At 55.0% G+C, this 279751-nt stretch overlaps 5 protein-coding genes across 14 annotated transcripts; 2 read left to right on the top strand and 3 right to left on the bottom strand.

The window, feature by feature from the left end:
• Positions 1–13185: 13185 nt before the first annotated feature.
• Positions 13186–29928, bottom strand: TICAM1 (TIR domain containing adaptor molecule 1). Of its 2 annotated transcripts, none has more exons than XM_059918708.1 (2): positions 29783–29928; positions 13186–15701 (listed from the first exon to the last, which is right to left on the bottom strand). In XM_059918708.1, exon 2 carries the CDS (start codon positions 15556–15558, stop codon positions 13441–13443), a length of 2118 nt encoding a protein of 705 aa, XP_059774691.1. In that variant the 5' UTR covers positions 15559–15701; positions 29783–29928; the 3' UTR covers positions 13186–13440. The 2 variants fall into 2 exon arrangements, with proteins under 2 accessions (XP_059774691.1, XP_059774690.1); XM_059918707.1 differs by having other exon boundaries at positions 29787–29928.
• A 7070-nt stretch (positions 29929–36998) lies between these two features.
• PLIN3 (perilipin 3) lies at positions 36999–60778 on the bottom strand. Its single transcript, XM_059918701.1, has 8 exons — positions 60696–60778; positions 58023–58104; positions 54256–54454; positions 54016–54098; positions 48348–48645; positions 42172–42371; positions 40240–40365; positions 36999–37804 (listed from the first exon to the last, which is right to left on the bottom strand). Exons 2-8 carry the CDS (start codon positions 58086–58088, stop codon positions 37460–37462), a joined length of 1317 nt encoding a protein of 438 aa, XP_059774684.1. The 5' UTR covers positions 58089–58104; positions 60696–60778; the 3' UTR covers positions 36999–37459.
• Positions 60779–75473: 14695 nt separating this feature from the next.
• On the bottom strand, positions 75474–88199 carry ARRDC5 (arrestin domain containing 5). The gene is made up of 3 exons (XM_059919881.1): positions 87947–88199; positions 86277–86485; positions 75474–76001 (listed from the first exon to the last, which is right to left on the bottom strand). The coding sequence occupies exons 1-3, from the start codon at positions 88197–88199 to the stop codon at positions 75474–75476; spliced, it is 990 nt and encodes a 329-aa protein (XP_059775864.1).
• Positions 88200–91633: 3434 nt separating this feature from the next.
• On the top strand, positions 91634–123248 carry UHRF1 (ubiquitin like with PHD and ring finger domains 1). 4 transcript variants are annotated; one of them, XM_059919880.1, is made up of 17 exons: positions 91634–91736; positions 93032–93198; positions 101971–102246; positions 102874–103034; positions 105137–105352; positions 109872–109972; positions 110065–110251; positions 110838–110961; positions 111055–111162; positions 111444–111548; positions 112394–112500; positions 114897–115059; positions 115132–115269; positions 117152–117293; positions 117390–117535; positions 119271–119369; positions 122956–123248. In XM_059919880.1, the coding sequence occupies exons 2-17, from the start codon at positions 93046–93048 to the stop codon at positions 123100–123102; spliced, it is 2373 nt and encodes a 790-aa protein (XP_059775863.1). In that variant the 5' UTR covers positions 91634–91736; positions 93032–93045; the 3' UTR covers positions 123103–123248. The 4 variants fall into 4 exon arrangements, with proteins under 4 accessions (XP_059775863.1, XP_059775860.1, XP_059775862.1 ...); XM_059919877.1 differs by having other exon boundaries at positions 114897–115269; XM_059919879.1 differs by lacking the exon at positions 91634–91736 and adding an exon at positions 91752–91769 and having other exon boundaries at positions 114897–115269.
• A 30067-nt stretch (positions 123249–153315) lies between these two features.
• On the top strand, positions 153316–273160 carry KDM4B (lysine demethylase 4B). Of its 6 annotated transcripts, XM_059918694.1 has the most exons (24): positions 153321–153536; positions 160728–160834; positions 171469–171634; positions 177579–177754; positions 178667–178781; positions 185770–185963; positions 208775–208824; positions 212787–212890; positions 217294–217431; positions 239832–240028; positions 247810–247911; positions 248262–248461; positions 256444–256886; positions 257339–257459; positions 259456–259634; positions 261886–262108; positions 263758–263834; positions 264120–264175; positions 264356–264464; positions 268695–268880; positions 268962–269126; positions 269570–269689; positions 270197–270289; positions 271309–273160. In XM_059918694.1, exons 1-24 carry the CDS (start codon positions 153441–153443, stop codon positions 271483–271485), a joined length of 3594 nt encoding a protein of 1197 aa, XP_059774677.1. In that variant the 5' UTR covers positions 153321–153440; the 3' UTR covers positions 271486–273160. The 6 variants fall into 6 exon arrangements, with proteins under 6 accessions (XP_059774682.1, XP_059774680.1, XP_059774681.1 ...); XM_059918695.1 differs by lacking the exon at positions 247810–247911; XM_059918697.1 differs by lacking the exons at positions 261886–262108; positions 263758–263834; positions 264120–264175; ... (4 more) ...; positions 270197–270289; positions 271309–273160 and having other exon boundaries at positions 153317–153536; positions 258152–259548.
• The last annotated feature ends 6591 nt before the right edge of the window (positions 273161–279751 follow it).

The following is a 279751-nucleotide window of genomic DNA, read 5'->3' as shown; positions in this document are numbered from 1 at the left end:
TTGTAATCAGGGAGAGTGGCCTTTGGCATGGCCTGGAACTTGGCACTCTCTGGGGGTCCTGCCCCTTTGGGCTCTCTTAGGAGGAAGGCCGTCGCCAGCCCGGGGTGGGGTAAGGAGGAGAGGCAGGAACTGTTGTCCGACGGCGCCCCCTGGTGGCACCAAATGCTCATCGCAGTATCTTCTGGGTCCCCACGAATAAAGGAAGCGTCCTGTTCTGGGGGAGGTGGGGGGACAGGTCTTGCACGAGGGTGGGATCACACTGGCTCCTCCCAACCCTTGGTCTGTGCCTCCCCCCTCCCCACCTGGAGTACCCTTTTTCCCTGGAGTGATGCCTTCCAGGAAGCCTCCCACAGCCGCTCTCCCCTCCCCCTACCATCCCCCATCACACCCCGGACCACCTCGGTTGTTAACAGCCTAGTCTAATGTCTCCCCCACGGATCTGTGAGCCCCAAGAGGGTAGGAACAGGGTCTGCTTTAATCAACAGTGTCCCCTGATTTGAAACCGTCCCTGGCATACAGTAGGTGCCAATACACACTGTTCAGTAAATGAATGAATGGATGGCAGAATGAATGAATGGAACCATTCACCCACAGGCAACAAGGGAACATGGATCAAGAGGTTGTTTTGCACAGCAAAGGAAACCATAAACAAAACGAAAAGACGACCTACTTACGGACTGCAAGAAAATATTTGCAAACCATGCGACTGACAAGGGCTTAATTTCCAAAATATACAAACAGCTCATACAACTCAATTACAAAAAAACAAAGAGCCCAAGTGAAAAATGGGCAGAAGACCTAAATTAACATTTCTCCAAAGAAGATATACAGATGGCCAATAGGCACATGAAAAGATGCTCAACGTCACTAATTATTAGAGAAATGCAGATCAAAACTACGAGGTATCACCCCACACTGGTCAGAATGGCCATCATTAAAAAGTCTACAAATAACAAATGCTGGAGAGGGTGTGGAGAAAAGGGAACCCTCCTACACTGTTGGTGGGAATATAAATTGATGCAGCTACTGTAGACGAGTGTATGGAGGTTCCTTAAAAAAACTAAAAACAGGGCTTCCGTGGTGGCACGGTGGTTAAGAATCCGCCTGCCAATGCATGGGACACGGGTTCAAGCCCTGGTCCAGGAAGATCCCACATGCCGCGGAGCAACTAAGCCTGTGCACCACAACTACTGAGCCTGCACTCTAGAGCCCGCGAGCCACAACTACTGAGCCCATGTGCCACAACTAAGGAAGCCTGCACACCTAGAGCCCGTGCTCTGCAACAAGAGAAGCCACTGCAATGAGAAGCTCTCACACCGCAACGAAGAGTAGCCCCTGCTCGCCGCAACTAGAGACAGCCCACACACAGCAATTAAGACCCAACGCAGCCAAAAATAAATAAATAAATTTTAAAAAACTAAAAACAGAACTACCATATGATCCTGCAATCCCACTCCTGGGCATATATGTGGAGAAAAGTCTAATTTCAAAAAGATACATGCACCCCTATGTTCATAGCAGCACTATTTACAATTGTCAAGACATGGAAGCAACCTGAGTGTCCATCGACAGATGCATGGATAAAGAAGATGTCATATATAAATAAATAATAAATAAATATATGTACACACACAATGGAATATTACTCAGCCATAAAAAAAAGAATGAAATAGTGCCATTTGCAGCAACATGGTTGGACCTAGAGATTGTCATACTGAGTGAAGTAAGTCAAACAGAGAAAAACAAATATCATATGATACCGCTTATATGTGGAATCTAAAAAAAAATGATACAAATGAACTTATTTACAAAACAGAAACAGACTCACAGACATAGAAAACAAATTTATGATTACCAAAGGGGAAAGGGAGTGGGGGAGGGATAAATTAGGAGTTCGGGATTAGCAGATACAAACTACTATATATAAAATAGATAAACAACAAGGACCTACTGTATAGCACAGGGAACTAGATTCAATATTCTGTAGTAAACCATAATGGAAAAGAATGTGAAAAATATATATACATATGTATATATAACTGAATCACTTTGCTGTACACCAGAAAATAACACACTGTAAACCAACTATACTCCAATAAAAATAAATAAATAATTTTAAAAAGAGGTTGTTTTAAAGATAAAAACAGACTTAAGCGATAATTCAGATTCAGGCAGACCTCAGAGATACAGTGGGTTCAGGTCCAGTCCATAGCAATAAAGTGAATATCGGAATAAAGCGAGTCACATGAATTTTGGGGTTTCCCAGTGCATATAAATTATGTTTACGCTACACTGTAGTCTAAGTGTGCCATAGCATTATGTCTTTTTAAAATGTACGTACCGGGCTTCCTTGGTGGCGCGGTGGTTGAGAATCTGCTTGCCAATGCAGGGAACACGGGTTCGAGCCCTGGTCTGGGAAGATCCCACATGCCGCGGAGCAACTGGGCCCGTGAGCCACAACTACTGAGCCTGCGCGTCTGGAGCCTGTGCTCCGCAACAAGAGAGGCCGCGATAGTGAGAGGCCCGTGCACCGCGATGAAGAGTGGCCCCCGCTCGCCGCAACTAGAGAAAGCCCTCGCACAGAAACGAAGACCCAATACAGCCAAAAATAAGTAAATAAAAATTAAAAAAAAAATGTACGTACCTTCATTTAAAAATACGTTCTTGCTAAAAAATGCTAATCATCATCTGCGCCTTCAGCGAGCTGTAATCTTTTTGCTGGTGGAGGGTCTGGCCTCTATGGCTGCTGACTGATCAGGGTGACGGTTGCTGAAGGCTGGGGTGGCTGCCGTGATTTCTTAAAATAAGACAACAGTAAAATAATTAATTAGTTGATTAATTTGAAAAAAGACAACAGTGAACTTCGCTGCATCAATTGACTCTTCCTATTATGAACGATTTCTCTGTAGCGTGCTGTGCTATTTGACAGCATTTTACCCGCAGCAGAACTTCTTTCAGAACTGAAGTCAGTCCTCTCAAACCCTGCCGCTGCTTTATCAACTAAGTTTCTGTCATATCCTAAATCCTTTGTTGTCATTTCAACAGTCATCACAGTGTCTACACCAGGGGTAGCTTTCATCTCCAGAAACCACTCTCTTTGCTCATCCACGAGAAGCAACTCCTCACCTGTGAAAGTTTTATCCTGAGATTTCAGCAATTCAGTCCCATCTTCAGGCTCCACTTCCAATTCTAGTTCTCTTGCTATTTCCACAGCATCTGCAGTGACTTCCTCCACTGAAGTTTTGAACCCCTCAAAGTCATCCATGAGGGTTGGCATCAACTTCTCCCAAATTCCTGTTCATGTTGATACTCTAACCTCTTCCCATGAATCACGAATGGTCTTCATGGCATCTAGAATGGTCAATCCTTTCCAGAAGGTTTTCAGTTGATTTTGCCCAGATCCATAAGAGAAATCACCATCCATGGCAGCTGTAGCCTTGCGAAATGTACTTCTTTTTTTTTTTCCTTTGGTTTTGGCTGCACCGCCCATCTTGTGGGATCTTAGTTTCCTGACCAGGGATCAAACCCGCGGGCAATGAAAAGTGCAGAGTCCTAACCACTGGACTGCAGGGAATTCCCAAAAATGAATTTCTTAAAGAATAGGACATGAAAGTCTTAATGACTCCTTGCTCCATGGGCTGCAGCACGGATGTTGTTTTGTTACTGAATCCAAGCTTGTGCTGCTCGCTGCACGACAGGCGAATAAATCAAGAGATGAGGTGCTGGGGAAGGGTATAGCTTCTTTACTCGGAAAGCCAGCAGACGGAGAAGGTGGTTGACTAGTGTCCCAAAGAACCACCTTCCCCGAGTTAGAATTCTGGGTTCTTTTATACTAGAAGGGGCGGGGGTAAAGTTCTGGTTCTGGGTTGTGTTAATTTCTTCCTGCCTGCAGCCGCTCACAGGTGGGCCTGGTCAGGAGGTTTCCTGCGAGCTGAACTAAGGTGTTTTAGCTTAACGCTCATGGGAGGCCGGGTTCCCAGAGATGGGCCATTATGTATAATTTAAGTTTACAGGCAACATCCCTTTAGTGATTAACTTGTAATAGAATACAAAGTTTCTTCCCTATGTTGTGTTAGCAAGCATGAAAACAACATGAATCTCATTGTCCATCACCATCGGAGCTCTTGGGTGACCAGGTGCATTGTCAATGAGCAGTAATATTTTGAAAGGAACCCTTTTCTATGAGCCGTAGTGTAACCAAAAATGGGATATGGCTGCTTGCAGCTCAAAAGCCAATAAAGAGGCACGTTTGGTGGAAAGGAAAGTTTGCTTTATTTCGGATACTGGCAACCACGGTGCGGGGGGCGACTGTCCAAAGGCCAACTCGCCCCCCACTGACAATCAGTGGGCAAGAGCTTTTATAGATGGAGGGAGGGTGCTACATGCAGAAACAGCACAGGCAGCTCTGACGGTCATCTTGAAATTGATCATGCGGTGGTTTGATCTGCATCATCTTGATTACTTTAAGTACAGTTAATCTTCAGTTCCAGGGTCGTTTTTTTCCCATTTCCTTGAGGCCAGTTCTTGGAATTGTGGCAGCTTATGTCATGGCCACAGTCTGGTCATCATGTAGTTAACTTCTTCCACCTGGTGGAGGTTTCAGTCTCTACAAGACAGCTCACAGGATAGGGCTCAAAATATTATCTATAGCCCTTGAGAAGGAACTAAAAGTCCTTAACTATGCTTAATGACTATTATTAGTCAGTCTTGTTGGACTGTTTTCCTTTGTTTCTGCATTTTTCTCACTTCTCTGAGTAAGCTTATTCTTTGGCTAACGTTTTTCCACAGACAAAGGCAGGCTGAGGACATGGCGGGGAGTTGGGGGGAGGGACCACAGGGGCTTAAAACAGTGGGCTTAAAATACTCAGTAAACCATGTTGTCAACAGATGTGCTGTCATCTGGCTTTGTTGTTCCATTTACAGAGCACAGGTAGAGTAGATTGAGCATAATTCCGAAGGGCCCTAGGATTTGGGGAATGGTAAATGAGCATTGGCTGCAACTGAAAGTCACCAGCTGCATTAGCCCCTAACAAGAGAGCCAGCCTGACCTTTGAAATTTGGAAGCCAGGCATTGACTTCTCCTCCCTGGCTATGAAAGTCCTAGATGTCATCTTCTTCCAAAAATAGAAGGCTGTTTCATCTACACTGGACATCTGCTTAGTGTAGCCACCTTCCTGAATGGTCTTAACTAGATCTTCCGGAGAACTTGCTGCAGCTTCTACACCAGCACTTGCTGCTTCCCCTTGCACTTTGATGTCATGGCAACGGCTTCTTTCCTTAAACCTCATGAACCCACCTCGGCCGGCCTCACACGTTTTTCTGCAGCTTCCTCACCTCTCTCAGCTTTCATAGAATCGAAGAGAGTTAGGGCTTTGCTCTGGATGAGGCTTTGGCTTAAGGGAATGTTCTGGCTGGTTTGATCTTCTATCCAGACCACGAAAACTTCTACCCTATCAGCAGGGAGGCTCTTTCACTCTGTTATCATTCATGTGTTCACTGGAGTAGCACTTTTAATTTCCTTCAAGAACTTCTCCTTTACATTCACAGCTTGGCTAATTATTTGTAGCAAGAGGCCCAGCTGTTGGCCTGTCTCAGCTTTTGACATGCCTTCCTCACTAAGATTAATCATTTCTAGCTCTTTTTAAAATTTTATTTATTTATTTATTTTGGGTCTTCATTGCTGCACGCGGGCTTTCTCTAGCTGCGGCGAGTGGGGGCTACTCTTCACTGCGGTGCGCGGGCCCTAGGCACGTGGGCTTCAGTAGTTGTGGTTCACGAGCTCAGTAGTTGTGGCGCACGGGCTTAGTTGCTCTGCGGCATGTGGGATCTTCCCGGACCAGGGATCGAACCCATGTCCCCTGCACTGGCAGGCAGATTCTTAACCACTGCATCACCAGGGAAGTCCCTCATTTCTAGCTTTTGATTTAAAGAGACGTGTGATTCTTCCTTTCACTGGAATACCTAGAGGCCATTGTAGGGTTACTAGCTGATCTAATTTCAGTATGGTTGTGTCTCAGGGGATAAGGAGGCCCAAGGAGAGGGGGAGAGATGGGGGAACACCCAGTGGGTGGGGCGGTCAGAACACACCACATTTATCAATTAAGTTCACCATCTGCCCCAAACAATTACAATAGTAATTGGTGCCCCAAAACAATTACAATAGTAATGTCAAAGATCACTGATCACAGATCATCATAACAAATATACTCACAATGACAATGTTTGAAATTTTGCAAGGATTACCAAAATGTGACACAGAGATACGAAGGCAGCAAATGCTGTTGGAAAAATGGCGCCGATAGACTTGCTTGACGCAGAGTTGCCACAGACCTTCAATTTGGAAAAAACGCAATATCTGCAGAGGGCAATAAAGTGAAACACAATACAACAAGGTATGCCTGTTCATTTATTGAGCGCCTACTGTGTGCCAGTCCCAAGATCCAGCAGTGAAGTCAGACAAAATTCGTGTCCTCATGAAGAAGGCCAATAACAAAGTGTGCAATGAATAAGTGACTTATATTTGTCCAAAAGTGCTAAGTGTTATGAAAAAATAGAGCAGGACTTCCCTGGTGGCACAGTGGATAAGACTCCGCAGTCCGAATGCAGGGAGCCTGGGTTCGATCCCTGGTCAGGGAACTAGATCCCACATGCATGCCACAACTAAGAGTTTGCATGCTGCAACTAAGGAGCCCACCTGCCACAACAAAGGAACCCACGTGCTGCAACTAAGACCCAGAGCAACCAACCAATGAAACAAATAAATAAATGAATCTTAAAAAAAAAAACAAATAGAGCAGAGTCAGGGGGATTGGTGGGTGCTACTGTAAATGAATTTTAAATGGGGGGCTCAAAGAAGCCTCCATTGAGAGAATGACATTTGAGCAAAGATCTGGAGGAAGTGAGAGAGGGAGCTATGGAGGAATCTGGAGGAAAGACACCATGCAGCGGGAACAGCACGTGCAAAGGCCCTGAGGCAGAACCACGCCTGGAGTGTTGGAAGAACAGCGAGGAGGCCCGTGTGTCTGGAGCAGAGTGAGCGAGGGGGAGAGAGGGAGGAGGGGAGGGCAGGGAGGGGACGGGACCGGTCGTGCAGGGCCTTGTGGGCCACAGAGATGACTTGGGCTTTTACCGCAAAAGAGGTGGGAGCCCTGGAGGGCCGTGGGCAGAGGAGGGGTCGGAGCCTGACTCAGGTGCTCACGGGCGCCCTCTGGTGGCTGCTGCAGGTAGGACAGACTGTGGGGACGCGGATGGGAGTCCAGGGACCAGGGTGCAGCTGACCGCACTGGTCCAGGTAGGGGCAGAGGAGGGGAGAGAAGTGGGTGGATTCTGCACAGTTTTTTGAAAGCAGAAGCAGGAGGACTGGCTGACAGGTCAGTCTAGGGTGACTCCCAGGTTCTCACTGAGCAACTGCCAGGACAGAGCTTCCGTCAGCAAAGATGAGACGTGGGAGGAGCAGGTTAGCGAGGATGGTCAGACACCACGTGGCGGTGTTAAGTGTGAGACCCCCGTGAACCCCCCAAGTGGAGACATAGAGGGGCAGCTGCACCCTGAGTCTGGAGCTCAGAGGAGGTCCGAGCTGGAGACAGGGCTGAGGGCATAGACGAGGCCGCCAGGGAGGGGAGGGGTGGGGTGGGGTGGGGGAGGGGAGAAGCCCGAGGGGGTTCAGGAGAGGTGGGTGGGTGGGTGGGTAAGTGGGTGGGAGGGAGAGCGGGGTGGGGGGGGAGGAGGAGTATGGGGCCTGGGGACCATGTGAGAATGCAGTTCTTAGAAGGAGGCCGACTGGCCCGGTCAGATGCCTCCGAGAGGGGGAGGGGGACAGAGAAGTGACCGCTGGACTTAACTCAAAGGTACCCATGACCTTGACCAGGGCACTTTCTGCAGCCTTGGGAGGAAAGAGGGCTGATACTGGAGCAAACACTGCAGGAAAAATCCCACCCTGGCCCTTCTCAGGGGTGACCCTACCTTCCAGAAGGCCCTTTATTAGCACGGGCAGAGGAGTGGGGCATGGAGGTGGGTGTTGGCTGCAGAGCCTGCAGAAGCTTCCTCCTTCTGGCTCCACTGGACTTTCAGTTTCCCGAGGCCCTGCCTGGCCGGGGTCTGGGTGAGGGTAACCTTGAGCTCCAGTGTCACAACGACCCCTGGCAAAGGCCCAGCACAAGCACCAGGCCCTGGCAGGAAGCAGATGCTTCTAGAAGAAAGAGAATAAACAGACGCTTACTGCCTCATCGCGGGCCATCTGCAAACCTCCACACCAGCACCCTGGCAAATAACTCTGCCCAGATGTGTGTTTGTTGATTGATAATCTCACTGACCCGAGAGCCTGGGCATACCGGGTATATATGGTGCAACCAGAAAATAAAAATAAAAGTAGGATTTCTCATAGTTTTGTTCTGCTTTGCAGTGGATTGCCTAACTGACCCCTAGGCACCCCTCTGCTCTAGCAATGAAGGTTCCAAGGGTGTTTCTCATACTGGTTATGAAGGGGCTCTCTGGAGGTGGAATACTATGCAGCCATGAAAAAGAATGACATACAGAGTGGTGACCAGTGCTCCTGATAATGGGGGTGGCCTAGGAATGCAAGTTTATGTTCTGCTGAATAAAAGAAGCCAGACGCCAAAGGCCACATAGTGTGTGATCCCATTTATATGAAACATCCAGAATAGGCAAATCCACAGAGACAGAAAGCAGATTTGTGATTGCCAGGGGCTGAGGAGGGGAATGCCCAGTGACTGCTAATGGGGACTTGGCTTCTTTTTGGAGTGACGAGAATGTTCTGGAATTACATAGTGGTGATGATTACACAATATAGTGAAATATACCAAAAACCACTGAAGTGTACACTTAAAAAATAACATAATTCTCATAACCAAAAAAAATTCATGTTATATTTTTCATTAGAATCTCTGTTCCTTATAGGCTGTGTGACCTTGGCCAGATTACTTAACCTCTCTGAGCCTGTTTCCTCATCTGTAAAATGGGAATAATGAAATCCACCTCTTAAGGGTATTGTAAGGATGTGGTAAGGATTACACTAAAGCTCTTAGAGCGATCCTTGGCCCATAGTAAGTTTTCTCGAAGTGTTTGTGCTTGTTATTATTATTATCTTATATAAAGTAAGTCAGAGCAGAGGAGAGGATTAGAGAAGTGCAATTTAAAACGGATTTTAGGGAATTCCTTGGTGGTCTAGTGGTAGGAACTCTGTGCTCCCATTGCCAAGGGCCCGGGTTCCATCCCTGTTCAGGGAATTAAGATCCCACGTGCCATGCAGCGTGGCCAAGAAAAAAAAAGTCACACATCTAAAATATACAAAGAAAAAAGGGGAAACTTTTCAAAACATTTTCCCCTATTTTTCTTTAAGGCTGTTTGGCCAAGAGGGGACAGGAGACTTCTCCAGGAAATACCCCAGGCCCACGGGGCCATGTGGGGTAGGCTGGCCTCCGAGGTGGTGCTGCCACCAGGGGGCGCTGGGGCAGCAGGAATTGTGGCCGTGTGTGAAGCCCTTCCCTACGTGGTCTCCCCTCCAGGCCTTTGCCCATGCTGTGCCCACCCCCAGGGACACTCTTCCCCACCAATGGCTCATTCCGACTTAGGCCTCGGGTGTCAGCTTACTTCCTCCTTGCAGAAGATTCTCTTAATTCCCCCCAGGCTGGTCAAGGGTCCACTTTGGGCCTCCACAACCCCCTACACTTCATCACAGGCCTGATCTCCCCGTAACTCTGTCTCTGGCACTGGACAGTGAGCCCTGAGAGGACAGAATGGGGGTGTCTCAGGTCACCTGAGAGGGTGACTACTCAGTCATCCCTGTGCCCAAGGGCCTGCACACAGTAGAAGCTCAATAAATGTTGGTTGGCTAAATGGATGAAGGAATCCATGTCCTCTCCACTCACTGCTCAGTGAGCTCCATGGGGACAGGGACCAGGTCTGTGTCCAGGGCACCCAGCATGGTCTGCACACAGTAGGTGCTCACTAATAATTTGTCAGAAGGATTCACTTTACTGAACAGTTATTGTGTGCCACATCCTGTGCTGGGTTCTGAAAATACCGCCGTGACCAAGACACGTGGGCCCCCAGCTCTCTCAGGGTGGGCAGGGTGTAGTGGAGAAGCCACAAATTAACAAGTAACAAAATGAACGGGAATATTTCAAAGAATTTTAAAAATCTAGGGACTTCCCTGGCAGTCCAGTGGTTAAGACTCTGCACTTCCAGTGCAGGGGGCACCAGTTCGATCCCTGGTTGGGGAACTAAGATCCCACATGCTGTGCAGCACAGCCAAAAAATAAAATAAAATAAAAATAAAAATAAAAAATGGAGCTCATAAATTAACAGGCTGCAGAGTCTCTGTAGGGGCTAGAATCCAGTAGAGAGATGCCTGGCTCCTTCTGCCCCAGAAGGCTACTTATAAGCTGTGTGACCTTGGATAAATGATGTCACCCCTCCTGGCCTCAGTTTCCTCATCTGTAAATTGGGAACATTGTGTCTAGCTCCTGGGGCTGTTGAGAGGATTAAGTGTGTTCATCCAGCATGTAAAGCCCTCAGCCCAGGGCTTTCAAAATGATCATCCTTTAAATATACGGGGTTGGGGACTTCTCTGGTGGCACAGTGGTTAAGAAAGAATACGCCTGCCAATGCAGGGGACGCGGGTTCGAACCCTGGTCCAGGAAGTTCCCACATGCCGCGGAGCAACTAAGCCCGTGTGCCACAACTACTGAGCCTGTGCTCTAGAGCCCACAAGCCACAACTACTGAACGCCTAGAGCCTATGCTCTGCAACAAGAGAAGCCACCACAATGAGAAGCCTGTGCACCGCAACGAAGAGTAGCCCCCGCTCGCCGCAACTAGAGAAAGCCCACGCGCAGCAACGAAGACCCAATGCAGCCAAAAATTAAAAATAAATAAATAAATAAATTTATAAAAATAAATAAATATACTGGGTTGACACAGGGACATGTAGGTACTGGAGTTCCAGACTGGAGGTCACTACGTCCATGGTACAGGTGAGAAAGATGAGGCCCAGAAAAGGGCTGTGACTTGCCACTCACAACATCTCAGGGATGAAATAGGGGCGCACATTCTGAATGGGCCCACTTCTCCCTCCTCTGCCTCCACCCGGTCCAGCCCCCATCCTCACTGGCCTGGACCAGTCCCCTCTGGGCCCCCAGCTTCCACCCTTGCTCCCCAGTCTGCCCTCCCCGCCCCAGCCAGAGGGCGCCCATGAACACCTGAGTCAGGCCCCGCCCCTCCTCTGCCCACAGTCCTCCAGGGTTCCACCTCCCTGGGGGTAAAAGCCCAAGTCCTCCCTGAGACCCACAAGGTCCTGCACGAACTGCTCCATCCCCTCCCGGCCCTCACCTCCCTCTCTCCTCCTCACTCACTCTGCCCATCCTTGCTGCTGTTCATGCAACAATGCAGGCACGGTCCTGCCCCAGGGCCTTTGCACTGCCTGTTTCCTCTGCCCAGAAGATCTAACCCTTCCTTCCCAAGCTCTTCCTCCAGGTCTTGGCTCTAATGCCACCTCCTCAGAGAGGCCCTCCTGGCCACCTGGGCCAAAGTTCTTCCTCCTGAGGCACCCCCATCACTGTGCATGCCCAGTTTATGTCTTCTGAAGTCTCCTCAGTTTCTGAAATTATCTTGCTTCCTCATTTGATGATTCATTCACAGCTCCCGTCCCTCCGCCTCTACCTGCGATTGAAAAGAGAGCAGGGGACTGTTCACATCTGTCTTCGCCCCCACTGCACCCCAGTGTCTGGGACAATCCTGGCACACAGTAGGAGCTCAATAAATATTGGTCAACTGCAAAAATGGCCTGTTAACTGCAGCTGACTCTAGCCTTAGTGATCTGAAACCGTCTGTTTGGGAATTCCCTGGTGGTCCAATGGTTGAGACTGCCGTGGCCCAGGCTCGTTCCCTGGTCGGGGAAATAAGATCCTGCAAGCCACGCCAGAGTGGCCAAAAAGAAAAGAAAAGAAACTGTCTGTTTCCACAACCCCACCCGGAGAATCCAATCTCCCCAAGTTTCATGTCATGGCAGGGAAGCCGGAAGCAGACCTTCAACAAAATCTGAGTCAGTGACTAAAATAGTAAGTGGTGCGTGACAGTCTGGGTGACTCACACCAGGCCCGCCCTTTGGGGTGGCTGGTGGAGGAGGAAAGGACATGTTAAGTCAGTGTTCAAATCACGCTGTTGGGTGAGAGGAGGCCTGCAGCTTCCCGGCTCACCTGGCCCACATACGCCCTTCCTGGGCTGGCCTTCATTCCCTCCCTTGGAAATCCGACTACTTCATTGCAATCTCCCCACTTCTGATCTGTGTGACTTTGGGGACCAGAATTCACCTCTCTCTGCCTCGGTTTTCCCCATCTGTAAAATGGGGACCAGCAACAGAAGCTTCTACCGTGGGGGGGTCATTTTTGAGGATTAAAATACGTTTAGATGGGACTTCCCTGGTGGTCCACTGGTTAAGACTGTGCTTCCACTGCAGGAGGCGCAGGTTCGATTCCCTGGTTGGGGAGATCCCTGGTCAGGGAGATTCCGCATACCGTGCAGTGAGTCCAAAAATTAAAAAAAAAAAAAAAAAAAAGGTTTAGATTTAAAGCCTCCAAGACAGATAAACGGTGAGTACTCAACAAATATTAATTCTATTCTTATTCTCAAAAGGTCTGAGACCCTGAAAAAGATTAATCCCCTTCATACCGGGCACAAAGTTAATGAGCACTTACACTGTCCCTGGTATTTCACTGTTATCGCACACGATCTGCTGATGACCTTGGAACAATGGCCTCATAAACCCATTTCTCAGATAAGAAAGCAGAGGCTCAGAGAGGTGAAGGCATTTGCTGAAGATTACACAGTGTGATCAGAGCCCAGCCTTGGTGGGAGCATCAAGGCAGACCCCCGCTTCCCCCAAAAAGGGCTGCAACAGAAACAGCTAAATGTACTCACAATGTCTTTTCTCTCCACCTTCTCTGGCATTAGAACCAACACTTTTGGCAAAGCACGTGACCCATCAGAAGACTACATTTCCCAGCTTCCCTTGCAGCCGGAGATGGACCATGTGACTACATCCTGACCAATGAAATGAAAGCAAACGTGCACAACTTTTGGCTCCCGTCCCTTTTATGGCAATAGCAGCCACGTTTTTATCCTGACAAATGGCCAGGCAGAGGTCTCCCAGAGGACAATGGCGCTGTCAAAGCATTCAATAAATATTTATTACAATTAAAACACCATACCCATACCTCCAACCCATTCCCCACCACCACGGTCCAGAGAGAGGGAGGGATTGACTGAGAATTTGTAAACACATCCAATTCTGGCTACCTCGAGGGCCATAAAGTCATGTGGTCAATTTTCCCGGCAGTGTCCTGAAAGTAGCAAACGACCCCATGTTCCACTGACCCCTGGAGATGGGGAATCAAGGCCGAGGTCATCAAGTCCAGTCACTTGGTCATTCCGTTTCTGGCGTCTTGTCCTCGGGCGCCTGCATCCCTCTCTGGTTCCACATGTGGTTGTTGAGTCCCAGTTGTACCATCTGCGCATGGTGTATGATGAGGGGCTGCAGCCCCTGAGAGTGCACGGGTGAAGTCTGTGGGAAGTCCGGGGGCTGCGGGAAGGCCTGGGGCTGCGGGAAAGCCACCGGGGGCTGCGGGAAGGCCGGTGGGGGCATGCCCGCCAGCCAAGGAGGCAGGAGCGGCGGCTGATGGTCCGGCCGCGTGGGAAAGGGTGGTGGTGGGGCTCCCAGGGTCCCCGGTCCCCCAAAGGGCATCTGAGGCACAGAAGGCAGCTGAGTCTCAAATGGCATGTAGTTCCCGAAAGCTACCTGGAGCTTCTCCATCTGCGTCTGGTACGACAGGTAGTTATGGAGGTAAGCCGAGTGCGCGGCACTCCACGCCGCTGCCTGCTGCCACTCACCCTCCAGGTGTTTGCTCTGCTCCTGCAGGGCCCGGATATCCTGTTCCTTCCTCCACTTGGCCTTGCGGGCCCGCAGCTTCTGGGACTTGAAGGTGTTGGCCACCCTCTTGGCGAAGATCGGGGAGTGCTCGTCCAGCCACACCAGGGCGTTGAGCAGGCTGGTCGTGCTGGGGCTGAGCTGGGTCAGGGAACTCTCCAGGGGCAGGAAGGGGATCACGCAATCCTGCCACCCGTGCCGCGTGAGGCTGCTCATCAGAGACTGGTTCGCCTGGTGCTGGCTCAGCCGGCAGTCGAAGTTGGAGGTGAGCAACAGGATGGTGAAGGCCGAGTGGTCTAAGGCGTCCTGCAGGCAGTGCAGCTCGCCGCGCCCTGGCACCTGGAAATCTTCGCAGAACGTAGCGCCGTCGCGCACGCCCAGGGCCTCCAGCCTCTCGCGCACGCGCAGCGCGATGTGCTCGTCAGCGCCAGCGTGCAGCACCACAAAGTTATAGAATTTCTGCTCTGGCGACTCCAGCTCAGGAGGAGGGGGCCCCGGCTTCGAGACGGTAGGGTGAGCCTTAGGAGGGGTCGATGGAGACGAAAAGGGAGAGGACGTTTTGGGGGCTGATGGAGTCGGTGGGCGTGGCTGAGCCGACGGGTAAGTGGTGTCTTCCTCTGAAAGTTGGATTGGCGACTGATCCGCGACAGGGCAGGCGTTTCTGGAAGGCGAGGGGAGAGATTTGGGAGCTGCTGGCACATCCGTGCACTCCACCGGGTGGTGAGTGCTGGTTTTCGGAGCTTCCGGGGGGTCGTGCAGGCTGGTGGGGCATGCATCTGCGGCCACCTCGGGAAGCCTGGGGGCTGGGCTGTTTGGCCGCGCCGGGGGCCTGGCAGCCTCCACTGATGGGGGCCAGCTCATCTCCTCGGGCTCCTGGCAGCCCATAGGGGCAGGCTCGGGCACTGGGCTGGGCCGGGGCTTGTCACACAGCTTGCTGGGCCCGTGTGGGCTGTGGTGACTGCTGAGGAGGGCCATGGTGGGCGACTGGCTAATTTCCAAGTTGCTGGCCAGGGAGGCGGGGCTGCCGGTGGATCTCAGGGAACGCCCTCTGCTCCAGTCCGAAAGGTCCTCGATGGGCCGCGGATGGCTGCGGGTCCCGGAGGGTGATGCCGAGGACGGCAGGAGGCACCCCCGATCGGAGTGGAGAGTTTGGATGCCCTCCAGGTCCCTAAGGACCTCCCATCCGCACCGGTCTCGTGCCTCTTCCTGGAGCTCCCCCAGCTGGGGGTCGTCCCTGGACCTGAAAGCACGGATGGCTGCACGGTAGGCCTCCTCCCGCATTGGCGCTGGACACAGCCTCTCCTCGGCAAGAAGGTGGTACACCCTGGCAACGGCCCGGGACACGTCTGGGGGCTCCTCTGGGGCCTCAGTGCTGTCCACACCAGCCCACTGGCGGGCCACCAGCTTCGCCACAGCGTCTGCCTTCAGGGCCTCCAGGGAGATCCTGGCCTCGGTCTCCTGGCCCAGCTTTAGGAGCACCATGGCATGCAGGAGGTCCGCCCCCCGGCAGCCTGGCCGCAGGGTCTTCAGTTTGTGCTTAAGATACAAGAGCTTATCCTGGCCCGCCGCGCCTAGAATGTCAAAGGCGCCAGAAAGGGACGGGCCTGTGCTGGCCATGGGCGCAGGTGGGTGTGGCCTCCGGCGGCGTGAGAAACACTGGGTGATGGAGTCATGTTCCACACGCCGCCCCCCCGCGCTGCAGGCCCCGGTGTCCCTACCTGCTCACGGGTACTAGGTCCCCTGGGGGCTGCAGAGCAGACCTGTGAAGCAGAAAGATATAGTTATCACCAAAAAGGGGGCTCTGGGAGGCGGCCCAGACAACCCCCCACCCCATGCCTTCAAAACCCACCAGACCTATCACCAGACCTTGACCTTGGGCAAGACTTCTCACCTCCACCACCTTCCCTCTCCTCCTCTGCAAGAGGACAGCAGAGGCGCCTGCCTGGTGTCACCCAGCGGGTAGCTGCTACTATTTTCCCCATTCGCAGAGGAAGAAGGTGAGCCAGAGAAGTGAAGTCATTTGCCCCAAGTCACACAGCCGGTGATAGATCTGGGATTTGTTTGTTTGTTTGTTTGCTTTGTCCAAAAGGCATGCAGGATCTTAGTTCCCCAACCAGGGATCAAACCTGCACCCCCTGCAGTGGAAGCATAGAGTCCTAACCACTGGACCACCAGGGAATTCCCAGAGCTGGGATTTGAGCCCAAGCTGTCTGGCTCTAGAGGCTGAGGCTATGTGCGTAACCACAAGACTATACTGCCTATAAGGATGATAATAAGCCCACTTATGGGATTGTTTCAGGGAGCTGAGTTGCGTTAACGTATGGAAAGCTCTGAGCCCAATGACTGGAAGTCACTCAGGAAGGGTCAGCCTTCTAGATGGCCCCCAGTGACCCCACATCCTGGTATTCAAGCCTTGGGTGGTCCTTCCAACGTTGTCCCAGAGTTCTGTGAGATCGATAGAATATGGCAGAAGTGATAGGGTGTCACCTGTGACATTAGGTTATAAAAGACACTGGCTTCCTTCTTAGTCACTCTCTCTGTCACTCTGTCGGGGGTAAACCATGATGTGAGTAGCCCTCTGGAAAGGCCCACAAGGGGAGGAACTGAGGCTTCCCACCTCCAGCCACATGGGGGCGCCAATCTCAGACTCCAGCCCCAGTTAAGCCTTCAGATGAGGCAGCCCCGGCAGACAGCCTAACTGCAGCCTCATCAGAGACCTAGAGCCAGAACCACCCAGCTCATCTGCCACCAGATTCCTGATGTTCAGAAACTATATGAGATAATAAATGTTTGTTGTTTTGAAGCCACGAAGTTCTGGGGTAATTTGTTCCGCAGCAATAGCTAACTGATACAGGTCGCGTTATTACTATGATGAGTTAACCATGACCAAGGGCCAGATCTATGCCTAACACTGCTGCTAAGCCCTTTGGAGGCTCTTTCCTCTTCTCTCCATTTCTTGAAAAATGCCAAGCTGGTTCCCACTTCAGGATCTTTGCATGCACTGTTCCCTCTGCTTGGAGCACCTTACCCTAGACCTTTGCCTGGGTGACCTGAAGCTCATCCTTAGCCCCCAGGTACAATGGTGCAACCTCAGGGAGCCCTCCATGCTCACCCCGGTTCTCTATCCCAGTCTATCTCTCCATGTACCCCCACAACAGAATTGGCCACTGGGTGACCTTTTCCTGTGTGTTAAACCTTCCACATCTGTCTGCCTCCCAGTCACCGGGGGCATCAAAGGGTGAGGGTTTGTGGAACCACACAGCAGGTACCTAACAAATACTTGTTGAATGAATGAATCAATGTATGAATAGGGCCAGCAATATTTCCTTCCAATACTGTCGATAAGAAAACAGGCACAGGGCTTCTCTGGTAGCACAGTGGTTAAGAATCCGCCTGCCAATGCAGGGGACACGGGTTTGAGCCCTGGTCTGGGAAGATCCCACATGCCGCGGAGCAACTAAGCCCGTGCGCCACAACTACTGAGCCTGACCTCTAGAGCCCACGAGCCACAACTACTGAGCCGTGTGCCACAATTACTGAAGCCCGCGTGCCTAGAGCCTGTGCTCCGCAACAAGAGAAGCCGCCACAATGAGAAGCCCGCGCACCACAATGAAGAGTAGCCCCCGCTCGCCACAACTAGAGAAAGCCCGTGTGCAGCAACAAAGACCCAACACAGCCAAAAATAAATAAATTAAATAAATAAAAAATTTTTAAAATGCTTAAAAAAAAAAAGAAAACAGGAACAAGGATGTCCACTCTCGCCACTTTTATTCAACATAGTTTTGGAAGTCCTAGCCACGGTAATCAGAGAAGAAAAAGAAATAAAAGGAATCCAAATTGGAAAAGAAGAAGTAAAACTGTCACTGTTTGCAGCTGACATGATACTATACATAGAAAATCCTAAAGATGCTACCAGAAAACTACTAGAGCTCATCAATGAATTCAGTAAAGTTGCAGGATATGAAATTAATACACAGAAATGTTTCATTCCTATACACTAACAACGAAATATCAGAAAGAGAAATAAAGGAAACAATCCCTTTTACAATCGCATCAAAAAAATAAAATACCTAGGAATAAATCTACCTAACGAGACAAAAGACCTGTACTCAGAAAACTATAAGATACTGATGAAAGAAATCAAAGATGACACAAACAGATGGAGAGATATACACCATGTTCTTGGACTGGAAGAATCAATATTATCAAAATGACTATACTACTCAAAGCAGTCTACAGATTCAATGCAATCTCTGTCAAATTACCAATGGCATTTTTCACAGAATTAGAACAAAAAATTTTACAATTTGTATAGACACAAAAGACCCCAAATAGCCAAAGCAATCTTGAGGAAGAAAAATGGAGCTGGAGGAATCAGGCTCCCTGACTTCAGACTATACTACAAAGCTACAATCATCAAAACAGTATGGTACTAGCACAAAAACTGAAATAGATATCAATGGAACAGGATAGAAAGCCCAGAGATAAACCCACGCACCTATGGTCAACTAATCTATGACAAAGGAGGTAAGACTATACAATGGAGAAAAGACAGGCTCTTCAATAAGTGGTGCTGGGAAAACTGGACAGCTACATGTAAAAGAATGAAATTAGGGGACTTCCCTGGTGGCGCAGTGGTTAAGGATCCGCCTGCCAATGCAGGGGACATGGGTTCGAGCCCTGGTCCGGGAAGATCCCACATGCCGTGGAGCAGCTAAGCCCGTGTGCCAAAACTATGGAGCCTGAGCTCTAGAGAGCCCATGAGCCACAACTACTGAGCCTGCGTGCCACAACTACTGAAGCCCACATGCCTGGAGCCCATGCTCCACAACAAGAGAAGCCACTGCAATGAGAAGCCCACCCACTGCAATGAAGAGTAGCCCCTGCTCGCCGCAACTAGAGAAAGCCCACGCACAGCAACGATGATTCAACCCAGCCAAAAATAACTAACTAAATTAAAACAAACAAACAAAAAAACCCAATCCCTTAAAAAAATAAAATAAAATAAACTCAAAATGGATTAAAGACCTAAATGTAAGGCCGCACACTATAAAACTCTTAGAGGAAAACACAGGCAGAACACTCTTTGACATAAATCGCAGCAAAAGATCTTTTTTGATCCACTTCCTAGAGTAATGAAAATAAAAACAAAAATAAACAAAAGGGACCTAACTAAACTCAAAAGCTTTTGCACAGCAAAGGAAACCATAAACAAAACGAAAAGACAACCCACAGAATGGGAGAAAATATTTGCAAACAAAGCAACCCACAAGGGATTAATCTCCAAAATATACAAACAGCTCATGCAGCTCAATAACAAAAAAAACAAACAATCCAATCCAAAAAATGGGCAGAAGATCTAAATAGACATTTCTCCAAAGAAGACATACAGATGGCCAAAAAGCACATGAAAAGATGCTCAACATCACTAATTACTAGAGAAATGCAAATCAAAACTACAATGAAGTATCACCTCACACCAGTCAGAATGGCCATCATCAAAAAATCTACAAACAATAAATGCTGGAGAAGGTGTGGAGAAGAAGGGAACCCTCCTACACTGTTGGTGGGAATGTAAATTGGTACAGCCACTATGGAGAACAGTATGGACGTTCTTTAAAAACTAAAAAGAGAGCTACCATATGATCCAGTAATTCCACTCCTGAGCATATACCTGGAGAAAACCATAATTTGAAAAGACACATGCACCCCAATATTCATCGCAGCACTGCTTACAATAGCTAGGACATGGAAGCAACCTAAATGTCCATCAACAGAGGAATGGATAAAGATGTGGTACATATATATATAACGGACTATTACTCAGCCATAAAAAAGAATGAAATAATGCCATCTGCAGCAACATGGATGGACCCAGAGATTGTCATAGTGAGTGAAGTAAGTCAAACAGAGAAGGACAAATACCATATCATATCACTTATACGTGGAATCTAAAAAAATGGTACAAATGAACTTATTTACAAAACAGAAATAGAGTTACAGATGTAGAAAACAATCTTATGGTTATCGGGGGGAAAGGCGGGGAGGGATAAATTGGGATACTGGGATTGACATATACACACTACTATATATAAAATAGGTAACTAATCAGGACCTACTGTATAGCACAGGGAACTCTACTCAGTACTTTGTAATGACCTATATGGGGAAAGAATCTTAAAAAGAGTGGATATATGTATATGTATAATTGATTCACTTTGCTGTACAGCACAAACTAACACAATATTGTAAATCAACTCTACTCCAATAAAAATTTAAAAGAAAACACACACAGAGAAAAGGTCTTTCCCAAGGACACAGAACAAAGACACCATGGAGAGCGTCCCAAACCCCCGAATTTAAATCCCCAGGTGCTCAATTTATGTCACATTCAGACTTAGAAAAAGCATAGCCTCACGTCCAGTCCAAGGGGCCAAGAACACTTTCTCTGCCCCTCAGCTAGGCCTACTGCCTGTTCCCCGCTGGTGCCCACGTTGGGACCCGCCAAACCCCCAAGACAAGCACAGTGCATCTGCACCAGGGACAACTCTATCCCCCCAGGGGACACATGGCGACATCTGGGGACATTTCTGTTGTCACGACTGCGTGGAAAAGTGCTCCTGGCATGGAGTGGGTGGGGTCCAGGATGCAGCTCAACATCCCACAGTGCCCAGGACAGCCCTCCAAGAGAATGACCCAGCCCCAGATGTTGCTAAGCGCTGACGTTGAGGATCCCTGGTCTAGATGAAGAGCTGATTCATCCATCAACCCCCCTTGCTGATAAATCACAGACGTCACTGTACAAATGACTCAGCTTTTTTTTTTTTTTAATTTATTCTGAGCGGATGTCAAATGGCCCAGGACCAAGGTCGAAGGTTCCAGAGGTGTGACGGGGATGTGACCGAGCAGAGTGGGCAGAAGAGAAGTGGCCGAGAAGCGTCAGAGAGAGAGGTGGTGCCGGGCGGGTGGCAGGGGTGGGGGCAGAGCGGGGGGCGCGGAGGAAGGACGCAAGGAGATGAGCAGCTGTCAGGCTGTTTCGAAAATGGAAGCGGCCTGACATACTGAAATGCTGATAGGGACGGGGAAATAGCAGAGACCCCAGAATGGAGCTGACTTCCTAATATGGGGGGACAAATGATCGGCGGATACATGAGTGAATTCATGGTATATCACAGTATAAATGCCGCGGAGAAACAAGGAGGGAAGGAGAGTCATGAACTCCAAGAATGGGGGGGGAGGGGTGCAGGTTTTTTTGGGTTTTTTTTGTTTTGTTTATTTATTTGGTTGTGCCGGGTCTTAGTTACGGCATATGGGCTCCTCAGTTGTGGCACGCGAACTTCCAGTTGCGGCATGCATGTGGGATCTAGTTCCCTGACCAGGGATGGAACCCCGGGCCCCCCTGCACTGGGAGTGTGGAGTCCCAGCCACTGTGCCACCAGGGAAGTCCCTGTGTGCAGTTTTAAACAACATAGTTTAGGAAGGTCTTGATGACAAGAGAGATTTCGACAGGATATAAACATGGGGAGAGAGCGGGGACATCTGAAGGAAGAGAGATCCAGGCAGAGGAAACAGCCCGTGCAAAGGCCCTGGGGCAGGACCATGCCTGGTGTGTTGGAGGAACAGCGAGAAGGCCTGTGTGTCTGGAGCAGAGTGAGCGAGGGGGAGAGAGGGAGGAGGGGAGGGCAGGGAGGGGACGGGGCAGGTCGTGCAGGAACTTGTGGGCCTGACTAGGGGGAAAGGGGGGCACTTGGGCTTTTACCTGAAAACCTAGAACCACCTCGACCTGTCTAAATGCCGTGGTCTTGCCTCATGTGTGCTGCCAAGAAGGAAAATGGGCTCAGTGGGACCACATCTGCTAACTTTTCAAGAGAAGCCAGAAACGCAGATTTTCAGGAATCTGCTCAGTTGTGTCAAGTTAGCAATCGATTCAAATGTTTTAAAGAGACCTTGTGAGCTTAAAAGAAAAAAAAAAAAAGCCAATGTGCCAGCCACAGAGTAAAAACTCTGAACATATTTGTTGCAAATAATAAATAAAGGAAGTGTGTGAAGAGGCGAAAGTTATACATATACAGCATTCATTCATTCATTCAAGAAGTAATTTTCCAGCATCTGCCATGTCTTGGACACTGAATGTATCAGGACAGAGAGAAGACTAAAACAGGAATACTCTTCCCTCTTGGAGCTGACAGTCCCGTGGGTATATAAATTGTATACAATATAATATTATTATATATAATATATGGCAAAAGCAAAGCAACAAAACAAATTCCATCCACTACAGTGAAGGTTGACATTTCCATGTTTCATTTGTAAAGAGTCAGTACTAAAGTCGTAACTATAAAAAGAAGGAAGATAATTATTGCTTAAGTGCTTCCTTAGTTCCTGAATTATTTTTCCACAAAGAAAGACTAAATATGAGCCATATATTACTGCAGAGAAGAGTTCCTTTTTTCTTTTCATAAACTTTTTTGCTTCTTTCAAAAACAAATATCAATATATGGCAACTTACGGCAACAAAGTGGGTATACGTATATATAATATACAACCTAGTATATCATATCTCTTAATTGCCCCACTGGCCTTCCGGCTATCCTTCAAACTTGCCAGGCACAGTCCTGCCTCAGGGCGTTTGCACTGGCTGCTCTTTCTGCCTGGAACACTGTTTCCCCCATGTATCCCCACAGCTCACTCCCTACCTTCCTTCAGATTTTTGGTCAAGCCTGCCCTGATGACACTGTGCACAACTCCCTAGGAAGGGGTCACAAAGTATGGCCCATGGGCTGTTTTAGTAAATAAAGTTTTCTTGGAACACAGATACGCTCACTCATTTACACAGGGTCCATGGCTGCTTTGAGGCTACAATGGCAGAGCTGAGTAGCTGCAACAGACACCACGTAGCCCATAAAGATGAAAATATTCACTCTCTGGTCCTTTCCAGAGAAAAGTTTGCCAACACCTGGGCTACGAAACAGGCATATGATTTTTTTTTTTTCCCCCATTCCATAGAGGGGCAAACTTAGACTGCACAGCTGACGACGGGCAGAACAGCCCTATGGCACCAATGTTTGTAACCCTAAGACCAGATGCCTGTCTCTCCGGCCCATATAATTATTACGGGGCATAACTGGCTGTTATTGGTTCAACTGGGTTCCCCCCTCACCAAGTTCAGATGTTAAAACCCTAACCCCCAGGACCTCAGGATGTGACTACATTTGGAGATGCGGTCTTTACAGAGGTAATCAAGTTAAAATGAGGTCATAAGGGTGGGGTCCTAATCCAATAAGACTGGTGTCCTTATAAGAAGGGGAGACTAGGACACAGACACCCACAGAGGGAGGATCATGTGAGGACACAGGGAGAAGACAGCTGTCTGCAAGCCAAGGAGAGAGGCCTCAGAAAGGAACCAACCCTGCCGACACTTTGATCTTGGACTTCCAGCCTCCAGACTGTCAGGCAATAAATTTCTGGTTTTTAAGCCCCCCAGCCTGTGGGACTTTGTTATGGCAGCCCCAGCTCCGTGTGGCTACTGAGTACTGGAAATTTGGCTACAGCTACCGGGGAGAAAGTAAATATTAAATTTTATTCATATTTAATTCATTAAAATGGAAAAACTGGGGCAGTGTAAAAAAAAAAAAAGTTCCCCCATTAAACCCAACTTTGGGGACTTCCCTGGTGGCACAGTGGATAAGTCTCCACGCTCCCAATGCAGGGGGCCCAGGTTCGATCCCTGGTCGGGGAACCAGATCCCACATGCGTGCTGCAACTAAGAGTTCACATGCCGCAACTAAGGAGCCTGCCTTCCACAACTAAGGCCTGGTGCAACCAAATAAATAAATAGATATTTTAAAAAAAATAATCATCAAGGCTTTACCATGTGTAAAGTACAATGCATTTATATAATTGTATGTATTAAAAAATAAATTCTTAAGTACTATTATCTCCTCTTTAAAAAAAAAAAACCAACTTTGTTTTGGTAGGATCAGATTTCACTTAAACTGTTAAAAATGTAGTATCTGAATTGAGATCTGAAAAAATACACACCAGATCTTGAAGCATTAGTATGAGAAAAGGTATGTAGGGCTTCCCTGGTGGCACAGTGGTTGAGAGTCTGCCTGCCAGTGCAGAGGACACGGGTTCGAGCCCTGGTCTGGGAGGATCCCACATGCTGCGGAGCAACTAGGTCCGTGAGCCACAACTACTGAGCCTGCGCATCTGGAGCCTGTGCTCCGCAACAAGAGAAGCCACCGCAGCGAGAAGCCCGTGCACTGCAACAAAGAGTAGCCCCCGCTCGCCGCAACTAGAGAAAGCCCTCGCACAGCAACGAAGACCCAACGCTGCCAAACAATAAATAATAAAAATAAAATAAATTAATTTTTAAAAAAATAAGAGAAAGGCAAAGTGTATAGTTTCTCCTATCTCTGATGTGAACTTGCTGTCGGCAACAAAATGGGATAAAATCGATGAAGATCAGGTGGGACCGCAAGTCAGCCAAAACTTACTGAAATATCAAAACTCCCCAAAGTATCAGATATCTCCCTCTACAGCAATGACCCTCGGATCAACTGTTCTTTCCACCTCTCAGTGGCTCCTGGGAACAGCTGCGTGTATAGTAACTTAAAAAGAAAAAAAATCACTGGGAACTCTACTCAGTACTCTGTAATGACCTATATGGGAACAGAATCTGAAAAAAGAGTGGATATATGTATATGTATAACTGATTCACTTTGCTGTACAGCAGAAACTAACACAACATTGTAAATCAACTATACTCCAATAAAAATTAATTAAAAAAAAAAAAGATGGATGGACCTAGAGACTGTCATACAGAGTGAGGTAAGTCAGAGAGACAAAGACACATGTATATTAACACATATATGTGGAATCTAGAAAAATGGTACAGATGAACCTATTTGCAAAGCAGAAATAGAGACACAGATGTAGAGAATAAATGTATGGACACCCGGGGGGCAGGGCAGGTGGGATAAATTGGGAGATTGGGACTGACATACATACACTACTATGTATAAAATAGATAACTAAGGGGACTTCCCTGGTGGTCCAGTGGTTAAGACTCCACGCTCCTACTGCAGGGGGCCCGGGTTCAATCCCTGGTCGGGGAACTAAGATCCCGCATGCCACATGTCGCAGCCAAAAAAAATAAAGTTAAAAGAAATAGATAACTAACGAGAACCTACTGTATAGCACAGGGAACTCTACTCAATGCTCTGTGGTGACCTAAATGGGAAGGAAATCCAAAAAGGAAGGGATATATGTATACGGAGAGCTGATTCACTTTGCTGCACAGCAGAAACTAACACAACATTGTAAAGCAACTATACTCCAATTAAAAAAAGAGAGAAAATCAATCACATGGTGACATGCACCCTCCAATTTTTAACGAATAAAGGGCACAACTGATAAAGTGTGAAGGACGGGGCATGAACGGGGCCAGACATTAAGTTCTGCATCACGCACTGTTCACTCTGAAAATTCAAGTTCAGTACTTAGGATCTGTGTCCTATTCTGAATTCAGGTTCTAGGTCAATAAAATGGTAAAAGGAAGAAAAGTTCACCAACTCCTGCAACTACACCACGGGCAGCAGTGTGAGAAGAAAATTTGAATTAGCTGCCAACGCTGAACAGAGGCGGTGCTGTGTGAAAACTCTGGTGTTCTGGGTTCTCTTGGAATCCAGACGGTCAGCAAGAACAGAGTGGCAGCTGCCCTTGTCCTGCCCTTGGCCACAGCCTGCTCCCTTTATGGGGCACCCACCCGAAATGAGTCAGCTACAGGGCAAGAGAGAGCAGTGGGTGGGAGCATGCGCTTGGGGTTCAAATCTCAGCCGTATGCCTTGCAGGCTGTGATCTTGGATAGGCCACAAGCACATTGGTGTCTCAGTCTCCTCCTTTGTGGACTGGGTACAAGGATGAGCTCTTCCTGCGAGGACCGCCGTAGGCCGAATGAGTTAATCCGTGTAGAAATGGTACAGAGCAGTGCCTGGCACACCCTCGGTGCTCCATGAGCCTTAGGGTACCTGACGGCTGTCTGCCCCCAGCAGCACCCGAGCTGGAGGCCCCCGCAGCAGAGGCTCAGGGCTGGGCTTGTGGAAAATCTCACAGCCAGACTCAGAATCAGCCAAGCAGGGACTTCCCTGGTGGTCCAGTGGACTCCCGGGGACTTCCCGGGTGGCGCAGTGGTTAAGAATCTGCCTGCCGACGCAGGGGACACGGGTTTGAGCCCTGGTCTGGGAAGAACCCACATACCGCAGAGCAACTAAGCCTGTGTACCTAGAGCCCGTGCTCCGCAACGAGAAGCCACCGCAATAAGAAGCCTGCACACCGCAACGAAGAGTAGCCCCTGCTCGCCGCAGCTAGAGAAAGCCCGCGCGCAGCAACAAAGACCCAACGCAGCCATAAATAAATAAATAAATAAATAAAATAAATAAATAAAAATTAAAAAAAAAATACGCTCCCAATGCAGGGGGCCCAGTTTCGATCCCTGGTCATGGAACTAGATCTGCGTACTGCAACTAAAGATCCTGCGTGCCGCAGCTGAGACCCAGCGCAGCCACGTAAATAAATATTAAACGAAAAAAAGAACCAGCCAGGCAGGCCCTCCCCTGCCTGCACTCCTGCCAAATTGCCTAAAGTCACACCGTGTTTCTGCTCCATCTCCCTGCCCGCCAGCCTGAGCCCCCAACGCAGCGCCCCCTCCCCAGACACTGTGCCCTGGCATGTCCCCCGTCCACTCCATCTGCCCTGCCCAGCGGCCACCCCAACCTTCCGGAAACCTGGCTTTCATTCTGCCCACCTTCCACAGCCTCCAGGGCAAAGTCCACTCTGCACCTGACAGTGGGTGCCAGGGACGGCGGGGTGGGGGTGGGGGAGCACCCACCGGGGTAAGGGACCCGGCTCTGCCACCTCTCAGCTGGTGGAGCCTGTCTTCTCAGTCTGTTTCCTCGTGTGTAAAACCAGCAGGAGAGTGGCCCTCGTCCAGAGCGAGAGTTCAGAATAACAATATAAGAAACCGTACAAATCAGAACTAAATACTGGCAGAATCTCTTTTTTCTCTTCTTTTTTATTTGTTCACCAAATCTGGAATCTGCCTACCCCCTCCTCTCCTGTCTACACTCTTGGGCAATCTCTTCACGCACAGAGGGAATATTAATTGAGCACCTACTGTGTGCCAAGAGTTATTGTAGGTGCTGCTGCAGACCCCCGGCCCTCTTGGAGCTCACAGTCTAGTTGGGGGAGATCCGGGATGAATGAGAAAGTAGTTCATTGCAGAGAACGGAAAGAGCCATCAAGAAAATGAGCCAGGGCTTCCCTGGTGGCGCAGCGGTTGAGAATCTGCCTGCCAATGCAGGGGACACGGGTTCGAGCCCTGGTCTGGGAAGATCCCACATGCCGCGGAACAACTAGGCCTGTGAGCCACAACTACTGAGCCTGCGCGTCTGGAGCCTGTGCTCTGCAACAAGAGAGGCCGCGACAGTGAGAGGCCCGCGCACTGCGATGAAGAGTGGACCCTGCTTGCCGCAACTAGAGAAAACCCTCACACAGAAACGAAGACCCAACACAGCCATAAATAAATAAATAAATAAATTTTTAAAAAAAAGAAAATGAGCCAGGGTTGGGGAGGAAGGCAAGGACTGGGGGAAAGGCTGCTGAGAACTGGAGATCAAGGGAGACTTCTGGGAGGAAGTGACACACGGGAGCTGAGACCTGAAGGAGGTGAGGGAGCAACGCAGGTGCAGATCTGGGGGAAGAGAGTTTCAGGCCGTGGGCACAGCATGTCCAAAGGTCCTGGGGCGGGACTGGACCTGATGTGTTGGAGGAACAGCGAGGAGGCACGTGTCTGGAGCAGAGTGAGCGAGGGGGAGAGAGGGAGGAGGGGAGGGCAGGGAGGGGACGGGGCAGGTCGGGCAGGGCCTTGTGAGATGGAGGAGGGAGCCCTGGAGAGCTGCATGCAGAGCTGGGAGGGGACCTAACTCAGGTGCTCACAGGTACCCTCTGGCTACTTCAGCGAGGACAGATTCAGGGGTGGGGTGGTGAGGGCAGGAGAGAGGGTGGGGAGGGGGCATGGGTGGAGGTGACCATTGGCTCAAGCAAGCAACGATAGAATCCAGACCAGGTGGTGATCTCCAGGAAGGATCTCCGGAGACCAGCACACAGTAGGTATACTTACATAAATAAATAAGTATACCTTATAAATACATACTTATTGGCTGAATAAATCAGTGAGTGGACAGAGCAGTGCCTGGCACACAGTAGGCACCCAATAAATGTTTTCTATTTGAATCCTCCCTCCCCAAGAAGACAGCCTAATCGGCTCCTACCAGGACTGGCACATAGTAGGGGCACACTTCACTCCTTTCGGTTAATTAAGAAATGTTGCAGGGGACTTCCCTGGTGGTCCAGTGGCTGAGACTCCACGCTCCCAACGCAGGGGGCCCAGGTTCCATCCCTAGTCAGGGAACTAGATCCCACATGCATGCCACAACTAACAGTTCTCATGCCACAACTAAAGATCCCGCACGCCGCAACAAAGATCCCACGTGCTGCAACTAAGACCCAGGGCAGCCAAATAAATATTTTTTTAAAAATAAGTGTTTACTGAGCACCTACTATGTGCCGGGCACTGTGCAAAGCAAAGGACAACGCTGTGAGTTAAGACTATTTTGACTGCCTGTTTACCAGTAGAAAAGGGAGGCACAGAAAGGTAGAGTGACTTGCCCGGGATCACACAGGTAGAAAGTAAAGGGGCAGTAATTTAAACCAGGCAGCGTGGCTGCAGGGCCCCTGCCTTTATTCACTGAGCACCTACTATGTGCAGTACCCCTCCCATGCCTGGATCTGAGGTATCCTCAAGCCTGGCCAAGGTACCGGATAGCTACCCTCTGCATTTGGCACACATTACTGTGACAGGTCACACTTTTGCTCCCTGTTGCTCCATGAGGACACTATTTGGCCCCTACTGTGTGCCCAGCGTACTGAACAGTGTCTCCTGGCACACAGCAGGTGCTCCATAAATGTTTGTTGAAGAATGAATGAATGGCCCTTATTCGGAGGAGGACACAGAGGCCCAGGCAGGTTCTGGAGCCTGGGGCACCTACCAACCCTCCTCCAAACTCTGGAATCCAGACCTCAGCCTGCCTGGGTCACACTGTGGTGTCCCCTCCCCCAAACCCCTGCCTCAACCGCAAGGAGAGGAAAGGAGCACAGGTACCCTGAAGAAGTCCTGGGCCCAGCCGAGTGGTGCCATCGGCCTGGGCAGACTTGGATCGGCTCCTGGGCAGGTACCAACCAACCCCGTTCCCCACGGGAAGGGGTGGGGAGCGGGGTGGGGGGGGTTGAACATTCCCCGAGACCCATCTCAGCTGATGGATGGGACCCGCTGAGGGAAGAGCGCTCCCCCAGTGGGAGGGGGGTCACGGAAGCCCCTGGATAAAGTGGGGATTCGGGGCCCTGGAGGAGCTGGGGGAGCGGCAGTGGGGGGTGGCGATCACCGGGAAGGAAGAACAGGGGCTGGGGCAGAGAGAGCGCCCCGTTTGGGGAAGAAATCAGAAACGCGGAGGAGGAAAGCGGTATTGGAAGGTAGTACGTCATGTTGGGGAGGATTCGGGGTGTTGGGGAAGAGTTGCGGGGGTGGGGAGGACTTGGGCCAGAGAGGGGAGTTGGAGCATTGGGGGGCGGTGAGCACTGAACACGCGGCGCAAGGACGTCCGAAGCACCCAGTGCGGGGCAGCTGGCTTCGAACCCTGGCGAGGGGCGCGGGCAGCCGGGCCCCCTGCAGGCCTGCGGGGGTCCCCTGCCCCTCCCCAGCCGGCCCTCGCCCCTTCCTCACCTACCAGGGATCCGGGGGCGGCTGGCCGCGCCGCTCGTGTCCTCGGGGCTGGGGCTGGTGGCCGGACGGCCTAGTGGCGGTGCCAGGGGATGGCAGAGCGCGAAGGGCGCGCTGGTGGCTCCAGGCGCACGGCCTCCGACCGCCCCTTCCGCGTCCGGAGGGGAGGGAGGAAGGAGGTGAGATCACGCTTTCCGAGCGGGACCGGGAAAGTCCCTGAGACGCCCCGAGCGACGCCCTCTGTCCCTCCGCCGGCTGCCACTTAGGGGACGTTTTGGCACCTCCGGGGTGCCCGGGCGCTGGGGACCACAACGGGGGCCAAGGGTGACAACAGCCCTCGGGAGCCCACCGTCTAGTGAGAAAGAACTACAGTGTTTAAATTAATCTCAATTAGTAATTAATGTTTTCCAGGACACCGAACAGAGGGGATGGGATAATTGGGTGGGACGGGGGTGGGAGTCATGGCCACCCTGGAGGGGTTTGGGGACGCCCATGTGGTTGGAAAAGGGACAGTAAGATGGCATACCTTTTTGGCCGCGCAGTGCAGCTTGCAGGATCTTAGTTCCCCCACCAGGGATTGAACCTGGGCCCTCCGCAATGAAAGCGCGGAGTCCTAACCACTGGACCGCGAGGGAATTCCCAAGATGGCATATCTTGAAGCTGCAAACATGACGTTTTAAAATTCACAGGGAGCAGAACTAACTAAAGCCTGTAACTAAAAAATAAAAATATATATAAAATAAAATTCACAGGGGTCCCGAACCCAGGGCTTACATATCTATTGGGCATAGTTAAATCACGGTGCTCAGAGCCCGTCATACTTCTGGGACCACGAAAATGTTTTCATTTCTCTTAAAATCAGAAAGGAAAAAAAAAAAAAAGGAAAATGAATATAATCCAGCCTGAATTATGTGTGTCTTTATACCAACACAGTTGTAAAATGTAATTTAATTTTTTTTTTAGTTGAGGAAGAGGCCCACAAAAGCCATAAATAATATACCTTTGGTTGGGCCCCTTTGTCACCCGGAACCTCTTGTCAAAATACCATTTGCTATAGAAAACAAACTTCTGGCTACCAAAAGGGAAGGGGGTGGGGGGAGGGATAAATTAGGAGTCTGGGGTTAACAGATACACACTACTATATATAAAATAGATGACCAGGTCTTCCCTGGTGGTCCAGTTGCTAAGACTCCGTGCTCCCAATGCAGGGGACCCCGGTTCGATCCCTGGTCTGGGAATTAGATCCCACATGCTGCAACGAAAGATCCCGCACGCGGTGATGAAGATCCCGTGTGCCGCAACTAAGATCTGGAGCAGCAAAATAAATAAATATTTTTAAAAATAATAAAATAGATAACCAACAAAGTCCTACTGTATAGCACAGGGAACTATATTCAATATCCTGTAATAACCTATAATGGAAAAGAATCTGAAAAAAATATATATATATATATATAAAACTGAATCAGTTTGCTGTACACCTGAAACTAACATGACATTGTAAATCAACGATACTTCAATTAAAAAAAAATACCATTTGTTAGATGCATCAAGCCCAATATAGGAGGTTACAGGGAAGTCCATTATGTTGAAATATACTTATTAAAAATTTCTTTAACAACTTAGTGATCCATCCTTGGATGAATGGGGGGTCCACCCACACAATGGAATATTATTCAATGTTAAAAAGGAAGGAAATTCTGACACAGGCTACAATGTGAATAAACCTTGAACACATTGTGCTCAGTGAGATAAGCCAGAGAGGGAGGGACAAACAGTGTGAGTCCACTCACAGGAGGTCCCTAGGGAGGTCAAATTCATAGAAACAGAAAGTAGGTGGTGGGTGCCACCAGCTCAGGGGAGGGAGACAGTGTTTCATGGGGACAGTTTCAGTTTGCGAAGATGAGAAAGTTCTGGAGACGGATGGTGGGGAGGGTTGCACAACAATGTGAACGTGTTTAGTGTCACTGAGCTGTGCACCTAAAAATGGTTAAAAGGTGGTACTTCCCTGGTGGTCCAGTGGTTAAGACTCCCACTTCCACCACAGGGGATGTGGGTTCAATTCCTGGTTGGGGAACTAAAATCCCATATGCCACACCGTGCAGTCGAAACCAAAAAAAAAAAAAAAAAAAAAAAAGGTTAAAAGGTAAATTTCATGTTTAGTGTATTTTACCACCACAAAAAATTGTTTTCAAATACTTGCAAGACAATCACTTCAAAAAGATTTTTGAAATAGAGCTATACCGAAACAAACAAACAGGGCTTAGGGTTCCACCTCTGTGTGTATTACCACATTAACAAAATCTAATCCCCACAGTGATTTTTCAGTAATAATGAGGGTCAGCTGTATTTTGAGTCACCTGCAGCAGTGTGCTCTGATATGGAAATGCCTGTGGTTTTCTACCAGAAACAAAGCCACAGGTCCTTCATTCATAATTGAGGAAATGGCAAATATCAGTTAGAGTCAGTGCAAATAAAGATGTGAGGGTTTTTTCCCGTCGGTTCATTGGACACCCTGAATTTCATCATTAGCTCTCCCAAGCGGTGCATGGATTCCAGGCCAAAGTTCACTGAAAGGTTCTTGGGAGGGAAATGCAAATGGTAGTTATCAGGGTGCTAAGTCCCCCACCCCCGCCCTGTCCCCCCACCTCAGTGCCTCTCTTAGTGCCTGTCGCCTGTGAGGGAGAAATTTTCTTGAACGCCTACTGTGTGCCAAGCATGTCTAGCCTCTGGGGATACATTGGGGTGGGGGTGGGGGAAGAAGTGGTCCCTGCCTTTAGGGCCTCCTGAGCTGGAGGCAGAGAAGGCATGAAACCCATCTTCCCATGCCTCTCCACCCCACACCCATCACCAATTTTTGGAGCGTCCATTAGGTGCCTGTTCCCAGGCCAAACACATCTTGGTGGTCATCTGATCTATGTCTTTTATTAATTAATTTATTTTTTGGCTGCGCTCTGTGGCATGTGGGATCTTTAGTTCCCCGACCTGGGATTGAACCCGTGTCCCCTGCAGTGGAATCGTGGAGTCTTAACCACGGGACCGCCAGGGAAATCCTTATCCGTGTCTTAAAACAACTGTTCCTGGTAGGTTTGACCGTGCCCATTTTATAGGTGAGAAAACTGAGGCTCAGAGACGGTAACACGGCTGGAACATCCGAGGTTTCCACGGGAAACCTTGGGCTGCAGATGGATAAATTTGACCACCTGCAGACAGGTGTGGTTGTGCACCTCCCTTCATTTAAAGAAAAAAGAAGGTCCTGGTTGAGGTCCACATTCCTACTCCCACTTGGGGGCCCATTCGTTCCGTTTTCCGCTTTTGCACACATGTTTACACACATCCATGAATGTGATATTTAGTATCCTTTGGTCTGGCTTTGTTTTTTATTCAAATTGGCCAGAAGTCAGCAAACTTTTTTCTGTAAAGGACCAGCTAGTAAAATATTGTCGGTCTTAGGCACCATAGTGTCTTTATTACAACTACCTATGCTGCCACTGTAGCCCCAAAGCAGTCACAGGTGATACTTCAGTAAATGGGTGTCAGCTGTGTGTCAATAAAACTTTAGTTACAAAACCAGGTGGCAGGGACTTCCCTCGTGGCGCAGTGGTTAAGAATCCGCCCGCCAATGCAGGTTTGATCCCTAGTCCGGGAAGATCCCACATGCTGTGGAACAACTACGCTGGTGTGCCACACACAACTACTGAAACCCGCGCACCTAGAGCCCGTGCTCCGAAACAAGAGAAGCCACCGCAATGAGAAGGCTGCGCACCGCAACGAAGAGTAGCCCCTGCTCTAGAGAAAGCTGGCGCACAGCAACAAAGACCTAAGGCAGCCAAAAAAAAAAAAAAACAACCAGGCCACAGGCCAGACAGTGGCCGTGGTTTGCCGGTTTGCTGACCCTGGATATAGATGGTATCAATACTTAGCTTTATTCTGCTGAAGATGTCTCCAACATTTTTCTAAGCCAATATATGTAGCCCGACGTTGTTCTTTTTTTTCTTTTGGCTGTGCCACGCGGCTTGCGGGATCCTAGTTCCCTGACCGGGGATCGAACCCGCGCCCCCTGCAGTGGAAGTACAGAGTCCTAACCACTGGACCTCCAGGGAAGTCCCCCAACCTTGTTCTTTTTAAGTGTATTATGGTCTCACTAAGCATTGCCATATCACGGTTTGTTGAGTCCCCTGTCATTGGACACGCTGGTGCCTGCCACTCTTCCCCCGAGGCAGGCATTAACACCTTATAAATTGGTGGTTATGAACAGTGCGGGGGTGGGGTGGGGGGGAGGGTAGTCTGAGTGCTGGGTTCAAATCCTTATTCTGGCACTTGCCGTGAGGTGGGACCACAGGGGGGCCCGCTGAACCCTGCCTCAGTTTCCCTCTCTTGTAACACAGCGATCATTACAGCACCTGCCTCTTGGGGTTGATAAAAAGGATTAGGTGATGGGACTTCCCTGGCGGTGCAGTGGTTAAGACTGTGCTTCCACTGCAGGGGGCACGGGTTCCATCCCTAGTCAGGGAACTAAGATCCTGCATGCCTTGGGGCCAAAAAAAAAAGGATTATGTGACTCCGTTGACAGGGTTTCTCTAGGGTGGCTGCAAAGAAAGGGAACTTCTAGGACTTTTCAGACGTGGAGTACGTTCTCACTCTTACTAAACACCGCCAGATTTTGTCCAAAACAGTGTCCCTGTTTGCACACCCCCCGGAAGTGAGCAAAAGGGCTCATTTCCCCCACCGCCACCTCATGCTACTTTCTCTATCTTAATTTGTGTTGACGTGTAATTCATAGGCACCAAAGTCTATAAAGCTTAAAGGGACAGACAGCTCAGTGGTTTTTTTTGGGTATGTACACACTCCCTGTAGCCAACTCCCTGATTGAGATATAGAGGTCATTTCCATCCCCTAGAAGTCCCCAAGGGCCCCTTCTCCATCCCTACCCACCGGGCAACCACCCTTCTGGTTTCTCATCATAGTTTAGGTTTTTATTTTTTTTATTAATTGAATTGTTTATTTATTTTTGCTGCATTGGGTCTTCGTTGCTGTACGCAGGCTTTCTCTAGTTGCGGCGAGCAGGGGCTACTCTCTGTTGCGTCGTAGTGCAAGGGGTTCTCGTTGTGGTGGCTTCTCTTGTTGCGGAGCACGAGCTCTAGGCCAGGGGGATTCAGTAGTTGTGGCGCATGGGCTTAGTTGCTCCGTGGCATGTGGGATCTTCCCGGACCAGGGCTTGAACCCATGTCCCCTGCCCCATTGGCAGGCAGATTCTTAACTACTGCGCCACCAGGGAAGTCCCATAGTTTAGTTCTGATTTTGAAACTTCATCAAAAGAGAATCAGTGTGCGGATGCGTTTGTGTCTGCCTTCTCTCACTCAGCATCATGCGTGTGAGTTTCAGCCACATTGTCGTGAATATCAGTAATTCACCCTTGTTCACATCTTCTATGGACTGGGAGAAATATTTAAGTCTAAGCAGTAAGATGTAACAGGAAGAAGTCCAGAACGGTGGTCTCAAACAGGTTGGCAAGCTGTTCCTATAAAGGGTTAGATAGTAAATATTTTCAGCTTTGCGGGATACAGGAGGTCTCTGTTGTGTATCTTTGTTTGCTTTAAAACCCTCTTAGCTTGTGAGCCATGCCAACAAACAAACAAACAACTCTTTGGGTACTTTTGGCCCTCAGGCTATAGTTTGCAGACTTTTAGTCTAAATCATTTTACCACAGTGCCTGACATACAGCAAGTATCTATCACTAAGTGTGGACAGGCAGGTTTTCTGTGGCATCTAATTTTGAATTTGTCATTACATGTTCTTTTTCATACTATTTCCCCCAAATGTTTAAACTTTTGTTTGTTTTGAGATGTAATTGACATACAACATAGCATTAGTCTTAGGTGTACAACATAATGATTTGATATATGTATTCAATATATACTGTGAAATGACCACAATAACTAGTTAACATCCATCACCTCACATAGTTACAAATATTTCTTTTCTTGAAATGAGAGCTTTTAAGACCTACCCTCTTAGCAGCTTTCAAATACACAATGCAGGGACTTCCCTGGTAGCACAGTGGTTAAGAATCCACCTGCCAATGCAGGGGACACGGGTTCGAGCCCTGGCCCGGGAAGATCCCACATGCCGCAGAGCAACTAAGCCCGTGCGCCACAACTACTGAGCCTGAGCTCTAGAGCCCGCGAGCCACAACTACTGAGCCTGCCTGCCCTGACTACTGAAGCCCGCACGCCTAGAGCCCAGTGCTCCGCAACGAGAAGCCACCGCAATGAGAAGCCCGGGCACCGCAAGGAAGAGTAGCCCCCGCTCGCCGCAACTAGAGAAAGCCCGCACGCATCAACGAAGACCCAATGTGGCCAAAAATAAATAATTTATTAAAAAAAAAAATTAGCAAATACACAACGCAATATTGTTAACTGCAGTCACCAAGCTGTACTTTATAACCCCAGACTCGTTCATCTTTTTCTAAAAAAATTTATTTATTATTTATTTATTTTTGGCTGCACCGGGTCTCAGTCGCAGCACGCGAACTTCTTAGTTGTGGCACGTGAACTCTTAGTTGCGGTATGCATGTGGCATCTTAGTTCCCGACCAGGGATCGAACTTGCGCCCCCTGCATTGGAAACACGGAGTCTTAACCACTGGACCGCCGGGGAAGTCCCCCAGCCTCCCTCTTAAAAGGACCCTTGTGATGATGTTTAGGGTCCACCTGGATAATCCAGGACCATCTCCCTGTCTCCAGATGCTTCACTGAATCCCATCTGCAAACTCTCCTTTGCCACGTGAGGGAATGTAGTCACAGGACCCAGGGATCAGGTCGTGGACATCTTTGGGGGTCGACCTGCCACACGGTTCCCCAACATGGCCGGGGAGGCCCAGGACAGGAGAAGCAGCAGGCTTCTCGCTTCTGCTGGCTGAACAGAACACGACACAGGGGGTAAGACTCTGGCACGTGGGCGGGGGGAGATGAAAGACCCCCACAACCTGGTGCTCTCCAAGCCAAGCAAGCGTGGTGAGTGCATCTCTGACAACCCAGACAGGCCTTGTCCGAGGCACTGGGCACAGACCTTCAGGTCCGGCCCCGTCCCGTTCACGCCCTTGGGAGCAAAGCAAAGAAGGGGCCGAGAAGGTCACACAGAGACCCCGGAGTTGTTTAGCTGCTGAAAAATAAACACACACACACACACACACACACACACACACGCACAACCTGGACTTAGCTGCAGGTAAAATTTATTAAGGCAATACTGAAGCCCCACCAGGAAGGCCTCAGCCCCCTTCAGCTCTAGAATGAGTATCAGCTGCTCTGCCCCTACCCCATCCCCAGGAGGCCCACTTCACAGAAGTCCAAGTCCCTTAGCTCAAGGCTGATATCCAGGGGCCTTGATGTAGAAAAAGGAGTGGGATGTAAGAGCTATATTCCTGGTTTTTGAGGAAGAAAAAAAAAAGTTTTTCTGTAACCTTCTAGGAAAAAAAATTTTTTTTTTCTGGAAATCTCGTCCTAATGACCACTGTGATGCCCAGGACATGCTTCCTCCAAGCTCAGACAGGGTGAGGTACTGGTTGGTTTTGAGGACCTCGGTTTCCCGAGGTGGCAGCTGAGGTGAGCCGGAAGGGTTAGAGACGTGTGTTCCCAGTGAGGGGCCCCGAGCCCTACGAGCCTCCCTCCTGCTTCTCCTATTTCTTCTCTTCTGGGGCTTTCTCGGTGATTCCGGGGGCGAAGGGTCCCACCAGCCACGTGATGGGCGTGCTCTGGGCCACATACTCCACCACGTGGTCGAGGGCCTCTCGGGCCCTGGCCACCTGCCCGCGGCTCTGCGTCAGGATGCTGCCGGACAGGTCCTTGAAGGAGTGGATGCCGGAGAAGGTGGCTTGGAGGTCCTCCACCTGGCGGCGAGCCTGCAGCGCCTGGTCCCTGACGTGGGCGGGCAGCCCCTGGAGGCTGGAGCCCAGCGAGGCGCAGGTGGTCTGCAGCTGCTGGGCGATGTCACGGAACATGGTGAGCGTCTGGGACTCAACCTGCTGAGAAGGGGCGGAGGGCGACCGTCAGGACCCTTTGAGTTGGGGGTAACTGGACCCAGAGCCCGGGAAAGAGAAAATGGGGGTTCTACCGCCCACCTTGGGGAAAACCTTTCCCCAGGAGAGGATGTCGAGCACAGGTGGTTCAGAATACGGGCTCTCTGAGTTTCAAACTGTGCGAGATAATCACTGATCAAATTGAAAAACAGGTATAGACATTTTTCCAAAGAAATACGCAGATGGCCAAGAAGCACACGAAAAGATGTTCAACGTCGTTAATCATTAGGGAAGTGCAACTCAAACCCACAGGCAGATACCCCCTCACCCCCATGCTGGCGAGGATGGGGAGAAATTGGAACCCTCGTATCTTGCGGTGCAGTCACTTTGGAAGATGGTCTAGCAGTTCCTCAAAATGGTAAATTGTAGAGTTACCATATGACCCAGCAATTCCATCCCTACGCATCCACCCAAGAGAAACGAAAATACACGTCCATGCAAAGACTTGTACACAAATGCTCAAAGGGGTGTTATTCACAGTAGCCAAAAGTGGAAACAACCCAAATGCCCATCAACTGGCAAATGGAGACACAAAATGTGGTCCATCCACACACGGAACAGTCTTCAGCCATAAAAAGGGGTGAAGCCCTGACACTCACTACAATGTGGGCAGACCTCGAGAACACGACGCTCAGTGAGAGAAGCCAGACACAGAAGGACACACAGGGTGTGATTCCGTTTACATGAAATGTCCACAGAGACAAAGTACATTTGTGGTTGCCAGGAATGGAGGAGGGTGTGGAAACGGGGCCTGACTGCTATTGGGGAGAAGATCTCCTTTTGGGGTGATAGAGATGCTCTGAATTACAGTGATAGTCACACAACCCATGAATTGTACAATTTAAATGGGTCAATTGTACAGTATGTGAATTATACCTCAAAACTTTTTTTTAAAGTATAAGATTCTGAATTTTATATCTCCATAAAATTGTTTTTTTTTTAAGTTTAAAAAAATGAGAAGGTCTGGAAGAACTTTCTAGGCAGAAGTTGTAAGCAGTGGGGGAGACTGCAGTTGAGATCGGGTCCTTGAAAATTCCCCAGGCCGGGGAGGAGATCAAAGCAGGCTGGGAGGCAAGACTTTGCCCTGAGCCTGGTCACCTGCGTACTCTGGCTTTGAACCTGGCAGGGAGGTGCCGACAGAACCAATATCTATTTTCTGGCTGCTGCGTTCAGCAGTTGAGGGGGGAAGGGAGATGGTTTTTCGCGGTTGGGGTCTGAATGCTGAACAGTTTTGCATTTATAGAGACATTCACCATACCTTATAAATATTATTTTTTAGCACTTACTATGTGCCTTACATGTCAATGTGTGTGTGTGTATATGTATGTATATAAAATAACTCACATACCAGAAAATTCACCCTTTTAAGTGTACATTTTTTTAGTACATTTACCAGGTTCTGCAACCAGCACCTCTAATTCCAGAACATTCCATCACCCCAAAAGAAACTCCCTCTCCATTCCCCCTCTCCCAGCTCCCAACAAACACTAACCCACTTTTTTTGTGTCTATGTATTTGCCTGTTCTGGACGTTTCCTATCAGTGGAATCACACACTGTGTGTCCTTCTGTGTCTGGCTTCTCTCACTGAGCATCGTGTTCTCAGGGTCCATCCATGTGGTAGCGAGTGTCAGTGCTTCTCTCCTTTTCATGGCTGAGTGATGTTCCCGTGTGTGGAGGGAAACATTTGTTTGTCCATCACCTGTTGATGGACATTTGGGCCGTTTCCACTTTTTTGGCTGACGTGACTCATGCTGCTGTGAACATGCGTGTTCATTTCACCTTAACAACCTGGCAGACGGTCCTATATCCCATTCACAGATGGGGAAATCAAGGCCCAGAGAGGTAAAGCTGAGAAGCTATTGTGCTAGGATATTATGAGTCCCTAAGAGAGAGGGACTATGGTTCAGAATGAGGCATGAGAATTGTCTAAGGTACTGATTCAGTGAAAGCTTAGATGAGTGACAGCACAGGTGGCAAAAGTCAGGGCTCGTTCAAGAGGCCAATGCCTGGGATAGATTGGAGGGGCCAGAGCACGTTAGTGAGAAGCTGACACTTAGAACCGGGCAGGTGAATTTGAAGGATGTGATGGGACACTGGGATGGGGTAGGGAAGGAGTCAGGACTCAAGTAAATGGGGCATGGCTTAGAATTCAGCAGGTTGAGACCCATCACTATCAGGCGTCCCATGGTTCAGAAGCAACGCCTGTACCCAAGAGTGGAAATCCAGGCAGGCTTCCTGGAGGAGGTGTCATCAGGTCCTGAAGGCAGTTAATGGGAGGCGAGGCTGGGGAAAGCGTTCCGGGCAGGTAGGTCCATCAAGCAGAGGTGGGGAGAGGGAAGTCAGGGCCCCAGGTATCCCATGCCGCCCCCCTGGTGGGTACCTCTGGCTTGGCTGCATCCTCCTCTGGGCCCTGGAGCTGCTTCTGGTTCCAGCTGAGCCACATCTGGTGTAGTTTCTCCTGACCCTCCACTAGCTTCTGATCGACACCCTGCTTGACGGTTTCCATCTGGAGCAGAGAGAGAGAGGGTGGCTGCCTTGGCGCTTGACCAAAACCAGCAGAGCGCATGGGAATCCACAGGAATCCTGGGAGATGCGGGATTCCAGAGGGAGCGGGGGCGGTCCTTTCATCTGAGACGGGGAGAGAAGGGGGAGGGATGCTGCTTTTCTCACAGAGTGCTTCCACAGGCTGTGGGTTTCAGGGTCATCAACATGCTTGTGGCCCCGTGTGGTACTTGCAAAGAAAGTGGCCACAGATTCTCTGCAGCTCCTCCCATCTTGCCTGTTTCTCCCCCACCCCCCACCCCCGCCCTGCAAGTGGGCCTGGCCACGTGACGGGCTTTGGCCAATGGGACACAAGCAGATGTGAGCGTAAGCAGAGGCTTAAAAAGCACTTGCAATGGAATATTTTACTCAGCCTTAAAAAGGAACGAGATTCTGACACTCACTACAACATGCATGGATGGACCTGAGGACGTGATGCTCAGTGAGAGAAGCCAGACACAGAAGGACAAATACTGTCTGATTCCACTCACAGGAGGTCCCTAGAGGACTCACATCCATAGAGACAGGAAGTAGAATGGTGGGGGCCAGGGGCTGGGGGAGGGGCTGGGGAGCCAGGGTTTCACGGGGACAGAGTTTCAGTTTGGGAGGATGAGAAAGTTCTGGAGATGATGGTGGGGACTGTTGCACAACAGTGTGAAGGTACTGAATGCCACTGAACTATACACTTAAAATTGGTTAAAATGGTAAATTTTATGTGTATTTTACCACAATTAAAATTTTTTAAAAAAGAGAGAGGAGATAGTACTGAGTAGAAGCTAAGCAAACAGGGAAAGAAATTAGAAATTTCCCTCTTTAGAGAACAGAAAAATTAAAAACTTCAGCGGGCAGGATCTGACTGCAAAGCAGCAGGAGGGAACTTTTTGGGGTGATGAACATGTTCCACATCTTGATTGTAGTGGTGGTTACATGTCTGTTTATATTTGTAAAACTCCTCAAACTGTATACTTTAAAAGGGGTGATGTTCATTGTGTGTAAAATGTAAGTTATACCTCAAATAAAACTGAATTTAAACAAACAAACAAAACAAGTGCTCATCCCGAGTCCCACAGCTAGAGAGAAGCCCGCGCACCGCAACGAAAGATCCCGCGTGCCACAAAGACCCAACACAGCCAAAAATAAATTTTTAAAAAAAGTGCTCACGTGTTCCCGCTGCACCTGGATCCCTCAGGCCACAGCCGGGGGAGAGCCTGAGGTACCCTGATGGAGGAGGAGACCACACCGAGACCCAGTCTTCAGCCAACCTGTCATGGGCTGAACTGTGTCCCCTCCAAATTCATAGGTTGGAGCCCTGATCCCCAGGACCTCAGGATGTGACTGTATTTGGAGATGGGTCTTTAAAGAGGTAATTAAGTTAAAATGAGGTCATTAGGGTGGGCCCTAATCCTGTATGACTGGTGTCCTTATAAAAAGGGGATATTAGGACACAGACATGCATGGAGGGATGACCAGGTGAGAACACAGAGAGAAGACAGTCGTCTACGCACCAAGGAGAGAGGCCTCAAAAGGAACCACCCTGCCAACACCTTGATCTTGGACTCCCAGCCTCTAGAACTGTGAGGCAATAAACGTCTGTGTTTAAGCTGCCCAGTGTGTGGGACTTTGTTACAGCAGCCCCAGCAAACACATCCAGGACCGCGGCCCCGTGAGCAAGCCCAGGCGGGTGTGTGGGGAGGAATAAGCCACTAGGCTGGGGAGGGGGTTCGTTGGCACACACGCTGCTGGCCAGCGCCCCCGTCACCGCGGGCCTCACCAGGCTGAGCGTCTGCGAGAGCTGTAGCAGGACCTCCTGGGCCCTCTGCCTGGTGCTCTGCAGTTTGCCCAGAGAGTGTTCGTAGGCACGCTGGCGCAGCCTCTCTGACAGGGAGCCCAGACGCACGAAGTAGCTCTGTTCCTGCCGCTGCTGGGCCACTGAGGCGATGTCGAAGCCCTCCAGGGACGTGGCAAGGCGGGCTGCGGGGGGAAGGCAGGAGAAGCACTGTGAAGGCTGAGTTTGTGCCCCGGGTCTGCAAGTGTAAAAGGATTTCCCTGCCTTGGTTTTCCCCATCTGCGAAATGGGTATGATAGGGACTGAATATCCCAGGATTAAGAGGCCTTATACTAGGGACCTCCCTGGCAGTCCAATGGTTAAGACTCCACACTTCCAACGCAGGGGGCACGGGTTCGATCCCTGGTCCGGGAACTAAGATCCCACATGCTGTGAGGCATGGCAAAAAAAAAAAAAAAAAAGGAGGCCTTAGACTAGCACGAGAGTCCGAAAACTACGGCCCTCAGGACAACCCGACCCATGAATACAACTGTCTATGTTCATTATACATTGTCTATGGCTGCTCTCAAACAACAGAGGTGGAATATGTGGCCTCTTAGCCTGCAGAGATTAAAATATTCGTTATCTGGTCCTTTACAGAAAAAAGTTGGCCAATTCTGCCTGTATTAGCGCCTAACATATATTAATAGTGGCCAATCTTTCACAATGTTCTAGGTGCTTTGCGGGCATTCTTGTTAAATCATAACAGTTCTAAGAGGGAGACACCGTTATCCCATTTTTACAGATGGGGAAACATGGACTCAGAGAGGTTAAGCGACTTGCCGAAGGTCACACAGCTGGGACGTCACAAATCAGGATTTGAAGCTAGGCCCCACGTTCTTAACCATGATACTTGACGGGAGGAGAAGTCTAAGCCATAGGAGAACCATCTTCACAGCAGTTAAGGGAAAGTCCGGACTATCTAGTCCAGAAAATACTCATAAAGTTACAAGGCAACAGGATGGAAATCCACCTGTCTTGATAATTTGATCCTATCTTATCCTGCTCCCTTTAGACTTTACTACAGTAGTGATAAAAGTTTGAGCTTTGTAAGTAACCCGATCTGAGTTTAAATCCGGTCCTAATAAATCACTGGCTTTGTAAGGCCCTATGGCAGGGTCTGCAAACTACAGCCCCTGGGCCGAATGCCATCTGCCTTTATCAATAAAGTTTTAATGACACAAAATCACAACCATTCATTTACCTACTGTCTATGCTTTTGTGCTACAATGGCAGAATTGCATAGTTGCGACAGAGACTGTATGGCCCAAAAAAGCCAAAATTATTTATTACCTGGCCTGTCAAGAAAATGTTTGTGGCCCCCTGGATGCAGAAGTGATTTGGCCAATAAGCTTCAGTTTCCCTTCTGTAGGACCACCCGCGTTAGAAATGTCTAAAATGTGAAATCTGGGGAATTCCCTGGCAGTCCAGGGGTTAGGACTCCAGGATTTCACTGCCTTCAGAGAGGCACGCAAATGAACGAATGTTTAGCTATTCTTATTACCTATTTGTAGTTTATCTGTTTATAGTAAGTGATAAAGTTCCCTTTCTAAAAGAATCTGGCAAAGTTGACTGAAAGAATAGCAAATAAACAGAACAGGGAGTACACATCACCAAGATAACGCAAGAAATATGCTCTGGTCAGGCAGGAACAGCGGGGCTGGTCTGATGAGTGAGATCTCCACTTTAGCCACCTAAATACGCCTCTCCTTTGGATTGGGCACTGTTCCAGAAATGAAAGAAAGGGGAAAACCAAGCAACAAAATCCCACATGGTGCCATCGACCCCTTGCTCGATCAAGGTAAGACTTCAGTCAGGGGAATTCGGTTGTTTCTATTGATAAAAGAAATTTTCACATATTAAGATATAGATAGGGAAGTCATTCTGGCTTATACCTGAGTTAACTTGAATTTGATGCTACCTAAAATAGCCTTTTTGTGGCCTATCAAACCTACATTGTACATCTGCTTTAATTATTAAAGAAAAGGGCACATTGGCCAGAAGTAAAGAATGTCCATGTTCAAAATCAAGATTAAATGTCTCCCTTCCTGGGACACCAAAATGCTGGTCCTCCTTTGATGATAAGATTCCTTCCTAGGTGCCAAGGCCATACTGACTCGTTGTGTACATGCTGGTCTGTTCCTTTTTTTGAAACCTTGAAGAAATGTAATCCTGACTTGTTTAATGTTTTTTGTTCTGACAAGATAAAAAACTGTGCTGAAAACTCTGCCTCTCAGGAGCAGTTTCTCAGAGTTATCTGGGAAGCAGGCTTCCGGGGTATAGTCCTCAGTTTGGCTCAAATAAAACTCTTTTCTCTTCTTATTATTGGCTGTTTATTGATTTTCGCTGACAGTATAAACATTACAAAATTTTGGAAGAACATACTCTTATCCAGGGATTAATAAACTTTTTCTGTAAGAGGCCAGTTCAGTCAATATTTTCAGCTTTGCAGGCTCTACTGTGCAATTAATCAACTCTGCCATTGGTATTCAAAAGCAGCCATAGAGTAAATGTAAATGAATGGGCGTGGCTGTGTGCCAATAAAACTTTATTTACAAAAGCAGGAGGTGGGCCGGAGATGGCCTGGAGGTAGTCTAACATAGTCGGCTGGGGGACAAGGATGTCACAGAAGAGTCATTTCATGATGACATTTTAAAAACTGAACAAAATAGATAACCAACAAGGACCTACGGTATAGCACAGGGAACTATATTCAATATCTTATAGCAACCAATAACGGAAAAGAATCTAAAAAAGAATAGATACAACTGAATCACTTTGCTGTACACCTGAAACTAACACAACATTGTAAATCAACTAAATTTCAATTAAAAAATTTTTTTAATTAAAAAAATAAAAATAAATTACAAAAAGATTAAAAAATAAATTAAAAACTGAACAAAAAACCCAAATACCTGGGACATTTAGAGGCAGCGAAAATAAAAGCTGGCATCTTGGGAAAAACAGACTCTGCCCCATTCTCCCACCAAAGGCAGGTTTGCAAAGACTAAACCCAAACCAGCAACAGTTTGAACCCATCCTAATGGCCAGAACTTCTCCACGGCCCTCTGGGAACCCGGGAGGTCTGCCCTTGGAAGTGAAAGCAGCTTTGTTATTTAGGCCAAGGATGTTTGGCAGAGCCTAGGCATGTCAGAGCAAGCTGGCAGGGCCCCTGGAGGGGGCGGTGCCCTTGGCAAAGGGGAGAACTGGGGGGGGGGGGGGGGGGGCAGGGCTGTGCTCCTGCCCTGAGCCCACGAGTAATATCCTAGCTCTAACATGGCACCTTTACTCACAGACCTCCCCAGTACCTCAAGCACCACTGTGCACGGTGATTTCACCCTTAGTGGATGGACACAAAGGAAAGCGCAGAGAGTCGAAGCTGGTCAGACAGATCTGTTCTCTGCAGTGGCTCCCAGGCTTGCTTCACAACCTGCCTCCCAGCAACGCCTGCTTCTCCCCCTACTTTTGCGGGCCAAGACCCATAGCCAAGTCTTACTTGGTCTGAGCACTACAAGAGGCCAGCAGGCACTGAATTTGGGATACAGGACGGAAGACATCAGCCACCTCCCTTCCTTCAAGAGGTTTGGAGTCAAGTTTTGAAAACACAAAGGACAAGCGACACGCTATGCTCAAGCCACACGCTATGCTCAAGCCACACGCTGCAGGGCTTAAGATCATTTGCCTGGAACGTCGCCCCACCAGGAACATCACCCCACCTAGAACATCAAGTTTCTCCAGAAGGCGAGGGACCATGACTTTCTGCCGAGGATTCCCAGGGAGAATCACGGGGTCTCAGAGTCAGCTCAAGGAGGACGCCAAGCAATCGAAAATAACAGGACAAGTGAAGCGTCAATAAAATAAATACCTCGGATCGCAATACGTCGTGTTAATCTTCGTGTTCAAACCTATAATGTAAAAACCCACTACGCACTCTTGGAGGGTGCTGGTAAACCAGCCTGTGATGCCACAATAAATAAAAAGGGGGAACGTTAACTACTTGCCCTGCTTTTCCTCTATAAACCGTAGCTTGGGGTAATCAAGATTGCAACAGAGAACTTTGTCCATGGAAGTTTTCCAGCTAACAGCTAGAACAGTGACACGTTGCAATCCCAGTGGAAAAAGAGATTGGAGATAATGATTAGGAGCTGTTTACCCATCATGAGGGAATCACATGATTCCTTTTTTTTTTTTTTTGGCTGTACCACGTGGCTTGTAGCATCCCTGACCAGGGATCGCACCCGCGCCCTTGGCAGTAAAAGCGTGGAGTCCTAACCACTGGACCGCCAGGGAATTCCCATATGATTCCCTTTATATGAAGCTCTAGAACAGGCAAAGCACTGGTTCTCACCTGGGGGTGATCCTGCCCCCCGGGTATACTGGGCGACGTCTGGGGACATCTGTGGTTGTCACAGTTGGGGGTGCTCCTGGCATCGACTGGGTGGGGTCAGGGAGGCTGCTCCACACCCCACAGCGCCCAGGACAGCCCCCCACAGACGATGACCTGGCTCCAACGACAGCTGGGAAACCCTGATCTAGTCTGTCTTCAACTCTTTCCAGTCATCCCAAATATTTGGCGTCTCATTCAAACAAACCAGCTCTGGCTAAAGTTGGCCGGAGCCGAGAGGCTGCTCCCTCTGGACGGAGCATGGTGTCTGGTTACACATGGCCCTCGTGGGCCCTTGCTGCTGTGGGCACTGGAGTCTGCAACTGCTGGCCCGGCTGGAAGTTCCTGGTACGTGTGCAAAGGAAGGCCGTCTCTAGAAGGCGGGGTCAAGGCCAACCCCAAGAGCCATGGGTATGAGACCATGAGTAAGACTGGCTGCTTTGTCGCAACACTTTTATCCCCAGTTTGTCTATTTCTCTTTATTCCTACCACCACCTGGTCCAGCCCCATCACAGCTCACCTGAACCCGGATTCCCCTGGCTCCCACCCTCTCCTCACCCGGAGTCTGTCCTCCCAAAAGCAGCCACCAGAGGGCGTGAGTGAGTACCAAGTCAGGCCCCGCCCCCTGCCCACAGCCCTCCAGGGTCCCACCTCCCTGTGGTAATAGCCCAAGTCCTCCCTGTGGTCCACAAGGCCCTGCACGACCTGCCCGGTCCCCTCCCTGCCCTCCCCTCCTCCCTCTCTTCCCCTTGCTCACTCTGCTCCAGACACACGGGCCTCCTTGCTGTCCCTCCAACAGACCAGGTACGGCCCTGCACCCGGGTCTGTGTTCCCTGCGCCTCTGCCCTGACATCTGCACAGCTCATTCCCTCCCTCCATGCACGACAGGGCAAAGTCACTTCCTCAGAAACATCTCCTTAAATCTGATTTCTGTACACGTTAGACTTTAGGTTCTACGAAGGCAGAACTTTGTTCACTGACATATCCCTAGGACCTAGAGAGGGCGTGGCATACAGCCAGCGCTCAAGGAACATTTGAACAAACAAATATATGCCTAGGGTGGGGTGGGGGAACGATAGAGAAGAGTTTGAGTGATTTTATTTGGGGATTTGAGCACCTGCTGAGTGCTAGGCCCCGTTCTAGACTCAGGAAGGACATAGCTTCTGCTTTGTGGAATTGACGACCAGTGGTGAAGAGAAAAATCAGAGCCGGGCCTGGGGGGAGGTTTCAGGACACAACATGCATGAGGGATGGTGCAATTTTATAGGCCTTATTGGGAGGTGGCATTTGAGCACAGGGCTGGAGGTAGAAAGGAATGAGACATCTGGATGTCAGGGCAGAGTTCCTGGTAGAAGAAACAGCCAGTGCAAAGGCCCTGGGGTGGGAACACGGTCCAGGATGGGCAAGAAGGACAGTGTGCCTGGAGTAGAATGAATGAGGGCAGGCAGGTAAGTACAAGGGAGCTTCCAGGAGGATTTGGGCTTTTACCCACGGGAGGTGGGAGGCTTGGAGGGGCCTGACTTGAGTGCTCACAGGCGCCCTCTGGAGGCTGCTTCAGGGAGGACAGGCACCACAGACCAGGGCAGAGGGAACCGAGCCGGTCCAGGTGGGCTAAGATAGATGGGGAGAGGGGGCAGGGATGAGATGACAGCATGTGATGGACAGACTCCTGGTGGCTGAGAGGGACCCCATGTCGGGTGGTCTGGGGAGGGGTCCCAGCCCTGTGGGCTGCACTCACCAAGCTCAGCGTCCGTCATGGGCAGGTGGTTGTCCACCCACTCCTCCGATTTGCCCAGCACCGTGTCCACCCCGCTCAGCACCATCTGGCCCACGCGGGAGCCCATGACCGAGTGGACGCCACTGGTCACCATGGACTTGGTCATGTCCACGCCACTCTGCACAGCACCCCGGGTCACATCCACCGCCTCGGTCACCCGGGAGGCCATGGTGTCCTTGGCGCTGGACACCGTGTTGGACACAGCTTCTCGGGCTCCCGACACTTTGGACGACACGAGCTCCTTGGTGTCTGCCAGGACCTACGAGAAAGGACAGCATCAGCATCTCCGTCCTCCCTTCGTACCTGGGTACCCCCACCCTGCACCCTGGGCCGAAGGGAGGAGTTCCAGCTCCAGGATGACCCTGAAGGGTGAAAGCAGTTAAGATCATGTGCTCTGGAGCCGGACAGCCTGGTTAGAGACCTTGGCTTGATATATCCTAGCTGTGTGGCCTCAAGCTAGTCACTCGACCTCTCTGGGCCTCCACTTCTTCTCCCCATGGTGTTAGGGGCTGAACGGTGTTGAAGCGCTAACCCCCAGGACCTCAGAATGTGACTGTATTTGGAGATGAGACCTTTAAGTAGTAATTAAGGTAAAATGAGGCCGTTAGAGTGGATCCTAATCCAGTCTGACTGGTGTCCTTATACAAAGAGATTAGGACACAGACATGCACAGAGGGATGACCATATGAGGACACAGGGAAAAGATGGCCATCTACAAGCCAAGGAGAGAAGCCTCGGAGAAACCAGCCCTGCCGACACCTTGTCTCGGAATTCCACCCTCCAGAACTGTGCAAGCATTAATGTCTGTTGTTAGGGGTACTTGTTACAGCAGCCCTAACCGGCTAAATCACAGGGTTAGAACAGTGCTTGGCTCAAGCACTGAATCAGTGTGACACCGGAAACTAGCGACATCCCTAGAAGGGACCACTCCAATCCTGTACTAAGAACTGCAATCCTGTTTCAACCGGTAATCAGTATGTTAAGTCCCTCAGGACAGCACTACTCATCCAGGGTGGTTCTGCCCCCAGGGAACATTGGGCGGTGTCTGGGGACATCTGTGGTCATCACGACTTGCAGGGGGAGGGGCTCCTGGCATTGAGTGGGTGGGGGCCAGGGATGCTGATCAACACCCCGCAGTGCCTGGGACGGCCCCCCACAGAGAATGACTGGCCCCAGTGTCAGTGGTGCTGAGGGAGAGGGACCCCGCTTTAGAATGAGACGCTCAGAGCTACACTAAAGCGACAGGAGGGGAATTCCCTGGTGGTCCAGTGGTTAGGACTCCGTGTTTCAGGGTTCAAGTCCTGGTCTGGGAAGATCCCACATGCCGCAGAGCAACTAGGCCTGTGAGCCACAGCTGCTGGGCCTGCGCTCTGGAGCCCGCGAGCCACAACTACTGAGCCCGCGTGCCTAGAGCCCGTGCTCCGCAACAAGAGAAGCCACCGCAATAAGAAGCCCGCGCACCACAACGAAGAGTGGCCCCCGCTCACCACAACTAGACAGAGCCCGCGTGCAGCAACGAAGACCCAATGCAGCCAAAAAAACCCACGAAAAACAAAAACCCAAAAGCAAACAAAGATAAAGCAACAGGAGGGATTTTATGCACATGCCCAAATAACCAAACATTTTGTCTCCATTAACTGCCAATTTAACACGTTAACTACCTTAAACTCCCCATTGCGAATTGGTGATGTGCCCAAAACATCAGAGCATTTTGTGGATCCCCGAAGCTCGTATTAAGACGTTAAGAACCAACACTCAGTGGTGGGCGATAAATTGGGTGATTGGGATTGACATATACACACTACCATATATAAAATAGATAACTAGTAAGGACATACTGTATAGCACAGGGAACTCTACTCAATACTCTGTAATGGCCTATATGGGAAAAGAATCTAAAAAAGAGTGGATATATGTATATGCATAACTGATTCACTTTGCTGTACCCCTGAAACTAACACAACATTGTAAATCAACTATACTCCAATGAAAATCAATTAAAAAAAAAAAAAAAGAACCAACACTTAGTATGTTCTCGGCCTTCAGGTGATGAACCCACTTCAGCAAATCTCCAAGACACAGGAGTGTACACATTCCCCAGAAGAGAAAGCAAGGCCAAGAGAGGCTGAGCGGCTTGTGTTGAGGGCTGTCCAGCTGCTAAGGAGCAGAACCTGAATTTTAACCTGGTATTTTGATTCTCCTGCCTGTAACCTTGACTGGTTAAAGGGGGTCAGCAACTTTCTCCAGGAAAGGCCAGATGGTAAATATTTTCAGCTTTGCAGGCCAGAGGGTCTCTGTCCCAACGACCCAAACCTGCCGGTGTTCAGGCAAAAGCAGCCATAGATGATGCATAAGCCACTGTTTGCGGCTGTGTGCCAATAAAACTTTATTTACAAAAACAGGCAGAAGGCCAGATCTGCCCACCTCTGGACTAGCTTTGCATTGCATCCTTGGAGAAGCCGCTTCAGCACACAGTGGGTGCTGGTCGATCCATGCCTGGTGTTCTTGAATCTAAGTCTTTAAATAGATCTCTACCCAAAGAGCACTCTGGAAAGTTAAAAACCATGCCCCCTCCCATCCTACCCTTCTAAGCTGGCGCCCCTCTTAACACCTAAACCCTCCTATTCATGGGAATCAGTCTCTTTTTGGGGGGAGAGGGCACGGTTGTCAGATTTGAACACCAGCCCTAAGCTCACTGAGCACACAGTGGGGCTGTCACGTAGCTCACGCTGGCCCGGGTTCAAATCCCAGCTCTGACAACACCGTTGTCCCACAGGACCAGGGAGAGCTACCTCGTTCTGAAGGGGAACCTCACAAGGCCCAGAATCAAGAGAGCCTCCCACGATGGGAATTCCCTGGCGGTCCAGTGGTTAGGACCTGGGGTGTTCACTGCCAAGGGCCTGGGTTCAATCCCTGGTTGAGAGCTTAGATCCTGCAAAACACAAGGCAGGGCCAAAAAAAAAAAAAAAAAGAAGAAGAGAGAGCCTCCCAGGAAGTCAGGAGCTCAGAGTGGCCGCTCTGTTGGACAACCTTTCCCAATGTCACCCTGAGCTCATCCCATCTATAAACAGAAGGAATACTGGCCTGGTGACACCGGCAGGACAGGAGGAGAATGCAAGCACTCAGCCCTAAGGAGGTGGCTCCTGGGCGATGATGCTCCATCCTTCTTTGGATGTGGCCGTTTTCACCTTCCACATGCCCAACTTGTTAACACCCTTTGTGGTAAGACATGGGTTCAGGTTCTGTTACAATGCTCCCCAGCCCACTCCGTTTCTGTGTAACGGGGCTGCCCTTGGGGGACATGACATATCGCGGTCCCTGGCCGACAGGAAGCGCTCGAGAGCTAGCGGGTGAATAAGCTGCCTGACGAAGTAGGTGGTCTCAGCAGAAAGCCTAAGGGAACGGGAGGAGTGGCTGGCGTGTTCCACTGCCCCTGACCAGGGAACACCTATTTCTGGTGGGAGGATTCTCAACATGAACAGATTTGCCTTAGTGCGGCACTTCCGTCCCACCAGGAAAAAGGCGCGATGAAGCACGTGAGTGTTTAACAAGCATCTCCTACGTGCCAGGCTGTGTGATGGGCACTTGGCACAGCAACAAAGCAGACAGTCTGTGCCCGCACCCCAGCTGGGGAGACAAATAAGCAGTTATGTAACACACTATCTGAAACGTTTTTTAAAAGTTAATGCATGGAATTCACTGGTGGTCCAGTGGTTAGGACTCCGCGTTTCCACTGCAGGGGGCAGGGGTTCGATCCCTGGTCCGGGAACTAAGATCTCGCAAGCTGCGCGGCACAGCCAAAAAAAAAAGTTAAAAAGTTAACGCAACGTGTGAATGCTGCTGCAATCAGCATGGGTATATAACAGCCCAAAGGTGAAAACAACCCAAGAGTTCACTGACGGAAGTACGGAGAAACAAAATGTGGTCCACCCAGAAATTCTGACACCTGCTACGACATGGATGAACCCTGAGGACGTGATCCTTAGTGAAATAATCCAGACACAAAAGCACAAATACTGTCTGATTCTACTCACAGGAGGTCCCTAGAGGAGTCAAACCCACAGAGACAGAAAGTAGATGGTGGGAGCCAGGGGCTGGGGGTTGATTGGAAGGAGCTAAGGGATGTGGGATTTGTTTCTGGGGTGATGAAAATGTTCTAAAAGGGATGATGATGGCTGCACAATCTGAATGTACTAAAACCACTGGGTTGTACATTTTAAATGGGCGAGATGTATGGTACGTGAATTATATCTCAGTGAAAGCTGTTAAACCAAAAAGCTGGAGGGGGGTCAGTGGGATGAACTGGGAGACTGGGACTGACATATATACACTACTATGTATAAGACAGATAACTAATGAGAATCTACTGTACGGCACAGGGAACTCCACTCAGTGCTCTGTGGTGACCTAAATAGGAAGGAAATCTAAAAAAGTGGGGATATACGTATAACTGATTCACTTTGCTGAACAGCAGAAACTAACACAACATTGTAGAGCAACTATATTCCAATAGACATTAAAAACAAACAAACAAACAAACAAGCTGATGTAGCGTGAATGATGCTAATACAGGAGCCACAAGCCACATGTGGCTATTTCAATTTAAAATAATTAAAATTAGCTATTTAAAATTTAAAAATAATTAAAATTAGGGACTTCCCTGGTGGCGCAGGGGAGTCCGCACTCCCAATTTGGGGGGCCTGGGTTCGATCCCTGGTCAGGGAACTAGATCCCACATGCATGCCGCAACTAAGAGTTTGCACGCCACAACTAAGGAGCCCACCTGCTGCAACTGAGGAGCCCGCCTGCTGCAACTAAGACCCGGTGCAACCAAATTTAAAAAAATAAATAAAAATAATTTTTAAAAAGAACAATCCCAATGTTAAAAATATAATAAAAATAACTAAAATTAGTATTCGAGTTCCTCAGTCACACGCGCCACATTCTAAGGGCACAGCAGCCACACATGGTTGTTGGTTTCCATATTGGATGGTGCACAGAAAGAAGGTGTATAGAAAAAGTTCTACTGGGCAGAGCTGAACTGGAAGGACCTTCTTTAAGAGGGAAGGGAAGGCCTCCGAAGAGGTGAGATTAGAATAGAGACCCAGAAGCCTGGTCCACGAAGAAGGAACAGCAGGTGCAAAGATCCTGGGGTAGCACTGAGATGGGTGTGTTCACTGTATTTGCTTTCCCCGCCTCCTTGGAATGAAAGTTCCATGAGGGCAAGGACTCTGTTTCCATCACCATGTCTGGTACCTATGGGCGCTGATGTGACTGAACAGGAGGATGGAGGCCAGCGCAGACGGAATGGAGCAAGTGAGGTGGGCGGGGAGGGCAGAGAGGCAGCGGGGCCAGATCTGGCAGGGCCATGAGTAAGGCTTTGGCTTTTGCTCTGGGCCAGGTGGGAGACACGCGGGGGTTTAGGGCCCATCTGGCTGGTGTTCAGAATGCTCCTGCAGCTGCCTGGTGGGGGTCTGGGGACAGACAGAGGAGGGGTCAGGGAGGAAGCTGTCCCACTCATCTGCTCTGGTTAAGGTGGGACCACAGACTCGATACCTAGGCAGGCCCCCCCGTCTCAGCGGAGCATCCCACCCCCCCCTCGCCTCCCCCCACAGCATCGGTCAGTCACCTTCTCCGGTGGCTGCTGCAAGATGGGCAGATTCTCCTCCAGTTTGTCCAGCCCCTTGTGGGCGTATTCACTGGCCGATGTGACTGCGGAGCGGCGGGGGAGGGGAGACAGACAACTGATGTTACCGCGCAGCGCATGCGCGTCCCTCAGGCCGGGAAGGTCCTCAGACCGCCGCCCCGCCTCCCCCCGCCGGGAAATAGCCAGGAGGGGCGGGTCCCGGCTCTCCCAGGCTTCACTCACGCTGGGGCTCCAGTTTGGACAGGATGGGCTGCGCCCCGCTGACAGCGACCGCCGTGAGGGTCTTCACGCCCTTCTCGGCCGCGTCGCACACAGTCTTGACGTGGGGGTGGCTCTCCTTGGTGGACACGTAGGCGGCGGACACCATGTGGCAGGTGGAGCTGATGAGCGGCATGCCGGCCACGCGGTCCACCACGCTGGGCTGCGGGCAGGGCAGCTCAGGCCAGGGAAACGGCTCGCCTCCCCTCCCTCTGCACCCACGCGGTTGCACAAGTCAGGGACTCCGGGGTTCCGCCGGGCGCTTCCTGTATCTCGGTCCCCGTAGCCCACTTGTTTGAACATGACCTTGACACCCACTGCGCCAGGTAGTGACATGACACAAGAACCCCATTGTCCTGGAGCTCAGGGTCTACAACTGAAGCCAGGACACTACGGACCCCTGGGGACGAAGTCCCGTCCACCACCTGATTTTTTTCTTCTTGCCTGTTTTTTTTTTTCCTAGCAGCACTATTGAAATCTAGTTCACACGTCATAAAATTTCACCATTTTGAAATGCACAAGTCAGAAGTTTTTAGTGTATTCACAAGGTTGTGCAACATTCACTGTCTAATTCTAGAACTTTTTCATCACTCCAAAAAGAAACCCTGTCCCCACTGGCTGTCACGCCCCTGCCTCCCAGCCCCTGATAACCATGAATCCACTTTCTGTCTCTGTGGATTTGCCTGTTCTGGACATTTCACGACAATGGAATCACACATATGGCCTTTTGTGTATGGCCTCTTTCACCGAGTAACATTTTCAAGGTTCACCCGTGTAGTAGCGTGTCTCAGTGCTTCATTCCTTTTTAAAAAAAAGTGTGGCAAAAACACATAACTTAATATTTACCATTCAAATCATTTTTAAGCGCACATCTCAGTGGCATTAAGTACATTCACATTGTTGTGCAACCATCCCCACCATCTGTCTCCAGAACTTTCTCATCTTCCCAAACTGAAACTCTGTCCCCATGATACACTGACTCCCAAGCCCCTCCCCCAGCCCCTGGCCCCCAACCATCTACTTCCTGTCTCTGTGGATGTGACTCCTCTAGGGACCTCCTGTGAGTGGGATCACACAAGATTTGTCCATTTGTGTCTGGCTTCTCTCACTGACCATACCTTCAAGGTTTATCCACATTGCATTGCGCGTCAGTACTTCATTCTGTTACATGGCTGAATAATATCCCACGCTACCTGGTTTTGTAAATAAAGTTATATTGGCACATGGCCACACCCATTCATTTATATATTGAATATGGCCACTCTTACCCTACAAGAGCAGAACTGAGTACTCAGGACAAGGCTTCTGAGCCTCGGTTTCCCAATCCATAAAATGGGAAGTCATTTCTGTCCTGAAGGAGTTGCAAAGATGAACCGTGTGAAGACGCAGGCAGAAGACTTAACTCTCACAGGGGCTATTTGTAGAATTTGTGTTTTAGCTCACTTAATCGCCAGTCCTGGGAGACTGGGAGTATTATTCCAACTTTATGGAAGGGTAAACTGAGGCATGGAGAGGCTAAGGAAGTCACCCAAGATCACAAAACAAGCCAGTGGAAAAGCTGGACCTTGGACTCAGGCAGTCCTCCTCCAGGGTTTGCCCAGGAGGTCTCTTCAGAAATTAATGACAAACTTACCACACAATCCAGCAGTTCTGCTCCTAAGATTCTACCCTAGAGACAGGAAAACACACGACCACATAAGACTTGTACACGAATGTTTGTAGCTGCCTTATTCACAATGACCAAGAAGTGGAAACAACCCAAATGTCCATCAGTTGGTGAGTGGATAAAGAAAATGTGGTCTAAAGCATGTTTTTAAAAATACATAGTCTCCAAATGGCTAACAGAAAGAAGAAAAGATTCTCCACATCACAAATCATTAGGGAAATGCAAGTCAAAACTACAATGAGCTACAACCTCACACCCCGCACTCGCTGGGATGGCTACTATCAAATGAACAGAAATTAAAAAGTAATGGTGAAGATGTGGAGAAATTGGAACCTTTGTATGATGTTGGTGGGAATGCAAAATGGTGTGGCCATTATGGACAACATTATGGTGATTCCTCAAAAAACTAAAAGTAGGGACTTCCCTGGTGGCACAGTGGTTAAGAATCCGCCTGCCAATGCAGGCGACACAGGTTTGAGTCCTGGTCCGGGAAGATCCCACATGCTACGGAGCAACTAAGCCCGTGTGCCACAACTACTGAGCCTGTGCTCTAGAGACCGTGTGCCACAACTACTGAAGCCCGCACGCCTAGAGCCCGTGCTCCGCAACAAGAGAAGCCACCGCGATGAGAAGCCCGTGCACTGCAACAAAGAGTAGTCCCTGCTCGCCGCAACTAGAGAAAGCCCATGGGCAGCAACGAAGGCCCAACACAGCCAAAAATAAATACATAAACAAATTTATTAAAAAAAGAGGAAATTCTGACAAGATCTACAACATGGAAGAATCTTGAGGACATTATACTCAGTGAACTAAGCCAGACACAAAAGGACAACTACTGTATGATTCCACTTATGTGGTACCTAACACAGAAGGTTCTACTTTTATAAAATGATTCCACTTATTCTACTTATATGAGATGTCCAGAAAAGGTAAATCGCTCAGCAGGAAGCAGATTAGTGGTTGCCAGGGGCTGGAGGAGAGGGGAATGGGCGTGACTATTAATGGATATGGGGTTTTGATTTGGGGTAATGAGAAAGTTCTGGAATTAGATAGTGATGATGGTTGTACACTGTGAATATACTTAATGCCACTGACCTACACACTTCAAAACAGTTAAAATGGTATATTTTTATGTTATGTGTATTTCACCACAAGTTTAAAAAAGGAACACGATAATTAATAAGAACCTAATGTATAGCACAGGGAACGCTACTGAATATTCTGTAATGACTTAAATGGGAATAGAATCTGAAAAAGAGTGGATATATGTATATGTATAACTGAATCACTTTGCTGTACACCTGAAACTAACATAACATTGTAAAAATAACTATACTCCAATAAAAATTAATTTTAAAATAAAAATAAATAAAAAAGGAACAAAGCACCGACAGATATTACAATGCAGATGAACCTCAAAAAGATTACGCTCAGTGAGAGAAGCCAGATACAAAAGGGTCTCGTAGTGTATGTTTTCATTTCTATGAAATGTCCAAAATAGGCAAATCCATAGAGACAGAACCCAGAAGAGGGGCTCCCAGGAGGAGGGAAAATGGGGAGTGATGGCTAATGGGTATGGGGTCTCTTTTGGGGGAGATGAAAAATTTCCGGTGTGGTGGTGATGGCTGCATAACTGGGTAGTTTACTAAAAATCACTGAGTAGTACTCTTCATAAGGGTGAATTTTATGGTGTGTGAATGATACCTAATTTTTAAAAAGCTGTTTATTAAAAGGGGCTTTTATTTAAACTAGGGAAAGGAGGTGGAATAGAAACTGGCTTCCTAAAAGGAGGACCCTAAGAGGACCTGCAGAGACAGGGAAGGTCTGCCTGGGGGATCCATGCAGCTTCAAACAGAGCTGTACCCCTGCTCTCCCAAGAGCCCTTGGAATCCCCAGCTCTCCCACCTCCACCTATTAGTGGGGCACCTGTTAGGGGCTAGTATAATGGCTCTGCCCAACCCACTCGGAAGGGTGTCTCTTGACCCCACCCTGTGCTGCCATCAGCTCCCTGCCAAGGCACCACCAGGTGGGAAGCCTCATCCCACACATCCCAGACCTTCCTCACCTGCTGTACCGGTTCTTCCGCTGACACCTGGGTGCTGGCAGTGGCTTCTGTCTCGTTGGTAGACATTTCTCAGAAGCAGGCACTGTGAACAGAAAGACTAGTCAGGGTACAGCCTGCTCCTCTCTTCCCTCCAGGGGGATGTCCGGGTTCACACCTGCCCTCTGACCACCCCGCCCCCAATCTCCTAGAGCCCTAGCCTCTCAATTGTTGAGACATACCTGTGAGCCTGTGCAAAACAGGTGCTGATCCAGCAGAGCAAAAGTCTAACAAGCTCCCAGGTGCTGCTCATGCAGCTGATCCCGGGGCCGCACCTTAAAGGGCAAGGTCTGTGCACAGCCCTCCAAGGGCTCACCTCTATCAATACTATGGTGCAAAACCCCTGTAGACGGCAATTTGTCCATTACTACTGGGTTTTAAGAGGCATCTTCCCTTTGACCCAGAAACCTCACTGCGGGGACAGTCCCACACTGGTACTGCCACGTGGAACAGAGATGTGTGTACCTGTGTTGGCCACAGACACTGGAAACAATCTGGTTGCCCAACAGAAGGGGACTAAAGGAAATCACAGTGGTAGCCCAGGCCAGTGGCTTAAGTGTGGAAGCTTACATGTAATTGATGGGGACCAAGATATTGTTAAGAGACAAAAGGTGTGAGTGGGGCTAAAGTGTTTGCTTGTATTTGACAGAATCTTTAAAGAGACACAGGAAACTGTTACAGTGGCCACCTTTCAGGGAGGAAGATCGGGTAGCTGGGGCAGGCCTCTGACTTTTGAGCCAGGTAGATAACATTACCTGTTCAAAAAAAAGTTGTTTGTTTTTTTTTTTTTAAGTTAAATTAAAAAAAAAAAAAGAGAGACCGTTCCTGGTCCCTCTGCAGACAGTCAAGTCAGTCTCAGGGATGTGGGGAAGGCAAGGGAGGCTTCCTGCGTGATTCTAATGCACACATTTGCAGGCAAGATGGCAGCCACAGGTGTGCTCCATTTTCCTGGCCAAATGAGATGAGACAGCTAGAGCATTGTCAGATTAGATTTCAGGAGTCCCAGCTCCACCCATGCTGTGCTATGTTGGGCAAGGAGCTTCCTCTCTCATAGCCTCAGTCTTCTTATCTGTAAAATGGGGCTAAACCTGCCTTAAGTCTGGTTCTCCAGGTCGTTCTTTGTTTTGGCTGCACCACGCAGCATGTGGGATCTTAGCTGACCAGGGATCGAACTCATGCCCCCTGCAGTGGAAGCACAGAGTCTTAACCACTGGACTGCCATGGAAGCCAGCCCACCCCAGGTCATTCTAGGATAAGCCTGTGGTGAACCCCTGACCTTGAGTTTGAGCATTTCCTTCCAGACACCGTGTTTTGCTATCCCCCAAGTGGAACCCAGCAAACTGATGCTTTGAGAGCACCAGTTCTACAGTCCAAACTGGGTTCTAATCCCAGCTTTGCAACTCCCTAGCTGTAGGAGATTGGGAAGGCAGCACCCCCTCTCACAGCGTCACTTGCCATGTCTATGAAATGGGGATAACCGTTCCTAGCACCGAGTCCCTGTAGACTAGAGGAGAGTCTGGAACGTAGCTTGGTGCCTGGCACACAGTAGGTGCTCAATAAACAGATCCATTTCACACCACTCTGCCTGCCACAAAGAAACGGGTGAAACTAGCCAGGACTGAGCTTCTGCTTCGTACAAAGGTCCCCCAACTGGGAAGTGGGGCAAGGAGGCACACCTACCCCTAGTGATCATCACCTGACTCCTGTTCTTCCCCTCACCTTCCCTGCAGCCTGAGCTCACCTGGGCAGCTTAGAGGTCCTCCCTCCCATCCCTTTTGTTCATCAACTCCTTTGGAACTGGTTTAACCAAGGACACCCATTGCAGATGTCAGCACCCCCATTAAAGTCCTTGGGGTCAGCAACCTGCCTGCAGCTGGCCCCAGCAGCGAGAGCGAGAACTGGCTGAAACTGCCTGGAGTCACGCAGTCGTCCAGCTGCAGCCAGGGAATGTGAAGCTCCAACTTCCAAAGTTCCCAGGGACGGACCCCAGGCCTAGGCTCTGGTTTTACAAAGGTCCCAAGGACTCAGATAAGGGGGTAGGCCTTCCCACCACCACTTTGTGCAATCCACTGGCCATACCCACCCAGGAAAAGGGGGCGGGATTTGCCCCAAGACCTCGCCAGGGTCAGCTGGGGGGGTCAGAAGATCAAGGGAGGGGCCGAGTCCCCAGGCGGCAAAACCATTTGGAGGGGAAGGGGCTTTGCTAGGCAGAGGGACTGCCCCCTGGTGGGGGGAGGGAGGGGGCCCACTCTGAAGACCCAGAGAGGGCGGAATTCCGTGCGGAATGGGCTGTGGCTTGCCTCCAAAGTGCGTTTGCAAAGCAAGAGGATGTGGTTGGGACTGGAGACTTAACCCTCCCCCACCGCTTGATACTGCCACTTCTAGGGGGCTCTTTCGCGCACCCCCCCCCGAAAGTCCTAGATATTAAGAGGAGAGAGTCTGAAAGTCTGAGCCTGTTCCAGAAGTTGGATTTTTTTTGGGGGGGGGAGGTGTGCTCAGCCCAGCCTGGAGACCCCTCCCCAGGCCGCAAAGACAAGCAGAGCCCCCAGGAAGACCCTTCCTGCCCCTTCCTCCCCTGGGGCACCCCAGGACTCGGCGGCCCCCGCCCCCACTTAATCGGGGGCCCTCGCCTCTCACCGCGGTCAACAGGACGTCCAGTGCGCGGTGACCACTACTTCAAGGCCAGCTCCAAAACCGTCCTGGGCCAGCCCAAGGCAGGCTTTTATGCTTGGGGGCGGGCGCCCGGGACTGACGGGCTGAAGGACCAATCTGGTTGGGGGAGGGTCTCGCCCGCCGCCAGGCCACGCCCCACGCCCGGCTCCGGACGTTGGAGCAACAAGTGAAGTCCGGGAAGGGCTGGAATTTCGCGGGCGCGCGTCCTGCCAACTGTACACCCCGTGGGCGACCCCTGTACGACGCCGGATCCAGCCAAGGGACGCCCCTCCCTGCCAGGGACCCTAGGAATTCGGCCCTGTGAGGTGAGTGTGATCCTGGGGTCCCCCGCCCTTCTTTCTCCAGTGGCCAGATCGAGGCCGTGGGAACTCAGAGAGCATTGCGTGATGCCTCCCGCGTGTCAGGGGCCACCCCTCCCCCCTCCTCCCCCTCCGCCCCTCCTCACCCTCTCCCCACTCTGCGTGAGGGTGATGGAGCCAACTTGGACCCAGCATTATGAGCAACTTGCCCTGACCTGTGTCATGCCACTTTATCCTCCCAGCACTGTGTATCACTTTATCCTCCCAACACTGTGTATCCCTTTATCATACCCATTTTACAGATGAGAAAACCGAGGCCCAGAGACAGTCATCCAGGGACAGTGCAGGGGCCAACTCTTGGATCTCTGACTCCTGGATCAACCCCTTCCTGAAGGTGCTCACTTGGATTTTCACCACCCCCCACCAAAAAAAAAAAATCCTTTATTCTCTTCTCTTCGTCTATAAACCAAGGTCTCAAACTCAGATGGCCCCAGGGGTCAGGCAGGAGGTAAATGCCTCTGCTAAAAAAGTGACAGCATGCCCTGCCTAGAGGGAGCAGAGCTTTACCTTGGGGGAGACCCACCCACGTATTCACAGATTCGTGGGGATTCCAGACTGTAGACAAAGTGTCCTGCCTCTTAAAAAAAAAAACCTCTGGACCAAATAAAACCCAATGGAGCCATATCCAGTCCAGGGGCCACAAGTTTGCCACCTCTGCTAAATTATGTGTGTTGGGGTGGGAATTCTGGAACCTCCGGAAAGAACATGGAAATAATTGGGTGTCTGTGACTAGTGCATTTTTTTTCTTTTTTTTGAGAGGGTCTGTACTAGCACTGTGTGATAGAGCTTTCTGAGATTAGAGGAATGTTCTAGAACTCTGTGCCACCCAATATAGTGGCCACTGGCACCATATGGCTGTTGCCCACCAAGAAACTGAATATACATATTTAAATAACCACATGCAGCCTGTCCGATTCCTAAGTGACTCTGAAACCCACAAATGATTAAAGCAGTTGTATAAAATTATAGCAGATTAAAATTTCACATTTGCGGCAGGCCTTTTTTCCCACTCATTCATTCATTTTTCCTACTCATGCATTCAACAATTCTTCCTGAGCTGCTGTGCTGGGGAGGGGAGCACAGAAGTGAGTAAAATAGATCCCAGCCTTGTGATGCTCACCGCCCAGTGGGGAAATGGATGATAAACTAGATAAATGAGTGAAATGCATAACGGGTCAGGTGTTGGTAAATGCTACCAAGAAAAGCAAAGAACTGGGATTGAGAATGTGGGGGCTACACTTTTTAGTAGGGTGGTCAGGTGTGGCCTTTCAGAGTGCCATTTGAGCACAGAAATGAGGGAGGAGAGGAGGGAGCCCCATAGAGATCTGGAGAAGAGTATTCCTCATGACGGCAACAGCACGTGCAAAGGCCCTGAGGCTGAACCACGCCTGGTGGATTGGAGATGCAGCCAAAACCCTATGTGGCTGAGGCAGAGTGAGGGGAGGGAGCGCACTGGAGGAGAACGGTCTGCGATGTGTAGAGCTCAGAGAGGTAAAATGACTTGTCCAAGGTCACACAGCTGGAAAGTCACCGGGAGATATGCCTGGTAGCCTTCAGCTTCCAAGTGGCCTTCAGTGCTGGGATGTGGTCAAAATATCCCTGGTCAAGGGGATGTAACTCAATTCTGATCTGGAAAATAAAGTCCTGATGATTTTGCCCCACATCTTCTGAACAAAAGGAGAGCAGCCTCGCTCACCTTCTTCCCTGGTGTGGAGATCAACCCCACCTCCAGTCCCTTGTGAGCCCAGTCAAGGGTGCACGTGTAGGTGGGGGAGGGGAAGGAAAGGTGGCCACACCATCAGCTCTTAGCACCACTGCCCCTTCCTCCTGGAAGCCTTCCTGCCTGCCTCCCCAGGCTCCCCCAGGCTAAGGTTGCCAGATAAAATACAGAATTCCCGATTAAATTTGAATTTCAGGTCAACAACAAATACCTTTTGGGGGTTTAAGTGTATTCCATGCAATATTTGAGATATACTTATACTAAAAAATTATTAATTGTTGATCTGAAATTCAAATTGAGCTGGGCATCCTATTTATTTTGTTGTTTTTACTAAACCTGACAACCCTACCCCCAAACCCATGTCCACTTCTCTGCCCCAGCCATGTCTTCATGAAAACTCTTTCACTTCCCAGCCTTGGGGGGCTCCTTGAGGACAGCACCTGTCCAGGAGTCCTAGGGTGGGAGGTAAGAAATAGCTGCTGTTTCTGAGCTATTTCATTACGTTATTCAGAGGCCAGATTTGGATTTCCCCCATTTTCTGGATGAGGAAGCTGAATAATCAAGAGGTGATGTAGTTTTCCCTGGGACACACAGCCACAAATGGGTGGCTGCGGGATTTGGACCCAAGGTCTTTGTTTCTAAGTTCACTGCCTGCTGCTTCCTCCTCCTCTTCCTCCTCCTCCTTTTCCTCCTCTCCATCCCCTTGCAGTGGAAAGGCTCTGAAAATTCCCCAGAACTTTTCCACTGAAACCTAGGTGAGGGAGAGGCAGGCAAGCAGTGTGCCACAAGGCGGCGCTGCTGGTCCCAGATTGGTGTCCTGGTCAATCTGCCTTCTGACCCTCCCTCCGTCCATCCATCCATCCATCCATCCGTCCATCCATCCATTTATCAAGCATCTCCTATGATGTGTGAGCCAGGCCTGGCTGTGAGGACCCAGCGATTCACTGGATATTCAGTTATTCAGCACAACAATTATTAAGTGCCTGCTGTATGCCAGGCCGCTGCCAGGCAGCTGTGGGGACCCAGTCTCGACCGCTGCCTTTGCAGCACTCATAGTCCAGTGGGGAGACCCACGTGGGATCAGCAGGGCCCCTTTAAGAACTTCATGGGGGAATTCCCTGGCGGTCCAGTGGTTAGGACTCCAGGTTTCCACTGCAGGGTTCAATCCCTGGTCAGGGAACTAGGATCCCACATGCCACGAGGTGTGACCAAAAAAAAAAAAACAAAAAAAAACAAACAAAACAACAACAGCAACAAAAAACCTTCACGGGCCTGAGGCACTTGACACCTCCCTTCATGAAAAAATATTACAGATGATCTCTTACAATTGAATTGGTATTATTTTATTCATTGTTTCTTTTGATTTTAAGAGAAATTAAAATGAAGCCATTTTGTGGGTTCCTGAAAGTGCTGTGGACCCGGGGTCTCCTGTGTCTGATGACAAGTTGCCTCTGGCGACCAGGTGGATAAAACAGAAGTGGTCAGGGCTGTGATGGAGATGCTCAGGCATGGTGGAGCCCAGGGGAGGTGCTGGACTTAGGTGTGGGTGGTGGTCCTGGAAGGCTTCTAGGAGGAGGTGATGTCTAATCTGAGGCCTGAGAGATGAAGTCAGGCGAAGGTACTGGAGAAGCTGTTCCAGGCGGAGGGAACAGGGAGGATGAAGGTGCAGAGTGAGGCTGGAGGGTAGACCGTGGCCAGGGGAGGGGGAGTATCGGTGGGGGAGAGATGGAGCTAGACAGGTTGGCAAGGTCCAGGCTAACAGAGTCCTGAGGGCACTGGGGAGCCACAGAAGGTTCTGGAGCAAGGTCAGCAGGGGCATGTTGGAGCATTCGAAAGCTATCTTGGGCCATCCTGTGGATAAAGGAAACCTGGGAGAGGAACACGAGCCCACCTGCTTCAGGTAAGTCTTGAAAGGTGGAAGGGGGGTGTGCAGGAGGCTGTTCCAGAAACAGTGATGGTTATTCATTCCGGAAGTATTTATTAAACACCTCTTGTGTACCCTGCTCAGGATATAGCAGTGAACCAGAACATCCCTGCCCTCACGGAGCTGACGTCCTGGTTGGGGAGACAGACCACGTGCAACAGTCAATGCATAGTATATTAGAAGATTATAAGAGTTGTGGAGAAAAATAGAGCAGGAAAGGAAAATGGGGAGTCAGGGTGGTTTACAGTTTTAAATAAGCTAGACCAGGGACTTCCCTGGTGGGCCAGTGGGTAAGACTGTGCGCTCCCAATGCAGGGGGCCCGGGTTTGATCCCTGGTCAGGGAACTAGATCCTGCATGCATGCCACAACTAAGAGTATGCATGCCACAACTAAAGTTCCTGTGTGCTGCAACTAAGATCCGGCGCACCCAAATTAAATAAATAAAATTTTTTTTTTTTTTTAAAGGTAGACCAGGGAGACCTCACCGAGGAGGTGACAGTTGAGCCGAGACCTGGCGGAGGGAAGGCTGTTGGACTGTGTAGCTTTTAGGAGGAGGTGTGCTCCAGGCAGCAGTAACAGCATGTGCAAAGGCCCTGGGGCAGGACTGCCTGGTGTGTTGGAGGAACAGCAAGGAACCTGTGTGTCTGGAGCAGAGAGCAAGGGGGAAGAGAGGGAGGAGGTAAGGGCAGGGAGGGGACAGGGGCAGGTCGTGCAGGACATTGTGGACCCCGTGGAGGACTTGGGTTTTTACTCTCAGGAAGGTGGGAGCAATGGAGGCCTGTGGGCAGAGGAAGGATGGGACCTGACTCAGGTTGGAGGTGACGGGCCATACCTGGGGACCTGAGAGAACAGGTAGCTTTTGGGAAACCACAGCTCATTTGAGGAGAGGGGGGCTGGGAGTTGGTATAGGGGTTTGTTGGAGCCCTGCTGGGGAAGGGGCTTCCAATGTTCAGCGGAGGTTTTGGGCCTTTATTGTGGGAGCAGTGGGGAGCAACTGTCGGATTCAGAGCAGAGGAGGGGCCCCGTTCAGATCTCTGGGGATGGAGGCGTGGAACCTTTGAGATTCAGGGAAGGGGGGCCAGATATCTGGGGGACAGGCAGGAACTCATGGCCCCCTCTGCTGAGGATGAGGGGCAGATGGGAGAGAGACTGCAGCGGGAGAGTGACGGGCCAAGGATTGGAAGGTGAGGCTGACACGGGCCTCTGGCTGGGAATCCAGTGATGGGTGAGGGTGGAGGGACAGTGGGACCACCCCTGAGGCTGGGACCAGCAGAGGAGCAAGTCTGGGGGGATGTCGGTAAGCAGTTTTGCTTCTCCCAGAGCCCCTGGCCTCGGGTAGTAGATTTAGCAAATAAAAATATAGGACCCCCAGTTAAATGTGAATTTCAGATACACAGTGAAATTTTTTTTAGCATAAGTATGTCCCAAGTATTGCAAGGGACATACGCTGAGTAATTACTTGTTTACCTGCGGGACCTGTACTTTTTTCTGGCAACCCTACCCCAGCCAGGACAGATCTGCCCACGATGTCCCCCCAAACCGCAGCTCCGGCCAGTGGGTGGACAGCCTGACCGATTGTGGCCCCGATGGCCGGAAGACAAGGTTTTGTCTCCTTGGCCCGCTCGCCACAGGAAGCTGGGGGTCTTTTAACATGCAGGCCCTGGCCTGTCCCCGCCCCCCCGCCTTGGTGGCGCCAGCTGCCCGCTGCCCCCTGTGTGGCTTGGGGGAGGGGAGCTGCTCCCAAAGCCACTGTCCCCTGGGCCGGCCCCTCCCGGGCCGGGGGGGTGGGGTGGGGTGTGGTGTCCCACTGGGTACCCCGGGCCCCGGGGTGCAGGCAGCAGCAAGGCCTCCACGTGGCCTTTGTCCCCCTCCATCCTGGTGGCTCATCCAGCTCGGAGCCCGACATCGGAGGCCCCCTGGCCTTTCTGTGAAGTTCTGCAGGCAGAGCCGGCAGACTTCCTTGTCAGAATGTACTGGAAGGACAGAGGCCTACGGGCAGCTGACCAGGAACCAGATCCCTCAGGACCACAGCCACCCCATCCCAGTGCCCCCATACTGAGTGGCCTTGTGTGGGGTGGCCAGGCCCGGAGGCTCTGGCCCGGCCCTCCGAGTGCCAGCTGCCAGGATGTGCCAGTCACGTTGTCGGGGAAAGAACATGCAGTCCTTGGCTCTCCCAGCCTCCCCTTTGTTCCCGGGAAGAGGAGGGGGCTTCTGTCCTGGCAGCCAGCCCCTCCCCCCTCAAACGGTCCCTTGAGGTGAAGATCGGTGGCACCTCGGGTCTGGGGGTTCTGGCCGGAGAGGGTCCCTTGTCACCCAGCATGGCAGAGGAGTCCCCTCCCCCCCAGCCAGCCCTGCCTGCTCAGAGCTCCTGTGTCCGGACCTTGGGGGAGGCCAGGTCACCCCCTTGGGATTGGAATGCCGGAGGTGGCAGCAGCGGGGGGGTTGGGGGGGACATTCCCAGCGGGACAGGCGCCGTGGTGGCAGCTGCTGGCCCCCGCCTGTCCTGCGTCCCCTAAGTTGGAGGCTGCAGCTGGCGCGGGTCGCTTTGGTTTGGGGGGGATGTTATTTTTGGGGTGGCGGCAAAGGAGCGTGAGAGGCGCCTCCACCCAGGGCAGGAAGTGGGGCGGCCCCAGCTGCGTTCTCCCGTTGGCACACCTGGCCCAGCGGGCACTGGCGGCCACCGCACAGGAAGTGTTCCCAACGCCCGCCTGTGTGGTCCCCCAATCGGAGGCCCGGAGGGGAGGTGGCCAGCAGGGAGGGTGCAGGGGCCCGCTGTTGTGAGCCAGAATCTTCCAGAAGACCCCCCACTGGGGTAGCGACGGTGCCTCTGGAGTGAGTGCTTCCTGGGGCTGATACCGGTTATAGACGTTAATCCAGAGACTTCGGGAGGGAGGGGCTATTGATGAAGCCGAGTTCTACAGATGAGGAAACTGAGGCTCAGAAACGGAAGTGACTCCCCCAAGGTCACACAGCACAGAAACCGCAGAGGTGGGAATCTCAGTAGCATTTAGGATCAGATACACTAACTCAACATAGGCCTCCAACCTGATAGTGTGGACAGGGGGGTCCCAATCAGGGCGATCCTTGGGGTGTCTGGAGACATTTTTGGTTGTCTCGATTGGAGGTACACCTGGCATCCAATGGGTGGGAGCCAGGGCTACTGCTCCACACCCCACAGTGCCCAGGACGCCCCCCACAGAAAACAGTCCAGCCCTAAATGTAGAGTCTTGCTGAGGTGAAAAGTAATAATAATATTATTAATTATTATTAAGTATAATCTTCATTTTATTTTATTTTTAAACAAGGTTTGTTTGGGGTTTTTTTTGGGCCACACCACACAGCTTGTGGGATGTCAGTTCCCTGATGACCAGACACTGAACATTTCGAGCCCTCGGCAGCGAAAGTCTAGAATCCTAACCACTAGGCAACCAGGGAACTCGCTAATCTTCATTTTATTTTTTTATTATTTTAAGTCTTTATTGAATTTGTTACAATATTGCTTCTGTTTTATGTTTTGGATTTTTGGCTGCGAGGCATGTGGGATCTTAGCTCCCTGACCAGGGATCGAACCTGCAGCTCCTGCACAGGAAGGCGAAGTCTTAACCGCTGGGCCGCCAGGGAGGTCCCCTTAGTCTTCATTTTAAAGATGAGGAAACTAAGGCCCAGAGAGCCTGTGTTTTGGACTCCTGGACCCCAGGTACCCATTTCCCTTGGCTGCTTCCTTACTGTCCTTTCAAGCTTTGAAGTAAGGGAAACTGAGGCCCAGAGGGGAGATATAAGTGAAGACTGGAACCCACAGCCCAGCGCAGGCCCCTCTGCTCCTTCTCACAGATCGAGCCTGCAGTGGCTGTGTGGGCTCAGACTCTCCAGGGTCCCCATCCCAGCTCAGCCACTCACTGACACCCAGGGACCCTAGCAGGCAATGTCAACGGCCTCAGCTCTGTGTCTTCCTTCTCAGCTGAAGCAGTAATGATAACCACCGTGGTTCACGGAGAAGCAGCACGTACAGGGGTTAGGGCATCTAATCCTGGCTGCAAGCACTTGAGCAAATCACTGCTCCTCTCTGAGCCTCAGTTGTCTCAGCTGTAAAATGGGGTGATGATCATTGTCCTTAACTCACAGATGATGGAGGGGGTCAAATGAGGTAACACATAGCTTAGCGTGGTGCCTGGGACATGGGAAGCACCATATAAGGGTCGGATATTAAAAAAAATTTTTTTTAACTGTGGTAAAATACACAGAACATAAAATGTATCATTTAAACCATTTTAAAGAGCACAGCTCAGTGGCACTAAGTACATTCACATTGTTGTGCAACCATCCCCACCATCCATCTCCAGAACTTTCTCATCTTCCCAAACTGAAACTCTGTGCCCAGGAAACACTGACTCCCCAGCCCCTCCCCCAGCCCCTGGCCCCCACCATGTACTTCCTGTCTCTGTGGATGTGACTCCTCTAGGGACCTCCTGTGAGTGGAATCAGACAGTATTCGCCCTTTTGTGTCTGGCTTATTTCTCTGAGCATCATGTCCTCAAGGATCATCCATGCTGTAGCAGGTGTCAGAATCTCCTTCCTTTTTAAGGCTCGGTAATGTTCCACTGTGTGGATGGACAGCATTTATTTATTCATCCATTGATGGACACTCGGGTTGCTGAACCAGGGTGGTGATAAGGGAAAGGGTAATAGTCTAGAAGGAATTTGAAAGTGGATTCAGTAGAATTTGCCAAGGAATTGGTTGGGGAATGTGGTTTTTAAAAATATGTCCACACATTTTGGACACTGCTTTAAAAAGGTGGAGCCTAAGTCTATTCCCTGTGAGTAAGGGCCGAATTTAGTGACTTGTTTCTCACAAACAAAATATGGCAGAAGTGATTGTGTCCAATACCCATGAGGCTTCTGAAACTAGGTCATAAAAGGCACCATAGCCTTCTTGCTCTCTCTTTTTCTCCCTCTCTCTCTCTCTCTCTCTCTCTCGTGTTAATCGCTCCAGGGGAGGCCAGGTGCCATGTTGTGAGGATACCCCAGAAGCCCAGGTAGCAAAGAACTGAGGCCTCCCACCAACAGCCATGTGAGGGAGTCTTCTTGGAAGCAGCTTCCCCAGACCCAGCTGAGCCTATAATCACAACTGCATTTTGAAAAGCTGTCTCTCTGACTGCTGTGTGGAGAATGGACTGGAGGGGGCAGGAATGAAAGCAGGGCCACCTGGGAGGTGGCTACTGCAATAGTCCAGGCAAGCCTTGATGGTGGCAGGGGAGATGGAGAGAATTAGATGGACGGATTTAATAGTTATTTGGGAAGTAAGACAAACAGGACTTGGGAGAATAAAAGGTCAGTGATGACCCTCAGGTGGGGTCTTCAATGAAACGGAGGGAGGAGCAGGTGGGGGCAGGGATGGAGGAAGATATGATGGCAGGTTTAGCTGTGGCCACATTGAGTCCATGTCCCCAAAATGTGCAAGGGTGTCCATAAACGTAGCTACTTGCATGATAAGAATAGACTAGAGGCTCTCCACTGGGGGTGATTCTGCCCACCCAGGGGACATTTGATAACATCTGGGGAAATTTCTGTTGTCACAACTGTGGCCGGGTGGGGGTGGGGTGGGGTGGATGGGGATGTTAGTGGCATCTATTGGGTAAAAGCTGGAGATGCTGCTTAACATCCTACAATGCACAGGGCTGTCCCCCATAAAAAGATTTATCTGACCCCAAATGTCAATTGTATGGAGGTGGAGAAATCCTATGGCTGGAATAAGAAAATCTACGATGTGGTATGTATATATATACAATGGAATACGACTCAGCCATAAAAAAAAGAACAAAATAATGCCATTTGCAGCAACATGGATGCAACTAGAGATTATCATACTAAGTGAAAGTTAAGTCAGAAAGACCAATACCATATGATATCACTTATATGTGGAATCTAAAATATGGCACAAACGAACCTATCTACAAAACTGAAACAGACTCACAGACATAGAGAACAGACTGGTGGTTGCCAAGGGGGAGGAGGGGTGAGGGAGGGATGGATTGGGAGTTTGGGATTAGCAGATACAAACTATTACATATAGGATGGGTAAACAACAAGGTCCTACTGTATAGCACAGGGAACTGTATTCAACATCCTGGGATAAACCATGATGGAAAAGAATATTAAAAAAAAAGAGTGTATGTGTGTAACTGACTCACTTTGCTGTACAGTAGAGACTGGCATAACAAACTATAGTTCAATTGAAAAATAAATAAAGACAATCCCAACTTCAGTGGAGGTCGTTTATTCAGTAAAGTTTTATTTCTTGGATATGCAACAATCAAGTACAGATCAAGTTTCCTGGGCAGCTCGCCTCCAAACAATCCTCTCCAAGCAGCTGGCAAAAGGGGAAAGAGTGAACAAGTCTCTCAGGGGAAGATTTTAAAGGATCAGGCCGGAAGTGACTTTTATCACTTCCTCTTACACCCATTGGCCAGATCAGTCCCATGGTCTTGCCTAAGTGCAAGGGGTGCTGGGAAATGTAGTCCAGCCACGTCCCCAGGAGGAAGAAGGAAACAATTTGAGGGAAAAGGAGCCAGTTTATTATCATTGACCTCATTATTTCTGATGTTATTCCGACCTAGCGGCTTCCTGAATGTATTTCTACTCTTGTATTCCATCCACAGGGTCAGTGAAGTGATTTTTCAGATCTCCTTTCTCAAATCCTCACTCTCTAGCCCATCTCCAAAGAAAAGCACTCCAAACATTTCCGCATAAAGCCATAGGATCAAGTCCAATGCCCTTGACCTAGCATTTCCAGGGTTCAAAATGTTGACCAAGCAGTGGGATATGGATGTCTGCAGAAATGAACCCTGAAGCTCATCTATGTTTCAGGACCTGGTAGAGGAGGGTGAGAGGCTCTGCTCGGCAGGACTGGAAGGCTTCCTGGAAGAGGAGGCCTGGGTGCTGTGACTTTGAAGAAAGCAGAAGCCCCTTATCCGAAATCCGAGGAGCGGGATAAGAATGAGAAGGGTGTGGCATCAGTGAAATCAAGGGAAGTGGATGTTTGCATAAAGAGGAAATGGTCGGGACTTCCCTGGTGGCACAGAGGTTAAGAATCCGCCTTCCAATGCCGGGGACACAGGTTGGAGCCCTGCTCCAGGAAGATCCCACATGCCGCGGAGCAACTAAGCCCGTGCGCCACAGCTACTGAGCCTGCGCTCTAGAGCCCGCGCTAACTACTAAGCCCGCGCTAACTAAGCCCGCCACAACTACTGAAGCCCGCGCGCCACAACGAGAAGCCACTGCAATAAGAAGCCCACGCACCGCAACGAAGAGTAGCCCCCGCTTGCTGCAACTAGAGAAAGCCCGCATGCAGCAATGAAGACCCAACACGGCCAAAAATAAATAAATAAAATATATAAAAAAAAGAAAGAAAACAGTATACCAAGTCCTCAAAAAATTAAACATAGCATTGCCATATGATCCAGCAAGGCCACTTCTGCGTATATACACAAAATAATGGAAAACAGGGTCTCAAAGAGATATTTACGTGTGTACCGTGTTCGTAGCAGTATTTTTCACAGTAGCCCAAAGATGGAAACAAATGTCCACCGATGGGTGAATGGGTAAACAAAATGTGACGTATACAGACAATGGAATATTATTCAGCCTTTTTAAAAAAAGAGGGCTGGTGGTGAGGGGAATGGGGAGTTAATGGTTAATGGAAACAGAGTTTCAGTTTGGGAAGCTAGGAAAGCTAGTTGTGGTTGCACTACAGTGTGAATGTGCTTTATGCCACTGAGCTGTACATGTAAAAAATGGTGAAGATGGTAAATCTTATGCTGTGTGTATTTTACCACAATAAAAAAGATACATATTGGAAAAGTGAGGATATTGGAATATGGAGTATATATAGGTGAGAGGATGGAATCGCCCTGGGAGTGATCGTGTTACTGTGATTATCTAGACGCTTCTAATTCTCAGGGTACTGGAAGAAGTGCAAAGTACAGGGACCCAGCGCCGTGATGCTACAATTTATTGCAAAACAATCTGGGAGAGAGGAAAAGAGGAAAAGAGCAAATATGGCCAAAATCAACAACAGGAGGCTCGAGGTGGATGATCACCTGTCTATTGTATCATTCTTTCAAGCTTTTTCCATAGGAATTGGAATTTTTCCAAATAAAAAGTCTAAGAAGGACAAGAACAGTGAGGTGACCCTTGGCACAGTGACCTGGAGGTCACTGAGACCTGATTGGTGAGCTGTTGGAGTTGGAGAAGTCCATGGAAGGGAAATAAATCCTAAAACTCATAATTAGCATCTGGCCGGCACTTACTGTGTTCCAGAAGTTCTCCTAAAAGCGGTGCATGTACTAGACCTTTTATTTTAATTTTTTGGCCGCACAGCAATATGGGATCTTAGTTCCCTGACTGGGATGGAATCCCCGCCCCCTGCAGTGGAAGCGCAGAGTCTTAACCACTGGACCGCCAGGGAAGTCCCTAATCCTTTTAATCTTCTCCAAATTCTAGGGGTAACAACTTTTGTTTTTTCCATTTTACAGATGGGGAAACTGAGGCCCAGAGAGGAGAAATCCCTTGTCCCAAACAGAAGGAAGTAAGGATAGTATGGTGGGAAAGAATCGGAGTCCCCCCCCAGGTTCACAGACGCCCCTTTCCGGCCTGATGACATCCCAGCTGGCTTATGATCCACCTCTGGGATTCTTGAAACGCTCTGTCCCACCATCCAAGAGGAGCAGAGTCCCGAACACTGTTGTTATACATTAACAATCGCTTGTTATATCTTTAACAACCACTTGGGGGCTGGAGTGGTGCCGGGGCCCTGAGGTGATATCCCCACCTTAATTTCCCCCACACATGGAACAGAGCTGGACAAAGGCCTTTGTGGTGTATGAGGTCAGGACCAGATGGAGGAAGGGTCTGGGACTGGGGGAGCCCTTTGGAGGGCAAGAGGCATGGCTGGAAGGCTTCCTGGAGGAGGCGACGTTGGCTCTGCAGCTTTGAAGAACACAGCCCTTCTGGATCTAGTTCTGGGGAGGTGGGGATGGCCCAGACCTGGTCTCCAGAGTCTCAAGGATGATCAGGCTGGGGCCAAGGACATTATGACAAGCAGGATCTTCACCTTCCTCCCTAAAATAAACCTTTTTGAATTTTCGGGAAGCAGGGCAGTGGAATGACACCGCCTCAGGGTTGGATCCTTTTGTCCACTGCAAAAGGAAGATTACATACGCAAATCAGCAGGGGTACATCCCCACCCAGGCCCAGCAGTGACCCCTTCCAGGGAGGCAGGACTGCCACAGAAGCTCTTTTGGAGACACCCTGCAACCGTGGCTGAAAGTGAGAGATCTCTCTCGTGAAAAATTTTTTTTTAAAGAGAGAAATAGCAAATTAAATCTGTGCATTCTATCTGCACCGCCTCCCTTCAAAAAAGTTTGATCTGAAACAGCATCTCAGAATGTTCCGGGATGCCTTGGGCCCGCCATTCAAGTGTATATGCCTCCCGTCTGCATGGTTTATGGAGGGCCCGAGGCAGGGGTGAGGCAGGTGCGGTATTTTGTCGCCTGCGGGTGCTTGGAGAAATATTTCAGAGTCATTAGCCCAGAAGAAGCACTCTGGCCCATTCCTTCATTCCTGACCACCCAGGACCTGGTGGGCGGCAGCGGGTACTTTGGAGACCCGACAGAGGTTTAAAAGATTTTAAGCTGAGGAGTATGGTGGCCTGATTTGTGCAGAGAGTCTTTTAGTTGCTTGGGGAATCGGATGACCAGATAAAATACAGGATGTTCAGTTAAACTGGCATATCAGATAAACAAGGAATGATTTTTTAAAGCGTAAGTAGATACCAACTGTGGTGAGGGACATACTTATGCTAAAAAATTCTTCTTCTGAAATTCAAGTCTAATTGGGGGTCCTGGATTTTTATTTGCAGGAAGGACAGAACGTGGGGATCCAGGTCAGGGGTCAGGAGACCCAGGTGCAGGTGACCGCCCTGGTCCAGGGGATGGATGGGAGGAAAGCTGGATGCAAAGGAGGGCAGAGAAATTGGAGGATTCTGGGGAGATTTTGGAGAGGGGCCCCTACGGCTTGCTGATGGATTGGACGTGGGTGGATGTGCTGGGAGGACTTGGGCTTTTACCCTGAATGAGGTGGGGGAGCCGGGGAGGGGGACTGTGAGGGAGGAGGGATACGACCTGGGTAAGAGGCTCCCAGACCCAGCCTGGGCACTCAACAACCATCTGTCCCCATAAATGGCCCCAGCCCGGGTCTCCCCACCTCGGCACTGCTGACATCTGGAGCTGGGCCATTCTCTGTGGGAGACCGTCCTGGGCACTGTGTGGCACGGAGCAGCAACCCTGGCCCCCACCCCCTGGATGCCAGGAGCGCACCCTGCTCCCCTCAATTGGGATAACCAATACACCCAGGCTTTGCCAGTGTCCTCTGGAGGGCAGAGTCGCTCCCAGTTGGGGATCCCTGGTCTTGGCACTGTAAGAGCCAGCAAGCAGATGGGTCTGGGGTGCTAACCGGGGTGCGGTCCTGGAAGGCTTTGTCAGTCTGGAAGGCTTTGTCCTCTACCGGTATTGAGTGATCTTTCCTGGGATGGGAGAAATGGATGACCACACGGCTGGAGCTTGGCAAGTTTCAGACCACATGCTGCCCAAGCCTGGACTCATCTGAAGGCCATCTGCACGAGGCAAAGGAAGGACCTGCCTTAGAGTCTGATAAAACTTTAAATATTTAGACATTTGGGCGTTTAATTCTGATGATCCAGGCTCACGGTAACACTGCTCCCATCCAGCAGCCCGCAGCCGTCTAGGTCCACGGGGGCTCTGGTGATAATGATGGGCACCTTGACCTTGACGCTGGTCAGGGACCAGGGCAGGTGGACGGTGCTGACCAGCTCGTAGTGGGTGTTCATGATCTCGCTGTCCTGTGTGCCGCCGCTCACGGACAGCACGGGCGGGAGGTGGAAAGTGCTGACGATCTTGGTGGTGTTGAAGGGTATGATTTGGGTGTTGGCCTCCTGCCGAAGCAGCTCACTGCTGTCCACCCTTGAGCGTCGCTCTGCGTTGGGTGTGAAGCCCTCGTACTGCACGTGGGCGTACAGGGCGAAGATGACCGTCCTGATGCACTTGCTGGTCTGGTTGTTGATTTCTGTGGTGAAAATGACCCTCTCCCCCGGCGTGAAGGTGTTCTTTTCCATCTGGATCTGCAGGCAGATGGTGCCCTGGCTGCAGCAATTGTAGGAGATCTTTTTCTCAGCCTCCACGAACAGAGGATTCTAGAAGGGGGCGGGGGGAATGGACAATTGTGAGGCATTGCGGCCACAAGATCCACTTGCTCACCTAACAGTCCACCAAAGCCTCGAGCCTTTGGGACTCTCCTAGTAAGAGGCACTGGGATGGAATCTGGAGTCTTGGGGATTTTGCAGCCCAAAATCATTCCCAGCTTTGCCATTGAATCAAAACCCTTTGCCATTCTGATTGTCAATTTCCTTGTCTATAAAATAGACCTAAGAAATTCACAAGCCCCTGGCTTTATCCCCAGCTCCATAACTCACTTGCTGTGTGACCTTGAACCAGTGCCTTGACTTCTCTGAGTCTTAGTTTTCTGGAAGACAGGGAATGTCTTATGGTCTAAGCCCAGACCTAGGGCTTACCCAAGTAGTTCAGACTTAAGGAGAAAATATTATGGACTCTGAATCATGAAAACTGTAGAGTTGAAATTATGTAACGTGTTTAAAGAAAAGCTTCAAAAAGCAGCCTTTATATCAATTGGTTAGCTGCTGGATTGCAAATAAAGTCACATATACGTTATGTTTAATGTGTGGCTTGGGTAACATTTGGCTTTTTATTTGTGGGTACTACTGTAAAAGATTCAAGGGAATTCTCTGGCCGTCCAGGGGCTAGGATTTGGCGCTTTCACTGCCGGGGCCCAGGTTTGATCCCTGGTCAGGGAACTAAGATCCTGCAAGCCATGTGACCAAAAAATAAATAAATAAATGAAATGAAATAAAATAAAAGATTTGATGTGACGTGGGGCGCGCTTACAATGATTTGCTCTCCACTTCTGCTGACTTCCTGTATCTTCTTCCAGAGGAACTTGATACTTTTACAAGCGTGTGTGTGTGTGTGTGTGTGTGTGTGTGTGTGTGGCATTTGTCATGCTCATGCAAATGTTTGTATTGTTTAGGAATACATTTATTTATTTGTGGTAGAAGTACACAGTATTGTTTGACATATTTGAATGCTTTAAATAAATCAAGCCTCATATCTTTTCCAGCAACCTGCTTTTCTAGCTTAACATTCTGTGTTTGAAAGGCATTCATGTTGGTGCCTGTCATTCTGATTCATTTGTTTCCACGATGGCAATGGAATGTGCTGCAAAATAGTTAATTTACCCTTCCCCCTCCATGAGAGACATTTATATATATATATATATATATATATATATATATATATATATATAATGTATATTTTATGTATATATATAATTTTTTTTTTTTTTTTGCCGTGCTGTGCAGCATGCAGGATCCTAGTTCCCTGACCAGGGGTTGAACCCACGCCCCCTGCAGTGGAAGCACGGAGTCCTAACCACTGGACCGCTAGGGAAGGATAGACATTTATATTGTTTCCATGTGTGTCTGACATCATAAAAGAGCTGGAAGGAGCATCTGAAGACACTTCATGGGCTTACATACAAGAAAGAGTTGCTCTACCGAAGAAGATATACAGATGGCCAATAGGCATATGAAAAAAGGCTCAACGTGGCTAATCATCAGAGAAATACAAATCAAAACCACAATGAGATAGCACCTTACACCTGTCAGAATGGGTATCGTCAAAAATTCTACAAATGACAAATGTTGGCCAGGATGTGGAGAAAAGGGAACCCTCGTACACTGTTAGTGGAAATGTAAATTGGTGCAGCTGCTGTGGAGAACAGTATGGAGGTTCCTCAAAAAACTAAAAGTAAAGTTGCCATATGATCCAGCAATCTCACTCCTAGGTATATATCCGAAGAAAACAAAAACACTAATTTGAAAAGATATATGCATCCCAAAGTTCGTAGCAGCATTATTTGCAATTGCCAAGCTATGGAAGCAACTTAAGTGTCCATCAACAGATGAATGGATAAAGAAGATGTGTCATATACATGGAATGGAATGGAGTATTACTCAGCCATAAAAAGAATGAAATTCTGCTATTTGCAACAACGTGGAGGAACCTAGAGGGTATCACACTTAGTGAAATAAGTCAGAAAGAGAAAGACAGACGCTCTATATTATCACTTATATATGGAATCTTAAAAACTAGTGGTTGGGCTTCCTTGGTGGCACAGTGGTTAAGAATCCACCTGCCAATGCAGGGGACACGGGTTCAAGCTCTGGTCTAGGAAGATCCCACATGCCGTGGAGCAACTGAGCCAGAGCACCGCAACTACTGGGCCTGTGCTCTAGAGCCCGTGTGCCACAACTACCGAGCCCACACTCCTAGAGCTTGTGCTCCGCAGCAAGAGAAGCCACCACAATGAGAAGCCCGCGCACTGTAACAAAGAGTAGCCCCCGCTCACCACAGCTAGAGAAAGCCCACAGGCAGCAACGAAGACCCAATGCAGCCAAAAGTAAATAAATTAAATAAATAAATAAACCCCAAAAAACCTAGTGGTTACCAGTAAGGAGAGGGAAGAGGGGAGGGGCAGGATAGGGGTATTGGATTAAGAGACACAAAAAAACCTACGGTCCCCTTATCTATGACAAAGGGGGCAAGAATATACAATGGAGAGGGACTTCCCTGGTGGCGCAGTGGTTAAGAATCTGCCTGCCAATGCAGGGGACGCAGGTTCGAGCCCTGGACCGGGAAGATCCCACATGCCATGGAACAACTAAGCCCATGTGCCACAACTACTGAGGCTGCATGCTAGGGCCTGCAAGCCACAACTACTGAAGCCCACATGCCTAGAGTCCGTGCTCCGCAACAAAGAGAAGCCACCGCAATGAGAAGCCTGCGCACTGCAACAAAGAGTAGCCCCCGCTCGCCACAACTAGAGAAAGCCCGCGCGCAGCAACGAAGACCCAACGCAGCCAATAAATAAAAAAATTAATTAAAAAAAAAAGAATATACAATGGAGGAGAGACAGCCTCTTCAATAAGTGGTGCTGGGAAAACTGGACAGCTACATGTAAAAGAATGAAATTAGAACACTCCGCAACACCATACACGAAAATAAACTCAAAATGGATTAAAGACCTAAATGTAAGGCCAGACACTATAAAACTCTTAGAAGAAAACATAGGAAGAACACTCTTTGACATAAATCGCAGCAAGATCTTTTGTGACCCACCTCCTAGAGTAATGAAATAAAAACAAAAATAAACAAATGGGACCTAATGAAACTCAAAAGCTTTTGCACAACAAAGGAAACCATAAACAAAACGAAAAGACAACCCACATAATGGGAGAAAATATTTGCAAACAAAGCGATCACAAGGGATTAATCTCCAAAATATAAAAACAGCTCATGCATCTCAATATCAAAAAAACAAACAACCCAATCAAAAAATGGGCAGAAGACCTAAATAGACATTTCTCCAAAGAAGACATACAGATGGCCAACAAACACATGAAAAGATGCTCAACATCACTAATTACTAGAGAAATGCAAATCAAAACTACAATGAGGTATCACCTCACACCAGTCAGAATGGCTATCATTAAAAAGTCTACAAACAGTAAATGCTAGAGAGGGTGTGGAGAAAAGGGAACCCTCTTACACTGTTGGTGGGAATGTAAATTGATACAGTCACTATGGAGAACAGTATGGAGGTTCCTTAAAAAACCAAAAATAGAACTACCATATGACCCAGCAATCCCACTCCTGGGCATATACCTGGCGAAAGCCATAATTCAAAAAGATACATGCACCCCAATGTTCATTGCAGCACTACTTACAATAGCCAGGTCATGGAAGCAACCTAAATGTCCATCAACAGATGAATGGGTAAAGAGGATGTGGTACATATATACAATGGAATATTACTCAGTCATAGAAAGGAACGAAACTGCACCTTTGCAGAGACATGAATGGACCTAGAGACTGTCATACAGAGTGAAGTAAGTCAGTAGGAGAAAAACAAATATCATATATTAACGCATATATGTGGAATCTAGAAAAATGGTATAGATGAACTTATTTGCAGAGCAGAAATGGAGACAGACGTAGAGAACAGACGTATGGAGGCCAAGGGGGGAAGGGGAGGGTGGGACAGATTGGGAGATTAGGGGTGATATATACACTACTAGGTATAAGATAGATAACTAATGAGAACCTACTGTATAGCACAGGGAACTCTACTCAATGCTCTGTGGTGACCTAAATGGGAGGGAAATCCAAGGAAGAGGGGATACATGTATACATGTGGCTGATTCACTTTGCTGTACAGCAGAAACTAACACAACATTGTAAAGCAACTATACTCCAATAAAAAAAAAAAAAGAGAGAGAGACACAAAATATATAAAGTAAATGATGAACTAGGATATATTATACAGCACAGGGAAATATAGCCATTATTTTGTAATAACTTAAAATGGAGTATAGTCTATAAAAATATTGAATCACTATGTTATACACCAGAAACTAATATAATATTGTAAATCAACTATACTACAATTTAAAAGAAAGAGTTGGTCTAGGACATAGAGTTGATGAATATTTTTCTGTAAAGAGCCTGATGATAAATCTTTTAGACTCTGCAGGCCACATAGAGTATTTGTTACATATTATTCTTTTTATAAAAACCACAACTCATAGTTAAAAACGTAGATTTTAATATTGGGGCAAAAAACACAAATCTATATATCCATCAACATCTAAATCTATGAAAGAGAAATAAGTTTCATGAAATAATGCTTGTCCTTGCTACATGCCTGCTGAGAATTCCTCTTCTATCCTATTCTATTCTATTTAATCTATTCTTTTAAAAACTGTTGCTTGGACCCTCTGAATTGATTTTTCTGTTACTTCTAGTCTACTTATGCTATTCTATTCTATCATGTTGTTTTATATAAAACGAAAATGTTGTAACCCACCAAATTTATTTTTTCTAGTAAATTCTATCCGCTTTTACTTATTCAATACTATTCTATTCAGTCCTACACATTGATTTTATAAAAACAAAGTCTGTTGCAACCCACCAAATTTATATTTTCTGACATATTCTATTATGTTTTCATTTAAAAAAATTAATAGCAACCCACCAAGTGGACTTTTTCTGATATTTTCTATTCTACTTATTTTAATCTCTGTTCTGTTTTCTTATTTTATATTAAGAACAACAACGTTTGCAACCCACAAAATTGATATTTTTTGATATTTTTCTATTTTGGTCCTGCCTATCCTTTCATTTTGTAGAAATATGCTTTGCAACTTGCTAAATGGATTTTGCACCCCACTAGCGGGTCATGACCTGAGGTTTGAAACACACTGTTCTAGGTCCAACGCCTTTCCTCTTGGAGACCTCAGGCTGACCCCCCCGACCCCTTCAGCCTCACCTCCTACCCTCTGCCTCTGGCTCCTGCCTATCTTCAGCCTTCCCACTCTTTCCCTCCTCTTGGAAGGCTAATTGCAGCCCATTTCATTCTAAACCCCTCCAGTCTTATTCGAAAATTCGTTGCATGCGTTAGGACCCTGCAGGCGTTAAAGGACTCACTGCCCTAACTCAAGACCAAGCCAGCAGTTCTGTCCTGGTCCTGAAGGAGGTGCGAGAGGTATCAGGTGTGGCCCATCAGAGAGACCCCCGCGCCAGGCCAGGTGGGGTGGCCACAGGGCTCTGATTTCCAAGAATATTAGGGCACAAACTCAACACTGATTTTCCATACCCAGGAGTTTTTTGGGACCCCATATTCCTTTGGCATATATGAAACTTTGAGGGGATTCATTCATTCAACCAGTATTCGTTTGTACCAACTTGGTGCGAAGTTCAAGGAAAACCCATAGCAGTGAAGACCGGTCCAGTCCCCACTCTGGTCTGGAGATGGACATATAAATGGTACATTCCTTTTTATTTTTTTTTTAATGGTACATTTCTTTTGTTGTTGTTGTTGTTTATTTATTTATTTATTTATTTTTGGCTGCATTGGGTTTTCGTTGCTGCGCACGAGATTTCTCTAGTTGCGCTGAGTGGGGGCTACTGTTCGTTGTGGTGCGCGGGCTTCTCATTGTGGTGGCTTCTCTTGTTGCGGAGCACGGGCTCTAGAGCGCAGGCTTCAGTAGTTGTGGTGCACGGGCTTAGCTGCTCCGCGGCATGTGGGATCTTCCCAGACCAGGGCTCGAACCCGGGTCCCCTACATTGGCAGGCGGATTCTTAACCAATGCGCCACCAGGGAAGCCCTAGTGGTACATTTCTGATAGGGATAAGCTATGAAGTTAGGCAAGGGGGTGAGGTAAGGGGAGTCAGGATGCGGACTCTTTCAGACTTCTTGGTTAGGAAAGGTCTTGGGGACATATCCTCTACCCAATGGTACTGCTTGTTGGAAGAGGCAACGGGTCACGTCTTTCAAAATTCTAAAGGTACACAGAGAGGAGTGAATGTGGAAAAATTGGAACCCTCGTTCATGGCTGGTGGGAATGTAAAATGGGGCAGCCGCTGTGGAAAAGAGTCTGGCCGCTCCTCGAAAGGTAAAACATAGAGTTACCATCTTTCCCAGTTCCACTCCTAGGTGTCTACCCAAGAGAAATGAAAACTTGCGTCCATGTAAAAACTTGCACACGTATGTTAGTAGCAGCGTGGTTCCTAATAGCCAAAATGTGGAAACAATCCAAGGTCCATCAAGAGGAGAAGTGAGGGACGTCCAGACCAGGCAAATCCACAGAGACAGAGAATGGATTTAGTGGTGGCTGGGGGAGGGGACAGAGAGGTTTGGGGGTGACAGCTAAGGGATACAAGACTTCTTTGGGGGATAATAAAAGTGTTCTAAAACTGACGATGGTGAGGGCTGTACAACTGTGTGAATGCACTAAAAGCCATTGATTTGGACATTTTATTTTATTTTTATTTATTTATTTTTTATTTGGCCACACCGCTTAGCACATGGGATCGTAGTTCCCCCACAAGGGATCAAACCCATGCCCCTTGCATTGGAAGCATGGAACCTTAACCCCTGGACCGCCAGGGAAGTCCTGATTTGGACATTTTAAAGGGGTGAATTATAAGGTATGTGAGTTGTATCTCAATAAAGATGTTAAAAAAAAAAAAAGTGGAAGGAGAAAAGTTTTGCCCCTCCCCTGCTGCCTCCCAGGAGGCAGTGTCTGTTGCCGGTTTCTCCGGTCTCTGGAAAGAGACGTCTGTTTGTTACACCTGCAAGGAAGTTCTGTGCATTTTTTGTTTTTACCACCAACGGTGCAGGCTAGACACGCTGTTCTGAACTTTGCTTTATTCATTCAACCCAGTAACTTGGAGGTGCTGAAAGGCAGAGCTGCCTCATTCTCTGTCTCTGTCTGTGCCTTGGTCTCTCTCTCTTTCTCTCTTTGCTGTATCTGTAGAGTTGACCTTTGTGTACTGCTACTTTAATTGCCTTAGCAACAAACATTTAAGCTGTTGCCAGTTTCTGGCCACCACAAACAGTGCAGTGAGAGGTCATGTCACACACGTGAAAGGATAGCGATGGGAGAATTTTCTAGAAGGGAAATGAATGGGACAAAGTGCATGTTCATTTTAATATGGATATTGCATTCTGTGGGGGTTGTGGCGGTTCATTGGGGCATCAGCAATGCCGGTGATTGAAGATCTGGCTTCCGAGCAAAGATCTGAAGGATGAGGGGGAGGGATAGGAAGATCCTATCACAGGGTTCCAGGCAGAGGGCACAGCTGTGCAAAGGCCCTGGGGCAGCACCATGCCTGACATGTTGCAGGAACAGCGAGGAGGCCTGTGTGGCTGGAGCAGAGTGAGCGAGGGGGAGAGAGGGAGGAGGGGAGGGCAGGGAGGGGACGGGGCAGGTGGTGCAGGGCCTTGGGGGCCGCAGGGAGGCCTTGAGATTTTACCCTGTGGGAGGTGGGAGCCCTGGAAGGCCAAACAGGGTCATCACCTGAATCCTTTCAGCTGCTATCAGAAGGACAGATTGTAGGAGTCAAGACTCCGTGTCTACTTGGACCAGAGCAGTAGCTTCTGCCATGGTCCACCAGCTCCTGCCCTCACCCTGCCCCCTACAATCTGATTAAAACAGTACTGAGTAGCTGAAGAAAACACCGTATTTTTGTACTCTCAAAACATATCTGTAGGGACTTCCCTGGTGGTGCAGTGGTTAAGAATCCGCCTGCCAATGCAGGGCACACAGGTTTGAGTCCTGGTCCAGGAAGATGCCACATGCCACGGAGCAACTAAGCCCGTGTGCCACAACTACTGAGCCTGCTCTCAAGAGCCTGCGCTCTAGAGCCCGCAAGCCGCAACTATGGTGCCCACGTGCCACACTACTGAAGCACGCACGCCTAAAGCCCGTGCTCTGCAACAAGAGAAGCCACCGCAATAAGAAGCCCGCACACCGCACTGAAGAGTAGCCCGCCCCCCCGCTCGCTGCAACTAGAGAAAGCCCGTGCGCAGCAACGAAGATCCAATGTAGCCAAAAATAAATAAATAAATAATAAAACATATCTGTAATAACTCCCTTTGCTGCTATAATAACGATTTGAGCTCTTCCCACTTACCAGGCATCCCCTATGTGTACACATCGTGCTGGATGCTTTGTGATCCCCATAATCGAGGAAGGATTAGTAGTAGTAGTAGCAGTAGTATTCCCATTGTACAGATCAGGACAATCGAGGGTCTGGGAGGTGCTGTTAATTGCCCAAGGCCATCGGCTAGTGAAGGATCTGGCGGCAGAGATCTCAAGCTAGGTCTGGTCCCATACCAGCATTTTGCCCCAATTCCTGCCTTGTGCCCCCTGCACCCTAGATTAACTCTTGAGGGAAGAGCCAGAGAAGGGCCAGAGCCCTCTCAGGGTCACACAGGGAGCAGGTGGCCAAGCGGGCCTTGAGCTCAGGTCTGCTTCATCTGATCTACCCCTCCAAGCATCTACCCCCCTGAAGTAGGCCGGGCTAGAGATGATCCCTGTTACACAGATAAGACTACCCGGGACTTCCCTGGCGGTCCAGTGGTTAAGATTCCATGCTTCCAATGCAAGGGGCACGCGTCTGATCCCCGGTCAGGGAATTAAGATCCCAAATGTCATGCGGTGCAGCCAAAAAAAAAAAAAGAAGGCTACCTGTGGCGGCAGCAGCAGTGACAATATTTATGGGGCCTAAATATTCTGGGGCTCTCTCCTACCACCACTGCCAGCCACTGTGCAAGGTCCGGAACTTGCATGAAGTCCCCTCACTGCTCCTTCTGAGATCTAGGGGACAGGCACCATCTCTGTGCCCATTTGACAGATGAGGAAATGCAGGCACAGAGAGGCCACATCACTTGCAGAGGGTCACACAGCAGGTAGGTTGAGATGCTGGGATTTTTAACTTGGACCTTGAAAACTAAAATGCCAGCCCTCTCAGCCACAACACTCTGATGACAAATGGGTCCCCAGGGAGGTGAAGTGACTTCGGCTAACGTAAGTCCACCCTCCCTTACTTCCACCTCTGCACCTGGCCTCCAGAAGCTGTCCAAAACCTTCCTCCGCTCAGGTGACTGATGCCACAAGGCCCTTCCTTCCCCCTGAATGGAGGGCATCCCCTCTCTGTGCTTCTTGGTGGGGGGCACCACCTCCATTATCAGTTCCTGGAGAGTCACCGAGTGCCCAGGACCCTCAGTCAGGGGTCACAGCGCGGCCTCTGCTCACTCTTTTTTTAAAATACATTTATTTATTTATTTATTTTTGGCTGCGTTTGGTCTTCGTTGCTGCACGCGGGCTTTCTCTAGTTGGGGCAAGCGGGGGCTACTCTTCATCGTGGTGCACGGGTTTCTCATTGCGGTGGCTTCTCTTTGTTGCGGAGCACGGGCTCTAGGCGCAAGGGCTTCAGTAGTTGTGGCACGCGGGCTAGTAGTTGTGGCTCATGGGCTCGGTAGTTGTGGCGCACGGGCTTAGCTGCTCCACGGTATGTGGGATCTTCCCGGAACAGGGCTCGAACCTGTGTCCCCTGCATTGGCAGGCGGATTCTTAACCACTGCGCCACCAGGGAAGCCCCTCTGCTCACTCTTGATTCTCGAATGTCAAGGACATTCAGGGCCCATGTCATTCTCTGTCGGGGGCGCTGCGGGGTGTTGAGCACCACCCCTGGCCCACACTCTCTTGATCCCACTCATCCCCCCTCCCCAGTTGAGACAACCAAAAATGTTCCCAGACATCTCCCAGTGTCCCCCGCAGGGGCAGAATCACCCCAGTTGAGAGCCGCTGGTTTAGTTCCTGCCCTGGTTTCTGATTCCCCGTTTGCGAAATCACTGGGCCGGAGGAGCGGCCAACACCTTCCCTTCTTCCGGGTCACCGCCTCCCCGGTCTCCTGGCTGCCCGCCTCCCCCTGCCTCCGGGGAGCTTTGAGGACATGCCCTACCCCTGCTCCTCCTACATCACTACCTGCAATGGGTTTTCTGCGTGGAAATCCGAAGAAGTCCCTTGAACCAACAAGTACCTTCTCTTCTTGGCCAGGATGTGCTCCCGACCCAGGCAGGAGGCCTGCACAAAGTAGAAGACGTGGCCAATTTTGCTGGTGAAGGTAGAAGGGAGCCTGGGAGGTAAGTTGAAATGGAAGTCAAAGGTGCGGCTGCCTGCACTTAACCAATTATCTGAAAGCAAAACACACGGATGCCATCAGAAGGTTCTAGAGTCTTTTCTTCCCTCTTTTCTTTCTTTATTGTTCTGGCAGGGAGCTTGTTCTGGACCTGGCCTGTTTGTCCCTGAGCTAGGCTTAGCTCTGTGATTTTTAGGGATTGAAAAAGCCTAGGCCCATACATATTAGGTCTCAGCTGGGCTGGAGACCGATGCCCTGGGTAGGTGATGATGCAACTGGGGTGGTCACCCCAAACCACCGACCAGGACTTGCTCACCCCTGCTCTGGGCCTGGGAAACTGGAGGTCCGGCTGCAGGATTCGATCACATATTCATTCAACAAACACATCTTGGGTCCCAAGGCAGGCAAATCTCCCTGCCCTGGCAGAGCTTGGCCTTCAGTGCACAGCATACAGTAGGTACTTAATATTTGTTGATTGAGTGGTGACAGAAGACCGGGGAGGGACTCACACTGCCACCCCATCTCTGTGACCTCCCTGTTTTATTTTTTTTTGCACTTCTCCAAGACCCTCTTATTAGAGTGTTTTCCCTGCCTGATGGCAACCCCAGTGATGCCAGGGACCGTGTCTGTTTTCTTCGCTGTTGTATCCCCAGCATCTGGCATGGTTGTTGTGCACAGTAGGTGCTTAATACATGTTTGTGAAGTAAATGAGTGAACCCATTGCAGGCTTGGGGCTGATGCTTCTGAGAGGAAAGGATGCTTCCCTTGGGAATGAAGAAGGGTGATAGCTGATAATGTGGGTGGTGAGGGGCGGGGGAGTGTTTTGGTTGAAAAAACGAACACCTAACAAGCACTTACTGTATACCCCTCCCCCCTGCCCTCCGCTATTCTGAGCCCTCCCCTCGACATGCCATTAAATCATTAAGTCCTCAAGACAGTCTTAGGAGGCAGGACTTTTTCCTATTCCCATTTTCCAGGTGGGTTAACTGGGACACAGAGAGGCGGCCTAGTTGCTGAGTATGAAGGCCCAGCAGGTTGCCGTTCCTCCCCTGGATATCTGGGCAGGTCCCCCTCCCATCACTAGATCTCAGCTTGGTAGTCACCTCTTTGGAGAGACCTTCCCAGGCTACCCTATCTAAAATAAAAAAAAAAAAAAGTCTACAATTGAACTTTGTTCAGCCAAGCATTGGCCAAGTGTTCTGCTTGACTGTGGACTACCCGGAAACACCCCCATGGACACATTTTGGAAAGGACATATAGTTTCCTGGCAGCTCAGGCTTCCTCATATCTGTCCAGACTTTAGATTTGAACCTGGCAGAGTTGGGGACTAGTCAGTCCTTCCCACGGAGAGCTTTCCTAGCCTTCTCCCTCCTGTCTCTTTCCCCGTGACCACAGGAACCAGGCCTCTGCCCATTTCTGATATCCCCGGGGGTTTGTTGATTGACTAACAGATGTGTTTACCTTCCAGACCCCGGTTCCTATTCTGGCTAAGGTTGGCGGCCGGCCTTGTCCTTACCCTCCACTGGGAACGTCTTTGTCTTGTGCACATAGTCAGCCTTGTTGTTGCAAATAACATCTCGGCTATAATCGCGGGATGCCCCAATTTCTTCATTCCACTCTACATAACCTCTTCCCACGAGCTCCACCTTCACGATGGGGTCCACCAGGGTGCTGTTCAGAGTTAGAACCACCTGCCCTTTTATGCTGGAGCCGGCCAGGTAGACCGCATCCTTGGGCAGCACTAATTCAATGGACTTCACCACAGACATGGGGGGTTGGGGTGACAGAGAAACATCCTCCCCCCTCCCCTGTGTCACTGAGATCCCCGGTTCCTTGGCCGCAGTGACGTCATCCGTCTGTGACATCATCCAGCCAGGGTTCCGGGAAGGGGTTCCCAATGGCCAGGATAAGAGGCAAGGCTGTTGGGAGTGGGCGGCCGCTTGGGAATCGCAAAGTCCTCACTGGTTGGTGAAATGGTAGCCTGACCTCTTTTTCCTAGGAAATAATGAACAAACGAACAAGAAAACCACAAGATCCCAACACTGCTGCCGACTAGGGAACAACTGTCATCCTGCCAGAGGTCTAGGGGCCTGGGTGGGAAGAATTCTTCCAGGCCCTGTGGTGAGGCAGGCATCATGAGCTCTATTTACAGATGGAGAGGCACAGGGCATGAGCCCAGGGGTATTTTCTGCTCCATCTGATGGCCCCCAAATGTGGATGTGTGCACCCCCTTCTCAGGGTTCACAGACTGATGCTGGGTCCTATGCAGATAATCATTTTCACCTTTTGTTTGTTTGTTTGTTTTGGCCACACCATGAAGCTTGTGGGATCTTAGCTCCCAGACCAGGGATTGAACCCGTGCCCTCAGCAGTGAAATCTCGGAGTCTTAACCACTGGACTGCCAGGGAATTCCCAATCATTTCCACCTTAATGGCTCTATATTTATATCAGTGTGTGTTAGAAAGAAAATGATAGCCATGGCCAGGGCATGGAATCTGCTGTGTCTTGAAGATGTTCAGAGCACGGTGGGCTCCATGTGAACACGGATACCATCACGAAGCACTCTCTCTCTGCACAGCTGACACTTGTCTTTATGCCAGCGTCTCCTCCACTGGTTGGGAAGTCCCTCTAGGGCAGGACTTTGTTTGCCGAACCCAGAGCCTGGTTCAGGCAAGGGAGGACAATTAAAGTTTGTTGAATGACTTAATGACTGTCGAGAGCATATTGTTCTGCAAAAGGGAAACTGGGGCCCTTGGCACCCTAGCAGTTATTCGTGGTGCCCAATTTGCACGTGGGCCGGTGCCTAAGCGCGAGGGTCTGAAGCAGAAGAGGCTCTACGAAGTATCTGTTCTCCAGGCTCTGGCAGGCCTCATTTACTCTTTGTCGTATCTTGCTTTATTGGATGTGATGTCTTTTGCGGACATCGATGTCTTGTCTTCCTAACTGGTTACTAAGCCTCTTTTGGAGCTGCTTGGCATAGTGTTTTGCTCATGGTTGTTAATTAACCCAAGTAACCCCTGTGACTTTCTCGAAATGACTAGAGAAATGGGGCCCTGCATCACCATCACTCCAGGTCTTTTCTTCAGGGAAAGCCAGACACCTCTTTCTGTGTCACTTAACCTCAGACATCCAAGGAGCCTGGGCTGTGCCCTGCACCAAATGCACATGAAGAATATACGGTCTATTTCTTCTTTCGGCCACGTTGAGCTTTAGCAACAGCAGGCACAAATGGATGCTATGCTCTCGCCAGTAGCAGGCTGGGTTCCTGTGGCAGGTGTTGTCAATGTGGAAGATTTCATCTGCCTCACAAGCTCCGGGAGGCCTGCCTACCTGTTCACACCTGTGACGTGGTCTCCACGTGGCTGATGGCTGAGCATCCAGAAATGCAATCAGTTGCATTGAGGAAGTCCTGAAGGTGGAGAAAATTAACAGGAGCACCTGGACTTCGTGTATTGGAGTGTATTAGTTTCCTCTGGCTGCTATAACAAATGTCCACAAATTCCGTGCTTTAAAACAACACAAATTAATTCTCTTACAGTTCTGGAGGTCAGAAGTCTGAAATGGAGCTAAAATCAAGGTGTTGGCAGGATTACGTTCTAGGGTTCTAGGAGGGAATCTGTCCCTTGCCTTTTCCAGCTTCTAGAGGGTTCTCACATTCCTTGCCTTTTGGTTTCATCACTCCATCCTCTCTTTCCATCGTTATGTCTCTGACTCGACCCTCCCGCCCTTCTTTGTCATTTATTAGGACCCTTGTGATGACATTGGGCCAGCCCAGATAATCTAGGTTAATCTCCCCATCTGACGATCTTTAATTTAATCCCCTCTGCAAAGTCCGTTTTGCCATGGAAGGTTCTATATTCACAGGCTCCAGGGATTAAGATGTGGACATCTTTGGGGGGCCATTAATCTGTCTACCGCCAGGGGAAACAAAAGCAGAAGTACCAGCGCCAAGACAGAAGGAACTCTACATGTGGCGAGAGAAACCTTGTAAAAACATAAATTGGAGCTCATCGCTTTTCTGCTCACAGCCCTCCCATGCTACCCACTGTTCTCAGGAGAAAGACCAAAGTCCTCCTGGTGGCCTGCGAGGTCTTATAGACACCCCTCTGACCGCCTCAGCTCCCGCCTGCCCTCCCCTTTGCTGTGTCTGCCCTGCTCTCCGTCCATCGCTAAGCCTTTTCCAGCCTCTGAGTTTGCTCTTCCCGCCTTGACCCATCTGTCCTTGGTTTCTCATCTCAGATCTCAGCTCAAATGTCATGTGCTCAGAGAGGCCCACCTCTCCACCTTAACCAGAGTACCCTCTCTCCCCACCCCCCATACGGCCGCCGGTCACTCTCCAGCTCTTGTCCTGTCTTCATTGCATGTGCGGTATCTGAAATGATTTGCTTTATTTATTCATTTCTTGCTGGTCTCCCCAGATAAGAATGTAACGTCCCGGGAGACCACCAACAGGGTCGACCTTGCCCACTCTTGCGCTCCCAGCTCTGAGCACCCTGTTCAGGCACTTTGTAGGTGTCCAGCATGGGTCACTGTATGCCCGCCAAGACTGGCCAGAGCAGAGCAGGCAGGGCGGAGGGGGGAGGGCAGCTCTGCCCGCCTGGACAGCCCGGAGAAGGCGGGAAAACGAGGCGGGAAAAACCAGCAAACAAGCCCTGCGGGTGGGTAGGGTGGGGAGCGCTGGCGAGCCCTGACGCTAGGAAATCAGGCTGGGGCGATGAGGCCCGTCATCGGGTGCAGGCGGTCTCCTGGGGGGGTGATCCCCCCAAATTCTCCGGCAGAATTTAGACATTGATTCCCGCCTTCCTGCCCTACTGGTCAGTGCATGCCTGGGGAGAGGGGCTGAAGCAACGGACTTAGGAGGTCGGGGGTCTCTACGCTGGGGACCCCTGCCCCCGGGGGGATCCCTAGGGCTCCTGAAGGGCACCCATGGTGGGGGGGACTCAGGTCCCGCCACCCGACCCCATTACACGCTGGGCGCGCCCAGCAGAGCGCGCAGGGCTGGGCGGGGCCGTGGCCCGCTGGGCGGAGGGGGGGGGTGGACAGAGGCGGGGGCGCCCCCCACCCCCTTTCTCGCTTCCCGCCACTGCGGCGGCCAATCACCAGGCAGGCGCCCGCCCCCGGCGCGGCCTCCTGTGGCCCCGCAACTCCCAAACGCCAAGTTTTCGCGGGAAAAAAATCAGAGCAGCTGGCAGCGCAGCGGGCAGTGGTGGCCGTCCGGGGGCTCGGGATCGCACGCACGTCCGCGCGGGGTCCCAGCCACACACGCGGTTCCTTTGCCATCCTCAGAAGGGCCGGCGCACAATCAGGCGAGTGGATCGTGAGCGGTCAGGCGGATTGAGGTGCCAGCCCGGGTCAGGGCGCGGGTGGGCGGGGGGGCGGGCAGGACTCTGCGCACCCGGCTCCTTGACTTTGCAAAACTTTCCGGGACTCTCGGCCAGCACGGGCGCACGCGTCCCCCGCGCCAGGGCTGCCCTACACGCGGTCTCGGGCTCTGCCCCCCGCCCTGCCGGCCCTTAGGAGTCACCCCTGGCAGCCCGAGCTCGGGCAGGGGCGAGCGGAACATCCCTGGCGCCCCGCGGGGGTCGCGCCGGCTGGGTGGGGGAGGGCCCGGCGAGCCGCGGGGGAGGATGTCAGGCTCCGCGCCTGCGCGCGGGGTGCCCCGCGATTCAATTGTCGCGCCCGAGCCCGATTTCGCGCGCCCTTAGTTCCCCGGGCGCGTCTGGGCCAATGGGGAGCGAGCAGGGCGGGGCGGCCGGCCGCAGCGGGGCCAATGATCGAGGCGGCTCAAGTGAAGGGGGCGGGACTTGGCGCGCGGGCCCCTCGGCAGGTCCTGGCGGTGGGGGTGGGCGTGGGCTCGCCGGCTTGGCCCGCGCGGGCGGGCGGGAGAACAAGAGGGGCTCCGGGGCCGTGCGTCGGGGTCCGGGAAACGCAGGCTGGAGCTCGGGACAGCCGTGGGGCCGAGGTGAGTAGCGCTGCGCGCGCGGGGGCGACCGGGACGGGGCGGCCGGTTGCCATGGCCACCGCGGGGCGGGTGCGTCGCGCACGCGCGCGGGGGCGGCGGCGGGGGGCCGAGAGCACCGGGGGTCCCGAGCTCCCGGGTCTCTGGTGGGCTCCTTCTCCTTCGGTCACACTTAGTTGAGTTCCCTGGGACTTCTGAAGTTCCAACCCGAGCCGGACTTTTGGGTTCCTCTTGCGTCAGTATTCATCCAGGGAATGAATGAATGGATGAATGAACAAACTCGGCCCCTGACCGTTTGGCTGTGTCCCCCTTCCTCTGGTGTTTTTTTTTTTTTCCCTCTGTGAAAGGCAGGGTGGGTTGACCGAGTGGTCCAGGATGCTTTTTGCTCTCCGGTAATTTACCCTCCCTCCTCAATCCTCCACCGGTGCTACTCATTAATGCATTAACTCCTTAATTCACTCAGCCAGGCCCTGAGCCAGCCGTGGCAGTCTAGGGGCATTACGGGGCTGGGAGGGCGTTCCAGGAGTTGCCTGGTGTCCACAGTCTGGACAATAATAGCAAGGATGACCTGAGTGTGGCACAGCCCGGTGGTGGTGGTGACGGCAGAACTGACCGAGGGGTCCTGCTCTCTTGTCCTCCTAGCACCAGCAGGCACCATGTGGATCCAGGTTCGCACCATGGATGGGAAGGTGGCCCACACTGTGGACTCCTTGTCCAGGCTGACTAAAGTGGAAGAGCTGAGGAAGAAGATCCAGGAGCTGTTCCATGTGGAGCCAGGCCTGCAGAGGCTTTTCTACCGGGGCAAGCAGGTAAACCCGCCCTGCAGGCTGCCCGCCCGCTTGCCCGCCTGCCCGCCCAGCACCTTTGTTCTTGCCTCAATCCAGGCACCGCACACACACTCTTCCCCCCTCGTCCGGTCCGCTTCTCCACAGAAACCTCCAGTGTCTGAGCGAGGAACAAAGGCTCTCGACTCCTAGACTGACACATCAGGCACTCGAATCTGTTGCGTCTGGGGGCTTTTAAACTCCCAGCGCCCCCCCCCCCGGCCTTTTTTTTTGACCCTCCCCTCAAAATAATTTCTAGAAAAAATAAGTTGGAGGTGGCCGATGGAGGGCTGATGAATTTCGAGGGAGAGCCTAGAATCAATACTCAGACGCTAGGACGGAAGGGACCAGGTTTTTCTTTGAAACACACACGCTGATGGCCCACGGTCTGCACCTATTTAGCTTCCGACCCCCACAGGGTTTTCTAGAAATTTGGATCGGCTTATTCAGAGTCGGAGATGGCGCTTGCTAATCAGGAATTTCCGCCACTTCTGGGCCTCCTCTCTGGCGGCAGCGGGGCCGCCCCTGATCAGGGGTTTGTGCTTTCCGCGGGCTCAGCTGGCCCTGCTCCTAGGTTTCCTTTCTTTGAGATTCCCCCTACCCCACCCCCAGCCCCTGTAGCAATTGAAAATGGCCACCCTTGGTTTATGGGCTGCCCACTTTGGGGACATTTTCTCTAGTGGCGCCCCTGAGGGTGTCCATTCTTGTTGGTGTCTTGGCAGGGGGGACGGCAGGCTAGGCTGTGAGTGGGATTTCCCTGAGTGGGAGATGGTCTGACAGAAAGTGTTGTTCCCATCTGCTGGGGCCACCCTGGAGTTGGGTGGCCTGTAGGGACCTCGGCGTAGACAGCGCACGGGATTAAAAGTGTTCAGTCGGGCTCTGACTTTGTTGTTGCGTTTTGAACTGGGTGCTGCCGCCATCTGGTGTCTAGATTGAAAAATAAATGCTCCCCGCCTGGCCAGGATTTTTTGGGGGCTGGGAGGATCCTGCCTGCCTCCTGGAAATGAGACTTGATGATTAATTTCTTGGGCTCAAGGCGCCCTCCGAGACCTTTAGCCTCCTTCCTGTGCGAGATGCGAGGACTTGAATGTCTTACGCATCTGAGTTAACGCGCCCCGCCTGGGGAGGGAAAGCCGAGCTGGCGAACTCGGGGATTTGACTGCGGTCACGTGTGTGGCGCGGGTGGAGAAAAGGCAGGGCCGCGAGTGGAGCTCCCCTGGGACGCTGTTTCTCTCCCCTCTCCTCCAGCGGGGGCTCATTTTTGCAGCATCCAAACTGATTTCGATTTGCCTCTCAGTCTTTGTGTTCAGCAGAAGGTCCTTCCACCGAGTTTCTGAAGACCGCCTGCGGGCACCAGCTAAACAGTTCGTGGCATCATCCAAAGGCGGGTTGGATCGAGTCCTCTTAAGTTCAAGGCAGTGAATATTTCTGGGTGCCTGCTGTGGGCTGGGCACCGTGCATTTTAATCTTTACATTCAAAGACATGCAGAAAAGTTGAAAGAGCCATGAACACCTACACACCTACCCGTGGCTTTTAGCACTGACATTTCCCACGTTTGCTTTATCACTGCAGCTGTCTCCCTTGCCTCTATCCGTCCACCAGTCCATCTTATTTTGGATGCATTGCAGAGAAAGTTCCAGGCACTGGTTCACGTAACCCCCTAAACCCTTCAGCATTGCCTGTCCTTAACTAGAGTACAATGTTTGTTTGTGGTTCTTGTTTCTTTAGATGAAATTTGCATATAGTGAGAGACACGTCTTAAGCGGACTTTTTGGAGTTTTGACAAATGTCTACACCCACGTAACCAAACCCCTATCTCCCTGCATTGGGAGCGTAATAGGTGATCCACACGAAGGCTTACGAAAGCCTTCGTAACGTCTTTGTGAGTTAAAAAGCGTGATGATAAGCATTGTGCCTCTAATCATCAGGATATCGGCGCTGAGAGACAGCTCTGAACCCTGGCTTTCTTCTCGCAGCACAGCTTTTGAAGTTCTCAGAAGGTTCCACGTTCCCACGGGACCTCTAACTGCCGCTCACCCCCTTCCCTGCGCTCACTCTGCGTTCAGCCCGCTCAGCGGGCCGATGCGTAGCCAGTTCTGTCTTCCGGGTAAGGAGGCCAGGCCTCAGCTGTGATGCAATTTCCCCAAGGTTGCGCGACCAGGAAGTGGCCCAGCCTCGCAGGAGGTGTGGACAGTGCCAGGAGGGTGGGGAACAAAGGCACACAGCAACAGCACCTTGAAGCAAGTCAGGTCTACAAACAGACTGGGCTAATCACGATAGGAAACAGTGCAATTTCCAGCGGGTGCAAGAGAGCTGTTGTTTTTACGGAATGTTCTAGAGAGTGTTCGAGATCCTTTCCCTTCTTTTGTTTTTCCTTTATAAAGAAACGGCATCTCAGTCCAAGGTCTGCAGTGAGGTCGACGGAGCCAGTAAAGCAGAACAAGAGTTGAGTCTTTCTTCAGGATATGGGAGGGTTTCGTGGCTGGCTTGCTTAGGCTGAATAGGTTGGCGGTTATGTCACTTGATTGGCGGAAATGCAGGGAGCCGAATGGGGGAAGGGACGCCAGGCGGCTGGCCCAGCCTGGGCGAAGGCGAGAGGCATCTGGCGCCTCTTCTTTTTTTGGCTGCCCGGAAAAATAGCAGTAGCCAGTAGCCGTCGTTTGTGGTGCCTTTAACGCAGTCAGGTACAATGGTTGCGCTTAATCTTCCCAAGTGCCCTGGCCAAGTGTCTCTGGCCAGGGACAGTCTCTGTGCTTTCCCATCAGGTGGGGCTAATCGCGGACCCACCACACGTGCACGGTGAGAATTCAGTGAGGTCATGGAGGCAGGGATGTGCGGGGAGGGGGCTGGTGTTTGAGCTCCGCGCCTGGTTCACGGTGAAGGAGCAATAAATCATTTGGCGCAGGGCCTTCCCCTGGGCACTGCTGACATCAGGGCCAGATCATCCTCCGTGGGGGGCCGTCCTGGGCGCTGTGGGGTGTGGAGCAGCCTCCCTGGTCTAACCCACTTGATGCCAGGAGCCCTCCCCCAGTCATAAAGATCACGAAGTCCCCAGATGTTGCCAAGTGCTCCCACGGGGCAAAATTGTCCCCAGTTGAGAACTGATTATTTAGTAGGTAATTTACTTAAGGAAAGCAGTCTGAAAGATCAGGTGAAATGGCATCCTAGGAATGGCCTTTGGAGGGTCACTCATGTCACAGTGCCTCACCAGATGTCCCTGCTGGATTGGCTTTTCCTGAATGTCAGCCCGTTTTCCCAAAGGACAGGGTTAGGCGGCAAATAAGACAGTCCCCTCCTGTCGTTTTTTATCCTATTAGAAATCTCCAGGAGGAGACCCGTCCTTCCGGCTGGGCTGCATGAGGGAGGGTCCCTTCCTCCCCACCCCCAGAGCTCCTGGCTGGAGACATGCCCTCTAGGTCAGGGATTAGCAAACCCTTTCTGTTAAGGACCCAGTGGTAAATGTTTGTGGGCTGTGCAGTCTGCCTGCTCACCTCTGCCATCGAAAGTCCTGAACTGAACACAAACAACTGAATGGGTGTGTCCCGATCCAGGTCGTAGTAGAACTTTATTTACAAAACAGGGACAGCTGGAACTGTCCCGCTGGCCAGGGCGTGGCAGTTACTTGCAAGCTTCCTCCTGGGGTGGTGGATCCAGGTTGTACGTCAGGAGCAGGCAGCCGTGGGAGGTGCTGGACCGCGTCTCTCTCCAGGGCACGGGCGCTCACACTGTTTGGACTGAGGACCCCTTTCCACCCTCCAAAGCGAAGGAGGACCCCCAAGAGTGTTGTGGATGTTCATCACATCTTGTCGTTTTTTATCCTGTTAGAAATCGGAAGCTGAGAAAAGTTCACAGCTCGAGAAAACACGAGTGCACGTTCCCTTAGGCACAGGCTCTGGTACCCCTGCAGGATCACGAGACCGAAGATGGCCAGTGACATCACGATATCACCACGCGATAGATAGCCTAGGCCTTGCAGACCCCCGAAATGCCGCTCCAGGGCATAGCCTCGGCTGTGGCCCGGCGGGGTCAGAGAGCAGAGTTCACTTGTCAGGACCTACCCATGGATGGGCTGGGACGTGAAGAGAGGGTCGTGCCTCGGTGTCGTCGTGTCCCCTCCCCTCCCACGATGGTGGGAAGTGTGCCCCTGTGCCACGACCGGGATCCTGCTTCGTGCCTTTTCTTCCTTCCCCTCTCTGTGCATCCATCAGTCTGTCTGGCCTGAACCCCAGGTTGCTGCGGAGGCCTGGAGGCCTAGATGGGAAGGTGTGGGCTGGGGTCACGGCCCCGGGAAGGGAGGCCGCATGGTGTCTCACTTGCTTTCTCACCCAGCCCGGCCATCGGGCGTTACAGACGCCCCTGCCCTCCTCTGGCTGGAGGTCTGTCTTGGCCTGGAGCTCACGCGCCCTCCTGGGGGGGGGGGGGCCCTGCGGTCTGGTTTACGCCCTCCACTGCTCCTGATGGCCGCCTCTTAGCCTACAGGAGAACCACCCCTTGCCAAGCCCAGATGTGTTTATAGCCTGTGCTCTTTGCCTCTGGGCAGCACTCAGCGCCTGAAAAGTATCCCCACCCACAGAATGCTCCGAGGGGGCAGAAAGTGAGCAGGAAGTGTCGCTGTGGTGAGCTTTGAATCCAGGCTTCGGAGAGGAAGCTCTGTTGTCAAGCGGTCTCTGTGTTTTATTTCACTTTGTGCCATGCGTGTGCCCAGAATTCCCAATGTCCGGGAAGCTTCCCAATTAAAAGAGAGAGGGATGTGATCTAAATGCCCTGGCGGCTTTGCCTTTACACCTGAATCTGCCGAGCAGGGTCACCTGCCCCAAACCACGTGTATATGTTTTACTACAGGCAGTTTAAGGGATTTTCACCTGGAATTTTGGTTATGCAGGATTTTAACCGCACGTTTAATTTTAACGTGAGAACCTGCAACCTCAGGTACAGCTCGCCTGTCATTCACTCTGCACAGCATTTATTAATGCCTGTAGCCTCAGTTGGAGCTTTAGAGTCTTAGAAGGAACCTAGACTGGGCACATTTGGTCCCCTTGCCTGGGGCCAGCCCCACCCCACCCCCACCCCACCCCCCCCCCCCCCCGCCCCCGCGCTTCCTGACTGGCTGTGCACAGCTTCGGGCCAGCAGCGTTGGGGAGAGGGGCACCCGACACACACCCTCTCACCATGGCAAGTGGTTGTGCGAGCGCCTTCCTGCCCACTGCGGGGGCCCTTCTGGAATGTTCCAGAGGCGGTCCCAGGAAGCAGTCGGACCAGCCCATGCATTCCGTCCTGTAGGGGCTCCTGTAGGCAGAGCCCCGGGGCAGCCTGGCCCAGCGCGTGGCCCCTTCCGTACCCAGCCCACCCTGCTTGTGCCTCTGTCCGCTGTGCCCTTGCACTGGGAGGGGGAGTGTGTGTGGGTGTGTGGGTGTGGGTGCCTCTTGTCTGTCCGGCTCTCAGACCCGTCACAGACGTGTGGGGCTGGCATCGTGGGTAGAAAATGCCGGGAGAGAGGAGACGAGTGGGTGTGCCACCCAGCTCCTCCACGGCTCCCTGAGGATTCCTCCCCCTGTCTTTAGCCGCGGGCCCTTGGCCCAGTCCTGACCACCCCTGCTCCCGGCTGCTCCCTGCGCACCCTCCGCTGTCATTCTGGTGCATTCCGCTTCCCCCCTTAGCTCTGCTGCCCCATCTCCCGCTTGACCTCCGTCCCAGTGCTCCTTGCAGAACAGAAGCCCGACCACGCGCTCCCTCCCGGCCCTGGCTCCCCCACCCCCCCACCTCCCGCCCCCGCCGGGTGCTTCTGTTTATTTCCCATCCTCTGAAACCATCCTCCCTCCCTTGACGTGTGTGGCAGACGCATCTACTTTCCTGCGTTTAACTGTCACACGCAGCTGTGTAACATGCCTCGGTAGGAACGAGTCACCGTCTTGCTTGCAAACGATGCTGCCGTGAGCGTGATGGGCGCTGGGCTGCCTGTTCCCCTCGGTGCGCACCTGAGGGCCCCTAGCTCAGTGGTTCTCACCGGGGGGACACTGGGCGGTGTCTGGGGACGTCTGTGGTGGTCACGACCAGGAGGCTGCTCCTGGCATCAAGTGGATGGGGCCAGGGAGGCTGCCCCACACCCCACGGTGCACGGGACGGCCCCGCACGGAGAGTGACCGGCCCCGGATGTCCGCAGTGCTGAGGCGTGTCTCCCTAGCTGCGGAGGCGCTGGGCACCGGGTGCCTGCGTCCTGTCATCGTTCTTAATGACGTTTGGCTTACTCTCGGCTGGTTTCCTTATGGTAGTGGTGCTGGAGACACTTGTCTTTCTCCATCTATTTTTATTTTTTCCATCTATTTTTTTTTTTTTTTTTAGAAATTAACAAACTTTATATTTTTAGAGCAGTTTTAGGTTCACAGCAGAATTAAGAAGAAGGTACAGAGATTGCCCATATACCCCCTGCCCTGCCCCCCCCTCCACCCACTGTGCACACCTGTCTCCCACCAGATGGTGCATTTGGTACAACTGATAAACCTATGTTGACGTATTAACATCACCCAGAGTCCGTAGATTACATTTGGGTTCACTCTTGGTGTTATACACTCTATGGGTTTGGACAAATGTGTAATGATGTGTAATCCACCGTTATGGTGTCGTGTAGAATAGTGTCACTGCCCTAAAAAGCCTCTGTGTTCCGCCTGTTCATCCCTCCCTCCCTTCCTCCCTTCCTCCCTCCCTCCCTTCCTCCCTCCCTTTACCTCCTGGCCACCACTGATCCTTTTCATGTCTCCATAGTCGTGCCTTTTCCAGAACGTCTTATAGTTGGCATCATACAGTCTGTAGCCTTTTCAGATTCTTCTTTAAAAAAAAAAAATCTTTATTGGGATATAATTTGCATACCATACAATGTACCCATTTAAAGTGTGCAATTCACTGGTTTACACTGTATTCACGGGGACTTGAACCATCACCACAGTTGATTTGGGGACATTTCCATCACCTTCAAAGGAAGTCCTGCACCGTTTATTGATCACTCCCTTACCCCCCTCCCCAGCCCGTGGCCACCGCGAATCCAATTTCTGTTTGATTCCTCTAGGGACATCCTATCCGTGGATTCTGGCAGTGTTTGGCCTTTGGTGTCTGGCTTCTGTCTCTGAGCATCGTGTTCTCAAGGTCCATCCACAGTGTAGCAAGTGTCAGTGCTTCTCCCCTTTTTAGGGAGGATGGCCACACTGTGTTGATCCATTCCTCCGTCAGTGGACCCTGGGTCGCTCCACCCTTGGGCTTCTGTGCGTCATGCTGCTGTGACCACACGTGTCGCCTCTCCCCGCTGTCACGGCTGTCCTGGGTTGGCCCCATGTTGGAGGGCTGGCGCTATCTCACTCCCTGGCCCCCTCTGACATCTGGGCAGTGCTGGGCACATTGGAGGCTCTTGCTGGGCTCTGGGTGAACGGGTAGCGTGGGCCCGGATGTCCAGGGTGGGCTTTGGAGGGACCCTGGTGGCCCCTGCAGCTGCAGGCAAGTGTTGGTGTGTTCAGATGTGCCTTTCTCTGGAAGAGGGGTCAATCAGCCATCTGATTCTCAGGTTTGCAATGAATAAGAGTGCCCTGGAACTTGCCTTCCCTGTGACCCCAGGTGCTGTTTGCATATTAATGGCAATCAGCCCTTTGAACCACCAGCTTTGGGTTAAAAAGTGGGAAGGAGGGAAAGTCGATCTTTTGTGTGTTCTTCTTCCTTCCTTTAGGGCACCGCTTCTGAACCAGGTTGCTCTGCCTGGGGACACTGGATGATGTCTGAGGCCATCAGTTGATTGTCACGACGGGGGTGGGGTGGGGGGGTGCTCCCAGCATCTAGGCGGTGGGGCAGGGAAGCTGCTCAACCCTCACCCCCTGCGGTGTCCATGATGGCCCCCCCCCCTCAACAGAGAGTGATCACCGGAGGTCAGCAGAGCCTGCCTTAGGGTCTTCTGGAGGCTGAGGGTCCTCTTTGGGTGTTGGTGGAGTGCCCTGGGGCAGTTTCTAATAAAAGCCCCAGTGCAAAGCCTTTTGTGCCCTAGGGGTGCCCTAGAGATGCAGCTCAGAAGACAAACTCCTTCACACACCTGATGAGTCACGCCTGGTGCGGATTGTAGAGCCCTGCCGGCTCCCGGCTCCCCATCAGCCAGTGACTAGTGTGGGTGGAATTCATTAGCACAAAGGAGTTAATAGAGAGGCGGCCTGAGTGGATGAGGTTTGAGCTAGAGCCTTATAAGGCACCTGAGGGATGTCACGGGGCACCCACCCTTTGGTTCATGCAGGCCAGCTTCCCCCTCCTCGCCCTCCCCGGCACCGTGGACATCAGGGCAGGTCATTCTCTGTGGGGGCCGTCCTGGGGATCCTTAGCGCCCCCAACCCCGTCATGACAACCAAAAACGTCCCTAAGGCATCGCCCAACGTCCCCTGGGGGCAGGATCACCCTCGATTGAGAGCCAGGGGTACAGGTGACGCGTGTTTACTGTAACAGAAGTTCCAAAGCACATAAAGTATTAACACCTCCCCTGATACCCGATGCGTAGCCACGGCACAGCGGGGTTAGGCCGTGTGCTCCCGGGGAACGTTCCCCGAGTGGCAGCAGCCGTCCTCACTTGAGAGGGCCTGGGGACCCTGAGGAAGGGGTCACTGGGCACCCCGGGGCGTGGGCAGGCTTCACTGGCCGGTGGTCTGTTCCAGGGTGGGACCTCCGTGAGGGCTGGTGCGGTCCTTCGCCCGTGGCGAGCTCTCCGTGTCTGCTGACCTAGTCCCATGTCCCTGCAGATGGAGGACGGCCACACGCTGTTTGACTATGACGTCCGCCTGAACGACACCATCCAGCTGCTGGTCCGGCAGAGCCTCGTGCTGCCCGCCCCCAGCGGCGGTGGCACCGGCGGTGGCAGCAAGGAGAGGGACTCGGAGCTCTCCGACACGGACTCCGGCTGCTGCCTGGCCCAGAGCGAGTCTGACAAGTCCTCCAACAGTGGCGAGGCCGCCGCCGAGCCGGAAGGGAAGGCCGACGAGGATGAGTGGGATGAGACGGAGCTGGGCCTCTACAAGGTGGGGCTCCCGCGGAGGCCGGGGTCGGTGTGCTCCGCCCGGTTGGCGCCTGTACCCCAGGAGCGCCCCCCAGCCCTCCATCCCCGAGGCTGGGCACCCCCGTCCTGTCATGACCATCTCCCCAAGGTTCCTTGGCGGAAACATAGGTACTCAGGGATTCCTTCCTAACCCCTAAAGTAGAATCCCGTGTCCGGGCCTGCGGGTGTCTTCCCTGTGGTCCTCGCAACGGCTGTCAAAGTCCTGATCCGCTGCCATCCTCCCCCTAAGATCATGACATTTCACGGAAGGATCTGGATTCCCTCTTCTATGGAAAAATGGGCAGTTCTGGCCTCCCTGGGCCACGCGGCAGGGGGTGGTTCTGCCCTCAGGGACACTGGGCGGTGCCTGGGGACATCTGTGGTTGTCATGACTGGGGGTCGCCTGGCATCGAGTGGGTGGGGTCAGGGTTGCTGCTCCGACCCCCCCCCCAGGGCCTGGGACCGCCTCCCTCTGGAGAACGACCCAGGCCCCATGTCCTCAGTGCCACAGCGAGAAGCATCCGGGCCCAGGAACCAAAGCAGGCTCTTGGCGGTTTTGCTCGTCAGGCATCCCTTCCCTGGGCCGAGTGAGAGCTCTCTGCCCCCGCAGGCTGGCGAGTACGTGGACGCGAGGGACACGAACATGGGCGCGTGGTTTGAGGCCAAGGTCATCAGGGTGACGAGGAAGGTGCCGGCCCAGGACGAGCCCTGCAGCTCCACCTCCAGCCCGAAGCCGGAGGACGACATCGTCTATCACGTGAAATATGACGAGTGAGTATCCGCGGGGCAGGCGGGCCTGGGGCGGCGGCGTGGGACCTGGAGTTTGGAACTGCCTTGGGGGTGATGATCAGGATTTGAGACCCCACCCTCGTGCTCCCAAACCACATGGAGGCCCCCCCACCCTGAGGACCAGCGTCGTGGGGACCTCGTCGGAGAACCCTGCCCAGTCGTCCCCTCAGGGTTGTGGTCTCCCTGTTTCCTGTGCCATCTTCTTCATACCACATAGCACTGTGTGAAACCGTCTTAGGTGTCCTCTCTCTCCCTCGCCGGAATACACAGTACTTACGGAGCACTCACTGTGTGCCAGGCCCTGCGATAGGCATGGGGGATTCCTGTCTGTAAACACAGAGGGTGTCTGAGTGGGCTCTGGCAGCTGTAACAGCATACCACAGGCTGGGCGGCTTCAACCTCAGATGTTTATTTTCTCCCGGTTCTGGAGGCTGAGAGTCCCAAGATCAGTGTGCTGCCAGGGTTAGTTCCCAGTGAGGGCTCTCTTCCTGGCTTGTAGACGGCTGTCTTCTCAACTGCATCCTCACATGGCCTTTTCTCTGTGTGCACGGAGAGAGAGAGAGAGAGTGAGCTCTGGTGTCTTTTCCTCCTCTGATAAGGACACCAATCCCCTTAGATTAGGGCTCTGCCTTTTTGAGCTCATTTAACTTTGATGACACCCCTTAAAGGCCTTATCTCCAAATACAGTCACATTGGGTGTTAGGGCTTCAGTGTATGAATTTGGGGGATACAGTTCAGTACCTAACAGAGGGCAAGCGTGCCTGCCTACAGGGAGCTCACATTCTGTGGTTCTCTGCTGGGTCCCTACTGCCTACATCGGTTTCTGGCACATCCTAAGCTTAGCTCTAAGAATTATGGGAGTAATTGTACGAGTGAATCGCAGTTTTTGCAACATTCCCATCCTCTTGGTCAGGGGCTGCAAACTCTAGTTCTCAGGCCAAATCTGGCCCACAGCCTGTTTTTGTAAATAAAGCTTTATCGAAACACACCAATACCGATTCGTTTACACCTTGTCTGTGACTGCTCTCATGGTAATAGCAGCCGAGTTGAGTGTTCACAACAGACACCTTCCAGATGACAAAGCTGAAAATATTGACTGTCTGGTCCTTCACAGGAAAAGCTGGGCAGCCCTTGTACTTGGTGGTTTATTAGCAAAAATAATGAGTACCAGGCTATAGAGCTAGTTGCAATAGATTTGGGGTTGTCCCCCTCACGGCTGAGGCTTAACTTTGTTGCTAATAGAATATGCTACTTTTAGCTCAATTATTTTATGCCTTTTTTGAGGCTGCTGGAATATTCCTGCATATCCAGAATAATGACTTCCTATCATTTTCTAATCTCCAGTATGTTGTATTTACATAAACGAAATAATGTATATCCCTCTACAAAAATCACTTTCAACACATGTATGTGGAAGAAGTTAAGTTCTTCCCTCCCCGCATTTCCTGCTGTCTTAGTTTCCTGTGGCTGCCGTAACAAAGGACCACTAGCGTTGCTCCAACAGTTTATTCTCTCACAGTCCTAGAGGCCAGAAGTCCAAAACTAAGGTGGCGACAGGGCTGTGAACCTTCTGGAACCTGAAGGGGAGAATCCTTCCTGCCTCTTCCAGCTTCTGGTGGGACCGGCAGTCCTTGGCTTGTGGCCACATCCCTCCAGCCTCTGCCTCCTCTTCCTGTGTCGTTCTCCTCTGTCTGCGTCTCATCCTCTCTTCTTGTAAGGACATCAGTCACTAGGTTTAGGGCCGCTCTATTATGACATCATCTGAACTCCTTATATCTGCAACGACCCTATTTCCAAATTAGGTCCCACTCCAAGGTGCCAGGGGTTGGAATCATAGCATAGGTTTTTAGAGGATGTAGTTCAACCCACAACACCTTCTGTAATTGGAACGTGTCGCTATAGCTGTGTGTTTTTGACACCAGCAAGTGAGATCATGGGGAGGGGGCTTTCCAGGCTGCTGTGATGAGCAGAACCCAAACCCGTACACCAGGCGGCCATCTCCGCCTGGCTTCTCTCTCTCGTCAAGGGACTGAGGTCCCCTGGCACCTGGGGTCTGAGCGTGGGGCTTTCCCCCCCTCCCCCAGCTACCCGGAGAACGGAGTGGTCCAGATGAACTCACGGAACGTCCGGGCTCGCGCCCGACACATCATCAAATGGCAGGACCTGGAGGTGGGCCAGATGGTCATGGTCAACTACAACCCTGACAACCCCAAGGATCGCGGCTTCTGGTACGACGCGGAGATCCTGCGGAAACGTGAGACCCGGACGGTGCGGGAGCTGCACGCCAACGTCAGGATCGGGTGAGTCAGTGCCTGCCGGCCTCCGCCTGGCCTCCACCCGGCCTCCACCTGGTCTCTGCCTCCTCTCTGGGTCTCCACGCCCCACCTGCTTACCCCGCCTAGGGAACTGTCTCTGGGCCCCAGGCAGAGATTTCAAGCGTCCTTGCTCTCTTTTGTTTGTCGTTTTGAATTTGGCAAACAGGTGAAAAGTCTAAAAGGGGCAAAATCCAGAAAGTACCGAAGGCCACACAGTTAATATTCTCCCTTCTCTTCTGTCCCCTGGTCACCTGGTTCTCCCCTTTCTGGAGACATGATGGTTCCCGGCACCTTCCGGGGCCACTCTGTGCACAAACAGGCGTGAACGTACACCAAACTACACACACCCACATGGAGGTGCCCTTCACATCAGGGATCAGCGGGCTGCTGGCCCCGCCCCTGATTGGCAAATAAAGTTTTATTGGCACCAGGCCACGCCCATCTGTTCACTGATTCACTGTGGCTGCTCAGTGTTAGGAGGACACCAAGAGGACAGCTGGGTAACTGTGAAACAAACCGTGTGGCCCACAAAGCCAAAAATATTTACCATCTGGCCCTTTGCAGAAAACGTTTGCCGAGCCCTGTTCTTCCTTGCCTCTGTGTGTGTAGAAAACTTACCATCTTACCCGTTTTTAAGTGCACAGCTCAGTGGCATTAAGTACATATGTATTGCTGGACAACCATCCCCACCATCCATCTCCAGAACTTTCTCATCTTCCCAAACTGAAACTCTGTCCCCAGGAAACACTGACTCCCCATCCCCCTTCCCCAGCCCCCGGCCCCACCATCTACTTCCCGTCTCTATGGATGTGATGACTCTAGGCACCTCCTATGAGTGGGACCACACAGGATTTGTCCTTTTGTGTCTGGCTTTTTTCACCGAGTATAATGTTCTCAAGGTTCATCCATGTTTCATGATGAACGTCTTTTTTGGTGGCTGAGTAATACTCCATTGTATGTATTGTATATAGACATGATCTTCGGGGCAACAGTGTCCTGAGCATAGGCACAGCAAGTGCAAAGGCCCTGGGGCAGGACCATTCCTGGTGCGTTTGTGACCTTGCAAGGAGGCCAGTGGGCTGGAGTGGAGGGAGAGAGGGAGGAAGGAAGCATTCAGGGCATGGCCGGGAGTGGTGCGGAGCTGGTGTGTATTCTCTGTTGCTGGCAGCCATCAGAGCTGAAAGCACGGGAGCCACAGGCTTCGACCTATAATTAGGACTCATCACTCGGGCAGCCGAGCTGGGAATGGACTGCAGGGGGCAGCATAGCCGCAGGGAGACCAGGGAGGAGGCCGATGGGGGCGTAGAGGGGCAAGGGCCCAGGGCTCGGCCCTGGTACAGTGATGTGATTGTTAAAAAGTAACCTGCTTCTTGTTTTGTTTCTTTTTTATGTTTTCTCGTTTTCCACTTCTTTAATTTCTGCTCTCATTTTTTTTTTTTTAATATTTTTATTTATGTAGCTAGTTATTTATGGCTGTGACATGTGGGATCTTGGCTTCCCGACTGGGGATCGAACCCATGCCCCCTGCAGTGCAAGTGTGGAGTCCTAACCACTGGACTGGACCGGACTGCCAGGGAATTCCCTGGTCTCATCTTTGTAATTTTCTCCCTTCTCCTTTCTTTGGGTTGATTTTGCTTTTCTTTTTCTAGTGTTTTTTTTTTTTTTGAGGTAGTAACTTAGATTATTGTAGGTCTAATATAAGCATTTATTTATTTATTTTTAAACATTTGTTTATTTTGGCTGCGGTGGGTCTTAGTTGTGGCATGCGAGAACTTTCAGTTGTGGCGTGCGGACTTCTTAGTTGCGGCGTGTGGACTCTTAGTTGTGGCATGCATGCAGGATCCAGTTCCCTGACCAGGGATCGAACCCGTGCCCCCTGCAGTGGAAGCCGGAGTCTTAACTACCGGACCACCAGGGAAGTCCCACTTGGCATACATTATTGACCCTTGAACAACTCGGGGGTTACAGATGCTGACCCCCGTGCAGTTAATAAGAATCTGAGCATTAACTTACAGTCTGCCTTCCATCTCTGCGGTTCCATTGTATCTGTGGTTCCGCATCTGAAGATTCAACCGACTGGGGATTGTGTGGTACTGCCATATTTACTATTGAAAAAAATCCGCCTATAACTGGATTCGTGCAGTTCAAATTCATGTTGGTCAGGGGTCAATTGTATTTAGACCATTTACATTTAAGGTAATTATTAGTATGTTAGGGCTTGAGCCTGCCATTTTGTTATTTGTTTTCTATTTGTTTTCTCTGTTTCTTTTTCCTGTTGCTCTTTTTCTGTCCTTCCTGTGGGTTATGTCAGTATTTTTTAGGATTCTATCTTGATTTATTATTTATTTAGCATATTATCAGTACATTTTAATTAATTATTTTTTTGGGGGCTGTGCTGGGTCTTCTTTTCTGTGTGAGGGCTTTTCTCCAGTTGCGGCAAGCGGGGGCCACTCTTCATCGCGGTGCGCGGGCCTCTCACTGTCGCGGCCTCTCCTGTTCCAGAGCACAGGCTCCAGATGTTCAGGCTCAATAGTTGTGGCTCACGGGCCTAGTTGCTCCGCGGCATGTGGGATTTTCCCAGACCAGGGCTCGAACCTGTGTCCCCTGCATTGGCAGGCAGATTCTCAACCACTGCGCCACCAGGGAAGCCCTCTATCTTGATTTACTGATGGTCTTTTGGAGTGTATTGCTTTATACGGTTTTTTTAGTGGTTTCTCTGGATTTTATCATAGAAACGTGTGACATACTGGTATCTCTTTTCCCACTTTGAGGGAAGTGTGGAAATCTTTCTTCCATTTACATTCCTTTATAGTCACTGTCTTGAACATCAGATGGTGTTATGGTTTTTATTTCAATCATCATATATGATTTAGAAAACCCGTAAGGAGCATAATTTATTGTATGGACCCATATTTCTGCTCTTTCTATTCTTTCTTCCTTCTTTTTCCTCCAAGATGCTTTCCTTTTTAATTTCCTATCTATTTGAAGAACTTCCTTCATTATTCTATAAAGGTGTGTTGGCTAGCAATGAATTCTTTTAATTTTCCTTCATCTGAGATGATGACCACCACCGTTATATTGAAGTAACTCCCAAGCATTGACTCATTGTATCTGTTAACGTTTTCAAGTATATTTCTTCAAAATGATTCTTTTAAAGAGACATACTTTTAATGCTATTATTACAACATAAAAATTAACTAATTTCTTAACATATAGCCAGTCATTGTTCAGTCTTCCAATTAGCTCACTCTTTTTTTAAATTATTTGTTTAAGATCTAAGTAACGTCCAAAGATTTCAGTTAGGTTGGCAGATCTCTCTCTCTTTTTTTTTTAAATTTATTTATTTTATTTATTTTATTTTTGGCTGTGTTGGGTCTTCACTGCTGCGCACGGGCTTTTCTCTGGTTGCAGCGAGCGCGGGCTTCTCACCGTGGTGGCCTCTCTTGTTGCGGAGCATGGGCTCTAGGCACGCGGGCCTCAGTAGTTGGGGCTCGCGGGCTCCAGAGTGCAGGCTCAGTAGTTGTGGCTCACGGGCTCTAGAACGCAGGCTCAGTAGTTGTGGTGCATGGGCTTAGTTGCTCCGCGGCATGTGGGATCCTCCCGGACCAGGGCTCAAACCCGTGTCCCCTGCACTGGCAGGCGGACTAATTTATTTGTTGGGGAAGCCTGGTTGTTTGTCCCACAGACTCTGCACAGTCTGGATTTCCCACCAGCATCCTCACGGTGTCATTTCCTCTGTTCCTCTGTCCCTGTGTTTCCTGTGAACTGGTGGGTAGATCTGGACCTTCCCATCTAGTTTCACAGCCTCGAGCCACACGTGCTGCCTAGCCCTTGAAATGTGGCCAGGACACATTAAGATGCGTCGTGAGTGTAAAATGCACAATGGACTTCAAAGATTTAGTGCTGAAAAAGAATGCAAACTAGCTTGTTAATAATTCCTTAACGTTCATTACATGTTGAAATGATATTTTGTATACATTGGGTTACATAAAACATCCTCAAATTGATTCCATCTGCTTTTACTTTTTGAATGTGGTTCTCAGGCAGTGTGAAATTATACACCTGACTCGCATTTGCTTTCCCTAGATGGTTGCCGATGATGTAGGTGATGGGATGATCTGATGGAGGTGGTGAGATGATCCCTGGGGTCGTTTTAACTTAGAGGAGTTTTTGTATTTTGATCAGACCTTTATTGCTTTTGCCTGTTGGGCCTTGTTAAATGGGCCTTGTCTACACGCAGGTTAGAAATGATTCTCTCAAATGCATCACGTGATGAAACTCTGGTTTGTCTGTTGTTTTCACCTTGTTCCTGATTTGGTAGGACTTGAATTTGCAAGGGGAGTAGCTAATCGAGTTCACGGTGCCCTGCAAAAGCCTGTTCTCTGATGCAATTAGAGGCGGAGCTGTTCACAGGCTCTGAGAGCTGTGTTGACGTGGCGAAGTCTTCTCGGGCGCTTCGGCGGGGCCGGCCCTGTGGGATGTCCTAATGGCCCGTCTCTCGCAGGGATGATTCTCTCAACGACTGTCGGATCATCTTCGTGGACGAGGTTTTCAAGATTGAGCGCCCTGGCGAGGGGAACCCCATGGTGGAAAACCCGACAAGAAGTGAGTTCCGATCCCGCCCCTCTGCGGTGGGCGGGCAGGGCGCCCGGTGTGGCGGGGTCGTGCCCGAGCTGACCCCATCCTCCCGCGTCCAGGGAAGAGCGGGCCCTCCTGCAAGCACTGCAAGGACGACGAGCGGAAGCCGTGCCGCATGTGCGCCTGCCACCTGTGCGGGGGCAAGCAGGACCCCGACAAGCAGCTGCTGTGCGACGAGTGCGACATGGCCTTCCACACGTACTGCCTGTGCCCGCCGCTCAGCAGCGTCCCCGCTGAGGAGGAGTGGTGAGTGCCCGGGGGCTGCCAGTGACCCTGCGATGGCGGTGGGGGGGGGGGGGGGCGGGCGCGAGGCCTGGGCCCCGGCTCACTGCAGGGAGGAGGCAGGGCGGGCAGGAGCGGAGCGGGTGTCCCCGGCGCTGGAGGGGACGGTTGCGACGCTGGGCTGTGGTCTGAGGACCCCGACCTGCTAACGGCAGTGGCTGTCGTTTGCACCGTCCCCTCCCCGTGGAGACGGGGAAACCGAGCCCACGGCAGGGAGCAGGTGCCGTCGAGCTGCCCTGTGTGTTTGCCACGTGCCGGCTGGACTTGGCCTCAACGTGGGAGGCACTGCCATTCCCAGCGGGAGGGGGTCAGGGTCCGCCGTCCACCACGGGCGCCACTCGCCACACGCGGCTACTTCAGATGTGGCCCGTGCGACCGAGAACTTGATTTCTTATGTCACGCTCATGGATTCAAGTTCACCCCCGCTGCCGCCACCCCCCCCCCGCCACCCCCCTCCCTCCGTCCTGGTCTTGGACACACAGGACGGCAGGGGGCTGGAAGGAGGCGGCCGTGCAGCCACGGGCAGAGGGTGACGTCCCTGTGGTCGCAGGTACTGCCCCGAGTGCCGGATCGACTCCAGCGAGGTGGTGCAGGCAGGCGAGAAGCTGAAGGAGAGTAAGAAGAAGGCGAAGATGGCGTCGGCCACGTCGTCCTCGCAGCGGGACTGGGGCAAGGTGAGGGGCCCCCGTGCCCCGTGCGCCCCTGCCGCCCCGCACCACCCCCTGCGGCCATTCACGCTGCTCTCCCCTCTGTTTTGGAATGGACAGGGCATGGCGTGCGTGGGCCGCACCAAGGAGTGCACCATCGTGCCGTCCAACCACTTCGGCCCCATCCCGGGCATCCCCGTGGGCACCATGTGGAGGTTCAGAGTCCAGGTACCTGCAGACGTCGGGCCCCGGGGCTCGGCCGACGGGCGCTGGCCTTCCAGGAGCCCCTCCTCTGGGGAGGGCTATCCCAAGGGCAGGAGGCTGGGGATTCACGCCAGGTCCTTCCCTGGTGTGGCTCGGACTCGGTCTCTCAGGGGCAGAGGTTCTCATAACAAGAGTGATGCTTTCAGTGGAAGAGTCAGGCGCTGGCTCCAAAGGCGGGAGCGAGGAGGGCCGTCGCGCAGTGGCCGGTCCAGGAGGTGCCACTTATTTCTCGGTGGTGTTCACAGGTCAGCGAGTCTGGGGTCCATCGACCTCATGTGGCAGGCATCCACGGCCGGAGCAACGATGGGGCGTACTCCCTGGTCCTGGCTGGAGGGTATGAGGATGACGTGGTGAGTGTGGGGAGCTGGTTTTGTTTTTATGTAATTGTGGCAAATACTCAACGTAAAACTTAACCATCTTAATTATCTTTAAGAGCACAGCTCAGTGACATTAAGCACATTCACATTGTTGTGCAACCATCCCCACGGTCCATCTCCAGAACTTTCTCGTCTTCCCAAACTGAGACTCTGTCCCCAGGGAACGCTGACTCTCCATCCCCTTCCCCAGCCCCTGTCCTTACCATCTACTTCCTGTCTCTGTGGATCTGATTTCTCTAGGGACCTCCTGTGAGTGGAATCACAGTATTCGTCCTTTTGTGTCTGGCTTCTCTCACTGAGCATCATGTCCTCAAGGTCCATCCACGGTGTAGCATGTGTCAGAATCTCATTCTTCCTTTTTAAGGCTTAACAATATTCCAGTGTGTGGACGGACCACATTTTTGTTTATCCAGTCATGCATCAGTGGATGCCTGGGTTGTTTTCACATTTTAGCTACTGTGAGTAATGCTATGAACCTGGATCTGCAAAAATCTCTTCAAGTCCCTGTTTTCAGTTCTTCTGGGTATAAAGAAGTGCGATTGCCGGATCATATGGTGATTGTTTTTAATTTGTTGAGGAACCTCCATACCGTTTTCCACAGCAGCTGTACCATTTTCCATCCCCACCAGCTGTGCACAGGCTTCCAGTTTCTCCACATTGTCACCGACACTTGTTATTATCTGTTTCTTTGGTAGTTGATCCTGACATCCTGGTTCTTTGACAGTTGACATCCTGACGGGTGTGTGTGGGTTTGTTTTGAGTGGGTCTCTCCTCTTCTCTGCGTGCGGGGTTCAGCCTGCCCCCCGTATCTGTTTCAGGACCACGGGAACTCGTTCACGTACACAGGTAGCGGTGGACGAGACCTTTCCGGTAACAAGCGGACTGCAGAACAGTCTTGTGATCAGAAACTCACCAACACCAACAGGTTTGCAGAATCGAGTGGTCCTGTTTCTTCACCAGCACATGTCTGTCTGCCTTGTCCTCTGGTGGCTTCACAGGGGAGGGGATGGGTCCCGTTTGGGGCTTTGATGTGCAGGAAGTTAGATTCCCATTAAGAGTGTGATGGAACGTAAGGACCACGAATGTCCATCTCTTCCCTACTCTGTCCACCTGTGAGTCATTCAGATGCACTGAAGCAAAATTTTCCCCCAAAAGGCCAGATAATAAACGTATTTGGCTTTGCAGGCCGCACGGTCTCTGTGGCAACCACTCAACTCTGCCGTCATAGCACGTGAGCAGCCACAGAGCACGTGTAAAAGAGTGTGGACGGCTGTGTTCCAGTAGAACTTTATCTGCAACACCACGAGGTGGGCAGGAGTTTGCTGAGCCTCGATTTACAGGATGGGGTAAAGCATAAACAGCATCACAGAGCCCAAAGGAAAAGACAGAGATTTGATGACCTAAGTATTATAAATTACACCAATAAAACCCATACGTACAATGAAAAGGCAGGTGACTCCTGGGGGAAAAGTCTGCCACAAACATGACACCTGATGATGGTTATGCCCTTATATGTAAAGAGCTGTGTTGCAAATCAATAAGAAAAACTAACAGAAAAAAGTAAAGGACATGCAAATCATTCTGCCAAGTAACACAGATCTACAGTGGCCATGAAAATTTGTTCACCTTTAGTGATCAAAGAAATACACATTGAAGTAATGTTGAGGTACTATTTATTTACCCTGTAAAGTTGGCCCCAAATTCTCCAGTGTTGAGAAATGCCAAGGCATAGACTAGCGTTCCACTGTTGGTAGAAATACAAATTGGTATTTCTTACTTTCCAGAAAGCTCTTTGCCTAAATATCTTTTTTAAGAAAAGAGGGAAGGGTTCATTTTCGTGCATGTATTAGTCTAGTAGAATATTTCAATTTCACTAGCCATTTAAAAAATCTCATTTTTGGGACTTCTCTGGTGATCCAGCGGTTAAGACTCCGTGCTTCCACTGCAGGGGGCGCGGGTTCGATCCCTGGTTGGGGAACTAAGATCCCGCATGCCACGTGGTGCAGCCAAGAAAAAAAAAAAAAAATCTCATTTTCGGAGGAGATTTAACAGTGTGAGGAACTGCTCGTGAGCAGTGATAAAAGTCTGGACTTAAAACTCTAAGAAATCCGTTCTTTAACAACTGCCATCTGCACGGGAGAACAGCTGTGCGGTGGCAGCTCTCTTTCTTGCTCACCTGAGGAAGGTGGCGGCATTACATCAGATGCGGAGCTGACCTCCGGTCCACCGACCCCAGGCCTCTGTGCCCTTTGTCGGGACAGGCCTGCCGGCCCAGCCCGCGTTTGTGTGCCACCTGCTTTCTCCTGGGTGACGTCTTCCCCCACATCGTGTTAGTGTCCTGTGGCTCGAGTAACAAAACACCGCAAACTGGGTGGTTTAGAGCAACAGGAATTTATTCTTGCCTCATTCTGGAGGCCCGGAGTCCAAAGTCAAGGTGCCTCGGGGCCATCCTCCATTTGGAACCTCCAGGGGAGGGTCCTTCCTTGGTGTCCCTTGGCTTGTAGATGTAACACACTCCAGCCCCTGCCTCATGGGGCGCTGTCCCCTGTGTGTCTGTTTTCTTTCTTCTTTTTTAATTTATTTTCTTTTAGTTTTAATTTTTATTTTATTTATTTATTATTTTTAAAAAAATAAATTTATTTATTTTTGGCTGCGTTGGGTCTTCGTTGCTGCGCGCGGGCTTTCTCTAGTTGCGGCGAGCGGGGGCTACTCTTCGTTGTGGTGTGCAGGCTTCTCATTGCGGTGGCTTCCCTTGTTGTGGAGCACAGGCTCTGGGTGTGCGGGCTTCAGTAGTTGTGGCTCGCGGGCTCAGTAGTTGTGGCTTGCAGGCTCTAGAGCGCAGGCTCAGTAGTTGTGGTGCACGGGCTTAGTTGCTCTGTGGCCTGTGGGATCTTCCCGGACCAGAGCTCGAACCCGTGTCCCCTGAATTGGCAGGCAGATCCTTAACCACTGTGCCACCAGGGAAGTCCTAGTTTTTATTTTTTAAAAATTTTCTTCTTTTTTTTTGGGCCATGTCATGGTGCGGCTTGTGGGATGTGGGATCTTAGTTCCCTGATGTGGGATCGAACCCGGGCCCTCGACAGTGAGAGCGCTGAGTCCTAACCACCAGGGAACTCCCTCAGTTTCCCTTTCCTTATATGGACACATGGTCACTGGGTTCAGGGCCCACCCTAATCCATTCTGACCGCCTCCGAACTTGACTTCATCCGCAAGCACCGTCTTTCCAAAGAAAGTCACATGTTCACGGGGCCGGGGGCTTGGGACGCGACCCCCTCTCTCTGGGGGACGCAGTCCAGCGTTTGGGCCTGGCTCTCCCCGCAGGGCGCTGGCTCTGAACTGCTTTGCCCCCATCAACGACCTCAAAGGGGCCGAGGCCAAGGACTGGCGGTCTGGGAAGCCGGTCCGGGTGGTGCGGAACGTCAAGGGCCGCAAGCACAGCAAGTACGCCCCCATCGAGGGCAACCGGTACGACGGCATCTACAAGGTGAGTGGGGGCCCCCGTGCCTGCCCCCCGCCCCTGGCCCCCAGGTCACTGACCCCGCGTTTCTTCCCACAGGTCGTGAGGTACTGGCCCGAGAAGGGCAAGTCCGGCTTCCTGGTGTGGCGCTTCCTCCTGCGCAGGGATGACATCGAGCCGGGGCCCTGGACCAAGGAGGGGAAGGACCGGATCAAGAAGCTGGGGCTGACCATGCAGGTGCGTCCGGGCCTGCGCTGGCGGCTGGAGCTCGCGCCTGGGGCCTGGGGCGGGGAGCGTCTGAGCGAGGAGCCACGCTCTCTGGGGTTTTTCTCATCCCGGACGATTTCCAGGCTGTGAGCTGGTGACACCTCGCTGGCTGTACCATCCGTGTCCTTCAGCCAGTGGATATAGGGGAGGGGTGGCTTGGGCAGGTTTGCATCTTTGCTTTCGTGATGTTAGAGCTGAGAGCTGGGCTTCCTTATCTGAGCTGTGTTCCAAGAGCTTATCCGAAACCAATCTGGAGTCCGGTCTCCTCTCTCTTGGCCAGTCCCCTCCCATCCCATCTTCTCCTCCCCCTCTTCCCTGTCTCTTTTTGTTTTTTTGGTTTTTTTTTGGCCGCACCTTGCAGCATGCAGGGTCTCCCTGACCAGGGATTGAACCTGTGCCCTCTTCATTGAAAGGCGGAGTCTTAACCACTGGACCGCCAGGGAAGTCCCCCATCTCTCTTTCTCCTCTCTGTCCATCACCCCTCCCTACCCAAAAGCAGACAAACCAATAAAACTGGTCTAAATATAGAATAGGGCAAGGTCTAAATGTAAAGATAAGGTGGACTGATCCCTCGGAGCAATCACTCACCTCTTTATAGCAGCAGAATCTTCAAGAGTTCACCCCAGTGCCTGCAGAATACGGCTTTTTTGCACTATAATTATGGTGTTTTCTGTTCCTCCTGGTGATCCGCTTTCCAGCTGATAAGTCGTGGTGGGACTATTTAAGGAATCTTAATTGCTGTTGAGAGTCTGATAGCACCTACCCCCCTGGGAGGCCACATAGAGTTGCCTTTTGAACACACTGGTTGTTCCACAGGGAATTTTATTTTATTTTATTTTATTTAGTTATTTATTTTTTCATTTTTTATTTTTTAACATCTTTATTGGAATATAACTGCTTTACAATGGTGTGTTAGTTTCTGCTTTATAACAAAGTGAATCAGCTATACATATACATATATCCCCATATCTCCTCCCTCTTGCGTCTCCCTCCCTCCCACCCTCCCTATCCCACCCCTCTAGGTGGACACAAACACAGGGACGTTTAGAAGCGGAGGAACTGGGGAGAGACAGCCGTGGGTCAGGCATGTCACTGTTTGGTGGGAGGAGGATTTTTTATTTAGAACTTAAGTCTTCATTGCAAGTTTGTGTTGCTAGAAAAGCTTGAGGATTTCTTGATGAAACATTGGAGAATCGGATGTGGTTGTAGGTGCCTTAGAACCCCATTTCTAATTAGATGATGCCTGATGGGGCTCAGAGGGGTCCAAGACCCATCAGAATCGGGTTGTGGAGCTAAGGCCCTAGGCCAGTGGTGGGTAAACGAAGTCTTCCTGGGGCCCAGCCACGCCCATTCAATCCCACAGGAGCTGGGCCGGCTTTCGTCCCCACAGAGCCCGAAACTTTTACTACCTGGCCCCTGGCTGGAAATGTTTGCCTACTTCTCATCGAAATGGAAAGATACTAAGACTGTCTTGGGAATTCCCTGGCCGTCCAGTGGTTAGGACTCGGCGCTTTCACTGCTGAGGCCGAGGGTTCAATCCCAGGTCAGGGAACCAAGATCCTACAAGCCGCGTGGAACGGCCAGAAAAACCCAAAAAATAAAACAAAAGGAAAAAAGACTGTCTTCTTTGCTTGATCTGATGGCGGGCCTCTACCGTGCGTTATCTCACGTTATCTCGCTCACTGCCGCTGTGCCATTAATGCTTGTTCCTGTGAGTTTCTTTGCTTAGTTTCTGCTCCAGAGTTAAGTTGGTGGAGGCCTCTGAGCTGAGGCCAAGGGAGCACAGAGTCTGTCTCTGGGGCCCGGCTGGGGACCGGGGAGGGGTGACCGTCCTGTCTTCTCCTCCTCGCAGTACCCGGAAGGCTACCTGGAGGCCCTGGCCAGGAGGGAGAAGGAGAAGGAAAACAGCAAGAGGGCAGCCCTGGAGAAGGAGGAGGACGGGGAGGAGGGCTTCCCGTCCCCCAGGAAGGGCAAGCGGAAAAGCAAGTCGGCTGGTGGGTGTCTCCACGGCCGTTCTCGTACTCGGGACCCATCCTTGTGTGCGGGGGGGTGGGGGGGCCTCCACCCTCACCCGCCCTGCTCTGTCCCAGGAGGCGACGGGTCCTCGCGAGGGGCACCCAAGAAGACCAAGGTGGAGCCCTACAGCCTCACCACCCAGCAGAGCAACCTCATCAAGGAGGACAAGAGCAACACAAAGCTGTGGACGGAGATCCTGAAGTCGCTCAAGGACGGGCCGGTGAGCCCCCCTACCCTCCCCCGGGCCTGGCCGGGGCCTCTTTCTTTCCATTGTGATAAAATAGAGAAGACATGAAACTGACCATCTGAACTATTTAAAGTGCACAGCTCAGTGGCATTAAGCCTGTCGTGCAACCATCCCCACCATTGTCTCCAGCACTTTCTCATCTTCCCAAACTGAAACTCTGTCCCCGTGAAACGCTGACTCCCCAGCCCCTCCCCCACCATCTACCTTCTGTCTCAGTGGATCCGACTCCTCTAGGGACCTCACATGAGTGGAATCGGACAGTGTGTGTCCTTCTGTGTCTGGTTTCTCTCACTGAGCATCATGTCCTCAGGGTCCATCCGTGTTGTGGCAGGTGTCAGATGCTCCTTCCTTTTTAAGGCTGCGTAATATTCCGCTGTGCAGATGGAATTTGTTTATCCATCATCTCTCAGTGGGCACTTGGGTTGCTTCCAGCTTTTGGCTGTTGTGAACAGTGCTGCAGTGACCACAGGTGGGCACGTCTCTGCGGCCCTGTCTTCAGTTCTCTTGGGCGTAAACCCAGAAGTGGGATTGCTGGATCATAAAGTCATTCTGTGTTCAAATTTCCGAGGAACCGCCAAACCGGCGCTGTCTTTTCTTTGATCCTCCTGCCTTAGTGGGGTGAGTGACATTGATGGGTCACTGGAAGTGAGTGGCTCAGCGTCCTCTGGCTGCCCCTGCCTGGTGGGGATTGGCTCTCCATGGCTCACGGTCAGGATCAAACCCAGATCCTCTGAGCCCCGGGCGAGCGGCCCGTTGCTGCTGACGTCCTCTCCTTCTGGACTCTTCCTCCTGGTCATCCCATTGCACGGCCTCTGCCCTCGTGGGTTTCTCTTTGGGGAAGTACCTTCCACCCCAGCCCTCCTGGCTCAGTCTCCCTCCGGCATGAAATCACTGTGGCTGCCCTAACAAGTGAGCCTTTAGGGGTAAAATCCAAGTGTGGGCAGGGCGGGTCCTTCCGGAGGCTCCAGGGGAACATCGGTTCCCACCTTCTCCAGCTTCTAGTGGCGCTGCATCCCTGGCTCGCGGCCCCTCCTGCATCCTCACAGCCAACAGTGCAACATCTCCCGTCTCTCTCTGCTTCTGACCCTCCCGCCTCCCTCTTATAAGGACCCTGTGATGACGCTGGGCTCCCCGGGGAATCCAGGGTCATCCCTGTCTCAAGGGCCTTAACCCCACCTGCGAAGTCCCCTCTGCCCCGTGAGGTGATACGTCCACAGGTCCCGGGATTCGAACGTGGACATCTTAGGAGGCTGTGATTCAGCCGCCCCACGTCCTTCGGGTCTCTCTGCTGAAAGGTCACCTTCTCCACGGGGGGACTCTGACCGCCCTCCTTCTGGGGCTCCCTGCTGTCCTTTCCCCAGCACTGCTGTGACCTTTCTGTCTCTCACCTGCTTAATCTCTGGTCTTCCCCGCTGGGCCCCATGCTCCAAGAAGGCAGGCGTTTCTCTGTCTCATCCGCCACTGGAGCCCGGGGTCTGAGCAGCGGGCGGCAGGCAGGCGGTGCCGTGTGTCGCAGGGCTGGGCTCTGTGCCGAGAGAAGCGCTGATGGACTGCGGTCTTGATCTCCAGCCTGCGTGTGCTCCGGTGCCAGAGGATGAGATTCGGGCCGGGGCGAGGGCTAAGCAGGGAATCTGGGGGCCCGTCGTGCTCGTTCACTCTGGGGAACCGAGCCTTTGCCGGGCTCATGCACCCTCTCCTCTGCTTCCAGAAATTCCTGAGCAAAGTGGAGGAGGCGTTCCAGTGTATTTGTTGCCAGGAGCTGGTGTTCCGCCCGATCACGACCGTGTGCCAGCACACCGTGTGCAAGGTGAGTGGGCGCTGAGGGCCCTGGACAGGAGGTCCTGGAGGGGCGATCGGACCCCTGCTGCCAACCTGGGCTTGCCAGTTTTGCTTCTGCACCTCCTGCCCCCGGCCCTTCGAGGGGCTTGAGGGTTTCTTTTCCGGGCGGCCTGGGTTACAGTAGCACCCCAGCCTTAATCACAGGCGCCCATCACTCGCTCCCTGCTCCCCACCCTCCTGGTGCCCCGGAATCCAACGCAAACTCCTCGCCCAGCCACTGCCCACCCTGCCATCGTCCCGAACCTCCAGCCACACCGGCCCTCTGCTGTGCCTTCAACAGGTTGGCGCCTGCTTTCCTTAGGGGCCACACACTGGTCTGGTCCTCTCCAGCCTCTTAGATCCTGGAGGTCCGGTGTGGGAGAGGATGGGCTATTGTCCTGGCCTGGGATCTGGTCATACTAAATGATTAAGTGGGCCGGGCTGGAGAGGCATGAGGCGCTTATCCCCTAGAGGAGCAGGGGGGAAGGCTTCCTGGAGGAGGTGGCATTAACCTGCCACCTGAGGCAGGCCTTGGGGCAGCATCCCAGGTAGGCAGAGTGACCTGTGCAGAAGCTTAGACCCACAGGCATGTTGGAGTAGCCAAGGCCTGTTGGGGACAAGGGCAGGGGAGGGGGGCCTGGTGGCGGGGCTGGAGGGCTCCGGCCAGTGGTCAGTCTTAGGAGGGAAACAGTACCCGATCTGATGCTTTTGAAAAGAGATTGGGAGGGGCTGAGATTGGGCCAGACCAGGGTCTCTCCCCAAGCATTGCTGACGTTTGGGGCCGGATCGTTCTCTGTCGTGGGGTGAATGACACCAGAGTGAACACACCAGGGGATGTCCTGGGTGCTGGGGGGCTGAGCAGCATCCGAGGCCCCTCCCACTCGGTCCCAGGGGTCCCCCAGCTTGGGAAGCACTGGTCTGCATGTATGGTGTCTTTGCAGTGCCTTCTGGCCAGAGTCGGTCAGTAGGAACTCATGGGCAGTGCAGGCACGTAATTTAGAAGGGACTGTCCCTGCCTCCCGGTCACCCTGGGTCTCTGAGCTGCTCTCTCGCCTCGGGGCCGTCTCGGTCCAGGGCGTCGGGTCACTTATCAGACCAGGGGAGGGACTCTGAGAACATGGGCACTTGGGCAGCACTCGTGCCATGTGGCCTGACTGAGGCCCTTCAGCTGTGTGGCCGGGAGAGACGCCCCTGGGTGTCCGAGGCCGTGTGGAGCCCGAGGGGGCTCAGAGGCTTGGCGGAGCGGGGTGAGAACACATCGTCGGGGTCGGCAGTGTGGCTTTGACCCCCGGCTTTGCCCTTTCTGGCCGTGTGACCTTGGAAAGCCTGTGCTGAGCCCCTTTGCCCCGTGGAAAGGGGCATCGCAGCACCCTTCTGGCTCTGAGGTGTACCCGGCCAGCGCGCAGCCGGACACTGAGACGCGGGGCGTGTGCGAGGTCAGGCCGAGCGGCTCGGAGTCACCACACCTGCGGCCGCCGTGCCGCCGGTGCGAAGGAGGTGGCCCTGGCGAGTGCGTGTCTGTCCTGGGCATCCTCACGACTGTCGTTCGTCTCCAGTGAGCTCAGCGTCTGAGGGGCTGTGGGGAAATGGCTTTGACCCTCCACCCTTATGTCCCAGCGTTTGATTTTGTTTTTACACTATTAAAATATTTTTACTGTGGTAATATACAGATAACATAACCTTTACCGTTTTAACTATTTTTTAGGTGCACAGCTCAGTGGCATTAAGTACATTCACATTGTTGTGCAACTGTCCCCACCATCCACCTCCAGAACTTTCTCATCCTCCCAAACTGAAACTCTGTCCCCATGAAACATTCACTCCCCAACCCCTCCCCCAGCCCCTGGCCCCCAACCATCTACTTCCTGTCTCTGTGGATCTCACTCTCTAGGGACCTTGCATGAGTGGAATCAGACAGTATCTGTCCTTCTGTGTCTGGCTTCTCTCACTGAGCATCGTGTTCAGGCTCATCCATGTTGTCACGTGTGTCAGAACCTCTTTCCTTTTGAAGGCTGAGTCACGTGGCAGCGTGTGGATGGACCACACTGTGTTTAGCCATCATCCGTGGATGGACTCTTGGTGTTTCCACCTCTTGGCCATTGTGAATCGTGCAGTGGTCCAGAACCTGATTCTGAACCCATGTCTTAGTGTGTTGAGCAGAAAGCACTACCTCTGGTGCCTGGGATCAGGCTATAGACTTTATATTGGAAAAGAACACAGGAGTTGTTTTTTTGTTTTTGTTTTTTGTCTTTGTTGTATTTTTTTGACTGTGCTGGGTCTTCGTTGCTGTGCTTGCACTTTCTCTAGTTGTGGCGAGCGGGGGCTACCCTTTGTTGTGGTGCACGGGCTTCTCATTGTGGTGGCTTCTTTTGTTTCAGAGCACGGGCTCTAGGAGCGCGGGCTCAGTAGTTGTGGCTCGCGCGCTCCGGAGCGCGGGCTCAGTAGTTGTGGCTCGCGCGCTCCAGAGCGCAGGCTCAGTAGTTGTGGCTCGCGGGTTCTAGAGCGCAGGCTCAGTAGTTGTGGCTCACGGGCTTAGCTGCTCCGCGGCGTGTGGGATCTTCCCAGACCAGGACTCGAACCCGTGTACCCTGCATTGACAGGTGGATTTTTAACCACTGGACCACCAGGGAAGTCCAGGAGTTTTTAAAAATAGGGATCAAAAGCAGCCGCCTGCATCCAGCGGTAGCGTGCCGTGGCAGCAGCAGGTTTTCACCAGCTTGGTGTTGCCCCTCACCCAGCTGCCTGGCGCCATCCTTCAGGTGTGTGCGCCTGTGCGGGTGCCTGCTCCCCGTGGCGTCTTCGGCCTGTTGCTCCGACGGGGAGGTAGGGCCCGTCAGCCTCACAGCTCGGGCTCCACCTGGCTCTTCCCCTGGCATCACTGGGTTGACAAGTGGGTTTGAACCCAGAAGTCTGGCTCAGCGTCCAGACTCCCTCCTTCCTCCCTCTCCTCCCGTCTTCTCACCGACACATGTTCATTGAGCATCTCCTCTGGGTTGGGTCTTGTGCTTGGTGCCGGGAGATTCAGGGAGACACAGCCCCCATCTTGGGGAGTGTCTGGTGTGTTACACGCCAGCAGGTTAGTCGACAAGATGATTCCAGAAGGCGGAAGGTGCTGTTTTGAAAGCAGACAGGGTGAGGTGAGGCGGGGATGTTCCAGGGGCTTCGAGGAGGGGTCCTCTGAGGAGGGGACTTGAGCCGAGGCACGGGTGACGAGAGAGCCAGGGCATGGACCTGTCAGGTGGTGTGACCTGCAGGTACAGGGGCCTGGTGGCCGGGATGACCTTGGAGTCTTTTTTTTTTTTTTGGCCACACCGCTCGGCTTGTGGGATCTTAGTTCCCTGACCAAGGATTGAACCCGCGCCCATAGCAGTGAAAGTGCAGAGTCCTAACCACTGGACCGCCAGGGAATTCCCTGGAGACCTTGGAGTCATTGAGCCTGGGGCAGCCGGGCTGGTGATGGGCAGCCAGCAGTGGCAAGTGAGACTGAGGGTCAGGAGGGGCCTCTGGGCTCCCGACACTGCCCCGGGGGGACCGTGGGTGGCCAGGAGCACCTCTCACCACCCGCTCTCCCGCAGGATTGCCTGGACAGGTCCTTCAGGGCCCAGGTGTTCAGCTGCCCGGCCTGCCGCTATGACCTGGGCCGGAGCTACGCCATGCACGTGAACCAGCCGCTGCAGGCTGTCCTTAACCAGCTCTTCCCTGGCTACGGGAGCGGACGGTGATCCTCAAGCACTTCTCGCCGGGTGTTTTTTTAAAAAAACATTATCGGGGAGGGGGGGGTCTGTGGCCCCCATTTTATTTTTAGTGAGCTTAACTTAAACATGTAGTTTTTCCTCCACTCCCTAAAAAAAAAAAAAAGCCTCGTCTTCCCGGTTTGGTCTCTTTTTTTTTTTTTTTTTAATCTATAAAACTTTCAGGAATTTGTATTATGACTCAAAGGAAGGAAGAAGTTGGACTTCTCTGTGTTTTTATTTTGGTTTTAAAAATAAATAAATAAATAAATAAAAAGCCTGCAATTTATCAGCGGAAAAAAAAAAACCCTAAAAACAAAAAAACGAACAAAAAAAAATTGTTTTTCTTCTGAGGATGGAATTAGAAACAACTTGGCGTGAAGGCCACTGAAATCCCCAGCATCAGGTTCTCAGCTGTTCTGGCCGCTGACTCGCAAGACGGCTCCGGGCTGCCTAGAACAATCTTTTCAAGGTTGGCGGGTCAGGCCCCCCAGAGGTGACATCCCGCCTGGCGGTGGCCCTGGGTGTGGTGTTGGCCCTGCGTTGCCGGCAGGAAAGTGTTCAAAGGAAAAGCGGAGAGGTCCCGTTGGGCACAGTTGAACCCCCCCGCCTCCAAGCCATCCCCCACCGGGCTGCTTCCGCGTCCCCACCGGCCACCCAAGCAGAGAGCTGGGGCCACACCGAAGCTACCTCCGCTGGACTCTTTCCCTCCATGGGGGCCGATGGGCGGCCCAGCGACGTCCCCTCTGGACGCCACGGAAGCAAACGCCTGGGGCCACGTTCAAGTGCCTTTGGTCCCTCCTTCCTTCTTCAACGCGGTGCTCTTTCTCAGCACTGAATTGTTGACAGTGCCAACCGGAATCTCAAACTGTGGTCCTCCAGCGCCTCCCTGGGGACCCCGGGTGAGCGAGTGGGGACGATGGGACTTTTGTCGATCCTCGAAGTTGAATTTTCAACTCGCCAATTGGGAATTACAAGAGGGAAACTTTAAAAAAAAAAACAAAAAAAAACCTTTTCTAAATGAAATTTTTTTTGTAGTTACTGTACATGTACCGAGAAAGCTAATAACTTAGGGTTTGGTTGTGTTTTTTTGGGGGGGGGGAGTTTTGTGTTTTTTGGAATGATTTGTTAATGTTTCTAACTTGACCAAAGTTTGCAGCTTATACCTCAACAGAACAGGGATATTTTAAATCACATAACTGCAGACAAACTGGAGCGATATCGTTTTAAAAGTTTCTCTTTTTTTCCTTATTATTAGGTGCTTAATGTATTAGGAATAAACGACGAAATCCTGTGTAGGCTTTTTTTATGAAGTTCAATATTCTCTGTCCAGGTTTTAGATTCTCAGAATAAATGCCTTTTACAGATGCATTTGGTTGTGTCTTCTATTTGCAAAGTGCTTTGTAGCCCACCAGGCACTTTTATAGCTAGTAACACATTTTTTCCTTACAAAAACCCCGGGAGTCAGACTAGGCAGGTGGCATTGTTCCCACTTTGCAGATGAGAAAACTGAGTCCCACAAGGTCCAAGTGACGTGCAGCGGTCCATAGGGGCCAAACCAGGCCTTCTGGCTTGGAGCCAGAAGTCACTTAGTGTCACTAAGGTGGGTGGCACTGTCCCCATTTACATTAGAAGAAACAGGCTGTTGTGGTCCCCCACTAGGAGACTGGCTCTGCCTTGAGTGGGTGTCAGCAGCCTGAATCATCAACTAAGGAGCTCCTTGACCCCAGGGGGCCCTCTGCAGGCCTGGGGAGATGGGGGTACATGGGGGTGTGGAGGCTGGTGACCTGAAATGCTGTTTCCAGCAGGAGTCAGAGGCCAAGGATGAGGCAAGGTTTTTTTGTTTTTATTTTTTTAATTAATTTTTATTGGAGTATGGTTGCTTTACAATGGTGTGTTAGCCTCCGCTGCACAACAAAATGAATCAGCCACACACATAAAGATATCCCCTCCCTTTTGGATTTCCCTCCCATTTACCACAGTGCATTAGGCAGAGTTCCCTGTGCTATACAGCATGTTCCCATCATTTGTCTATTTTATACATAGTATCAATAGTGTATATGTGTCAATCCCAGTCTCCCAGTTCCTCCCACCCCACCCCTTTCCCCCTTGGGGAAAATGTCTGTTTAGGTCTTCTGCCCATTTTTTGATTGGGTTGTTTGTTTTTTTGATATTGAGCTGTATGAGCTGCTTGTATATTTTGGAGATTAATCCTTTGTCCGTTGCTTTGTTTGCAAATATTTTCTCCCATTCTGAGGGTTGTCTTTTTGTCTCGTTTATGGCTTTTTTGTTTTTTGTTTTTTGTTTGTTGTCTTGTTTCTTTCATTCTTTTTTTTGGCCATGCTGCACGGTTTGGCTTGCAGGATCTTAGTTCCCTGACCAGGCATCAAACTCATGCCCCCTGCAATAGAAGTGTGAAGTCCTAACCACTGGACCACCAGGGAATTCCCCAAGGATGAGGCAAGTTTAACAATCAACTCCAGGGAAGGTGATAGTGCTGAGTTCTGCAGATGCCATTACTCACACCAACCTATCACTGGCACCTTGTACGGATGGTTAGACAATGACGTGGGCAGATCTAATTTAAGAAACAGGGATTTCCCTGGCGGTCTGGTGGTTGGGACTTCGCCTTCCAATGCAGGGGCGCGGGTTTGATCCCTGGTCGGGGAACTAAGATCCCGCTTGCCTCGTGGCCAAAAAACCAAAATGTAAAACAGAAGCAATATTGTAGTGAATTCAATAAAGACTTTAAAAATGGTCCATGTCAAAAAAAATCTTAAAAAAAACAAGCACAATAAAGCTCTGCCTCTTTTGGACCTTCAAATATGTCAAGCGTGTCCTTGAAAACATTATGCTAAGTGAAAGAGGGCAATCACACGATCGTATATGATATGATCTCATTCACATGAAATGCTCAACACAGGGATCTGTAGGGACAGAAAGCAGATTAGTGTAGCGATGCTTAGCCAGTAGGGAGGGAGAGGGGGTGAGAGCTAGAGGGTGTGGGGTTCATTTTGGGGAGATGAAAATGTTCTAAATTTGGTGACGATTGCACATACCTGTGGATGTACTAAAATCCTTTGAACTGTACAGTATACGAGTTATATCTCAAAAAAAAAATATCAAAGTGTGAACATGAAATAAAAATAGGAAAGATGCCCAGCTATGAGGATCAGAGGAAACTCCATAAATGTCCCCAAGTGGGCCGCACACAGGGGCAGGACACCCTGAGGTGCGTTAATTGTGGAGATTGTGGAATTTTTTTGTTTCTCACATAAAAGTTAAGAACAATGTCATTGTTAAAAATGAGCAAACCCCAGAAAAGTGTATGTGCACTGCTATGCAGAAATAATCACAATGTAAGGTGTATTCATTTCCTGGTAGACTTTTGGTAGTTTTAATTTTTTTATAGCAGTTTTATTGAGATATATTGCACATGCCATAACACCCGCTTAAAGTATACAGTTCAGTGGGTTTTAGTATATTTGCACAGTTGTGCAATCATCACCTCTGTCTAGTTCCAGAATTTCATCCCCCCTCAAAAGAAGCCCGATCCCCATTAGCAGTCACTTCCCACCCCTCCCCAGCCTCTGGCAACCATTAACCTACTTTCTGTCTGGATTTGCCTGTTCTGGGTGCTTCATATAAATAAATTCATACAACACATAGTTTTTTTGTGTCTGGCTTCTCTCACTGACCCTGGTGTTTTCAAGGTCCATCCAACGTTGTAGCAAGTGTCAGCACTTCACTCCTTTTTATGGCTGAGTAATATTCCAGGGTGTGGATGGACCACCTTTTAAAATCTACCTGGTTGGTTGTTTTTTTTTTTTTTTCTTAGTGTAAAACTTCCTTCTCTCCCTCCACCCCACGTTATAAAATTAATACATAATCCCTTCAGAACATTTGGAAACTGAATATATGAAGAAAAAGCTAAAGCACATAGTCCTGCCCCTGAGAGGGTTAATATTTTTAGGCTTTATTTATACATGTGTGTTGGTACTGCAGCATTCAACCTCAGAACAACTGAGGCATACACAGGTTAAGTGGCTTACTCGAGGACATGGCAAAGCCATGGTACATATTTGTTTACAGATGTTTCTCCATGTATTTATTACTTTTTAAATATTTATTTATTTATTTGGTTGTGTGGGGTCTTAGTTGCAACAGGCGGGCTCCTTAGTTGTGGCATGCGAACTCTCAGCTGCAGCATGCATGTGGGATCTAGTTCCCTGACCAGGGATCGAACCCAGGCCCCCTGCATTGGGATCGAGGAGTCCTATCCACTGTGCTGCCGGGAAAGTCCCTCCAAGTATTTGTTTTATATACAAATTTAAAGAACGACATTAGGACAGTAGTGTATATACTATTTTGTGCCGGTTTTTCTTTTCTATTCAGTTCATTGATGGGGTAGCCTGCTTTGTCTAGCACCTAAACAAACACATGAGCCGTGGTCTGGTGTTTACATTATGTGTCTGTGCTCATAAAAGTGAAACGTATACTACACATGTGTCTAGCAATATCTGCTTGGCATGAAATGGAATGTTAGGATTCCTCCTCCAAATGTATTTGTTTTCTAAAAAATTTTTTTTATTAAAAAAATTAAAAAAAAAATTTTTATGTTTATTTTGGCTGCACCACGTGTCTTGCAGGATCATAGTTCCCTGACCAGGGATTGAAGCCGGGCCACGGCGGCGAAAGTGCCGAGTCCTAACCATTGGACCACCAAGGATATACCCCCCAAATGTATTTCTAAAAATTTATTTTTTAGAGACATAGGAAGATCTAGGGACTTCCCTGGCAGTCCAGTGGTTAAGACTCTGTGCTTCCACTGCAGGGGGGCACGGGTTCGATCCCTGCTCAGGGAGCTAAGCCGCAAGCCATGTGGTGCAGCCAAAAGATAAAAGTAAAGACATAGGAGGATCTATTTTTCTGTCCATCTCTATCTTTTATGCATCAGACTAGCCCATAAGCAGAAGCTGGAGGGGAGTTTTGGGAAAGCAGAGGAATGTGAAGAACAGTTAGAAACAAGCTGGCCTTGGGTCATCTGAAGGCCAGTGCCAGAGGTCCTCCTGACCTTACTTAGGGACAGATGCCTGTGATTCCCAGCCCCAGCCCTTTGTGAGATCTGCACCTGTCTGCAAAGACTGGAAGATGATTAGTGAGTTGTTCTCAAGTTAATTTGTCCATTTGAAAATTCTGAGACTGAGTCCTTCCTGCTTTGCATAGGACACCTTTTAATTAAATGACAGTGATTATAGTTTTCTTTCCTAACATTTTGTTATGAAAACTCTCAAACGTAGAAAAGTTGAAAGGACTGTATGGTGAACCGTCAAATATACTTCCTGTCTGGATTCTACAATTGTGAAGTTTCTTAACATATAGATGGCATTTTAAAAAGTCCCCCTAAGAACCCTCCTACGCTCTTGGTGGGAATGTAAATTGGTGAATTGGTGCACCACTGTGGTGAACAGTACGGAGGTTCCTTAAAAAGCTAAAAATAGAGTTACCATATGATCCAGCAATCCCACTCCTGGGCATATATCCAGAGAAAACTCTAATTGAAAATATACATGCACCCCAATGTTCACAGCAGCACTATTTACAATAGCCAAGACATGGAAGCAACCTAAATGTCCACTGACAGGTGAATGGATAAAGAAGATGTGGTACATATATACAATGGGATATTAGCCATAAAAAAGAATGAAATAATGCCATTTGTAGCAACATGGATGGACCTAGAGATTCTCATACTGAGTGAAGTAAACCAGACAAAGACAAATAACATATGATATCACTTATATGTGAAATCTAAAATATGATACAAATGAACTTATTTACAAAACAGAAACAGACTCACAGATTTAGAAAACAAATTTATGGTTACCAAAGGGAAAAGGGGGTGGGGGAGGGGTAAATTAGAAGTTTGGGATTAGCAGATACAAGCTATTATATACAAAATAAACAACAAGGTCCTACTGTATAGCACAGGAAACTATATTCAATATGCTGTAATAAACCATAATGGAAAAGAATATGAAAAAGAATATATATATATATTTATGTATGTATACACATTAAAACTGAATCATTTCGCTGTACACCAGAAACTAACATAACATTGTAAATCAACTGTACTGGAATTTAAAAAAAAAAAAAGGAACTTGAGAAAAAAATTATAAAAAGTCCCCCTAAGCAAAATTGGGAAGCTGACAACCTATTTAGGTCCCCCAATTAAAAAAAAAAAAAAAATTCCAGAGTCTGTGAAATCCAAACACCTGGAATTCACTGTCTAACGGGGTTAACTAGGAAGTAGAGAAAAAAAAAGGCTAGGGGTAGGGGGATCCCCATACGATTGCACTTTTGAGCCTATATTACTGCTACCAGATTACATTTCTGTCTTTCCCACGGGTTAGGGAGTTCCTTGGGAGCAGTTACTGGTTCCTACTTTTTAAGTTAAATTTTAACTGCTTGAGGGAATATCTGAATATGGCCCCATGACGATGTAAATCACCCTAGAGCAGATTAAACTCCTCACCAACTACACTTTTTACCAAGGTGGATCCCTCCTCTCCACAAAGATTTAGTTTACTCAGTTTGGTGATGGCCTTGTTCTGCGCGTTGCCACAGGTATGGGCTCTTAGAAACCACAGGACAGTTGCTCTGCGTTCCTTTCCATAACGGTATTGTTCAGAATTCTGGACCATTCTGCAGCTCTCCACATGGCTCGTAGGGGAATCATTCCATGACAGTACATGTAGATCTACCCCCTTTTCAATTGCTACATAGTTAAAAGTATTCCAGAGTACCCTGTGCCACAAGCTATTTATATAATCTGGAAACAGTTGTGTACAGCGCTGCAGCCGCATACTTGAACCAGGCAAGCTCCACGCTCCGGACCCTTTTTCAGGGTACAGGACCTCCAGGAATAGAGCGTAGATGCACTCGCCACGTTATTAGGAAATATCGAATTGTCCGATTTACATTCCTGCCGACGAAATGGGGGCGTGCCCAGCCTACTGCCTGGTATGCAATTAATAATCATGATGATGACGATAATGGCAAACCTTAATTAAATGCTCACTTGGCGAAGTCACATGGTCAAAGGCTTTACGTGCCTCCTCTCACCAATTCGCGCAAACTTCCCAGGAGAGGGGCCGACGGTGAGGGGTTGTATCGTCGTCATATCCATTTCACAGGGGAAACTGCGGCCCAGCGAGGTTACTTCTCTGGAGGCCAACCACAGTGAGGGATGTGAGCCCAGCTGAGCTTTGAACCTAAGTCAGGAGGCACCAAACTCCTTGCCTCCCTTACGTTTTAGGGAAGTCGGCGAAGGTCACCTAGCTTTATCCTGAAGGCCTGGCGCCTTTGCAAAGTTTTGTCGATTGCAACGGAAATGAGCTTGGAATTTTTTTGGGGGGGGAGGGGGTAGGGGAGGCAGGAGCGCTTGCTGCTTGACTTTTATTTCACCAGTTCTCAGTTCTCCTCCTTTGTAAATTGAGTTACGTTGGAGCTATGTTTCCTAAATCGGGACTTTGCGAATTGGAGAACGCTGAACCCAATTTCCGGCTCTGGGTCTCGAACCCCCTCTCCGAGCCTGCCAGGCGCGGTGCTGATGTTGTGCTGGAGCTCACGTACTCAGCTGCAGCCTGATAACCAGGGCGGGGCCCGGGCCGTGATTGGCACCCGCCCCAGCCCGTCCGCGCCTGGGGCTGACCCCGTAAGCCAATATTCTCTTGCCCCCGTGCGGTCGTTGGGCGGTCCCCGAGGCGCCCTTGTCAATCTGAGGCCTAGCGCCGTCCTGTTGGTCGCGGCCTCTTGGCTGGCGTGCGCAGCCTGCAATGAGAACCAAGCCGGTCACCGGGCACGTGGGTGGGCGCCGGCGTGTCTTAGTCGGCCGGCCAGTGGCGAGGCGAGACCGGCGCCTGCGCCCGCCCAATCGAGGCGCGCAGGGGGCGGGCCGTGCGGTGTTGGTGGGCCCCGCGGAGGGGAGGGGCGGAGCTGTCAGCGGCAGCCAATGGGTGCGCGGGCGTGGGCTCGGTGGCCAATGGCAGCCGGGGCGGAGCTGGCGCGCGGCCTTATAAGCCCCGCCCGGGGCGCTTGCGGAGGGCTCGGCCGCCAGCGACCGAGCGGGGCCCGGCCCGAGCAGGGCCTGGGGGTGCGACGCCGAGGGCGGGGGAGCGCGCGCCGCAGCTCCGGACCGGGCCGCGCGCGCCGCCTCAGGTGAGCCCGCGGGGAGGCGGCCGCCGCGTCCGAGCACGGGCCCCGTCGCCGCCGCCGCCCCCGCGCCGCGCCTGGGGCTGCGGGCGGGCGGGCGTCCGGGACTCGAGGCCCAGGCCTCGGGCGCGGCCTGCTCGGGCCGCGGCCGCAGTGCTTTGTCCCGGCCCGCGAGGCGGTTGGGGGCGTTAACCGCCCGGCCCCGGGCGCTCGCTGGGCCTCGGGCGGGGGCGGCGCGGCCGGACAATGGCGGGGCCGGGGGCGGGAGGCGGGGGCGCCCTGCCCGGGCCGGGGGCGCGCGGGGGCTGGGCCGGGGCGTCCCCGCCGGCCCCGCACAAAAGATGACAGCGTGGGTGGCCGGCCCGGCTGGCCCTGCCTGGCGGGGCCCTCCCCTTCCATTATTCACAACAAACCTAATAATTAAAAAAAATAATAATAGTAAAGAGAAAGAGAGAGAGAGATATCCCAGGCCCTGGGTGAAACCCGCCTCCATTTCCGGCCCTTTGGGCACTGGTGGGGTTAACGGGGCGCTTCCCAGCGGTGTCCCCCGAAATGTCCATCACTGCATCCCACCCCACTGCCCGAGTCAACCGCCGTGCCATCGCGACTCCAAACTCGCACCCCATTTCCCTGAGCCCCCCTAAAATAAGCATGCAATCAGAATTTCTTATAAAAAAATGTATCCACTTGATATGCACATAGCAGTTTCCAGACGCGTGCCCCCACGGCCTTCCCCTCTCTGCCCGATCACCATCTCGAAGGCCCCTTCTCTGTAGAAATAAATCCTGGTGTCGCTCCCGCGGGGACCCCTTGGGTTGTCCTCTCCAACCCCCTGGGATCTGGGGGACGGATTCATTCTGAAAGCGACCTGCCCCAGATCTGCAAGGGCCTGGGTCTCCGCCCAGTGGGCGCAATGACACCAGGCAGAATGGGGTGCGCGTCTGCCGGGGCCAGGATGGAAGGTTTTATAGGGGATTTTTTTCCCTTGGGGGCTGGGGAGACGTGGACTGCTTCTTGGTGTGTCCCATCTGTTTGGTTGGGGGAGGATGCTTTTGTTTTAATGATTCAGGTGCACCTGGGAACTGTTTCCCGAGTTATGAAACTAGTGAGAAGGTTGTTCTGTGCAATGGAGCCCAACAATCCTGTGATATGTAAAGAGTGTGTCCTTTTCCATGTGTTTCTGTCCGTGGCATGCATTCAGCAAGCTCCTGTGGCTCCCACTGGCTGCCAGCGGTGTCTTAGGGTCTGAGGTTGCCTGCCTCACCCCTCTGCCTCAGCAGCCATTTATCCGGCTGTCCCCAGGCTGGAGAAAGCCCCTAAAAGGGGCTCACTACATGACTTCTTTGGGCTTTCCGCGCTGCCGTGCAAGAGCCGGTGACTCCCCTAATTCTCCAATAATAGCTTCCTTATGAGGCGTCGGGAGGGTTTGTCAACTCCCCGGTCAGCTTTTCCTCACCACCCTCGCAAAAGCAGTGGGCAGCCTCTGTGGTCTTTGTAGTTTGCTTTTTGGAATCTCTAAGGACAGAGTGTAAAAGTCTGGAGTCAACTTGTGATCATCTGAGGGGAGGGTTTCTGAAACTCGCTGGCCCTCTTTCCGTGTTTCTGATTGGACGCTTGGCAAACGTTGGTGCTCCCCTTTTGTGCCGGGGGCACCTCCGCGGTCAGACCGCCCTGCCCTGGGGGAGGTCACCTCCGCGAGCAGAGGTGCAGTTGCATAAATGCTCCCAGGTTTTGCGGTGATTCAAGCAGATACTGTGTCACGCGCTGCATGTGCGTGTGTGTGCGTGTGTGTGTGTGTGTGCGCGCGCGCGCGCGCGTGAGTGTGTCGTTGTCGAGACAATTTCTATCCAGATTTTAGTAACAATTGTTTTTCTCGCATTTTCTAATCCTTGCCACTTTGGGGAGTGGGCTGCTAAGGAGGTGTTAAGAGCTTAAAGGTGTGGCTGATCAGTCATTTAGGACCCCGCCCTGCCTTTGTTGTACTTTGCTGTCTCCTAGTAAAGACCCTTCCCCAGTCCCTCTGGGGTGGTCGGGGGGCCCTGCATGCCCCTCTCTCCCTGCCTGGCCGCTCTGCTATACTTGACCCTGCATTTCCCCTCCTCCTCTGTGGTGTCTTGCCCCTGCCCTCCTGAGCCCCGCCCCTTCCCCTGGCCGGGCCCAGCCGGAGCCTCAGCCCTGGGGAGCCCATTTGTTCCTTGGTTCCATCTGACACTCACCTGGCCTGCGGACATTGGGTTTTGAGCACTGGGGCAGGTTGCAGGGAGTCCCTAACTTCAGGGGGCTTTGGGTCTAGTGGGGGAAAGGGAGAGATGGGTGTCCCGAGGTGTGGGCACAACTGTGCTGGCAGTGTGGTGCCCACTGCCCCGAGGGGCCCGGCTCAGGGAGTGGGCAGCACGGGGTGAGAGGGGTGAGGGCCGAGGTGTGGGCAAATGACCATTTCCGGCTGTCTCTCTTCCCGGGATCTGGAAGTGTGGGGGGCAGGTTCAGAGCTGTGAGGCCCTGTGCCAGTCACTTGCTCAAGAACAAAGCTGGCCGGGGGCGTGGGGGGCGGGCGGGGGGGCAGTCACTAAACTTTCCCAAGCCCACTGGGCAGAGGCTGGGGGAAGAGCGTGGAAAGCAAAGGAACTGCGGGCAGACTGCACAACTGTGAGGTCACCCCCCCCCCCGCCCCCACCCCATGCCTCTCTGCCAGCCCCGGGGGGTTCCTGGCTGTGCTCCAGAGACCTGTCTCCCCACACCCCCGGGCTGCTCAGTGGGACCTCACCCCCACAGCTCTGACCTGCCCTGCCCCGGTCCCTCCGCTTCTGGCTGAGGACACCGGACGGAGGAGAGGGGCTGAACCTGGACTCCCTTCTGACCTGTGTTCTTGTTGGTGCCCCTGGATTCCTGTCCTTGACTCCATTCCCCAAACAGAGTCTGAAAGATCCAGGTTCACATGCCTCCTCTGAGGCATGACTCTGGGCCTTGCTTTCCTCATCTGTAAAATGGGTATAATAAGAGCCCATGCTGGGTCATTGAGGGGGTCAAAGGGGATGAGAGTCACTGTGGCTTCACACAGTGCCAGGGTGCTCTGAACCTGGCGCTGATTTCTTACTGCCGTCAGGTCCCTTCCTACTCTGCCCCGTTCACGTTCAGGGCTGGGCCGTTCTCTGGGGGGGGTCTGTCCCCGGCACTGTGGGGTGTGGAGCAGCATCCCTGGCTCCCACCCCATTGATGCCAGGAGCACCCCTACCCCCACAGTTGTGACAACCACCGATGTCCCCAGACATCGCCCAGTGTCCCCTGAAGGGTACAGTTGCCCCCAGGTGACCCACTCTCACTTAACCTTTAACCCCACGGCAGCCTGATATTTGGCCATGACCCTGATCAACCTCAAGTTCCAGGTCCCTCTGTCCCTTTCCTCCCCTCCCCCGTCTAAAAGGGAGGGGCTCATATTTGCAAGCTATGTCCGGCGCACACTGCTTGGCCTGGCTGTCCAGGTCTTTCCTACTCTGTCCCCTGGAGGAGAGGTGCTCGCCTGCAGACACGCCCACCACGGGCCATCCAGGCGTGGTGTGGGGGTCTCCTGAGCCCCTGCAGGGCCCCCCACAGGCTTCCACATGCTCCCGGGATCTGGAAGCGTGGTGGGCAGGTTTAGAGCTGTGTGACCCCTGCCTGTCCATTGGCTTTAACAGTTTGCTTCAAGTCGACTTTGAGGTGACTCACCCCTTTCATCTTGCCTCTTCATGAGCAATGATGCCTGAGGTCACGGGACTGTTACTGTGCCAGGTGCATGCAGGTACTTTTACACAATGAAATGAATTTAACTACGATACTTAAAAAAGCCTGTGCCACCTCAAGACTAAGGCCTGAGCGGATCCATGAACTGATGATTGTGGGGTTGGATGGATTTTTTTTTAAAGCGATCATGTATTTTATTTATTTACTTATATTTATTGATTGATTGAGTTTTGCCTGTATTGGGTCTTCATTGCTGCACGTGGGCTTTCTCTAGTTGCAGTGAGCGGGGGCTATTCTTCCTTGCAGTGCGCAGGCTTCTCATTGAGGTGGCTTGTCTTTGTTGGGGAGCACGGGCTCTAGGTGTGGGGGCTTCAGTAGTTGTGACACGCAGGCTCAGTAGTTGTGGCTCATGGGCTCTAGAGCGCAGGCTCAGTAGTTGTGGTGCATGGGCTTAGTTGCTCCGCAGCATGTGGGATCTTCCCAGACCAGGGCTCGAACCCGTGTCCCTGCATTGGCAGGTGGATTCTTAAGCACTGCGCCACCAGGGAAGTCCCATGGATTGGTTTTTGAGTTTACTCCCTGCTTTTATTTGTTCTGGGAGCATCTTGGCGGCTGGATAAGCCGTCCCGACTAATCTGTCAGTTCTCACTACTGTTCCCTCAAGGGGCTTTTAAAAACTTGAAAAACGGTCTTCCTTTGCTCGGGACCCTCCAGTGGCTTCCTGTTGTCCTTGAGAAAAGTTGCAGACTCTTCCCATGGCCTCCCTGTTCTGTCCTCTGAGGTGCTCTCCACACCACCCTCCCCCCCCCCCGCCCCGTGCCTCCTCCCTTCAGTTGAAACCACTTTACCTGCCTACTTTTCCCCAACTCAGGGCCTTTGCACTTGCTGTTCCCTCTGCCAGAGTGCTGTCCCCTCAGGTCTCTTTGTCATTCTGGTCTCGGCTCAGAGAGGCCATCCCTGACCTCACTGCCCAAATTCACCCTTCCATCCACTCTCTCTCCCCACCTGCCTTTTCTTCTTTGCATTCAGCACTACCAGAAATTTGTATGCATCTGTTTTTGTACTTATTGTCCGTCTCATCCACTAGGGCAGAAGCTTTTCCTGTAAACGGTTAGAAAGTAACTACCTTCCGCTTTGTAGGCCGGACTGTCTCCGTCCTGACCTCTCCGCTCTGCTGTTGTAATACAAAAGTACAGAAACCAACGACTGTGCCTTTGTTCCGATAAAATTTTATTTACGGACACGGAAATGTGAATTTCACATGCTTTTCACATATGATGAACTATTTTCCTTCTTTTGATTTTTTTTTTTCCCCCACCGAACCATTAAAAACCATCAGAACCATTCTGGGCTTGTGGGCCATACAGAAACAGGCAGTGGGCTGGATTTGACCTGTGGGCCATAGTTTGGGAGCACCCGCAGTAGGGTGTGAGGTTCCCGCTGTGGGAGCGACATCTGTCTTGGTCGCTGTGTGTATCCCCAGCACCTCAGGCAGTTCCTGTCCACGATGGGCGTTCAGTAAGCATTCATGTGTTGGATGAATGAATTTCCATCTTTCCTACATCAAAGTATTTAGAATCATACTCTGTATGTTAAAAAACAGGTCCTGGGTTGTTTCGAGGAAATTTAAAGTGCAGGGAATATAAGAAAATGCTCTGATCCCATTCACCAAAACGATCTCAAAATTGAGAAAAGAGTAGATGTAGGGACTTCCCTGGCGGTCCAGTGGTTAGGACTCTGCGCTTCAGCTGCCGGGGGTGCAGGTTCGATCCCTGGTGGGGGAACTAAGATCCCTCGTGCCACACGGTGCGGCCAAAAAAAAAAAAACGGGCAAATACTTCGTTGCTGGCAATGCCCCACCTTTCCGTGATGCCCCCTTTGTATTGTACCTCTGCAGGCAGCAGAAGATTGAGAAGGAGTGTTCTGGGCCTAAGGAGTTTGTTTTGACCTCACAGAAACTGAGGGTTTAAAAGGAAGACACTGTTTCCCAATCCTCTTGTTTTGTAAGCATCTGGCCCATCCTCTTTACCAACACCAGCGCCCCTTCTGAAGGGGCAGCGGAGTCCCGGGAGGGGGTTGCTGCAGCCATCCGGCCGCGGGCCTGCCCGGGAACACTCGTGGAGAGGTGGCTCTCGTGTGTGTGAGAGTTGAGCTTTGTGGGCCGAGTGGATGGGAGACGGCTGTGGGGCTGTGCGCCGGCCTGTGTCGGGAGCGGTATTGTGCCGGCCTCGTGCCCTTGGCCTTGCTCCCCACCGTGGAGACTGGCTGACGAGTGATTTCCCAGCCAGGCAGATTGTTAGCGTCTTAGATCTGGGTCTGTCCCAGGAGTGTTCTGACTTGTCAAGGAAGCATACCGTTAATTTACGGTCATGCCTTCTCTAGCTGATTGAAATAAACAACCTGGAGCGGATTACTCAGAACTTCTTGGCTTTCCAAAGTTGCTGTCCTTTTTTTTTTTTTTTTTGCTGGTCTCTGTCTTTCTTTGCTCCTCTGCCATCTCCCCCTTCCTCCTTCCTTCCCTCCCCTTTTTTCTTTTCTCATCCCACCTCAGTGGCTCCCGTGGACCCGAGGGCATTGATGAAAAGTTTGCGTTGCTGTCTTTGCCCCACGGGAGGCCTGTGGCTCTGGTCAAGCGGGGTCGCTCTGGGCCTCGGGTGTGTTTTGTTCAGTGGACAAAGAATAAGAATCAGAAAGCGAGGCGCCAAGGGCTGCTGCACCCCGAATGGCTCTCTGGGTACAGAGCGGAACCAGAGCTAATGTGGGTTTCACCCCGGCTGCCAGCACTAGCGATCACGGCTCCTATTCTCAGATGAGCCTGTACAGCGAGCTGTGAAGAGGTGATCTGCGGGTGGGGCGGCAGGATCTGTCCCAGAACCCACTTCCCTCCTGTGTTTGCAGTTGGACCCAAGTGACGGCACCTTCTGGGCAGGTAGGGGCGGAGGTGGGCCCACCTTCATGGTTTCGTGGCTGCCCGCTCCAGTCTTGGGAGAGAATGTGGAGAGAAGTGATTCGTGGAGGATGAGCTGGCAGGGGATCCGGAATTGTGCTTCGTGCAGAAGGAGAGCAGGGATCCCGGAGGCCTCCTTTGAGCAGGAGCCAGCCTGAAGCCACCAGCCGGCGCAGTGACGGCGACAGGGCTGTGCCGGGGGTACCCTGGACCACGCGTTGGGCGGAGAGGGGCCGCGTGCTGGGCGGCCCATTTGGGAAGGCGGCAGCCTGAGAGCTGCCCCCAGGATGCATGCAGGACCCTGGCCGGGCAGCTGGGCTGGGAGTTGCCACTGGCCCCTTCAGATCCCCGCTCTTTGCCCAGGGATCTCTTATTTTTTTGGCCATGCCGCTCGGCTTGTGGGATCTTAGTCTCCTGACTAGGGATTGAACCCGGGCCCCCGGTATGGAAGCGTGGAGTCCTAACCACTGGACCGCCAGGGAAGTCCTCCGTTCTGTGCTTTAAAACCCCCTCCATCAGAAAGGCCAGCATCGGCGGGCTGGCTTCCTACCACGGCTCGGGAGCTGCATGGATCTGATTATCTCCGCCACGGGTCGGGAGAGAGCCTTGCTGTTTCCAGCATGCGTGTGAGTGAATGCCCTGGAGTTGAAACTCCGGATTCACTGCTTCGTTCCAGCTCCTTCCCCCAAGGAAGAGGAGGGAGCCGGTGAAGAGAGCGAGCTCTCTGACACCCTCTCGGGAAGGAAGGCGCTCTCTGACACCCTCTCGGGAAGGAAGGCGTCTGGCTTGCCCGCCTCCTCGTGTCCTGGCTGCTCCACGGGCAACCCGAGCCCCTTCTGAGCTGGAGGCTGAGGGGCAGCGTTGTCCTCGGAAATGGGCTTCTCTGCACGTCCAGCCCCCCGTGCCGGGCCCCGCCGTAGGAAGGGTGGTCAGCCGGCCGGTGGACAAGCTGCGGCTGGGGGGTATGTGGCGTGGGTAGGTCCAGGCTGGCCGCGGCGGGGAGCAGGGGTGGAGCGGCCTCTGTAAATGCCCAGCCATGCCGTCCGCCAGCCTCGAGGTGAAGATACGAAATTGGGAACCGCCAGTAGGCCTCCCATGTGGCTCTCGGCCGGGCGGTCAGCAGCTTGGTTGCGCGATCCACCAGGGCTGACTTTGCAGCAAACCCGCCGCCGTCGGGCATGCACCGAGCCTGGGCCCATCCGTGCGTCTGCTGTCACCCAGCGGAGAGCGCCAGTAGTCTGGCTAGCGTGCACGAGGCCAGCGGATCAGTGTCTCTTGCCCGCATCGGGTCCCAGCCCGTGATGAAAGCCTAGAGCCGGGCTCCCGAGAGTAGCGGGGACGGCAGGGCCTGGGGCAGCAGAACTGCCGAGACAGATGCAAACCAAGCACAGGGCCGGGGCCGCGCTTGCTGGCTCGGGTGGTGGCCCGGGAGCGGCAGAAGAGTTGCCCGCTGGGCCGAGCCTTGTCGTCATGGGCGAGGTGAACAGCAGGCAGAGGAGCAAGGCCTTGGAGGGGACGCTCAGGGCCCTGCCTAGGATACCCTCCCGGAGGAAGCAGGCGAAGCCAGGGTAGCCCTCCAGTCTGTCTCTCGGACAGCTTTGGGGCCCCCCTGTGCCAGGCTCCAAGGGGCAAAGCGGAAGGGGGCAGCAGCTCTGCCCTCAAGGAGCGTAGAGTCTAGTCCGTAAGGCCAGTCCAGAGGTGTTCAAGTCACGTGGGAGCCACGGACGGCTGCCCAGAGATTGGCTCTGGTGTGCTGACGACTAGATCCCGAGTTTTCTAGGACAGCCCCTATTCAAATGCTCCTGCCCTGCCTTTTTTAAAAATATATTTTTAATTGTATAATAATATTCATATACCATAAAATTCATCCTTTTAAAGGGGACAGTTCAGTGGTTTTTAGAACATTTACAGAGTTGTGCAACCATCACCTTTATCAAATTCCAGAACATTTCCCTCACCCCAAAAGGAAACCCCATACCTGTTTAACAGTCACTCCCCATTCCCCCGTCCTCCTTGGCAACCATGAACCCACGTCTGTGTCTGTGGATCTGCCTGTTCTGGATGTTTCATGTGAATGGGATCACACGCTGGGTGTCCTTCTGCGTCTGGCTTCTCTCTCTGAGCATCGTGTCCTCGAGGTCCATCCTCGTTGCAGCGAGTGTCGGGGCTTCCGTCCTCTTCATGGCGGAGTGATGTGCCCGTGTGTGGAGGGACACGCTGTGTATCCACTACCTGCTGTGGGGACCCAGTAGTTTCTGTGTTTTCCTGCCCCTTCTTTTCCCTCGCTGTCTCAGAGTTCCAGAACCCCAGGCTGTGGCGCGTAGAGCGCTCGCCGCGTCGGCCCGCAGCAGAGGCAGCACTAAAACCCTCTGTGGGCTGCAGCCTGCGGGCTGGCGGGGGGGTCGGAGAGGGAGGCCAGAGTCCGGAGGCCCGGCCGTCGGATGTGCTGCCCCAGCTCGTCTGCAGGAGGTGCTCAGGCCGCCCTTTGGACGCGCAGGTTCTGGACTCCAGCGTTCAGTAGTGATCCTCACCTCTGTGCCCTCTGTTGCCTCCAGCTGGCGCTGGGCAGGGCCCCCAGGGGGTGGGCTGTGCTGGCCCAGCCTTGCTTGGTGGCTCGGCCCCCTGTGGTACCTCTCCGTGCGCCCGCTCCGCGGAGCACCGTGGCCCCGGCCCCTGCTGCCCTGGCTTGTCTGTCTCCTGTGTGTTCTCCCGGTGGGCAGTGCCGGGGCTCCCTGCCCCAGAGTCCACCAGGGCCAGACAGGGGGTGTCCTGTTTGCTGCCTGCCCCCTGCTGGCCTGATTGGCTGAGCGTGGTCCAAGCCCGGAGCGGGCTCCCCGAGAGCTTCACGTGGCTCGGGATTAGACCACACGTGCCCTCCTTTCCAAGCCCCACCCCCCCGCAAGCCCCCACGTGTCTGGCCAGTAGGTTTGAACGCGAGCTGCTTCCTGGGCCACTTCCCTTCCCTGGTCTGCCCGGCCCCGGCCCTGACAGGGTTGTGGGTTGTACCTTAGAAGGCAGCCACTGGGTTGTGCATATCCCCACAGAGCCACCGAGCAGAGTTCTGCAGGTGGCCGTGGCTCCTGCCCAGACATCCAGCATCCTCAGTGGATAAAGAGGCAGCCGGGTGCCCCCTTGCCCTCCAGGGGAAGTGCCGTCACCACGCTGGGCCATTTGGAAATGCAGCTGGGCTCTCCGGGGACCGTGAGGGGACAGATGGGGTGTGGCCTCATAGCAGGGCAGAGCCCAGCCAGCTCTGGTCCTCCCACTGGTGTTGAGGACAGTGACGTGTGTGAGAGACTTGCTGTCCCCTTAGCAGAGGATACGGGAGACCGGGAGGGGTCCCGAGTGCCAGGGAGCTGCTCGTGGCACCGGGAGGACACCAGGGGAGACACACGTGGACGCTAACGGAATGTCACCTGGTGAAACGTCGGGCTCTGTACGGTGCCCCCCCACCCCCGGCCAGGCACCAAAACAAACTCCAGTGGATCTAAGATCTGAATGTGAGAACTGAGACGACAAAACCCTCAGAAGAAAACAGGCGAAAGTGTAAACCGACAGCTTTTCAAAGGCAGCGCTGCCCAGTAAAGACGCAAAGCAAGCCCCGTGTGTCCTTTAAAGTTTTCTAGAAGGTGAAAAGAAGCAGGGGAAATTAATTTGAGTAATGTATTTTATTGAACCAGTATACCCAAAATGTTATCATTTCAACGTGTAATCATTATAAAAGTTGTTAATGAGTTATTTTCCACTCTTTCTTTTTTTTGTGTGTGGCGCTGTCTTTGACATTCTATGTTCATTTTACACCTAGCGCTGGTCCTGGGTGAGCTGGGTGCTGTGATGGGGCCGGGGATGCTGTAAAGGGGGTGCCTGGTGCTCAGTGGAGGCTGGCCCCCGCCATCCCCCCACCCCATTCCTGCCTGCCTGCCCAGCCCATCAGAAGTTCTGCATCTGTTAGCCTCTAGCTGGGGAGACGAGACAGACGCAACATGAAGCAGCTAGGGCCACGTGAGGGGCGAGTGCACCAGCCTGGCCTGCAGGATGTCCACTGGAGGGCCAGCCCCAGTGGGCAGGGTGGCGTGGCCGTGGCCTCAATCCTTCCTGTGGAGCCTTGTACGCAGCCTCTCATCTTTAACGGGAGCTTGAAACCTTGGCCTGGCCGTGAAGGCTGATGGTCCTGTGGCTGAGCTCGGGGCGGCGCATTCGTGGCATGGATGCTGGCCGTTCTGGGGGGCTCTGAATTTGGGACCCGAGATGTTTCTGTGAAGGGACTTGCAGGAACTTGGGATGCTTCTTTGGCCATAGGAAAGCTGAGACCCGTGTACAAGCATAGTTTGGAAATAACATCCCACAGCTGCAGATGGTCTTAAATGGCCTGAGGTCTCAAGGTAGGACGGCCAGTGGGATCGGCAGTTGGAGGCTGGTACCCACGTGCTTGGCCTGCCTGGGCTCAGAGCCCACCTCTGCTGGGTGTGTGTCCTTATCTCCAAAATGGGGATGACAGTGGAGATCTCTGCTTCAAGGGTGGATGAGATTAACTGAGTTAATCCGTGAAAATCCCTGAGTGAAGTAGTTCCCACCCCGGGGGTAATTCTGTCCCCGGGGGACACTGGGCAGTGTCTGGGGACATCTGTGGTTGTCACAACCTGGGGGGGGGGCTCCTGGCATGGGGGTGGTGGTGCTGGGGCGGTTGCTCAGCACCCTGCAGCACCCAGGACGGCCCCGCACGGAGAGTGACCTGGCTCTGATGTCCCAATGTCTCCCTGGCCCAGGGAGAGCGTTCAGAGATTACAGGGGCAATTTTTCTCTGGGCCTCTGTCTTTCCTTGAATGTCAATCAAGATGTTGCAAGAGAAGTTTCTGAAATCACTCTGGGTGGGGAGGAGGACTGGGTTAGGTGTCCTCTGTGCGGCTGCCGAGACAGGGGGACCCGGAGCTGCTGCCTTGGGTTCCAGCACCTGTGCTCCCGAGGCCCTGTGTTTGTTAATTTGGCCTTTAGCCAAAAGAAGGCCTGAAAACTTTGGCTCGACCAGGCTGCAGTGGCTGTTTTCCTAACAAGCCTCCTAGAGGGATATTCGTTGTAAAAATAATTTATCCTCCCGGTGTAAAAACCAGCAGTTACCGGAGGCAGAACCAAGACGGCGAAGGCTGCTTGTGGTCCCTGCTGAGCCCCTGACGTGTGTCCAAGTGGTGTGGAATTCGTGAGGGTCTCTGTGTGCTCCTGGGGTCCAGCGGTCGGCTCGGGGGTGATAGGACCCCGAGAGGCTGATGCAGTAGTCGGGGACGCAAGGACCCCCGTGTGGGACCTGCCATGTGACCCTGTGACCGACAGGCAGGGGTCCTGTCACACAGGCTGGGAGCCCGGGAGGGCTGGGACCCCAGCGTGGTCGGGATGGGTCAAGGGCGAGGGAGTGGGCGTTGTTAAGTGACCCGCCCCGCACAGGGGAGAGAACCTGAACCCACGCTCCCCTTCGTCTGCCTGCAGCGTCGGCTGAGAACGTTTGTCCCCCAGACCCGTGGTTTCGTCTGAGCCCCGCCGGGCTCGGGGCTCAGCCTGTGAACTTGGGTCGGGACTGTGGAGATGGGCCTGGCTAGAATGGGTGTCTGGGGCACCTGCCAGAACCCTCGGCTGTGTGCCTCCGTGGATCTGCCTTCGGGATGTCCCCGCTGGGGTAGGGAGCGCCTCGCCCGGGTCCCCTAAGTGCCGGCGTCGCACCCTCAGGTGCTCACCCCCTTGCAGCTCTCGGGGGAGGCTGGCACGGGAGACATTGATGGCAAATAAAGGCTTCCCTGGAAAGCGGGGCTGCGCTGGGGTCCCCTATCGCTGCCTGTACAGGGACCCCCCCCCCAGCCGTCTGGGTGCTCAGGAAGGCCAGGGGACTTTGGGGGTGACCAGCCTCTCCACGGCCTCCAGGGCCCTCCCAGGCCTCTGCCCCAGGCAGCGCTTGGTTTGGAGTCTAGAGCCAGAGCTCAGAATGGGACCCGAGCTCCCGAACCCTGTCACTGCCACCGACTTGGGGCCTCGGTGTCCTCGCCTGCTCTCCTTGTTAGGTGCCAGCGAGCTGTAAACGGGGCACGTATGTTAATAAGTGCTCGGCTCTCACTCCGGCCGCCAGGGAGAAGCTTCGGCTTTCAGTGGGCTGCGGCAGAGAAGACAGCAGGCTCGCCACAGCCCCCAAAGCCTGGGCTCTGTGCTGTCAGCCAGCTCCGTGTTTATCCTGCAGGCCAGGAACCCAGGAGCCAGCAAGGAGCTGTGGCCCCTGTGTGCTGGGGACCAGAGAGGGGTGTGATCGCAGAACTGGGGGAGCAGTGCTTCCTTCACGGGCGGACAGGGAAGGCCCCTCCCAGGGGACGTTTGGGCAGAGGTCTGAATGACTCGAAGGGACAAGAAGCTCCACATGCAAGCACAAGGAGCACGTGCAAAGGTCCTGAGGTGGAAATGCCGGAGAGGATCGCTGTGAGCGGAAGAGAGTGAGTACGTGTGAAGCGATGGGCTCAGCTCCCTTGAGTGGTCGTGTTGTGGTTCGGGTGCCTGGCCCAGCGTAGAAGGTCCAGGGGGAGCACTGGTTCTTGGACCGTATTAGCTTGTTCTGTTGGTTGTGTCAACTGGTTTTCTCTTTCTTTATTGTTCTGCCTTTTTAAGCTTCCCGTTTGGAAAGAGTCAAGACCTTGGTATTGGAGCAGATCATTTCCACCCGGAAACAAGGACTTTGAAATGGAGAAACCTCTTGTAGAACCCAGGGTGCTCCCCCCCTGCCCCGCCCCATCTCAAATGCTTTTTGTAATGCTGTTATTCTTCAAGGTGGTGTTTGGACAGTCCCACGTCTTGTTATCATCTGTGTTGTGAAAACACTCAGGCGGCCCTGGTCTCCTCTCTGGCCATCGTTTTGGGGAGGGTATCAGACAAGATGGCATGCAGTCCTGACGATGGAACATTCTGAAGCATATTTGTAAATCTGAATGGGGAAGGCACTTGTTAGTGGCCATCCTTGTGCTGGTTCCCTTTGTTTTATTTTTTGAACTTTTCATTACGGGGAATTTGAACACATGCAAAGGTAGACAAAATAGGGTAAAGAACCCACATACTCATTACCCAGCCCCAACCTATCAGCCCATATGGCAGAATGCCCTCCTGTCCATGATGAAATATCCCCCATGTTGTTTTTTCTATATTTTGGTTTTATTTTTATTTTTATTTTTTTAAAATTTATTTATTTTTATTTATTTATGGCTGTGTTGGGTCTTCGTTTCTGTGTGAGGGCTTTCTCTCGTTGTGGCAAGCGGGGGCCACTCTTCATCGCGGTGCGCGGGCCTCTCACCATCGCAGCCTCTCTTGTTGCGGAGCACAGGCTCCAGACGCGCAGGCTCAGTAATCGTGGCTCACGGGCCCAGTTGCTCCGCGGCATGTGGGATCTTCCCAGACCAGGGCTCAAACCCGTGTCCCCTGCATTAGCAGGCAGATTCTCAACCACTGCGCCACCAGGGCAGCCCAGTTTTTTTATTTTTAAAGTTATTTAGGCCTCATGGCTTGTGGGAGGATTGAACCTGGGCCCCCTGCAGTGGAAGCACTGAGTTTTTTTGGATTTTTTAAAAAAGATTTATTATTATTTATTTTATTTATTTTTGGCTGCGTCAAGTCTTAGTTGTGGCACGCGGGCCTCTTTGTTGCGGTGTGTGGGCTTCTCTCTAGTTGTGGTGTGTGGGTTTTTTTCTCTTCTCTAGTTGTGGTGCGCGAGTTCCAGAGCACGTGGGCTCTGTAGTTAGCGTCACGTGGGCTCTGTAGTTAGCGTCACGTGGGCTCTAGTTGAGGCGCGTGAGATCGGCGCACAGGCTTAGTTGCCCCGCAGCATGTGGGATCTTAGTTCCCTGACCAGGGATCAAACCTGTGTCCCCTGCATTGTAAGGTGGATTCTTTACCACTGGACCGCCAGGTAAGTCCCGGAAGCACTGAGTCTTAACCACTGGACTGCCAGGGAATTCCCAAAACATTTTGTTTTTAAAGAATTGCAGACTCCCAAAAAGTTGCAAAAATAGTATGGAGAAGTCCCACGTGCTCTTCCCCCAGTGGTGACATTTTACATGGCCACAGTCCACTGTCAAAACTAGGAAGTTGATGTTGGCACAGTACACTACAGGCCTCACTCAGATTTCACTAGTTTTAGTATGCATTCATTTTTTGGTATGTCTGTGTGGTCTCTTACCACCTGTGTAGATTTGTGTAACCACCATCACAATAAAAATACAGAACTGTCAAAAAAAAAAAAAAGATACAGAGCTGTCTTGTCAACACAGACCAATTCCCTCGTGATCCCCCTTTAAAGTCACCCCCACCTCCCACCCTCAGCCCCCGGCAGCCACTGATCTGTTTTCCAGCTCTATAATCTTGTCATTTTGACAGTGTTAGGGAATCATATGTAACCTTATGGGATTGGCTTTTTCACATAAGATCCATCTGAACTGTTGTGTGTATCAACAGTTTATTCCTTTTTATTGCTCGGTAGTAACTCTAATTATCCAATATTATTTTATCATCCTTTTTATTTCTATAAGGTGGGTAGTAGTGGTAATGTCCTATTTGACATTCCTGATTTTAGCACTTTGAGTCTTCTCTCTTGTTTTTCTTGATCATTCTACCTAAAGGTTTGTCCATTTTGTTGATCTTTTCAAAGAACCAGCTTTTTTAGTTAATTTTTTTCTATTTTCTATTTCTATTTTGTTAATTTCTGCTCTGATCTTTATTATTTCTTTCCTTCTGCTTGCTTTAGGTTCAGTTTGCTCTTCTCTTTCCAGTGCTATAAGGTAGAAGTTGAGATTATTGATTTGAGAGCTTCATCTTTTTTTCATATAGGCAGCTATAAATTTACCTCTCAGTTCTGCTTTAGCTGCACTGTATAAGTTCTGGTTTGTTGTGTCTTCATTTTCATTCACCTCAAAGTATTTTCTAATTTCACTTTTGATTTCTTCTGTGACCCATTGGTTATTTAGGAGTGTGTTGTTTAATTTTCACATATTTGTGACTCCCCACATTTCCTTCTGTCATTGACCTCTAGTTTCCATTGAGGTCAGAGAACCTACTGTGTATGATTTGAATTCTTGTTAATTTGATGAGGCTTGTTTTGTAGCCTAATATTTGGTGTATCCTGGAAAATGTTCCATATGTCCTGAGAAGAAAGGATATTTTGCTGCTCTTGGGTGGGGATTTCTATAGATGTCTGTTGGTTTGTAGTGTTGCTCAAGTCTTCTGTTTCTTTGTTGATCTTCTTCCTTGTTTTATTCATTATTGAAAGTGAGATATTGCTGTCTCCAACTATTATTATTGAATTGTCTATTTCCCCCTTCATTTCTGTCAGTTTTTGCTTCATTTACTTTAGGGCTCTGTTATTAGGTTCGTATATGTTTATAATTGTTATATCTTCCTGATGGAGTTATATCTTCCTTTTATCTTTATAAAATGGCCATCTTTATCTCTAATGACACTTTTATTTTTGAAGTCTATTTTGTGTGATATTAGTATAACCACTCCTGCTTTCTTATGGTTGCTATTTGCATGTTATACCCCTTTCCGTCCTTTTATTTTCAGCCTATTTATGTTTTTGAATCTAAAGAGTAGAGACAACATATAGTAAGATCTTTTTCTTCTTCCAATCTGATAATCTCTGTCTTTTGATTGGATTGTTTAGTCACATTTAAGTCATTATTGATATAGTTGGATTTACGTCTTCCCTTTTCCTTTTGCTTTCTGTCCAACGTCTTTTGTTTCTCTCTTCCTCCTTTACTGCTTTTTTTTTGCATTAAGTGAATATTTTCTAGTGTAACATTTTAATTCCTTTAATGATTTTTTTCATTATATTTTTGGAAGTATATTCTTAGTGGTTGTTCTAGGTCTTATATACATCTTAACTTATCAGAATCTACTTCTGATTCCCAGTATTATTTGAAGCAAGTTTATACTGATTCCATCTGAACTGTGATTAATCAGGATTAAACTCATTTGATCAATGAGATGGCTTGGGTGACGGGTTTTTCAAGGATGCTGATGCGTCGTCTGTTGGCCTCAGTGGTGCCCTTCTTTTGTTTATTCCTTTTCACATTTGGTGAAATGAACATCTCAAAGGACCTGTAATGATCGGAAATATTTGTGAAGCCCTGCCTTCTCAGGATCAGGCTTGGGCAGGCCCCGACTCCTGTGTCATCACTCTCCTTGTAGTTCTGGCCTTCCTTTCTTCTCCCTTGCCCCATCTAACCTGGCTGGTTTGTAGCCCTGATCCTGCCTCAGGATTCCAAATCTGGGTCAGTGTGTCATGCACACTTGGAGGCAGGTCTTTGGGGTTAAGGAGTGCCCGGTGCAAGGAGGCCCAGGTCAGCCTCGAGATAAGTCTGCGAGGGCCAGCAAGATGGTTGGGCTGTGACTTGGTTGTTAGCTGTCACTCTTTTTGTGAGAGCCCAGGTGGGCGGCCTGAGGGGTGGTGGTCAGGATGGCACCGGGCAGAGAACCAGGAGCAGAGCGAGTGGGTGCCTCTGGTCACCAATAGCGTGAGCAGCCCCAGTGTTCTGGATACATTTAGTTGAAGCTTCAAAACAGCATCAAAGTTTTGATCAAACGTTGGGGAGCTCTCGTGCTATTTTTTTTCTGGCTTGGTATTTTTTTTTAATAACAACTTTATTAAGTATAATTCACATGCCATACAATTCACCCTTTTAAAGTGTGCAATTCAGTGGTTGTCAGTATATTTACAGGGATGTGCAGCCATCACCACCATTGAATTCTAGAACATTTTCATCACTCCAGAACCCCATACCTATTAAATAGTCACTCTCCATTCTTCAGCTCAGACAACCAAATGTTGTAGTGTCTCTGTGGATTTGCCTGTTCTGGATGCTTTATATGAAGGGAGTCACACACTGTGTGGCCTTCAGTGTCTGGCTTCTCTCACTGAGCGTCGTGTTGTCAGAGGATGATCTGTGTTGTAGTGAGGGTCAGTGCTTCTCTCCTTCCATGGCTGCATAATATTCCACTGCATGAGTGGACCACATTTTGTTGATCTGTTCATCCATCGATGGACATTTGGGCTGTTTCCACTTTTTTTGGCTGTTGTGAATAATGCCTACGATGCGTAATATGGACATTCATGTACAAGTTTCTACGTGGACACCTTTCATTTCTCTCGGGTAGACACCTAGGAGTGGAATTGCTGGGCCAGATGGAAGGTCCGTGTTTGACGCTTTAGGAAACTGCCAGATTGTCTTTCACAGTGGCTACACCGTGATATAATCCCACCAGCAGTGTACGAGGGTTCCAGTGTGGCTTGGCATTTTTAAATTTGAATTAGGTTGGGGACCATAGTCATTTTGGTGATGGTTTAATCCCAGGACGCGCTGCCTCTCTGCCCTGAGATCAGCTCCCGTCCACCCAGATGGACCAGCCAGGGAGCTGCTGGGAATGGGACCTCTGGGAATGGAGCTGAAGGGATGGGACCTCTGGGTCCTGGCACGGCTCTCGAGGCGGCTCTGCGTCCCCTTTGTTTTTATAAAAGTGGTACATAAGTGTTGTCAGCAGAGACAGAAGCCTGTGTGAATTACAGATTTCCCCAGATCCTGCCACCCGGATAGAACCATTCTTGACATCGTGGTGAAGGCTCTCTGGTCATCGCCGTGTGTCAGGTGGAGGTCTTTCTAGTTGGTTGACTCCCCACTCCCCAGCGGACACCCTTCTATTCTGAAGGGTGTTGTTCAGTTGTCCCCAGGAAGGCGGTCTGCTTGGATGCTCCTACGACAGCTGGGGGCTCTCATCGTCCTGGCGACAGCCCCAGCCTTTGTGCCTCCTTCTAATCTGTCACCTCCTAGTCAGTGCTTTTTTTTGAAATGCCAGTTCATAGCCCTCGCCCATGTGTTGCACCGGGGTGTTTGTTTTTCCCTGACTTCGAGCGGGGTTTCTCACCCTCAGCACTGTTGATGGCTCCGAGCTGGGTCCTGCTGGGGCGCCGCCCGGGCGCGCGCAGGTGTGGAGCCGCCTCCCTGACCCCCACCCCTCGATGCCAGGAGCCCCTGCCCTCCCCCAGTCGTGACAAGCACAGATGTCCCCAGATCTCACCAGGTGTCCGCTGGGGGACAGACTCGCCTCTGGTTGAGAACCAGTGTTTTATTATAACCCTTTCTATATTAGGGCTATTAGCATCTTCTGCATTATACGTTTTTTCTCAGTTTCTCACTTTATCTCCCGGCTTTATTTTTGATGTGTTGTTACATGGAATATTTTAAAGCTTATTGCCAAATTTGTCATTTCCTTTAAAGCGCCTGGTCTTGTGACCTGCCCAGAGAGGTCTTCCCTTCCCTGAGATTACCAAAACACTGGCCCACTTTTTTTTCCTCCTGCGTTTTTATGGGTTTTAGAAGGACCCACAGTCTGGAGGCCCCAGGCGGGGACAGAGCTGCATGTTTTCCACGCGGCTCTCCTGTAGTCTGCACAGGCTGGTGAGGCTCGTGGTTAGGACACGGATCTCGAGCTGGGCTCCCCTGTTGCTAGCTGTGTGATCACTGCCCCGTGCCTCAGCTTGCTCATCTGTGAAATGGGCTGTGAGAGCAGTGCCTGCTTCCTAGGGTTTTGGGGCTGATCAGACATGCCAGGTGCTTAGAGCCGGGCCCGCACGTGGTGACCTGTGCCCCCATCATCGGCCTTTTTATCTGTTCTGGTCATCCCTGACCCTCGCGCTAGCTCCAGGGGAAGCTCCAGGCAAGCTCTAGAAGGATGACGCTGTTTGGGGAGGTCAGGGAACCTGTCCAGGGTCCCCAGGGCCTTGGGTGAGGGGCAGGGTCCTCTCCGGGATCAGAACGTGTGCACATGTGCGTCGTCCGGCCCCACAAAATTACGAGGTACCTTTGCAGAGAAATAGGAAGATTATTTTGTCAATGATTGTGGTTTTAAATGGTTAGTCATGGAACATTGAAGACCTGTACACACGAGTAAAGAACGGGCTGGTGCCTTGAGCGTCTGCAGGGGTGGCCTTCTGGCCGTGCGGGGAGCTTGCTGGGTGCCACACCCCCTCCCAGGGTGCCGGGGTCCGCCCCGCTCTCTGTGTGGCGCCAGCCCCTTGCCTGGGCTGTGGGCTGGGGGACAGGTGGTGGCCTTTGCCCAGGCTGCGTCCCTGACCCCCCGAGCCTAGTAAAGACGTAGGTGGGCTGGCAGGCCCTGTTCTTGTCCACGGTGTTCCAAAAGCAGGTGCTGGCAGCCTCCTTGGCTCCTTGGCCTTTCACCCACGTGCTTCCTTTTTTTTTAATTTTTTCAATCCAAGTGCTTCCTTTCTCTTTTTTTTTCTTTTTGAATAAAAAATATTGGAGATGTAATTTCAGATTTCCAGAAAAGTTGCAAGAATGGCACGAAGAATTCCCAGACACCTTTCACCTGGCTCCCTCGGAGTTAACCTTTCACTGCAGCTGCTCTTGTTCCTTTTCTCTCTCTCATCCTCTCTCTCTGCGCATTTCTTCCTGAACCGTTCCACATACATGCCTCTTTACCTCTAAATACCTTAGTGGGCATCTCTTCTGAACAAGGGATTCTCTTATCAAATTATCAAAACCAGGAAGTTAATTCTCAAAATTCTCAGAGAGTCCAGGCTCACACACCGCGTTGATACGTCACGTCGCTTTTGTTTCTGTTCATCTGGATCAGTTCCTGAGTCTGTCCTTCTGGCTCGTGGCTTGGACGTTGGGAGAGTAAAGGCCCGTTATCCTGTGGGTCGTCGCTCGGAGTGGGTTTGTCTGATGGTCCTCTCACGTCTGGCAGGAACATCCCAGAAGCAGTCTGGTGTCCTTCTCGGAGCGTTGTCTCTGGAGCCCACTTCTGGTGGCATCAACCTGGCCCACTTGGGTAAGGGGGTGTCTTCCAGATTTCTCCACCCTGAAGTTACAATTTTACCATTTGTAATTGGTAAGTTTCTTGCGGGAGGTCCTTGGGGACCATGTAAACACCCCATTGTTCCCCCAACATTCACTGTTTGTTTGGGCAGCCATTGTTGATTCTTGCCAAGTAGGGATTGTCTAATTCCACCACTCCTTCTGCATTTATTATTTGGCTTTCTACTGTGAAGAACAGCTGTCTCTTCTTCCCCATCTGTTTATTTATATCAGCGAGGACGCATGGGTCCTTAACTGATTCAGTAGATTGTAATCCATTGCTGTCATTGTTTTCGGTTGCTCTGGTGGTCCCAGATTTATCCAGAGGTAGAGCCCCCTCCCGCTGGCTTCTTGTGTCCTTCAGGCACGTGCCCACCAGTCTCTGGGCACTTCCCTACTTTCGGGCACAGTGAGGTGTTCCAGGCCCGTGCTGCGCACTCGCACCTCAGCTCCAGGCTTGACTGCTTCTCCAAGGAGCCCTGGTTCTTCTTGTGGACAGTGCATTTAGAAACCAAGATCTGGGTGTTCAGTTGCTCATTGCCAAGGGGGTGTCTTTGCCTCTGGGCCCTTTTGCCCGGGAAATAGGTGTGTAAATAAATACACATGTGCATACATTAGTGTGTCTGTGTGTACATGTATCGCACAGACACCCACGTCCATTTCTGCTTCTGCCTATACACACTAGTGCCCACGAGTTCACACCGACACCTCCACTTCCAGCCCTTTGTTTGTGCAGGCTGCTTGCCGGCCTCCCCTTCCCTCTTGTGTAACTCTGTCTCTGTCAGTGAGAGCCCTGCGTCACCCACAGTAAAAGAAGCCCCTGGAGTAAGTCAATATTTGCTTTGTCTTTATCTCAAAGGCACATAGTTCCAAAACCATGCTTAAAAGTGACATGGCTTAGTTCTTTCTTTTCCTCTTTATTGTGGTTGTATTATGTACTTGAAATACTGTTTGGTTTGCTTCTGTTTGTATTTCATTGTAGGATTCTTCACCCCCCACCCCCAGTTCTTGTTGATTTCATTCATTCCCTCATTCATTTAGTATGTGGGACATTAGCATGGTTCAAGGGTCAGAAAGGTGTCTGGAGAGATGCGTCATCACCCTTCCTCGCCCTCGCCCTCGCTCCTGCAGGGAATGATCTCATTAGTTTATGTCTCAGAAATGCAGAATTGTGTGTGTGTATATGTATATATATATATATTTTTTTTTTTTTTTTTTGACCACGCCTTGCGGCTTGTGGATCTTAGTTCCCCAACCAGAGATTGAAACCGTGCCCCCGGCAGTGAAAGCGTGGAGTCCTAACCACCGGACTGCCAGGGAAGTCCCAAGTATAGTTTCTTATACATGGAAGGTGGCACAGTGGGGATCACTCTGGCACTTTTCTCTTTTCACTGCGCAGCGCGTCCTGGAAATAGCTTCATCTGGCCGTGGAGACGTGCCCGCCCTCCTGCACAGCTGCGTGGTGTCCACTGGGGGCTGCAGCACAGTTAACCCAGCCTCTCCCCTGTACGTGCATTGGGCTTGTTTCCAGTATCTTGCTGGTACAAACGGTGCAGCAGCGAATGCCCTGGTGTAGAGGTATCTTCATGTTCTTGGAAGAGTGTCTTCAGGGTCGATTTCTACAAGTGGGATTGCTGGCTCAAAAGATAAGTGCCAAGGTGTGTGTTAGCTTCTGGCACGTTCCCTCCTGGGGGGGCGGATGGGTTTACTCTCACTAGCACCGAGAGGGTCTGGTCCCACAGCCTCACTAGCAGGGTGTGCTGTTCTAGTGTAAACATGCTGATCTGAGCCGTGAGAGATGGGGTCTCAGTGTAGTTACTTTTCTTTTTTTGTTTTTAATTTATTTTTGGCTGCATTGGGTCTTCGTTGCTGCGTGTGGGCTTTCTCTAGTTGCGGTGAGCGGGGGCTACTCTTCGTTGCGGTGCACGGGCTTCTCATTGTGGTGGCTTCTCTTGTTGCGGAGCATGGGCTCTAGGCGCGCGGGCTTCAGTAGTTGTGGCACGCGGGCTCAGTAGTTGTGGCTCGCGGGCTCTAGAGCACAGGCTCAGTAGTTGTGGCACACGGGCTTAGTTGTTCGTGGCATGTGGGATCTTCCCGGACCAGGGCTTGAACCCACATTCCCCTGCATTGACAGGCGGATTCTTAACCACTGCGCCACCAGGGTGGTCCCGGGATCTCAGTGTAGTTTCAATGAGCATTTCTGAAGTTAGGGGTGAGGTCGAGCATCATTTCATGTGTTAAAAGCCAGTTTGATATCTTTTCTGTGAATAGTCTGTTTATGCTTTTCACCCACTTTTCAGCTGGATTTTTGACGTTTCCTCATTGATTCAATTCCACCCTTACCCAGTGCTTTGAGATGCCACCCTTGTCTCCCCCCACTCCCTGATCTGTGATCCCCCAGCCCCTGGAGGAGGTCAGGCTCTAGAAAGACACGTGCACACGCTTTCCTTTCCAGCGTGCTACGTGTGCCCCACAGGACATGGTTGATCGCTTCCAGGCATCTCAGGTTCTCAAGATCCAGCTGGAACCTTTCCGTCCCGGTGCTCCCGACCCTGCAGAGGCAGGTCCTGCAGAGGAGTTGGGGTGGACGGGTGGGCTGTGTGTCCAGAGCATAAAGGCCTAAGAACAGCCGGCGGAAGAAGGCGGGTATTTTTTTAAACAGAGACATTGCCAGACTGCCCTTGGGAGCGGTCCTGGGTGGCCACTGGGGGCATGTCACCAGATCTGCCTTCCTTGCCCGAGTGAAGCTCTTAAATGACAAAGCCCATGACAGCTGCCATTTACGAGGGTTTACCGTGTGCCAGGGTTTCCTTCCGGTGCTTTTGTCTGTGGCCTTGTTTAACCTCCTGCAATCCCACAGTAGGGCACGGTGACCCCCACTTGACAGATGAGGAAACCGAGGTGCAGAGGTTAGGAACTTGCCCCAAGTCACACGGCCGGCTGGGACCCCTCGGGGGCATCTGTGCTGGTCTCTGCAGCCCCGCCATGGTCTCCAGAGAATGGAATAGGACGTACCATGGGAAATGTGATCACAGAACTGTGTGAGGCTCTGCCACTGGGGAGCGGGCTCGGGAGGCCCCCTCTCTGGGGTTTAGCCTCTTTTTGTCCCTCACGCCATTGCTGTAATGTCCAGCGTCTTCTCAGGTGCTTGCTGGCTGTTTGTATATCTCCTGCAGGGAGGTGTCCATTCAGTTCCTTTACCCACTTGTGAATTAGGTTGTTTTTGTTGTTGTTGGCCCATAAGAGTTCTTTATTCTGGATACAAGTCCCTTTTGAGATCTAAGGTTTGCAGATATCTTCACCTATCCTGTGGGTTGTCTTTACTTTCTTGATTATGTCCTTCGAAGCACAAAGTTAGTTTATTTATTTTTTCTTTTGTCGCTTGTGCTTTTGGTGTTGTATCTAGAAACCGTTGCCTAATCCCAGGTCACAAAGATTAATTCATGTGTTTTCTTGTAGGAGTTTTAGAGGTTTAGCTCTAACGTTTAGATATGTGAGTTAATTTTGAGTTAATTTCTGTCTGGTGTGAGATAGGGGTCCAGCTTCATTCTTTTGCACGTGGACATCCAGTTGTGCCAGCACCATTGTGGTAAAGACTGCTCTTTACTCCTTGGACAGTCTTGGCAACCTCACTGAAAACCAACTAACTTTAAATGTGCAGGTTTATTTCTGGACTGTCCACTATCGTCCACTGAGCTCTCTGTACATCCTGAGGCCAGGACCGCATTGGCTTGATCACTGTAGCTTTGTCACCCGAGTTATTTTATATCTAGTCTCTGGGGTGGACGTTAAAGAAAAATGATATGGTTCTTACATTTCCAGGAGATGAGATCAGAGCCTTCCTGGGGTCGGGACCCAGACAACCCAGGGGGCCCGCCACCTCCCTACCTGAGCCATTGCCACTTCCGCAGCTGGATTTTGTTGTCTGTGAGGATACAGGGGATTTGGTGAGATATTTGTAAACGAGAGGCTCTTTTCCCAGTCTGTAAAGACTGATAAAAATGTCAGCTCTTCAGGTCTCTCAAACAGGAAGCATCTGAAACTTGTGTTCAGCAGGTTGGATCTTTAATCAGTCCTGAAACTGGATTGCAGGCTGGCGTCCAGTTGCTTTTTCTTTTCTTATCGGTTTGGATCTTTTTACAGCCAGACTCTCCTCTTCCAGCTAAAACCTGCTGTGCAGTGAACTTCAGAGGACGGAGATAGAGGTGGTTGTGTTTTTTGTTTGTTTTGTTTTAGTTTTCTTTTGCTTTTGATATTTTATTTTGAAATAATCTAAGAGGCATTGAAATGTTGCCGAGACGGTGCAGAGAGTTCCCATGTACCTTTCAGCCACGTTCCCCTGATACTCACGCCTAACGTAACTGCGGAAGGATGACCTGAAGTAATAACAACAGATTTTATTAGGATCCCACCGGTTGTCCCTCTCAGCCCCTTTTCTGCCCAGGACCCCACCCGGGACCACACGGTGCAGGGGTCAGGCTCCTTAGGCTCCTCCGGACTGGGGTCGTGTCTCAGTCTTTCCTTGTGTGTCGTGACCTTGACCCTTCCGGAGAGCACTGGTGGGGGATTTTATAGTGTCCCTCACCTTGGCTTTGTTTCTCATGGTGACACGAAGGTTATGTATTTGAGGGAGGCTGCCCCAGGACGATGTGCTGATATGTCTCTTTGCCTGTGGGGTCAACCTTCACCCCTCTGTTAAGGTGGCACCTGCTTGGAGTCTCCGCGGGAAGGTTGCAGGTTTTTCCTCTGGGACCTCGCGACAGCACACCTGCTTCTCATAAACACTTGCCTGTCAATTTCAGCATCTGCGGTGGATCTTTCCTGCAGCAGTGATTACTGTACAGATCTCACGGTGCATTTATGTTGCCTTCACTCCTTCTGCATTATGATCTGGAATGTTTTGTAGAAGAGAGCTATCCCTTCTCCGCCATTTACATGACGTTCTGAATTTCATACCAGTAAGGACCGGCACGTGTTTATGGTACTCTGTGGGTTTACAGTCGGGACTGTCACTGCTCATCTTGTCGTCCTCGCTGTCCTCGCTTTGGTCGTCCGGTGCCCCTTCGCTGCGCTCGTGTCCTCCTGGGAGTCCCCATCTTCTGTGAGCGTTTCCGCCCTCCCTGCTCCCACGAGGGGCTCCAGCTCACCTTGGGAGCCGCGGGGAGCAGGCCGAGTTGGGCGCTGAGCCCTCCTGGATCAGATAACACACACAGGCGAGGGCTCCCTGCCTTTGTGGGCGGAAGATGCCCGTCAGCGCTCTGCCTCTCGGACCCCGGGCCCGGCTCCCGGGCCACCGTGGGCAGTGTGGGTGGTGTGGGTGGACCCATCCCGAGGGCCAGCCCTAGGTGGCCCAGAGCCGATAGGACCAGGGGCCCAGCTACCCCTGCCCGGGGTGGGGAGGCCAGGCCTGTGGGGTCCTAGAGGTGCCAGCAGCCGGTGGCAGTTCCTGGTGCCTCAGCGTGTGGAGACAGCTGGCTCTTCCCCCGTTCCTGCTGCTGCTTCCCGGCCCACCTGCCTGCCCTTTGCAGAGGGTAGAGGAGGAGGTGGAGGAGCCGTCAGCGTCTGCGGGGCGGGCACCTCGGGAGAGCGACATCATCCGATTGTCAGACGGCGCCTTTTTGAAGGAGAAATGGTCAGGGTGTGCCTCTTCGGGGTGGTGGTGTCTGAGGCCTTGGGTGGCCGCTCAGCCTGTCCCCTCGCTGCAGCTGGACGCCCCCTGCCCACCCCGAGTTCTCTTCTCAGCGCCTGGCTTTCCCAGGAACCGCAACCAGGACAGCGGCCTAGCCCTGCCAGCCTGGGCAGCAGGAGGCACCAGGGCCTTTCTGTTTTGTTTTCCTTTTAAAAAGTACATAGACTTTATTGTTTAAACAGTTGTAGATTTGTAGAGAAATGGAGAGCGCTAGGGAGACTTCCCTACACCCCTGACCCCGACACCCGTTTTACATGAGGCGGGTGCGTTTGTTGCGATCAGTGAACCTTATGGGTACGTTCTCGTTGGTTAGGGTCCTACTTCCTCCAGTTTGCCTTGTGTGCCCCTGGTGTCCTCTTCTGTCCCAGGACCCCGTCTGGGACCCCCGTGACATTCAGGTGTCTCGTCTCCTCGGGCTCCTCTGGGCTGTGATGGTTCCTCAGACTTCCCTTGTTCTCGATGCCCTTGACGGGTTTGAGGACTGTGGCCAGAGATTTTGTAGAATCTCCCGCAGTGGGAACTTGTCGGGTGTTTTTCTCACGGTTACACTGGGGCGCTGGGTGCTGGGAGGAGGACCACCTGTGAAGGGCCGTCTCATCCTTCATCTCGGGGTGCCTGCCGTCAACATGACTCATCACTGCTGGTGTTGGCCTCGGTCCCCTGGCTGAGGTCGTGCTGCTCAGGTGTCTCCACTGGAAGGTCACACCTCCCCCCTTTCCATACTGTCCCTCTTGGAAGGAAGTCACCGTGCCCAGCCCACACTTAAGGGCCCCCTGATCCCTCAGCCCCGGCTGCCCTGTGCCGAGTGGGCTGTGGCCAGGAAGGAGGCCAGGCCCCTGGTGTCTCAGGGCCTGCAGGGTGGTGACAGGCTGGCTACGGGGGGCCCTCAGTCCTTGCGGGAGCAGGGGAGGCGGGTGAGCCTAGCCCCGCATGGACATAGGTCAGGGTGGACAGAGGCCTTGCCTTGGCTGTGGCCTGAGGGCTGAGCGTTAACCTCAGCCCCAGAGCTTCCAGCCTCCTATTTTGGGGTCAGTGCTATCATCCCCCAGAGCACGAGGGCAGGAGGACCCCGCAGCCATGGGCAGCAGCAGACTGGGGTCTGTCCAGCCGAGGACCACAGGCTCGGGTGGTCTTTGCCTTGCAGCCCATGTGCTGTGCGTGGCGTGGCCCATCGTCCATCTGGGGAGACAGTGTGCAAAGAGGTAGTGACAAGTGACCAGGGAGACATGCGACCCCATCAGATGTGAGTGGAAGTCAGGCCGGCTATTCTCAGCAGGGAGGCCTGCGGGCAGTGGGGGTGAGAAGGTCCCTCTCCTGTGTCATCGGGGAGATGTACGTGGAAGCTGCCGGATCAGTCTCCCTTTGCTGCGGTAACAAATGACCACAGACTCAGTGACTTAAAACAATGCACGTTTATTATCTCACCGCCCTGGCGGCCAGAAGTCCGACACAGGTCTCACTGGGCTCAGATCAAGGTGTGGGCAGGGCTGATTGATCCTCCTGGAGGCGCCAGGGAAGAATCGGTTCTTCGCCATTTCCAGCTTCTAGAGGCACCGCATCCTCGGCTGGTGGCCCCTCCCCCGTCTTCAGAGCACATCGCTCTGACCTCTGCCTCTGTCATCAGTTCTTCTCTGACTCTCACCCTCTCGCCTCCCTCTTAGAAGGACTCTGGGGATGACACTGGGCCCCCTGATAACCCAGGATCGTCTTCCATCTCAAGATCCTTAACTTGGACTTCCCGGCGGTCCAGCAGATAAGACTCCGCACTTCCAATGCAGGGGGCCCGGGTTCGATCCCTGGTCGGGAAGCTAAGATCCCACGTGCGGCGTGACCAAAAAAAAGAAGAAAAAAGATGTAAAAAAAAAAAAAAAAAAAAAAGATCCTTAACTTCATCCCATCTGCAGTCTCTTGCCACCAAGGAGAGCATAGTCACAGCTCCCGGGGATTAGGATGGGGACATCCTTGGGGGCCGTTGTTCCAGCAGCCACAGCCATGTGGAGACAAGCCAGAGTAATCGAACCCCCGGACTTCCGCTCTCGTCGCTGTCAGGGGCTGGCGGGGCTGCGGAGTGGGGCAGGTGGCAGCGACCGAGGAGCCCTTGGGACTACACGTGGCCCCGGGCGGCTTAGCTGATCCAGAGGAAGAGGCGAATGCCCGAGGGCCGGTCATTCCACAGCTCAGTGTGGCCTTTCAGCCCAGGGGCTGGCACCTGTTAGAAGACAGTGAAATCAGTGTAGTGGGTTGTGCCCAGTAATTTAAAAAACCTGATTTAAAAAAAAAAAGATAGAAGAGGTCGGCACACGTTGCCTGTTGAAAGGGTGTTTGTGGGACTTGTGCTATTTACAGCTCCTGGCGAGTTAGGGAAGGTGGGCAGGCCCGAGTCCCACACCCCCAGGGCACCCCGGCTGAGCTGTCCTGCAGCCGGGTCGGCCCCCAGCAGCTAGTCCAGCTTCAGGCAGCATGTGCAAAGGCACAGGGGCAGGGAGGGTCCTGCCGACGCCGAGCCGCTAGCTCAGGTGTCCGGGAGGTAGGGGCGGGGAGCCCAGTGAGTCGGGGCAGCTGGAGCCCAGATTGTCAGAGGCCCTGGGGCCACACCCCACGTTTAGAGTCTTGTCCTGTGTCCATTCAGCAAGTGACCCTGAGCCTGGCTGTGAATGCCGTGGTGGGGACCCTGCCCCCCGTGGGGTCTCAGCTGCACGGCGCCTGCCACGCTCTGCCCTGTGCTCTCTGCCCCCCGGGGGTGTAGACGGCGGTCACCACGCGGCAGTTCCTGTCCGAGTGTCCTCCTCGGAGGGGCACCTTCCCTGCCTGCGGGGGTTCGGAAGAGGCAGAACTTCTTGTAAACCTCCCAGGAGTGCCTGTACCTTAAGGTTTCCAGAAGCATCATTGGTCTGATTTGATTGTTTTTGGAGGCTCTTGCTTTCTCAGCTACTGATGTTTAGGAGCTGGGCTTAAAATGGGCCGTCACTGGAAGGCTTTAGTGGGGCAGGTGCTCATGGTTGTGGATTTTCATGTTCTTGGAAAGTGGCGAGGATTTGGAAACATCTGAACAGAGGCAGGCATCCCTGGGCTGCACGCTGCTGCTAGGAGTGTAATTTGGAGTTAAGACTTAATCAGGCCATCGTTTTAGTTAACTGTGCTTTTGTTTTGCACATTTTAGGAACCATCGCCATTGCTGGAACCTGACAGAAACCCTAACAGAAGCCAGTTATTGGACCATCTCCCTGCAACCTCGCTCCCCACTGCGTACCAGGAACCTTGCAGTAAGTACGTGTGCGGGCCTCCGGCCCCAGGGCTGCTGGTGGAGAAGGCGGCCCTGTTTGGTTCTGAGTTCCTGGGGTGTCCAGGGGCCAGATGCCCCTAGAGGAGCCTGGACCCCTCAGTGTGGTTCTGCTGGATGTGCCTTCTCTCCGCGTCTGCACTCTGGCCCCTCAGCATCTGAACACCTATCCCTCACTTCTAGAAGCCCTGAGAACCATAGTGGGTTTGGGGGGGGCTCCAGGATGGCCCAGGATGAGCTGCCCTATCTGTGCCGTGTCCCTGGGCAGGACACCACTTCTGGCTTCACCGAGGGGCATATTCACCCCACCTCACACCCTGTGGGAGATGATGACCAGTCACAGGGAGAGGGGAGGGTCTTCAAAAATGGAGGGTTATTATTATTTTAAGTAATTAATTAATTAATTAATTTTGGTTACATTGGGTTTTTGTTGCTGTGTGCGGGCTTTCTCTAGTTGAGGCGAGCGGGGGCTACTCTTTGTTGCAGTGCGCGGGCTTCTCATTGCGGTGACTTCTCTTCTTGCGGAGCACGGGCTCTAGGCGCGCGGGCTTCAGTAGTTGTGGCGCACGGGCTTAGTTGCTCCGTGGCATGTGAGATCTTCCCAGACCAGGGTTTGAACCCGTGTCCCCTGCATTGGCAGGCGGGTTCTTAACCACTGCGTCACCAGGGAAACCCTGGAGGATTATTTTTATATGCTTTGCAAATAATCCCATGACCCAGCTGCTTCTGGGTTTTAGCTCCAGGGTGTCCCCCTTCTCCTGGACTTTTCTAATTAACCAGGGACAGAGGTGGCCTCTGGAGGTGGCCCAAGGGGGGGTCACTGGTAAGAAAAGAGGGAGCAGCCTGAGCCCCTAGTGGCTGGCACCCACGGGCAGGGGCACCCGGGTGGAGGGGCGTTCAGTGTGGGACGAGCAGTTCCTGTGCTCCTGGCCACAGCGAGGAAAGCTGGCTGAGCGAGAAAGGCTCGTGTTCAGTGTTGACCTTGGACGAAGCCTCCTCCCAAGGCCACGTGGCTAATGAGGGCTCAGTGTGGACTAGAATGTGGCCTTGTCTGTTCTGCCACGATTTAGGAACCCAGGAATTGGGCCGTGGAGCTCAGGTTCCCCTTTACAAGCGGTGGAGTGCAGGTTTTGTTCTTTAAAGGGGAGATTTCAGGCATCTGGGTCTGGGGCCGGCAAACTGCGGCCCGAGGAACACTCGGCCCACTTGGCCCACTCGGCCCACTCGGCCCATTGTGTATTCTTGTAAATAAAGCCTTATCGGCGCACAGCTGCTTCTGTTCACTCGCGCCTTCCTCCTCACGGTGGTGGAATTGCGTGGTTGTGACAGAGGCCGCGTGCCTGCAAAGCTGCAAACGTTTACTGTGTGGTCCTGCACAGAGAAGGTGGGCCGTCCCCAGTCCCTGCCAGCTTGTCACTGTCTGGGGCTGGGTGGACCAGGCCCTCGTCGACTGGGTTAGAAATGGTCAGTTCTGACTGTGTGTCCCAAAGCGTTGCTTTACCCTTAAAGCTCACGCTTTCTTACAAGACAGTCAAGTCCCTGCAACTCGGTTATCCTCTTTGTATCCCCATCTGCACGACACATTCTGCGTACGTAGCTCGCCCTGTGCGGTTAACTTTTTAGTAATCCCTCACAAGGATGCTAATCATCTCCCTCTGTCAACCCATTTTATAGCTGGAGAAACTGAGCGCCAGCCCTGGAAGGTGTGAGAATGTTCTGGGGTGGGGGAAGAGTGGGAGACAGAAATGAGTGAGGTCACGGGCACCTTCCCCAAAAGGCCTCGGGCGTTCGCGGAGATCAGAGTGCTCGTGACAAACGGGACAGGTTGACTGTGGTCTGGCAGGTCCCAAACAGGCTGCCTTGGACTTCAAAAAAATTAAGTTTTATAGAGATGCAATTACATGCCATAATGGTCACACCTCAAAGTATACAATTCAGGGAATTCCCTGGTGGTCCAGTGGTTAGGACTCCGCACTTTCAATGCCATGGGCACAGGTTCAATCCCTGGTCAGGGAACTAAGATCTCACAAGCCGCACAGTGGAGTGGACAAATTAATTAATTAAAATAAAGTATGCAATTTAGTGGTTTTGAGTACGTTCACAGAGCTGTGCCGCCACCCCACCATCTAACTCCCATCTCACTCCAGAACATCGTTATCAACTCCCCAAAACCACTGTACATTAAGCAGGCACTGCCTCTCCCTCCCTCAGTCCCTGACAACCAGGAATCCACTCTCTGTGTCTGTGGATCGGCCTGTTCTGGACGTTTCCCATCATTGGACTCATACCCTGTGTGTCCTCCTCCGTCTGGCTTCTCTCACTGAGCATCGTGTCTCAGGCTCCATGCACGTTGCAGCGAGTGTCAGTGCTTCTCTCCTTTTCATGGCTGAGTGATGTGCCCGTGTGTGGAGGGACCACATTTGGTGTATCTGTTATCCTTTGATGGGCGCTCGTGTTGTTTCTGCTTTTGGGGTTTTATGAATGATGCTGCTGTGAACGTTCAGGTGTCTTGGTGGACGTGTGTTTTTGTTTCCCTTGGGTCGACACCCGTGTCTTGGTGGACGTGTGTTTTTGTTTCCCTTGGGTCGACACCCGTGTCTTGGTGGACGTGTGTTTTTGTTTCCCTTGGGTCGACACCCGTGTCTTGGTGGACGTGTGTTTTTGTTTCCCTTGGGTCGACACCTAGGAGTGAGCTGGCTGGGTCAGATGGTGGCTCCACGCTTCTCCTTTCACGCTCCTGGCCGCCGTGGTTGGGTTCCTGTGAGTGTGAAGAAGCCTCTCCCAGCAGGTCCCGCTCCACCCTGTCTCGTTAGGAGCAGGATCTGAGCTGGAGACACGAGGCTTCAGTTCCAAGCAGAATAGCTCCACACGGGAGGGAGAGTGCAGGCCGCCCCAGGCCGTGGGTGGGCTTCTCACCCAGCCTTCTTCCTGCCCCCCGCCCTCCCGGTTCTTAGCTTTTTCGCTCATTTACTTCATTGTAAGGATTTCTTCCTCCTCAACATATTGCTTGGCCTGTTTTTTCAGGTCTGGTAGCTTTTTCCTGCCCTTTTTTTTTTTTTTTTTTTTTTTTTTTTTGTGAAAAAAGCACCCAGTTTTGCATCTGTGGGCACAGACAGGTGACGTCTCCAGGCTAATAAAAGATGCCCCTGTCATGGGCTGTGGGCGGCCCCGCCGTGGGCACTTCCTCCGGGAGGGTTGTGACAGAGAGAGCTTTTTTTCTTTAAAGTTCAAAGGTATACGAAAGATCAAGAGAAGAAGGTGGCCTTAGCGCCGGTTTTTAGGAGGAGAGGCGTGATAAACGTTCTTCATTTGCCTCCGCCTGTTTTGAGCAAGGCCCCCGACCACGGGGGACATGTTGCTATTTATGCATTCACTTTCTTTCTGCAGTTTGGGGGGTACCTAGGTGGAAGGATTCGGTGTTGAACCAGGACACTGTCATTTTAGAGTCACGCGAGGTTGTGACTCAGACCACGATATTCACGGGACTTTGCCCCATGTGGCTTCTTGAGGCTTCCGTGGCCAGCGCTGTTGGCCCTGCAGCATCTCCCGAAAGCGTGGCCCTGATCGTCGCGTGGCCCTGATCGTCGCGGTCCCCAGGTGTCGCACGCTTGCTCTGGGATTAGCGAAGGGGCTCTGGCAATGTGGGGGGATGGGGCCGAGCCGGGCCCCTGGGGATTCCCAGGGCCTGCCCTTCCCACGCTCAGGCCTCCTGGGGATGGGGCTCCCGGCGGCTCCCCAGGCCATCATGCAACCCAGCTTGCGGTTCACGCCTCCTGGCTCCTCCCCACAGCTCGGCCGAGTGTCTTGGGGGCTGACGAGGTGTGAGCCTCTTAACCTGGGAGTCAGCCGTGGGAGCACCGGCACCAAGGTGAAGATGCAGGCCAAGGTCGTCTGGGGCGCGAGCGGCCGGAAAGGGCTCCCTCGGCATCACTGGGGCCTCTGGCTGTGCCCATGAGGCAGCTCTGCGGCCAGAGGGTGGCTCCAGGCTCCGTGCTCTGGGGCGCTGTGCACGTCTGAGTCGTGGGGAGGACACGGGGGTCACGTTGCAGCCCACTGGGTATCGCTTGGTCCCCTTCGTCCTCTTCTCGAAACTGTGCTTTTGTCTGAGCGAGTAGGCAGATGTGCTTGTCTTTCCAGGACGCATCTCACAGCAGCGGTCCCCGGTGGGAGGGGCATGGTGACTGTTACTTATCTCTTTGTGTGATGGGTTTTTCACGTGGCTTTTGAGGCAGAGGGAATAGCGCTCCTCGAGGTGCCCACACCCTAATTGTGGAACCTGTGCAGATGCTCCCTGGCACCAGAGGGACTCTGCAGCTGGGACGAAGCTAAAGATCTGGAGATGGGTGCTCACCCTGGATTAGCCAGGCGGTCCAGTGTCATCACAGGGGTCCTTCTGAGAGGGAGGCAGGGAGGTCAGAGTCAGAGAAGGGGACGTGGTGATGGAAGCAGTGGTCAGAGAAGAGACGCAGAGACCGGAGATGCTGTGAGTATGCAGAAAGGGGCCTCGAGCCAGGGATGCGGTGCCTCTAGAAGCTGGAAAAGGCAGGAAACCTCCAGAAAGAGCACAGCCCAGTTGAGATCCGGGAGGGACTCCTGACCTCCAGAACTCGAAGATAAAGTTGTGCTGTTTCAGCCACTAGGTTTGTGGAGATTCGTTCGGCAGCCGTAGGGAACGAACATGCATGGCTGCGGGCGATTCTTCCTTTGTGCCTTTCGGAGTTGGCGTCGCTCAGATCAGTGTTAGGGTGGTCTTGGCCTTGTGCGCGGGGCTACCCATCCGCCCCCACTCCATGCCCACACAGCCCTGTCCGGCCAAGCTGCCTTCCTCACGTCTCTTGTCCTCACATTTCTCAGTTGGCCCTTCTGACCTTGGCCTCCTGCCTTCCTGGCTCTGGGCTCTCTGCCTGCTTTGTCCCTCTCGTCACTGTTTCTCTTTGAGTCCAGCCAGTTCCATGGGGTAGAGCCAGATCAAGGCTGGCATCCTTGAGACTTCGCGGGCTGCTCCTGGAGCCTGTGCTCCCCCCGGCCCGGGCTCTCCTGCTCCGTGGGGCCAGCACGAGGACCCCTCCAACGCTGATCTGGCTCCACAGGCCAGGGGCCGGGGGGGGGGGCAAAGGTTTCTCTGACACTGGGGCTGGCGGGTACGGTGGGGCAGTACTAGTTGCCCCGAGCGCCCCCTGGGCTTCAGGCTCTGTGTGATCAGGGAGCACGCCCAGCTTGCAGGGAACCTGGGACGTAGGGGGTGCTCCCAGCAGAGAAGGATGAAGTGGAGGACGTTCTACCGCCAGGCTTTTCCCTGTATGAGGGCACCTGGTGAGCTGCTCTCGGGACACGGTGATGGAGTGCCAGGCCCACACCCGGGGGCAGGGGCTTCCGTGCTGCCTTCACGGTGGGTTTCCTCTTGAGTCTTGGTGGAGGGGTGCTGGCTCCTCCTGGGGCCTGAGCCCACTCAGGGGCCCCCAGTCATCGTCTCCTGTTGGGAACTGGGCTGTGGTGGCAGGAACTGGGCTGAGATGGGAGCAGGGCCTGGGGCTGGCTGGGAGTCACGGGGAGGCTTGGGGCTTCACCTGATGGCAGGTGGAGGGGAGGGCCCAGGAGGAGAGAGCTGGGGGAGAGACGCCCCCCGGGGCTGGGGCACAGGCCCTGCTGAGAAGAACTGGGGGCACCTCGTGCTCAGAGAGCCCCCGAATCCTTTTCAAAAACAGTGCACCCCTCAGAGTAAAGCTTTTAGTAGGGTGACATTTTTTTCAGAGGACGTACCTTCCCGCATATTGAACACTGTATTCTTGTCAAAACCCCAGAGTTGCAGATTCCAGCCATCCAGTTTCTGGAAAACATCTGCCATTGGGCCTCAGAAACCCTTAGTCCCCAGAGCCCCTCAGTCAGGAAGATGAGGCTGCCTGTTGGGGAAATGGCATCCCCTACTAGTCATCTTATTTCTGCATTCTGGCTCACCGACGGACAGACAGAGTGCACCTGGCTGTGGGAGACCCACGCCTTGGGGCGTCTCTCGCCCCCCCTCTCCTGAGGCTCTCAGGCTCAGCGCACCCCGCTCTGTCGGGCTCCTGGCGGGGGGGCATCAGCCCCAGGCCGGAGTCCAGATCTGGAGAGACTTCTGCCCCCGAGAGGGGCAGCTGTCAGGGTGGGGCGGGAAAGACCCCCCACCTGGTCACCGTGCTGCAGCGCAGGTCGGGTGGTAGCCTCCACGGGGGTGGCCAGAGTGTCCCCCACGGCCCAGCCCGTGAGTCCCCCAGTTTGAAGGCCGCTGGGGGAGGTGCCGGTGCAGCAGCCCAGGAGGGCTTCTCTGGGCTGGACTCATTCGTTGGGGCCCAGAGAGTGGGTGGACCTCTCCTGTCACCTGTCTCTGGGTGAGGAGGAGCCGTCCAGGACAGCTGGGGAACCGCCCCTCCACGCGTGATCGCGCTCATCGGTCCCAGGCGGCGGGCTGCAAGGGCCGGGCGAGCATCAGGCCAGGAAGGCCAAGGCGTGCAGGGTCTCCGCGAACACAGCACTTAAGAAAAATCACCGCTTTATTGAGAGGTAATTCACAAAGCAGACAGTTCCATCCGTTTAGAATGTGTAATTCAGTGGTTGCAGCCTATAGGCATGCCTGCTCTCAGCCTCAGAATCAGGAGCGGGAAGAAAGGGACGCTAGCTTTCCTGTTAGAGGCTTCAAGGGCTGGGCCGGGGCGGGGGCGGGGACAGGGACCCACCAAGTGTCTCTGGAGGCCGCGCTTCCTGTTAGAGAAGGAAGGCGCCCAGCAGACGCCTCCCCCGTGGCCGGGCTGCGGGGTGCCCTCTGTCTCTCACGGGGCGGGTGCTGGGCTCGGGGGCAGCCCTCCCGCGGGCGGAGGCTCCAGGCGCCCACCTGCCAGGCAGCCAGAGGTTTTGTTTGTTTATTATTTTTTTTTTGGCAAGTGCAGAACTTTCTTCTTTCCTTCTCCCCTACCCTAATCTCTGTTTCTTTTCTGGGGGTAGCAGCTGTATTGAGATAGAATCCACCCTCCAACCAGTTCTCTCACTTACAGCACACGATTCCAAAGTTCTTAGCGAATTCAGAGTCCTGCAGCCTTCACCACAATCAACTTTGGAACATTTCCATCACTCCACAAAGGAACCCAGACCTCTTAGCCTACGGTGGCCTTCTGGGCCTGGCTTCTCTCGCTGAGCATCGTGTTCTCAGGGTCCATCCACGTGGTAGCGAGTGTCAGGGCTTCTCTCCCTTTCGTGGCTGAGTGATGGTCCCGTGTGTGGAGGGACCGGTTTGTGTACCATCATCTGTTGATGGGCACTTGGGTTGTTTCCACCTTTTGGCTATTGTGAATCATGCTGCTGTGAACATTTGCGTACAAGTTTTTGTGTGGACATAGGTTTTCATTTCTCTTGGGTGTATACCTAGGGGTGGGATTGCTGGCTTGTGTGGTCAGTTCCATGTTTAACTTTTTGGGGGGCTGCCCCATGTTACGTTCCCACCAGCTGGGAGTCAGGGTTCCAGTTTCTCAACAACACTTGCTGTTATCTGCTTTTTCACTCTAGCCGCCCCAGTTGGGGGAGGTGTGTGTCACTCTAGTTATATTTGCGTTCCTCTGATGGCTGATCACCTCGAGCATCTTTTCATGTGCTTACTGGCCGTTTGAGTCTCCTCTTTGGAGAAATGTCGATTCAAGTCGTTGGCCCACTTTTTAATTGTGCTGCTTGTCTTTTTACGATGAAGTTGTCAGAACCTCGCATTTTGGGCGTGGCACTGTCTGGTAAAGAGCACATTCCTTTTGTTATTTTTTAAGTATGTGCACGTCTGATTTTTATTTGCCCTCCTTCAAAAAACGTGTCAAGGGTTATGGAGTGTTGGGATTATAAACCATTTTAATTTTCTTCTTTATATTTACCTACTAAAAACTTTACTGCAACCGGCACGAATAAGACAAAAAAAAAAAAAAAGAAAACCGCACATGATCCACTGCTGAGCTGAATCTGGATGACAGCGGTGGTTGGAGAAGCATATCTTGCCAGGTGCAGTGCAGGAAACTCTACCTGCTGTCATATCACCTGCTTGCTCCCCCTGCCCCCCATGGAAAAAGCGCTCCTGCGGTTATGTTTAATGGGCGAGAGAACTCGTGTGGGCAGGACCCCGGGGCTGCCCCAACTCTGCCCAGGACAGGCTGGTCTTGGGGGGAGACGGGTGTCCTGCCCCACCTCACTTCCCACCAACAGTGCCGTGTGGGGGGGCAGGCGGCAGCATCCGTGGCAGGGTGGGCTCCTTTCGTGGTGACACAGCTGGCCTTGGGGGGAGCCTGTGTCCTCCTCCCCTGCTGGGACCGGCCTGGCCAAGAGGAGAGTTGCTGGTGCGGGTGGTCCTGGCGCCCGTCACCCACAGCGGGTGGCGGTGTGTTGGGAAACTGGGGTGGTCGCAGCAGAGCCGGGCTTCCAGGGACGCGACGCCCCTTCGTGAACTGTGCAGAGTGGGCACACCACCCACATAAAATGTGGAGAGCAGGGCCGGGGCTGTTACGCGCTGATGTGTCCGCCGCTTCCGAATCTGGGCACCATCCGTGGCGGGCTGCGGAGCCAGCCTCTGGCCCTTTGCCCGGCCGTCGGGGGCTTGGGACGAGGGGCTGAGACCCGGGTGACCGTGTTTCGGCTGCAGGCCTCAGAGGACGGATTTGATGGCCACGCAAGATGGGTGGGCGGCAGGGACCCCCTCCGCCGGGAGCCCGCTGCTCTGCGCGGGCAGGGGCGGTGGGTGCAGGGAATCTGGGCAGGTGGGGATGTGGGGTTGACAGGTGGGGCGGCTCGGGTGGTGGGCACACGAGGAAGGCCGGCGAGCGATGGCTGCGGCCGGTCGTCTGTCCTGTCCCGGGTCCCTGCCCTGGGAGGCCTCCCTCCCTACGCCCCTGTGCCTCCCTCCACAGCCCTTAGCCCAGCTCAGGTCCACACCCATGTTCCCAGATCATTGGGGTCGGGCCTGTCCCCCCGGGGCCTTGAGCTCCCTCAGGACAGTGGAGACCCCGGGTGAGCCCTGTGTGGCCGGGTCTGGGCTGGAGAGGAGAGGGCAGCTGGCTTCTGAGGGCTCAGGTAGGGAGTCAGGTGCCGGGCCCCGGCTGTGGGGTGGGGAGCAGGGGGGGGACGGCATGGTGGTCTGTCCTGAGGGCTGGTCAGCCTGGCCGCGGCCTGGGCCCTCCGGTGCCTGCTGGTCTGCAGGGGGGTTTGTGATGACCCTTCCCCTTTATAAACCCATGTGACCTCGGTGGTCCCCTGTGATCCCCCTCAGAGCTGTTGTCACACGGTCCCGGGCACCCGTGGCCTGCCTTGTGGACCGCAGCTTCGGCTGCCCTGCAAGGAGGAGCGACAGAGGCTCCTGTGCACACAGGGTGGAGGGGCCCAGGGGTCCCAGCCCCGATGCAGTGGTGACCCCGTGTGTGCCAGGACCTCCGGGGTCCTCAGCAGTCCAGCCGCGAGTGTGACCTTCAGAGCGCGGCCTTAGCTGCCGACCCGCTGCCCTGTGCGCCCAGGCATGCGGTGGTTGAGGGCAGGACCTGGACCTGGTCTGGTATCCGCCTGGGCCTCCAGGTCTGTCCCAGGGAGCTGCCCGCCTCGGCTCCCGTTCCCGGGCTCGTGCTGCCCTCTAGCGCCCGCCGGGGGAGTGCCTTTGGGGAGCCAGTGGCCGCGTCTTGGGGACATGGACACCCCCCCCCCCCCAAACTCTCTACTTCCCAGACTGGCGGGCTTCCTGCCTTTCTCACTCTCCAGCTTACTTTGGGGTGGGGGGAGGTGGACTTGGTTAGCTGTCCTCCAAGTTCTGGGTCTGCGTGCACTTGGGTTCTGACCTCTTTCCAGTCCCGGAGGGAGTCTGCTCTTCTCTTGTCCCAGCAGGGACCCTTCCGCAGAGTCTGTCCCCCAAGCCTCTTCCTCATTGGGGTGGGTCAGCAGCCACCCCGCTGGGCCCCCCTAACTCTCGTAACTCTCGGGACAGGCGGGGGCCTCTCCAGCCTGCAGCCTTGTCCCCTAGAGGAGCCCGATCCCCGCCCCGCTCTGTGCCCCATCGGCCAGGCGTGGTTATAGCCCAGGGCGACGCGGCGGGAAACGGGCCTCCTGCTCTCCTGGTTCCAGGTCCCAGCCTCGGGCAGCCCGTGGGTCACTGGGGCCTGGGTTCGCTGACAGCAGCCGGGCCAGTGCTGGAGGGACCCACACACTGCTCCCCTGCTCGCGGCGGCCCGCCCGAGGAGGGGTTCCCTGCTAGTGAAACACACAGGACCTCACTCACCTTCCCAGCCCCTCCCCTGCTGCTGCCTCTGGATTCCAGCTGTGAGGTCAATGCCAGTGAATCTGGATGAGGCCCTGATAAGAAAAGGTTTTATTTCCGAGGCCCCTTGTTTGAAATGGGGGCTCTGGCCTCCAGCATCGCATGGGCTCTTAGAACGGGCCACCTCTGTTGGTAATTCGTTGCAGTCATGTGGTCTTTTGTGCCAGAGTGAGTGATGAAGTGGCCCCCAGGCTCCCCTTGGCCCTGCTCGGCTGCGCGGCCTCTGTCCTCGGGGCCGGGTGGTTTGGGTGCCTCCTGGGGAGAAGGGAACCGGGCCGTGGCGGTGCTGGCGGTGCTGACGCTCTCTTGTCTCCCTTGCAGGTGTGGCCGTCTCTCCGCTGCAGCCATGGGGTCCGAGGATCACGGGGCCCAGAACCCGAGTTGTAAAATCATGACGTTTCGCCCAACCATGGAGGAGTTTAAGGACTTCAACAGATACGTGGCCTACATCGAGTCCCAGGGGGCCCACCGGGCGGGCCTGGCCAAGGTGGGTGATGCCCCAGGCCCCCGTGCAGCTCTCCCCGGCCCCTGCCCTGTGCCCACCCAGGGGCAAGCGGCCCGAGAGGCACCCATTAATCTGCTCATTGAGCGCATCTGACCTAATTTATCCATGAACATATGTTCTTTCCCCAAGTCAGGCACAGTTCTGGGCACCGGGGTCCCCGAGGGTGCTGATGCTGGGTGGGACACAGAACATCACGGTGGGACCAGCAGCCGTCTCACCCCGTCAGGGGGGTCCCAGGGGAGTCGGTGCCGGGGAGGGCTTACTGTTTGCCTTTATATTCCTACTTAAACACATTTGTTTTGAGACTGTAACGCACGTGTGAAGCGAGTTCAAGCATTGCGACAGGATAGGAGGGAGAATGAGTGCCCCCTCCACCCACCCTGACCCCGGCTCCTCTGCCTGGAGCGGCACGGCACTGATTCCTCGTGTCTCTTTGCACGGAGCATCACACACGGACGTGCATGTGCGTGTGTGCGTGTGTGAACACCGGCAGATAGCATGCCTGCCCACGCCTCTTCCGTGCGGGGAACAGACCTTGGGGACGGGTGCCGAGTTTCTTCATGTGCACGTGAACCTGTGTGTGTGAGGGTCTGCTCACCACATAATCTGGGAGATTCGTCACCTGATTTGGGTTCTTCTAGTTGCTTCCTGTATGACCGGCACTTTATCTAATACCCAGCCCTCTATTATTTAAGCTGGGGGTCGCTAAGCCTTTTCTGCAAAGAGCCAGATAGTAAATAATTTCAGCTTCTTGGGCTGGACTGTCTGTGGCCACCACTCAGCTCTGCGGCCGGGGATGACCCACAACCCCACAAGCATGGCTGTGAGCACATGAAACCTGATTTATAGACACCGACATGTGCATTTCGTAGAATTTTCACCTGTCCTGAAACAGTCTTCATTTGTTATTTTCCCTCAACCATTTAAAAATTTTTAAAAAAGGGACTTCCCTGGCGGTCTAGTGGTGAGGACTCTGCGCTCTCACTGCCGAGGGCCTGGGTTCGATCCCTGGTCGGGGAACTAGGATCCCACACGCCGTGTGGGGTAGCCAAAAAATAAATAAATAAATAAGTAAATAAGTAAAATTTTAAAAAGTAAAAAAGAATTTAAAAAAAATTTTTCAAAAAATGAAAAAAAAATTAAAAACAGAAAGAATGCCGGCGTCAGCTCAGTGGCTGGACGGAAGCAGGTGGTGGGTGGTATTGGGCCGCGGGTCACGGTGGTCTGTCCCCCAGACGGTGTCTGCAGCGAGGGGACAGGTGTGCTGGCCTTCCTCTGCCCACCTCCCCTGCCGGGTTTGGCTGGCCGTGTGACATCCATGCCTTTAATCTCAGCCGTGCAGATGAGGAGAGAGGTGGGCCTGCGACATCTTCCCTCCTCTCCCCTCCCCTTGGTTTTTGTTCCCGGGGCCCCATGACAGCACACACCCAGCAGAACCTTCTCATCGGGGTCTCTGGCTCTGGAAGCCCCGGGCCTGGGTTCTTGCAGGTTCGGAGCCTCTGTCTGGGCTGGACCGATTGGCTGGGGTCGGTTGTCAGGTGCCCCTTTCCCTCAGGTGCCCCAGCTGGGGGCAGTTGGGGGGACTCTGAGGCCTGGTGCCCGTGGGGCTGGGCATGGGGGGCCCCCCTTCATCTGGAATGTGTCCTGTCCCTCACCTCGTTCCGCGTTTGCCGGGACGCAGCGCCAGTTCTGTTTTTAGATCCAAGTTGTCCCCTGTGCCAGGAATCTTGGTAACCTCGTGGAGTGCTCCGTTGGCAGCACCTGGCACTTCCCCCGGCCCCTCTCCTCTGTTTCCTCCTCTGTCATCTCCGGCTCCGGCTTCCGGGCTGTTTCCAGCACCTTCTGTCCCGGGGCTGCTTTGGGTGCAGCCTCGTGTGGCGTGACCGAGTCTCCCCTGCACGTCCTCACCCCGGCTCTGCTCCTTCCTTTTTCTTCTCCTTTGCCGGCTCCTGCCTTTCCTTTGAGCCCCATGCCTCTGCTTAAGCCTTTAATTCCCGTGGACCAGTTTTCCGCTAACTTACTTGAATCGACAGGAAACCATTCGGACTGGATGTTTTTGTGAGACAGATGTTTTCAGGGCGCATTTTCCCTCTGCCCTTTTTTTTTTTTTTTTTTTGGCTGCATTGGGTCTTCATTGCTGCGCGCGGGCTTTCTCTAGTTGTGGTGAGTGGGGGCTACTCTTCGCTGAGGTGTACGGGCTTCTCATTGCGGTGGCTCCTCTTATTGCGGAGCACAGGCATGCGGGCTTCAGTAGTTGTGGTTCGTGGGCTCAGTAGTTGTGATGCACGGGCTTAGTTGCTCCGCGGCATGTGGGATCTTCCCGGACCAGGGCTCGAACCCGTGTCCCCTGCATTGGCAGGCGGATTCTTAACCGCTGCGCCGCCAGGGAAGTCCCCCTCTGCCCTTTGTTTGCATGTTCCTTTCCACTTTTTTTAAGTGGTATTTTCTTTGCTATTTTCTCTCTGGCAAGGGCAGTTCTCTCTGGAAGGGCACTGTGAGGGCGGGCACGGGCTGCTGGGAGCAGCTCCCCCGCTGTCGCTGAGAGATCCTGTGGGGACAGTCACGCCGACACACACGCGTGCACCCTCATCCCTGCTCCCGTCAGGCAGGGACGGCGTGCAGGTGCCTCTAGCCCCTTGGGGCTTCCTTGCAACTGAGGGGACAGATGGGTCCAGGGAGGCACGTGCCACGGCCCTCGGTGCCCCCACTTCCTTCCGACGCGGGCCGTCAGCCCTGAGGGCTGCCAGCCTCTTTGGAGAAGGGACACAGCGTCCTGCTGGCCTGAACGAGCTCTGTAGTCGCCGGGGTCCCCCTCACCCTGGTCTCATCAGCCTTGACTACCCTTCCGTGTGTGTGTGTGTGTGTGTGTGTGTGTGTGTGTGTGTGTGTGTGTGGTGTTGAGGTTTCTTTTTCCATCAAAGCTACATTTGATGGCCCCCCGACAAAAGCTCTGTTGGGCCCAGGGCAGCTAGGTCGGGGTGGGCACTCACCAGGCACAGCTGGGCCGAGGCCCGGAGCTCAGGGGGCTCTGGGTACAGGGACCCCCACCCTGGGGCCATCGGGGTGGCGGGTCACACTCCTCACCCACCCTGAGTGTGCTCTGGCACCAGTTCCAGCTGGGCTCCTTCCCCCTCGGGCTGCTTGGGAGGGGCTGCGGGGGGGGAGGGAGCAGGAAGGGGCATGGCTTGGGGTCCTGGGGGCGGGGTCAAGGGGCGTCAGTTCCCTCAGTGCCCTGCTGCCAGGCGGTGCCCTGGCTCTTCTTAGCCTCCAGGCCTGCTGCCAGCAGAATGGCTTTGGGTCCAGCTGGTTCTGGGGGGCAGAGGCTGGCCCCTCACTTCCTCCCCTCTCGAAGGGTCTCCCACACCTGCCCCAGCTGCCCAGCGCTCCCAGCTTGGCCACCTCCCTGGTGTCACGCCGTTCCCTTGGGTGTGTGGCCTCTCCGTCCTCCTGGCCTTGGCTGAGCCTTGCCCCCCAGGAGCTTCGAGTCAGGGTCCGTCCAGGGCCACGCAGTCGGGGTGCTCACGGGCCTTTAGGGGACGTCTTTCAGGTGGCCTCTGCTTGGAGAGCCTCCTTTCAAATCCTGCTCTGCAGAGACTTGAGGGTGTTAGGCCGTGGTGCTTTGCTGAGGGATTTTTCCAGAAGCTTCGGGTTCCAGACCAGTGACCTTCTGTTCATGCGCCTTTCCAGAACCCGCTTAGCATGTGCCTGCGAAAGTGCGGTTCACACGTGTGAGCCAGGTGTCGGGAGTGTCTGCCGGCTCCTCCCCACTGTCCAGATGTCACACAGCAGAGCCCGTGGGGACAGGACTGAGCCCGAGGCTCTCCCCTGAGAGCGGAGGGCTGAGGAGTGGTCCGTTCACCCCGCAGCCTGGTTAGGGAGGCGATTCTCCAAGAGACTTGGGGCGGGGGAGCCGGTCCAGGGTCACTGCGCTTTCCCCCAGGAGGAAACTCGGGCTTTTCTGCAGCGAGGAGGCGTCAGCCACGTAATTAAAGAGCAGCTCGGGGGTCCCAGATCCCTCACCCCACAACCCGTTTCCCTGCAAGAACATCCCGTATCCTGGAGGCGTGGGCCCTCTTCTCCTTTTCTTTTTTTTTTTTTTAAATATTTATTTATTTATTTGGTTGCGCCGGGTCTTAGTTGCGGCAGGCAGGCTCCTTAGTTGTGGCGTGCGAACTCTTAGTTGCAGCATGCGTGTGGGATCTTAGTTCCCCGATCAGGGATTGAACCCAGGCCCCCTACGTTGGGAGCGTGGAGTCTTAACCACTGTGCCACCAGGGAAGTCCCCCTCTCTTCTTTTTATTTTTTGCATTTCTAGCCTTGAGTGTTTTAGTTCATCACCTGACTCCTCAGATTTCTCCCTGGGAATCTAACAGAACCGTCGACCGGCAGGCTGAGCCCAGCACCCTGTTGTCACGCCAGGCACCCGTGGCATTGTGACTGATCAGCTGTGTCTTCCGGGAGGGGGCTCGTCCCCATTTACCTCTAAATAAGGATCCTGCTGGCACTGCTGACATGGGGGCCGGGTCACCCTCTGGGGGCCCGTCCTGGGCGCTGTGGGGTGTGGAGCAGCCTCCCTGCCCCCACCCCCTCGATGCCAGGAGCCCCCGCCAGTCCTCACAACCACAGATGTCCCCAGACGTGGCCCAGTGTCCTCCGCGGGGCGGGACTGCCCGGGTGAGGAGCGCTGACTTTCTCATCGTCGCGGCTGCCGTTGTTACTGATTTATGTGCGTGGGCACCCCCATGCGTGCTAGCCGTGGGTGGGCAGCACCCTTTTCAGCAGGCAACTGGAGAGTCAGTGTTTTGATCGCCAAGCAAAACATTTCTTTGCACCCATGTGACAGCGGGATCCCGGGGATGGTGAGTGGACTTAGCCGCTCCCGAGCCGTCGGCAAACTCGGGCCTCAGCGCCGTGTGCTTCCCTGGTGGCCCTGAGCCGGGAGAGGGTTCGGCTGCCCCAGGGTGCGTGGCTGATGCACCAAAAGCGAGTTGGTTTAGTTCCTTTTCCCAGAGCTGTTGGGTGAGTGGCCCACTGGACGCCCTGGAAGGAGGTTCGGGGCTTGCAGACACCCGCCCGGGCCCGTGGGGCTTGCGCAGAGGTCACCCCCGACCGGCGGAGAGGAAACGTGGAGGGGGAGGTCCATCCCCATCCGCGGCGCCCTCCGTGTCCCCTCCTGGGGTGGGGCGGGTGGGCCGGGGTGCTGCCACCTGCTGGGGGAGGGGCGTGGTGGCGCCTGCTGGGGCGGGGGCTGCAGTGTGACCTCAGGCCTCCTCCCACTTGGAATTGTCAGCCCCCCACTGCCCACCCCCCACCTCCTGCCTCTGGGCGTCTCACCCAGCCCCGCTTTACCCTTGTTACTGTCCTACAATTTCCTTTTTCTCGCCGGGATTTATCACCTGCGTCCTCCAGTCAGGACTCAGGCCCTCCCCTGAGTCCTTTGTGTCCCCATGTCTCCCCAGCACCTAGAGCTGCGATCGCCCCCAGTAGGTGTCACTGGAGCAGGGGTGCTGGAATGAGTGTGCACTGCGGCCCTGGGGCCTCTGCTCTGGGGCCTTGTCTGCGCGGAGTCCCGAGATGGGCACGTGGTGGCCAGAGGGCACGGTAGCAGAGCCCCCGGGACACAGCGAGTGCATCCCAGGCCGAGGGGCGCACACAGCCCAGCCCACCCACGTCTGCTCACTCTGTGACCGCGCACGTCCTCTGGGGCCGCTCCCACCTCTCCAGGCCCTGACCCCGTGCAGAGGCAGGCACAGCCCCCAACCCTGCCGGGTGGTGCCCAGTTAGGCCTGGCCCCGGGTCTCCTGGGAGCTTGGTGACATGGACAGGGGGTGCTAGGTGCCCCCAGGCTCTCCCTGCCCCGCACCCGGTCCCGAGTGGCCGAGCCCAGGGGAGGCGCCGCTGACCACCCTCCCGCTCCGTCTCGCAGATCATCCCCCCGAAGGAGTGGAAGCCGCGGCAGACGTACGATGACATTGACGACGTGGTCATCCCGGCGCCCATCCAGCAGGTGGTGACGGGCCAGTCGGGCCTCTTCACGCAGTATAACATCCAGAAGAAGGCCATGACGGTTGGGGAGTACCGGCGCCTGGCCAATAGCGAGAAGTACGCGGGCCTGGGCGGCGTGGCGGGTGAAACCCCAGCTCGGGGTGTGGAGGGCGGGGCGCACGCAGCCCCCACAAAGCCCGCTCTGTGTGCCCTGGGTGGGCCTCAGCACCCCCGGTTCACAGTCCGCCGGTTCTTAGGGGCGAAATCCAGACCCTCACCCGACCCAGGACCGCGCCGTCCACCTCACGCTGCCCTCAGCACTGGCTGCGGGGCCGGCCCTTCAGGGCCTGCCCGTGTCCCCTGTCCCCGGAGTGCCACCCCCCTCCCCAAGGACGTCTCGGCTCTGACAGCACCTCCCCAGAGGGGGGCTCCCTGGCACGTCTCCCCAGGTCCCTGGTTTGCCATGGCACACTCGGGCATGCACACACACTCCCGGGAGCTCACGGGCGCGTCGTGGGCACTCATGGCACGCGGGCACGCTCCCTGGCACACAGCACCGCTGTTCACTCCCCCTTTCCTGCGTAGCTCCCAGCCCCCCGTCAGTCGCTGAAATCGTCTGTGCGTCTCTGGCAGTCTCTTTGCTCTCAAACAAGCGTCCTGTGAGGGCAGGCGTTGTCTGTCCCCTCATGCGCTGTCCCTGGCCACCACGGTGCCTGTCGGTGTCTGCAGGGCGGTAGGAGGACAAGAACCGTCAAAACCCAGGTCCCTTCTCCGGCTCCCGTGGCCCTGGCGTGTGGTCTGACCTGGGGGCCCCGGGCCCCGAGAGCTGGCGAGACGGGGCCCCTGGGCACCGTTCCAGGCAGGGCTGCCCCCCCCGCCGTCCATCCACCTCACCGCCTGGCAGTCACCACAGCTCATCCGTGGGCTCCGGGGCCGCGCCCTCGCCGGGAGGGCGGGCGTCTGAGCAGAGCCCCTCCCTCGGTGTGTCCGGCAGGTGCCCTGAGCCCCACACGCTCGGTTTGTCCCCAGGTACTGCACCCCCCGGCACCAGGACTTCGATGACCTGGAGCGCAAGTACTGGAAGAACCTCACCTTCGTGTCGCCCATCTATGGGGCTGACATCAGTGGCTCCTTGTACGATGACGTAAGTACTGAGGCCCCAGGCGTCCCGGCGGATGTGGAGGTGGAGGGGGGCGAGCGGGCTCCACCTTGCGCCACGGAGGCTGGGATGACACGGAGAGCGCCACGGGGCCTTCTGTTTGGGCTCTGGTCGCAGGCACGTGCCAGCTTAGGATGAAAGGAAGAAGCCAGAGGTTTGCAGAATCTTCCCTGCCAGGTCACAGTGCTGCCCCTGGCCTGATCCCACGCTCGGCCGCTGACCTAGCGGCCCGGCCACAACGCGGTTCTAAAAAGATGACATCGAGCATTCCGTCCCTTCTCCCAGGGGCTTCTGTAAATTCTCGGTTGTTGGAGTGCTCTTCTTTTCAAGTTTCTATCACTCCATCTTCCTGCAAACCTGGGAGCCCGAGTTCTCAGCTGTCCGGGCCACCCCTGGGTCCACTCACGTCCAGTGCCTGCGCTGGGCTGGGAGGGCCCTGCTCCTCGGCCTTTGGGCCTCTGCTGCCCGCGGCCTGTCCAAGGGCGAGACAGGCCCTGGTCGAGGCTTGATGCCGAGGCCCCCGAGGGTGCTGGTGTCAAGCAGAGGGAGGTTTGAGTGGGATCGTGTTTTGGGGGGGGGGGAACAATTTATAAATATGGGACCTCGGATAACCCTGGGATGAACCTACCGGGGTTAATTTCAAAGCTCCGAAGCCTGACTCTCTCCTGGGTGTGTTCTGCACGGGGTACCCTGGGCTAGGATCTGGCCCTCTCCACTCCCCGGGGCCCCCTCTGCCTCCCTGCATGCTCCCTTCCCCCCGGTCGTTCCTCTGAAGGTCATCTCGGGGGAAGACTCTTGTCCACTCAGCCCTTCTCCCCTGAGGACAGCTGCCACCTGCTCCTGGGTAGTGGGGAGGTGGGGGCGGGAATGAAGTCCCCTCCTGGGAAGGGCTGGGACCCTCCTTGGCGCCCAGGGGAGGAGCCTGTTAGAACAGGCGGCTTGTGAGTCCCAAAAGGCGTGGGAAACACACGACTGCCGCTCAGGTCCCAGCACGAATCGCTGCCAGTGTTTCACTTTGCCGGCTTCACGGAGCCCAGCCGACCTGGGCCCGGACCTTCCACTAGTGGGTCTGCTTTGTGGTGCCGAGGGCGTTAGTTTGTTACCTGGAAGATGCAGGTCAAGCTCGAAGTGAGCTCACCCACTGCCTCCAGAACCACAGGCAGACGCCCTCGCCCCGGGGGTCCAGACCGAGTTGGCCCCTGTCCTGCTTCCTCCTTCCTGGGCCTCGGTTTCCCCATCAATACCATGGGGTCCGGCGGGCGCATGGCAGTCCTTCAGTGGGCGTGTCCCGGACCCTGAGCTCACACTCTTGGCCTTGATCCCAAAGGGTCAGATGACCTGCGAGGCCAGGCCTTCTCCCAGCGAGCACGCAGCCCCTGGGAGCAGGGCTGCACCTGCTCGGAGGACGCGGCCCCAGAGGCCCTGTCGCACGTGCTGCATCCCAGGCCCCTAACCGTCGACTTCCGCCGGCACCCGCACCCGAGCGCACCTCGCCCATCTCCGGGCCGCGCACCTCTGAATGCCAGGATTGGTCACCTTGTTCGTGGCGGGTTTTGTGGTTACACAGGTGTGTTTTAGCACCGTGGGCCAGGTCGCCCTTGGGCCAGTGCAGAAGTTCCTGGGTCGGATTGACGGGGGCCTGGCGGGGCTGTGGCCCCAGGGCTTCCTGGGGCCCGTTGGGGCCTGTCTACTGCTCCCCCTGCTTCTCTGCTTTCTTCGAGGGTCTCCAGGCCCGGGGAGAGGGGCCCAACCTCCAGGGCCCCCATTTCCCACGCCAGGCCGCCGAGGCCTGGACCACCCTCCCTGGCAGCCCAGGATCCGTGCTGGGCCTCCACCCCTCTCCGGTTTCATTGTGTTCGCGGCTCCTCCTGGAAGCTGCTCGGGCAGGAGGACCGCGGTGGGTGTCCCCGGGGCCACGTCTGGTCTCTGAACACAAGGAGGGCTGTTTCCCCTGGGCCTCTGCAGGCAGGGCCTGGGGCGGTCCCGGGCAGGAAGGTACCTCTGTTCTTTTTTTTTTTTTTTTTTTTTTAATTTTATTTTATTTATTTATTTTTGGCTGCGTTGGGTCTTCGTTGCTGCGCGCAGGCTTTCTCTAGTTGTGGCGAGCGGGGGCTACTCTTCGTTGTGGTGCGCAGGCTTCTCATTGTAGGGCTTCTCTTGTTGCGGAGCACGGGCTCTAGGTGCGCAGCCTTCAGCAGTTGCAGCGTGCGGGCTCAGTAGTTGCGGCTCGCGGGCTCTGGAGCACAGACTCAGTAGTTGTGGTGCACTGGCTTAGTTGCCCCGAGGCTTGTGGGATCTTCCCGGACCAGGGCTCGAACCCGTGTCCCCTGCATTTTCAGGCGGATTCTTTTTTTTTTTTTAATTTTTACGCTTTATTTATTTATTTTTGGCTGTGTTGGGTCTTCGTTTCTGTGCGACGGCTTTCTCTGGTTGTGGCGAGTGGGGGCCGCTCTTCATCGCCGTGCGCGGGCCTCTCACTGTCACGGCCTCTCTTGTTGCGCAGCACAGGCTCCAAACGCGCAGGCTCAGTACTTGTGGCTCACGGGCCTAGTTGCTCCGCGGCATGTGGGATCTTCCCAGACCAGGGCTCGAACCCGTGTCCCCTGCGTTGGCAGGCAGATTCTCAACCACTGCGCCACCAGGGAAGCCCTCAGGCGGATTCTTAACCCCTGCGCCACCAGGGAAGTCCCGCACCTCTGTTCTTTAAACACCACATTTAGTCCTTAGAACAACCGGGCGATTTCCCCCCAACTCCAAGTGGGGACGTCAAGGCTCCGTGGCTGGGAACCTTGCCGAGTCCCACTCTCTGTGTCCAGTCCCAAGCAGGTGTTAGAATCTAGGCTGTCTGACTGGTGGCCCCAGCTGGCTATGTCCTGTGACCTCGGCCAGCTGTCGACTTGGCCACAGTGTGGACCTTGGTGCCTGGGGGTTGGTGTTGCCCAGCTCCTCCCACCAGCCCAATCCCAGCTTGCGGCTCTGCTGCTCGGTTTATGGATTGTGACTTCTTGGAAGGGAATTTGACCCCAGCAGCCTAATGGGATGGAATAACTGAAGTTCATGTGCTCGTGTACAGGTGGGTGTGAAGTCAGACGCCTGATTGTCAAATGACCTGTCCTTTTCCATGTAGAGTTTTGGAAAGTTAGTGCTAGTTGGATTGGTTTATTTATTTGTTGATTATCAGACTTACTGTTTTTTTTTTTTTTTAAGCATTATTGAGATATAATTCACATACCACACAATTTGCCCATTTAAAGCATGTAATTCAGTGTTTTTTTGTATATTCACAGAGTTGTGCAGCCATCACCACAGTCAATTTTAGGACATTCTTATCATCCCCAAAAGAAGCCCCATCCCCATTAGCAGTCACTCCCATCCCCCTCCTCAGTCCCTGACAATGACGAACCCACGACTGTCTCTGTGGATCTGCCTGTTCTGGACGTTTCCCATCAATGGAATCACACACTGTGTGTCCTTCTGTGTCTGGCTTTCTTACTGAGCATCGTGTCCTCAGGGTCCATCCACGTTGTAGCAGGTATCAGTGCTTCTCTCCTTTTCATGGCCAAATAATATTCCACTGTATGGATGGACCATATATTCTTTATCCATTCACCAGTTGATGGACATTTGGATTGTTTCCACTTTTTAGCTATTAGGAATCATGTTGCTCTGAATATTCGCATACAAGTCTGTGTGTGGACATGTGTTTTCATTTCTCTTGGGCAGCTACCCAGGGGTGAATTGCAGGTCACATGGTAACTCCATGTTTAACTTTTTGAGGACCTGCCAGACTTTTTTCCAAAGCAGCTGCCCATTTCCCATTTCCACCAGGTGAGCATGAGGGTTCTGATTTCTCCATATCCTCACCCACGCTTGTTATCTTCTGTATTTTTTATTTTAGCCATCCTGGCGGGTGTGAAGTAGTATCTCATTGTAGCTTTGATTTGCATTTCCTGGTGGTAATGATGTCGAGGGTCTTTTTATGTGCTGATTGACCATTTGTATATCTTCTTTGGAGAAATGTCTATTCAGATCTTTTGCCCATATTTAATTGGGTTATTTGTCTTCTCATTATTGAGTTGTAAGAATTCTTCATGCATTCAGGATGCAAGTCCCTCACTTGATAAATGATTTGTGAGTATTTTCTCCCGTTCTGTGGGTTGTCTTTTTACCTTCTTGGCTGGGTTCTTTGAAGCGCGGCAGTTTTTATTTTAATAAAGTCCAATTTTTCTGTTATTATTATTTTTTATTTCTTGTGCTTTGGGTGTCTTATTTAAGAATCCTTTGCCAATTCCGAGGTCGTGAAGATTTGCCCCCATGTTTTCTTCGAAGAATTTTATAATTTTGGCTCTTACATTCAGGTCTGTGATCCATTTTGAGTTAGTTTTTATATATGGTATGAAGAGGGAGTCCAAATTCATTCTTTTGCATGTGGACAACCAGTTGTTCCAACACTATTTATTGAAGAGACTATTCTTTCCCCCGCTGTGTAGTCTTGGTGCTAGGTGGGATCCTGAATAATAATAGTAATAATAATAATTGTTGTTATTGTTTTAAATAGGTATCCTTTTTTAGGGCAGTTTCAGATTCACGGCGCAATCGAGAGGAGGGTACAGAGAGCTCCCACACGCGCTCTGCTCCCCTACGCCCTCAGCCTCGCGCTCTGTCAGCGTTCCCCACCAGAGCCGTGCGTTTGCTACATTGACGCCTTGTCCGTGTGTTTGTTACATTGAGTCCCTTGTCTGGGACTCTGATCCCAGGGTCCGTAGTTGACATTCAGTTTCACTCTTGGTGTCATACATTCTACGGCTTTGGACACATGTATAACGGCAAGTATCCACCATTATGGTGTCATACAGAATAGTGTCGTTGCCCTAAAAACAGCCTCTGTGCTCTGGCTGTTCATCACTCCACTTCCCCCAAGCCCTGGCAGCCACTGATCTTTTTACTGTCTCCATAGTTTTGCCTTTTTCCAGAATGTCCTATAATTGGAATCATGCAGTATATAATCTTTTCAGATTGGCTTTTTCCACTTAGTCATATGTAACATCTTATGGAAAAACCCGAACGAACTTTTTGGCCAACCCAGTATTTACGGGTCCTCCGTGTCTTGTCATGGCTTGACAGCTCATGTCTTTTTAGATCTGAATAACATTCCATTGTCTGGATATATCATGGTTTGTCTATCCATTCACCTACTGAAGGACATCTTGGTTGCTTCCAAGATTGGGCAATTACGAATAAGGCTGCTGTAAACAGCCGTTGCAGATTTTTGTGTGGACGTAAGTTTTCGTTTGACTCCTTTGGGTAAATACCAAGGAGCGTAATTGCTGCAGCGTATGGTAAGACTATGTTTAGCTTTGTAACCTGCCTTCCGGAGTGGCTGGACCACTTTGCATTCCCACCAGCAGTGAATGAGGGTTCCTGTTACTCCACATCCTCGCCAGCATCTGGTGTTGTCAGCGTTCTGGATTTTGTCCGTTCTTATCTGTGTGTGGTGGTACCTCACTGTGGTTTCGATATGCGTTTCCCTGATGATGTGGGGCACCTTTTCATGTGCTGATTTGCCGTCAGTGTATCGTCCTGGGTGAAGTGTCGGTTCAGGTCTTTGGCCCAGTTTTTATGTGGATTGTTTGCTTTCTCATTGTTGAGTTTTAAGCGTTCTTTGTATATTTTGGATAACAGTTGTTTATGTTTTACAAATATTTTCTCCAAGTCTGTGGCTTATATTCTCATTCTCTTGAGGACCCAAAATTTTGTTTTTAAATAAAAATTCAAGAATTGGAGGCTCGTCCCTTGAGAACCTCTGGGTTTGCTCTCACATGCTGCCGACGGTTGTAGTGATGGCCCCGCGAAGGGCTCCGAGGCCCAGTGCAGGCTCAGCGGGGCCGAGGCAGAGCTCAGTGGGTGAGCCTGCCCTGGGTTCTGGAAGAGGATTTGGGGCTTTGGCGCCGTGTGTTTGCCGTGCCTGACCTAGTACAACCGTCTCCTTGTACTGAGGGGAAACTGAGGCCCAGAGCAGAGAATGACTTGGCCCATGATGAGTTATCGCCCAGCTTAGTCTAGACCCCGGGTCCCCTGTCCAGGTGGGCTGGATGAGGGTGGGTGGCAAATGGACAGGGCTTTGGGGAGACGACTGGTTGCTGGTGCCCCCAGTCTTGGGCATCTTCCACTTGAGGCGACCCTGGGCTTCTCGTGCTCGCGGTGGGGGTCTGATCGCGGCCCTCCTCCGTGTCCTGGGCTCTGGCCACAGGTCGTCTTGCAAAGACCGACCTGCCAAGTCGGGCCTAAAGCGTGGACGCGGTGGGTGGCACTGGTGGATCTGGGGCGTGAAGGAACGCTGCCGTGCACTCGGCATCTCAGCAGCCCCGCGGCTTCCCCGGGGACTGGACGTCAACGAAAGCATGTTTTACGAGCTCTCACGACAAGACGGGGTTTGTTTGCTTGTGGCGTTAGGAATAGATGAGGCTGGTGGGTGGGGATCCCTCCCTCGTTTGCCTGGCTCTGAGTGCCGTCCCCGTCTCCTCTGTGGGAAGGTGCGGGGAGGCCTGTCTGGCACGTCGCTGGGAGCCCCGCTCCCGTTCTTCCTCTTTCTGTGTCACTGACTTCAAGGCACGTGAATTATTCACCACCAGCCATGGCCGCAGCGTGGCCTTCCCCACCCATGATTCACGCACAGCTCAACGTGGGATCCAGGCGAAGCCTCGCCTGACCGCCTGGCCCGGGGCAGGGGGCCTGTGTCTGTGGGGTGTGCGCAGCCCAGGGTGGGTTTTGGACCCTGGGGTGGGCGAGGCTCGGAAGCAGGCAGGTGTGGGGCAGAATGCTGTTTGGGCCCTGGGCAGGGGTCCCACCGCGGCCCGGGCTCGGAGGGAATGACGCAGGTGTCTCACTGCTGGCGTCTGGGGGCAAGTGACAGTGGGAGAGGCTGGGTGCCCGGGCTGGCCGGCAGGCTGACCGTGTGCTCGCCACCGTGCAGGACGTGGCCCAGTGGAACATCGGGAACCTGCGGACCATCCTGGACATGGTGGAGCGCGAGTGCGGCACCATCATCGAGGGCGTCAACACCCCCTACCTGTACTTTGGCATGTGGAAGACCACCTTCGCCTGGCACACGGAGGACATGGACCTGTACAGCATCAACTACCTGCACTTCGGGGAGCCCAAGTCCTGGTGAGGGGCGGCCGCAGCCCCGCCGGCTGCTGCTGAGGGAGGCGGGGCTGCCTGATGGGCGGGGGTGCGGGGGGGGGGGGGAGGCCTTGCACGTGGCTCCTGGGGCTGCACCTGGGGCTGTTGGGCGGGGCAGGCAGAGGTCGGGGTGGGGGCTCCGCCAGCCCAGCCCCCTCTAGATGAGGGCACGCACGCCCCCCAGAAACGTGCTTCCAGGTCCCCGGAGCTTGCAGTTTGCGCTCAGAGCACCTTACACTGAACATGGCGGCTGCCAGGCTTCCGGTAGCGCCTCCCAGGGCCGCGCTGTGCTGGGGGCTTTGGGGCCGCAGGCCTGGGGAGCGGGCGGCCTTGTGCCTGAGCCTCCCCTCGCCTCCCTCTTGGCCTCCAGATTGGGGGGTGGGGTTAGCTGTTTGCAGGGTGGGGGCGGGCCTGCTGGGCCCTGCAGGGCACTCTGTGAGCAACGGGCCCCCCAGGCTGGGTCAGATCGCCAATGCGGTCATGTTCTGGAATCTCCCAGCTGAGCACTCCCCTGACACGCAGCTTTTGCCAGGGGGCCGGCAGGAGGCCGTCTTTGTTCGCTGTGTTTCCAGCAGAGACTTCTGAGCTGGGGGCTTCACATCGCCCTGCCTCTCCCCAGCTGTTAGAAGGTTCTGTTGTCACAATAATCATCGCGGCTCAGAGGGGAGCAGGAGGGGAGCAGGAGCTGGGGGGCAGAGAGAGGCGCTCAGGAGCTCAGCCAGTGAACCCCTCACCTTTGTATTGGGGGGGCACCCAGCAGGGACCCAGGCGGACCCTGGCCAAGGCACCCCTACCTTGTCCCAACAGAGAGCTGAGCCCCACGTGGCTGAGCCTGTGCCTGCCGACCTGGGGGAGGGCCCCCTACCTGCTTAAGTCAACAGGGACATTCTGGGGCCCTTTGCTGAGGGGCGGGAGCAGGCCCTCTGAGCAGCGGACCTGGGTGGGAAACCAGGTCTCCCTGTCGGCCATCGGCCCTGTGACCACCCTCTCCTCGCCTCTGCCGTGGACCGAGTGAAGCCCCTGCCCCGCTGTCTGGCAGCGGTTCCCACTCAGACGGGCAGGGAAGGCTGGGGACACGTGTGAGTTTCCCAGGGCTGCTGTAACAAAGGACTGCAGATCTGGTGGCTTTAACTCAGCTCACATTTTGTTCTCTGACAGTTCTGGAGCCAGGAGGCTGACTCTGCCTCGCGGGGCTAAATCCAGGTGTGGGCAGGGCTGATCCTTCCAGAGGCTCCAGGGGAGCATCGGTTCCCGCCTTTTCCAGCTTCTAGAGGCGCCGCATCCCTGGCTCGCGGCCCCGTCTTCCATCCTCACGGCCAGCAGCGCAGCATCTCCCGTCTCTCTCTGCCTCTGACCCTCCCGCCTCCCTCTTATAAGGACCCTGTGATGACACTGGGCCCCCCGGGGAATCCAGGGTCATCCCTGTCTCAGGGACCTTAACTTAATCGCTCCTGCAAAGTCCCCTCTGCCACGTGAGGTGATATGTCCATAGGTGTCGGGATTAGGCCGTGGCCATCTTTGGGGCCATTATTCTGCTGGCCACAGGCCCTGTGGCCTTCGTGTGGTGCTACTTTGTGTGTTTGCTGGGATCCTGTTAACAATTCCACGGGCTTCCTGTTATCAATCCACTCCTCTCCTTTTGTGGCCTTCTGTGACTTTACATGAGCCCTTGATCATTGGAACCTCTGGGTGGGGAGGAATTTTCCTTTTGGGAAAGATTTGGAGAGAGATTGATGTATTTGGTGATGGTGGTTGAACAAAGGCCTGAGCCTCACACCTGCAGTGTGGTCCTGCGCACCGAGCGGAGGGGTTTCCTGGTCAGGGTGCCGTCCCCGAGCTGCCCAGGAGGCCCCAGTGACTGCGTGGCCGCCCCGTGCCCCCCGACTCCCCACGGCAAGGCTGGGCCGGGATGCGTGGAGGCCCCAGTCCAGGCCTGGCGGGAGGGGCCCTTGCGCTGCGCCAGGCCCGCACCTGTGGGGTGCAGCGGACCTGCCCCTTCCCCGGGGGCTCTGCCCACCGCTCCGCACGGCGGCGTCCTCCCCGTGCGCCTGGCGGGCTGAGTGCAGATGAGCCGCCTTCGGGCTCCCCGTGCAGATAGATCTGCAGGCTGGGGCTGCATGCGTGCGTGTGAGTGTGTGCGTGTGTGTGTGTGTGTGTGTCCGAGGGTGTGTGTGTGAGTGTGTGTGTGTGTGTGTCCGAGGGGGTGTGTGAATGTATGTTTCTGCGTATATGTGAGTATGTGTGTGTGTTTGTGTGTATATTTGTGTTTGTGTGTATGTGTGTGTATACAAATGAGTGAGTGTATACGAGTGTGTGAGTAGGCATATGAGTGTATGTATGTGTGTGTTGAGTAAGTGTGTGTATATGTGTCTCAGGTACCTATGTGTGTGTTTGTTAAGTATCTGTGTGTGTGTTGTGTGTATGATGTATCTGTGTGGGTATGTTTGTCAGGTATCTCTGTGTCTGTATTGTGTATATAAGTCTATGTATATGTGTGGATCAGGTACCAATGTGCGACGAGTGTCAGATATCTGTGTGTGTGTGTGTGTATTTGTCAGGTACCTGTGTGTGTGTGTGCGCACGCACACGCTCTGCTGGGCCCAGCTCACTGGCCTGGGCCGTGTCTCATGGGGTGGGGTGGTGGCGGGAGGGACATCTGCCCGGGTCTCTGAGTGGCCGTGTTCCAGTCCTGTCCCAGCGCGGCTCCCCCGCGGGCCGCTAGATGGCGCTCCCGCCCTTCCCTCTGGCTTGGCTCTGTGCGCTGCTGGAAATTTCCCAGGTTCTTTCATCCTTTTATAGACTCCTCAGACCGGCAGTGGCAGTGATATTCCGAAGGCCCCCTGGAGACAGCAGCAGGAGGAGAGGGAGCCTCTGCCCTTGGGCGGTGGGAACTCTTAGCCCTGGGTTTGGTCAGGGTCTCCCAGCGAGAGGGGTCCGAAGGGGAGAAAACCCACTTCTTCCTTTAAAAAAAAAAAAAAGAAAGAAAGAGTAAGCAAGCAGCCGCTGCTGGGTCCCCGCACTTGCTGGGCAAGGAAGGTTGAGCTTTCAGACGCAGGCCTGCCTGGGGATGGGGAGGCCCTGGGAGACTGGGGCCCTAGTGTGTTCTCTGGGGACACGTGGCCTGGGGGGGGGGCAGGGAGGAGTGAGCGGCTGGGGGCCTCTGAGATGCGGCTGGGATCGAGGGCGGATGGAAGACAGTGGGACTGGGTTTGAGGAATGTCCCCCAGAGAGAGGATGCTGGGAACATGAGGGCCAGCGGCCCCCGGGTGACAGGGCCGACGCCTTGCTCCCCTCGCTTGCCTGTCCCCCAGGACAGCCCCCAGCACCCCTGCCCCCTGAGCTGCACCCCTGGTTTGCTCGGGTGGCCCCTGCTGTCCACCCACTGCCCGCCTCCCCCTACCCCACAGTCCGATTCCTGAGAGTGCTGGGGAAGCAGCCAGAGGGGTCACGTTGACCACAGTGGTGTTTCCTTACGGGAAGAACATTCTGGAAGGCACTTGACCTGGATCTCGGTTCCTGGTCCTGAAGGGGTGGGATTGCACGTGGGGGTCCCTCACGCTGCCCGAGTGTGGCCGCACGAGCTCTGCGCGACCTGCCCTGTTGTCCCACCCCCGGTGCCCGGCCAGCTCAGCTGAGCCACCGTGCTGGAGCCCTTCATGCTCGCTCCCCGGGACTGGGGTGGGGACCCCAGATGTTGGCAGGACACCTCATGCTCGTCCTTCAGAGTGACCACATGCTGGCCGTGTCTGAAGTTGGTGTCAGTCTTTCCCTGCCAGACTCGGACCCCATGAGGGCAGGGCCCTCGGTGTCCCTCCCCCTCACCCAATGTCCCCATCCCCAGCAGTGGCCTGGCACGGGGTGGGGATGGACGCTGTCAGAAGACCTGGGTTCTGGAGCACAGCGACCCCATAGCCCCCTGGGAGCCCCTGTGCACGGAGGTTTACGTCGTGTGGAGGCCGCACTCCCTCTTGGGTCAACGTGGACCTCTGCAGGGGTGGGGTGCGGGGGCTGGTGAGGTGTCCTCTTGTCCCTGGGCTGGGGGTTCAGGGAGCCACTCAGGATCTCCGGGAGGGTGGTGCCCCTGCTCCCTGCCTTCCCCTGGGCCCTGGGGGGCGGGGTTCTCCTGCAGATCTGTTCCCACGTCTGTCTCCCGAATCACACCGTGCTCTTGCGTCTGCAGTAGCTTGATCGCAACCGTTCCGGGTTATTTCAGTAGCACTTTGTTTTTTGAAAGTGTCGACTTAGGTTTACGGCGTCTTTTGGAGCCTTTCTGGGTCTGTTGCTACTTTGGTGGTGTGATTTGTGTGTCAGAGTGACGCGCACAGCCTGGTGTCGATAAAAGCATGGAATTTGCTCCGAAAGGCCGGCATTGTGCGGCGCTCTCTGGCAGCGAGGCTAAGAATATCCGCAGCACGTGAGGGCTTCAGATCCCTTTAGAGACGGGGGTTTAAAATAGACCCAGCCTTGCAGCGGCCCGGACGGTTGGCCATTGAGGCCAGGAGGTCGTGGGCCTGGGGAGGCAGGCAGAGCAGTTCCGCCTGGTTCAGGGTGCCTCCTCCCGCAGGGCTGGGCCTGGGTGCAGGGCACCGGGCTCAGCATCCAGAGCACCGCCTGGAGCCCGTGGGTGGTGCTGGGTCAGCCGTCCTGGGGCTGCTCCGTCTGCCGGGCCTCCCTCGATACCCACCCCTGGTACGGCCCCTTTGGGTCCCTGTGGGCAGCATGTCACCAGGAACTGTATCCATAGACGAGCGTGTGACACATCCACCTGGGGTCGTTTCACGCTGTTGCCCAGACGCAGGGCTCCGTATCCACATGCAGCACCTGCCGTGTGCCCACATGCGGGTGGGTGGAGGATGTGCCACCAGAGGGCCCCAGGACGGGACAGACAGTGTTCCCCGCGGGGATTGTCTGGGCCGTGACCTTGGCCTTCAGGCAGGTCCTGCAGTTGGTTTTCTCTCGGCTTCCCCAGCCCCTCCCGCCCTCTGGCTTCTGTTGGCCTGGGTGTCAGGTGCCCCAAGGCGGGGGCAGGGGAGAGGGTCTTTTGGATTGTGCTCCCACAAAGGGCATGGAGCCCCCCTGGCTCGTGGACAGTCCTGGGGTGTGACGGGCGGATCCCTGAGGGCAGTCGGTGGAGGGGCTGCTGGTGAGGGGCCGGGGAGCCTTTCCCAGAGCTTTGCTCCCTCCGTGACCTTTAAGAAGCCTAAGCGCTGCACCAGGGTGCGTTGAGAATTTCTCCTTTTGATTCCGTGGCACCTACAGTTTTTCTTGGGCATTTGCACTCAGGGACTTTCACAGGAGAGGGAACGGGCAGCCTTTCTTTTGCTGCCGGGAAACTTGACGCCCAGCAGGCAGTCATCTCGGCCTGCACTTGGTACTCCGGAGGTGTGCCTGCGCGTCTGTGAGTGTGTGTGCATGCGTGGGCGTCGGTATGTGTGTGTGTGCGCACGTGCACGTTTGAGGGCATGTGCTCCCTGCCGTGGGGCACAGGAGGGACGTGAGCTGGTGTGCAGATGTGGCCCAGCTCCTGTGTTTCCTGCTCTCTCTCTGGCTGCAGCTTGGGAGAGAGGCTGGACGTGCTGGGCTCAGGATTCAGGGGTCTGTTGCTCTTTCGGGGGCGGGGTGGGGCTGCTGGGCTGCTCCCTTCCCCCTTGACGGGCGCCCTCCCGGCCCCTCGGGACCTCCCTGCAGGCCCACCCCAGGCGGCTTCAGCCCACTGCCCAGACGCACCCCCTGTGGGCGTTGATTAATCACCCCAGTGAGCCCCAGGGGACAGGCGCCTCCCGCCCTCCTCCCGGCTGCAGGCTCCCTGGCTCTGGCTACAGGTGGCACTGCTGGACCACAATGCCGGGAGGCCGCCAGGGCCTCTGCTTTGTCCCCGGTGGCAGAATTGGGAATTCTGGTGATTGACGGAGCCGAGCAAAGCGACCGCAAGCAGCAGCTCCGAAGTCCCGTGGTGGAGAGCGCTGATGACTCCCGGAGGAGGTCCCTGGGTGACCTCGTGGCTTCTGAGAGCCTGGCACGGCAGGGAGGGAGCAGGGGCCATTCCCTGGCTCAGGCGCGGCCCCGCCTTGCCCCACGGTGGTGGGAGGGCTGGCTGGGCACCATCTGGAGTGGAGATTGGTAGGAGTGTGACGGCTGCACAGATTGGCTTTGGTAACTTAGCTTCCCAGCACTGCGCCCCGTCCCCGTACAGGATGCCAGAGTGAGATAGAGGCACTGCCTCCTTTCCTCCTGGGTCTCTGGGGAGAGAGGCGCCGCAGCTCAGCCAAGCAGCTTCTCTCAGCAGCTCCACGTGGCCGCAGCACCTGGGGGGCCGGGGAAGAGACCCACCGCGACGATGCGGGGAGGCTCGGTGTGTACGTTGTAAACACACTGGGGAAACCAGCCGGCTCCTCCTTCCTCTGCCCTGCCTCCTGGGCTGTGGTGACCAGAAACCCAGCAACAAAAAGAATGTTTTTGAGCAGAGAGCTCCTCCTGAGAGCAGACTGCCAGAGAGCAGAGAGGTGTTAGGACCCCTGTTTATTAAAAGACAACAGGTAAGGCAGGGTCGTGCTGTCCAAGGCCCCGAGCTTGCTTGAATCTGTTTGCGGAGACACCGGACCCTGCAGCCCTGGCGGAGTCTGCCCTCAGTCCACGCAGCCTTGCCTGAAGCTGCTCGTCGGTTTTATGATGGGGGTGGTCGCGTCTCTGCAGAAGGATCCTCCTTCTGAGAGAAGGTGGCTGTTGTCCTAAACAGCACGACCAACCGAGGCCCGTCTTCCCGGCTCGTGGGTCCTTGGTCCAAAGCTCGCCGTGCACTCACTGTTTGACGCAAAGGGCTGTGGGCCGCAGGGGGCGCCTTCTCCGTCATCTCTTTTGACGGCGGCTCTGGCCACAGCAGCAGGCCTGGTTGTCGTTTATTCCCTGTGTGCCTGACCCGTGTGCCCACTGCCTCCCTCCAAGGTGCACGGTGACCTTGGCGTTAGGGTGACCAGCGCGACTTTCCTGGCTTCGGAGCCGAAAGTCTCGCATCCTGGAAACCCTCTCAGACCCGGGGGGGACCTTGGTGCTTGGTCACCCTGGAGTGTGCACGCGTGTGCACTCGGGTTGCGTGTGTGGCAGCACGCATGCATGCATCTAGTCAGGAAAGGACAGCGTGTCTCCTCACTCAGGCAGTTCGTGAGTCTGGCCTCCAGGGTCCCGCCCACCACCCCCGGGGACCATGCCCAGAAGACTGGAGACCTGGCGTTCTGCGAGGTGACCGAGAGCCCCTGCTGGGAGCTGTCACTTCCAGCTGGGCTTTGCAGCCGCGCACACACCCTGGAGCTCAGCAGCACGGGGACGCTGGCGCAGCGCTGGGAGAAGTGGTTTAGCACGTGCCCAGGAGGGCCTGAGCACCCGGGGGCTTATGGGAAGCACAGCCGTGTTACTACCCCCCCACCCCGGAACCCCTCCCCGCCCTCCTCATAGAGCCCTCGGTCCGCTCTTGTCGGGACCACACTGTCGTTACCAATGCCAACAGCCCAGCCTTTCTGCTTGTCAGGATTGTGCCGGAAACCTGAAACCAGAAGCTGGCTTTGGCATTTGAAAATTAACTCCTGATGCTGGACTCTCAAATTGGGGCATCGTGTCATCAGGCTGTGAGGATAGGATTGCATCATTAATTAACCTGGCGGGTGCGACAACAGGCAACTTCAGAGGATTTTTGTGCAGCGTGACACAGCATGGTTTGAATCACAGATCAGCCCAAACATCTGACTGCTTCTTGCCAGCCTCGCCCGCACTAAACTCAGTAGCCTGGTGCTGCCCCAGCAAAGCCAGACAGTTGCGTCAGGTGACAACCTGTGCTGCGTGCAGCTCGGGGCAGATCGGGGACCTGGGAATCCCAGTGCTCCCCCAGGGGCTCCCGCTCACCGGGCAGCAGGGTCCGTTCCCGCAGGCTGCCTCCTTGAATCTCGCAGTGCTGGCGGGGACAGGCACAGTTGGTGTTTGTTCAGGGAATGCAGAGTGATTTTAACATCACGCTCGGCAGAGGAAGGTCAGCCTTCTGCGAAGGAAAACCTCACCATATGCTCTCCTCCAGAGCCCACGAGGCTGAGTGGGGGGATCTGCTGATACTCCCGATGATCTGATGCCTTGCCGTGAGCCTGGGCAGCTGGGCAGCAGCGCAGCTGATGGATTTGGAAATTGGCTTCTTGGTGAGCAGGGGTGGGAGGGTTCATGACGGAGGGTGCCCGGTGCAAATGGTCCACTGTGTCCTTGTTCCTTCTGTGTTTGTCACAGGCTGGTCTGTTTATCCACTGTTTTGGTGGTGTACTCCCTCTCTCTCTTTTTGAAAGAGTTTATTTTTCAGAACTGTTTTAGATTTTACAGCAAAACTGAGAAGACAGTACAGAGAGTTCCCATGCACCCCACACCCAGCCTCCTTATTAGTTTACATGAGGCTGGGACATTTGTTGCAGTTAATGAACCTCATGGGTACATTCTTGTTGACTAGAGTCCTGCTTCATTCAGTTTGCCTTGTTTGTCCCTGGTGTCCCTTCTGTCCCAGGACCCTATCCAGGACCCCTGTGACATTCAGGCATCCCATCTCCTCGGGCTCCTCTGGGCTGTGATGGTTCCTCAGACTTTCCTTGTTCTTTTTAATTTTTTAAAATTTATTTTATTGAAGTATGGTTGATTTACAATGTTGTGTTAATTTCTGCTGTACAGCAAAGTGATTCAGTTATACATATGTATGTTCTTTTGCATATTCTTTTCCATTATGGTGTATCACAGGGTACTGAATATAGTTCCCTGTGCTATACAGTAGGACCTTGTTGTTTATCCATTCTATATGTAATAGTTTGCATCTGCTAACCCCAAACTCCCAATCTTTCCCTCCCCGCCCCAGCCCCCCCACCCTGGCAGCTACCAGTCTGTTCTCTATGTCTGTGAGTCTGTTTTCGTTTCACAGATGAGTTCATTTGTGTCGTATTTTAGATTCCACATATAAGTGATAGCATATGATATGTCTTTCTCTTTCTGACTTACTTAACTTGGTATGATAATGTCTAGTTGCGTCCATGTTGCTGCAAATGGCATTATTTCATTCTTTTTATGGCTGAGTAATATTCCATTGTGTATATGTACCACATCTTCTTTATCCATTCATCTGTCGATGGATATTCAGATTGTTTCCATGTCCTGGCTATTGTGAATAGTGCTGCTATGAACATTAGGGGTGCATGTATCTTTTTGAAATTAGAGTTTCCTCTGGATATATGCCCAGGAGTGGGATTGCAGGATCATATGGTAGCTCTACTTTTAGTTTTTTGAGGAACCTCCATACTGTTTTCCATAGTGACTGTACCAATTTACATTCCCACCAACTGTGTAGGAGGGTTCCCAGACTTTCCTTGTTCTCGATGCCCTTGATGGGTTTGAGGACTGTGGCCAGAGATTTTGTAGAATCTCCCTCAGTGGGAACTTGTCGGGTGTTTTTCTCACGGTTACACTGGGGCGCTGGGTGCTGGGAGGAGGACCACCTGTGAAGGGCCGTCTCATCCTTCATCTCGGGGTGCCTGCCGTCAACATGACTCATCACTGCTGGTGTTGACCTCGGTCCCCTGGCTGAGGTCGTGCTGCTCAGGTGTCTCCACTGGAAGGTCACACCTCCCCCCTTTCCATACTGTCCTCTTTGGAGTGTGCTCTTTCTTTCTTTTTTTTTTTTAATACTTCAAATTTCGGAAAAGGAAAGGGAATAATTAACAGAACAGCCTCGTGCCCAGTACCCAAATTGGACAGATGTGGACGATCTGGTGTCCTTCTGTCAGATAGTTTTGATCTCTTTGCTCCTCCCTCCAGCTGGGCAGTCTTAGTTCTCCGCCGCTGCATAGCTGATCCCGTAGACGGACAGCTTGAGGTGACCGGCTCTCAGCGCCCAGGCATGGGCCTGCCGGGGCCTCGGTTTAGGGCCTCAGAGGCAGAGTCGAGTGTCGGCGGGCCGGACCCCTACCCGGAGCTCTGGGGAAGGTCCATTTGGTACCGAGGGTCCCCTCACACTTGGCCCCTCTGACTTAGGGACCGATGCCTTTCCAGGGCCCACCAGATTAGGTCAGGCCCACCCAGGGTAACCTCCCAATTATAGGATCTGCTGATTTGGAGCCTTAATTATAACAGCCAAATCCTCTCCCAGCAGCACCGAGAGGGGATGTTGGAATGACCGAGAGCGGGGATGTGAGCCTCAGGGGCACCTGAGAACTATGTCTGTCATGGTGTGTTCCTTTTTTGGTAAATGTTTTTATCCTAAGACTTTACGTGGTACAGAAAAATACGTGAAATATTGTACTTGGCCGAAAGATGGATACATACATACAGTTTATCGAATGACTCCCCAGTCAACGCTGTTGGGAAATGAACCCCCTCGTTCTCTGTCCTGGGCCCCCTTCCTTTGCGGCCCCATTCCCCCCGCCCCGCAGAGCTGGGACCGTCCTCCTGATTCTGATGGCCCGCGTGTCACTGCTTCTCTGGGCCGTTTTCTTCTTGTGTCTGTGTCCGTGGGAGACACGGTTGAGTGCTGGCTGGGTTTGAACCCCAGCCACACGGACTGATTTGTCTCTTGCATTTCTGCTCTGTCTGCGAGGAGGATTCGTCCCCGCCGTGTGTGGTGATAGTTTATCCATTTTCACGCTGCAGCGTTTTCTGTTGTGTGACCGCGCCTCCACCTGTTTATCTGTTCCACTGTTGGTGGACATTTGGGCTGTCTCCAGTTTGGGACTGGGGCAAACATCATGTCATCCTTTACCTCACCTGCTGCTCGTGTAAGAATCTGTCACTGTACGTGACAGTGTGACAATGTGAGAAGACATAGCGGTAGCAGCGGCCACGTTCCGATGCTTCTTGAGTGTGCCAGGCTGTGCTTGGACTGACTCCTGGTCTCGCCCACTGCCCCACGCTGTCCTCCTTCACACGTGGGACCGGATTGGCGAGACCGCAGCTTGAGACCGCAGAGCTTGGGAGTGGTAGGGCTGGGCCCAGGCTACGGGTGCGAGCCCGCATTCCTAAGCACTGCTCCGCCCTGCCCCTCGGAGTGTCCTCCTGCAAATCAGAAGGGGCGGCGGGTTCTGGGAGTGCGTGCCCGGGCAGGCGCTCCCCCATGGGGACAGGGGGCGTCCCAGTTGGCAAAGGTGGCCTGAGCTTGCAGGCGTGGGAGAGGGTGGACCCTTTTCTTACAGAGTCCCCAAAACATCACTGAACGAAGCCCTGCTGAGCTGAAATCAAAGCCGGCGGGTTCTTGTGGGAGATGGAGGAGATGCTGCAGAAACCCAGGGACCCAGGCCACCAGAGGCTCTGCCACCTTCAGCGCGTGGCTTCCGAGGTCACCCTGGGCGTAGGCGTCCAGGTGGGGCAGGGGGAGGCCGTGTTCCTGAAACTTTGATGGGCGGGCCAGGGAGGCAGGCCCGTGGCTTCTGCCCACACATCTCATTGGCCAGCGCCAGGTCACGTGGCTACACCTTCCAGCACTGGAGCCTGGGAAACATAGTCTGACTGCGTGTACGGGGGTAGGGGGCTGGAAAGGGGCAGGTGAGCCGTAGCTTTGCTACCGTGGTGGTGCTGGATGAAGGTGGCTTCAAGGTTGTAGAAGGAGATGGGTCGGCTCAAACCCTGGCCAAGTGCCCGCTCTGGACCCAGTGTGAACCACTCCAGGGCAGACACCGTGTGTCAGGGCAGGAGCTTATGGTGTGGCCCCCCACTCCCCCCCGAGTGGGCATGGAGGGCCAGGTGGGTGGCACGCGGCAGCGGGACCCCCGAGTTGGAGGCAGGGAAGGCGCTGGGCTGAGACCTGTGGGAGGAGAGGTAGCAGGGCGGCCCGTGGAGGGGCTCTGCTGGAGGGCAGGTGGCCAGGCCAGAAGCAGGGAGACACGAGTTACTCCACCGTTCCAGGGGGATGTTAGCCGCGGGAGGGAAGGCCCGGGGCATGGGTGTGGGAGCCCTGGGCAGGCAGGTCAGGGTAGCCCTTGCTGCCTGGGCAGGCCGGCCTGCCTCTGTGGGCGCAGCCATCTCCTGCCTGTGTGTCACTCGTGGCCGCAGGCGTGGCTGGCCTGTCACACAGCCTGCTGGCTTGCTCTGGCAGGAGCAGATGGCCCTTCATTTTGGAGTCTTTTGTTCAAAGTGGGCGCTTTGGGGTTGGAACGATATAGCGCTCTGCTGGCTCAGGCCGCTTGCGAGACCGCAGGACTTTTGCTTTAGGGCAGCAGGAGCCAAACCAGCCCGCCCGGCGTTCCTGGCTCCAGTCTGGAGCGCCAGGCCAGTCGCCAGAATCCTCCCCCATCCCACCACCCTAAGAAGCCATCAGTTCTTCTGAGAGAAGTGGCTTCGCCGGGCATTGTTCCCATCCTGAGATCCTCCCACTGGCTGTGTTTGGGTGAGGGGTTGCTTGAATCGTCGGGGGTCTGTGGCCGAGGCGGTCCCGGCCTGGAGTCGCTCACCCTCCCCATCCATTCTGTAGATCCCTGCGCTGTGTGCAGGGTCTGGTTTCCATGGCACATCTCTCCCGTATTGGAGAGGTTGCTGTCGGCAGACTTCAGCCCCCCAGAAGGGAGATTCCTGCAAATCTGTGAGTTGAGGGAGTCTTTGTTAGCTTTGCTTCAAAATCTGGCTAAGGGTGTGTTTTCCCCTCACGTGGGCACAGCAGCGGGAGCTGGGGAGCGGGGACCGGCAGGCTCATCTCTGGGGTGAGACATGCTGAAGGCCCTCTTTCAGCCGCTCCCCTCCGGCTGGGTCTGTTTGCTCTCCCCTACTTAACCCGTGTGTGAGCTAAACCCTCCTCAAAGCACCAGGACCCAGAGCCACCCCGAGAGTGACCCCGAGGGCCCTGCGCCCTTCACCTTCGGGGCAGTCAGCTGAGACCCTGATGGTCTTACACGCGGAGACTGGAACTGCTGGTCACGGGACCTGCTTGTAGAGACGCCGTCACCTGAATGCTCCCCAGAGCCAGTCCCGTAGCTAAGGGGCAAGTCACGGTCACCCAGGGCCCCCTCTGGTGGGGCAGGGAGAGTTCCGGGCCTGTCCTCCCAATCGCCGGGGGCCTCCACTGTCGGCGTGTGTCCGCACGAGGTTCGGCGGCCTCACGCCTCTGTTGGGGTGCATGCTGATGAGCGCGAAAGCGGCAAGGACGCGGGAAGTGATGTAACAGGCCTGGGGCCTCCCCGCACTGAAGCTGCCCGGCTCTCCCAGCCCGAGGGCAGACCTGGACTCCCAGCCACCCTCCCCAGCTCCCCGCAGCTAGCCCCCATGTGCCGGCGTGGCCCGTGCACTCTCAGCGGACCACCCTCTGTCCTTTCCTGTTCCCGCCCTCCTGTGTGTTTCAGCAGAAATAAATCGGGGGCGGGGGGGGGGGCGGTGGTGCATAAGCAGGCCCTGGGCGAAATGGGAGCTGCCTGCCCATCAGTTTACAGGTGGAAATTGAGGCAGTTTGACGAGGGGGAGGTAGCGTGGCTTTACCAGCAGCACGGGGCACTCACCGGCACTGCATCCCCACAAACGGACCCCTGCACGCACACCCCTCCCGCCCACCGCTGGCAGCACAAGGCCTTTCCCCAGCTCCCACTAGAGGCTGCGTTGACTGTGTTGATGGGCGCCTGCCTTTTTAAAAAAATTTATTCATTTATTTATTTATTTTTGGCGGCGTTGGGTCCTCGTTGCTGCGTGTGGGCTTTCTCTAGTTGTGGCGAGCGGGGGCTACTCTTTGTTGTGGTGCGGTGGCTTCTCTTGTTGCGGAGCACGGGCTCTAGGCACGTGGGCTTCAGTAGTTGTGGCTCACGGGCTCTAGAGCGCAGGCTCAGTAGTTGTGGCACACGGGCTTAGTTGCTCCGCGGCATGTGGGAACTTACCGGACCAGGGCTTGAACCCATGTCCCCCACATTGGCAGGCGGGTTCCCAACCTCTGTGCTACCAGGGAAGCCCCCGCCTGCCTTTTAAAACCTCACCTGAGAAGGGCCCCCCACAGCTTCAAAGCAACGTCAAAACCCAGCCCGCAAGTGACTTGGCATTTTCGGTCCTGTCTATAACAAAAAGAATTCACGGGCCTGAAATAAACCCGGGCTGGGGATCAGGAACCTCCACTTCAGCATGTAATTGCAGCTCAACACTGCTCACCTTGTAAAGTCTGTTCCTTAATTAAAGTGGGCTTATGGGCTCCCGTGAACCGGGCCCTGGAGCTGGGGGGCCTTCAGGATGCTGACCCTCTCCGTTTCCCTGGGAACCTCGGGGAGATGGGGGCAGCCTGCGAGCGAGCGAGCGTGGAGCCCAGGGCGCGTCCCCCCTTCCCCAGCCCCCTGAGGAGCCTGGGCGACCCCTCTGGCTGCAGAGCACCTGGTCCTGCCAGCAGGCTGGTCCTTCGGCATCCCCGTCAGCCGGCATCCCCATCTGAGACGCCCCAGTTTCCCTGAGTGGATGCTCCCTGGACTCTGTTTACGTCTTGCACGTTTCAGTAAAAATGTCATTACTTGAAATCATTGACACTGCTGGTGTGAGGTACCAAATTCCATCACCTATTGTCCCGTAAAACGATCCATTAAAGATAAAACCACTGCAGCTCAATAAGGTTCTATCCTGGAGACAAGCCACCCTGGTCCTGGGCTGATCCTGTCTCCCCAGCAAGTGTTCGTATCTGTCACATAAAGGGCCCCAGCACTTGGACAAATGAGGGAGGCGGCCCCGCGCCGAACAGCCTCTTCGGAGGGTGAGATGGGATTTCCTGGTGGAAACAGGGCAGGCGTCCTTTTGCTGTCAGGCAGTTTCAGTCGCTCTCAGGGAGGGAGCCATGCCACCCAGGTCGAGCTCCTTTGTGCAGTGGTGGCCAGATGGGGGTGCACGGGGTGGGGGGGACGCGGAGGGGACCCACCCCACCGGGCTGGATTGCTCTCCTGAGTATTTAGGAAAGGGCTCAGTCTCCCCTCCTTCCCCCGGGCCAGGTGCCCTGCAGCCTCCCCTCCCGGGCAAACTGGGCAGGTGACAGCTCTTCTTCCTCCCCTCCCAGTGGGGCAGGGGACTGCGGGGTATCTCGGTGGTCCCAGGGCTGTCCTGCCCGGCCTTCGGACCTGCTCCCTCGTGTTCCAAGGGCGAGCCTGTCTGCTTTTTCTAACATCTTTTATTTCTCCAGCCTGGTACCGGGTGGCCACTTGTCCCCTTTTAACGCTGCCGTCAGCGTGACTGTTGGTAGCCCGTCTTTCACGTTTGAACTGTCATGATGAGGCCTGCTCGTACCTGACAAACTAGTCCTGCCACGTGTGTACCTGGAGTCACCCGGTGATGTCACGGTCACACCTGTTACCTCCTTTACTGAAAGATGTGGGCAGGGGCAAGGGGGCTTTTTGCTGTACAGGCACGCCTTGTTTTATTGCACTTCTTAGATGCTTCATTTTTTACAAATTGAAGGTTTATGGCAACCCTGCATTGTCAGATGATGGTTAGCACTTTATAGCAGTAAAGCATTTTAAAATTAAGGTATATGCACTATTTTTTTAGACATAATGCTGTTATTGCACACTGTTAGACTATGGTATGGTACAGTACCGTGAATGTAACTTTTTTTATGCACTGGGAAACCAAAAACTTCGTGTGACTCGCTTTATTGTGATATTTGCTTTATTGCGGTGGTCTGGAACCGAGCCCGCCGCAACTCCGAGGCCTGCCTGTGTGTTTGTTGCCCTGTCCTACTCCAGACAGAGGCACCGAGGGGCTGCATCTCCCGGCGGTGTCAGCCTCCCAGAGAGCACTTCGGTCTCCTGGACCAGACTCTGCGATTCTGTCAGTGGCCAGCACACGCCCAGGTTTATGTTTGCCTTCGTTTGTGGTGAGGAATTCCTGCCTCTGGACCGCTGGACAAGGGATAGGGTTCACCTTAGTGGGTTTTATAGTCTTCTGTGAATAGTGGGTTTTATAGTCTTCTGTGAATGTCTTTCTGGTGCAGAGGAAGCCTGGCTATCTGTTGATTTTGTCTTTTTTTTTTATTCTGCATCCTCGCTGGACTGTTTAGTTCTTAATTCACCAGCTCGTTCTCTTAGTTTTCCCTGGTAGAAGGTTATATTACTTGACAAGAAAAAGTTTGTCTCCTCCATTTTGATTGTTACTCCCCTTATATCTTTTTCTTGACTTATTACACCGGCTAGTGTCTTTAGCGCGGTGCTGTGGATTGCCTTGCCCCCAACTTTCCAGAGTACCTCTCTTGCCTCACCTTGAACCGTGACCGTGGGAAGGTCCCTCCTAGTCCTGGATGGCTAAGAATTTTTAATTTTTTAATGTATTTCTTTTAAAAAAAAAAAAATTTTTTTTTTAAAATTTATTATTTTTGGCTGCTCTAGGTCTTCATTGCTGTGTGCGGGCTTTCTCTAGTGGCGGCGAGCAGGGGCTACTCTTCATTGTGGTGTGCGGGCTTCTCATTGTGGTGGTTTCTCTTGTTGTGGAGCATGGGCTCTAGGCGCACAGGCTTCAGTAGTTGCGGCACGCGGGCTCAGTAGTTGTGGCTCGCAGGCTCAGTAGGTGTGGCGCACGGGCTTAGTTGCTGCATAGCATGTAGGATCTTCCTGGATCAGGGCTCGAACCCGTGTCCCTTGCATTGGCAGGTGGACTCCCAACCACCACGCCACCAGGGCAGTCCTAAGAATTTTTTATATACAGAACGGTTTGGAATTTAATGTAAATGCTGCACGTAGAAGTCACCTGCAGTTCTTGGAGGTGTCGTGGCTCGTCTCCATGGTGATCACATTAGGGTAGACCGCCTGTGACTGTGCTTCTCTGGGCCCTTTCACTCCTCACTGCGGGGGAGCAGAGCGAGAGGCTGCTCTGGCCCAGCTCATCTCTAACCAGCGCAGAGATGGCACCTGGGCAACTCGGGGGTGAGGGGAAGCCTGCTCTGTGACCAGCTCGTTCCGCTTGGCCGCCCAGACCACGGGGCAGCGCGCCAGGACTGTCCCACTGATGCATGGCTAGAGAGGGCGTGTGTTGGAGGATTGCAGTAAAAACGGCCTTTCCCTATGCCCAGCACACGGGGCGCTGGGGGCTGCTGGCGTTCGGAGCTGCCATGGCCTCCTGGGCCCGTGCAGGCGGCTCACTCGTGCCAGGTGGCCTCCAACGTGACATGCGGTCTCGGCACTTCCCGTGGACTCTGCCTTCTTGTTTCCATTGCTGTCATAGCATGTTAAACGGCGAGGGGCCTGTCTGCCCCGGCCTTGTGCAGACACTGTGAAATTAACTTCCTCACCCTCCAACTCGCGTCGGGCTGAACTGACATTTCCAAAGGGCTCCTGGCTGGACCCCTGCTCTTGGCACGCTCTCCTCAGCAGAGAGGAGGGGCGGGGAGCCGAGCCTCGCGCCGGTGGAAGCTGTCAGGCTGGGCGATGGAAGAAATCCTGAGTGCTCTTGTCACCCGGAGGAGAGTCACACGCATCTCGGGGAACAGATACAGTCCGTATTATAGCGCTTCATACCTGACTCTGAGCAAAACGGTTCTGCAGGGCCCTGGCAGAGGCCAAGGGGGCCTCTCGGGGATGAGCAGCAGGGTTTGAGAGTCAGGACCCCATCAACTCTCATTACCCTTGCAGCTGGCGGGAGCGTGTGGGAATTACCTCGTTACCGTGGCAACGCGCCCTCCTCACAGGGTACTCCGTCCACTCTGACGGGTCCTGTAGCCCAGGGTGGCCGGCCAGCCGAGCAAACGGGCCCCGTCGGGGGTGCGATGCCTTCCACTGGAGCGTCCCGTTCCTCGTCTTGACAACTTGCCCCAGGACCACAGGTTTTCTTGCTGGCCTGAGAGGCAGCGGCCCACCTGGCATTGTCTGTCCCTGGCCCGGGAGAGGAAGGGCAGCGGCCAGCCCCACCCACCTTGCCTCCCGAGGTCTCATGTGGCCGTCCCAGGGCAACGGTACACGGGCTCCCTGGACCTCCTGGGGGTCAGCTGGGCACAAGGTACCGTGGTGCACACCCCTCACTCAGCACAGCCCTCCCCCCTGGGAGGTGGTCCCAGACACCCACTCCCTGGGCCAGAGGGCACTGGGCGGTGGGAGTCCACACCCAGAGGCCCGGGCTCCTGCATAGCCTGAAGCCCCTTGCTTCTTCTGCAGAACCGATGGCCCCGAGCAGGTCCCTGCTCTCCACGATGGCCCATGTTCCTCTTCCTGACACACTCATTTAATTTTTAACTCACAAGGCATTTGCTTATTTATTTTCATTGTTCTTGATAATAATTCTAAGCCATTAGAGGGGAAAATTATATTCAAAAATGCTGTTTCACACTTTATTTGTTTGATGATTTAGAGCGATAGAAAATAGCACATTTGCTGGCTTTTATAGTCTGATAATTATTCACATCCATCAAGCCATTCCAGGGGAATAAACAAAACACCAAGAAAATGACACCATTAATAGCATACTCCACTGCAGACAGGAAGCCTTTCCCGGGCCAGCGTCTTGGGAGGATGGACGCGGCCTGTCCCCTGCCCAAGGCGAGAGCCTGCCCGCAGAGGATGTGTTTCCTTTCAACTACCTGCTGCTTCTGGGCCCAAGAGCCGCCCTCCCGCTGGACTGAGGCCTCTGCCCAACCAGCACCCACGGCCCCCTGGCTTCTAGAGCTTCTTGACTGGACTCCGGCCTGACCTCAGCAGGGCCCACGGGACGCCCACCTCTGGCCAGGGGTGCACCCCTCCAGCGTCCAGCCTCAGTCCGTCCCTGGCCCCCCGTAAGCACGTCCGACCCCTGCACACGTGTCAGGACGCAGGTCTGGGACGCGATCGCTGGCCGCTCTGGCCCCAGGCCTCCCTCTTGGCCTGTGCCAGGTGTGCGGGTTTCCGCGTTGCCTTTTTGGGGGTGACCGTGCTTGGAGGGGGTGCATCCCCTACTCTAGACGTCAAGTGTGAAGGAAGAAACCTGGAAAGGAGAGGCTGGGGGACGCCCACCTGGCAGGACCAGCCCGCCCATCTCTCCCCCAGACCAGGGGGTCGCTTCCTTCTGGAACGTGGCCTCTGGACTCTGGTCACTGCCGGAAGCCTTCCCGTCAGCCGGTCGTTTGAACAGTGAAACTGCTGGACTGGGACGGCCTCTTCACCATTGTGTGTCTTTGCATGTGCCTCGTGTCCTCTGCCGTTACCTCCTGGGCTGTTTAGCGGATCTAAAATTGCTTTATTTTCTCGCCGAAGCCCCTGGTATTTGCAGACGACTGCCTTTCTGAAAAAGGCGTCTGGGAGACGATGCCTGAATTCGTCTCTCTCGGCCTCCTCGGCGATTCCACAGCATTAAACCCGGAGTTGTGGAGCCTGTCCAGTCCTGCTGCAGCCTCCGCGGGGTCACCTGGAGCGGTTGCCAGGGACACCGAGCTGACAGCGCCGAATTCTCCACGACTTTCTGGTTGAGTGTCATCCAGAAGTGCTTTGTGTAAAACGTGGACCAGAGGAGAGAAAGGGCGGGGGAGGGGCGCACAGGACGGGCTGATAAAATACGTGGAGAAGGTCCGGAGGGGCCTGCCTGGCCGCTCTCAGGACCGGGGCTCGTGTGCTGTGGCCGGAGGGACCTGCGTGACCCCGCGTGGGCAGCCCGACCCTCTGCAGACTCCCCCAAGGGGTCTCCCCCATTTCTGACTCTGCCCCCTGAAGCCCCTGGTCTGTTGTCCCTCCCATCCCTCCCCGGATTCTGGGAGTGGCTCTGCCCGTTCCTGTATCCCGACACATCCAGATTCTTCTGCCGTGACTTCTGTGCTGGCCTGGAGTGAGCTGACCACCAGGGGGCACCCAGCCGCAGCCCAGTCCCTGGGGAGGAGCATGGTGACGGGGGCGTCTGGGGGGGGGATGTGGTCAGCCCAGGGGAGGCGGGGGCTGGTGGACCAAGGAGACGGCCACTGTGTAGCAGGACACGTGGGAAACCAGTCTCGTGCTGGTGGAGAGCGGGATGGGGGAGCCCGGGGGGCTCTGTGTGGGCTTGGGCAGGGCTGACCGCCGGCTGGGAAACCTCGCACCGGCCCAGTCGTGAGATGGACATGGACCCGGGCAGGCCGTCTGTCCAAGGAAACATGCAAGCACCCTTTGCCGCCCAGGCGACCCGGGCTGCCACGTCCAGAGAGCAGCTGCCTGGGGTTGCAGGCAGGCAAAGCAGATTGATTTTGGCCGTGAGGTTTGACCTTGTGATGGGGACGGAGTTCCCAGGGAACCCTATATTGGCGACCAGAAAAACCGACTCTGTTGTACGGCCCCAGAACCTGCTCACTAATGGCCAGACAGATGCTTGCCTGCCTCGAGAGTCAGCGAGCAGCCCTGCTCAGCCCAAAGAGCTGCTTTGCCTTCTTTTTTTTCCCTCCCAGAGCCAAGCCTTAGAGTCAGGGATGCCCCGACCCAGTGGCGTGGCACCAGGCGGGGCTGTAACAAGGTTAACGTGCCCCGGTCCCAGGCTGGAGACTATGCAAGGCTCTGCCATGGGGGCCCCTCGGTCTGGGGACTTTCCTTCAGTGGTGAATGTCGGCCCTGCTGGGAGGCCAGCTCTGTAGCCGGCTCACCTGGGCCTCCATTGCTCTGGGCTTGCCTGGGGCCCCGGAGGGGAGGGCCGTGGCAGGGAGGGGGCTCTGTGGGCACCTGCCGCCCGCATCGCTGGCAGGCCAGCGGAACTCGGGGAGCCGTTACAACTGCACAGGTGGAGCCTCTGCCGCCCTCCCTGCCTCCTTTGAATGGACGGCCCACGCTCAGCGCTTGTTTCGTTAAGGACCAGGACCCCAGTTCTGCCCGCCTTCCCCTGAAGACTGAGGTTGTCAGCTTGCTGAATCCCTGGGTGTGGGCTGGGGGAGCACAGGGGCTTCTCAGCACCTCCCAGGCTGTCGCCGGGTCGTTCCAAGCCGTGGGAGGCGCAGCGTGCTCTTGGCCGTCGGAGTCCAGACGTCCCCCGTGGCTGCCGGCTTCCTGTCCACGAGTCCTTTCTAATCTCTCCAGGGGCTGCTCTTGTGAACACTCAGCCCAGCCTCCTGCAGTTTGTACTTTCCGATAACAGAGGAGCCACGTTCCGATGTGTTAAACTTTTAACATCCACCAGATTCAATTAATCTTATCTTTACAACTCCCAGTTACAGGCGGTAATTAAGTGAAAGCAGCATTGTAGACTGGCGATATTGCATTAATCATCACAGCCTTGGAGCCATAAGTTAGTTCCTTCCCGTCCTCGGGCATCTTCCCAGAAGGGGCAGAATGTTTTATTTCCCTGTTTGGTGGGGGGACGTTAATCCCACAGAGGTGCTTTGGATTGGGATTAATTTTTATCATCTTTATGTAAGTGATAAAAGGCCATTTTAAAAAAGAGTCACCTCCTCTTTGTCCAGATAATGGGCAATTCTCTGACGACAGCAGAGTTAAAGGTGCCACGGCCACCTCCAGGGCCCTGAAACATGCCCAGGAATTAATTATTTTTATCCTGTTAGATTAGAGACAGCGCAATGTTCACCTTATCTCCTACCCTTGCCCCCTTTTATTTTATTAAAAGTAACGATAAACCTTCCAGCTGGAGTGGACTCAGCCAGCTACTGAGTCTGGGCGATCTTCCGCGTTCCGTGTCGCTCCCCATTTGGCTTCCTGCCCTGTGGGGGAGGAGGGAGCAGCCGTGGGGTACATCCTCCTGTGGACGCGTTCTAGAATTGCAGAGATTGCCGTTGTTATTCTGGAGCATGGTCCCCGCCCCCTGCAGCACTGCTGACATCGGGTGGGTCATTCTCTACTAGGGCGCATCCTGGGCGCTGTGGCGTGTGGAGCAGCGTCCCTCCCCCAGCCCCTCGATGCCAGGACCACTCCCCCAGTCGTGACAACTAGAAATGTGTCAGACGTGGCCCAGTGTTCCCAGGGGGCAGGATTGCCGGATCCTGGAGTTTCTCCCGGATGGGACGGGACTCAGATGCTCTAGTAGCTCTACCGTTGGACACTTTACCACCCTCCCTCCTCCTCTGGACAGCGGCCCTACCACGGCCCGCCTTTGCTTGAAAATGGAGGTTTCCTGGACTTCCTTGGCGGTCCAGTGGTTAAGACTCTGTGCTTCCACTGCAGGGGGCGAGGGTTCGATCCCTGGTCGGGGAACTAAGATCCCCGCATACCTCGTGGTGCAGCCAAAATAAAAAAAAGAAAAGAAAAGAAAATGGAGGTTTCTATCTTGCCCAAGTGCCCTCGGGTAGGCTGGGGGAGGCACGTCGGTTGGGCTGGGGCTTCTGGACCCCTGGCCCCTGGCTGTCCCTCCTGGCACCGCCCTCTGCCAGGAAAGCGTCCCGGGTATCCCCACAGGCTGGCTCGCATCAGCGGGTGACACTCTCGCTTCATCTGTTTGCAGACTTTCACCTTACATCTTTTTTAACTTATGACAGAGCCGCAATCATCTTTCAAATGTAAAAACGTGTGAAAATAACAACTTATGAAAGTGGGTGACGAATGAAGTCTTGCCCCTTCCTGAAGCTTCTTTCCCCTCGGCTCCTGGGGCTGGGGGGACAGCCCAGGATGCTTCCGTCCTCCTCCTTGGTTCCAATCCAGTGCTCTTTACTTTATGTTTTGCTTTCTAAGCCTCGTTGAGGTTTAGTGCTGCTTAACTGGGAATGTCTCCACTCCTGCAATTCCGAGGGTGTGTCACCGCCCCCCAAGTCCTGGGTCCTGGGCCTCCACCTCACCCCTCCTCCCATCCGTGTGGCATCCCCAGACCCCGACAGCCCCTCCTCTACGCTGACCGCAGCCGCCCGGCTCTGCCCTGTGCCGGCCCGCGTGTCTCCTGGGGCCCTCAGCCGTGCGGCGGCCACACACTCTCCCCTCTGACGTGCCTCCCTTCTCTCGTAGGTACGCCATCCCCCCAGAGCATGGCAAGCGCCTGGAGCGTCTGGCAATCGGTAGGTGCCTGGGGCCCACTGGGGCCACGGTGGGCGGCGGGCTGGCAGCCTCTCCCTCCCCGGCTTCACGCTATTGTCTGGGGGTCGGTGTCCCGGAGGGTGACGTGCTCCAGGTGTCCTGGCTGTGTTCCACTCCCTTCCCTGGCGGTCAGGTCGTGGACCCCTGCTGTGGGTCTGTCGCTTCACGAAAGCCGCATGGATGCCGTCGCTTCAGCGCTCTTGTTTTCTAGCCTCTTGGCCCGGAGTTCGGGACAGGACCGCAGGCTTTGCCGGCTGGGGGCAGCCCGTGCTCCCCCCGCCCCCCAGCACCTGGTGCTGCGTCCACACTTTTCTGTCTTTATGGAGTCTTTGCTCAGTCTAGAACACGAGAAGTCCAGTTTGGAGGTTCCGTGCGGCCACGTGGGGACTGCAGGGCCATCTGCTAATCCCGTGCAGGGTCGGGTCACCCGGGCTCCCTCCACCACCTGGACTGAGACTCTCGCTAGGGCCTCTTGGGCTGACAGGATTTGTCGGAGAGGGTCCCGGGCTGCTTCCGGGGCTCTGACCCCCCGGGTAAAGGCCGGCCCTCAGGGCATGGGATCCTTAGAGACAAGCCAGACACCCAGGCTGGGGGGCGCGGAGGCTTCTGTGTGCCCCGATGGGGGGCCGGGCTATGGCCCCCCCATCGCTCTCATCTCGCACCTGTCCTGTCCCCACGGAGACCCGTGTCCTGAGGGCGGACGGCTGTCAGTGCCTGGACAGACGTTCACAGACCCCACCGGCCCAGCGGGCGGGCACTCGCATTGCAGCCAAGAACAGCCCCTCCCTCTCAGGCAGCACCCGGGTGAGGGTGAGGTCCGCCGCGCAGACAGCACGGGGCCTCAGGCCACCCCGACCCCCGTGGCAGCAGTAGGCAGCCGGCACCCCAAGGTGGCCGCGGAACCTTCCGAAGCCATGGCCTGGTGTTGGTGAGGCTTCCTGCCTGCACTTGACCTGGGGGTGGGAACGGCCCATCTCTCTGCCCAGCAGATTCTCGCTGCGGGGTTGGCAGGGTCGACGGGGTCCCGGGTGGGAGGGAGGCCGTCAGGTGAGTTGGGCAGGTGCCCCCGGGCCCAGTTCCTATGCAGAGGCCATCGTCATGTCACCTTTTATGTTGGAAACTTGGACCTTGACCTCATGGACAGGGCTGGAGCCGCTCTCGGGAACATGCTTCTCTCGGGAGAAATTCCAGTGCAGGCGGGCATAGCAAAGGCCGATTTAACTTACTTACTGAGCTCGACAGTAAAATCGAAATTAATTTTTTTCCCATTATGTTTTTTAAAATGCAAATTTAAAATGTCTTTTCCTATTGTATTAGCTTCCTGTTGACGTAACAAGTTACCACAAACTCAGTGGCTTAAAACAACACAGATCCCCTCAATTTTGCTGTGAACCTTAAACTACTCAAAAAAACCTAATTAAAAAACCCCACAGATTTATTTTCTTACACTTCTGGAGGTCAGAAGTCCACAGTGAGCCTCTAGGGGCTAAAATCAAGGCATCAGCAGGGCTGGCTCCTTCAGGAAGCCCCGGAGGAGAACCCGATTCCTGGCTTCTATGGCTTTTGAAGGAGCTGCATCCTGGGCGTGGGGCCGCGTCGCTCTCATTTCTGTCTCCCTGGTCTGTAGTCTAGTCTCTCTCTGACCCCCTCTTATAAGGACCCGCCGGATGACACTGACCCCCTGGGTGATCCAGGCCCATCCCCATCTCAGGGGCCTGAACTTCATCCCGTCTGCAGAGTTCCTCCTACCACTGAGGGGACCTTCCACCGGTTGCGGGGATCGGGACATGGACGTCTTGGGGGCCACTGTTCAGCCCCCCACACCTGCAGAGCCACGGGGATCAGTGCGGGTGCTCTCTGGGGACCACGTCGCTGACACCCCCGGGCCTTGCCTGCAGCTTCTCTGTTCTTCCTGTTCAGAGGGGGTTGCACTTAGCCATGCCCGGCTGTTCTCCCTCAGTATGCCTTTTCTACTAGAAGAGTTTTGGGTGATCGGAGCGCCAACTAGAGAAGCCGGATGCAGGATCCCGTGGGGCCCCCCGCCGGCCCCAGACAGTGCCACAGCCGCTCTCCCTGGAGCTCGCCCTGCGCTCTGTTCCCGCATCCGGGGCTGCTGCCGGGTCCTTTCTGATGCCCGGACCTGGATGCTGGCTCGCTTGCTTCCTGGGCGCCTGAAGGAGGCTCAGTGGCCGGGGCTGGGAGAGGAAGAGTCGGCTAGCAGGGAGGCCGCCCCGTCCTTGCTTCTCGAAAAATCCAGACTCATTAAGTCAAGCAGCTCCTGGAATTCAGGAAAGGGGCTGTCAGCTCCGGAGGAGGGGCGGGAGCCTCGTGCTTCCTCTGCAGCCCCTCACTCAGGACTGCTCTCCCCTCCTCGGAGGAAGGATGGGGGAGGCTCCAGGGCAAGTGGCTCACTGCCCTCCTAGGCGTCCCTTCCAAACTTTTTGGGGGCGTGCGTCACAGGCTCCATTACTGAGATGGGTGGAATGGGTTTGCGATTAATATGGAAAATGAATAGCCGTGCTCTGAATGGGCTCGCTGGGAGAGTTGTGCGGCCCACGGGGAGAGCATTAATGTGTTGGCGCGTTATTGGTGCTAATCATTTAAAATGTGCTCCTTTATTAGAGCTTTAATGAGAGCCACTTAAACTGTGCATTAAAAAGAGGAACTGCAGAGAGGCTGGCGGGCCGGGCGGCAGGCAGCCGTAACTCTAATTGAAATGCTTTTAGTGCAGAGCATAGCTGCTGGATTCAGTCATCCCTGGCCCTTTCCAGAGCCTTGCCATTGTGTCCCTGCAGTGAGGGGCCTCCTGCAGCCTTGGCATGTGGGTGGGGCCACACGGGTGTGCACGTGCGTACACACACGCGCGCGCACACGCACGTGCACACACACACGCATACACACACACATGCACGCGCACACACCCACGTGCCCTCTTTAACCAGCAGCCTGTCGAGGGTGTGCGCTGGCCTGGAGGCTGGGCCCGGTCTGGGTTGGCTTCCAGAAGGGTCCTGGGGCTGCCTGCGTCTGGGGATCAGTCCCAGAGGGAGGTGGGCGCTCGGGAGCGCGTGCTGGCGCCGCTGCTGTGGGGACTCATCCCACACCTCGAGGAGCCATGTGGCAGCCCTCCTGTGCCCACTCTCTGTGCGGGTTTGAGCTGAGGAGCCTGGCCGCCGTGGGCAGAACCTGGGACTGGCTTTTTCTTAACCACGAGACACACATGTCATTGACTTGAATTTCAGCCAACAGGTGATGTGGGAACGTCCCTGAACTGTGTTAGTGAAGCATGGTTTCTGGGCAGGTAGAGCTGGTGGTGGGCTTTCCATAGGCTCGCGGAGCCTATCCCTGTTTTAAATTAGTTACTTGGCGCATCGTGGGGCAGAGGGCGTAGGGGCTGTGAGCGCAGACAGAGGGTTAGGGCCTGTGGGCGCGGCCTGCGTTGGCCCTGTGTGTCGGGGGCCGAGGGTGGGCGGGTTGTCGCCCGGGCCTCCGTGTCCTCACCTGCCTGGTGGCGGTGGGACCACGTGGGTGGAGAGCCTGCGCCACTCAGGCGGCCCCCCTCTTTGTTGTGGACTCGTCAGTGTTGGGGGGCGGCGGGAGACCCCACTCACTCCTCGTGGTCACCGTGTGTCTGGTCAAGACCAGCAGCTCCCCTGTCCTGTCTCCGGGCTGTGCTCTCGCGTGGCCGAGTGACCGTGTGGAAGCAACGCAGTGGCTTTTGTCTGGGGGGAGGTCGGGGCGGGCGGCGGTCTCTGGGCAGCCGCACCCTGTCCGCGACCGCGGGTGTGTGCTGTGGGTGCGCGCCTCGTCACCCAGGACCCCGTCCCGCAGTCCCCTGTGTGTTTCGTTCCCTCGGGGCCTCGGAGGAAAGGGCTGCCGGAGAGAGGCGTCCCGGCTGCCCCGCCGCCCCGTCCCGCCAGGCTGACGCTGGTCTTCTCTGCTCCAGGCTTCTTCCCCGGGAGCTCCCAGGGCTGCGACGCCTTCCTTCGGCACAAGATGACCCTCATCTCGCCCATCATCCTCAAGAAGTACGGGATCCCGTTCAGCCGGGTACGTAGGGGCTGGGCACAGACCACCTGCTCGTGGAGGGGCTTCTGGGGCCCGTGCCCTGGTGACCACGAGTGCCCCAGGAAACTGGCGTCTTAACCCTGGAGAAGGTTCTAGGACGATGGCAAGCCAGGGCAGGGCCGTCAGCCTCCAGCTCTTCCAGGGTGGGGAGTGAGGCTGGAAGAGGGGCAGTCGGGAGGGGCCTTGACTCTCCTTCCCGCCCAAACCCAGATGTCGGCAGGTCCCGCGGGCCGGGCTGGGGAGTGGACGGTCGGGGCAGCTCCTGCGGACCCGGCAGGAAGGGCCGGGGAGCCGGGCGCTCCTCCTGGGAGTCCCTTCCCGCCCACCCGTGCCTGGGCAGACGCCTCTGAGAGAGCAAATACCTGTTCAGACATGAAACAGCTGGCCCCCTCGCAGCGTGAAGGCTGCGAACTCACGCAGTCTCCTGCTCCAGAGGCTGCTCCTCTGGTCCGCGTGGGGCTGTGAGGAGTGAGGCCACGCTGGGGGCCGTGTTGGCAGGGACCCCACTGCCTGCGGAGGGCGGGCGGGGGCTGAGCCCCGGGGCCAGGCCGCCTCTGCCCCGGGAGTGGGCCCAGCTGTCGTCACCCCAGGCCAGTCCTTCCCTGCAGACAGCCCTCCTGGACGGGGGAGTCTACGCCCCGGTCCCTGCGTGGGTCCAGGCGGGAGGCCTGTGCCCGGAACTTACCGGACAGGCGCGTGGGCCGTGGCACCGAGGGCAGGGGGCAGAGGAGACCGTCCGGGGACCCGGCTTCTGCAGGTTTCCCCAAAGAGCGCTTCGTCAGGCGCAGGAGCGAGTTCTGGGAGCGGACCTTCATGCCCCTCTCTGGCCAAGGGTGTCAGCAGGTCAGAAATTGTTCTGACGTTTCAGTCAAACCGCCTGCAGCATCAGCACGCAGATCGGGGATTTGCCTTTCTGTCGGGGCCGCAGCTGCTGCTCACGCTTATTAGGTTGTGGGACATTTCGCTCTGAGAAACGCAGCTTTCCGTGCTCCCCTCTTCCCACCCACCCCGCCCGCCCCCGGCTTCTGGTTGGAACATCGTTCTTTGCCAGGAACCTCGCAGACAGATCACGGCATTGCTCACGGAAGTGAGAGGTGCTTGCTCTCCCATCCCCTTGTCGCGGACGCCCCCCAGAGTGGTGCTTGCTGCAGAGGGATGCCGGCCGCAGGCGTCAGCCGGCGGGCAGCCTTGTTCTCCTGGCTCAGTGCCGGCGTGGCCCTGCAGCTTGTATGCGAAATGCCTGCGCGTGACCCAAAGGCGGCGGCGGCCTCCTGGCCCGGAGGGGCTGCTGGTGACTGGAGAGAGGCCGGGCTCCGCAGCCACAGTGGCCGCCCACGGGGCCCACACAGAGCTTCGTCCCAAGGCCCTTGTCCAGCAGCAGGGAGCCCTCCGTGGGCCGCCGGCCTCAGGACCAGGCTCCGGGCCCTGCAGCGTCAGGCTCCACGTGGAGCCCCTCACCGGAACTCCTGGCGGCCTTCAGAGTGACGCCCCACACTCCGCTTATAGATCTTTGTAATGGTATTTACTTCTAGAAGAAAAAGCAGATCGATAGCAGAGCTTTTTAATAATTAAAAGTGTGTATTTCTGTGATCTGCCACGGACTTCCTCATTTATTCTTGGAGAGCTCGCACAAGCAGCCGACCGCCGCGCTTCCTCTGTGACTGGCGTCTGGGGCTGGCGCTCCCTCCACTACTGATTGCTTTGCGTCACGGCCTATCTGTCATCCCAAGCGCCCTCTAATTTATTGTCGGGATAATGTTGACGGTGGTGACACGGAGGACAGACACCGTGGGTTTGAAATGGAGCCACCAGGATGTAGATTTTCTGACAGGAACATAATCTTCTTCTTGTTGCTCTAAGTGAGCGCATCTTCTGTTCTGGGCCTTGATTTATGGGCGAGATCGGGCAGGGGACCAGGCCCTCAGTGTGCCTCTCCCCACCGGGGCTCCAGCTCGGTGATGGGGACCCTGCTGCGTCCCCGAGGCTCAGGCAGGCCAGTGCACGCACGGAGGCGTTCTGGAAAGCGAGATAGCGCTTTACAGAATCAGCTCCAGTCGGATGAGAACATCAGTAATTGCATTTAAAAGCACATCCCCAAACCCGAATTTTATTTTATCTCGCTTGACGAGGCTCTGAGTCCTGCAGCAGAAGCTGGCCCAGGGGACCCTTCCTGAGAACGAGGATGCTGGCTGCTGGGCCCTGGGGACACTACATGTCCCCTCCTCCCCCATCTTCTGCCGTCGCTTCATCCCCGCATGCGGCTGTCACTTGGACAGGAATTTAAAAATATAACTTAATGCACACTGACTTCCCTTGATGGGTACAATTCATTATTTGAAAAGAAAAATATCTCCGTGTTCTTAAGGACTGGCTTTTCTCCAGGCTACGTCAGTTTTGATTGATTTCTGACTCTGTGGTTGGCTTCTGGAAGTCTCCCCACCCCCCCCACCCCCCCCATCGCCACCTCCTGCCACCCACCCTCCCCTGCCAGGGTTTTGACTCCTCGTTGGTTACTTAGATGAATCCAGCGATTTCTGCTCCTCTCTCTGGGGTTATTAGCAGGCCCCGAAAACTACAAATCAGCGACAGAGTGGTGAAGAGCCTCTAAGTGGGGCAGAAGGCTTGAGCAGACACACTTTGCAGAAGGAGGCGTGCGCAGGTGCCTGCAGGACGAGGCGGGCGGCATCCGCAGACCTCAGGGAGGGGGCCGGAGCATCACACGCACCCCGCAGGGCTGCCGCCTGCGAATACCCCATCCCCCATACGCCGCCGAGGGGGCAGGGGGAACTCGCCCTTCCCGCCACGTGGGTGCAAAACGGGCGACCACTGCGAAGAGCCGCTGGGCAGTTTTCTGGGGCCCCACGGTGCCCCCTCCCGAGTCTGTTTACTCCAGAGAAATGCAAGCAACCGCTGGGAGAAGATGAAGCCACAGGTGCTTCCAGCTCTGCTCGCAGAGCCTCAGACCAGGAACAGCCACAGGCCTGTGAACAGGAGGCTAGATGAGCAAATAGCGACACATCCTCATAGCAGGAGACCCCTTTAGGAACGAAAAGGAGCAGACGACCAGTGTGCCCAGCGGGACGGATAAACTCCGAGGATGTGCCGACCGGAAGAGGCCAGACGCAGAGCATAGGCGGCGCGGTCCGTGTCTGTGAAACCCTAGAGAGAAACGTCGTCAGGGGGCGGGGGGCGGGCGCGTTTGGGGCGCTGTCCTCAGAACTCCAGACAACCTGATGTGCGCTCCACCACGTGCTCAGTCTAGGAGAAGAGTGGCCCTCCTGACCCCAGAGGGTCACTCCCGCGTCACAGCCTCTATTCCAACAGCCCCGCCTCACGTCCTGGGACACAGCAAGTGGGGATGGTGGCTGCTGCCATTTGTCATCCGTCTTCCGGAACACTGGTCTGTTGGAGCGCTTGCTGATGGCTGGGGGTAGTCAGTGCAGAGTGGGGAGGGGCCCGGGGAGGAGGCTGCAGCCTCCTTCTCCTCCAGGCCTCGGGCTGGCACCTCTGGAAGCCTCTGTCTGGCGTCACTGTGGGTCCCCCACCCCGGTCCCTCACGCCCAACTTCTTGGTTTGGGGTCTCTGTCGCAGAGGCCGGACCAGAGTCTGGCCGTCCAGACCATTTTGAATAGGCCTGGAAACACGCGCTCGTTCCGCAGTGTCGTGACCTTGGCACGTGTCCTCCCAGCCCACTGACGTGTCGCTTCGGTCTCTTTGCCCTCACTTGGAAGGACCCATGTCTTGGGATGTAGCAGACAGATTCCCTGCTCACGGTGGCGGGGCCACTTAGGCCAGCTTCTGGGGATGTTTTGGGGGTGGGCCTGCTCCTTCCTCACACGAGGGCGGGGCGCCGTGCTGCTGGCTCGAACCCGCCCTGGGCTCCAAGGGCTCCGAGCTCCGCCGGTGCCGACCGGCCCTCCTCGCCAGCCCCGGCGCCGTGTGGGAACATCTCACGGTGGATGGAGGCTTGACAGGCCACCTACCCCCAAAGCAGGAGACCCCCCTGCCCCCCCCCAAACGAGAAGCACCTAGAATCCTACTAGCGTTGCTGCTCAGCCGTCTGGAGAGTGCAGACCGTCTGTCCCCTCGGGGCCCGGCGGGGTCTCAGTGAGCGGTGGGGCTGGGAGCCCAGCTGCCGCCCTGGCCACTCGCCTCACTGACTTTCCAAGCCATGTGAGCACCAGGCCACAGCCTGTCACTTGGCCGACTCCTTTGGCTCCTGAAGTCAGGCTCCCTGGCACTTGTTGGGACATCCTCGAGCCCACGTCCCCCTGCTGCGCTCCTCTGTGGCTTCCTGTGGCTTTGCCATGAGCCCGTGGTGCCCTGTGTCGGGCGTTGCTTCTGGTCAGGCCTCGCCCCTCACCTGTTGGCCTCTTGCTCCTCAGATCACGCAGGAGGCTGGGGAGTTCATGATCACGTTCCCCTACGGCTACCACGCCGGATTCAACCACGGGTTCAACTGCGCGGAATCTACCAACTTTGCCACCCTGCGGTGGATTGATTACGGCAAGGTGGCCACTCAGGTGAGTGCCCGCAGACCCTGGGGAAGGGCCTAAACGGGGCCGGCCCCCACCTGCTCACCCAGCCCAGGGCCTGGGCGGCAGCCGTGTATATTCGACCGGAGGCTCGGACTCTCCGTCAGGGTCTGTTTCTGGATCCTCAGCAAACTTGTCCCCAGAGCGTTCCTCACCTGGAGGCAGGAGAAGGGGGTCTGGGCAGGCCTGGGGTCGGGTCTCCCCTCCTCCTGGCGGACCCCAGGTGTATTCCCCATCGTCTAGGGATCAGGGAAGATTTGTTCCTTGTTAGTTGACCCCTTGGAGGCCACCTGGCCGGGCGTGGGGTCTGCTTGGGCCCCAGCGCCTTTGCCCCCCTCCAGCTTCCCCATCTGGGCTTTTCTGCTGCGGGGTGCAAGAAAGACAGGGAGAGAGAGAGAGAGAGAGAGAGAGAGAGAGGGCGCAGAACCCTGGCAGAGCAGACCCTGCGCTCAAGCCTGAGGGCTTCCTGCTGCCTCGCCATCCACATTCAGAGGTCACTGAAAGGCCGGAAGACTCCTTTGATTTTCCTCAGTAATTTGCCGTTCTGGTCCCAGAGGGCCGACTGTTGGCCAACAGATTTGACATCTGAGCCAAGCGCTTTTTCTCAATTCCTTTTCCCCTGCACTCACCTCTCTGTGGTTTTGACGGGCAGCTTTGGGGGCACGAGGCCCCGTAGTGGCGAGTCCAGGGAGCGGCTGCGCACTGGGCAGGGCCCTGGGAGGGAGAAGCTGCTAGGAGGGCTGTCGGGCGGGCAGCAGGCCCAGCCCTTCCTTGGCTGCCGGGACCAGGGCCCTTCCACCCAGGACTGGTACCGTGGGTGCCGCGGAGGAAGCCGGCGAGCTCTGCCCAGCTCTGAGCTGGGCTCAGACCAAGCGGCCCTGGCTCTCAGGTTTCAGCCCCTTTAACCTTCTCTCCACTGCAAAAGGGGGCCCGGCTGTTCACAAGCATCCACTCTGGTACTTGGGTCATGGGACAGGAGAGGCCTCTCCTGCTGGGCTTCCTCCCATCCTCCCAAGCCGGAGCCCTGGGGTTCCTCCGCGGAATTTCTCAGCCGTTATGAGTCAGGACCCAGGGTTGGGACAGATGGTGCGTTTCTTCCAGGCCCGGAAGTGGGGGCAGTGTGGACCCGGAGGACTTGGATCCCGGATCCTGATTCATTCAGCGTTTCCCAGACCTTGGACCCTTGCAAAAGAGGGTCTAGGCCGTGACGATCGGGCGTCACAGCCTGGAGATGTGGCCCGGTGGAGTGGAGGGGAGCCGGTGGCGTTCAACACCCCGAGTCCACGGCAGGGCACGTGGCAAAGAGCAGGAAACCCCGCACCAGGGGTGTTCAGGGGGGTTACAGACTGATGCTTTTGAACAGGTGGGGTTAAACAAGATCCATCCTTAAAGGAAATGTCGCTTGCTTCTTTCCACGTTTGAATGGGGTGAAAAATTAAGGTGAAGAAAATTAAGCTTCACAGGTGGCTTTGCGTCACATCTCTGCTGGGCAGCGTGCGCTAGACGGGCTGGCTCGTCTCTGTCTTTCTAATGATCTGTTTCTCTAACTTCGCTGTGTCAGTGCAGTTGAGAAAAGGAAACGGGCTTTGTAGCCAGGAAGGCTGGAGAGGCGCCCCGGGATTTAAAGTGCTGGGTTTTTTATACTTAATTCAGGAGACTGTGGGGGGATTGTCTTTGGCAGAGCCTCTGGCTTCACTGCAAGAGGAGAGACGGGGGCGTCAGGATTGTCCATTTAGATCCACAGGGGTAATTACACCTCCCGGGGTATGTTTGCAGGGAGTTCTGTGTGTGCGGGGACCGCCCGGCCGCGGCGGGAGCTGCGATTGAGTTATCAGCCTGACCCGGGGCTGGTCCCGGAGGCGCTGCTGGAGCCGACCCTGCTGCGGGGCCGGCAGGGATTGCCCGGATATTAAAAGCAATTTTGGGTTCAGCCATGTGTTCACAAACAAGTGGCACTTGGGAAGCACAGCCTTAGATGGGGCTGCACGCTCACATCACCAGGCGGCAGAGCGTGAAATTACTGAACAAGTGACGAGCGTTGCTCTGAGCCGGCCCGGGTTCTGGGGTGCCCGGCGGCTTCTGCCAGGAGTGGCCACTGGCCACGGGGTACCCGTCCGTGGCCCCCTGATGTCAGCCTCCAGGCCTTTCGGTGGTGGAACGGGACAGCAGGTCCCGACCCTCCAAGCTCTGCTGCCCCCGTAACGAGTCCGGGCTGGAGAGGCCGCCCGGGCGCAAGCTGAGGGCATTGGTGGCAGGGGACTGTTCGGGTCCCGTGGTGCTGGGCCTGTGGACTTAAGGGAGGGGGGTGGGGTGGGGCACGGGGGGACCCAGGGCCCCTTCCCGCTGAGCAGGGGCCTCTCCCTGCAGCCTGAGTGCCCCATCCCGTCTGCGTCCCCTTCCAGCACATTCCTCGGAATGCAGCCAAGGGGGAGAACGTCCACTTCCCAGATTCTAGAGACTTCTGTACTTGTTGGTTCGTTACCTCTTCAGGCACCCAGCGAACCCCTCACTCCCCGCACCGTACGTTTCTGTCATTCTCCCTCTGCTGATGCATTAAAGGCTAAGCTCTCACGCTCGCCAGCCTGTGTGAATTTCAGGTGTTCCTGTTTTTTCTTCTAGAGCAGGGTCGGCAAACGGGGGCCCACAGGCCAAACCTGGCAGGTCGACTATTTTTGTATCGTCTGCAAACAGAATGATTTTTAGATTTTTAAAGAGCTGGAGGAGAAAAAAATCAAAGGAAGAGTGTGTGACAATTGAAAACTAGATGCAACTCACATTTCACGTTGATAAGTAAAGTTTTATTGGCACAGATGCGCCCGTTCATTGACGTGCCCTGCAGGGCTGCTTGCCTACAGCGGTGGAATAATTAGTTGTAACGGGACCGTCTGGCCTGCAAAGTGGAAAATATTTGCCGTTTGGTCCTTGCTAGGAAGTTTGCAGTCCCTGGTCTAGAGAATCGAGGGTGCAGGCGCCCTGGCTCCAGCCAGTCGGGGCTGAAGGTCGCCTCCTTTGCTCTTTTCTTTGCAGCCCCCAGAGTCTCCGGCATCAGAGGGGCTGTTTCCTCCAGCAGGTTGGCTCCCAGCCACTGCCTCTGGAGGTTCCGGAGGGTCCAGTGAGGGCACTGGTGGCCTTGGTGCCCGGCAGGCCGGGCCAAATGCCGATGTGCCACTGCCGGCCCCCTGCAGAGACCACCCGACTTCCCCACTGCGGCCAGGGTGCCCAGCCCTTGGGCCCAGGTCTGCCCGGCAGGCCACAGGGGCGCCCAGCATCCTCCTGGCTCTAAAACTCTGGAGAAAATAGGCTTGTGGCCTCTTGCCAGAGCCCCTGGAGGCAGCACCTCTGGTCCCCGTCTACCTGACAGAGGCTGCAGAGCGCTGCCCTCTCCCGCCCTCTCCGCTGAGCACAGCACGCTCGTCCCACTTGCAGTCTGCGCTCTGTGTTCACTGTCAAGTTGAGGTCGAGTTTCTTCTCCGGGATGGCCTTCCTTCCCTGTCGCTGACGCTAACCCTCATCAGCCCTCTGTGCACGGGAGGAAAGCCTCGTGGCCACCTGCTCCCTGCCTGACGTGCCCTGCAGTGGGGGGCGCCCGCCGTGTCCCCGCCCCGGCGCCGGGGGAACGGCCCTGCCTTCCTCGTGGCCAGCGACCATCCCCGCCTACAAAGGGGGTGAAATGGATAAGGATCCAGCAGAGCTCTGGGTGCAAATGGCCCTGGTCCCACGGGCTCTGGCCCAGCCCAATCCAGGGCCCCTCCCCACCCTCACCCTCACCCCCACCCCCGGCAGCGCTGTGACACTTGGGGCCAGGTCACCCTCTGGGGGGCCGTCCTGGGCTCTGTGGGTGTGGAGCAGCCTCCCTGGCCCCACCCCCTCGATGCCACGAGCCCCCAGTGTGACAGCCACAGACATGCCCAGGCATTGCCATGTGTCTCCTGGGGACAGGATCAGCCCCAGCTGAGGGCCCTGGCTGACCTTCCTCTCTTCGGGGCAGAGGGTGGTTAGTATGGCTGTACTTTTTGGACTCTGGTAGTGCGGCTTCATCAGCTCAGTTTAGTTCCTCTCCCTTGGGTGTGTGTGCGAGACCTCGCATCTGCCCGCCACCTTTTCCTACTGAAAGGCAGTTTTCATGGCCGTGGTCCACGGCCTCGGGGTTTGGAGTCCCTTAAGCACGACAGATGCTAGCTATTGCCAGAGCCATGAAACCGCGCTTAACAGGGAGCGAGGGATGGACCTCTGGGGCTTTGGGTACGTCATCTCCATGTGCCTCTCTTCTCCGGGGCAGGGGTTGGGGGCTGGGCTGACAGCAGGGTTGTGGGAACCAGGGCTCTGCGGGGCGTCGATGTATCTGCTCTGTAGGAACCGGTCCTCTTTCAGGAGCTAGATGTTGGAGGTGACTGCCCCCGAGGAATCTGAAGTTCTCTACCAAGCCCGTGGGCAGAGAGGCCCCGATCCTGGGGTCGTTCGGGGTATGAGGGAGCCGGGCCCTTGCCCCCATGGGTAGGAGGGGCGCCGCGTCCCGAGTGGACCCTGAGCATCCTCGGGGCGGGCGGCATCCACACTCACACCCAAACCAGCACCAGCAGCTCCTGGGAAAGCGCACCCTGATGACAGGGCTGCCGTTTCTTCCTCCTGGACTCCCGCCGAGGGTTCTGGACCACATGGCCCTAGCCCCGTGGCACGTGGATGAACCCCTTGCTTCCCGGGCTTCTGGGCACATGGCGGAGCTGGTAGTGGAGCCGGGGCCGGGCCGCCATGCGGAGTGGAGGTCGGTGGAAGGAATTAGAACCCAAGCCCGTGGGGCCGGGGCAGGCGGAGACCAGCCGAGTCCCTGGGGGGAGGGCGAGGGGCGGGGCTGCAGGGCTGCTCTGGGCCCCAGAGGAGGAGGCGGTAGCTATAGGGACAGGATGGCAGATGGAGGCTTTTACAGCTTCTAGGAGGGGGCGGGGACTTCCTGCTGGCTTCATCCTCCAGTTTGGGAGGTGTGGGAGGAAGAACACACACGACTTGGCCTTCCATTCCCACCCCCTTGGTCTGGAACAGTGCTGCCCCGTGGATGGACCTCGAACACATGATGCTCAGTGAGAGAAGCAGACGCAAAAGGCCACGTAGCGTGTGATTCCATTGACGGGAAACGTCCACAACAGGCAGATCCACAGAGGCAGTGGGTTCGTGGTTGCCAGGCGCTGGGGAGAACTGCTAAGTGGTACAGGGTTTCTTTTTGGGGTGATGAAAAGGTTCGAAAATTGATTGTGGCGATGGATGCACAGCTCTGTGAGTGGAGGTGGATTGTAGGGCGTGCGAATGATAGCTCAGTGAAGCTGTGAAAGAAATCCTACCGCCTGGATTGCCAGATTCTCAGCGCCCAGGGTGCGGGTGGGTCCACGGGCCCCACCTCCCTTCCTTGGTCCACAAGCACTGGGGAGCCTGTGAAGCAGGAGACAGCGTTGGGAAAGGGGTTTTGGAACTGGGAGGCCCCTTTGTGGGCCATGGGGGGACCCGTGGGGGCAGCTCCCGGAGGGTGTCTGCCGTCAGTGGGACACGTGTGTCTCTTTCTGCCGGTCCTCAGGCCTTCCTCATACAGGGACAGTCATCGCATCGTTGATTTTCACCGTGGAAAATTTATACCCATGGCTGGGGTTCTGGGTGAACCGTGTCATATTACGCAGCCACAAAAATGGTTTCGCTATTTATTGGTGTGGAAAGATGGGCACGGCATTTTGGGTGGAAAAACTAGGTTTTCGATCATGAATGTATAATCCCATTGTGTGTGTGTGTGTGTGTGTGTGTGTGTGTGTGTGTGGTGGGGGATTTGCCCAAATGTTGGTCAATATTAGGTCTGTGGGGTGGAATTTGGGATACCTTAAAAACAAGGACTCTACAGGGCCTGAGATCAGAGCCGGCAGTGAGCAAGTCCCCGACCGGCCATGTGCATCCTCACGCCTGCCTCTGGTCACATGCTGCTGCTTTTGTTTTGAGCGGTCCCTTCCCTCTATCCGCGCTCGCTGGGCTCCCCCCACCCCGCTCTGTCTCTCTCCAGCTTTACTGATGGCTCTTGCCTGCATCAAGCTCTGACTCTGGGCCTCGTGACCTTGCGAGGACCAGGGAGAGGTGAAGTGCATCCGCCGGGGGGTTCTGGGAGATGCCCTCTCTGTCCGCGCGTGTCCCGCAGGCTGGCGTCCTCCCCCGGGCAGGTGTCCGGGGCTCGGCTGTGGCTGCAGGGGCCACCTCCAGAGGCCTGTGCTCCGTTTCCAAGAACAGAATTCCCCGGCACGTGCTCAGCCGGGCAGGCTTTGTAGTGGGATTACTAATCAGAGAGATCAGAGGGCTGCTCCGGCTTCACTGGAGAAAATGAAGTGTGCACACATCAGCCTTTTTAGGTCTGAGCTCGAATTAGTCCTGTAAGACTGCACGCCACGTTGGATTAGCTCACGAGGCCCTCCCAGCTCCCCCAGTGGGTGGCGCCGGGTGAAGCCTGACAACGGCTTCTTTCCTCCACCGAGGGCGCACTGGCGTCCCAGCCACCTTGCAAGGTGCAGGAGATGACTTCGGATTAAACAGAGCGAGAGAGATTTAGAAGCCGGCTCGAATGGCTGGGAGCCCGGCGCACTTAGCTGGTTTTCTGCCAGCTGTCTGGGCCGCCGCCTGCCATCCCTCAGCCTCCGGGAAAGTCTGCGCCCCCATGGCTTCTGCTGAACGTGGAAGGCGGGGAGGCCCGTCCCCAGATGCACGTGGGACACCCCACGTCCCCCCACTCCCGCATCCAGGGTGGGAGGCCTCTCCTGAAACCCGCCCCCCCCCCCCCCCCCCGCCCCAGCCTGGGCCGTCTTGAACTTCACTGCTGTGAAATGTGAACCAAACTGTTTCCGCTGCTCCAGAACGCGTGCCTTCTGTTCGGTAACGCTGCCGCCTGCTCTGGGCGATTAACTTGGAGCCCGAGGGGAGGTGACAGAAGGTGGGGTGACGGTGGGGCCCGGGCGGAGGAGGGCAGGAACAGAGCCGCAGCCCGGACGCTCCTCGGGCCCACCAGCCTCCTCGGTGCCGGCCTGCGCGCTGCTGCGCCTCGCTGGCTCCCTGATTTATGGCGCTGGTGGTGGCCGGTGCGCGGGGTTCGCAGTCAATTGCCGTATAAAATGTGCTTCCCCTGGAGCCTCCCCCCAGAGCTTCCTGTCACACTGTCCCTGGCAGCGGCTTCAAGCACAGATGCGCACAGTAGCATAGCGGGGAGGGTCGGAGCGGAGAGCACAGTGCCATCGCTCTGACTTGCGGCTCGGTTTTGTGTTGGCTTAAACTCTGACCATCTAGAACAGGTGCCACCGGATCTGGAAGGACGGGTCTCAGGCAAGGTCTCCCCACGGCACAGCAGCCTCGCGCGGCCTGGGCATTGGCAACCCCGGGCCCCCCCCCCCCGCCCCCAGTGCTGGGAGCCCCTTCGCTTCCCCAGTCGTGGCCTGGTGCCCCCTGGGGCAGGTCCTGGATGAGAGCCTGGTCTAGAGGGCGGGTCGCTGGCAGTTCTTCCGCCTTCTTTTTCACTGTCACTACCCGCCCCCCGCCAACAGAACACTTTTACACTTTCTTCCTCATTGCCCCTCCGTGAGGTTCTAACACCGTGCATACACCACATGTCTGTTCAAAGACAGTGAGGCTTTTCTGCCCCCAAGAAGGAGTTTTCATCCCCTTAGGGGCAGCGTCCCCCGAGCGAAAACACCCCAGAGGACGGGTCTAGGGGAGCAGCCTTGGGGGCAGAGAGAGGGGCCCCCGCCAGCTCAGACGTGGGCAGGACTTGAGTGCTTGGTGGGTCCCCTTGGGGAGGGACTTTCCCCGGCCCTGGGGTTCAGAGGCCACCCTGCTCCCCGCTGCCGTGGCTGGGAGGGCTGGTGGGAGTTGCCCGTGGCCCAAGCCCCTCCAATACAGCTTTGCAGCTGATGAGCCTCCCGTTTGTCTCTTTGGAAAATGCTTGCAAAGAATCTCAAGCGTAGTTGCAGGCCTCCCCCTCCCCCACAACTGAACACACCAGCCCTTCGTGTCTTCCCTGCTCCCCTGGCTTCACAGGGTTCTGAGCGCATCCGCAGAGCGCTGGCGCCCACTGTGGTTCTGGGAGATCCGGTGGCTCAGCTCGTGGCCGACATCGGCTCTCCCCAGGTGGGCGAAGGGCGGGCATCCCAGCCCCCTCGGCCCAGAGCCCCTGTCTCTTCCTTCCTACTTCCCCTCTTGTCCCCGCGCCTGGGGTTGTCTGCCTGGGTTGCAGGCAACTGTGTTCAGGCTTCCCGCTCAGAGGGTGGGCCCTGGAAATGCACACGAGTGCTCACACCTCAGTCTCTCTGGAGCCGGTGCTGCCTGCTCATCACGGTGCAGCTTCCGCCGGCCGCCTCCCTGGTGGGTTCCTGGCTCTGGGTGGTCCCCACTGGCAGACACGTGGCCACACAGCTCTGGGAGAAGGGTGCTGGCCGCTGCCGGGCTCACTCACGCTGACGGGCCTGCTGCCCCTTGTCGCATGGCTTTGCCGCTTCTCCTGGTGGAACGGGGAGCTTGTGATTCAAATCCACAGATCAGAGTTTCTCCCCCTTGGCACTGTGGACCCTGGGGCTGAACCATCTCTGGGGGCCGTCCTGGGCGCTGCGGGGTGTGGAGCAGCCTCCCTGCCCCCACCCACTCAATGCCAGGAGCTCCACCCCCAGCGTGACAGCCACAGGTGTCCCCAGACATCGCCCAGTGTCCCCTGGAACGGCTTCCCCCTGGGTGAGAGCCCTGGGCTGGCGAGGTTCCTCGAGGGTCACCTTCACCCTGCCACAGTCTCCAGCGCCTGTCGCCCGGGGATGCCACCTGCAGGTCCGCTCCAGAGGGCAGTGACCTGCTTTTTCCTTTTCGTTCTACTTTCCTTACACCACATCTGTTGAGTCCACAGTCTCAGTCTGGGCTTTTCTGCCGTCCTGCTGTGAATGGAGTTTGTTTCTTGGCCGTGGTAAACGCCTTGTGGCTTCGGATGATGAGGTTTTTAGAGAGGTCAGGCGGGCTGGCTCCCCTCGGAGCCTGGAGAACAGAGGGGGAGGGAGTCCATGGGTCCTGGTCAGCAGGAGGGGCTGTGGGTGAAGGGAGAGAGCTGAGGGGCTGGTGGGGCCCTCGGGCAGAGCAGCCTTGGGAAGTGCCTGGCACCTAGGGCCTGGGTTTATCATCATCCGCGCAGAGGGGGAGGTGGGAGGGCCCTTCACAGCGGGCGGGAGAACTGTCTAGGCTGCGGGACTGCAGCCACAGTGCCACACGGAGAGGCTTCCTTTATGCGGAGGAGGAAAGAGAGTGACCTTGCGGGGGCGGGGGGGGGGCAGCATCCTGCAGATCAAAGGCCTGTGACCTTGCCCAGCCCTGGGAAGCAGCCCCGCCAGCCAGGATGGGGGAGCCCCGGGAGCCCTGCGCCTAATGGTTTTGTTTATGAAGCGCTTCCGAGGGCTTCCAGTGGATTTCCTAATGAACTGGTTTGTTATCTCGTCCCCCCCCCCCCCGCTGCAGTGCGGGTAATTACATCAGAAACAGGGGGCCGGCTCTGGTCCTGACAGATGCAGGCTCCTGGGAGGGTGGTTTCTGCCCCGTCTCTGGGTGCTTAACACTGTGTGGGCTGAAGTGCCCCCTGGCCCCGGGATTGTTCCCTAGGAAGCATGTGTGTCGCTCCCACCTCAGCATCTGCTCAGCGCCGGTCATCTGCAAGTTGCTGGGAGACGGGAACAAGTTGGCGAGGTGCAGAGGAGGACACAGATGAGGGACAGGACGCCCAGGAGCGCTCCGACCCAGGGAGACCGCGAAGGGCACAGCGGGCGGGCAGGCAGCGTCAACCAGCAGGGGCTTCTTGGGGGGCAGGGCGGTTCTCGACCTTGGTGTATTCAGGTCACAAAATGCCATCAACAGGGGAGGGGTGTTGAAAGCAACAGGAAGGCGTCCCCGCCCTGCCCTGGAGGCCAGAAGTCTGAGATGGAGGTGTGGCACGGCTGGCTCCCTCCGAAGGCTCCAGAGGATGGTCCTTCCTGCCCCTCTGGCGTGGCCGGTAATCCTTGGTGTCCCTGGTTTGTAGACGCATCACTCCAGTCTCTGCCCATCTTCATGTGACCCTGTCCCCATGTCCGGGTCCAGCTTCCCCTCTTCTTATAAGGGCCTCGGTCATTGGATTTAGAACCCACCCTGCTCCAGCGTGACCTCACCTTGGCCAACTTGTCTGCAAAGACCCTCTTTCCAAATAAGGTCTCATTCTGAGGTCCCTGGCGGACGTGCACGGGGGACACTGTTGAGCCCTGTTCCCTGGGGAGCAGTGGGGGAGGAGCGTTATCCACACCAAGGAGCAGAAAGTGGGCTGGACGGGAGGGATAGTTTGGGTCTGGGTTGTAGGTGCGGTGCCCGCGGGGCTGGCAGCAGAAGGGACGTGGGGCTGCCGGGCCACGCTGTCCAGCACGAAGCCACCGGCCCACGCGGCCCTTTAACCATGAATTGTTTAAAGTGAAGTCAGTATGTGTCCTGTACCTCGGTCACATCAGCAAGTGCTAGTTCATAGCCACGTGGGCCGGTGGTGATCTCGGGGACAACGTAGACGTAGGACATTCCCACTGTGCGAGGAGGCCCCTCGTGGAGGTGCCTCGGGCAGCGAACATTCGGGGGTCTGCAGCTCGGGGCCCAGCCACAGCGAGCCGTGGGCTGGAAGACAGGCCCGCGCCTGGCCTGGCCTCCCCACGTCGGGTCTGCGCTCCTGAGGCCTCCCCGGGCCCGGCCGGCCTCAGCCGGCCTCAGCCGCACACAGCAGGGCAGGCAGGAGCCCCGAGAGCAGGGAGTCGGGGCTGCGGCCTCACCAACCACAGAGCTGTCGGGGATGACCTCAGTGAACCATGTTTAATCGTCTTTAGGCTGGTTGCTGGGCCTCCTGTCTCCCACTTTGTCATCTGACATGGGCAAACTCTAATGTCTGTTCAGCCTTTTAGGAAGAGGTGGTCTCCTAAAGCTTGGTGCTATTTAAATCAGGGGAAACGTGGCAGATGAGCCCCCCAGGCTCCGGGTCCGCCCGGCCTTGTGCTCTGTACCCAGCTGCCTGCGTGTGCCGAGTGGCCCCGGGCAGAACGCAGTTCCCAAGGGGGAGCGAGGGTGTTCCTGGCATTGTCGTTGGTCCGGCAGTGACGCTTCCACCTTTGCTGGGGTGACCAGCCGTCGGTGCCACGTGCCTCAGCTCAGATCAGAGCACAAGGGGCCCGATGGTCGTGGCAGAGCCCTGCTGGGAGGGAAGGGGGCCTGGGGATGGAGGGGCGGGGGGGTGGGCAGAGGAGCAGGGCTGTGACACGGGCACTCCAAGGAAGCTACCGGCCGTGCTCAGCCTGGAGCAGGACTTCTCGACCTGGGGATCCTGGGGGGCTGTTGCCCCCGACAGATGTACTGTACAATGTGTGCATTCCCCTAGGAATCAGATTCCAGCAGGTTCCCCAGACCCCTAGCCACTGGCCCCTGGTGGAAGAGGGCAGGGCAGGTGCCTGCAGAGGCAGGCTTCCCTTCCAGGCTGCGGGGAGTGGTCCCCAGCGAGCTTTTTGTAGGGGCCAGTGAACATTTTATCGAAGCAGAGAATACCTCCTGGTTCGGCACAGTGAGTCTTCACAAAGTGCCCCCAGGGTCCTTCCTGCCCGGCTTCCGGCAGCACAGGGGGTCTTACCCTCAACAGAGGATCTTGGGGGACCTGGGGCTGCCGGCTTCCTGCTCCTGCTGCAGCCCCAGACCCCAGTTCTCCACCTCTGTGAGACAGGGCATTCCTGTACCTGGCGTCGGGGGTGACTTTGGTCGTCCGCGAGGCCGTCGAAGTTCCTCTCCCTTCCGTGATGGCTCCTGCAGCCGAGTGGCCGAGGGAACCCTGAGCCGAGTGCACAAAGCCTGTGATGGGGAGGCCCATAAGGATGTTGAGAGGTTTTCTATCAGAATTGGTGTTTTGAAGATTGTGGACTCAACACGTGGTGTCAGGAAAGTAGAACGAAAAGGAAAAAGCAGGTCACGTCCATCAGGAAACGAGGGAAGCAAAGTTAACAGTCACTACAGCCAGGTTTGTATTAACTTAATATATGTGGGTGCTTAAACAGGTAGTAGGAGATTGGAAACAACCTAAATGCCCACGTGCGGGATGGGCCATCTGGGCACTGGAGCACCGTGCACCCCTGAGAGGGGTGCGGGGGCTGGTTACGCCCTGCATCTCGGGGGAAGGCACCATGTAAACAGTGACTGGAGGGGCTCTTCCCTGGAGAGGAAAAGACATCTGCATTGTGTGTTGGGATGCAGAGTCTGCACCCGGAAGGAGACTCCGGAAAGTGGGAACAGCGGGGGTGGGGGGGGGAGGGGGGGTGTCTGCTGCCCTTTGTTCCCCAGACTCTGCGCGCTGCGCGCCGTGAAGTCCGTCCTGAGCTCTGTCTCTGTGTGTGGCTCGGGGGGGTGAACAGCTGCCGGGGGATGGGAGCCCTCGCTCTCCTGTGTTGAGGGTCTGCCCAACTCCCTGGGCCTCCACGTTCTTTAGATCTCAGGCACTGGGGGGCCCAGATGTCAGTCTGGAGTTGTTAGGCTCTGTGGAAGGTTTTTGTGTGTTTGCTCCCCAAAGAGCCCCCCAGCCGTGCCTTCGGAGGATCTTGTCTGAAGCCCCGCCCAGGGAGACCTGCAGACGAGCCCTCAAAGCCACTGGGGACAGGCCAGGGTGGGGGGGGGGAGGGTTGCACGGGGAGAGGGGTGGGTGGTCACTGGAGTCTCCTTTCCCTACTGTTTGGGCTTGGAATTTGGGTGAGTTTTCCTTTTGAGCTGAGATGTTAAAGGAAGGTCTGGCTTTCAACGTGGTTTTCATTTTCTCTCATTACACTTTCCCAAAGCACACCATTTTATGTGATTTCAGTTTTGCATGGGATTAGTATGGTTTGTAAAGCATAATTCCTTAGGCACTGAGAATAGAGTAACACGCTGGGGAATCAGACACAGAGAACAGCCCCGCTGCCTTTCACTGTCCGGGTGAGTGGGAGGGGAAGGGGCCAGAGAAATAGGAGGGAGGGGTCTTGCTTTAGGATCGGGATGCCCCAGTACTGGGAGCTTTCGGGGCGTTATCTCATTTCAAACCCTGATTGCATGAGGCTGGACCTCCTCCCCTAAAAGGGTCTGTTATGATGACTTCCTCACATCTTGCCCCAGCCCTGCTTCCGTAGGCAAGACTGCGCCAGCCTCCCAGGGAAGATGCAGGGCGCATATCTGAGCCCGTGGGTTGATAGTTTCTTTACAGGTAGCAGAATGCTTGCAGAGGGGCCCCTGGATCCAGTGGGACCAACTCCAGCACCATCAGCAGCTGGGCGCGTCCTTGGAAGCGAAGAGGATGGTGGGGTGATAGAAAGAGCATTCGCTCCCTTTCTGTTTAAACGCCCTGCTCTGACCTTGTGTTGGAGGGACGCATCCTCTGGGCACTTCCAAGAAAAGAGCAGGGCAATGACATTTTCTGAGACTCTCCACGTCTGAAAATAGGGAACAAAAAAAGAGAAAAACACCTCAATGGAAAGGCTGACCATGGAATTTGAGGTGCTCTCCCAGAAATCTCTGCTGTGGACAGGGGCTGACAGTTTGGCTGGGTATTGACGTCTCCTCGGGTGATGGTTTTCCCTCAGAACTTCGAGGGCCTGGCCCGCCTGTGGTCTTCATTCCCTGCTGTGGCACAAAGCCAGCTGGTTTTCCGATTCCCGACCCTGGGCAGGTGATGTGCATTTCTCCCTTCAAGAAGCTTCTCAGATCCTCTCTTTGTGTTCTGAATTTTCTTTATTATGTACTTGGCGTGAGCCTGATTTTAGCCACCTGACATTCCTTGGGCCCTTGCGGCCTGGAAACTAATGATTCCGGGAAATTTTCCTACATTACTTCATAGGTGGCTTTCTTTTCAGTCTCTCTTCTGTTTCAAACTCCTGTCATTTAGGTGGATTTTCAGATCTCATGATCCCCTTTCTTTACCTTTTCCTCCCTCTTTTCTACTTTGTCTTGTTTTTGTTTTGTTTTGTTTTGTTTTGCCACAGTATCTTAGTTCCCTGACCGGGGATTGAACCCAGGCCCCCGGCAGTGGAAGCGCCGAGTTCTAACCGCTGGACCACCAGGGAACTCCCTGTCTTGTCTTTTTTATCTGTTTCCTGAGGGAATTCCTTGACTTTCTCACTCAAACTTTCTATCAGTGCTTTTTTTTTTGTTGGTGTTTTTAATGTCTGCCCTTTTTTGTCTTCTGTATATTCCTTTTTGTAGGCTCTGTTCTTGTTTCATGAGGCCACGTCTTTTTTTTTTTAACTTTTTTTTTTTTTTAATTAATTTGTGCGGCATGTGGGATCTTAGTTCCTGAACAGGGATCAAATCCACACCCCCTGCAGTGGATGTGCAGAGTCTTAACCACTGGACCACCAGGGAAGTCCCGAGACCATGTCTTTTATTTCTGAGGATATCAATGAGTATTTTAAACTCTTCTGGAAATTGGCTTCTCTGTCTTTTCTTTCGCATTATATTTTCCATTTGTTTCAGTCTCCACAGACCACAGTAGATGCTTGGCACTAATAATTATGAGTGGGGGCCATGGGGCTTGGCAGTAATGATTGTGAGTGGGGACTCTGACACTTGGCGGGGGTGATGGTGGGTTGGGACTCTGAGGCTGGTGGCAGCTCTGGACACAGAGCAGGTCTTTTTCGCTTGAGGCTATGCCGTGGGGTGACCGGGGGGGCTGGGGTCTCCCAATGTCAGCATCTTTGGGTCCCTCCCCTTGGACTGGCCAGGTTGTGCAGGGAAGGGCTTCCCGGCCTCCTGCCTCGGGGGAGGATGTGGAAGGGGGTGCAGAGGGCGGCCGGAGCCTGTGCCACCAGGTTCAGCATGGACGTGGTCCCTTACCCCTGGTTCTGGGGGTGGCGTCCCCATGCGGGCAAGGTGGGTAGGGGAGCAGGGGTTAGCACCCTCCCATGGCCCTCGCCCCGACCTCCGTAGTTTAGTGCCCCCCACCCCCCCATTTCCAGAGGACCCGGGTGTGCGTTGGCTGTGGTGGCTGGTTTCTCTGCTGGTCCAGCTCCCCTGCGCCTGCGTCCCACCCCTCGCTGGCCGCTCGCCCTGTCCAGCCTGGGAGCATTTCTTTGTCTCCTTTCCCTCTCCCTGTGCTTGATGATGCGCCTTTCTTACAAGTCCCTGAGCTGTGGTTTCAGGAGAAGAGGAGATAGCAGCTGTGCACAGCCCCATTTAGACCCCGAACAGCTGGCCCATGGTGCTTGCCTGTCCCCACGGTGCCGTCCTCCCGCCGTGCAGCCATGGGTGCGGGATGGCTCAAGGGTGAGCCTTCATGGGCCACTGGAAGGGTCAGCAGGTGGAGGTGGATGTCACCAAGGATCAAGGCCGGGGATGAGTGGGAGTGGGTGAGGGGAACAGAGGAATGGGACTGGGGGCCCCTGCTGCCCTCTTCCACCTGAGGCCCGGCTCCCCTCGGGCCCAGGGGCTCAGAGGCTGCGAGGCTCCTTCCCCAGAGGATTCGGGAGTCCCTGGGAGGTGCCACTGCCCCATACCCTTGGTGTGGGGCGCCCGGTGCCCATCCACTGGTTGCCGTGGGCCCCCCAGCTCGAGCCGAGCGCTCCTGGGCCCAGGGGCCACCCGCCCTGAGCCCCACGACATTCTAATTTCTATTTTTTCATGCTTTGGTGAGAAAAAAAAAATCTATTTGTCTTTGTGTGGGGCTCCTGCTTTGATAACCAGAGACAAACCTCCACCCTACCCTGTTTTCTCATTTTCCTCAAACTTAGAATCGGGTCCTGGGAGACCCGGGCATGAATGTCACCGGTTTGTTGTGTCAGTCTTCCAACACGGGCGACAGCCTCCTGGCTCCCGGCTGGGTGCTCAGATTAGGCCCAGAGCCCCTGAGCTCCACGGTCATAACTCTCACCATTTGTCATTTGGAAGTGACAAGTGTGCGTCTTACTGAGCCTCTGGCGGGTGCTGTCAAGACCCTCAGCCTTCTGTATGGGGCTATGATGGGATGAAGCCATGGGTGGGGCCTCACATAGGCTGGCATTTATGTCACAGGAGGCTCCCTGGGTAATGGCCCAGGCCCCAGCGGCCGGGGTGCTGCCCTGTGAGGCTCCTGCTGCCCCCGACCCCTCCCTGCCCCCTCCTTCCCACCCCCCTCTGTCTGTTCTCTCCCCCCCATCCCCCATATTCTCCCCCCTTCCCTCTCTGCACCCCCTCCTCGTGCAGAACTGGAGTAGGATGGCCACGTGCACACCGGGGTCCTCGGGGACCCTGGCGAGTCCATGAGGGTCAGTTACTGGGGTGTGAGGAGGCAGGAGGAGGGCCCATCCGCCCAGGGCCTTAGCTGGGTAAAGAGCGCCCGGAACTGGAGGGGCAGGACCATAAGAGCACACAGTAGGTGCTTGTTCCTGGCAGCCGAGAGGAAGGCTCGGGCGGACCTCGGATGGACGTGGCCCTTCTCTGCCCCCGTGTTCCTGCCCCCTCGTGTGTGTTTATTTCTCCCCATCTCACTGTCAGCTGCTGCAGGGCCGGGCCCGGCGCTGGGCCGTGAGGCCACAGCCCTTCAGGCTGATTAGTTCGGAGCATGTAATGGTTCAGATGTGGAAGACAGACTGTGTGAGCTAAAAGTGAGAAACCATTTTGCTCTGGGATTTTATGGCTTCAATTGCTGGATCTAATCTAAGATCAGTGCCTTTCTTTTTAAACAACCAAAACCTTGGGAAATTGAAGCCCTTAAAGTATGCTTCCACTGCGGGCCAGACTGTTAGGAAGCTCTAGGAAGTCTTATATCCATCCTGCCTGGAACTTGGGCCACATCTTAGACGTGTCTCTGAGCTGCATACAGAATGTGACTGCTGGTAGGTGTAACGTATTGGGACGGGTTCAGTAAGAAAAAGGGCCCACCTGCACACCTACCACCACGAAAAATAGAAGAGAAAGTCACCCCCAAGGCTGGCCCTTTTGCATCTCCTGCCATAGGCCCTGGCGAGGTGACCAAGGATCTGACCCCTTCATTCCTTAGGTGTCATTTCAGGGAACTTCATTACCGCGTTCCTCCATTTATGAGCGCCTGAGTTCATTAAAACGGAAAACTGGGACTTCCCTGGCAGTCCAGTGGTTAGGACTCCACGTTTCCACTGCAGGGGGCACGGGTTCGATCCCTGGTCAGGGAACTAAGATCTCACATGCTGCAGCGTGGCCAAAACAAAACAAAACAAACCAGAAAACCTATGTCCGTCCCCGGCACAACGTGTGAGATCCGTGGCTCGGGGTTAGGAGCTGGTGCCTCTGTAGGAAAGAGACTTGGCGACCCCGGACAGCATGGGGCTGGTCCCTTTGTTGGGCCCCAGGGTCCCCTTTGAAGTGGGGTCTGGGCCCGGCCCGGCTGGGGGTGTGCATAGTTGGCCCAGGCCCACTGCTCAGGTCCCCAGGGGCTCTGGTGGAGGGCACGTTCCCCTGAGAGTGGTCGGCTCGGGCTGCAGGTGTGAAAGCAGGTGCAGCTTTGAGGAGGTGGAGCCCAAGGCCAGGCCTCCGTGTGCCAGGTTCTAGGTGCTTCCTGGCACCTGGTGAGAGTCGGATTCTAGCAACAGGTGGTGGGGATGTACAGCTTGCTGTGCTCAGCAAAAAGTGGGACTGCAATAAGTTTCCAGGCAGACACCTGTCTTCTGTCGGCTCAGGCTGCAGAAATATGGTACCGGGGACTGGGCGGCTTAAACAACAGGCATTTATTCCTCACACTTCTGGAGGCTGGGAGCCTGAGATCAGGGTGCCACTGGGGTCAGCTTCCCGTGACCGCCAGCTTCCTGCTGTGTCCTCACCTGGGGGCAGCAGGGGCAGGGGTCAGATCTGTCTCTGTTACTCTTCTGAAAAGGACACTAGTCCTATAGGATTAGGGCCCCACCCTTATGACCTCATTTAACCTTCATCACCTCCTAATTCCTTCTCTGCAGATACAGACACACTGCGGGGTCAGGGCTTCAAGATACCTTGTGAAAATGATTCTGTGACTTAATCAAGGTTTGGTAAACTCTGTAAAGGACAAGATAGTGGATATTTGTGGATTTGGGGGCCATCCAGTTGCTGTGTAACTGCTCAGCTTGCTGTAGCAGCACCAGTGTGGCCGTGGGCAGGGCCGTGTGCCGGGCTGTGTGCCAATAAAACTTTATTTACAAAAACGGGTGGTGGGCCAGATTTCATAATCTGCCCACCCCCAACCAACTTAAATGATATACCTGCTCAGTAAAGAGGTTTAGAAAAACAAATACCACAAAATTGTTTGACACCCCCCCTCCCCCCCATTGAAAGAACCGCGGTTGGTTTTGATGAATGCCCTTGACTTTCCCTAAAGGTTTTTGGTCACAGTTGGGGCTTTAGTGTATTCTTGACTGTGAGTTTTGTATTTCTTCTGACAACAGATCCATCGTAAGACCATTTCTGTAGTTGAATCGGTGCTTTGGACCAAGGCTCACCAGGCCCACACAGGGCCGTCGGGTGGCTCTGTCACCTACCCAGGGGGTCCACAGAGGTTGACCTGTGTGGTTAGAGTTTTCCTGAGGCCTGTGCATGCATGTGTGCATGCGCACGTTTTTCTCTGTGTGATGAAGCAGAGACGGTCTTTGTCTGGATTTTTCACATCCTTGGGAGGGGAGGAAAGGGCCTCGCTGGCTCGCCGGTGGTTTGTCAGGGCTGCGCCCTTGCCCTCCTTGCCAGCCTTTTGCTCGGCAGGCAGCTGGTGTCTGCTTCTGGGGGGCATCCTGTCCCCCCTCCTCTTGGGGGGCGTGCAGGGGCGGAGCTCGTGTCTCCTCTCCACTGTCACTTCAAACAGCTCGTTCCTCCCGCGTTAATTAACTTGGCGCCAGCAGCTCCACCGGGGGCCCCGTCAGGGGCTCTTTGAGGTGCACTTTTCGGGGCTCTCAGGCCCCCCTTGATGAGAGGCTGCGTCAGAGAGACAGTTCTGCTCTGAGCGTCGGGCTGCCGCCTCCCTCTGCTCGCATCACCCGGGGAGACCACCGTTCCAGGCCCAGAATCTGGGGGTGGGGCTGAGCCAGTGGGGGCCAAGAGCCCTGTGGGCGGGAGGCCGACCCCCAGCCAGGCGGGCAGGCCCAGGGTGGGGACCCACAGAGGGCGCAGCCTGTCTCGCATCCTTAGAGGCTGGTGCTGGGACCCAGGCCATGCGCAGCGCGTGTCCCCCCCGAGCCCCCCGCCTCTTCCTTTACGCCTTCTGTCCCCAGATGGCCCCTCGGCGCTAACGGGATCACCAGCCACCCCGCCTTGGCTGATTAGAGCAGGATGCTCCGTGTCCTCATTACCTAGCTGCTCGTGGAGCGGGAGCCCTGCCCCACGCGATTCTGGTGGCTGAGTCTTGAAGGTACAGAGGGCCCTGGGGTGCGCTCAGGCCTCCTCCCTCCCCTTCGAGCCCGGTTTCCCCATCAGAACTAATAGCCAGGCCGGGTCCCGGGGAGAGCACACTCCGGCTGGTCTCCGGCTGATGGGGCTGCTGAGCTCCGGAGCTAGAGAGCAAGCAGCAGACACTCAGCCTTAGTGACTCCAGCAGGTCCTCAGGAAGGTCTGGGAGCCCGCCGGGCTGGAGGGGAGGACGCAGTCCCTCCCCGGGCGCTGCCCTGAGGGTTGTGCCCCAAGCCTCCGGCCTCCCGCCCTCCCCCCCTCCCTGAGCCCCATTTCCAGGACGGCCCTGCAGCTCAGAGCCCCCGTGCTTACTCGCAGGCCCGAAGTGAAACAGCGGCGTGGGCAGTTGCCACAAATCAGAAGGCACTGGTGCAGGGTCCGTGGGGGGCGGTCTGGTGCGCTCAGCCCCTGGAAGTTGCTTTTAGGTAGCCGGATCTTTTCGCTGGTCTTAGCAAATTCTTTTGCCAAACTGTGAGCTGAAACAAGGTGATGGGTCTGTGGTGCTCAGCTGCTTAGCCCACGGAGGTGACTGTTGCCGTGTCCTGAACCGGGGCTGTCCCTCCTGTCCCCCACGACCCAAGGGGCCTTGCCTTTTTCCCACCGTTTCCTCCCTGGTGCCCATGCCCCCCCACACCTTGGTCCCCACCAGTGACAAACCCCACCGCAGCCAGAACCCCACAGAGACGTGAGGGTGGGTGTTCCCAGCCCTGCGCCCTGGCTGGGCGAGGGGCACGGGCCGGGCTCCGAGACACAGACGATGTGCTCCGGGTCCCCTCCATCCCCTCCACGGCGCGCACACGTGCTTTTTTTAATCGCTTAAGGAAAAGCAATTGCAAGGCCGCTTGAGACAAATCCCTTAAGCTGCTGTTGGTGTTGACGCCAGGGAGGCCGTGGCCGGCCAGGAATCTGGAACCCAGGCACCATCTGTGCTCTCACCACTCCACAGCCAAATTACACCGCCAGCCTCTCTCTGCTGCGCAATTTCTCATTAACTGAATTGAGTTTGTGGGGAGTCGCTGGGTCATAAATATTCCCTCCCACTTGGTGTGGTCAGGCTATTGCTGTCCCCAAGCTGAGCTCCCGGATGCGGCCTGGGAGCGGGCAGGATGGGGGCGCTGGGGCTGCAGGAGACGCCACGGGACCCGCCCTCAGCAGCCTCAGACTCCAGGTCATAAATATCTCGATGTTTCTGAGCCAATTGAGGGAAGTCGGGAGAGGCTTGTCGGGGCAAGATACATAATCACTGCATTCGATTAAGTCTTTTCCTTCCGCTTCCTTCATTTCCTTTGAGAAAGTGGCAGTGATGGGTGGTTGTAAACAGAGGCGAGATGTGCATTTAAAATGGAGACACGTTCATAATGTCCTTTGAAATTGCAGGGGATGAAAAATAAACGCATACGCAATTCTAAATACATAACACGCACGCACACACGCACACACGCACGCACGCACACACACACACACGCACACACGCAGCCCGGAAAAAAAAAATCCAGAGACACTTTTTAAGCTGTGGTTTGGGGAACAGCTTAAAAAGGGCTAAGCCTGTTTATCTGACGGGGGCGTTTGGAGTCAGAGCTGCAGGAGCTGCAGGGCGGATGTCCCTGAGGGGCGACTGCCGCGGCCTCCTGTCGCGGTGCTCAGGACAGGTGTGTCCCCCTAAGGAGGCAAGGACGGTGCCCCTTCAGAGGGAGGCGAGCTCGGCCCCCCAGGGTCAGGCCCACCCCGAGGTCCCCTGTGGAGCCGTCCCTGGGGAAGCTCATCTCCCAAAAGGTGGCTGCCCGGTGCTGCTTTGTCCTCTAGAGTCTAGACCAGGAGCCCGCAAACCTCGGCCTGTGCCACATCCGGTCCCCTGCCTGTTTTGTAAATAAAGTTTTATCTGCACTCGTCCACACCCCTTTGTTTACGAGTCGGTCTTGCTGCTCCCAAGTGCCGACAGAGCTGAGAGATTGTCAACAGACATCAGTGACCCGCACAGCTGGAAGCATCTATACTGCTTGGTCCTTTGTGGGCAGCTCACCAGCCCTGCTCTAGACCAGTGGTCCCCTCGGTCCCTCCTTCCCTCTTGCTCTTAGCCTTAGCCCGCCAGTAACTAGGACACCAGGGCTGTCTGGTTTCCTCCCCTTGACCGAGGGCTCGCCGTCCCGAGCCCGGCTTCTGCAATCCTTGCCTGGCTTCTCTGGCCCCGAACTCCTCTGGGACGGCTGCAGCGCCTCCTGCACAAGGCCCAGCCCTGGGGGCCACCGTGACCCTGTGGCATGGAGGGACAGGCTCCTGGAACGCGGGGTTTGCGTGTGGAGACGTCTTGCAGGGTCTAGACAGCAGAGGACGGGGAGGAAGGACCCCATCTCAGCCCGTCCTCGTTATGCTTGTGTGTCCCGCGCTTGAAGCTCCCAGGCACGAGGAACTCTACTAGCCAGGCCAGCGTTGGCTTGAGGCGAGTTCCGGCCGCCCTGGGGCCAGGTGCTGAGTCTCCTGGGTCCCCAGCCTCCTTTCCCAAAGCCCAAGGCAGGGACACGGGGGCAGGGGAGCACCTTCTCCAGATCACATTTGTTTCCTTGCTTGCTCTTTGGGGGCTGACAGCTTTTTCCCTCTTCCTAACTAACCTTTGGAATTACCGCTGTTATAAGACATTCCACGTGCATTTTACCTGGTCGGGGGCACGCGTGTCTGACAGGAGGGAGGTTTTGGTTTGAACTGACTCGAGGCGGCCGAAGCTCAGGGCATGTGGCCTCGGCTCCTGAGCGGCTGGGGGCACCGTGGTGGACCACGTGCAGGTTGGGGGGTGCGACTCCGTGGGGAAGGCCAGAGGCTCCCACTGGGGGGATGCAGCAGCCTCACCTTCCCCCGCGTCGGGATGAGAAGACCCCCTTTCCTGTCTCGTGAGAGAATTTCTGGGGAGGATGGGGTAGGCTGGAGGCGCCCTGCGTGGTGTGGGGTGACTGGCCCGCGGGCTCAGTGGTCTCTCTCCTGCCCGCACGCAGTGCACATGCCGGAAGGACATGGTCAAGATCTCCATGGACGTCTTTGTGCGCATCCTGCAGCCGGAGCGCTACGAGCTGTGGAAGCAGGGCAAGGACCTCACGGTGCTGGACCACACGCGGCCCACGGCCCTGAGCAGCCCCGAGCTGAGCACCTGGAGCGCCTCCCGGGCCTCGCTCAAGGCCAAGCTCCTCCGCAGGTGAGTCGCCCAGCGACCCCGGCCCACTGCTCCCCGCTGGCGGGGGCTGCAGGCTGTCCCCCCACCCCCTCTCCTCTCCTCTCTCCTCCTCCTCCCCCTCCCCCTCCTCTTCCTCCTTCCTTCTCCCCTTCCCTCTCCCCCTCCTCCATTTCTCCCTCTTTCAGAGGCAGAGTGTTTCTCGGGCCTGACTTCCTCCGCGGGCTGTTGGGGACTCACCGCCGTCGCTGCCTGTGTTGTCAGGGGACTCAGGCTCCCACCCGCTCCTTGTCTGCCAGCTCCTGGGAGGTGGGCCCTTTTTGCCCTCTCGGGACCCCACGCACTGTGCCTCTCAGGCTTCCGGCTCACTATCCCGCTATCCCCGGTGCGAGAGCCCCGTTTCTGCGTCGGGGCCATGTGGCCCTTCTTGACTCTGAGCTATGGCAGGAGCCGTGGGGCACAGGCCCCGAGCTCCCTCCATGAGAGCCACGCCCCTGCCCTTTTGCGTCTGTAGATGCTTGTTCTGGTGCCTCGGATAACGTGTTGCTTGAATCCGCGGACACGGAGGTGACTACAGAGACCTGTCCCCCGGACGCCCTCTGCCACCCCATTCCATCTCAGAGGCCCCCCTCCCGGCCCACCCTCCACCCAGCATGGTCCCTGCCCGGCCGCTGCCTGGTGTCCGGCAAGCAAGGAGAGGGCAGAGTGGCCGCCCCCTCTTGGCGTCTGCGCCGAGGCCACAGGGATGTGGGTGGCGGAGCTGGGGAGTGAGGGGCCGTGCCGTGCGGCCTCGGAAGCGTCCCACTCCGTCGTGCTCTTTCTCTGGGAAACGTCCAGGCTCTCGGGGCCTGAGCTGCCTGTGGACAGGGTTCAGACAGATTCCTTCTTGGTGCCCAAGGAACGGTCGGCAGGTCCTCGCCGGGCCTGGGGTATGGCTGGAGCGGGCGGGGCGGCCCAGAGCATCCTCGTGTTGGTGTTAGGGCTTCAAGGGCTCAGCGGGCTCTCCCTTGACCACTTGGCTCCACGGCGGTCGCCCTGGACAGTAAGACATTCCGTAAACAATGAGCGAGGCAAGTCTCAATAAAACTTTATCTATGGACACTGGAGTGGGAATTTCATATCATTTTCACATGCCACAAAATGTTATTATTCTTTTAACTTTTGAACCATCATGCATAGCTTGTAAACATCATGCTTATTAGCTTGTGAACATCATGCTTAGCTTGTGGGCGGCACAAACAGGCTGCCGTCGGATCTGGGCCTCGGGTGAGGTTTCCATCTGTAGCCCTTGGTCACTGCTGGCGGGTCTTGTCCCCATTGGTCAAGGATGGCGCCTTCCCCAGGACCTGGTCCCTGAGGGGTGGGGCCTTGGCCAGTGTGTTCCTTGGGCATTGCATCCTTGGTGGCACCCCAGCACTCTGCAGGAACTGGGAAAAATCATCCTGGCCAAGCGGTCACGCCCAGCCCAGAACCTTCTCCCCGCTGGGCCTGTTCTCCTTTCTACGCGCCCTCACCTGCGTGTTTTCCCCACCCGAGCCCCTCTCTGAGAATGTTCTCTCAGCTCCGGGATGCTTTCCCATCTGCTCCTGACAGCCCACGTGAAGGTGTCTCTCTTTTCTGATTTCTTTTGTTGGGTCTCCTTTTGACTCTCCGCTCTCCTGTGTGTTCCTCACGAAAAGCACCTTCTTGGTGAGGCTGATCTGCTGCAGCTCCCGCTCTTTCCCGGTCTTTCCCGAGGGAGGGAGCGGAGTGAGCTGGCTGGCTCCCAGGCCGGATCCGGCATTTGCATAATGGTTGATTGGTGATGGCTCAGACTAATTGGTCAACAGAGTGACTGCCAAGGACTGGGGCCTCATTCCAGGATGGATTGGGATTAGAGGCTGTCAGAGGAGCCTGCCCAGAGGAGGGACTCGGGCCGCCGGGCCTTGGCCGGAACCTTCTGTGCACAAAGAGCCCCGTACCCCCCTCCCTGTCCCCTCGTCATGTTGCACAGCACACGTCCTTTCTGGAACGTCCCTCTCTCCCACCTCCCCTCCCTGTGTGCCGACCTGGGACTGAATAACAAATTAAGTCGTGTTCCCAAGGATGCAATTTTCTTTAAAGCCTTTAGTATGTAAAATAAGGCTGGTTCCCCCACCTTTTTAAAAAGTCACTGGTTGAGGGGGCTTTCTCTTAAGAGGCTGATCGGGGACTCACATTTGGAGGCCCAATGCCAAGCTGGAAGCCGCTGCCCCCACCCCACCCCCAGTGGCAGTGGCCCTCAGGAGTCCCTTGTGACTTTCTTTCCTGGCCACGTGGCCAACCTGTCCTCGCGCAGCTGTGCCTGGTCTCCAGGGCTGCCGGCTCCCCTGAGCCTCCCCTGTTGGAGAGCTGGTTTGGGGGCAGGGGCGGCACCACCCTAGCATCCTTGCCTCGGCCGGATAGGGGATGGGGGCAAATCTGGCTCTGTCCCTAGCCCAGGGTCTCCCCTCGGCACTGCTGACATCCTCCGTGGGCGGCTGTCCCAGGCACTGGGGGGGGGGTTGAGCAGCAGCCCCACCCCCGCCCACTTGATGCCAGGAGCAGCCCCCCAGTGAGACGACCACAGATGTCCCCAGACATGCCCCAGTGTCCCTCCCCGAGGGCTTGGCATTGGGGTGGGCTCCTCGTCTGCCTGCTGTGGGCACCCTCCGCGCCCCCGTCCCTGTGCAGCCTTGCCTTCTCCTTTGGGATGCTGCATCCATTCCTTGGTCCTCACTCAGACGGGCTCAGCCAGGCCCCCGCCCCTCGAGGGCCCAGCCTTCCTGACGGCCCCCTGCACCCCGCCCCAGATGTCACCTCAGAGCAGAGGCAGGTGTTGGCTCCTTTGGGAGAAAATGACGCCCTCCCGTGGATTTACCTTCCACGCCTAAATCTTGTCAGGTGAACTGACCCCGCCCCGTGCCAAGCAGGGCCCGTAGCCTGTGACCTTCTTGTCCGTGCCGTGTGGCCCCCTCGCCGTCGCCGCCAGGTGGGACCCCTGCCCAGCTGGCGTCTTCGCCTTGCTCCCCTCCCCTGCTCCTGCCTGCCTGAGCAGCCTTCCTCCATATGCAGACTGTGTTTTCTTCTCGGCTCCTGATTATTTCCAAGGAGAGCTTCAAGGAATGCTCGGTGCTCCGCGTTGCCCACGTGTTCCAGCAGGTGTGTGCTCTGCTGGACACTCACACGCACCCTGTGCAGAGCATCTGAGCAGCCGGGCTTGGAGGGAAGTGGGGGAGGGGAAGCGTGCTCCTCTCCGGACCCACGGGGCCCCGTCCCTCCCCAGCTTCTGCTTCTCCCCCTGGCGGGACCTCCAGCTGCCCACGCAGGAGGCTAGAGCCCGCTAGCCCTGCTCGCCCAGCCCAGCAGCTCCCGCCCACTACCTCTCCACCTCCCGTCCTCGGTCACCACGGAAACAAGGAGCCAGGGAGCACATCCCTGCCCCCTCTGCTGCCCCCAGACCCGCGAGGAGCCAGTCTGGTCTCCCCTCTCCCCCTGTGCCTGATGCCCCGGCCAGGCTGTACACGACTGTGCCTCCGACCCACTCCTTCCAGCCACCCTGACCCTGCCGCGCTCCTGAGCCCTTTCCCCCAATGCAGCTCCTGACCGCCCAGAAGGGGCCATGACTGTGGGGCCTGCCAGCCCCTGCGGCCCCAGGAGCTTGTGGTCCCTGTGACTTCACCAGAAAACCCACTGAACGCCACACCTACTCGCTGTGGGGCAGGGAACACTGGAGGAAGGGGCTGCGACTCCTGGCCAGGAAGCCCCAAGTGCCCCCTGGGGAGGCAGAAGTTCTGGGCAACAGCCCCGCCTTGGGATGCCCAAGGGGGCTGTGTGCCCTGGGCCCCTCAGTGAGCCCCCTCACTCTGCCTCTCCTGCCACCTGAGGTCCAAGGACACCTGCTCCCATCTTGGAAGTATCAGTGTAGGGATTTGGACTCGGTACCAGTACTTGATTCTTACCATCTTCACCAAGTGACATCCTGTTAAGCCTGGCAGGTAAAGTGCACGTTTGTGTCCACCCTCCTCTGAAACGCCACGAGAACAACTGTAAAGGAGGGACAGGGAAGAGGAGAGGGGGCGAGCAGCCTCGGCAGACTCTGAAGGAAGGAAAAGATGGACAAGTGACACCTGACTCTGCAGCACAGAGAAAACTCGAGTCCGTGGACCTGCAGATGGGGAGCGGGCTGGTTCACACCACAAGGCCTGGGACTCAGGCACGGGCGCCTGCTGGGGCGGGGACCGCGGTGTGCTGGAGGCATCGCTGGGCTCAGGGCCTCCTCCTCCACCCCATCCCCCAGCAGAAGACGCTGGCCCTACTGCTGGTGAGATCGGACCTGCCAGCCTCACACATCCCCAACCGCGGGGCCGGGTCAGAGTGGCCCAACAGAACAAAGCCACACGTGATATCGGGGGTCCCCCGTGAAGTGACAGGGCTCCCACCTGCCCGCTCCCCTTCTAGGAGCCCTGCTCACACACAGCTACCAACGAACATCTTAGTCCCTTGTACATCACAGCCAGGGGTCCCTAAACCCTTGAGGAAACTCAATGTGAAAGAGTCTCAAACAAAAAATAGAAAACCGGGACCCCACAGGAGAGGCCATTCAGTGAGCAGAAGAAAACTAACTTCTCCTCCGAGAAGGCAGGTGACTTGGCATTTATGGAAGAATCTGCTGTATAAACAAAAAGGCTTTTAGGAAAGAGATGGCTCTTGGACATTTAAAAGAGAGCAAAGGACTTTGCTGGTGGCGCAGTGGTTGGGAGTCTGCCTGCCAATGCAGGGGACACGGGTTCGAGCCCTGGTCCGGGAGGATCCCACATGCCACGGAGCAGCTGAGCCACAACTGTTGAGGCTGTGCCTTGTGTGCCACCACTACTGAGCCTGTGCCCTGGAGCCTGCAAGCCACAACTGCTGAGGCCCACACGCCTGGAGCCTGTGCTCCACAACGAGGGGGGCCGCCGCGGTGAGAGGCCCGCGCACCGTGGCGAGGAGTGGCCCCCGCTCGCTGCAACTAGAGGGAGCCCATGCACAGCAATGAAGACCCAACGCGACTAAAAAAAAAAAAAATTTAAAAGAGAGCAAAGGAAGGTAAGAGGTGGGTTGGGAGCCAGCTTGAGGAAATCTAGAATGCAGACTTTTCACAACTCAGGTTAAACAGAAGATTGCAAAGCCTCTGGAACAAACAAACAGGTCAACGTAAACAGTGAGGGGCCCAAACAGCACTGGGCTTGGCGATCATGATGCTACAAGCTAATAGGCAAAGGAAAAGGGTCTTAAAGGTCAGGAGAGCAATCATTTCAGCCCAGAAATACCCAGCCAAATTACCAACTTCGTATGGGAAGGGAATAAAGATCTTTTTAGACAAGCAAAGTCCCAGGTTCCCCCTCCTTTCTGAGAAAGCTGCTGGAGGATGTGCTCCAGCTAAACAAGGGCATCAACCAAGGAAGACATGGGATCAAGGAAACCAGATCCAACTCAGGAGAGTCCAAGGCAGTCTCAAGATAAGAGGAGGGCCTCGGGGTGTCATTGAGGAGCATGTGACCCCTGCCTAGGAGGCCATACCAAGATCTTGGAGATAACCAAGAAAGCTAAGCATCTAAGAGGGGACCAGTTACTGACTCCAGAAGGAGCGAGCAAAGAATGCAGTGCGAGCAGCTCTGTTGCTCACGGATGAACTATATTTACAGGATCAGAAAAATGTAATATAGACTCTCACCACAACGAAAATGGGAGAGAAGCCAGGAGGGGTTGAGGTGGGCAGGATGGCCACAGCGTAAGTGTCTGTGCTGGCAACTCAGCAGAGAAGCCAGAACCAAAAAACAGCAGCAGCGTGAGGAGACACAAGGAAGTCAATACAAGAAGAAATGGCTCAAAGAGGGGAAGGCCTCGCATCTGGGGAGCGGGCCCAGGGGATGCTGTAACGGCCAGACTGCGATTAGGGTGTGCGCACAGCTCCCCACAGCTGTCAGCAAGTCAACCCCAGATTCCCCTGGTGTCATTTCCCAGCTTATGTTCTCACAAAACAGATTCTCCTTTGCATGCCGACGTTCACCTCGCTTTCCCCTCTGCAGTAGGGCCTGTCCCTTCGCCTACGTCTCTGCACCTAGTTCCACCCGTTCGGGGGGGTGGGGGTGGGTCCCTGTGTTAGTGCGGCCCGGTGGCTGCTGGGGGTTTGGTGCTGGGGGCAGAGCTCTGAGCCCACTGGTGTGTCGGGGGCCGAGGAAGACCTGGGCTCTCTGGGGACCCTGAGGCGGGCAGGGGCAGAAGTGGCCTCCGGGCCAGTTCCGGGTTGGTGGGGGTGGGGGGAGGGCCGGAGAGGGGGTGAGGAGCGGGGCAGCTGCAGGAAACCGAGGCCAGGTGAGTTGGCGGTAGGAGGGTGCCCCTCTGCTGGGTGCTGGGGCCAGCATGGGGGTTCGCTTGTGGGCACCCGGCCCTGCAGCATTCCCAGACCCCGAGAGAAGCCTCCGGATGACAGCTGGGGAAAAGCCCGGAGCTTCCCGCCTGTGTCCGCGTCGGGGCTGCACCCGGCGTTTCCCCAACTCGCTCGGTGTGGAGGGTGTACCCGGGGAGGCCTGAGTCTTTCGTGCCCCCTCCCGCCCCCATCTGTTGCCGCCCCCCCGCCCGTCCCCGCCCGCCTGTCCTCCTCCACCCCTCCCCCTCGCAGTGCGCCCTTGCACGCCATGCTGTGTGTGATGCCATGCCTCTGCCCATGACGCGCCCTCCCCGGAATGCTCCCTGCTTTCCACCTTCGGTCATCAGGGTGGTTCATGCTGCAGACATCAAGTAGGGCTTGTCGTGTGCCAGGCATTGCCTGGGCTCAGGGCACAGAGGCAGGGGCCCTCGAGTTAGGCAGCTGAGCAGCAAGGGACCGGCAGTGGTTAGCGGTTAGCGTCAGGGGACAGTTAGAAGGAGGCACCCCAGGGGCCAGCGGCGTCGGGCAGGGAGGCAGCAAGGAAGCCGTGAGGCCCCAGCGTCCTGCTGCAGACGCCCCTGGGAGGAGATGGGGGTCCTGGCATCTGGAGCCCTCGGGGCCTCCCTGCCCACCCGTCCCCAGTCAGACAGCCCTGCTTCCCCTTGGTGAGTGAGCGCTTGGTCCTTGGAGGTGTGGCTGCCAGGGACCCTGTAGGGTCTCCTAAAAGGTCTTGGTGTCTGACCCCACTGGCGCCACATGGAGAGCTCCCTGGGGGAGGGAAGCCGCGGCCAGCGCCAACAGCTCTCTCCAAAACGCCCCCTCGGCTGTGAGACCCGGAGCCTGTGGCTGTCCTGGTGCCCCCTGCCCACGGCTGAGCCTCTCCACCGCCCTGGCCCCTGCATCAGCTCCCGGGCCAGTCACACGCCTCCTGAGGTCTCAAAGCTGCACTGTCCCGTCCCGGGAAAGTTTCCAGGAACCGGCAGGGACGTCCCCCCAGGACCTGGCAGGGGTGCCCTGGCCACTAACCTGCAGCCCCCCTCCCTTTGTCGCTTTCCTTTCTTCCTTTTTAACCCCAATTCCCCCTCGTTTTCACTAAGAAGCCACAGCTCAGCCTCAGCTGGGATTCTCACTTGGGGCCCGAGGACCGCCCTCCATCCCGTCCGGGGACTGTCGCAGCCCCTGAGCCCGGGGCCCCTGCCCTGGAGGCCGGCGTGGGCAGGAGGTGAGGGGGGCCGGGGCGCAGCTTAGAGAAGGGGCCGCCGCGGGCTCTGGGCTCGGAGCTCCTGCAGGTGGAGAGAACGCAGGGAGAGCCCGGGGCCCCGCGAGGCCCTGCGGCGAAGCGTCTAGGGAGTTACCACGAGTCCTAGAGAAAAACCCCCTGACGTTTACGTTCTAGACACATTAGTCTGAAAGAAAACAGACACTGGAGAAAGACTGAGGAGGAGAGGAAACCAAGTCTAGAGAGGAAGAGAGAGCAGACCAGGAGGCCGGGGCTGTCGTAAGTGCACCTTTTGTCTGTCGCGCAGGCATTTTCCACGAGCTGCTGTTTCCATCTGAGCCCACGCTCCCCGTGTCTCCCGCCCCACCACACAGAGGCTCCTGGAGCCCATCCGTCCCGCCATCCCATCTCCAGCTGCCATCGGCACGCGCTTGACACCCCCCTTGCCATCCCCTCCCCTCCCCCAGGCCTCTCTCCCTCCACCGCCCCTGCCCCCAGGAGCCAACCCCACCCAGGGCCCCCGCTTCCCCGGGGCCTCCTGGGGGGCTCTGTCTGCTGGACAGGGCGCACAGACCAGGGCTTCTCCCCTCCGTAGTTTCGCCTCCCGTCTGATGAGCCTCCCTCTCCAGGTCTCACCGGAAGCGGAGCCAGCCCAAGAAGCCCAAGCCGGACGACCCCAAGTCTCCTGGCGAGGGGGCAGCTGGGACGGCCCTCCTGGAGGAGGCCGGTGGCGGCATGAAGGAGGAGGCCACACCAGAGGCCGACCCCGAGGAGGAGGAGGAGGAATCCCAGCCGCTGCCGCAGGGCCGGGAGGCCGAGGGCTCCGAAGGTCAGTCCTGCTTGGTGCCTGTGCTGGCCAGGCCCCCGTGCTTTCAGAATCCGATCCATGTGCCTTGTGGGCAGGGAGGACGTTTTCTAAAAACGTGCATTCTGGGAGTGCTGTGAAAAGTCCCTCTTCTCCCAGAAACTGAAGAGAGGCTGTCCCAGTCCATCCAGCTGCTGAAACAGAATCCACAGGTGGGCAGCTTGAAACAACAGGCTTTATTCCTCGGCACTGGAGGCTGGGAGATCAGGGTGCTGGTGTGGCCTGGTGCTGGCGAGGGTCCACCTCCCGGTTTGCATGTGACCCTCTGTCACTGTGTCCTCAGGGAGAAGAGAGAGCCAGTGAGCCCTCTGGCCTCTGAGGTCACTGATCCTTCGCCAGGGCCCCACCCTCGTGACCCAGTCACCTCCCAACCAGCCCGCTGAGGGGTGGGGCTCAGCATGAACTTGGGGGGACACAGGCACTGAGTCCGTAACAGAGGTGTTCTCTGCTCGGTTGGGAAAGGGGATGGCCTGCTGTTTGCAGCCAGATGCTGGACGTGCCTGCAGTGGGGATGCCCCACCTGCAGGCTGGCGTTGAACCAAAAAATGTATCATCTGGGCACCGTGGTGGGCGTGTCTCAGAACCGTACCCTTTACACTGCCTGGGGCCCATTAGTCGCGGAATATCATTCCACGAGCGTTTGAACGTTCCCCACTCCCGTGTTTTATGGTGCTCCTTTTTCTTTTCCATGGCTGGTTTCATTTTCCTAATTTGCAGCTTCAGCTGCTCACACGTTTGCACCTAGCAGCTGCCCCCCAGGTGTAAAGGAGGGGCCGGGCGGGGCTGGGGGGCTGGTGGCAGATGGCCAGGCAGCAGTGCCTCAGACCCCCATCACAGGCCGTAGGTCGCTGGAGGGTTCCTTTTCGGGACTGTGTCTTGGAGCAGGTGAGCCAGCACAGCTCTGCCTGGCTTGGGGTCAGGCCCTCCCCGGGGTGCTCGTGGCTGGTGTCACAGATGATGTGGCATTCGAGGTGACTGTCCACCAGGCACCGAGAGGGGCAGGCGCATGCCCCCGATGTTCCCACGGGCTGGAAGGGGGGGTGTCCCTGCGGGGGGCCCCCAGGAGCTGGAGGCAGGGAAGACTGGAAAGTTTCCTGGGTAAATTGCGTGCTGGCCTGTCCCAGACAGCCTGGCGTGCCACTTGCCCGGTGGGCATCACGAAACAGCCCGCTCCACACGGGAGGGTCTGGACAGTCCGGGGAGGCAAGACACAGGCGGCTGGGGGCGGGGAGGGGGTGTGCGTCGGCACAGTCTGTGCGCAGGCACGATCACCCCGTGGAAATGGACCCAGAGGCTGAGGCCTGGTGACGCAGGGAGCTGGCGGAGTTGCCAGAAACGGGCTGGACACACAGAGCTGCACCACACTTGTCATACGGGCGTTCACAGAACACATGGTTTTGAAGAAAATCCTACCTATAATGAAAGCATCCAGAAGGTGATGCAGGCTGGAACTGATCTAACAGAAAATAAAAGACCTTTATGGAGAAAATTAAGAGACGTTTTTGAAAGACAAGAGAAGCTGTAACGTAAACGGGGCTGCACGTGTTAGGGGGACTCCCTGCATAGGTGCTGGCCAGCGGCCTTGGGGGATGTTGATTTCGATGCAGCTGGAGAGAGCAAGGCCCGAGGAAGAGGGGTCAGGAGAGATCAGGGCTACGTGACCGGCCAGCGGCTTGCAGGCAGGAGCAAGGACAGTGTCCTGGGCTTCAGTGAAGGCCACTGCTCTTCCCCGGGGCGACCCTCACATGCAGCCCCGAATGTCACACGGGCACCCACGCCCCATGTCCCGTTTACTTAAAGTTCAGAAAACACGCCAGGCAGACACTGGACTGTTTAGGGAAGCATCCGAGTCTGCTGGGGCTGCCGTATGACAAAGTACCCGACACACGGCTTCAGGAACCGAGGTTCGCTATCTCTCGGTCTGGAGGCAGGAAGTCCGAGGTCAGGGTGTGGGCAAGGCTGGTTCTTTCTGAGACCGCGAGGGGGGTGGTCTGTTCCAGGCTTCTCTCCTTGGCTCGTAGGCCACCTTCACGCTCGTACGGCCTCTCCCTGTGTGCCAGTCTGTCTGCATTTCGCCTTTCAGAAGGACACTGGTCACATTGGATGAGGGCCCACCCTAATGACCTCATCTTATTAACTCATGACATGAGCAATGACTGTTTCCAAATGCGGCTGCATCCTGAGGCCCCGGGGTTAGGACTTCCACATAGCAATCTGGGGGACACAGTTTAGCCTGTAACAGAGTAAACGTGCCAAAACCAAAAGGGGCTCCCTCGGAGTGGGTGGTCTGCAGCTGGGAGGGGCACGTGGTCCTTCCGGCTCTGTGCCTGTGTCGTGAGTGCTCCGGGCCCCAGTTCCGTGGGCGAGTCGGAGCATGGGCTGCGGTGGGTGAATGATGGACCCTCTGCCGTGGGCTCCGGGATCCAGGGCCCCGAGTCGCATCAGCAGGTGAAGCGTTTGCATCTGACTCCAGAGGCTGTGGAGCTGAGCTGTAGGGAGGTTAGGACAGTCGTCGACATGGCTAGGTTGGGGTTCTGGCCCAAGGAGTTGGGAGACTCGGCGGGTGTCCCTGATGTGACTGGCAAGGACTGGGGTGGTGACCGCCCTGCCCCCAGGGTGGGCTGCGTGGGCGGGGCAGGAGCAGGCTGGGCTCTGCACCCGGGCCGCCCCAGGTGGCACCTTGCAAAGTTGCCAGGGGGCATCGGTGCTGTCACGGGGGCGGGGTTAAGTGGGAGAAAAAGCAGGTGGAAATCAAGAGTCCAGGTTGAAATCTGGGGACCCGGGCCCTGGACGCCGCCTCGGCAGGCCAGTGGGGATGTTGGAGGGTAAAAGGAGAGGACGCACACCCCACTCGGGGCCTGTGGGAGGACGCCCGTCCCAAGGGTCTTGGCTTCAGCCCGAAGCGGCTTTTTCCAGGAGTGGAGTCAGCCCGTCGGGGGCCAGCCAGGGCGGGGGCTCCTGGGCCGACCAGTTCAGAGGGTCCCGAGAGACAAGGGTTGCAGCGGGACCCCTCCTGGGCAGGGCGGGAAGGATGCGTTTCGACCACGGGCATCTCTCCTCCCTCTCGAGCAGGCGCAGGGGCCGCCTGAGGCTGGGTGCAGGGCAACCAGCAAGGTGGACGCACTGTTTACCCAACTGCCTAGCAAAGGAGTGATGGCTCTCTTCTCATTAATTGAATTAAGTTAAAATGAACCTTCGCCTAAACCCATCGACTGTTTATAGAGACAGCCGCACCCCCCATGCGCCGTCACCTCCTGCTTGGACCCGGCCCCGTCACAGGGACACTGTGCCTCGGTGTCTCGGGATCCCAAGAGCTGGCCTCAGACTCACGCACGGCGAAGGCCCGGTTCCTCTCCGGTTTTCCCTCTTCTAAGCAGATTGTTACCTAAACGGGGCGGGGTGGGGGTGGTTTCTGTGTCCATTGGGAGTAAAACATGCTGCCGTAGACCAAACCCTGCAGGACGTGTGCCCTCCTTCCTGGCATCTGCAGCCACTCTGTCCCCCTCCCAGGGCCTCAGCCCAGGACCCCCAGGGCTTCTCCAAAAGGGCTGCAGGCTCCCTGCTCTGTGGTGGGCTCAGTGTCACGTGGCTGCGGACCCCAGGCAGAGCGGGGACCCTCCCAGGGAGGCGTCTCTGCTCAGGGCTGGCCGCTTCCTTTTTCCAGACACCCCGTCCCTGTTCCACTCCAGAGCCTGGTTCCCAAGAAGGAGGAGTGGGGTGTTGGGACACCTCCTGGAACACCAGCCCCTCTAGAGAGGAAGGCGTCCCTGCAGGGGACGGAAGGAGGCTGCCACCGCCGGCGAGCCACGCGCCCCAGTCGGGGGCTGTCCCTCGAGCCCTTGGAGGAAGATCGCTCTGAACGCATCAGATAAATAAGTGCCCACAGTCGGGGGTGACAGCGAACACGTCCGGGGAACAAGTGGAAGATGTTAAAGTGGTTTCTAGACTTCCTTTAACGCCAGCTTAATGTCCCTCAAAGCCGTGTGAGGAGCGTTCGGGTGTGAGGATGGGGCGTTTTGTTTTAAGTTTGCGTCGGGAGGGCGTGTGCTTGCCGCCGCTGCTCACGTAGGAAGCTCCCTGACTGACTGGAGCAGGCGGAGGCGGGCAGGATGGAGGAGCCTGGACTCTACAGGGGCAGGAGGGGCCGGGCTGGCTGCCGGGGCTCTGCAAGGGCAGCTGCCCCGTGGCCTGGCCCAGGTTGGGACCAGCAGCCTCCGGCACAGCAAGCCCTGGTCCCGGCGGGAAGGCAGCCCGCGTCCACCTGGCTTGCTGGGACCTCAGGGGCTCCCGCCTCCTGCCTGGCCCTGGCCAGCTCTGGCCAAGCACGGCCACTGTCCCTTCTCGCAGCTCTGGAGCTGGGGGCGGCAGGGGCAGCGGCGGGGCCCCCGGAGGGCAGGTCCCAGAGCACGTGGTCCCCCCGCAGGGCGGAGCAGGCCGCCAGCAGGAACCCGCCCAAGGGCCGGGGAGGGGTGTGCAGCCGTCCTGGGTCACTTCCGCTTCCCTCACGCGCCTTTTTTGACGGCTTTAGGACAAGACCCCGGGACGGCTGCACCCAGCGGTGAGGAGCAGGCTGGGCGGGGCATTGACACGCACGCCACAGTCCCCTGGCCTGGGCTCCGCTCAGGAGGGACGCGGGCTGGCTGGGCCAGGCAGGGCAGGGTCCCTAAGCCAGGCAGCAGCCCTGCGCCCCCTGCTCTCCCCTGGGAGAACTTTGGTGGGAGAGGAGGCACGGGGGCCCCGGAAGCTGGCGCGGCTGTAACATCCATCGGCAGTGGGGGGATTCTTGGCTGTGCCTCCCCGCAAAAAACAAGTGCCAGACGGGCCTCAGCAACCCTGCTGGGGCAGAGGGGGTCCCTGCCATTCTGCGCCCCCTTGCACGCCGGGGCGGTGAGGGGCCCTGTGTGCGGGGGAGGGGCCCGGCTCGGGGCTGAGCCACCGTTCCAGCTCCATTTCGAGGCTCCTTCAGGCGGGCCCACCAAGGGGCTTTCCAAGTGCGGCCTGCCTGCCCTAGGCCTGCGGTGGTCCCCACGGCGTGAGGACAGACAGGGCCCGGGCCCCCCAGCGTCCCTAGCGCCCTTGGTTTGTCCCCTAACGGGGTCCTCTGGTGCGCCGCCGTCAGCTTCCCAGGCTGGCCTAGTGGCCGTGAGGAGGGAGCCGGGGACGTGTGCTTTCCCAGCAGCATCTGGAGCCGCGGCGGCTCGCAGGCTCTGCTGTCCTGAGGCCCGGGTGGCCGTCGCTGGGCTTCCATTCGGGTGGCCGCGCTGTCAGGGAGGAGGGCAGAGTGGATTTCCTTAGAGAACGAAGCCGTTTCTCCGGAAGTGCCTGCTGCCGTGTCAGAACGGGGCTCTGGGCTGCCTCAGCGCCATTTCTGTAAATCAGTAGAAGCGGCAGGAAAGAGCCTGATCTCCTGGGCCCTTGGTCACCTCCTGGGGCTGGGCTGCTGTCACCAAACCTTATGAGCAGTGTTTCCCCCACACTTCTCCCCACCCCCCAACTGCCCCCCACCTTTCAACGCCCCCCCCATCTCCCCTCTCCCACGTCTCCTGGGACAGGGAGGTGACCTTTAGTGGCCAGGACCATCCAAGTCCCGCATCTGTAGGGGAGAAGCAGCTTTGTCTGCGGAATGCCCGTTTCCTTTCCTTGGCCGGATAACTGTTCCTGGGGTGCTGGCAGTTGGGGGGGTCCTGGGGAGCGTGCTGGGCTCCTCCAGGTGGGCAAAGGCACAGGAGGCATCCTGACTGCGCCCTTGCCCTCGGAAGGCTCAGGGCCAGAGGGCGTGCGGGGCGCTGGCAGGCGCTCCCTCCTCTGAGCCTCTCTTGAAAAGCTCGGCTGTCTGCTCAGGACCCTGCGGGCTGCAGGGAGCAGCGGCCAGAGGGGCACCTCCACGAAGGCCAGGCTGGCTCAAGCCTCTGCAGCTCACCCAGTGGGGGCCGCGGGTGGGAGTCGGCTCCCTCCTAGCGCTCAGGGCCGGGGGTCTGCCTGGAGGAAGGGAGGGAGGGCCCTTGCTTGACCCCTTCCCGGGTCAGGGCCGGTCAAGGACTAAGTGATGGCCTTGCCCTTGGGAGCATCATTCCCACCTGTGTCGTCACCTTTGGCTGAGGGACGGGGGTGAAACACGGACAGGTTTTTGTTTGTTTGTTTGTTTTGGTTTTTTTAAAATTTATTTATTTATTTATGGCTGTGTTGGGTCTTCGTTTCTGTGCGAGGGCTTTCTCTAGTTGTGGCAAGCGGGGGCCACTCTTCATTGTGGTGCGCGGGCCTCTCACTATCGCGGCCTCTCTTGTTGTGGAGCACAGGCTCCAGACGCGCAGGCTCAGTAGTTGTGGCTCACGGGCCCAGTTGCTCCGCGGCACGTGGGATCTTCCCGGACCAGGGCTCGAACCCGTGTCCCCTGCATTGGCAGGCAGATTCTCAACCACCGCGCCACCAGGGAAGCCCACGGACAGGTTTTTGTAGCAAGAGGTAAATGTGGATGCCGCGTGGCCCATCAGACCCTGTCATGTGTTACGTTGCAACAGGTTTAGCCGGGAGAGGGACCACTGCTGTTCCGCGAGTTGTCCTTACTTTCCTGGCCCTCAGAGACCCAGACTGTGACGCATTGGAACCAATGGTTCACGGGTACCATCAGTAGGATGACCAGTTCGTCCCTGGGTATCAGCTGCTGTCACACCTCATGTGACGTCCTGAGCCTGTGGGGACCCGGGACAGGCAGTGAGGGCCTGAGCTCGTGTGCCCATTCTCCAGGTGGGCAGGCAAGGCCCAAAGGCTGTGCTCTGGGCTGCTGGTCCTTGTGGGCGGGCATCCCTGAGGCCGTGCACACCTCGCCCTGAGCACAGCAGGCCTCATGGAGGCCCCCGCCCACATGCATCCCCAGTGGCTGTGTGATGTGACCACAGACCCAGTGGCTGAAAGCAACAGTCTTATTCTCCGACATTTCTAGGGGTCAGGAGTGCGACATGGGTCCCACTGGACTAAAATCCAGGCGTGGGCAGGGCTGGCTCCTCTGGAGGCTCCAGGGGGGAATCATTCCCCGCCTTTTCCAGCTTCGAGAGGCGCCGCATCCCTGGCTCTCGGCCCCTCCTGCATCCTCACAGCCAGCCGCGCAGCATCTCTCTGGCTTCTTCCGTAGTCACGGCTCCCCTGGCCCCAGCTGGATCCCCTGCTTTTAAGGATCCCTGTTAGTACGTGGGGTCCACCTCGGGATCCTCAGCTCAACCTCATCTGCAGGATCCCTGCTGCCATGTCAGGCTCCGCATGCACAGGTCCCGGGGCTGCAGTGTGAGCGTCTTTGGGGGCCGTGACCCCTCCAGCCACACCGCCCGTCTCAGTTTATTTGATGAGCTGCCCGCCCACTGTGGTCCTGAATTAAAATGCACCCTGTCCGCCTCCCTCCCCACCCCCGTCACCTGTCAGGAAACCCCCCAGCGCCGGCCCTCGCGTCTTCCGGGCCCTGCAGGCCCATCTGGCACTTCTGTTTCACACAAGTAGAACCGCTTGTTCATGGTTTGTTGTTTAAGGTTTTGCTTTTTAAAAATTCCACAAACCGTGTGCGTTTACTGTAGAAATAAAGGAAACTCAGACCCATGAAAAGAAAATGCATCCCGCCTCCTCCCCCCTCCCCTCAGGAAGGATGTTCAGAGCCGGTCTCTTCCCAGCTCGCCTCGGTGCCCCGCGCTCACTCCAGAAGGTGCTCTGAGCGTGTGCAGGACTCTGAGGCCAGGGTGCTGCTGCTTCAGGGCTCGGCCGCCTGGCAGGGGGACCTGGCGGCAGTGACAACTGCCCGAAGCCCGGGTTCCTTGGGGGAAGGCCTCTCTGGGCCAGAGGGGGCCCTCAACTAGTGCAGCCGGCTCCCGCTCGGGCTGGGGCGCTCGAAGGGGGTGCCTGGCCACTGGCCCCTGGGGTGCCCCGGCCCCCGCCTCTGACTCATCTCTCTTCTGTCCCCACAGAGGACGGGAGGGGCAAGCTGCGGCCGGCCAAGGCCAAGAGCGACCGGAAGAAGAAGAGCTATGGCCCTCCGCACCTCCACCACCCGCTCATGCCCCAGCTGCCGCCGCCCCCGCCCATCCAGTTCCCCACCGAGGAGGTGCCCCTGCTGGAGATCCCGGCACCGGCCACCGGCCCTGGGGCCGCCGAGGAGAACCCCCCGCCGCCGCCCCTCAACGTGGTGCCCCCCGAAGCGCCCGGCGAGGAGCCAGAGGTGAAGCCACGCCCCATCATCCCCATGCTGTTCGTGGTGCCGCGGCCCGGCCCGGCGGCAGGCGACAAGGGCCGCGTGTCCTGCCAGCAGGCCTCTGAGCACTTTGCCCAGAAGGGCCCCACCTGGAAGGAGCAGGCGGCCCCCATGGAGCTGACGGGGCCCGAGGAGGAGAGCGGAGTCGGCGAGGTGCAGGTAGGGGGCAGTGGGTGCCGGCGAGGGTCCCTGGGGCCGGGGGTCCCCCTGCCCCACGTGCTGGCCACGGCCCCGCCCGTCCCAAACGGCCCCTGTGGATCCTGTCCCGGAGGCCAGCGGCACTTAACGTGGTTTAGGAACCACCGTGGGGGGACTTCCCTGGCGGTCCAGTGGTTAAGACTCTGCGCTCCCAATGCAGGGGACCCGGGTTTGATCCCGGGTCAGGGAACTAGATCCCACATGCCACAACGAGGACCCGGCACAGCCAAATAAACAAATGAATATTAAAAAAAAAAAAAAAAAAGAAAAGAAACCACTGTGGGTCTTGGCTGCCCCCTTCCTGGGGTCTTTTGCCCCCGACTGAGGACACTGGGGTCCCTCTGAGCTGGGCTCCACCGCCTCTGCTTCCGGCCCCAGAGCTGCTCCCACAGAGGCCTCCTGTGCCGTTGTAGGCTCCGTCGACCTTTTCCAAGTTGAAGATGGAGATCAAGAAGAGCCGGCGCCACCCTCTGGGCCGGCCACCCACCCGGTCCCCGCTGTCTGTGGTCAAGCAGGAGGCCTCAAGTGACGAGGGTGAGCAAGGGTGCCCCTGGCTCTGCTGTGCCCCTGCCCTGTCTTCCTCTGCCACCCGCCCGGCCTGCTCACTCCCACCACCCCCAGCCGAGGTCGGGCCTGCAGACCCAGCCCCGGCACAGCCTCAGACCCTCTCCCCAAATGCCGTGGGGCCGAGGTGCCCCCTGCCCAGCCCACAGCTCCCGAGGTCAGGCCCGGCTGTCCCCAGGCCTCTGCCCTGTGCTTGTTTGCTCCATTTCCCCGGGGGCGCTTGCTCTACTGGGCCCAGGGCCTCAGATGTCCAGTGGGGCCTCTGAGGGGCAGGTGCAGCCACCTGGGCTCACACCCCAGCCCACTGCCCAGAGCCGGGCACCGTGGTGCCATTTGCCTTTCTGTGACTCAGTTTTCCCATCTGTAAAATGGGGTCTTCTGGCCCCCTCAAGGGGTCCTGCCAGGGAGGTGCACGGGGCTGAGGCCTGTAAAGCGTGTGGCCTGGTGCCAGGCACACGGTGGGTGCTGGGAATGCCAGGAATGCCGAGGCCAGTTGTCACCCAGATCTCCTGGTGCGATGCTTTCACAGTCTCCGTGGTAACCTCTGCCCCCTCCTTATCCTGTGAGAACTGAGAAGATGCCGTCAGCAGAGGCTCCTGCCCACGACCCCCAGCACACTTGCCGTGGCCCTTGTGCGTTTGTGTTCCTTCCTGGCCCCCCAGGTGAGCGAGGACCACACCTCATCCTCTCACAGCTTCGGGATCTGTTCGGATGCCTGGCGCAGAGCGTTTCCAGAGGGCGGCCACGAACGATGGTAGAGGTGCTGGCCGCACCCCCCGGGAGAGACTTGAGAAATGGATTCAGGGTTAGAGGATCACGGAGCAGCATGGGGCCTGGAACTGGCCCATTTCCAAGTTCGTTTCCAGCAGAGACGTCCTGGCCCTGCGGTCCCCGCACCCGTCCTTGGAGACAGGGCTGCGTGGCCCCGAAGCGGGAGAAGCTGCTTCGAGAACAGAGGAAACCTCCCCCTTGGCCGTCACCCCGCAGACACCTGTGACTCACGATGCTCGGGCTCTGATCTCTGACCTGCGGCCAAGCTGCCCTCAGGGAAAGTCAGCGCCGGGCTGGGGAGCGGCCAGTCCCAACAGAAGTGACCCTTCCTGCCTGAACCCAGCGTGCGCCTGGGAGAAGTTGGAATAAGAGGCGGTGGCACTGGAGCTAGAGGGGCAGAGACGGAGAAGCTTCTATTTAACACTCGGCTGAGAGTCGGAGTGACTGTCTTATGTGCAGAAATCCTGCTAAGCCCATTTATCATCTTCCGCTTCAGCCTTCCGTTTAAGACGCACGTGGAATGTGAAAAGCGCCTGGGTGGCTTCTTTGATTCTGAAACTAATTTGAGGGCGAGGACGCGGAGGGTTCTAGAAGCGGGTCTCGGGCTGGAGCTCTGGGAGCAGGAGGGGCCTCTCTGGAGATCAGATGCGGCCCCAGGGTCCCCGTGCATTGAGGCAGCCTCTGGCCTTACAGCTGGGGCCGCTGTGGTACCAGCCATGCTGGCCCAGCTGCTGGGAAGGTTGGGGCCCCAGGGATGAGGACCCCGCTCCTTGGGCAGGTTCCTGGGGACCGCTGATGCTGACGCCAGGGCAGATAGCACCCCTGTGTCCTCAGGAATTGCAGGAATGGGATGTGGGGGATTGGGGACAGTGAGCTGGGAGTCGAGGCCGGCAGAGGCCCGCCCGGTGACAGGTGACGGGAGGGACATCTGTCAGTGGCCTCCATCTTACAGGACATTGGGGCAGCAGTGCCCCCGCCCGACTCCCAGGGGAGTCTGTGCCTGACCTGCCAAGGCCTGACCATCCCGTCTCCTGTCCCCAGATGGGATCAGCCCTGAGCTGAGGGGCGGGGGCCAGGGCACCTCCCTGCGGAGGGGCTCAGGGGCCGAGAAGTGAGGACTCATCCCCTCAAGCGCGCACTGGGTGGGGCGGGGTCCCGGGTGCTGAAGCTCCGCCCCCCTCCCGCTTTACTCCAGAAGCCTTCCCTTTCTCCGGGGACGAGGACGTGGGTGACCCCGAGGCCTTGAGGTCTTTGCTGTCCCTGCAGTGGAAGAACAAGGCGGCCAGCTTCCAGGCCGAGAGGAAGTTCAACGCGGCGGCCGCCCTGACAGAGCCCTACTGTGCCATCTGCACCCTCTTCTACCCGTACAGCCAGGTGAGCCGGTGCTGCGGGACCCCCAGGCCATGCCGGGCCGGGCAGCGTCCGCCTGCTCCCGATGGCACCAGGGCTCGCTCTGCCTGAAGGGAATCCCTTCCCCCTGAAGGGAGGGTGATGGGGACCAAGAACCCATTTGCTGTTGGAGCCACAGTGGGCTCGGTGGAGAGCCCGACGGAAGGCCCCTGTGAGGGCTGCGGGGAGAGAGCCCAGGGTCTGCGTTTCATTGGTAGGTAATTGATCAACGTGCCTCAAAGAGGATGAGAGTGCAAGGAAACATCTCAGATGGCTGTTCTCTGAGAGGCCCTCAGCCCAGCTCAGGGGGCAGCGCAGGCAGGGGGCCCGGGGGTGGGTCCAGGTAGGCGCCTGCATGGTGAACGGGGCCTGGCAGTTGGGGGCTGGGGCTGGGCAAAGACCCACGCATGGCCTGGCGCCACGCGGCCCCCAGCTCTGTCCTGAGTTTCCAAGTTGTGATCGTGGCCTTTCCCCGCACTCTGCCCTGTACCATCCACCACCAGGTCCTCCCGGTTTCCTTCTTAACCTGTTTCCTGCCGTGTCCCCCTCCCCCAGCCCTGACCACTGCCTGCCGCCTGCCCTTCCTGTTAGCACCTCACCACAGCCACGCACGGCCCCCGGCCTCTCCACATGCCCCACAGCCATCCTCTCCTGTGATACCTGCCCCCCCACGCACACATAGCACGCTCCGTGCTGTCCCCCAGCATCTCCCACACACCCACCCGGGCCTCTCCCAGATGGATTGCTTTGTTTTCCATTGCCAGATGGACTTCTGTTCACTCTTTGATTCCACCCAGCTGCCACCTCTTCCAGGAAGCCTTCCTGGACCTGCTATCCCAAGCTGACTCTGGCATGCCCCCCCACCTCTGCTCTTGCTCTTGCCCTCTGTTTATCAGCCCTTGGAGGACAGGGCCGGGTCTCACTTGTTTTGGGGTCCCCGGCTTCCAGCCTAGTGCCTGGCATCTTCCATGTATTAGCTGAGCTAGCCGAGCTCTGTGCCCCGTGCTGAGGGCGGCACACCCATCTCGAGGGCCCCGCCACTCAGAGCTGCCAGGACCTGTGGTCCCTAAGTGAGCCAACATCTGGTCGTGGAAACAAATAAGACGAAACGTCCAGACGTCTTCTCCAGGCACGCCCCTCAGCGCCGCTGGAAGTCAGCGCTGGGAACACTGGCTTAAGAGGCGAATCTCCTTAATCCCGGTTGCTAAGTGAAGCATTGTGACTCAGCTTAATCACGTCCACGGTATCAGCGGGCCTTGCGGGGCTGCCGCTTCCGCAGTCGGGAGCCCTCAGAGTCGGGGACCAGGCTTCGCTTGTCCCATATCACGGGAAGGGCTGTGGCTGGACATTTTGCCTGTTTGGAAACCAGCCGGTCCCCTAATCCAAGTTGCCAGGTGGGGCGCCCCAGGGCCCCCCCACCACACACACAGTGCATCAGGCCAGTGGTCTCTGGCGGCCTCTTATGCCCTGAGCCGGTCAGAGTCCTTCCGTCTCTCTGGGTGCTGGGGAGGCTTGTCTGGGAGCCCCACCACCCTGTGACAGGCCCAGGGTTGCTGGATCCCGGTGCCATGGGCAGGATGTTTTCATCACAGTCTCTTCCATCTGATTGGATTTGGGGGGGCTGGGGTACAGCCGTCATGGGGCGTGTGCGAGTCACAGGTGGGGAGAACGCCCCACATAGATACACAGATAACACGGCATCAGGTGATGGTCAGGACCACGAGGACAGACAGAGCAAGTGAAGGCCTGGGGACCGCTGGTTATGTGAGCAGAGATCTGAGCGCCTCAGGCAGTGGGAACGGCACATGCAAAGGCCCCGGGGCAGGACCATGCCTGGCATTTGGGAGGAACAGCGAGGGGGCCCGCGTGGCCGGAGCAGAGCGAGCCAGGGGCAGTGGGATGAGGGCGAGAGGGATGAGGGCAGCAGCGCAGTGTCTGTGCTGTGTCTGCAAGTAACCTTAAGTGGGAGGGCTTGTGGGTGGGTGGGACAGGGTCTGACTGCCTTTGGGGAGGATCTCTCGGGGGCTTCTGAAGCAGGGTTGGGGGCTGGGAGGGTACGTCAGGGACACCCGTGGTGGGGCAGTTGCAGGTGTCCTGGTAGGGGTGCTAGTGTGGCAGAGAGCAGCCCGGGGTGTGCTGCTTGCGGACGGAGGGGCGGAGGATAGAGTCAAGGATGTCAGGGGTCCCCGCCCGCCCCACGCTGGGCTCTCCACTGATGGCGGCCCCCCTCCTGCAGTCCCTACAGACCGAGAAGGAGACTCCCCAGGGCTCCCTTGGGGAGGGCCCCTCGGCCACACCGCCTTCCAAAAGCGGTCAGAAGACACGGCCGCTGATCCCCGAGATGTGCTTCACCTCCAGCGGGGAGAACACAGAGCCACTCCCCGCCAATTCCTACATCGGCGACGACGGGACCAGCCTGCTGATCTCCTGTGCTAAGTGCTGCCTGCAGGTCCATGCCAGTGAGTGCTGGGGGGGAGAGCCGAGGGGTCAGCCACACACAGCCCCGCTTCACCCTCCCGAGACGGCCACCCTCGCGTCTGCGGGGCAGGGAAGCCCCTTTCTCTGGCTGCTGCTTCAGGCCTATGGCGGGACCTGGCGTCATGGGGTGGGGGTCTTGACCTTTGGGGGCAGGTGTCCTGCCGTTCCCCCTGGCCAAGGCAGGACTGCCTGGTCAGCCTCCTTCTGGGAGGTTCCACCAAGGCCTGCCCTCCCCGCCCAGGGCCTGGGAGGCAGCAGGAGATCAGGTACTACCCGTCAGGGGCTGTGACGCTTTTAAACTCTGCACTTTGGGGCCAGAGTTGGAACTGATGGTAGAGCTGAGATTCTAGAGCGGTCCAGGGGTCTGATTTATCTCTGCCATTGGTGACTACACTCCCCCAAACCCTGAAGGCCCAACCATAGCCTGAGACAGGAAGATGGATGTCTGTCCCCTTTTTGGGTGAGAGGGGGCAGCGAATGTGAGATTAAGCTCCCAGGACAGGGAGAAAGCTTCCTGGAGCCGCTTAATTTTGCGTGTGTACATCTCTGTCCGGCGCCCGCCCTGCAGAGGCCTGCCCGGAGCTCACTCTGTCTCTTGGCTGGGAGCCCGTCTGCTCTGCCCAGCCGGGCCCAGCTGTGAGACGTGCTCCCGGGCAGACGGGCACCCTGGGGTCGGGGTTGGGGGGGAGGGGGTGGGCAGCAGCCGAGCCCACCACCCTGCCACTCTCGAGGGGCCTGAGGTCCAGCCATGCAGGGGGAGAGGAGCCTCCCTTATTGCCCTTGGGAGGCAGAATCCTCAGCACAGGCATCTTCCTTGAGCCCTGGCACCAGACAGAGGGGGACGCCCCCAGGCCTGACCTTGGCTGAGGGCCCCAGGGGATGGAGCAGGGGGCCAGGTGCGGGCTCTCGGGTACCTTGCTGTCCCTCCGGGCGCCCCCTTCCTGCTGCCTTGCTTTCTCCTTGTCCTTCCCCCAGGGACCTCTCGGCACTGGCCAATGGCCCCTCTAGCCCGCAGAGCCCGTTTGGTGGGCAGCGAGCCCCGGCTGGCTGAGGGTCCCCACAGGACGGCTGGGCAGTGACCCCGGGCGAGGCAGGGTCCTGGGGCAGGCCGTGCCTTCTGCCATGGCTCTGGGGCATGGTCCTCTGCCCCTCCTCCACACCCCGTCCCCCCATCCCCCCTCCGCGACTGTAAACCCGGACCACATCCCAAAGCCAACACCTTGGTAACCCAGAGCCTCCGGCTGCCCTTTTGGAAACAGTGGACTCTGGGCCCAGCTCTGCTGCTCTGAACTCCGGGCTCCCCGAGGCCCACTTTGCATCTCACACCACTGCTCGGCCACCTTCCTCTCAGCTCAGAAGAGCCTGGGCGAGCCTCCCAGACTGGGGTGGGAGGCCAGGGCCAGGCTGAGTCTCCAGACCCAGCAGGGCTCCCGCTTGGGGGCCAGCTCTCCTTCCCCGCGTCAGTTTCCAGACTTTCTCCGGCTCTGTGTGCAGTGGCCCGGATTGAGGTGGAGCGGTTGGTGAGCACAATTATCCTCAATGCCGCAGCCGCCCTTCCCCCCGCCAGGGGGGACCCCCGTGCAGCCCGCGGGCAGCCTCGGTGACAGATGCGCTGGCCCCTGTCTTCCAGGTTGCTACGGCATCCGCCCAGAGCTGGTCAACGAGGGCTGGACGTGTTCCCGGTGCGCGGCCCACGCCTGGACTGCGGTAACTCGCCCCTGCAGCTGGGGTGGTGCTCTGAAAGCCGGCGCGGCCCGTGGGGGAGCCGGTCCTGGGCCCGGGGCTCGCCCGATCCCGCAGGGTGACCTTGGGCTGGCGGCCTCACCTCCCTGGGTCTCGGGTGGAGCCCGAAGCACTCTCGGCCCATCGCTTCCTGTGGCCGCTAGTTTGAAATGTAAGGACCGCGGGCGGGGGACGGAGCAGGTCCCGGAGCAGCAGGCCGGCAGCCCCGCCCGGCACACCCCTCACCTAGCTGTTGTCTGGTCCCTGTAGGAGTGCTGCCTGTGCAACCTCCGGGGAGGCGCCCTGCAGATGACGACTGACAGGAGGTGGGTTAGACGGGCCTCTCCTCCCGGGGGGTCCTGAGGGGCGATTCGGGGCGGGGGCTGGACCGGCAGGAGCGAAAGAGGTCCCGTCGGCCTGGCCAGCCTGTGCGCACAATTGTGAGATGACCCCCAGGGGACGGAGCGCGCCCGTGACCCCTGACCCGACTCGCTCCGCCCCCCCAGGTGGATCCACGTGATCTGCGCCATCGCCGTCCCGGAAGTGCGGTTCCTGAACGTGATGGAGCGCCACCCCGTGGACATCAGCGCCATCCCCGAGCAGCGGTGGAAGCTGGTAGGGGCCCTGGAGTTCCTACGCCCCGGGGATGCAGGGTAGCTGCCAGGGAGCCAGAAGTCATGATTTCAGTTTGGTCAGCAGTTCACTCTTTGCATAGCCATGGGGGTACTCGGATAAAAGCAAGGCTCCCCTTCCCGTCTCTATTTCCAGCTTTTCACACAGAGGAAGCCACCTGCACTCTGCCCAGTTCTTTCTTGCCTAACCTGCGATATGCCGCCAAACAGAATTTTAAGTACCCAATCCAGTTACAGTGGTCATAGAGCAGGACTCTAGAATGTGTTCATCATGCCTAACTGAAACTTCACACATGTTAAATGGCAGCTCCCTATTTCCCCTCCCCCGCCCTTGCGACCGTCACTCTGCTCTCTGCTTCTGTGAGTTTGTTTTCTATGCCTTGTGGAAGTGGAATCACGCAGCATGGGTCCTTCTGTGTCTGGCTTTTTTCACTGAGCATAACGTCCTCAGTGTCCATCCATATTGCTGCAAATGGCAGGATTTCCTTCTTTTTCATAGCTGAATAGTATTGCATTGTATTTCTACACCACATCTTCTTTATCCGTTTTGTCGAGGGACGCTTATGTTGCTTCCAGGTCTTGGTTATTGTAAACGATGCTGCAGTGAACATGGGGGTGCAGGTGTCTTTTCAAGATAGTGATTTTGTTTCCTTCAGACAAAAACCCAGGAGTGAAATTGCCAGATGATATGGTAGTTCTATTTTTAATTTTTGAGGAACCACCATACTGTTCTCCATGGCAGCTGCACCAATTTACATTCCCACCAACAGTGCATGTGGGTTCTGTTTTCTTTCTGTCCTCACCAGTATCTCTTGTCTTCTTAATGATAGACATTCTAACAGGTGGTTTTGATTTGCATTTCCCTGATGATTAGTGATGTTGACATCTGTTCATGTGCCTGTTGGCCATCTGTATGTTTTCTTTCTTTTTTTAAAAATTTATTTATTTATTTTTGGCTGCGTTGGGTCTTCGTTGCTGCGTGCGGGCTTTCTCTAGCTGCAGCGAGCAGGGGCTGCTCTTCATTGTGGTGCGCAGGCTTCTCTTGTTGCGGAGCACGGGCTCTAGGTGCGTGGGCCTCAGTAGTTGTGGCATGCGAGCTCAGTAGTTGTGGCTCACGGGCTCTAGAGGGCAGGCTCAGTAGTTGTGGCGTACGGGCTTAGTTGCTCCGCGGCATGTGGGATCTTCCCAGACCAGGGCTCGAACCCGTGTCCCCTGCGTTGGCAGGCAGATTCTTAACCACTGCGCCACCAGGCAAGCCCCATCTGTATGTTTTCTTTAGGGAAATGTCTATTCAAGTCCTTTGCCCATTTTTGAACTGGGCTGGTGGCTTTTTTGCTTCTAAGTTGTAGGAGTACCATCACTGGCCCCTCTAAGGAGCACGGCCATCCTTGGGCAGGTGTGGTCTTGCAAGGCTCATGCCTCCTGCTCTTGCTGATAACACACACACCCCTCCCTCATCTGGGGGAGCCTTTGGCTCAGTGGGCAGTAGGCAGACAGTGAGCAAACACTGGCTTCCCTTCCCAGCTCGGCCACCAGCCAGCTGTGTGACTCTGGACAGATTCCTTGACTTCTCTGTGCCTCAGCCTTCCCCTCCATAAAATGGGGCTGCTAACAGTCCCCTGTGTGGGGAGCATCAACTGGGCCACGACAGAAAGCGCTAATCCTGCCATCTGAGCACCAGCATGTGCTCTCGGGTCATCATCGCCTGTGAGTTTGCAGGTGGCCGTGCGGGGGACGTGTGGGTGATGGGATGTGTCTTGCGGCATCTGGGAGCGGGGTCCTTGGCCAGGGGTATGGACAGCATCTTGGCTGCTTTTCCTGCCTGGTTTATTTCCCAGCTGCCTGGGGCAGGCCTGGCTACTGATGCTCCTCCAGGCCTATAGTGGGCAGGAGGCAAAGAAATGGGGCTGCGGGCACTGAACCCAGCGGAGAGTCCCAGTGAAGGCACAGAGACACCCACCGCAGAGCCCACAGGTGCGGGGCCCCCAGGCAGGGCTGAGTGGGCAGCCAGCTGGAGCCGTGTGGGAGGGGACGGACGGGGCTTGGTCAGGAAACAGGGGGCACTGGGGCCAGCGCCAGCCCCGCCCAGCGAGGACGGGCGTTAGGAAGAGGCTGGCGCCTGCGGGTGATTCCTCCAGGAGCGCGGGCGGAAAAGGCCTCATTATTCAGGTGGAGTGATGGTGCGGTGCGCGGTGCCGTGATAGATCCTCCCTCCCAGACGCTTTATGGTTCATCTGACATTTCCAGCTTACAGCCTCTTCATTACCAGCACTTGTAACGATGAATTAAAAATCCTTTTACACGAGGCTCGCTTGTATTGCCTAATGGAGCCTCGCAAGGAAGCCAGCGGTTAACTCCTGCCTGCCCGGCCGCCCGCCCGCCTTCCCGGGGCCATGTGCAGGCCGCAGGCTCGGGGATGGTCACACCTGGTCATCCGCCCAACTTTCTGTCCCCGTGACTCCCTGGCCACTGGTCCTGGTGGGCGGGGGCTGGCCCCAGCCGGCCGGCGGCCTGAGCCCTTGCACTCACCCCCTCACCAGGCCAGGTCAGTTTGTGAGGGCCGGTGGAGGCGAGGCTGCCGGGGCGGGTGCCTTGAACCAGCTCTGCCCTCTCATCGGCCCTGCCTTGAGGTGTAGAGGCCTGTGTCACATCCTGATGGGAGGGAAGGTGAGCTGGCAGGGCCATTTTTTTGCCAAAGTGGGTTGGCAGGCAGGCGGTGAGGGATGACGGCAGGGGCCGGTGGGGAAGAGGGGAGGCCGGAGACATAGAACACGGTGCCTTGCGGCCTCCATGGCTGATGGCACACCCAGCCGTAGCCCTTGGCCTCCTCCTGGCCACTGTTCTCCACCGATGTCCACACCCCATCCTGTACCACCCCCCCATCCCCACCCCCGCCTCGCTGCCTCCAGTGAGGGAGTCCCAGACACAGGACTCACGCTTAAGGCAGCCCTGAGCTCGGCCCTTGACAAATGGCCCGATGGGGGCCTGGCCCGCATTCCTCATGACGTGGAAACTCGGAATAATGAGCTGCCACCAGAGGCTGGATTGAACGAGCTGCGTGTCAGGCCGGGCTGTCGGGTTTCTCCCGGCTTCGGCTGTGGGGTCGCGGCCGGGTCTCCAGGGCGGCTGTGCTCCACCTTCCGCCCCCCGCGGAGCCGCGCGGAGCCCCGTCCTCAAGGGCCGTGCTGTGCTGCTGCACCTGCCCCCGCGGGCCAGCCGGAGAATCAGGCATCGACGGCTTAATAATGAGATATCATTGCCATCGGTCGGCGCCGGGCAGCACTCCTGCAGCGCCTTTGCTGTGGGGCTTCTCTGGCTTTTGAATGCGGTGTACAGAGCGGTAAAGGCCCGCTTATTAAATGCCCAGAGTGATGGGCTGCTGGTTGCTGGGTGGTGGCAGGGCGTGGGCGTGGGTGCAGCATCCGCGGCCTGGGAGCTGACGCCCCGCAGAGCAGGTCGCCCAGGCAGGGCGTTCCCACGGTGTGGGCCCTCTGCCCCTCCTTATGAAGGGCTATGCTGCGGCGCCTCTCGTTCAAAATTAAGATAAAATCCCCCATTTTATTTATTTTCTTTAAAAAAAAAAAAATCCCCCATTTTAAAGGGAACATTTCCCTTTTACTACATTGACAAGAGTTAGGTAACCATCACCTCTATCTAGTTCCAGAACATTCTATCACCCCAGAAAGAAACCCCCTCCCTATTGGGTGACTGCCATCTCCCTCCCTCAGCCCCTGACAACCACGAATCCACTCTCTGTCTCTGTGGATCTATCTGCCTGTTCTGGACGGTTCCCATCAATGGAATCACACCCTGTGTGTCCTTCTGTGTCTGGCTTCTCTCACTGAGCATCGTGTTCTCAGGGTCCGTCCACGGTGTAGCGAGTGTCAGTGCTTCTCTCCTTTTCATGGATCAATCACGTTTCACTGTGTGATTGTTGGTGCCTATTCCAGTCTTGGAAGTGCTTCTGGGGGGCAGCTGCAGGCCGGGTTGGTGGGCCTGGGGTGGTTTGGGGGGGCTCTACATCGCGGTCAAGACTCTCCCAGGATGCCTCCACTCAAGGCCAGCTGCCGGGCCTCCGCGCTCCAGCCCTGGGTCTCGGAGTCACTCCCAGGAGACGGACTTGGGGGCCCGGTAGGAGGCCTCCCAGCCGCAGGGGGCGGGGGCAGAGGCACCGGGCGGGCGGAGCCCCATTGCCGCCGCCGTGTCCCCGCAGAGGTGTGTGTACTGCCGGAAGCGGATGAAGAGGGTGTCGGGCGCCTGCATCCAGTGCTCCTGCGAGCACTGCTCCACCTCCTTCCACGTGACCTGCGCCCACGCCGCCGGCGTCCTCATGGAGCCAGACGACTGGCCCTACGTTGTCTCCATCACCTGCTTCAAGCACAAGTCGGGGGGTCACACTGTGAGTGCCCGCCTGCCCTCCGCCCTATTACCCTGCCCGCCCGCCCGCCCCCCGGTGTTCTGACAGCCCCTCCGCCTCCAGGTCCAGATCCTGAGGGCCGTGTCCTTAGGGCAGGTGGTCATCACCAAGAACCGCAACGGGCTTTACTACCGGTGCCGCGTCATCGGCACCACCTCGCAGACCTTCTACGAAGTGAACTTTGACGACGGGTCCTACAGCGATAACCTGTACCCAGAGAGCATCACCGTGAGCAGCGCAGGGCTGAAGGGGGCGGGGCCAGGGGCGGTGGGTGGGGCGAGGGGCGGGCGCAGGGCAAGCGTTGCCCTTGGGAAGGGAGGTGGCTGGATCCCTCACAGGGGTCCCCTGCATCCAGGGTCACCATTGTCCCTGCTGGACAGGCCCAGGCTATAGGGCCCCCGTTGGAAAGCGCTACCTGTTTGTGTAGAAACAGCAGAGAGCCAGGCCAGTCTAGATACGCCTGCAGGCGGGCGATTCCCCAGGGCTGGGGTGGCCGCGGCACCCCCGGCCCGGGCACCTGCCCGCAGCTCACCTTGATAGTTCAAGCTGAGAGTTCAACTGCCTTTCTCCTGGCGGCAAAATCTACCAAATGGGAACTTTCTTAGCCCAGGCGAGCGCAGTGACCGAGGCCGAGGGCGCCCCTTACCCCCCACCCGTCCTCTCTTCCACAGAGTAGAGACTGTGCCCGGCTGGGTCCCCCGTCCGAGGGCGAGTTTGTTGAGCTCCGGTGGACTGATGGCAACATCTACAGGGCCAAGTTCATTTCCTCTGTGACCAGTCACATCTACCAGGTGAGGGGGTCCTGGTTACCAGGTACAGGGATGGGCTGGGGCAGGGCCCTTGACGAGGTCCTGCTGGGGGGATGATGGCGTTTGCCCGCTAACTGAGAAGGTCAGCACAAGCTGGAAGGTTGTCCAACTGTCCAATATTACCCCCTTTGGAGGTGTCTTCCCGATGTGTGTGTGTGTGTGTGTGTGTGTGTGTGTGTGTGTGGTAGAACATACATAACATAAAATTTACTGTTTTAACCAATTTTTAAGTGTACAATTCAGTGCCCTTGTTTTTTTTAAAAACCAAGTCGGTTGTGAGTTTCTCACCATGATTGTGGAAAAGAAATTATCGAAAAGGGTGGAATCTTTGAAGAGAAACCACCCGTATCCCCGCGAGAAAGATGACAGCTGCTGACCCTGTGCTGTTTCCCATGGCTTGTCTGGCAAGCAGGCCGTGAGCGTGCGGGTGTCAGGCCTCAGCCAGGCCAGGCTGAGCAGCCAGCAAGCTCAACTGTGTCCCCTTGGCAGGTGGAGTTCGAGGATGGGTCCCAGCTGACGGTGAAGCGTGGTGACATCTTCACCCTGGACGAGGAGCTCCCCAAGAGGGTCCGGTCCCGGCTGGTAAGTGGCTGGGGGTGGGGATGAGTGCTGCTGCCTGGGAGAGTGACCCGTCCAGGTGGCCTTGACCTCCTGCCTCGGCCTTTGCCTGTTCTGGGGCGGGAGGGTCAGGCCGGCCGGCGAGGAGGAGACAGAAGCGCCTGTACATGGATCTGAGCCGCAGGTCAGCGATGCATAAAGGAATGGGGGAGACTGGCCTCTTCTTACAGCCTTTCACTGTCTTCTTTCTTTTGTGTTTAATCCAAGGTTTTGAGGATTGGGGGCCGTGGCCATGGGTGGGAGAGCTGAGTCAGAGCTGGTGGGGGTCTCAGACGCCAGGTTCCCTTGGGGGACGGACAGGAGCTGCCAGGCAGACGAGCGGCCTGTGTGCAGCTGGCCTTGCCTCCTGCACTCTGTGGACGGCAGGGCGCCCGTCCTGTTAGGGAGCCCGTGACTGGGAGCTTAGGGCCCCTCCTCTGCCTGATGGGGGGCTCACTCACAGGGTGGGGGTCCAGGCAGAGGCAGGAGGGGCCATCCCCAGTGAGCGTTGTTTCTCAGAACATTGCCATTGGCTGAGGGTCAGCAGCCCAGGGCCCTTGACCCCCAGCAGGGCAGGCATCGCCTCCAGCCAGGCCCCCGAGCGGAGCCTGTATTTCAGTCTGTTCCGGCTGCGATAACAAAATATCACAGACTGGAACTTAAACAACAAACTATCTCTCACAGTCCTGGAGGCTGGAAGTCCAAGATCAAGGTATCAGCAGATTCGGCGCCTGGTGAGGGCCGGATCCTGGCTTACAGACACCTGCCTTCTGGTGTGCTCACATGGTGGAGAGAGGGAGCGAGAGAGAGCTCTCTGGGATCCCTTTATATAAGGGCACTGATCCCATTCGCAAGGGCTGCAGCCTCATGACCTCATCACCTCCTGATACCATCACACTGTGGCAGGGTAGGGCTTCAACACAGGACTCTGGTGGGGGGGACACAGACCTTCAGGCTGCAGCACCCCATCCGCACTAACCCCGGTGCCGTCTGATCTCCTGCAGTCGGTCAGCACGGGTGCCCCGCAGGAAAATGTCTTCTCGGGAGAAGAGGTGAAGGCCGCCAAGCGCCCGCGGGTGGGCACCCCTCGCGCCGCAGAGGACTCGGGGCGGAACCTGGACTACCCGGCCTTCATGGAGAGCCTCCTGCAGGCGCATTGCTGGCCCGGAGCCCCATTCTAGGACAGCCGGCCGCCCGGCGACCCCTTGGCCCAGCAAGGCAGGCGCGGCGGGCCCAGGCGTTTGCTTGCTGTGAATCCCTGTCCTCGCCTCCGTGGCCCGAGAGGCTACCTCGGCAACAGGAGCAAGCAGGACGCCACACGCGCCCCCGGACTCAGGGAGCAGGGCCACGTGGGCTCTGGGGGGCCGGCGGGGGTACGCGCCACCCCCTCGACCCAGATTCGTAAACCACGTAAGCTCTTCTTCTCGAAAAGGTGCTACTGCATTGCCTGCCTCCTGAGCAGCCTTTGAGATTGTGACTTCTGTACATAAATCACCTTTGTGAGGTTCTTTCTATAAATACCTATTGTTTAAAAAAAAATGCAAGAAAAAAAGGAAAAAGAAAAGGAAAAACAAGCCCCAAAGTTGTTTTCTAGATTTGTGGCTTTAAAAACAACAAAACGAAACAAAACAAAATGTCCTTTTTCTCAGAACCAAGATTGCTGCGGGAGATGAAAGCAGCTCGTCCTTTCGTTTGTCGTGTTTTCTGGTCTCCCTGGTCTGTGAGTGGTGGGGATGCACTGTAGCTGCGGTGAGGCCTGGGGGCGCCCGGGGGTCCCGGACGGCAGCGCCTGGTCACTCACTCTCTCCCGATCGTGAGATCGAGAAGGTCCGGGTGGCTGGCACCGCCGCCAGTGCCCAATGGGAGGAGACCGGCAGCTCCCTGGGTGCCCTGCCCCTTGTCTGCGTGGCCTTTTGCAAAATAAACGCTCTCTCCTCTGGTGGCTCCATCTTTTGCTTCTTCCCCTTGGGAGACCCATCCCCCAGCTGAGGCCTCCGGTGGGCGGCCCTCGGGGGGTCCGGCTGCGGCCCAGGTGTGCAGGGGGTCTTCCCCGGAACCCGACGGGCTGGCACATCCTGTATCCTCTCCGTGACGCGTGGATCTGTGTGTCCAGGAGAGAGAGAGCACGAGAGGGACTCGCTGCTTTCAGCTCAGAGGAAATCTGCCTCGTGAGGGTTGTGGGTTGAGTTTCCAGGCAAAAACGTGCTTCTTAGCCCACCCCCCCCCCCCCCCCCGCCTCTCAGCCGCCCCGCTGTCCCCTGTAGAGGAATTGAGGGCGTCATTCGCTTGTATAGAATTTTTTTAATTTAAAAAAAGAGGCTCTAACGGTTGCCAGGCCAGAGAGAACCGTGTAAGGGAAGAGGAGAGCAACTTCCTTGATGGGGAGGGGGCAGGTGCCCTGGAGGGGCGGGCGGGGCGGGAGGTGCCAGGGGAGTCGGCAGAATGTCGGGGTTCCCTCTGCATGCAGCAGCCCCTGCCCCGGGGCGCTGTCGCTGTGTTCATATGTAGTTTGAAAATGCTATTTATATTGTAAAGAGAATAAAAAGAAGTGGGCAGACGCCCCTGCGGCCCTGGGTCGGGCGGTGGGCCGGCCCCCGTGGCCGGTCCCTCTGGGTCGTACCCCGTCCGTCGGTCGTGGGTTCCCAGACAACTCGTGCAGACAGGTGGTCTCACAGCAGAGGGGAACGCACACTTCCCCCACGAAGATACATCTGTGTCTGTGTGCGAAAGCAAAAAACAAACCCACCCACCCTGTTTTTTTTCCCACCCGAGATTAAGGATGCGCTGTATTTTTGCCTAATTCCCCTGCCTCTAGGTTCATAATGAATTAAAGGCTCGTGAGCACTGCGAATTACAGCTCCAGGTCGTTGCAGTGTCTTCTTTTCTGAGTGGGTGCCGGGAAGGCGGTCAGCGGTCTCCGGCAGGGGTGGGCTCCGGTCGCCCCCTCCAGGATGGAAGAGGCGTGGAGCCTCCCCGGAGGCCGGGGTGGGGGGGGCACGCGGCCTGGCGCCGCAGCCCCTGCTCCCCGCCTCCAGGGTGGAAGAAGTTTCCTTCCTGAGCTGGTCATCTGAAGCTTGGCTCCACACAGACCCCCCGCATCAGAGGCAGTCAGGGCCCTCTTCGTCTGACCCACCCCTTGCTTGTCAGGGGCCTGCGGCCACCCTCTCCCCCTGCCCTCCCAGCCTCAACCCAGTTCTTGCGACATCTGAGCCGCGGAGCGTATCTTGTGGTGGGCGGCCGCTGGGCATATGAGAGATAGTGGGGTCTCCCACAGTGGGGTGAGGCTGGGACCCCCGTATTCATGACCGTGTCGCTTGTCCAGCCAATACTGGGGATACAGCAGTAGGTGTGTCACCAGTGGGAGAGTTAGACAGTACGTAAAATGGGATGTCAGCTGTGATGTGAAGAACTGGGAGTCCTGAAGGAGATGAGAGGGTGAGCCATGGGGACTTCTTGGGGCACAGCCCGTGCAAAGGCCCCGGGGCAGCAGCGTGCCTGGCTTTTTGGAGGAACAGTGAGGAGGCCCATGTGTCTGGAGCAGAGTGAGCGAGGCGGAGAGAGGGAGGAGGGGAGGGCAGGGAGGGGACGGGGCAGGTCGTGCAGGGCCTTGTGGGCCAAGGGGAGGACTTGTGGTTTTTACCCCCCAGGGAGGTGGGACCCTGGAGGGCTGTGGGCCGAGAAGGAGGGGCGGGGCCTGACTCAGTTGCTCACAGGTGCCCTCTGGCTACTGAGAGGAGGACAGACCGTGGGGTGAGGTGGGAGCTGGGGACCAGGGCAGAGGGGGCTGTGCTGAGCATCTGGGCAGATGGCTTTTGCCATGACCTGGGATGGGTAGGCTCGGGGTGGGGAGAGGCCAGGAGCTCAGCTTTAAGCACGATCCCCCCCATATGAAGGTACATGGCTGGACATGGGGCCAAGGGCCAGAGGAGGGCCTTTAGGAGACATCAGCCCGCAGGGGATATACTTACTGGACACGTGGGCCCTGGAGTGTCTGTGCAGGACAGTGACGTGGGGAAGTCAGGAGCATGGGGCCGTGGACAGGGCGCCCCCCTGGGCCTCGGTTTTTCTTCTGCAGGACGGGTGTCCTTCAGGGTGCTGTGTCCTGAAATCTCCATCCAGTCAGTGCCACCATCACCCCACTTCCCAGACCCCCTTTCATAGAGATGCTGCTTCCAGCGCCCTCAACAGAGCCACCGGGACTCAGTTTCCCCATCGCTACGGGGGATTCCCTGTGACATTGACCAGGTGAGTCAGCATCTTCTGAGCCTGCCCGGGGCCTGGCGGACATGGTCGGTCCTCAGCCCCAAGGAGGGGGCCACAGACAACAGCAGTGCAAGTGGCTGACCCAGCTGATCTCAGCAAGGCTATAGATAGCCCGCTGTTCCCAGCGCTCTCTGAAACGTCGTAAAATGGGGAGGCAGTTTGGGACAGGCCATCGTGGACTGAGGCCAGGGCTAAGACACCAGGCTGGATCCCCAACCGTGTGGCCACATGGAGCTGTGGGGTCTGTGGCACCCTAGGTGCTGGGCTCTGTGCCCAGCACTGGAGTTTGAGTAATTTATCAGGTGGCAAATATCAACTGCCCTGTGCCAGGACCTGGAAGGTGGCTGAGGAAGAGGGGCACATGGTCGCTGCTCTTCTGGAATTTAGAGTTCAGGAAAGCAGGCAAATGATGGAAATGTAAGGGACCATATATACAGCTTTGACATGTGTCCTAAAGGACAAGAAGGAGGGCAGAGACAGAGGGTAAGCCGTGGTCTCAGAGACCTGTCAGATGGGATGTCAGGATCCTAAAGAGGTGATGTTTAGACCTGACCCCTCAAGGGAGGTCGATCAGATTTGGGCCAAGGGTGCATGGTGTTGAATACCACAGCCTCTTAGGGCAAGGCCCCTGCAACCTACAGCCCTCAGTCCAAATCCGGCCTTCCACTTGTTTTTATAAATAAAGTTTTATTGGCACAGGCACGCCCATTCATTGAGTACCATCTATGGCGGCTTTTGTTCTACAAGGGAGGGCTGAGCAGTAGCAGCAGAGACCACCTGGCAGCCCAAAAGCTAGACATAGAGTATTTGGCCCTTTACAGAAAAAAAATTGTGCTCATTTCAGACTTAGAGCCAGTGAGAGGTGACAGCCTCCATATACCCGCTCTGTTCCTACGACAGAATCATTCTCTCACGGGGCATCCCTCAGTGCCCGGATCCACCTTGTCCCTCAAAGACTCCTGATTAGGCCCACTGTACCTAGCGCACCTCCCCACCCCAACCCCACAAAGAGCTTGGTGGAAAGAGAGGGACTTTGGCCTGGGCCCTTCCATCCAATCGTCATCTGTCCACTGGGGGCTGTGCCCTCCACACCTGGACCATCTCTGCTCATCCTGCTGATTGCTGGCAGGAGAACCAAACACCCACTGTGTTCAACCCCTCAGGCTGCCCCCACCCCCTCAAGTCACCCCAGTGCAGAGAAGGACAGCGAATTTAGGCCTCCCTTGGCCTCTGCAGTCTGCGAGTCCTGGCTCTAACCCCCGCCGTCACGAGTCATGGCGTTTATGACAGTGCTGAAATCTGCGTGCCTGCTTCTCCATCCCCCCGTCACCAGCTGTCCCCCCTACTCTCCTGGCCACCCATCCTGGCTGCCCCCCCCCCCACCCCAGCGAGGCTGCTCGGGGACACAGAGTCACAGCCCCGAGATCACCACCAGGGAGAAAATCTCCCAAAGACCCCAAGGCCTGGAAGCCAGGCTCAGAGAGCCCTGCAGCTTTCGGCTGGGCTGGGAGACTCACCTCGGAGCTCCGGCACCCGTGCCAGGGGGAGCGTTATTTATGGGTTAGATTTACTTAGTGCTTTTGCTCCCTTAATGGAGAAAATAAGAATTATTTGCTGCCACGGACGGGCAGCCTGAGGGGTGACACAGCGGCCGGCGGAGGCGAAGCCGGGAGAAGGAGTGTTTGGGTGCCTGGCGTCTCCCTGAGGTGACGGGGACAGCTGGCTCCCCTCCCAGCAGCTTCCGGGGGATGGGGAGGGGCCTCCCAGGCAAGACAGCCTCCCTCCCTCCCTCTTCCAGGTGGCCTCCACTGGCCCCAGAACACTTACTGCTCTGTTGCCCCCAGATGAGTTTCAAAGGACCATTAACTGGTGGCCTAAAACCGCAGACATTTATTCGTTCCCTGTCCTGGAGGTCGGAAGTCCGAGAGCAAGCTGTCACAGGGCCACGCTCTCTCCGGAGGCTCCAGGGGAGAATCCTTCCTGCCTCTTCCAGCTTCTGGTTGCCCCAGGTGTCCCTTGGCTGTGGCCGCAGCCCTCCACCCTCTGTCTTCACACGGCCGTCTCTCTGTGTGTCTGTGTCTTTTCTCTGTCTCCGATGTCCCTCAGCCTTGCTCGTACAAGCACACCAGTCACTGGATTTAGGGCCACCTGGATAATCCAGGACCGCCTCATCATCTCGGAACCCTGGACTTAGTTACATCTGCAAAGACACTTTTTCCAAATAAGCTCATAGTGACAGGTTCCGGGAAGTAGGGTGTGAGAGTATTTTGTTGGGGGGAGGCCCCAGGCAAGCCACTCCAGTCTCCTCCCCCCACCACAGCCCCAGGGACCCCTGCTGTAGCTCTCTGGTCCCATGACCATCCCCCTGCTTGATCGTGAGCCCCGTGAGCATAAGGACACAGTCTCGGTCCCATCAGCACCCCCCATGCTCGGCCTGGGGCCTGACAGGCAGATGGGTCCTGAAGAACATGGTTGGTGACCTACAAGGGCTGGTGGGAGAGGGTATAAAAGAATTAGGGGGGAAGGGGAACATAGTAGCTGGAGTGAAGAGGGGGTGACTCGCTCTGAGTAACCTTTTGAAATAGCTCTGACTCTTACAGTCCTGTTTTGCATACCCCAAACCATAACTAGCTAATGTCAAGCAGAATGTGGTGGGAACCCCAAAATGGAAAACAGACAGTAACACATGAACCCAACTGTGCTATAAATGAAGGGGGAGGGAGAGAGAAAGGAGCTGATCAAAGTAACTTGGAAAACAGTGTTTTGACTGGATACTGTTAGGCTAGAAACAAAGATACCTATACACCAATGCTGTACTCCAGTAGAAACTCTGGTTCTCGCAGGTAAGCTATGCTATAGCTCATTTATGTGAATCCTGGGGTTGAACAAATGAGTAAATAAATTGTAGGTGATGAGAGCCAGGTTCCTCTCAGTCAGAGAAAGCAATTACAAGTAAGTCAAGAGGATGGAAAGCTAGAACAAACCTTGTGCTGGGCTGGAATCAGAAGTCCCGGTATTAATTCATGGTCCTCAATATAGAGAGAAAGATTAGATGGATAGATAGATAGATAGATAGATAGATAGGGTCCGATAGTACAGTTAGACACAGAAGTAAATATACATGTGTGTGTATGCTTGGATACTCTGATGCCCCAATAGCAACGAGCACACCTGGCACCTGGACTTTGGTTTCTAAGTACCGTTCTCTAAAAAAAGGAACCAGAGCTCCTTGGAGAAGCCATTAACTTTATGCCTGGGGCAGGGAAAACACAAGTCTGGTGCATCTTGAGTTGCCAGAAAGGAAGGAAATACTAAACAAATTTTATAAATATATATATGGGACACAGAACCCAAACCAAAGCCACTCCCAATAACCAACACTAGAAGAATTTGAACAACAAAATAAATGATAGTATTGGATTATAACCTAATAGAATAAAAGAAATATCCAAACTGCTATAAATAACTGAATTAATACATAAGTGGCCTGGAGGAGAAGGAACGGCTCTTCCTTACAGATGAATTCTGATTAATTAACATAGGGGTGAAAGTTTACGTTCAAACTGTTTACATTCAGTCACTCAGCAAATGCTGGCGGAGGGCCTTTGCTGTCCTGGCTCTGTTCTGGGTGCTTGGGCTACACTGGGGAAGAAGATAGGCAAAAAAAATTCCTGTCCATGGGAGCTCACTGCCTCTCAGGAGAGGCAGATAGTCTGAATAACCAAACTATGGAACAGGTTAGAAGACTATAAATGCTACATGAAGAAAAGAAAGAGAGATGAGGGTGGAGAGTCGGGTTACTATTTTATATAGAATGTTAAGAGTCTCACTGAGAAGGTGACATTTGAGCAAAGACCTGAAGGAAATGAGGGAGTGAGTCAGGTGTACATCTAGGGGAAGAGAGCTTCTGGTGCAGGGCATAGCCTGTGCAAAGGCCCTGGGGCAGGACCATACCTGATTCATCGGAGGGACAGTGAGGAGGCCCGTGTGTCTGGAGCAGAGTGAGCGAGGGGGAGAGAGGGAGGAGGGGAGGGCAGGGAGGGGACGGGGCAGGTTGTGCAGGGCCTTGTGGGCCATGGGGAGGACTCGGGCTTTTACCCGCAGGGAGGTGGGAGTCCTGGAGGGCTGGGGCAAAGGAGGGGCAGGACCTTATTCAGGTGCCCACAGGCTCCCTCTGGTGGCTGCAGCGGGGAGGACAGACTGTAGGTGGCCAGGGTAGGAGCCTGGAACCAGGGTGGAGGCAAGTGAGCTGGTCCAGATAGGCAATGATGGGGGCTGGACCAGGTAGAATCAGAGTGACCATTCTTTGGGTTTAACAGTGTGGGGGTCCCTGCTGACCCTGAAAAGGGGCAGTTAGGGTAGAGCAGGGGCATGAATGCCTGGTTGGAGAAGGGTCCACATTTTTACACAAAGAATTGCCCTGTTCTTTGGTAAAAAGTAATATTCCATAGTGCAGATGGACTGTTAATTTGTTTAATCAATACCCTATTGATGGACTCGGAGGTTATTTCCAATTTTTCCCAATTGTGAGCTATGCTATAGCAAAGCAGTTTTGTTATTGCTCACGTGTGCATGTTTCTCTAGAATAAATATCTAAAAACGGGGGTGGGGAGGGGAGGACTGATGGGTGGAAGCTTCTGTCATTTTACTTTTAATTCCTGCAGCCAGGTGACCCCCCCCCCAAATACCTTGTGCACCCCGACGTGCGTTGGAGGAGGGTGCCTCCTCCCCGTACCTTCCAGGATGAAAGCTCTCACCTAGCCTGTGATCCCCATCTATCGGATCGGTGAAAACCTATATCTGATCATGGCCTTAACATTTATTCCTTTTATAATGAATCAGGTTGAGCATCCTTTCAGATGATTAAAAGCCTTTTGTCAGAACTGTCTTGAAACACAGTATTTTAAAATTCCCCGATGACCATTTCCTGCCAGCGAGAGGGCTGATTTGATGTTCAATCTTTCGCAGTGCTGTATCCATCCAGCCCCGCGTCACTGGCTGAGCTGCGGGTCAGGGGCCACACCCAGGTTTACCCTTCTCTTATCTGATTCTGTGAAATTAGAAAAACCAAGCCCATAATTACTGAGTAGTGAGACTGTCAGCAAACGGCTGGTGGTTGGACATCAGCTCAGACTAGGACTGGGAAAATGCAGGCATGTCTTGCTAAAGACCCCTGCCCATCAC

The sequence above is a fragment of the Balaenoptera ricei genome, chromosome 3 (assembly GCF_028023285.1).
Source record: "Balaenoptera ricei isolate mBalRic1 chromosome 3, mBalRic1.hap2, whole genome shotgun sequence".
Taxonomy (NCBI): domain Eukaryota; kingdom Metazoa; phylum Chordata; class Mammalia; order Artiodactyla; family Balaenopteridae; genus Balaenoptera; species Balaenoptera ricei.
Note: the sequence above shows the minus strand (reverse complement) of the source record. Positions and strands in the feature narration are given on the sequence as shown.

Bases quoted from the DNA above. Each gene is read 5' to 3' on its own strand.
- ARRDC5 (XM_059919881.1), bottom strand. From the start codon at position 88,199: ATGTCTGTGGTGAAGTCCATTGAATTAGTGCTGCCCAAGGATGCGGTC. The intron at 86,486-87,946 runs GTAAGGACAAGG...TTTTGCTTTCAG, and splicing joins AAAGACGTTCCCAGTGGAGG to ATAATTGGTTAAGTGCAGGC. The intron at 76,002-86,276 runs GTAGTGATGTAG...GCCCCCTTCTAG, and splicing joins ACGCAGAAAACCCATTGCAG to AATCCTCTGTTCGTGGAGGC.
- PLIN3 (XM_059918701.1), bottom strand. From the start codon at position 58,088: ATGTCTACCAACGAGACAGAAGCCACTGCCAGCACCCAGGTGTCAGCG. The intron at 54,455-58,022 runs GTGAGGAAGGTC...CCCTGCCCGCAG, and splicing joins CGGAAGAACCGGTACAGCAG to CCCAGCGTGGTGGACCGCGT. The intron at 40,366-42,171 runs GTGAGGCCCGCG...TCTCTGCTCCAG, and splicing joins TCTCGCAGACGCTCAGCCTG to ATGGAAACCGTCAAGCAGGG.
- TICAM1 (XM_059918708.1), bottom strand. From the start codon at position 15,558: ATGGCCAGCACAGGCCCGTCCCTTTCTGGCGCCTTTGACATTCTAGGC.
- KDM4B (XM_059918694.1), top strand. From the start codon at position 153,441: ATGCCCTGGTGTAGAGGTATCTTCATGTTCTTGGAAGAGTGTCTTCAG. The intron at 177,755-178,666 runs GTACGCGGGCCT...GTTTGTCCCCAG, and splicing joins CGCCTGGCCAATAGCGAGAA to GTACTGCACCCCCCGGCACC. The intron at 268,881-268,961 runs GTGAGTGCCCGC...CTCCGCCTCCAG, and splicing joins ACAAGTCGGGGGGTCACACT to GTCCAGATCCTGAGGGCCGT.
- UHRF1 (XM_059919877.1), top strand. From the start codon at position 93,046: ATGTGGATCCAGGTTCGCACCATGGATGGGAAGGTGGCCCACACTGTG. The intron at 111,549-112,393 runs GTGAGTGTGGGG...TATCTGTTTCAG, and splicing joins GAGGGTATGAGGATGACGTG to GACCACGGGAACTCGTTCAC. The intron at 112,501-114,896 runs GTTTGCAGAATC...CTCTCCCCGCAG, and splicing joins AAACTCACCAACACCAACAG to GGCGCTGGCTCTGAACTGCT.